This window comes from Mobula hypostoma, chromosome 8 (assembly GCF_963921235.1).
Source record: "Mobula hypostoma chromosome 8, sMobHyp1.1, whole genome shotgun sequence".
Lineage (NCBI taxonomy): Eukaryota > Metazoa > Chordata > Chondrichthyes > Myliobatiformes > Myliobatidae > Mobula > Mobula hypostoma.
In genome coordinates this window covers 158188970-158469808 of record NC_086104.1, presented here as the reverse complement: position 1 = coordinate 158469808, position 280839 = coordinate 158188970, and the positions used below count along the sequence as shown (strand labels likewise).

Here is a 280839-nt window from a genome sequence, read left to right as displayed (position 1 = left end):
TTTACATTATGTCTCTGTTTTCATTGATGTTATTATTTTTCTTTGCACTTACTGTGAATGCTACAAGAAAATGAATCAGGGTTGTATCTGGTGCCCATATACGTACAGTGTACTCTGACAATAAATGCACTTTGAATTCACTTTGAAGTACATGGATGGAAGAGGCATGGAGGGCCATGGTTCGGGTGTGGGTCAATGACACAAGGCAGAATAAACTTTAGAGTGGACTCATTCGTTCATTATGTTCCGTGTCCTATGACGTGGGTGATCATGGTCTTTCCATGATACAATCATTCTTGACAAATTTTTCTACAGAAGTGGTTTGTCATTGCCTTCTTCTGGGCAGTGTCTTTACAAGACGGGTGACCCCACCCATTATCAATACTCTTCAGAGATTGTCTGCCTGGTGTCAGTGGTCGCAAAACCAGGACTTGTGATCTGCACCGGCTGCTCGTACGACCATCCACCACCTGCTCCCATGGCTTCACGTGACCCTGATCGGGGGCTAAGCAACTTGCCCAAGGGTGACCTGCAGACTAGCAGAGGGAGGAGCGCCTTACACCTCCTTTGATAGACGTATCTCCACCCACCACCCGTAGCACAGACTAAATGGGCCAAAGTGCCTGTTTCTAAGCCGTAGTGCTCTGTGACTCTCAGAAGGATTGGTGAAATGGTGTACAGGGAAGTTGCATTCACGTCATGTAAGTGTTAGGCAATCTCCTCTAAGTAAAGGGCCCTGACATTCACCAAGCTCCCACCACTGACATCTTGGGGGTGATATTATTCAGAGATAAAATGGACCAGTGACCAAAATGTTCTAGCCCATGGACTGGGGTATTTGTGAAGGCATGGCATACCGGATTAACAACGTCCAAAGGGGTCTTGCGATCGGAAGGTAAGCGACTGTGACAGCCACCGGCTATTTGTAAGCCTCCAGATAAGCAGCATTCATGAGAAAACGCATAAATTATGCACAACTTTTACAAGAAATTACACAATTAGAACCAAAAATAATCCATCTGAATATTAAGTGATCAAAGTTGCCATTATGTTGTTATACAGACACAATGATTGGGGTGGTACAGGTTGGCTTAAAAAAAGAATGGCTGAAGGGAAGTAACTGTTCATGAACCTGGCGATGTGGGAATTTGGCCGCCTGTGCCTCCTGCCTGGTGGTAGCTGAGGGAGAGTGACATGGCCTGGATGGTGGGGATCTTTGATGATGGGTGTTGCCTTCTTGAAGCAGAACTCCTGTAGATGCTACCGATACGGGGGGAGATATTGGGCAGGGTCCACTAACCTGCAGCTCCTCTCATTCCTGCACATTAGAATTGCCATCCTCCACTATGATGCAACCATGCAGGATTCCCTCAACAGTCGAATATGCTCATGCTTCCATAATGTTGTCCATTTTAGGTTAAGTGTTGGGTGAGTCCTCCCTTCCCCCCTTCCCCCTTCACTCAAGTGTGTGCTTGGACTGAATCCTGTCCAAACCTTTCAAAAAGTGAAGCAATTCTGTCATGAAGAAAACTGCCAGGTATACTCAGAAGGCCAGGCATGGTGCAGAGAGCAGAGCCTCCACTCAATATGTTGTAGAATTTACTTCTCAAAGGGACACAATAGGCTCTTTTAAGAGACTCTTAGATAGGTACATGGAGCTGTGAAAAATAGAGGGCTATGCAGTAAGGAAATTCTAGGCAGTTTCTAGAGTAGGTTACATGGTTGGCACAACATTGTGGGCTGAACAGCCTGTAATGTGCTGCAGATTTCTATGTTCTATGTCCTATCTCCACCCCATCTGCCACAAGCAGGACTTCCCGATGGCCAAATATTTTAATACCAATTCCCATTCCCATTCCAACATGTCAGTCTATGGCCTCTTCTTGAGTCAAGATGAGAATGCTGTCAGGGTGAACGAGCAACACAGTATATTCTGTTACAGTAGCCTCCAACCTAAAGGCCTGAATATCAATTTCTCCTTCTGTTAAAAAAATGTTTCGCTCCCTCCCCTTCCTTTTTCTATTCCCCACTCTGGCCTCTTGCATCTTCTCACCTGCCTATCACCTCCTTCTTCCCTTTCTCCTATGGTCCACTCTCTTCTCCTATCAGATTCTTCCTTCTCCAGTCCTTTACCTTTCCTACCCACCGGGCTTCACCTGTCACCTTCTCAGTCCTGAAGAAAGGTCTCAGCCCAAAATGTTGACTGTTTATTCCTCTCCATAGATGCTGCCTGACCTGCTCAGTTTCTCCAGCATTTTGTCTGTGTTGCTTTGGATTTCCAGCATCTGCAGACCTCCTTGTTTTTGTAATTCAACCCCTGACACCCCAAGGTCTCTCTAGCCCCAACAGGCACAAGTCAGGAGCAGGAGAGAATACTCTCTCTCTCCATTTGCTAAGATGAGTGTTACTGCATCAACACGTAACACCATCCTGCCTTGAACTATCATCTCCTCTGACACTGGCACAATATGTACCATTTTAGATTAGATTAACTTTTATTAATCACGCGCACATCAAAACATACCATGAAATGCGTCATTTTGCATCAACGACAAACACAGTCCAAGGGTGTGCTGGAGGGCAGCCCACAAGTGTCACCAAGCTTCCAGCACCAACATAGTACGCCCACACTTCCTAACCCTAACCCGTACGTCTTTGGAAGTGAGAGGAAACCGGAGCATGTGGAGGAAACCCATGGGGGTCATGAGGAGAACATACAAACTCCCCACAGACAGTAGTGGGAATTGAAACCTGATCTGACAGCTGAGTGTTACACTAAACACATGCACCACATCCCGTGAATAAACATAAAGAAATTTCCTGCTCTCTGCTGCCTGTGGATTTGATGCCCCAATGTATTGATGTGACTGCAAAGACTGTGGCCATTTTTCATGAGGAATTTGACCGGTATGTCAGTAATGACTCTAGCCAATTTCTACAGATGTACCATGGACAGCATCCAAACCATTTGCATTGCCATCTGGAGCGGAGGGGCCACTGCACAGGATCAGAAAAAGATGCAGAGGGTTGAAACCCCAGCCAGATCCATCATGGGCACCAGCCTCCCCAGGACTGAGGACATCTTCAAAAGGCTGATTCTGATTCTGATTCAGTGAGTGTTGAGAAGTTGCCTCCGTAGATGTCTCCTTTCTTATTCGGGCACTGAGTTTGGGGAAGTTTGATCCTCGGTCGTGGTGAGTTCAGGCTGAGAAGTGACCGGGACACTGTGGGAGAGATGAGGACACCAGTCAGACAAACACCAGCAATGGGGCAGGGCAGGGTGTGCTTATCATTCAGATTCAGGTACATTATCACTGACAGATAATGCTCTGTGGCAGCAGTACAGTGAAACACATATAAATTCACTAAAAGTCGCAAAAGATATATTTTTTAAATAAATGTATCGTGCAAAAAGAGGGCAAAATAGAGAGGTAGAGTTCATGGATCATTCAGAAATCTGATGGCAGAAGGGAAGAAGCTGTTCCTAAAATGTTGAGTATTTATTTTTAGTCCTTGATGGTACAGCATGTCCTGGACAGTGAGGGTCCTTCGTAGTGGATGCGGCCTTCTTGAGGCTTTGCTCTTAGAAGATATCCTCGCCTGTGATAGGGTTGGCTGAGTCTATGACAATCAGTAGACTGCGTTTTCTCCGATCCTGCGCGCTAATGACATCGTATCGGATGGTGACAAAGCCAGTCAGAATGATCTCCACGGTACATCTGTAGAGCTTGGCTGGAGTCTTTGGTGACGTACTTGAATTGACCTGCATAACCCTGTGCCTTTATATTTCACACTGCTTTTGCACAGTCAATGTATGCACGATTCACTCAATGGTCAGCTTATTAGGTACCTCCAGTTGTTTTGCCACATCAGTACAGATCAATACATAAAAACCATTTTAACTTTTAGTAGAAGTCGACACTCATTGGCAACTTTATTGAGTCCTTCCTGTACCTACTAAAGTGGCCAGTGGGTGTATGGGGTGTATGCTCCTGGTCTTCTGCTGTTGTAGCCCATCCACCTCCAGGTTCGACATGTTGTGTGTTCGGAGATGCTCTTCAGCACACCACTGTTGTAACGTGCGGTTATTTGAGTTACTGTCACCTGTCTGTCAGCTTGAACCAGACTGGCCATTCTCCTCTGACCTCTCTCATTAATAAGGCATCTTCACCCACAGAACAACCGCTCACTGGGTGGCTTTTGTGTTTTGCACAGTTCTCTGTAAACTGTGATGACTGTAGTGTGTGAAAACCCAAGAAGATCAGCATTTTCTGAGATGCTCAAACCACTTTGTCTAGCACCAACAATCATCCCACACTCACAGTCACTTAGATCACATTCCTTCCCCATTCTGGTGTTTGGTGTGAACAGACAACTGAACCTCTTAACCATGTCTGCATGCTTTTATGCTTGAGTTGGCACCACATGTTTGGCTGATTAGATATTTGCATTAATGAGCAGGTGTTCAGGTATACCTAATGAAGTGGCCACTGAGTGTGATTTCATGTACAATTTATATTCTGTTCATTGTCCACGGCCCTGTGCTGCTGTGAGTTTTTCAATGTACCCTGTATATCATCGTATCTGTGCACAGGACACTAATCTCAACGTAACTGTAACTCAGAGTCAAGACAGCATTTATGCAAGAAGCGAGCAGTGTATGCTCAGTGTAGCCATCAGGAAGAAGGTACAGGAGCCTCAGGACCCACACCACCAGGTTCAAGAACAGTCATTATCCCTCAGCCATCAGGAAGAAGGTACAGGAGCCTCAGGACCCACACCACCAGGTTCAAGAACAGTCATTATCCCTTAGCCATCTTGAACCAAAAGGGGGTAACTTTACTCAACTTCACTCACCCCCTCATTGAAATGTTCTCACACTAATGGACTCACTTGCAAGGACTTTTCATCTCATGTTCTCGATATTTATTGCTTACGTATTTATTGTTAATTCTTATTTTTGTATTTGTATAGTTTGTTGTCTTCTGCCCTGGTCGGGTGGTCTTTCAGTCACTGATTCTGTTACAGTTACTATTCTATAGATTTATTGAATATGCCCACAAGAAACCGAATCTCAGTGTTGTGTGCGGTGACATACTGTAAATTTACTTTGATAATAAATTTACTTTGTTCTTCGAACTTTAAATTAAGTTATATTTACCTCAATATATGAAATAGGTTTACCTTCTAACCCACCCCTTCTGCCTGACTCACACCATTTTATCCCTATGCTCCTGAAACAGAAAGTGTTATTGACCCAGTGGGTTATAAGACAACAAGACCACAAAGTACTGGAGAAGAATTAGGTCATTTTGCTCATTGAGCCTGCTCCACCATTCAATCACGGTTGAATTTTTCTTCAACTTTATTCTCCCACCTTCTCCCCACAACCCTTAATCCCCCCCCTTACAAGTCAAGAATCTATCCATCACTGCCTTAAATGCACCTAATAACTTGGCCTCCATAACCATCAGTGGCTACGAATCTCACAGATTCACCACCCTCTGGCTAATGAATTTCCTCCTTATCTCTGTTCTAAAGGGAGCTCCCTTTATTCTGAGTCTGAGCCCTCTCGTTCTGGATTGTTCTCTCCAAATCCACTCTATCCAGCAGACTTCAATGAGATCCCCCCCCCCCCACCCTCCACCAACACACCGGCATCCTTCGGAATTCCTTCAAGTACGACCCAGTGATATCAAACGCCCCTCATTGGATCAGACTTGTGAAACTCCTCTGGACTCTCTCCAGAGCCAGTAAATATTTTTTCTTAGATACTGGGTCCAAAATTGCTCACAATACTCCAGGTGTTGTCATTGTCAACTCCTTATGAAGCCTCGGCATTACAACCTTGACGTTAAAATCAGTGTCTTTATTTCAGGGTTTCCAGATGGCTTATAGAGCCTCAGTCCTCATGAAATTAATGCTATCTTTGGTTTTGCCTTTGTTAATACTGACTCAACCTGCAAGTTAACCTCAAGGAAATCTTGCACAAGGACTCCCAAGTACCTTTAATTTCTGAATTCTCTCTCCATTTAGAAAATGGCCTACAACTTTTTCTTTCTACCAAAGTACATGCCCCCACACTTCCATACCCTGTATTTCATCAGTCACTTCTTTGTCTTTTCTCCCAGCCTCCCCAGGTCCTTCTGCAAACTCCTTGCTTCCTCAACACCATCACACTGATCTTTGCATCATCTTAGAACTTGGCCACAAAGCCATCATTTCCTTCCTTAATAGTTCCTTAAGTACCTACAAATTCAATTGCTTTTGAAGAGTTCATCTTGGGCCATTATGTCTGAAGTCTCAAAGAGCAGACACTATTGAATCAGACTTATTGTAGAATGCCTTAGCTAGAGGAAGAGTGCCAATAGTCTGCAGATATGAAACTTTGGCATTGAAGTTAATTTCAGTTTCAAAGTCTCAAGATGAAGTGCGACTTCTGGTTTTCACTTTCAATTACATTCTCCCCTCTCCGTCAGAGGAAAACTGTTGAGATTCATCTTCAATATAGAGTCATAGAGCATAGAAACAGGACCTTCTGCCCATCTGTTTCATGCTGATCCAATCTTCTGCCTAGTCCCATCTACCTACATCTGGAATATAGCCCTCCACACTCCACGCATCCATCTGTCTATGCAAAATTTCTCTTTAATGTTACAATCGAACCCACTTCCAGTGGCAGCTCGTTCCACAATCTCATCACACTCAGTGAAGTTCTCCCTCACATTCCCCTTGAATACAGTCATAGAAAAGAACAGCACAGAAACAGCCTCTGTGGCCCATCTAGTCCGTGCCGAACCATTTAAACTACCTGCTCCCATCAACCTGCACCAGGACCATAGCCTTCCATACCCCTGTCATCCATGTACCCATCCAAACTTCTCTTAGATGTAGAAATTGAGCTCACATACACTTGTGCTGACAGCTGCTTCCGCATTCTCACGACCCTCTGAGGGTAGGGGTTTCCCCTCATGTTTCCCTTAAACTTTTCACCTTTCATCCTTAACCTATGACTTCTGGTTGTAGTCCCAGCCATCCTCAGTGGAAAGAGGCTGCTTGCATTTCTATCCCTCATAATTTTGTATACCTGTATCAAATCTCCTCTCAATCTTCTATGTTCCAAGGAATAAAGGTGCTAAACTACTTAATTTTCCTTTATAACTCAGGTTCTCCAGACCTAGCAACATCCTTGTAAATTTTTTTTCTGTGCTCTTTCACTCTTCCAATTTTATTTACATCTTTCCTGCAAGTCAGTGACCAAAACTCCAAATTAGGCCTCACCAAGATCTTATACAACTTCAACACAACATCCAATCTCCTGTACCTAGAACTTTGATTTATGAAGGCCAACGTGACAAAACTTTCTTTATGACCCTCTCTACCTGTGACACCACTTTCAAAGAATTATGGATCTGTATTCCCAGATCTCTTTGTTCTACAGCTCTCCTCAGTGCCCTACCATTCACTGTATAAGACCTATCCTAGTTGGTTCTACTAAAGTGCAACATTTACACTTGTCTGCATTAAATTCCATTTGCCATTTTTCAGCCCATTTTTCCAGCTGGTCCAGATCCCACTGCAAGCCATGATAGTCTTTCTCGCTGTCCACTACACCCCCAATCTTGGTGCCATTGTAAATTTGCTGATGCAGTTTACTACATTATCATACAGATCATTGATATAAATGACAACCAACAATGGACACAGCACCAATCCTTGCAACACTCCACTAGTCACAGGCCTCCAGTCAGAGAGGCAACAATTACTGCCACTCCCTGGCTTCTCCCACAAAGCCAATGTCCAATCCAATCTACCACCCCATCTTGAATGCCAAGCAACTCAACCTCTTTGACCAACCTCCCATGCATGACCTTGCCAAATGCCTTACTAAAGTCCACATCCACTGTCTTGCCTTCATCAACTTTCCACGTAATGCCCTGGGAAAACTCGATAAGTTTGGTTCGATGTGATCTACTATGCACAAAGCCATACTGACTATCACAAATGAGTCCCTGTCCATCCGAATACCCATATACCTGGTCCCTTAATATTTCACCTTTCATCGTTAGCTTATACCTTTAATTCTATTGGCACCCACCTTCAATGCAAAGAGCCTGCTTTCATTTATGCCCTCATGGTTTTGTATCCCTCTATCAAATCTCCCATCATTCTCCTGCACTCAGGGAATAAAGACCCAATCTATTCAACCTTTGCCTATAACTCAGGTTCTCAAGTCCCAGCAACATCCTTGTCGATTTTCTCTGTGCTCTTTCAATCTTATTGATATCTTTGGGAGAATAAGCTGCAATTTGATTGGAGATTAAGGGAGCTAGGGCTTTACTCTTTGGAGAGAAGGAGGATGAGAGGAGACATGATAGAGGTGTACAAGATAATAGGAGGAATAGATAGAGTGGATAGCCAACGCCTCTTCCCCAGGGCACCACTGCTCAATACAAGAGGACATGGCTTTAAGGTAAGGGGTGGAAAGTTCAAGGGGGATATTAGAGGAAGGTTTTTTACTCAGAGAGTGGTTGGTGCGTGGAATGCACTGCCTGAGTCAGTGATGGAGGCAGATACACTAGTGAAATTTAAGTGACTACTAGACAGGTATATGGAGGAATTTAAGGTGGGGGTTATACGAGAGGCAGGGTTTAAGGGTCGGCACAACATTGTGGGCCGAAGGGCCTGTACTGTGCTGTACTATTCTATGTTCAATGTTCTAATTGGCAACATTGGAAATTTTCACCTCTCTAGGTCCTTCCCAAATATTTTTAATACTGCTCAATCAGCCAATCAAATGTCACAATACAATAATTGAAGATGAGTTCTCTGTCCACGACAGAAATACGTCAGTTCTGCGAGACATACAGAGTGAGCATCACGAGGGAGGTTCACACTGTGGGAGGGGTGGTACTGAGGGAGGATCACACTGTGGGAGGGGTGGTACTGAGGGAGGGTCACACTGTGGGAGGGGTGGTACTGAGGGAGGGTCACACTGAGGGAGGGGTGGTACTGAGGGAGGGTCACACTGTGGGAGGGGCGGTACTGAGGGAGAGTCACACTGTGGGACAAAGACCTGAGTTGGAGTCTGAGTTCCCGTGGTACCTGAGTATGCGGGAGGCTCTACAGCCAATATTACTGCCAAACCAGAATCACTAACACTAACTTGTTGTTCACCCCGACAGCAGCAGAGACCTTGTGTGTGATGGTGGATGCCTGTGTCCAAGGAGACTGCAGGCTCTGGGGCAATGGCCACAGGTAGGTCACTCGTTCCCTGAGGAGGTCGTGCAGGGGCTTCAGCTCTGGGCTCCGCCTGGACGAAGGGTCGCAGAGTTAATGGCCGGTCCCGTATGAAAAGTCAAAGTTGCAGGGAAATTTCTTTCACGGTCATAACTGCAGAAGTTTGCAACGGCAAAACTCTCAGAGTGTGGTCGCGGGATGATTCGAAAAAAAATTCCACCTGGCTGAGATTCTCATCATTGAGTTTTGTTCTCACCACGAAAGGGTTAATAGTGAAACCCACATTAACAGCCCCATTAACATGGGTTTGGGGGCTGGGGGGATGGGGAGGTTGTCAATGTCTGTAACCTGGAGCTTTGGCATCTCCTGCCTGGTGCCTCTGTCCTGGGACCTCCAGGAGGCTAATTTCAGAGCCCCAGGTGGGATGGGCACCAGCAACACACACAAAATGCTGGAGGAACCCAGCAGACCAGGCAGTATCTATCGAAGAGAGTACCGTTGATGTTTCGGGCTGAGACCCCTGGCCTGCTGAGTTCCTCCAGCATTTTGTGAGTGCTGCTTGGATTTCCAGCATCTGCAGTTTTTCTCTTGTTTGGGGTGGGCACCAGGTCCGGTTCAGACCGGAGAGCATATCCTGAACTTCTCAGCTCAGACACCTGCCCGCCCACCCCTGGCACCACGCAGCTCCCTCACACCCCCACCGATTCAAGGGTGTTTTCCTTTCACGTCTGTAGATGTGGTACTGAGGGAGGGTCACACTGTGAGAGAGAGGGTCACACTGTGGGACGGAGGGTCACACTGTGGGTGGGACGGTCACACTGTGGGAGGGAGGGTCACACTGTGGGTGGGGCAGTACTGACAGAGGTCGCACTGTTAAAGACCCCTCATTTGAGTGAGACACCACACCAAGGCCCAGGACGTCCTTGGAGAAGTTTTTGCATCCATGGGTTCTGTCTGAATGTAGATCCTGAAGCTGAACTGAAGTCCACTCATTATCTTACTGACTTGTGGAGTCTTGCTGTGCACAAATCGATGTGATCACCTTCACAAGGATGACAAGTTTGTCTTTGACTCTGACCCCCGGGATGGTTTGCAGATGGTCACTCACTTTCAACCGCAACATGCTCCCAACAGCAATGTTTAACAAGGATTTAGGCAGACTGAGGCCGGAGTGTAGAGGCAGGTGGGATCAGTGTGGGCAGCCACAGACATGGTGGGCTGAACAGCCCGTTCCTGTGCTGTACTGTTCTATGCTCAGTTGCCAGGCTTCACTCTCCTTCCTCATGGACACCGTCTCCCATCTGGGTCTGCAGTGGCATTCCTGGGCTCTGAGCCCTCACCTGGCATGGCAAATCTGGCTTCAGCCCTGCTCCAGTCTGCTGAAATAATCAGGCTCAGCTCAGATGGGGTGTTGACGGAGATTGAATCACGTTCCAGCTGTACTGGAGCTTCTATTTCGATCAGAGTGCTCTCCCTAATACATCTGTAGAACTTTGCGGGAGTGCTTGGTGATATATCAAATCTCCTCAATGAAATATAGCCATTGTTGTGTCTTCTTCATGGTTGTCTCAATATGCTGGCCCTAGGATTAGGTCTTCGGAGACATTGACACCCGAGAAGTTGAAACTGCTCACCCATTCCACTGCTAATCCCTCGAAGAGGACAGAAAGGTGCTCCTCCAACTTCTCCTTCCTGAAGTCCACAATCAACTCCTTGGTCTTGCTGACAAGGGTTGCTGCAACACTACTCAATCAACTGATTTGTCTCAGTCCTGTACTCCTCCTCATCACTATCTGAGTTGAAGCTCTCAGTTCCTCCCCCATCCCCAGCTCAGCACACAGCTGGCTGAAGTGATGGTTCTCAACTATGCTTGATGTGTCACCTCGTCCTGTGGAAAGTACCAGTCTCCAGTCTGGCAGTATGACAGACACAACAAACACTTGCCAACGTACATCTCTCGTAGCCGGTAGTACACAAGATACCTGCCTGCATAAGAACCTCAACCCTTCCCTCAGTCCAGCCTGTAGCCCACATCCCAGTCTCCGTTACCCTGTGGAGCACTCCCTGAAGCATTTGATTGAACTGTGCCTATCATACACACCAAGGTCCCTCAGCATCTCTAGGAAGAGGTACAGTCGATGTTTTGGGCCGAGACCCTTCATCCTGACAAAGGGTCTCGGCCCGAAACGTCAACTGTACCTCTTCCTAGAGATGCTGCCTGGCCTGCTGCGTTCACCAGCAACTTTGATGTGTGTTGCTTGAAATTCCAGCATCTGCAGAATTCCTCGTCTTTCCTTGTTTTCTTTTTGCAATACAGCAAGGCGTAGACCCTTCGGCCCTGCAAGTCATGCACCCCAGCATCACCAACATCATCATTATAATGTGCCGTGTCGTATGACATCATCATTATGCGCCGTGTCTTATGATGTGGGCAATGGGAGCAGACCCCTGCACTACCATGGGTTACCCAGAGTAGCAGTGGGAGCAGAATGAATGGTGTAGTTTAAGAGGTTTTTAAAAACATAAGTGTGAAGGGAATGGAGGGCTATCATTATGTGCTGCGTCATATGACAACATCATCACATGCCAGGCGTGTTATGACATGGGTGATCACGGTCTTTCCGTGACCACGACTGTTTTTGGCAAATTTTTCTACACAAGTGGTTTGCCATTGCCTTCTTCTGGGCAGTGTCTTTACAAGATGGGTGACCCCTAGCCATTATCAATACTCTTCAGAGATTATCTGTCTGGTGTCAGTGGTCACATAACCAGGACTTGTGATATGCACCAGCTGCTCATACGACCATCCACCACCTGCTCCCATGGCTTCACATGACCCTGATCGGGGGCTAAGCAGGTGCTACACCTCGCCCAAGGGTGACCTGCAGGCTAGCGGAGGGAAGGAATGCCTTATGCCTCCTTTGATAGAGAGGTATCTCCACCCCACCACCCGGTAGCAACAACCCTGGATAAACCCGATTGACCCGAACCTAATCATAGGACAATTTATTTTACAATGACCAATTAACCTACCCAGTACGCCTCTGGACCATGACAGAAAACCAGAGCACGTGGGGAAACCCATGCATTCAGTGGGCAGCACATACAGACTCCTTACAGACCAGCAGTGGAATTGAACTCCAAACTCTGGAATACCCTGAGCCGTAAATAGCACTGCGCTACTGTGGCACCCTCTTATTCCATATGGAAACATCCCGTGAATTCCTTGGAAAAATTCCAGCCTCGAGACAACTCCCGATATTCTTTATAGAAATCCCTAAATTTCAACCCATAACATACATGTATGCATGTCTTATTTGGTCTATAAATTCCCCAAATTCTTTAAATTAGAAACACAAGAGATCCTGCAATCTGGAAATCCAGAGCATCACACACAAAATGCTGGACGAACTCAACAGGTCCGACCCTTTGCAGAAACCCTTCATCAGTACAGGAAAGGAAGGGGATGAAGGCAGAATAAGAAGATGGGGAGGGAGGGGAAGGGCATGCTAGAAGGTGAAACTTAAAGCCAGGTGGGATGGGAGGGGGTGGTGGAAGACATGAGAAGCTGGGGGGTGGTAGGAGGAAAAGGTAAAGTGCTGGAGAGGAGGGAATCGGATAGGAGAGGAGAGGGCTTCATCTCCCTTCCTTTGCAGTCCTGATGGAGGGTCTTGGCACGAAGTGTTGACTCTTTATTCCCCTCCATAGATGAGTTCCTCCAGCATTTTGTGTGTGTGTTGCTCTTTAATTTATGCCTGGTATTCATCTCCGGATATTTATGAATTGTTGTACAAACCTCAGATCCCCATTTCCCTCCCAACTAGATACTTGCCTGTAATACTCTGTAGGTATCTGTTATTCCCTGCCTAAACCCCTAACAATTCTCCACTCAAACCTTCATTTCGCTCTCATGTACCTGTAATTCTAAATCTCCTGAAATCCTTGATTAACTCTTTTCCGGCTATCAGTTATTCAACATATAAACACCCTGAATGCACTTGTTCAGAATCCAGCCTGTCACTCACTCCTGGGCTTTTCTGCTAGTTTATAGATGAACCACCAGACCTGCCCACACGCCCACAGCTTAGCCACAAACACCCCTGTTAGAACTTCACTCCTTCTGGTGAAGATGTACCAATACCAAGTTCCAGGACACCGAAGGACTGGGCAACATGTACAAGATCAACAACTCAAGGAAATGAATGAACAGTCAATGTTGCAGGCCAACACTGTTCTTCAGGACTGGAAAGTAAGAGGGAAGGTGCCAGAATAAAAAGGTCGGGGGAGGGGATGGAGGATTGCTAGAAGGTGACAGGCGAAGCCAGGTGGGTAGGAAAAGTAAAGGGCCTGAGAGGAAGGGATCTGATCGGAGAGGAGACTGGACCATAGGAGAAGAATGCTAAAGGAACTCAGCAAGACAGGCAGCATCTATGGAAAGGAATAAACAGTCGACATTTCAGGCCAAGACCCTTCATCAGGACTGGAAAGGAAGGGGACAGAAGCCAGAACAAGGTGAGGGAGAGGAGTACAAGTTTGAGACAAGGTGAGGGGGAAAGTGGGTGGGAAAGAGGGGATGAAGTAAGAAGCCGGGAAAGGATAGGTGGAAGCGGCAAAAGTTACTAATGGTGCCTTACCCCTTCCTAAGCGGTCCTGATGAAGGATCTCAGCCCAAACCATCAATTGTGTATTCCTCTTCATAGATGCTGCCTGACCTGCTGAGTTCCTCCAGCATTTTGTGTGTGTTGCAAAGGTTACTACTGCCACTGTCCCCAGCCCAACGAGCTGACGTTGCCCAATTGCACCCACATAACCAATTAACCTACCTGGCACGTCTTCGGAATGTGGGAGGAAACCAGAGCACCCAGAGGAAAGCCACGCGGTCACATGGAGAACATACAAACCCCTTACAGACAGCAGCAGCAGCAGGAATTGAACATGGGTCGCTGGCGCTATAAAGCGCTGTGCTAACCACTACACTACCATACCTCCCGTAATCCCCATTTAGGACATCACTGTGGAGGTGGGGGGTGGTAATGATAATGAGATCTGATTCACCTTCTTTGTCACATGGACCTTGAAACGTACAGTGAAATGTGTCATTTTGTGTCAATGAGCAACACAGTACAGAGGGCAGACTGGGGGGAGCCTGCATTTCCATCACCGAAATAACATGCCCAAAACTCCCAACCCTAAGCTGTACCCCTTTGGGCTGTGGGAACTGGAGCACCCGGAGCAGACCCACACCATCACAGGACAGAAGTACAAACTGCTTACTGACAGTGGCAGGCAACAAACCCCGATCACAGATGCTGAAAGTAATCGTGCTAACTGTTACACTGTGTACCTCCTCATTGCCATAGAATGTCAAGACTAGATGTGTAATTGTCCTCTGTTGGAGATGGTCCATTCCTGACCCTTAATTGTTGCTTGCTCGTGCCTGAACATTGTCCTGGCGTTGCTGCTTGCGGGAGTGGGCTGCTTTGCTGGCTGAGATGTGAAGGAATTGAACAGTGTGCATTGTGAACTTCCCAACTTTAGATCTTATGATGGTAGGAAGGTCACTAAAGACACAGATAAAGACATTTGGGCTCCGGGAGATTGCCCTGAGGAACTATGCTTGTGATCTGACTCCAAGCTCTTTTGCTCCTTCACTGTTCCAACAAAAAAAAGAGTATTATTGATATTGATTATTATTGATGAAATTGCTGTAGTGTTACACCCTTCTCAGAGTGCCAGAGGGACAATATCATGCCCATGTGGAATGAAGCTGTCAGGAAGATTGTGCTCAGTACCGTCCACGAGCCTCTCGTCACTGTTGACAGAGAAAGTGTCTGCACGTGGCAATCCCTCGTTCGTTACTCCCAAGGGAAAGTCTTCGCACTCGAGTGATCTCTCTCTCTCCCTCAGTGCTTGAGAAATACACGGGAACGATGTTATGAGGAGACACCAATCGCCAGAGACACAGGAACAAGATTGTGAGGAGACATTGAATCTCCAGACAGAAAGGAACAAGGTTATGTGGAGACACTGAATTTCCAGAGAGACACAGGAACAAGGTTGTGAGGAGACATTGAATCTCCAGATAGAAAGGAACGAGATTATGGGGAGACACTGAATCTCCGCAGAGACACGGACGAGGTTATGCGGAGATATTGAATCTCCAGAGAGAGAGACAGGAATGAGATTATGGGGAAACACTCAATCTCCAGAGACCTAGGAACGAGTCCCACTCTGTCAATGACTGGGAGATGAGATGTGGGGTGTACATATGTGGGTTACGACCAAAGAAAAAGTGTGTGGAGCTGCTTAGCACTTTAGTGCTAGGGTGTTTATTCAGTGTGTCAAAAATCAAACTTACAAACATCAGTGAAAATAGTGGAAAGAAATCTGGCAATATCTAGAAAAAGATATCTACCAGACAACACAATAATAGCTCTGTATATTCTTGTCCTGTGTGAACTCCTGGGAGCCCCAATTTCTCCCTCTTACTGCGAGCAACAAACCCCATTCGTTAGGCACCAAGACATACCGTCTTTAATTACCCACAAAGTGAATTTAAAACTACCAAGCTTAAACTTAAAGCACCCCACAATCATATTACAAAATAAACTTTAAATACAGTATACAAAACAGTATATACACATTTACACATCCCCATGACTATGGAAATGGAATATTTCACCATGTACAGCGGGAAAGGAACCATAAAGGCATCAGCTTGGTTTAGGATCTGTTATGAGAAAATACCAGGGAAGATATTGATGTGTGTACACACCGCACAACGACAGCAGAATGACAAGGCATTGTTTGTGTGTGTGTAAATGTGGAATGTGTAAGGAGTGTCTTTACCGAGCACTCCCCGTCACACAGTGTAAAGGGAGAAAGTTGTGTACAATGTGTAAACTCCAGCGGAATTGGATGGGATTGACAATCTACTCTAGTTTTGGCTATCTATCACTTCCCAAAGATGGGAATAAGGTCCATAACACCTTGAGCACTGGGGTGGTGAGAGGTGTGATGTCTGCGTAAGATGCAACATTTTCAGGGTTGAAACAGAAGGAGGAAAACTTTATTCAGCAAACGTGAGTCTCTCAAAGCATCGTCAGTTCCAGCAGGTTTCTTCATGCAGTTGGTTGTAGGAAGCTGGTAACACTTTGAGTGGAGTTCTGTTGTTTTATGCAAATCCTGTCTCATCCATTCAAATTTCAAAGTAAATTTATTATCAAAATACTGTACATATATGTCACCATATACAACCATGAAATTTATTTTCTTGCAGGCAATCACAATAAATCTATAATAGAGTAATAACCAGAATAGAATCAATAAAATATCACATCAACATGAGCATTCAGCCAGTGAGCAAGGTAACTGTGCTAATACAAAAAGAAAGAAATAATATAATAAATAAGGAAAGGTACATCACATCCGGAGTTTCTCCGGTTAGCAGACCATTTCCCTCCACGCCTCTCTGACGTAGTGGGGAACCGCGTACGAGGCAAGTTACAGCAGTGGTTTGCCCTTGCCTTCTGTTGGGTGAGTTTCCAAAGAGATCATCAGCTTGTAACCCAGCACGGATGGAAAGCGTGCAGGGGAGCTGGCTGGATTCAAACTCGGGACCTTTTGTCCCGAAGTCCGAAGCTGATACCACTACACCACCAGCCGGATCAATATAATAAATAAATAAGGAATAAATTTCGAGAACAGCAGATGAAGAGTCCTTCAAAATGAGTCCATTGGTTGTGGGAGCATTTCAAAGATGGCGCAAGTGAAGTTCCTGAACCTGGTAGTGTGGGACCTGATGGTTGAGGGGTAATAACTGTTCCTGAACCTGGTGGTGTGGGATCTGATGGTTGAGGGGTAATAACTGTTCCTGAACCTGGTGATGTGGGACCTGATGGTTGAGGGGTAATAACTGTTCCTGAACCTGGTGGTGTGGGACCTGATGGTTGAGGTGTAATAACTGTTCCTGAACCTGGTGGTGTGGGACCTGATGGTTGAGGGGTAATAACTGTTCCTGAACCTGGTGATGTCACAGTGGGGGGGGCATTGGGGGCAAGGGTGGATCCAAATGCAAGACACACCTTGTGAGGTTACTTAGATTTAGTTTATTGTTCGATACCAGGAGGACAAGGCAGGAGCAGGAGTAGCGATCTGGACAAGGACTCAGGGCTGGGCTGGGACCGAGGGTCTGGGCTTGGACTCAGAATCGGCTCCCAGAACTAGAGGAGACATGAAGAGGCTAGGGTATGGACTCCGAGCCCGAGACTGGGCAAGGACCCAGTACCTGGGTCTTGCCTCGGACTTGGACCCCAGAACCAGGCATGGACATGACATGGGCTCGGGAGAGGAGGAACATGGGAACACAGAGCCTCAGTCTCGGGGAGCAGGTACATGGAACCATGGACATACACAGAACAAAGAGTCGGGACCCCTCCTTGGGTACAGGACATAGGGCCGGGATTCACACACAGAACAGAGAGCTGGGACCCTTCCTTGGGTACAGGACATAGGGCTGGGACTCACACACAGAACACAGAGCCGGGACCTCTCCTTGGTACAGGACATAGGGCCAGGACTCACACACAGAACAGAGAGCTGGGACCTCTCCTTGGTACAGGACATAGGGCCGGGACTCACACACAGAACACAGAGCCGGGACCTCTCCTTGGTACAGGACATAGGGCCGGGACTCACACACAGAACAGAGAGCCGGGACCTCTCCTTGGTACAGGACACAGGGCCGGGACTCATGACACCCCGCGGGGCAACGGCAAGACGGCCAGACTTACCCCACGGAGGCGAGAACCAGACATGAACCCCCACGGGGCAACAGCAAGACGGCCTGACTTACCCCACGGAGGTGAGGACAAGACAAGACCAACACGAAAGAACACCAGACAGTTCCTATCTAGCTCCGGCGATAGAACTAGACCGAACTGCAGGCGAGGGCTGCAGACGAGGGCTAAAGGCAAGAGGGGCAGAGAAGGGATTCAGACGGGGGGTACGACAGGAATCACAGACCGCCAGGGCCAGGACTCGATTCGGAACTTGGATGCCGCTAGGGCCAGGACTCGACTAGGAACTTGGATGCCGCCAGGACCAGGACTTGACTTGGTACTTGGATGCCCCTGGAGCCAGGACTTGACTTGGAGCCTCCGGGTAGTGGCGAGCTCTCGACTCAGCCCAGGAACAGTAGACAGCGGTTCTTGATTCCCTCCAGAGGGTTAACTGACGGACCCACCTCGGTGAGGAAACTTTGCAGGCTTGCTTTGGCGAGGTAACTTGACAGGGTTGATCCGGTGAGGAAAGGCAAATTACCGGCACTCGCTTCGGCAGAGACTAGGCTTGCTCCGGCCAGATGACATTGGTACGCCGTACCTTGGTGACTTTGCAAACGCTGTCGCCCCGAAAGGCTGAAAGCCGGAGACTATAAACTACCGGTTCAGCCGAGTGTTAATTGCCTCCAATCACCAAAGCCGAGGGACACGGGAAAACAGGGAATCAAAGGGAAACAGGGAGTCAACGGTCCGGATCGTAACATAAACAAAGTAAATTTAAAGGGACCCTGATCCGGACCATGACAGGTGGTGTGGGACCTGATGGTTGTAGGGTAATAACTGTTCCTGAACCTGGTGGTGTGGGACCTGATGGTTGAGGGGTAATAACTGTTCCTGAACCTGGTGGTCTGGGACCTGATGGTTGAGGGGTAATAACTGTTCCTGAACCTGGTGGTGTGGGACCTGATGGTTGAGGGGTAATAACTGTTCCTGAACCTGGTGGTCTGGGACCTGATGGTTGAGGGTTAATAACTGTTCCTGAACCTGGTGGTGTGGGACCTGATGGTTGAGGGGTAATAACTGTTCCTGAACCTGGTGGTGTGGGACCTGATGGTTGAGGGGTAATAACTGTTCCTGAACCTGGTGGTGTGGGACCTGATGGTTGAGGGGTAATAACTGTTCCTGAACCTGGTGGTGTGGGACCTGATGGTTGAGGGGTAATAACTGTTCCTGAACCTGGTGGTGTGGGACCTGATGGTTGAGGGGTAATAACTGTTCCTGAACCTGGTGGTGTGGGACCTGATGGTTGAGGGGTAATAACTGTTCCTGAACCTGGTGGTGTGGGACCTGATGGTTGAGGGGTAATAACTGTTCCTGAACCTGGTGGTGTGGGACCTGATGGTTGAGGAGTAATAACTGTTTCTGAACCTGGTGGTGTGGGACCTGATGGTTGAGGGGTAATAACTGTTCCTGAACCTGGTGGTGTGGGACCTGATGGTTGTAGGGTAATAACTGTTCCCGAACCTGGTGGTGTGGGACCTGATGGTTGAGTAATAACTGTTCCTGAACCTGGTGGTGTGGGACCTGATGGCTGAGGAGTAATAACTGTTTCTGAACCTGGTGGTGTGGGACCTGATGGTTGAGGGGTAATAACTGTTCCTGAACCTGGTGGTGTGGGACCTGATAGTTGAGGGGTAATAACTGTTCCTGAACCTGGTGGTGTGGGACCTGATGGTTGTAGGGTAATAACTGTTCCTGAACCTCGTGGTGTGGGACCTGATGGTTGTAGGGTAATAACTGTTCCCGAACCTGGTGGTGTGGGACCTGATGGTTGAGGGGTAATAACTGTTCCTGAACCTGGTGGTGTGGGACCTGATGGTTGAGGGGTAATAACTGTTCCTGAACCTGGTGGTGTGGGACCTGATGGTTGAGGGGTAATAACTGTTCCTGAACCTGGTGGTGTGGAACCTGAGGCTCCTGTTCTCCTGCCCGATGGTAGTAGTGAGACAGGAGCATGTCCTGTGGGGACCTTGATGATGGATATTGCTTTCTTGTGACAGTAGACCGAGTAGATGTCTCATTGACTATTAATGTCCATAAGATCCCCAAACTGGGTTCGCTCTACATCCCCCAGTGACCGGAACATAGCAACGGGATTGTTGGGCACTGCAGGGTATAAATTGCTTCCTGGGTTTGGATCGAGATATTTCAATTTAGCTGAAGTTTAGTTATGGTGTAGCTTTTAGTGTCTTCTTGTAGTGCTGTGGTATTGTATTACTCATAATAAATGTTTTTTATTAAAAAGTAAGGGATTGAGAAATTGTTGTGAAACTCCCAGAGCATCGAATAAATTCCAAGATTTATTTTTTTGTTGATATATAGGGTGGGATAGGTCCTTCTGAGCCCTTTGAAATCACCCTGCCCAGCAAACCCCCGATTTATCCTGGCCTAATCACGGGATAATTCACAATGACCAATTAACCTACTGACCAGTACATCTTCGGACTGTGGGAGGGAACTAGAGCACCCAGCGGAAACCCCCGTGGTCACAGGGAACATACAGACTCTTTACAGGCCATGGTGGGAATTGAACCACAGTCGCTGGTACTGTAACGCCTTGTGCCAATCACTACGCTACCGTGACAACCTTGGCATATTATCTGTAATAATTTCATAAACTTGTGCAGACCAAGAATTAGAAAAGATGCCATTCCACAGAACTGTATTTTCCCTAAACTTTCAAAGAACAAGATAATATTTATAAACTTCCAGAGACTGGGATGTTGTCTACAAACTTCCAACAGTTATAAATGCAAAAGATTCTGCAGATGCTGGAAATTCAGGGCAACACACACAAAATGCTGGAGGAACTCAGAAGGTCAGGTGGCATCTGTGGAGGGGAATAAACAGTCGAGGTTTCGGGCTGAGACCCTTCATCAGGACTAGATCATGTTAATTGGGATAAGGTGTGGGTACGGATCCCTGGAGTTTGGGGACACTGTCTAAGGCAGAGGTTGGTTTTACAGCCTTATTTGAGCCACATTGGCATCGAGACTGAATATCAATGAACCTTCAAGCTCCTCCGATCCGATCAGAACCAGGAATCTTATCATCTCTGAATTCCCAGCATGCTTGGTACGAGGCTGTCATTTTGAACATTGTCTCGAACTAAACCTATGATTCATTCTTTGAATGACTGAGCACAATGCAGAGCGGTGAACTTGAGAATGCGGCCTCTGGAAAGTAAAACTGAAACTTGCGTGGGAGTCTGCGCAGCACAGAGAGCGAAATTGTAGAAAGCCAAAGACATTTTATTGACAGCAGACATCATCCACAGTAAACCGACCTCAATATTTGCTGAAACCTCTTCCGAAATTACTGAGCATTTAAACCATTGCATCCGCTTCATTCACTTCCGCTTGTTATTTGATGTTATTAATGGAATTTGCAGCTTTTTTTGGTAAATACTCTATTACATCTGTCCTATTTTCATTGTTAAAGGGGATGGTGCCTAGAGCCCAGCCAGAAATCCACTCATGTTACCCATTGGCAATCACCCTGGCATTTACATCAAACGGTACAGCACCGGGCAGGCCATTCGGCCCACAATGGTATACTGTTATTTTGTTTATCTGGAGATACAGCAAACAGCAAACCCTTCTGGCCCTTTGAGCAGCGATTTTTAACCCTAGTCTAATCACAGCACAGTTCACTATGGCCAATTAACATACTAACTGGTTTGTCTTTGGACTGAGGGAAGAAACCAGAGCACCCAGAGGAAACCCAAGCATTCCACAGGGAGGTTTGTCCTCTGTGCAAACTCCTTACAGAGGACGCCAGGATTGAACTTTGAACTCCAACACCCCGAGCTGTAATAACATCAAGCTAACCGCTTTGCTACTGTGGCACCCAATGTTGTGCTCAACTTTATTATTCTCTTCCTGTGGATCATCCATATTACACGATCAGATCATGAGACATAGGAGCGGAATTAGGCCATTTGGCCCATTAAGTCTGTTTCACAATTCCATCATGGCTGATTTATTATCCCTCTCAACACCATTCTCCTGCCTTCTCTCCAGTAATCAATATCTCACCTCCTTCATTCTGAGAGGTGGGGTGGAGATACGTCTCTACCAAAGGGGGTGTAAGGTGCTCCTTCCCTCCACTAGCCTGCAGGTCACCCTTGGGCAAGGTGTAGCACCTGCTTAGCCCCCGATCAGGGTCATGTGAAACTGTGGGAGCAGGCGGTGGATGGTCGTATGAGCAGCTGGTGCATATCACAAGTCCTGGTTTTGCGACCACTGACGCCAGGCAGACAATCTCTGAAGAGTATTGATAATGGCTGGGGTCACCCGTCTTGTAAAGACACTGCCCAGAAGAAGGCAATGGCAAACCACTTCTGTCGAAAAATCTGCCAAGAACAATCATGGTCACGGAAAGACCACGATCACCCACATCATACGACACGGCACATAATGATGATGTCATATGACACGGCACATAACGATGGCTCTCCATTCCCTTCACATTTATGTTTCTAAAAACCTCTTAAGTTCTCCAATTGATCTTCTCCCATCGCTACCCTGGTTACCCACGGTAGTGTAGGGGTTTAGATTAGATTAGATTCATTGTGCCGAGTACAGATACAAAGCCAATGAAATGCAATTAGCATCTGACCAGAAATGCAAAGAATAGTGTTATTTACAGAATAACTGCAAATAAAAAAAGTACTACAGCACACAAATATATAAGTACTGAGACAGTACAATATGGGTGCAATACTGCTTAGCGCTGTGATGAGAGGTTCAGCAGGGTCACAGCCTCAGGGAAGAAGCTCTTCCTGTGCCTGCTGGTGCGGGAGCGGAGGCTCCCGTAGCGCCTACTGGATGGGAGGAGAGTAAAAAGTCCATGGTTAGGGTGAGATGCATCCTTGATAATGCTTTTCGCCCTGCCCAGGCAGCGTTTATGGTAGATGTTCTCAATGGTGGGCAATTGGGTGCCGATAATCCGCTGGGCAGTTTTCACCACACGCTGGAGTGCTTTGCGGTCCGATATGGGGCAATTGCCATACCACACTGAGATGCAGTTGGTGAGTATGCTCTCAATGGTACAGCGGTAAAAGTCCGTCAGTATCCTGGGACAGAGGTGAGCTTTCTTGATGCTCTGCAGGAAATAAAGGTGCTGTTGCACCTTTTTGATCAGGATGGAGGAGTTCAGGGACCAGGTGAGATCCTCGGAAATGTGGACAACAAGGAATTTGATGCTTGATACACGCTCCACTACAGCTCCGTTGGTGTAGATGAGGACGTGAGTGTGGCTCCTAGCATGCCTGGTCCACAATGATCTCCTTGGTCTTCTGGGTGTTAAGGGCCAGGTTGTTGTCGGCACACCATGCGGCCAGGTGCTGGACCTCATCCCTGTAGGCCGTCTCATCATCACTGTGATCAGGCCAACCACCGTGGTGTTGTCTGTGAACATGATTATGGAGTTAGAACCATGTACAGGAACACGGTCATAGGTGAAAAGGGAGTACAGAAGAGGGCTCAGCACACAGCCTTGAGGCACGCCGGTGTTCAGGGTGAGAGTGGAGGAGGAGAGGTTGTCTAACTTAACAGATTGGGGTCTGTTAGTCAGAAAGTCCAAGGTCCAATTGCAGAGGGATACGCTGATACCAAGCTGGTAATGTTTGGTGATCATCTTGGAGGGGTTTATTCCCCATCGCTACCCCGGGTAACCCGCGGTAGTGCAGGGGTCTATTCTCCATTGCTACCCTGGGTAACCCGCGGTAGTGCAGGGGTTAAAGCTAATACAGCTCGGCGCGTCAGAGTTCTGGTGCCGTCTGTCAGTGACCGTGTAGATTTCCTCTGGGTGCTCCAGTTTCCTCCCACAGTCCAAAGATGTACCAGTTCGTAAAAGGTCTTGATAGAGTGGATGTTTCCTATGGTAGGGAAGTGCGAGACCAGAGGACACAGCCTCAGAATAGAGGGGGCGTCCTTTTAGAACAGAGACGAGGAGGAATTTCTGTAGCCAGAGAGTGGTGAATCTGTGGAATTCTTTGCCATGGGCAGCTGTGGAGGCCAAGTCTTTATGTATATTTAAGGCAGAGGTTGATAGATTCTTGACTGGTCAGGGCATGAAGGGGTACGGGGAGAAGGCAGGAGACTGGGGTTGAGAGGAAGATTGGATCAGCCATGATGAAATTGCAGAACAGACTCAATGGGCCAGATGACCTAATTCTGCTCTTATGGTCTTATGGTCTGATGGTCTTAGTAGGTTAATTGGTCATTGTACATTGTCCTGTGATGAGGCTAGGATTGCTGTGTGGCACGGCTCACTGGGCCATGCCAAATCTCTCAAAAAAAGACAAAAGAAACCCATTCCAGGCATCTGCATAAAAATCATCACCTTTAAATTTCCCAGCTCCCCCGACATTTTTGACATTTCTAACCCAGGGAAAGAGACTCTGCCTACCCTAACAATCAGTTGAGTAAACATCAAGGGGAGAAGAGCTCAGTCCCCAGGTACTCAGCGGCAAAGTCCAGAAGGAGATGGGAACTGCATTCCATCTGGGAAGTGTTAGGAGTGCTCATCCGATCAGGCAGCAGCTGGGGAGGAAGAAACAGAGTGAACGTTTCACACCCAGTTCTGTTGAAGGGTCAACACATAACCGTTTTAATTTCCTGAAGTGTAAGAGATTTGATAGAGTTATACAAAATTACGAGCTGTAAATCGAAGCAGGCTTTTCTCACTGTGATTGGGTGAAGCTTGAACTAGAGGTCATGGGTTAAGGGTGAAAGGTGAAATGTTCAAGGGGAACTTGAGGGGGAACTTCCTGCCTCAGAGGGTTTTGAGAGTGTGGAACGAGCTGCCAGTGGACGTGGTTCAATTGCAACATTTAAGGGAAGTTTGGATAGGTACATGGATGGGAAGGATATTGGGGGGGGGTATGGTCTGGATGCAGATCGATGGGACTAGGGAGAATAATAGTACAGCATGGATTGGATAGCTGAAAGGCCTGTTCTGTGCTGTGCTGTTCGATGACTTTGCAACTTATAGTATTTTAATGCTGCATAACAACGAATTTCACCATCGTGAGAGAAAGCGATAATAATCCTAAAAGTTGCTGGTGAACGCAGCAGGCCAGGCAGCATCTATAGGAAGAGGTACAGTCGACGTTTCAGGCTGAGACCCTTCGTCAGGACTAACTGAAAGAAAAGCTAGTGAGAGATTTGAAAGTGGGAGGGGTTGGGGGGGAGATCCGAAATGATAGGAGAAGACAGGAGGGGGAGCGATGGAGATTGCTTGAAATTCCAGCATCTGCAGATTTCCTCGTGTTTGCAATAATAAACCTGGTTTGATTCAGAGTTCTGGAGCTGTGTGTTACCAGCTCAGTCAGTTAATTGATGGTGTCCGAACCCCAGAATTCGCAGCTTCTGCCACTAAACAGCCCTGGGGTGGCGGCTTTGTCGTCTGCACGGAGTTTAAGTAGACTGAGCCTGGGGCAATCAGCTGGAATCTGAACGAGCTTGTTCTTCAGTTTGAAGAATGTGCTGATTTAATAGAACAGAGTGCATTGCAGCACAGAAGAACATTCCCTCTCATTTGTTTAACAGCTGCACGCACCAACCGTTGCTCGGAGCAGGACACTTTTACACGGTTTGACGACTGTGTGGTACTTCAAATGTTTTAGTTGTAATATGCATACTATGAATATTTAGAGTGAAAATTGAAAAAATCACATACTTTTGATTTTATTTTTTAATTGAAGGGGAGAGAGAATAAACTATAACAAAGAAAATCTTTCACTCTTTGTAAACTTTTTCTAGCTCTGTCCAATTCCAGCTGCGTGGCAACAAAGGCCATGTGCACGGGAGCATTTTGGTTACTGTGTGAACGTGCACCCGCACAGCTTAGATAGAATAGTGGCACAGTACAGGCCCTTCAGCCCACAATCAATCTAATCCTTCCCTCCTACATAGCCCTGATTTTCTATCATCCATGTGCCTATCTATCTTTTCAATGTCCCTAATGTATCTGCCTCTACCACCATCCCTTGCAGGGTGTTCCACTCACCCACCACTCTGTGTAAAAAACCTATCTCTGACATGCCCCCTACACTTTCTATACTTCTATCAAGTTACATCTCATCCTCTTCTCTAAAAAGAAAAGCCCTCACTCACTCAGCCTTGTCTCATAAGACATGCTCTCTAATCCAGGCAACATCCTGGTAAATCTCCTCTGCACCCTCTCTGAAGCTTCCATATGCTTCCTATCATGAGGTGACCAGAACTGAACAAAATATTCCAAGTATTATTGAGCACCTCTGCTCCATCCATCAAAAGTGGAATTCCATTGGCCAACCATTCCTGTTCCGACACGTCAGTCCACGGGCTCCTCTTCCGCCACAATGTGTAGTTCTGGTGGTTGATGGTTGGGTTGAGTTGTTTTCCAATTTTGGCGATCCATTTGTGAACATTTCATCACTATACAAGGAGACATCATCATTTTCTGTTCACTTGCGCTGATGATGTCTCCTCGTACGGCGCAAATCGATTGCCAAAATTGGACAATAACTCAACCCAACCACCTCATATTCTGTCTGAGTAGCCTCCAGCCTGATGGCATGAACATCGATTTCTCCTCACCCTTCCCTCTTGTTCCTCGCTCTGACCTTTTCTCCTCACCTGCCTGTCACCTCCTTCCCTTTCTCCTACTGTCCACTCCTGTCAGATTCCTCCCTTTCCAGCCCTTTACCTTTCCCACCAACCTGCCTTCACCTTTCACCTTCCAGCTGTCCTCCTTCTTCTTTATATCTTTTAGTGCCCCCTCCTTCCTCTTTTTAAATCCTAGTGTCTTACCCCTTTCCTTTCCAATCCTGATGAAGGGTCTTGGCCCGAAATATCACTTGTTTATTCTTCTCCATAGATGCTGAGTTCCACCAGACCTGCTGAGTCTTGTGTGAGTTGCTCTGGATTTCCAGCATCTGCGGAAACTCTTGTGTTACATTACTCCAATTGTGGTCTAGCCAGAGTTTTATAGAGCTGCAACATTCCTTGATGGCAATGAAATGTAGAAACTGTTTGCAGGGATTTACAGAACGGTTCAGCAATTGACTTTTTCAATGGTTGGGCTGTCTGGAACCAGAATTCATGGATAATGTATCTTTGGGATTCTGGCCTTGTTTAAAGGGAATGACTGTGGATGCTGGGATTGGTCATGCAGGAGAGCGTGCAGGTTTCCAAACCTCAGAATCAGAATCAAGTTTATTATCACTGACGTATGTTGTGAAATTTGTTGTCTTGTAAAAGCAAGCATAAAATGTACAATAAATTACAGTAACAATATACAGTATAAAATTATTAACGCAAACACGAGGAAATCTGCAGATGCTGGAATTTCAAGCAATACACATCAAAGTTGCTGGTGAACGCAGCAGGCCAGGCAGCATCTCTAGGAAGAGGTACAGTCGACGTTTCGGGCCGAGACCCTTCGTCCTCCCACTTTCAAATCTCTTACTAGCTCTTCTTTCAGTCAGTCCTGACGAAGGGTCTTGGCCCGAAACGTCGACTGTACCTCTTCCTACAGATGCTGCCTGGCCTGCTGCGTTCACCAGCAACTTTGATGTGTGTTGCATAAAATTATTAAGTTGTGCAAGTCAGAACAAAATGATGAGGTACTGTACACGGGTTCATGAATCGTTCAGAAATCGGATGGCAGAGGGCGGAAGGCGTTCCTGAATTGCTGAGTGTGTGTCTTCAGGCCCCTGTACCTCCTCCCTGATGGTAATAATGAGAAGAGGACCTGTCCTGGGTGATGGAGTCCTTAATGATGATGCTGCATTTTGAGGCATGGCCTTTCGAAGATGTCCTCCGGTGAGGAGTCTAGTGCCCATGGTGGAGCCGGCTGAGTTTACAATCCTCTGCAGCGTTTTCCGATCCTGTGCAGTGGCCCTCCACGCCAGATGGTGATGCATCTAGTCAGAATGCTCTCCATTGTACACCTACAGAATCTTTGGTTATATATCAAATGTCCTCAAACGCCTAATGAAGTTTCACCTCGCACGTGTCAGTGGATCTCTTTGGAGTCACTCCAGGCACTCCAGGGAGGTACAGGTTGACCACTCCTTACTGCACATACAGGGCTCGTCCGTGGAGAGAGTTAGGAGCACCCAGCTTCCAGGGGGTGCACGTAACGGAGGATATCACACGGTCCCTCAACACCACACCTTTGGCCAAGAAAGCCCAGCAGTCTATCCACTTCCAGAGGAGACTGAGGTGAGTGAGGCTCCCCCTCCCCCCCACCACCGCATGCTAACCAATGTTTACAGGAGCACCATCGAGTGTCCTGACTGTCTGGTACAGGAATTGTAAGGCATCCGACCACAAGTCCCTACAAACGACTGTGAGAACAGCTAGAGGATCATCAGGGTCTCTCTTCCACCCACCACAGATAATGATCAGGGCTGTTGCTTATGCAGGACCCTTAGAATTATCAGTGATCCTTCCCATCTGTCCAATCATCTCAACCGTCAGGCAGGGGGTACCGTGGCAGGACAAAGGCTGGTAGGATGGGAAACGGTTTCTTCCCTCGGGCGATAAGACGACTGAACTCCCTGCCAGCACCCAGGTCTCATCACGCATGAAGCACCAGCAGTGTTATACTGTTTACTTTTTAACTTGTGTTGTAAATGCACCTTATATTTGTGCCAATATATGTGTTTGAGTTATACATACTGTGTTGTGCACTTTGCTCCAGAACAAGGGAAGGGTTCCCAACCTTTTTCATGCCCTGGACCCCTACCATTAACTGAGGGGTCCACAGAGCCCGGGTTGGGAACCCCTGGTCCACAGGAACATTGTTTCGTTTGGTGGTATAAATGTAAACAGTTGAATGATAATGAACTTGATAAATGCTCGTTGTTGGAGGTGCTGGGGCTGTGGAAATGCTCGGTTACAGAGAACTGACAAATGATTTGTTTGGGAGCTGAGTGAGGTGGGAACACTGAGCGATTAATCAGCGTAATTTACAGTCAGACCATCAATTTGCAGGAAGAAGCAGAGAGACCGAGGCCAGGAAACTGGTTAGTTTGTTTGTTCATTTCACTCGACTGGCGAGAAATGATTCTGTCCATGCCTGTGCATCTACTGTACGTGCACACAGTAGAAAACATGGCTGTGGTTTCATCTCTCTCTTGAAAGGAACATTAATTCAAAGTGAAGTCTGCCCACACAGGATCAGCAAAACAATCTAGTTGTCAATCATTCAAGGGGTTTCGTTCATCTGTGGAGTAAGTCACAACGGAGACAAGATCACGAACCAGGCGATCTGGTTGCTTCCAGTGGGATCTTGCTATGCAAAAAATTGTCTGCGCACCCACCTTGTGGCTCTAGTAACATGGGCCCGTAAGTAGGTGCGAACATACATTGTTCCTGAACCTGGTGCTGTGAGTCCTGAAGCTCCGGTACCTTCTTCCCAATGGCAGCAGCGAGAAGAGAGCATGTCCTGGATGGTAGGGATCCCTGACGGTGGGGGGGTCCCTGATGCTGGATGGTGGGGGGGGACCCTGATGGTGGATGGTGGGGGGGTCCCTGATGGTGGATGGTGGGGGGTCTCTGATAGTGGATGGTGGGGGGTCTCTGATAGTGGATGGTGGGGGGGTCCCTGATGGTGGATGGTGGGGGGTCTCTGATAGTGGATGGTGGGGGGGGGGTCCCTGATGGTGGATGGTGGGGGGGGGTCCCTGATGGTGGATGGTGGGGGGTCTCTGATAGTGGATGGTGGGGGGGGTCCCTGATGGTGGATGGATGGGGGGTCCCTGATGGTGGAAGGTTGCAGGTCCCTGATGGTGGGGGTCCTTGATGGTGGATGGGGGGGGGTCCATGATGGTGGATGGTGGGGGGGTCCCTGGTGGTGGTGGGGTCCCTGATGGTGGATGGGGGGGTCTCTGATGGTGGATGGTGGGGTGGTCCCTGATGGTGGGGGGGGGTTCTTTGGTGGTGGATGGTGGGGGGTCCATGATGGTGGATGGTGGGGGGGTCTCTGATGGTGGGGGGGTCCCTGATGGTGGGGGATCCCTGATGGTGGATGGTGGTGGGGTCCCTGATGGTGGATGGGGAGGGTCTCTGATGGTGGATGGGGGGGTCCCTGATGGTGGAGGGGTCTCTGATGGTGGATGGCGGGGGGGGATCCCTGATGGTGGATGATGCGGGGGGGGGGGGTCCCTGATAGTGGATGATGGGGGGGGTTCCTGATGGTGGATGGCATTTTCTTGTGGCAGTGCTCCTGGTAGAAGTGATCAACGCTTTCCCGTTGAAGGCTGGGCTGCATCCACCAGTGTCCACGGACTTTTCCATTCCTGGGTATTGGAGTTTCCATACCAGACCCTGATGCAACCCAGCCAGTCAGGATACTCTCCACTGTACCGTCTGTAGAAGTTTGTCAGAGTTTTTGGTGACATCAGGATCAGGTGTATTATCACTGACATACAGTATGTAAAAGTCTTAGGCACATATATAGAGTATATAGATCGATAGACAGATACTGTATATCTAGGAAGCTTGAGAATTTTACACAGTACTGTAGTAGTTTTATGAATTGCACTGTATTACTGCAAAATAAATTATGACATATGTGAGTGATGATAAACCTGATTCTGATCTGGGTCTCTATTGTGGACTAAGAGTGGGAAGGGGCAGGGAGAGGGGAATCATGGTTGGGAAAAGGGGAAGGGAGAGGGCAGGGAGTGGGAAGCACCAGAGAGACACCCTGTAAGGATCAATAAACCAATTGTTTGGAATCAAATGACCTTGCCTAGTGTCTCAGGTCTGGGTGTGTCTGCACCCGCGCCACCCTCACCCCTGGCTCTCCTTCTCTGCCACCTGTCCCACATGATTACCTGACTGGCAGACTGCAGTACGTGTGCTTGCAACACTGTGTGCCTGACAGAGTGATCAGCAGCACTGGGGCTCCACAGGGGACTGTCTTGTCTCCCTTTCTCTTCACCATTTTCACCTCGGACTTCAACTACTGCACAGAGTCTTGTCATCTTCAGAAGTTTTCTCATGACTCTGCCATAGTTGGATGCATCAGCAAGGGAGATGAGGCTGATTACAGGGCTACAGTAGGAAACTTTGTCACATGGTGCGAGCAGAATTATCTGCAGCTTAATGTGAAAAAGACTAAGGAGCTGGTGGGAGACCTGAGGAGAGCTAAGGTACCAGTGACCCCTGTTTCCATCCAGGGGGTCAGTGTGGACATGGTGGAGGATTACAAATACCTGGGGATACGAATTGACAATAAACTGGACTGGTCAAAGAACACTGAGGCTGTCTACAAGAAGGGTCAGAGCCGTCTCTATTTCCTGAGGAGACTGAGGTCCTTTAACATCTGCCGGACGATGCTGAGGATGTTCTATGAGTCTGTGGTGGCCAGTGCTATCATGTTTGCTGTTGTGTGCTGGGGCAGCAGGCTGAGGGTAGCAGACACCAACAGAATCAACAAACTCATTCGTAAGGCCAGTGATGTTGTGGGGATGGAACTGGACTCTCTCACGGTGGTGTCTGTAAAGAGGATGCTGTCCAAGTTGTATGTCATCTTGGACAATGTCTCCCATCCACTACATAATGTACTGGGTGGGCACAGGAGTATATTCAGCCAGAGACTCATTCCACCGAGATGCAACACAGAGCGTCATAGGAAGTCATTCCTGCCTGTGGCCATCAAACTTTACAACTCCTCCCTTGGAGGGTCAGACACCCTGAGCCAATAGGCTGGTCCTGGACTTATTTCATAATTTACTGGCATAATTTACATATTACTATTTAACTATTTATGGTTCTATTACTATTTATTATTTTTGGTGCAACTGTAACGAAAACCAATTTCCCCCAGGATCAATAAAGTATGACTATGCCTATGACTATGACACCCCTCCCACGGCACTCCACCCTTGCCATTCCTAACATCTTTTGCTTCTGCTAGATTTACAAACGCCATGTTGACAAACACATTACTGTGCAAAAGCCTTAGGAACCCTCGCTATACATTTGTACCTGAGGGTTTTGCACAGTCCCGTGTGTCATGAAATTTGTTGTTTTGCGGCAGCACGACAGAAGAAGAAGGAGAAATTGCCTTTCAACTCACGAGAGAGCAGAGGCCATCAACTTTTTGCTGTTGAAGTTTCTGCAGCAGGCAATTTCTCTTTTACAAGGTCGAGTTGCTAGCTCGACGCTCAACCCAGCACGGATGGAAAGCGTGCCTGGGGAGCCGGCTGGGTTCGAGCTCGGGACCTTCGCTCTGAGGTCCAGCACTGATACCACTACGCCACCAGCCGGTGGCAAGACAGTGCAATACATAAAAAAAACGATAAGTTACAGCAAGAAATATGTTAAAAAACAATAAGTAGTGCAAGTAAAGAGTAAAATAATGTGTGGTGTTCATGGGTTCATGGACAATTCAGAAACTGATACCAGATCCACATAAACCTGAATCGGCAGTTTAGAAGAATAAGGAAGGATTTCACTGAAACCTACCGAATATTGAAAGGTTTGCATAGAGTGGGTATGGGGAGGATGTTTCTTATGCTGGGGGAGTCTACGACCAGATGGACACAGGCTCAGAACAGAGTGACGTCCATTTAGAATGGAGATGAGGATTTTTTTTTTAGTCAGGGGGTGGTGAATCTGTGGAATTCACGGCCACAGACAGCTGTGGAGGCCAAGTCATTGAAGATATTTAAGGTGGTGGTTGATAGGTTCTTGATTAGTCAGGGCATCAAGGGTTACAGAGGGAAGGCAGGAGAATGGGGTTGAGAACGACGATGGTCAGCCACGATGGAATGGCAGAGCAGTCTTGAAGGGCTGAATGGCCTAATTCTGCTCCTATGTTTTGTGGTCTAAACTTCTAAGAAAATAGAGGTACTGTCGTACTTTCAGCACTTCCTGGTCCCAGAACAGACTGGACACTTGGGAAGGGGGTAGAGGTGGAGTGGGCATCCCATTGATTAATGAACTGAGTCTAACGATATGTTGGGTCCTGAGGGAGGGTGATGAGAGATGGTGAGGGATGCTCACTGTTGACACAACAGAGTGACCAGGAATCCGTCCAAAGTGTTTACAATGCAGTGACTGGGGTACTAGATAGAGGGGGTAGTGGGGTGGGGGATAACTAGAATGGTTGAATAGATTAACTGCCTGGGGGAAGAAACTTTTAAGATGGTGTGAAGCTTTTGTTTAAATAGCCCTATCATACTTTCCAGAGGGAGCTTTTGAAAAAGGCAGTGGGCAGGGTGGGTCAAGTCTGTAATGATTTTTCCTGCCCCTTTCTTTGTCCTGGATACGTACAAGTCCTGCAGTGACAATAGAGTACAGTCAATAACCTTTTCTGCTGAGCTGACAATTCACTGTAGATGTTGTACTGTGAGAGGATGCCGCACCAACCCAGAGAGTAACGGCTGATGTCAGGTCTAACCAGTGTTTTGGAAAAGGCATTTTGCAGAGTAGGTGGTGTAGGTGGGCAGAGGTTCCTCCAGCAAATTGTCTGCTGTCTCCTGTCTGTCAATAAACCCGACTTCTAAGATGTAATTATGTCATAATGACCCGAGGACACCACGTTGACCAATGTGATATCCCACCAGTGGCAGCCAGCTGTGAAATGTTGTTCAGTAACTCTAGAAAGTCTGCAGATACTGCTAATACGGGGCACACACACACACAAAATGCTGGAGGAACTCAGCAGGTCAGGCAGCGTCTATGGAGAGGAATAATCAGTCGACATTTCGAGCCAAGACCCTTCTTCAGGACTGGAAAGGAAGGGGGAAGATGTCAGAATAAAAAGGTGGGGCAGGAGAAGGTGAAAGGTGAAGCCAGGTGGGTGGGAAAGATAAAAGGCTGGAGAGGAAGGAATCTGATAGGAGAGGAGAGTGGACCAGAGGAGAAGGGGAAGGAGGAGGAGATCCAGAGGGAGATGATAGGCGGGTGAGAAGAGGTAAGAGGCCAAAGTGGGGAATAGAGGAAGAGAAAGGAACAGGGATTTTTTGTACTGGAAGGAGAGATCAATATTCATGCCATCAGGTTGGAGGCTACCCAGACAGAATACAGTATAGATGTTGCTCCTCCATCCTGAGAGTGGCCTCATCATGGCACAAGTTATCCAGTGTTATTCAATTATGTTCAGTGTTTGTTTCCTGCTCCGTATCTGAAAACTATCAACAATGAGTTACCCCACAATCCCAAGAACAGTTAATTAAAAATGACGAACGTTTACAGGCATTCTTATCAAATGCTCTGGGCCTGTTCTCACTGGAGTTTAGAAGAATGAGTGGAAACCTCTTTGAAACCTATTGAATGCTGAAAAGCCTAGACAGAGTGGATGTGAAGAGGATGTTTCCTGCAGTGGGAGAGTCTAGGTCCAGAGGGCACAGACTCAAAGTAGAGGGACGTCCATATAGAACAGAGATGAGGAGGAATTTCTTTAGCCAGAGAGGAGTTAATCAGTGGAATTCATTGCCACAGATGGCTCTGAAGACCGAGTCATTGAGTATATTTAAATAAGAGGTTGATAGGTTCTTGATTAGTAAGGGAGTCAAAGGTTACAAAGCACCATCACCACAACTTTATCATTTCCTGTCAGTCCTGTGCTGAGCATAACTTTATGTATATAAGCAACCTTATGTATTTATATTTATTGTGGGTTTCTTTGTTATTGTGTTCTTTATCTTTGGGTGGAAGTTTTGGAGATGTGTCTCTGCCAAAGGAAGTGTAAGATGCTCCTTCCCTCCGCTAGCCTGCAGGTCACCCTTGGGCAAGGTGTAGCACCTGCTTAGCCCCCGATCAGGGTCATGTGAAGCCATGGGGGCAGGTGGTGGATGGTCGTATGAGCAGCTGGTGCACATCACAAGTCCTTGTTATGTGACCACTGACGCCAGGCAGACAATCTCTGAAGAGTATTGATAATGACTGGGGTCACCCGTCTTGTAAGGACACTGCCCAGAAGGTGGCAATGGCAAACCAGTTCTTTAGGAAAATTTGCCAAGAACAATCATGGTCATGGAATGAGGACCAGGATCGGTCACAACATACCACATGGCACATAATGAAGATGTCATACGACGCAGCACATAACGATGATGATCTGTCTTATTTATTAAGTTCTTTACCTTATTGGTTCCTAAGGTTGTCATAGCCGGGGACAGTAGTGGGGACAAGCTCGCACTACCTATAAAGTGCTCTAAATGGTGTGCGTCTCTGACAACCAAGTCCAACTCTTGGCTTTCACGTGTGGCTTAGCTACTAGGCCCAGCAGAACCGTTTCTACTGACAAGAGAAGGGGCAAAGGCGGACCACTGGCACCTCAAAACCAGTTGCTTTGGGCAGGTGGGGCTCGTCAGCTTTGGGCGGCAGCCCGTCTAGGAGAAGGAAAACTCTGATTTTAAACCTCTGCTGCCTTGCGGTCATACCCGCCCATGGGAAAGGTTTTGGGAGTAAACCCTAAGGAAGAAATCTGGAGCCGGGGTCACTAAGGCAGTTTGATGTTGTTTACAACTTCACTCTGGCAACTTCTGCGACGACACTGGTGCCAAGCTGTATCGGCGCTTGCCCTTCCCTTGGACGACATCAGTGATGTGGAGAGGGGGAATCTGCTACACAGGCAACAGCCGGTTCTTCAAATCTTCCCGCCCTGGAGAGGACACAGTCCACCAGAGGCACAAACCCACGATCCCCTGGGATCAACAGCTGCCTACTACCCTAGTACTCTTTATCTGATTGTGTTTTTTTGGTGCTGCATTGGGTTACCTTGTTCCCCTTTACACTTGTTTACGGGAAATGACATTAAACAATCTTGAATCTTCAAGGCAGGAGAATGGAGTTGTGGGAAAATAAATCATGATTGACTGGCCTAATTCTGCTCCTGTGCCTTTTGGCCTTATGATCTTTGATGCTGTTCCCCACCCCACCCACCACTGTCACCTCCCGACCAATCCACAATTCACTCCATTAATTACCTTCAGTTGATTTACCAAAAACAGTTATCTTGAAATGACCCTTGTGCTTCATATTTCCAATTGGAAAACTCTGTTGCTTTATTTACCCGGACTCAAATTCTCAATACTTATAAAACTTTCCACCAGCTTCTGTTTTGTATCAGTGTGACAAGGTACTTTTGACGAATATTTCACCCGAGAACTTTTCCCACTGAGATTCGGTGTCAGGCCTCATTCTGAGAACTGAAAACGGTGCATGTGGGGAACCCCCTGAAATTTCGGCAACAATTTCCAGAGGCTTCCGGGAAACTGCTCTGTGGTTTGAATGACGCAGATCGATTCTGAGAGTACAGTTGGTTTGAAAGATATTCACAATAAACCCATGAATTATTGGTTTCATAAATTTGCCAATCCAATGGCACTGTGCCAAGATCATGAACACTCTCCTAACTCTCCCTCCCACCCCACAGCATAATCTGCTACCCTCCACCCGCATGTTCAATCCAGCATCTCCTTGATGCATCCAAGCCACTAGGCCGAACCGTTGCCCAGGCAACAAGTCCCACACGCTGACACACTGACGGGCTCTCGTCACTGAGCCAATCACAATGCAATGATGAAGTGTGGGAGGGGCGGTACTGAGGGAGGGTCACACTGTGGGAGGGGTGGTACTAAGGGAGGGTCACACTGTGGGAGGGGTGGTACTGAGGGAGGGTCACACTGTGTCAGGGGAGGTACTGAGGGAGGGTCACACTGTGGGAGGGGTGGTACTGAGGGAGGGTCACACTGAGGGAGGGTCACACTGTGGGAGGAGTGGTACTGAGGGAGAGTCACACTGTGGGAGGGGTGGTACTGAGGGAGGGTCACACTGTGGGAGGGGTGGTACTGAGGGAGGGTCACACTGTGGGAGGGGTGGTACTGAGGGAGGGACACACTGTGGGGGGTGGTACTGAGGGAGAGTCACACTGTGGGAGGGGAGGTACTGAGGGAGAGTCACACTGTGGGAGGGTGGTACTGAGGGAGGGTCACACTGTGGGGGGGTGGTACTGAGGGAGAGTCACACTGTGGGAGGGGTGGTACAGAGGGAGGGTCACACTGTGGGAGGGGTGGGACTGAGGGAGAGTCACACTGTGGGAGGGGTGGTACTGGGGGAGAGTCACACTGTGGGAGGGGTGGTACTGAGGGAGAGTCACACTGTGGGAGGGGTGGTACTGAGGGAGGGTCACACTCTGGGAGGAGTGGTACTGAGGGAGAGTCACACTGTGGGGGGTGGTACTGAGGGAGGGTCACACTGTGGGAGGGGTGGTACCGAGGGAGGGTCACACCATGAGAGGGGTGGTACCGAGGGAGGGTCACACTGTGGGAGAGGTGGTACCGAGGGAGGGTTACACTGTGGGAGGGTGGTACTGAGGGAGGGTCACACTGTGGGAGGGGTAGTACTGAGGGAGGGTCACACTGGGGGAGGGGTGGTACTGAGGGAGAGTCACACTGTGGGGGGTGGTACTGAGGGAGGGTCACACCATGGGAGGTGTGGTACTGAGGGAGGGTCGCACTGTGGGAGGGGTGGTACCGAGGGAGAGTCACACTGTGGGAGGGGTGGTACTGAGGGAGGGTTACACCGTGGGAGGGTTTGTACTGAGGGAGGGTCACACTATGGGAGGGGTGGTACTGAGGGAGGGTCACACTGTGGGAGGGTCACACTGAGGGAGGGGTGGTACTGAGAGAGGGTCACACTGTGGGAGGGGTGGTACTGAGGGAGGGTCACACTGTGGGAGGGGTGATAGTGTGGGAGGGTCACAGTGAGGGAGGGGTGATAGTGTGGGAGGGTCACACTGAGGGAGGTTCACACCGTGGGCGGGGGCTGCGGTGTTCGCAGATCAGGACTCAGATTACACTGAACATTGAAGGTGTATTCAGAATGGTTCCTCCCTACTGCGACATAAATGACACTGTCTGAGATCATCTAACATCACAAGCAGATACAGTACTGTGCCCTCAGTGACCTCAGCACCATCTGTGGCCCCTTGCTTTGCACAATTACTTCCCTCCCTCCCTCATACATGACAATGCGGACAACACTTTGAAAGTATTTCCTGGGCTTTGGTGCTTGACGATGTACTGAGGGCATATCCCAAAAATTCCGATTAGTGAATTCAGTTGTTTTCTAACTAAATTGCTGTATTTCTTTGACTTTTAAAAGAATTGAAGATTTAATCTGTGTCCTTGTGGTAAACTACCGAAACAAGGACTTTATTTTACAAGTTTTACGGGACTCGTAAATAGCTTCTCTGCATATAAGGAATTTTCTTGCTTCATTTGAGAAATACATTTCCTCAATTACTTACTGTACACTCTCACAAGCTGGAAGTAATCTGGCGTTAATATAGCATTTTGGTGTAAATAATTGAAGCCCACACACTATTCATATCCTTCAAGCCTGTCAGTTCCAGTCAGCTCAACGCCACAACCAAGGCTCACCATTAGACAGGAGGAAGTGAAAGTGGCCGATTTATCAGACGACACAAATGTTTATCAGATATTAACACCTCCTGCCATTTACCCACCCCGCCACCACTACATCCACACCAGCCACTCTGCACAGCCTCTCAGCACCGCCCCTTTACCTGCACGTTGTGCTTTATGGGATCGTTTTCATCTTTATATTTATTGTGGTTTTTTTACGCTTATTGTTTTTTTTATACAGCATCAGATCCAGAGTAACTCATCCACTGAAGGATGAAAATAAACAATCTCGAATCCTGAATCAGATGCAGGCTCAGCGATTACCGCACTTATCGATTCTCTGTGACCTCAGTTACCTATCCACCCTCTCATCCTCTCCTCTCCTCCCACTCATCGATAACAGCTCTACAGTTAGCATTGTTTCAACATTTGGCTTCATTAAGTTCAATGCCATTAGCTTCACAGTAAATATGCAAAAGGTTAGGTCTGGTCCGCGGGCTGAGCTTCTATATTGGAGAAAGGCCAGTTTTGGTGGTAACAGAAATGCTCCGGTAAGTGTGGATTGGGATGGGCTCTTTTCTGGCAAAGGAGTACTTGGTACGTGGGAGGCCTTCAAAAGTGAAATTTGAGAGTATAAAGCTTGTATGAGCCTGTCAGAATAAAAGGTAAAGGTATCAAGTTCAGGGAACCTTTGTTTGCATCTGTATGCTCAGGAGATGGACACGGTCTATAGAGGTGAGGCAAAAGGACATCAACTTCTTGGACCCTGTACAGGTTACAGAGGAGGAGGTGTTTGCTCTCTTGAGACAGGTTAGGGTGGATAAATCCCCAGGGCTTGGCAAGGTGTTCCCTCGGACTCTGCGGGAGACAAGTGCAGAAATTGCTGGGGCCTTAGCAAAGATGGTTAAATAATCCTTAGCGACAGGTGAGGTGCCAGAGGATTGGAGGATAGCCAATGTTGTTCCGCTGTTCAAGAAAGGCTTTAAAAATAAACCAGGAAGTGAGAGGCTGGTGAGCCTGACATCAGCAATGGGAAAGTTATTGGAAGGTATTCGGAGGGACTGGATGTATCAGAATCTGAATCAGGTTTATTGTCACCGGCACGTGTTGTGAAGTTTGTTCACTTAGTGGCAGCAGTTCAGTGATAAATATAGAAAGAAAGCAATAAGTAAATCAATTACAGTAAGTGTATATAAAAATAGTTAAATTAAAAATAGTGCAAAAACAGAAATAATATAAAAGTGAGGTAGTGTCCAAGGGTTCAATGCCCATTTAGGAATCAGATGGCAGAGGGGAAGAAGCTGTTCCTGAATCGCTGAGTGTGTGCCTTCAGGCTTCTGTATCCTCAATAATGGATGCCACCTTTCTGAGGCACCATTCCTTGAAGATGTCTTGCATACTACAGAGGCTAGTACCCATGATGGAGCTGACTAACTTTACAACTTTCTGTAGCTTCTTTTGATCCTGTTCAATAGCCACCACCACCCCCATACCAGACAGTGATGCAGTCAGTCAAAATGCTCTCCATGGTACATCTAGAAGGTTTCAAGTGTTTTAGGTAGCAAACCAAATCTCCTCAAACTCAGCTGTCTTGCCTTCTTTAGAGCTACATTGATGTGTTAGGACCAGATTGGGTCCTCAGAGATCTTGACACCCAGGAATTTGAAGCTGCTCACTGTCTCTACTGCTGATCCTTCTTTGAGGATTGGTATGTGTTCCTTCATCTTACCCTTTCTGAAGTCCACAATCAGCTCTTTCGTCTTACTGACATTGAGGGCAAGGTTGTTGCTGCGACACCAGTCAACTAGTCAGTATATCTTATTCGTGTACACCCTCTCATCTCCAACTGAGATTCTTACAACAATGGTTGTATCATCAGCAAATTTATAGATGGTATTTGAGCTCTGCCTAGCCACACAATCATGGGTATAGAGAGAGTAGAGCAATGGGTTAAGCACACACTCCTGAGGTGCACCAGTGTTGATCGTCAGCGAGGAGGAGATGTCATCATGAATCCACACAGATTGTGGTCTTCCGGTTAGGAAGTCCAGGATCCAATTGCAGAGGGAGGTTCAGAGGCCCAGGTTCTGTACCTTATTGATCAGGACTGTGGGAATGATGGTGTTAAACGCTGAGCTATTTTCAACAACAACATCCTGACATAGGTGTTGGTATTGTCCAGGTGATCTAGAGTTTTGTGAGGGGCCATTGACAAACAAGAGAAAATCTGCAGATGCTGGAAATCCGAGCAACACAAAAGGTTTCGGCCCGATGCTGCCTGGCCTGCTGAGTTCCTCTAGCATTTCGTACGTGCTGTTTGAAGAGCAATTGAGATTGTGTCTGTTATAGATCTATAGTGGCGAATGGCAAATTGCAGTGGATCCAGGTCCTTGCTGAGGCAGGAGTTGATTCTAGCCATGGCCAACCTCTCAAAGCAATTCATCGCCGTAGATGTGAATGCTACTGGGTGATAGGCATTAAGGCAGCTCATATTACTCTTCTTGGTCATTGGTATAATTGTTGCCCTTTTGACCATAGCATAAATATTTATACAAGTACTATATGTATTTGGATAGTCAGTGAGTGGTAGGTCATGTCTAACCAATCTTCTAGAGTTTTTTGAGGAAGATACCAGAAAAGTGCATGAAGGCAAGACAGGGCACGTTGTGACACATTTGACAAGGTCCCGCATGGGAGGTCAAAAAGGTTTGGTCACTCAGCATTCAGGATGAGATAGTAAATTGGATTAGACATTGGCTTTGTGGGGGAATCCTGCAAGTGTGGTAGATGGTTGCCTCTCTGAGTGGAAGCCTGTGACTAGTGGGGTGCCACAGGGATCTGTGCTGGGTCCTTCATTGTTTGTCATCTGTATCAATGATGTGGATGATACTGTGGTAAACTGGATCAGCAATTTGCGAATGACACCAAGATCGGGGTGTAGTGGACCCCGATATCATAGCTGTCATAGTTTGCAGCAGGATCAGGATCAGTTGGAAAAATGGGCTGAAAAATGGCGGATGGAATTTAATGCAGACAAGTGTGAGGTTTTGCACTTCAGTAGGACCAACCAGGGTAGATCTCACACAGTGAACAGCAGGGCACTGAGGAGTGTGGTAGAACAAAGGGATCTGGGAATACAGGTCCATAATTTGTTGAAAGTGCCATCACAGGTATATAGGGTCATAAAGAACATTGGCCTTCATAAATCAAAGTATTGAGTGCAGGAAGTGGGATGTTATGTTGAAGTTGTATAAGACATTGATGAGGCCTAATTTGGAGTATTGTGTGCAGTTTTAGTTAACTACTTACAGAAAAGATGTAAATAAGGTTGAAAGAGTACAGAGAAAATTTACAAGAATGTTGCTGGGTCTGGAGGACCTGAGTTATAAGGAAAGATTGAATAGGTTAGGACTTTATTCCTTGAAATGTAGAAGATTGAGAGAAGATTTGATAGAGGTGTATAAAATTATGAGGGGTATAGCTAGGGTAATTGCAAGCAGGATTTTTCCACTGAGTTTGGGTAGGACTACAACCAGAGGTTATGGCTCTGAAAGGTGAGAAGTTTAAGGGGAACATGAGGGGAAAACTTCTTCACTCAGAGGGTGGTGAGAATGCAGAATGAACTCTCATCACAGACAGCATCCTCATATCAGCCATTACTGTCTGGTTTGGTGCTTCCTTCATCCCCAGAACATCCTGGCACAATTCTACACTGTCACCATGGAGACCATCCACAAACCAGCCATTACTATCTGGGTTGGTGTAGCAGCCTCTCACGACAGACAAAAAATTAAAATGAGCTGCTAGGACAGCAGAACAGGCCATAGGCTGCAGTCTACCATCGCTGCGGGATTTGTCTCTGTCCAGGGGAAGCGGGAGGGAAAATCATTGTAGACACTCCCCACCCAGCAAAATGCCTTTTCCAAAAGCTCCCTTCTGGAAAGTGCAATAGGGTTATTAAGACAAAAACTTCACACCATCCTAAAAATTTCTTCCCCCAGGAAGTTAATCTGATCAACCATTCTAGTTAGCCCTCCACATTCCCCTGTATGTAATAGCCCTGTCACTGCACTGTAACCACTGTTTATAATGCTGTTTACATTGTAAATACATACCGGTACTTATGTACATTTATTCCATATCTGTACTTTAACCTCTAACCTTTTTCTTAAGTAATTCTTTACCTTTGTTGACTATCGTTTTTTGTTGCTTGTCGTACTCTGACCAACACACCACAGCAAACTCCTAATACATGGAAATGCTCACTCAGTGGCCACTTTATTAGGAAGAGGATTGGAACCCAGTGCAGTCCTCTGCTGTTGAGGCCCATTCATTTCAAGGTTTGACATGTTGTGAGTTCAGAGATGATCTTCTGCACACCACTGTTGTAATGTGTTGTTATTTGAGTTACTTTTACCTTCCTGTCAGCTTGAACCAGTCTGGCCGTTCTCCTCTGACCTCTCTCATTAACAAGGCATTTTCTCCCACAGAACTACTGCTCACTGGCTTTCTTTTGTTTGTTTTTGCACCATTCTTCGTAAACTCTAGAGAATGTTATGCGTGAAAATCCCAGGAGGTCAGCAGTTTCTGAGATATTCAAACCACCCCATCTGGCACCAACAATCATTCCACAGTCAAGGTCATTTGGATCACATTTCCTCCTCATTCTGATGGCTGGTCTGAACAACAACTGAACCTTTTGACCATGTCTGCATGCTTTTATGCATTGAGTTGCTGCCACGTGATTGGTTTATTACATATTTGCATTAATAAGGTGTACAGGTGTACCTAATAAAGTGGCCACTGAGTGTACAAGGTGAATAAAGTTGATCCTTGACCCTGAAAACCCCATGTCCAAATTGCACAATAAAATTCCAATGCACAAGGATGTGGAGTCATCCTCTTTGATAACCATTGAGTTCAGATCCTGATGAAACATCTGCTTTTCTCTGCACTCCATTAGTAGTTTAATCAAGTATTTTGCAAACCTACGACAGATCCCACCACACTGAAAGTAAACGGGGTCTCTCGGGAAGAGCCACCACACACATCAGCAAGTAGCCATGGCTCACTGTTGCTACACTGACAGAGTACAAGGCCAGGATTTGTGTCTGAACTGTACTCCAGCTTGTTTAAGAGACTGAGCAGGACACACAAAATGCTGGAGGAATTCAGCAGGTCAAGCAGTGGCTATGGAGAGGAATAAACAGTTGACGTTTCAGGCCAAGGGCCTTTCATCAGGACTGGATTCTGAGCATTCTTTCTTCTCCCATTCCAATGTTGCATGGCATCTCAAACTTCCATAGATGTGCAGTGGAGAATACATCGACTTGGTGCATCGCAGCCTGATATGGGAACACCAACACCCTTGAATGAAAAATCCGACTAAAAGTAGTGGATTCAGCTCAGTCCATCACGGATAAACCCTCCCAACCATTGAGCATATGTACATGAAACGCTGTTGTAGGAAGGCAGCATCCATCAACAGGCTATGCTTTCTTCTCACTGCTGCCATCAGAAAGAAGGTACAAGAGTCTCAGGATTTGCACCACCAGGTTCAGGAACAGCCAACCATCAGACTCTTGAACCAAAGGGGATAACTTTACTTTCCCCATCATTGAAATGCTCCCACAACCAATAGACTTGCTTTCAAGGACTCTTCATCTCGTGTTCTCAATATTTATTGCTTATTTATTTATATACTGCTGGAGCTGACAGTCCCATGGGAAGATAGCTTGAAGAGGCCTTTGAAAGGAAGCTCTCCGAGTACGGAGGTCTGGTCAGCAACTGTCAGCAGGCTGGATGGAGAGCGAGGTGTCTCCCAGTGGAGGTTGGTTGTAGGGGATTCGTAGCCCGTTCTTTAGTTGGAGCCTTCAGCATTTTGGGCATCAAGGGAGAGAGGAAGAGGCGAGCCATCCGCAGTACCACCGATGCGGCAGAGAGGACCTCAAGATGGCTGTGGCTCAAAAGAGGAGAGCCATGGAGTCGTAAGTAGCTAGCCATCTGGACACAAGCTGGGGTCTGATCAGCCCCGGCTGGATCACCTGGAGGAGGTTGTATGATGTTGAAAGACCCGAAACACCCGATGATTCCAGGAACATCACTGAAGATGTGTCCAGAAGCATCAATAGATGTACGTACACAGTATATCATTATTTCTTTCTTTTTCAGTTTGCAATTTCCTGTCTTCTGCACCCTGGTTGAATCCCTAGTTGGTGAGGTCTTTCATTGATTCTGATATAGTTAATATTCTATAGATTTCTTTAGTAGGCCCACAAGAAAATAAATTTCAGGGTTATATATGGTGACATATATGCACTCTAATAATAAACTTTACTTTATTCTCAGCAACTTTCCTCCCTTTCCTGGTCTCACCTATCACCTGCTAGCCTGTACTACTCTCCCTCCTCCACCTTCTTATTCTGTCTTCTGCCCCCTTCCTTTCCAGTCCTGATGAAAAGTCTCTCCATAGATGCTGGCTGAGCGGCTGAGTTCCTCCGCATTTTGTGTGTTTCTCTGGATTTCCAGCATCCACAGAATAGCTTGTGTTTACATTGTGCTTTACCTTATTCTAGCTCAATGCACTGTGTAATGATCTAATCTGTATGAACAGTATGCGAGACAAGCTTTTCACTGTACAGTATCTGGGTACAGTACCTGTGCGAGAACAAACCAAAATAAATACCAATCTCGTGGGAGAGACTGGACCTCTGTCGCCCCCTGGTGTTCATTCCACATATTACCTCAGTAAGGCGATGAAGTCCCAGCTACTCTGTCCAATGGGCAATACCCACCTACATTAGTAGAGCTACTAGGACTTGGTGTTTCAATCCCTATGGTAAGTTGGCACTCTCGATGTTGGCAGTGGGTTTGGAGTGGTGACAAGGAAGGAGGGTAGGTACGTCATCGGGGTCATCAGGTGGGCACCCTCCTTCTTTGACGTTTCGTTGATAAGCCCACGATGTCTCCAGAGGGCTCAACGGTGCTACCTGGCGTCCCAGATACACCCCCCTCAGTTCCATACCCTCCTGTCTTCATCTTGCAGCCCAGTTGTTGTCTTTCCTTTTAATCCAAATCCAATTGCTGCTTTTTTTCTGCTGCATTTGACAAGGACTTGATTGCTTGTTGGAGGGAGTGACCCCTCACCCCCATCTTCTTCAAAAGACTGGTCATAGATGTAGCAACGAATCCCCTGCACCCCACTTCTACAGGGAAAATCTTGGTCTTCCAGCCATTCTGGGCAGCTTCAGTTGCCAGTTCGGTCTTTTTCCTCTCATAAGCTTCTTTGATACCATCTTCCCATGGTACTGTCAATTCCACAACATATGCCAGCTTGGCTGTTGTGGACCACAGGACCATGTCTGGCCAGAGTGTTGTAGCTGCAATATCTGGGGGAAACACAAGCTTTTTTTCCCAAGTCCACGTCCATTTTCCAATCCCGAGCAACCTGCAGAATATTTACATCTTTTGATGTTATATGGTGCTCTGGAGGCTGGCCTGCTGGTACAAATCGTGTAATGTGGACATTTCCTGCCGATGTTTGTGGGAGAGCATTTGTGATGATTCACCTCTGTTCCAAGATTGATGCCAGCTGTCTGAGAACTTGGTTATGCCACCAAGTGTACTGCCCCTGGGTGAGGCTCGTGGTGCATCCTGTTAAAATGTGCCTTAGTGAGATATACTGAATCCTGTTTTCCCATACTCTGTACATTTAGGTCTATTACATAACAGAAGGACTGGAGGGCGCCACAATAGTGTAGCAGTTAGCACAATACTATTACAGCTCAGAGCATCCAAGTTCAGAGTCCAATTCTGGAATCCTCTTGAGGAACATAGAAATCTACAGCACATTTTAAGATGATGAGAGGCTTTTCCCCAGGGCTGAAATGGCTAGCATGAGAGGGCACAGGTTTAAGGTGCTGGGGAGTAGGTACAGAGGAGATATCAGGGGTAAGTTTTTTTACACAGAGAGTGGTGAGTGCATGGAATGGGCTGCCGGCGACGGTGGTGGAGGCAGATTTGATAGGGTCTTTTAAGAGACTCTTAGATAGGTACATGGAGCTCAGAAAAATAGAGGGCTATGGGTAACCTGAGGTAATTTCTAAAGTAAGAACATGTTCGGCACAGCTTTGTGGGCCAAAGGGCCTGTATTATGCTGTAGATTTTCTATGTTTCTATTACAGGCCCTTCGGCCCACAATATTGTGCTGACCATGTAACCTACTCTAGAGACTGGCTAGAATTTCCCTACCGCATAGCCCTCTATTTTTCTGAGCTCCATGTACCTATCTAAGAGTCTCTTAAAAGACCCTATTGTATCCACCTCTATCACCGCTACTGGCAGTGCATTCCACGCACCCACCACTCTCTGTGTAAAAAAAAACTTATCTCTGACATTGCCCTTGTGACTTCTTCCAAGCACCTTAAAACTATGCCCCCTCATGTTAGCCATTTCTGCCCTGGGAAAAAGCCTCTGGCTGTCCACAAGACAATGCCTTTCATCTTATACACCACTATCCAGTCACCTCTCATCCTCTGTCACTCCAAGGAGAAAAGGCAGAGCTCACTCAATCTATTCTCATAAGGCACGCTCTCCAGTCTAAGCAACATTCTTATAAATCTCCTCTGCACTCTCTCTATAGTATCCACATCCTTCCTGTAGTGAGGTAACCAGAACTGAAGACAATTGAAGTGGGGACTGACCAAAGTCATATATAGCTTTAACATTACCTCACGGCCCTTGAACTCAATCCCACAGTTGATGAAGGCCACAAACCATACGCCTTCTTAACAACACTGTCAACCTGCACAGCAGCTTTGAGTGTCCTATGGATATAGACCCCAAGATCCTTCACACTGCCAAGAGTTTTACCATTAATATTATATTCTGTCTTCAAATTTGACCTACTGAAGTGAACCACTTCACATTTATCATGGCTGAACTCCATCTGTCACTTCTTAGACCAGTTCTGCATACTATCAATGTCCCACTGTAATCTCTGACTATCCTCCAGACTATCCATACAGCCCCAAATTTTGTGTCATCAGCAAACTTACTAACCCACCCTTCTACTTCTTCATCCAGATCATTTATAAAAATCACAAAGAGGAGGGCTCACAGAACAGATCCCTGCAGAGCACCTCTGGTCACCGACCTCCATGCAGAACATGAACCATCTACAACCACACTTTGCCTTCTGTGGGCAAGCCATTTCTGGATCCACAAAGCAAGGACTCCTTGGATCCCATGCCTCCTTACTTTCTGAATGAGCCTGGCATGGGGAACCTTATCAAATGCCTTTCTGAAATTGATATACACTACACCCACTGCTCTACCTTCATCAATGTGTTTTGTTACATCCTCAAAGAATTCAATCAGGCTCGTAAGGCATGATCTGCCCTTGACAAAACTATGCTGACGATCCCAAATCAGATTATGTCTCTCCAAATGATCATAAATCCTGCCTCTCAGGATCCTCTCCAACAACTTGCCCCCCACTGAAGACTCACTGGTCTATAATTTCCTGGGTTATCTGTACTCATTTTCTTGAACAAGGGAACAACCTTTGCAACCCTCCAGTCCTCTGGTACTTCTCCCATCGCTATTGATGACACAAAGACCATTGCCAGAGGCTCAGCAACCTCCTCCCTCACTTCCCACAGTAACCTGGGGTACATCTCATCCAGTCCCAGCCACTTATCCATCTTAATACCTTTCAACAGCTCCTTTTTCTTAAAGTCTATACATTCAAGCATTTCAGTCCACTGTAAGTCATCCCCACAATTGCCAAGGCCCTTTTCACTGGTGAATACCAAAGGCAAAGTATTCATTAAGTATCCCTGCTACCTCTTCCAGCTCCATGCACACGTATCACACCTGATTGGTCCTATTCTCACCTGGTTCATCCTCTTGCTCTTCTCATACTTGTAGAATGCCTTGGGGTTTTCCTTAATCCTGCTCACCACTGCCTTCTCATGGCCCCTTCTAGCTCTAATTTTATTCTTGGGCTTCTTCCTGGCACCCTTGTAATTTTCCAGAGCTCTACCAGTACCTAGTTTCTTGAACTTTTCGTAAGCTTTTCTTTTCTTCTTAACTAGATTTTCTACATCTTTTGTACACCATGGTTCTTTTACCCTACCATCCTTTCCATTCCTCAATGGAACATATCTATGTAGAGTGCCATGCAAATGTTTCCTGAACATTTGCCACATTTCTGCCATTTCCCCGAGAACATGCGCTTCCAAGTTTCTGCCTAATAGCATCATATTTCCTGCTACCACAATTAAAAGTTTTCCCAAATTGTCAGTTCCCATCCCTCTCCAGAACAACGGGAAGGGAGATAGAGTTGTGATCACCACCTCCAAAACCCTCTCCCACCGAGAGACCTGACACCTGACCTGGTTCATTTCCCAATACCAGATCAAGTACAGCCTCTCCTCTAGTTAGCTTATCTACATATTGCATCAGGAAACCTTCCCGAACACACCTAACAAACTCCACCCCATCCAAACCCCTTGCCCTGAGGAGATGCCAGTCGATATTAGGAAAGTTAAAATCACCCACCACAACAACCCTATTATTATTGCATCGTTCCAGAATCTGCCTCCCTATCTGCTCCTCAATGTCACTGTTACTCTTGGTGGGCTCTTAAAAAAAACACCCAGTAGAGTTATTGCCCCCTTCCTGTTTCTGACTTCCACCGACAACTCAGTAGACAAACCCTTCATGACTTCCTTTTCTGCAGCCGTGACACTATCCCTAATTAGCAATGTCACACCCTCATCTCTTTTGCCTCCCTCCCTGTCCTTTTTGAAACATCTAAAGCCCGACACATTCAGCGGTCATTCCTGCCCCTGAAACAGCCAGGTCTCTGTAATGGCCACAATATCATATTTCCAAGTAAAGTTTGTACATTCCTCCTATGTGCACATGAGTTTCCTCTCGCAGTCCTAAAATGTACGAGTTAGTAGTTAATTTTTCATAGTAAATTGCCCTGTGGTTAGTCTAGGTTTAAATCAGTGGATTACTGGGCAGCGTGACTGGTTGGGTCAGAAGAGCCTGTTCCCTGTTGTGTCTCGAAATGAAACTTGTGTGGTATCTACAGGAGATGCGGCCTCAAGTAGACAACATCCATGAACAAAGATTCCCCACCATTCAGACCATGGCATCTTCTCAGCTACCATCGAGCAGGAGGTACAGAAGCCTGAAGTCCCACAACTCGAAGCTCAGGTGCAGCTACCTCCCTTCAACCATTCGGTTCTCAATCCACGCCACACAACCCTAATCACTATCCTTTAGCGACGCTATTACCATTTTACCCTAAAATGGATTGTACGTTTTTTTGTTGTAATATTGTTTTGCACAACTTTTTTTTTAATGTCATACTCTCAGCCTGTGATGCAAGTATGTTCTTCTTTGCAGGCGTGCACTTTTGAAAACTATCCAGTCAATCCGATGCACAAGGCCAGAAGCAGATACTGTATAATGGACCAAATCGCCTCTCCTCACGGGGCTTCGTACAAAACACAGGAGAGTGAACGTGAAGATGGAGGGAGTGTGAGAGGGGCAAAGCGCGCCCCACACTGGGGTAATCCCACACTCTACTTGGGACCTCTGTCACTGGAATTCTGATGGCTCTGCAGGTGAGGCAAACTGACAGGAATAACTTAAACTAAGATATTGATAACAATCGCCCGCAAGCCATCGTGTATGGGGGAGAGGGGGGTTGTCATCAGGCAAAGAAAAATGACAATTTGAGCTAGTCACATTTTGCCTATTATTGACCCATTGCCCTCCAAGAATCTTTCCCACATGAAAATCCAGATTTTAATTCAATTGCTGGAATTTTAATTGCTATTTAAATGAGGGTTGTAGTCCAGCAGAGGTCGATGGGACTAGCAGAATAATAATTGGTCACAGAGATGACTCCACCATGGCAGATCCCAGGCCTGGCTGCAAAATGAGCAGGGTTGAGCACAGCACTAGCAACCCCATCCCATAAAAACCCAGAGGCACAGAAGCTCCACAGACTTCACCCCTGGCAAAGGAAGGATTTTGGGCTACACCTAAAAATACTCTGGTGAGGTGCAGTCAGCGGCCTATGTCCCAGTAGCGCTGATGGGCAGAATGGCCTGCTGCAGCAGTGTAGCACTCCATAACTCTATAAATTCCCCTCCCCTGAGATTCATACTGTCATAGAAAAGTACAGCACAGAAACAGGCTGTTTGGTCCATCTAGTCCGGGCTGAACTATTTAAACTGCTACTCCCATTGACCTGCACCAGGACCATCACCCTTCCTCCATACCCCTACCATCCATGTACCCATTCAAACTCTTGTCAATTCATCAATTGTTCAAGTGTTGGGACACGAGTCCAGTGATTTAACCACACAGCTACCTGACTCCTTCGCAGTGATACAGTGACAAAACAGAAATAAAAAATTGTTTGTGGAATTGAGTTATGTGGGACTCAGTGCTGAAGTAAGGGGCTTTACACCAGATACAATGGGCCGAATGGTCTTTTGTATTATTATCCACATCGGTCAATGCAAGTTCATTGGGAAATAATGGTCATTTATTAGTGTTGCCACTTCAACAGCAAAAACGCTGACCAAGAGCCTTGCAGAGGTCACTTACTGTAGAAAGCAGCATTGAACAGTGGTTCATAATCACAAGAGACACTGCTGATTAACACATACATTTATGAAGGATCCTGATGAAAAGTCTCAGCCCGAAACGGCAGCTCTTCATTCCTCTCCTTCAACGCTGAGCTCCTTTACCATTTTGTAGGTCACCGTGAAGGTGCAGTGGGAATAGCTTCCTGCAGGTGGCAGCACTGAGGAATGGGGCAGTCAATTTAAAGTGGATATTGACAGGTTCTTGATTAGTCAGGGCATCAAATGTTAAAGGGAGAAGGCAGAAGGAAAGGGCTGAGAAGGATAATAAATCAGGCATGACCGAATGATGGAGGAAACTCTGTGGACCGAATAGCCTAATTCTGTCTACTGGTCCAGTCTACTCGCCAGCCACTGGCAACTCCTCTGCACAAATGCACCAGGGAAGCCAAACGCCAAAAGAACGAAACACTTTATTAAAAGTCAGCAGCAAGGAAACAGACGGGTGCTGTGAATGAATGAGGAAAGGCGCAGGAATCTGTCCGTCTTGTATCCAGAATCATTCTGGCACTCCCTGGGCGATCTGCTCAGGGAAACCGTGCGTTATTTGGTCACATGATTGGCATCTATTCGTCAAAATTAATCTCTAGAGAAAATGGTGGTGCATTGGTCCAACCCCAGATAAACCGCAGTTCCCCATCACCTCCCTCAATCGATGCAGACACAGGAGAACAGCTGGGCCGCAAGGAGAAGAGCGAGGGGACACAGTGCTTGGAGATGAACCGCCCTCCTTGCTTGTTTGCTCAGTGCTCTCCCTCTTATCCTCCCTCAGCATCCCACCCCAAATACTGGGCACAGGCAAGCAGTCTCCCACCTCAGGATGGAGGGGTGGGCTTCACTCAGGGCAGTTGTCCGAGAGGAAGGTGAGGCAGGGGAACACCATGGGGACACCAGAGACCTCTGATGGTGAGATCTGGAGCAACAGAAAAAAAATACTGCAGGAACTCAGCAGCCCGTCCGGAAGCATCAAGGGAGAGGAATAAAGAGTCGACATCTGGGGCAGAGACCTTTCATCAAAACCTCGGCCTGAAACATCAACTGTTTATTCCCCTCCATAGATGCTACCTGACTGGCTGAGTTCTTCCTGCATTTTGTGTGTGTTTCTCCGGATTTCCAGCATCTGCAGAATCTTGTGTTTATGATCTGCTGGGGGCGGGGAGGGGGGAAGATAGACAAGTGACAGCTTGGGTCAAGACCCTTAAAGATAAACATTAGCTTTAATTATCACATGTACACGGAAACATACAGTGAAATGCGCCACTTGCATCAATGTCCAACACAGTCTGAAACATGCTGGGGCAAGTGTGGCCGCCCTTCATCTGGAAAATGGGGAGACAGCCAGTACAGAGAGGTGAGGGGCAGCATGGCGTAGTCTTAATCTACCTGTCGCTTGCCAGCTCTTGTACAGACCGGTGAGGGGCAGTGTGGCGCAGTCTTAATCTATGTGTTACTCGCCTTCTCTGTATCGATGCTAAGGTTACCTGTCTACACTGGCTACATCCCCTCTATCGCTCAGTCCAGACTACAGGTCTGGACCTGAAACGTCAACTGTTTATTCCCCTCCATAGATGCTGCCTGACCTGCTGAGTTCCTCCAGCATCGTGTGTCTTGCTTCTGACCCCATGGGATTGTAGGAAGGTGCCCTTGTTAGTTGAACTGTGGTCTCCACAAACCGCCAGTGGGATAAACGTCACCGTTTACCCACACTGCAGTACAGTATATTGTTAAAGGCCAGGTATTCGGCCCCTCAAATCTCTGCTTCCCCCTTCTGTCACCTTACATGGGCCTGGGGAGCAGGGAGGGAGAGTACACATCGTCAGAAGGCACTAACACCGGGAGAGTTCAGGTCTAGTAACATGCAGAGGGTGAGCTGGGGAGGGGAGGGGAGAGGAGAAGCACAGATTAGTGGAGTGATGAGGGGCTGCAGTTTTCTGCCTCAGGTGAGTGAGGTCAGTGACAATGGCCCCCAACCCTCTTGCAGTTAAGGCACCAAGAGGTGGAAACAGCCCCCCTCCCCCAAAGGACAGCCCCAGCCCAGCACAGAATGAGAAGGAAAGCAGGAGGCACTGGGCAGCTTTGGCTTGTGGTCAGAGGACGGAGACTGGCTGGCCTCGGGCCGCGAGCCTCGAGCGCAGCCCAGCCCCAGGGCGCACTAACAGTTCAGCAGCTCCACGTAGTTGGCTGGAAACATGCCGTAGGAGCCATCGGCCGCGTAACCTCGCCACCAGCCCTCGTCGATCTGCTCAATGTTGGTGATGATGTCGTCAGGGTCGAAGGAAATCTCTGTATCGTCAGCTGAATGGTCAGGAAAAAGGGGAGAGACGGGGGGAGAGGGAGGTTAGCCAAGTCCAGCCTGTTAAACACACATTCAGCATTCCTGATCCTCCAGAATTACGCTGGAGTAAAACCATGGAAGCAATGAAATTAACTCCTTTCACCTTCCTTAAACACCAGTATTGGCAAGAGCTGCTTCCTTTGATAACTGGGAGCATTCATTTGCAAAGCTAACAGAAGGGACATAGAACATTTTTTTACATGTTGGTTTGCATCTAGGTTAACTAGAACGAGGGGATAAAACAGAATGGGGGGGTTAGAATGAACCCATGGGCAGAACAGACTCTATTGACAGTGAAGGAGAGGTAGATATGCGGCAGGGATTTTATAAGGACCTTTGGTGGTATTTTTCTAGGGCTTTCAGCTGCCTACTGTAGGTGGTCCACGGTTTTAATTAGTCAGGGAGTCAAAGATTATGGGGAGAAGGCAGGAGAACTGGGTTGAGGGGTTTAATAAATCAGAGGATGAGAAGTGACTTGATAGATGTGTACAAGATGATAAGAGGCAAAGTTAGTGGACAGCCAGAAACTTTTTCCCAGGGAGTAAATGGCTAATACTGGGGGCATTATATTAAATGACTGGACGAAACTTTGGGGCGGTTGGGCGGAAGATGTCAGAGGTAAATTTTCTTTCCCCCTGACAAAGTGTGATGAGTGTGTGGAACGCCCTGCCAGGGGTGATGATGGAAGCAGATTCATTTGGGACATTTCAGACTCAGAATGGCACATGGATGATAGAAAAATGGAGGGTTTTGTGGGAGGGAAGGGTTAGAGTGGGTTAAAGGGTTGGCCGAAGGGCCTGTACTGTGCTATGTTCCGAAATTGATTCTGGATCTCAGACTAGCCCAAGGTCAACACCACGGCTCGGCTCTGTCCAAGTATCAAGGTTTGGACTCTTGGGATGCAAGACCTCAAGCCCGTGAAACTAGCTCATGCTCTGTCCGTTACCAATTGAGAACAGAGAGGAACCAATTCCTTCTGCGACCTTGTTCAAGACCTTGAGGTTTTCTTAATCAGATTAACAGGAGCCACGAGGTCAGGCTGATTACTTTCTGGTGTTCATGGTTCATAGCCCAAGTGGTATGAACAGAGGAAATGGACCTACCAGCCTGATAGTCATACAGTGCCCTGGCACACAGACCCTGCATCTGGGTCTCCACAGCTTCGTACACACCCTGATCTTCAGTCACCTGATGGACAACAGTGAGAAACATGAGAATTAATATCATCGAGAGATAAATAAATATACCTTTCTGAAGTATGTATCCGGTTTCCATCTGAATGTTCCCATTGAGCCTGCTTCCAGCAGCCTTTCAGAATCAGGTTTAGTATCACTGACATACATAGAAACATAGAAATCTACAGCACATTACAGGCCCTTCGGCCCACAATGTTATGCTGACCATGTAACCTACACTAGAAACTGCCTATAATTCCCCTACCACATAGCCCTCTATTTTTCTCTATTTTACATTGTAAAATTTGTTTTGCAGGAGTACAGTGCAATACATGAAAATTACAGTAACTTACAATAAATATATAAATAAAAGAGCAAAAATAGTGAAGTTGTGTTCATGGACCATTCATTCAGGAATCTGATAGCGGAAGGAAGAACCTGCTCCTAACATGTATGTAATATATGCTCCTGTACCTCCTCCCGGCTGGTAGTAATGAGAAGAGGGTATGTTCTGGGTGGTGGGTTCCTTAATAATGGATGCTGCCCTTTTTTGGAGCATTGCCTTTTGAAGGTGTCCTCGATGGTGAGGAACTTTGCACCCATGCCACAGCTGGCTGAGTCTAAACCCTCTCACGCCAACCCACTGCAGAGCACAGGGTGTTGAGAGCAATCAACCAACGCAGGATATTCAGTCAATCAGGAGACATGGGACTGCTCCATGAATACTACCTCATTATTCCCTTTTCTTGTACAATTTATTTCTGTAATTTCACAATCTTATGTGTTCGCTCTGTTCTGTTGCCACAAAACAACAAATTTTTATGGGTTGTGTCAGTGACGATAAATTAGATTCTGAATGCTGATAAGAATCTGCCTGTGGATTCTGTCCACATTTCTCGCTGCCACAGTAAAGCAGCCAGTATAATCAAAGACCCCACCCACCCCCGACATTCTCTCTTCTACCCTCTCCCTTTGGGCAAAAGATACAAAAGCCTGAAAGTACATCCCACCAGGCCCAAGGACAGCTTCTACCCCACTGTTATCAGACTCCAGAATGGAGCTCTTAGACGATAAGAAGGACACGACCTCACAATATACCCCATTATGATCTTGCACTATATCATTTACCTGCACTGCATGTTTGTGGCAGCTTTTATACTTCAGTCTGTATTGACGTTTAACCTTTTTCTATCTCGGTGCACTGTGTAGTGATCTGATCTGTATGCAAAACAAATTTTTCACCATATCTTGGTGCCTGTGACAATAAACCAATACCAGTGCGGGATAGTTGCCGTCCATGGCAGTGAATTCCAGATTCACCACCCACTTGCTAAAGAAGTTTTTCCTCAACTCTGTCCCATTAGAACAGAGATGAGGAGGAATTTTTCAGCTAGACAGTAGCGAATCTGTGAAAGTCATTGCTACAGACGGCTGTAGAGGTCACGTCATTGGACAGTTTAAAGCGGAGGTTGACAAGTACTTAATTAGCAATGGTGTCGAACGTTATGGGGAGAAGAATGGCATCGCGAGGGATAAATCAGTCATGATTGAATGGTAGAGTAGACTTGATGAGCTGAATGGCCCTATACTGCTACTATATACACTACTGCTACAGAGTGAAGACTTAAGGGCTTCGGCTCACCGGGCTTAGGCGGAAGCGGGCGAGGGGAGGAAGGTTTGACATTCATTTTCTGTTGCTATTTGAGGAGAGGGGCATTATGACTGTGAGGGCAGTTTGCTGTTCTCGGTGTCGGATGTGGGAGGCCCTGGAGTCTCCAAGCCTCCCGGACGTCTACATCTGCGCCAAGTGCATCGAGATGCAGCTCCTAAGGGACCGCGTTACGGAACTGGAGCTGCAGCTCGATGACCTTCGTCTGGTCAGGGAGAGTGAGGAGGTGATAGAGAGGAGTGGAAGGCAGGTGGTCACGCCGGGGCCACGGGAGGCAGACAAGTGGGTCACGGTTAGGAGGGGGAAGGGGAAAAGGAAGGTGATGGGGAGTACCCCGGCGGCTGTGCCCCTTAACAACAGGTACTCCTGTTTGAGTACTGTTGGGGCCCTGCCTCCATTATGAGAGAAAACTGGCAGAGAACATAAAAACGGACTGTAAAAGCTTTTATAGATATGTAAAAAGGAAAAGACTGATAAAGACAAATGTAGGTCCCCTGCAAACAGAAACAGGTGAATTGATTATGGGGAGCAAGGACATGGCAGACCAATTGAATAATTACTTTGGTTCTGTCTTCACTAAGGAGGACATAAATAATCTTCCAGAAATAGTAAGGGACAGAGGGTCCAGTGAGATGGAGGAACTGAGCGAAATACATGTTAGTAGGGAAGTGGTGTTAGGTAAATTGAAGGGATTGAAGGCAGATAAATCCCCAGGGCCAGATGGTCTGCATCCCAGAGTGCTTAAGGAAGTGGCCCAAGAAATAGTGGATGCATTAGTGATAATTTTTCAAAACTCGTTAGATTCTGGACTAGTTCCTGAGGATTGGAGGGTGGCTAATGTAACCCCACTTTTTAAAAAAGGAGGGAGAGAGAAACCGGGGAATTATAGGCCGGTTAGCCTAACGTCGGTGGTGGGGAAACTGCTGGAGTCAGTTATCAAGGATGTGATAACAGCACATTTGGAAAGCGGTGAAATGATCGGACAAAGTCAGCATGGATTTGTGAAAGGAAAATCATGTCTGACGAATCTCATAGAATTTTTTGAGGATGTAACTAGTAGAGTGGATAGGGGAGAACCAGTGGATGTGGTATATTTGGATTTTCAAAAGGCTTTTGACAAGGTCCCACATAGGAGATTAGTGTGCAAACTTAAAGCACACGGTATTGGGGGTAAGGTATTGGTGTGGGTGGAGAATTGGTTAGCAGACAGGAAGCAAAGAGTGGGAATAAACGGGACCTTTTCAGAATGGCAGGCGGTGACTAGTGGGGTACCGCAAGGCTCAGTGCTGGGACCCCAGTTGTTTACAATATATATTAATGACCTGGAAGAGGGAATTAAATGCAGCATCTCCAAGTTTGCGGATGACACGAAGCTGGGTGGCAGTGTTAGCAGTGAGGAGGATGCTAAGAGGATGCAGGGTGACTTGGATAGGTTGGGTGAGTGGGCAAACTCATGGCAGATGCAATTTAATGTGGATAAATGTGAAGTTATCCACTTTGGTGGCAAAAATAGGAAAACAGATTATTATCTGAATGGTGGCCGATTAGGAAAAGGGGAGGTGCAACGAGACCTGGGTGTCATTATACACCAGTCATTGAAAGTGGGCATGCAGGTACAGCAGGCGGTGAAAAAGGCGAACGGTATGCTGGCATTTATAGCGAGAGGATTCGAGTACAGGAGCAGGGAGGTACTACTGCAGTTGTACAAGGCCTTGGTGAGACCACACCTGGAGTATTGTGTGCAGTTTTGGTCCCCTAATCTGAGGAAAGACATCTTTGCCATAGAGGGAGTACAAAGAAGGTTCACCAGATTGATTCCTGGGATGGCAGGTCTTTCATATGAAGAAAGACTGGATGAACTGGGCTTGTACTCGTTGGAATTTAGAAGATTGAGGGGGGATCTGATTGAAACGTATAAGATCCTAAAGGGATTGGACAGGCTAGATGCAGGAAGATTGTTCCCGATGTTGGGGAGGTCTAGAACGAGGGGTCACAGTTTGAGGATAGAGGGGAAGCCTTTTAGGACCGAGGTTAGGAAAAACTTCTTCACACAGAGAGTGGTGAATCTGTGGAATTCTCTGCCACAGCAAACTGTTGAGGCCAGTTCATTAGCTATGTTTAAAAGGAAGTTAGATATGGCCCTTGTGGCTACAGGGGTCAGGGGGTATGGAGGGAAGGCTGGGTTCTGAGTTGGATGATCAGCCATGATCATAATAAATGGCGGTGCAGGCTCGAAGGGCCGAATGGCCTACTCCTGCACCTATTTTCTATGTTTCTATGTTTCTATATCCTATCGTCTTAAGGAATATGTGAGCAGTCAAATGGCCTACTCACAACTCTATGCCATGTAATAAGTTCAACACACATAAAATGCTGAAGGAACTCAGCAGGCCAGGCAGCATCCATAGAGGGGAACAAATTGTCAATATTTCAGGCCCCGATGAAGGGTCCCGTCCTGGAACATTGACTGTTTATTCCCCTCCATTGCTGCTGCCTGGCCGGCTGAGTTCCTCCAGCATTTTGTGTGTGTTGCTCTGGATTTCCAGCATCTGCAGAATCCCTTGTGTATAACAAGATCTCTGCCTTTGGTAAGGCAATGAAAGGATAGCTTTTCACAGCGTATCACATGGTTAGATTTTCCCAGTGGGTGGGTGAGGAGATGCCAGGGACACTTACTGCACTGACAGGCTCCTCCGTGCGTTCCTCAGGATCCCGGTAGATATCCTCATGCTCTAACGTCTCCGAATGGTGGAACTGCCAGCTGTAACCTTCTTTACTCTCACCCTTCTCTTCTGTCGAGAGTTTCCAGAACGTGAACAGAAGGAATATTAGACTAACAGACAACGGTGCTGGGAACATGCAGCCACACACTCACCACCCCCACAAGCACCGTGAACGAATAAAACCAGACTGCAGGAAAAACTCGGCAGGCCAAGCAGTGCTGACGGATGACGTAACAGTTAACATTTCAGGTCAAGGTACTTTTTCCAAAGGTCAACTCCACTGAAAGACCTGACCATGTTTCCCTCTCCACCAATGCTGCCTAACCTCCCAAGTATTTTCAACACAGTTCTAAACAGTACAGTACAGCACAATGTTATGCTGACCTTTTAACCTATTCCAAGATCAATCCAATGCTTCCCTCGGACATAGTCCATTTTTCTACCATTCACATGCCTATCTAAGATTCTCTTAAATGTCCCTAATGTAACTGCCTCTAAAACCATTCCTGGCAGTGTGTTCCACACACCACCACTGTGTAAAAGAAAAATTACCTTCGATATCCCCCCAATACTTTCTTTCAATCAGCTTAAAGTTATGGCCCCTCATATTATCCACGTCCTTCTGGGAAAAGAGTTTCTGACTATCCACTCGATCTCTTATGATCGTGTACAACTCTGTCAAGTTGCCTCTCAACTCCAAAGAGAAAAGCCCTACCTTGTTTCAGCTGGTAGTTTCTTCCCCCAGAGCTAGCAGTCTGCCTCTCTTCCCCCTGCCCGTCAAGATCCCCTCCATCTGACACTCTGAGCAGTGGCATATCTGCAGTGAGATGTGTGCCAGAGGCCAGCGTTTACGCAGTCCAGCGATGCACTGCTGCTGTATCTGAACCACTGAGTATCCGACGTACTTGAACTGCACACCAACCATACCCCACCCCCCACCCACAGAGGGAAGTTGCTGCCCCTCGACCCACTCCATCACTACACTCACCAACTGCAGGCACCTAGTGGAGCTGGACCGAGTGACGTTGCAGTGAGAGGAAATCTCTGGGCCCAGCACCTCATCCTTTCCCATCGGCTATGGTAGACCCTGACTATAAACAATGACTCCAGAAGCCGCGGGGCTGGCTAACTCTTAAGGGCAGCGTAGCGGTTAGCATAACGCTACCACAGCGCCAGCAAAGCAGGTTCAATCCCGCCACTGGCTATAAGGAGATTATACATTCTCCCCGTTGTTGCCTGGGTTTCCTCCGGGTGCTCTGATTTCCTCCCACATTGCAAAGACGTACCAATTAGTAGGATAATTGGTCACATGGGTGTAATTGTGCACGCCGGTTCGTTGGGCCTTGCTACTACCGTGCCGTATTTCTAAATAAATAATTAAAATTTTAAAAGCCACACAAATGTAAATAAGTATGTGACAGGTGCACAGACCCCTCAGTCCCGGACGTACCGTTCTGGTCAGTCCACTGCTCCTCCGGCTTGGGCTCAGGCTCTGCTTCCACCCTTTCCTCAACCCTCGGAGGGCTCTCTGGTGAGGATTGCAAGTGAAAATACAAGTTTGTCAACAAACACAAGTGCCCAAACTTGTAATCAAACAGAATTTGCCATAAGGATCTCTGATCAGAGAGCTACAAAGGAAAATCATGCGGGTGGAGGAGGATGTGTGTGTAAGTGGAGGGGGTGTGAAAAGAAACTATGCAAACACGCTCATATTCAGAGTTTAAATTGCACTGATGTGTTCTGTAATTCAACCCAAGAGTTGTGTTTATTGAGTGGAAGGGAAGTCAAAGCATTCTGTGAAATTCTAGTGGACCTTTGACAATCTCCAGAGCAGCATGCACACCTCTTGGTCTTTGACTATGGTTAACATATTAATATGGTTTCCATATACTTCAGTTAAATCATATTCCAGTGTTATGCGCAGTTCTACTGTTACAAAATTGATCAGAATACACTGGGCAGTTGCTGACGATCACAGAATTTAGAGGTTATGCAAAGATTGAACAGGCTTGAATGCCATGATTAACACGTTTGACGGAACAAAAAGGTGTGCAGGTACACATATTGCGGGGAACTCCCGAACTATAGAGAAACATAGGGCAGCATCAATCCAATCAGGACTTCAGGAGAAACGTCTACCCAGAGACCAGGGAGTTCCTGCCACAAGAATCTGTGAGCAGATAGCAAAATGCATTTAAGGAGAAGCTAGACAAGCAGGGGTATGCTGGGAACGGATCAGGTCAGAGAAGAGGGAGGGAGAGGGCCAGTGTGTCATTCAACCTCTAGTAGTCTGATTCACCTGAGCCAGCCTGTGGGGTTGGTTAATAGTCTGCTGCAGCACTTCAGCAAAAGACATCCCATTTGCAGAGATATGGGTGACAGCCGCACAAAAGCACTGGGTTTGATCTCCAGTTACAGGCATTGCTTGGGGGAGAGCCGATGGTTTTAGGAACCAACTTTTGCCTCAGACTTAACCCCAGTCCCATTGTTGATCATCAGCTACCCCATCCCCTGTCAAAATGTGGAGGAGGAGAGGCCAACCTGGGGGTGCCGGCTGGGCCACGGAGCGGACCGGCGAGGGAGGGGTTTCTGGCTGGCTGCTCCGTGTCTGCAGGAAAGGGCTCTTCAACTTGCCTGGCAGGAGAAAGCAGATAAAACACAAAGGCACAGAACAGAACAACACGCCGCACTGTCAGAACGCTGTACAAAGCCGCACAATAGCAGATTAAAGACTAGAGATTCTGTAGATGCTGGAAATCCAGAAAAACACACACAAAATGCTGGAGAAGGCAGCATCTATGCACTCTTGAGGCCAGCACTGTGAATGACAAGCTGTTTCATTCTTTGTTCTCCAGAGTTTGACTAACTTCAAAATTACACACCGAGAATTATCCACAATATTTGAACTGTCTCATGCAGAGAAACTAGATGTTGTGGATATACCGGTAACTGAAATTATTTTTGAAATAACATGACAAGCTGAAAGCAACACACACAAAATGCTGGAGGAACTAGGCAGGTCAGGCAGCATCTATGGAGGGGAATAAACAGTCAATGTTTCAGGCCAAGACTCTTTCTTAAGGTTGTTATAGCCAGGGTGGGGGTTGGTAATGGGGATAAGTGCCGATTAAATGCTCCCAATAGTGTGCATCTCAAGTAGCCTTTGACACCAAGTCCTGCTCCTGGCTTAGCTACTAAGCCCAGGGGGACCGTTTCTACTGACAGAAGAAGGTGCAAAGGCAGGTTACTGGCACCTTACAACCAGTCACTTTGGGCAGGAGGGCTCATCAGCATCTAGAAAGAAAACTCTGACCACAAACCTCCACTGCCTTGCGGCTTTATGAACGCATGGGGAAGGCTTCGGGAGTAAACTCTGAGGGAAAAATCCGGAGCTGGAGTCCCTAAGGTAGTACAACGTTGAGTTCAACACTGACTGTGGGTTCATCAAACATGTGGAGAGGGGGAACTTGCTACATAGGCAACAGCTTGCTCACCATATCGTACTTGCATATCTAGACAGATAGGACGCATGGTTGACCCTGACCAATGGAGGCAAAAGAAGAGATGCTGCCTGACCTGCTGAGTTCCTCCAGCAGTGGGTCTGTGCGAGTAAGTGCATGAGAGACTAAGGTGTGTGCATGCGTGCAGGTTTGTATGCGTGTGCGTGCTTGCCGTTCTAGATTTCCAGCATCTGTAGAACCTCTCGGTGTTTTTACAAGCTCAGCATTTATCACTCTTCTCCAGTTTGTTACGGGTGTGAGCTGTCCAGAGGGAGGGCCATCCTCGTTGGGGAGGAAAAGTTTCCAAGCTGGATAGTGTGGAGATGGAGATGGCAGGAGGTCCATACATCAGCTGTCCTTCATTCACACAGCCATGGCTGGGAGGTCACATCTGGGGCATCAGTCTTTCTGCCCAATGAGTTGGCTGCCTTTGCCCAGGGAAACACGAGCACCAAAGAAAAGCACAAGTGACACAGCACAGTATGACATGTCAGTGCAGGCACACACCATACCACCATAACATATAGAAGGAGAATTAGGCCATTTGGCACATCAAGTCTGCTCTACCATTCCATCATGGCTGATATATTTTCCCTCTCAATGTCTTTCTCCTGCCTTCTCCCCATAACCTTTGAGACTGTTACTAATCAAGAACCAATCAACCTCTACTTTAAATATACCCAGTGTCTTTCTCTCCACAGCTTTTTGTGACAACGAATTCCACAGGTTCACCACGCTCTGGCTATAGACATCTTTTCTGAAGGGACACACTTGTACTCTGAGGCCGTGCCCTCTGGTCCTGGACTCCCTCCACTATGGGAAAGGCACTGGGGACAAACGAGGAAAGATTGCATTGATAACCAGTAAACTTGAGGTGAACAAGGCACTTGGACATAACAGCAACCAACCAGAAAACAAGCTGTAACCACATCCTGCCTGTTGCCTCAATTGCATGGTAAAATTAGCAGCTTGACTCTTTTACAAATTATCCAGTTCTAATTAGACTTCGTGCTTATCAAGCGTGGTCATAAACGGCAATTGTGCACATAATTTGCCGCAAGCTTCAATGCACGTCCGAGCAGTTCAATGAGCATGCGTCAGTGCTTCACTCAATGACTCACCACCTCAATATTGGCCGTGCAACAGGACATCCTCAGCAGCTGTGGGCTCAGAAAGCATGAAGTGTAGTACAGCTCAGTAGTTATATCTGACCTCCCCTGATGTCTGGCTTCCAGGCCTGTGTACAACAGCTTAAACTCTTTGTATGCAAGATGTGCCCGAACTGCACACAACACTCCAAATTTGGCCTCTCCAACGTCTTACACAACTTCATCATAACATCCCAACTTCTGTACTCAATACTCTGATTTACGAAGCCTATGCGCCAAAAGCTTTCTTTATGACCCTGTCTACCTGTGAATTTGTATTCCCAGATCCTTCTGTTCTGTTCGCTGTGTAAGTGCTACTCTGGCCGTACAACTCTGACGATATAATTGAACTATGAGGACAGTGAATTGGATAGCTCTGCTCATTTCTGACAGACCGTCATAGCGAAAGGAACTGGACTATGACAGCTGTGCAGCTCTGCACAGTGAACGTTTCTTTATCTTCAGAAATGCTGCAGCTTGGTATGTTTACTAGAGTAATGAGAGATCAGGAGAGCACTACATCATGCTCAGTGGCAATGAGAGTTAGACCAGACAGTGCATTGTGCACTACATTCCCGGGCTTATCCCCGGGAAGCAACCTTTTGCCAATGAGGTGTGCTGGCAGTGGGATAGGGGATAGCAGGAGGGAACATTCCCTCTCCATTACCTGGCTGTGTGCTCACATTGAAGGAAGATGGATCAGCCAAATTGCCACGCTCCCGCTCCTTGAACAGCTCCTTCGGATTCACTGATCTTTGGGAAATGATGGAAGCCGCCTCCTGCGAAAAGATCAGTAGCAGAGAACCACAAACATTAATCGGGGGGGGCACGGTAGCACAGTGGTTAATGTATTGCGTTATAGCCATTACCAATTGGGGTTTAATACCCCCCGCTGTCTGTGAGGAGTTTATATGTTCTCCCCATGACTGCGTGAGTTTCCTCCCACAGTCCAAATACGTACAGGTTAGGTTAGCAAGTTGTGGGCATGCTACGCTGGCGCCGGAGGGGGGCACGCTACGCTGGCGCCGGAAGGGGGGCACGCTACACTGGCGCCGGAGGTGGGCACGCTACGCTGGCGCCGGAGGGGGGCACGCTACGCTGGCGCCGGAGGGGGGGCACGCTACGCTGGCGCCGGAGGGGGGGCACGCTACGCTGGCGCCGGAGGTGGGCACGCTACACTGGCGCCGGAGGTGGGCACGCTACGCTGGCGCCGGAGGGGGGCACGCTACGCTGGCGCCGGAGGGGGGGCACGCTACGCTGGCGCCGGAGGTGGGCACGCTACACTGGCGCCGGAGGTGGGCACGCTATGTTGGCGCCGGAGGTGTGGAGACACTTGCATGCTGCTGCCAGCACAATCATCAGACTGTGTTTGTCGCTGACGCAAGCGACTCATTTCACTGTCCATTTCAATGTTTCGATGTACATGTGATAAATTAAGGTCATCTTCATAATCTTTACAAAGCGCTTCATAGCATCACCACAACAACCAAACTTTAAGCACGTCTCCATCCCACAGCACCACCCCAATGCAAAACAAAAAGTGCCCTGGTCTTTCCTGCCAATCATACTAAGCACCCGACATTGTCCTTTAATGAAAGGATAGCAGTACAGACCGCGCAGAAACACGACAGGTCAGCATACCGATGCCTTTTCAATGGACTGGCTTCTCCTGAACCCTTTGCGCATCTCCTCCTGATATTCTTGCTCCTGCTCTTTCTGCAAAACAACCAAGACCCCACCATTAGAGGCAGAACCTCAAAGCAGCAATGGTGAAACTACCGAGCAATGGCCAAGATACACCACATAAAACTGTGGTGAAGGAACCAATCTCTTAAAACCTGCAGTGCTGATATACAGCACAGAGCCACACAACTACGTATGACAGAGCCATACAGCATGGAATAGGCCCTTCAGCCCATGAGGTCCACCGACCCAGTCTGAGACTGACTTATTTATCACATGTACTTCAAAAGGCTGACTACACACTGACTACGGTTCTTTGCAGAAATGGGACCCACTCTCAGGGTTTCATGAATGGCCGTTATTCGGCACGCCAAGGACTTGGCCTAAGAGCTTCACTCGCCTTCAGAGGACTAAGATTTCGTGGCTCTGGAGGCGGGGGGGGAGGGGGGCGGGGGGAATCGGAGGTCAGTGCTGGGGCAGGAGATCCGTGTGTTGTGAGAGATGGAAGATCTAAGGCAGTGTGCCCAGAGCTCGGAAAAAGTGACGCAACAGACTTTTAACATCGTAAACCAGTCAGTTGTTTGTTACGTCTCCCCTCTCACTGTGAAACAGACACACCTCTTTCTCCCTTATTAGGGAGAGAGAGATCCTGTGGTACGTCGGATACAGGGTGAATTAGTAGTATTTGGAGTACTGCAAGTCTGTGTCTTTGCTTCTGCCTTGCTCACACTTGAGTGCTTGGTGGTGGGTGCCGACGTTTTTGTTTTGCTGGTGGGGGGAGGGGTGATTGCTGCTTGCTGCCGCTTACATGTGGGAGGGGGAGCTGTGGGAGACTTTGGGGTTCTAACATCTAACTGTCATTCATTCTTTGGGGCACTCTGTTTTCGTGGATGGTTGCGAAGAAAAAGTATTTCAGGATGTATATTGTATACATTTCTCTGACATTAAATGTACCTTTGAAACCTTTGAAATGCCTCGTTTGTGTTAACAACCAACACATCTTTCCTACAGGAATGATGTAAATAAAGTTGAAAGCGAGTTATAAGGAAAGATTGAACACATTCAGGTTTTATTCCTTGGAATGTGGAAGATTGAGAGGAGATTTGATAGCGGTATACAAAATTATGAGGGGTATAGTTAAGGAAATCGAAGCAGGCTTCTTCCCCATGGAGATTGGGTGGGACTACAACCGGAGGTCACGGGTTAAGGTTGAAAAGTGAAAAGTTTAAGGAAAACATGAGGGGAAACTTCTTCACTCAGGGTCCTGAGAGTGTGGAATAAGCTGCCAACGTAAGTGGTGCATGTGAGCTCAATTTCAATGTTTAAGTTTGGATAGGTACACGGGCGGTAGGGGCATGTAGGACTATGGTCCCAGTGTAGGTCAATGGGAGTAGGTGGTTTAAATGGTTCAGCGTGAACTAGATGGGCCAAAGGGCCTGTTTCTGTGCTGTACTTTTCTATGATTCTAAGGAAGTGCTGGGGACAGCCCACAAGTGTTGCTACATATTCTGGCACCAATGTAGCAAGCCCACAATGATCACATAAACATCCTATTTTCTAACTTTGTATTAACTCACCATAAACTCTCCCACCGACCCAAACACTTAGGAAAACTTACAGCAGCCAATTAACGTCAAGGACTCTTCATCTCATGTTCTCAATATTTATTGCTTATTTATTATTATTCCATTCTTTTTGTATTTGCAGAGTTTGTTTCTTTTGCTCACTGGTTAAATGCACCAGTTGGTGCAGTCTTTCATTGATTCTGTAACTGTTATTATTGTATTATGGATTTATTGAGCATGCCCACAAGAAAATTAATCTCAGGATTGTATACGGTGATACTTTGATAATAAATTTACTTTGAACTTTGATAATTGGCTCTGGTTTTGCTGAAGCTGAATGAGAGATTGTTGTCGTCGTGGCATCATTCGGCCAAATTTTCAATCTCCCTCCTATATGTTGATTCGTCACCACCTTTGATTCAGTCAACAAGATGGTGACAAAAGTGTATCAAAAAGGTAAAGATGTGCCAAATGAATGTCTTGGGAATGTGGGAGGAAACTGAAGCACCTGGGGCAAACAAGCACCATCAGAGGCAAGGGATCAAACCCAAGAGAGTATCTGCCAGCTGTGACACTGAGCTGCCCTCAGACCGCTGGTTCAAAGAAAATCTGCTTTGTTCAAGTGTCGGTGAGTGGGCAGCATGGACACATTCCAGGAGAGCCACAGCCAGACAAACCTCTTGCTACAAGGAGGTTTATACCTCAAAATGGTCACTAGTGCAACACTCACACAGTGTTGGCTTAGATTAGTCGGCTGACAATTTAGAGTGATGCTTGAAATCGCAATGTGGTAATTTTTCAAAATTTATTTATTTAGATACAGTGCTGTAACAGGCCCTTCTGGCCCGATGAGACAGCACCATCCAATTACACCCACATAACCAATTAACCTACTAGCCCGTACGTCTTGGAATGTTGGAGGAAACTGCAGCACCCAGAGGAAACTCGTGCAGTCACGGGGAGAATGTATAAACTCTTTACAGACAGTGATGGAATTAACCCGGGTCGCTGGTGCTATAAGGGCATTACACTGTTACACTACTATGCCGCCTGATCTAACAGGTCCAAGCATAATTGTATCATGCCAACTCCACATCAGCCTTGGGAGTGTTTGATAGACAATGCAAGGAGAAGTCCAGTTTGTTTCTAACCCATGAAGATCTGGTCCAAAGAGTGTGTTTAATTAGAAGAGTGTAGGCCATTTTATTCTGAATCTCAATTGTGCTGTCCCTGCCCTAGGAGTGTTAAATGGGAGAGAGATATTCACTCTTCTTCTAACTTCTGAACAAAAGTTCAAAGTACATTTATTTTCACGGTACCGAGCCAAAGTCTCAGGCACATATAACCAGGGAGCCCAAGACGTTTACACAGTACTGTATTTATCAATGTGGAGCAGAGCGTGAGTTTGTAAATCAAATTGACCTTGTCTGGTGTCTCAGAGCTGGGTGTATCTGCGCCCTGAGACACCAGACAAGGTCAATTTGATTCCAAACAATTGGTTTATTAATCATTACAGAACGTCTTTCTGATTCTTCCCACTCCTTCCAGTCTCCCTTTCCCTTATCCCAACCATGATTCCCCAGTCCTGCCCTGTCCCCTTTCTATTGTCAGTCCACAATCGAGACCCATATCAGAATCAGGTTTATCATCTCTCACATATGTGGTGATATGTGTTTTTTTGTGGCATCGGTACAGTGCAATACATAAAATTACTACAGTATTGTGTCAGTGTCTTAGGCACCCTAGTGATATATATGTGCCCAAGACTTCTACACAGTAATGTACGTATAGCATATACGTTTGTACAATCTTGAGATTTACCTTCTTGTAGGACACCCACAAAACCAAAAAAAATCACACACTAAGACCAGCAAATGTTCAATGTGCAAAAAAAAAGTGCGAATATTAAAAACTGTAAACAGATAACACACAGAACATGAACTGCAGAGTCCCCGCATACTATTCAACAGCAGAGGTGCCCAATCTGCGGTCCACAGTCCCCTTACTTAATAGTACTGGTTCCATGGCATAAAACAGGCTGGGAACCCCTGGTCTACAGGCTGCTGAGTCAGTTCCGCTTTGAGGCTGTACCTTACGGTGGAACATTTCATGCAACAGTGTGAAGGAAGTATTAGAAATCAGAATGCAAAAGAGGAAGAAAGTACTCTGCTTCCTGTGCAACATGTTATACAGTTATAAGCTCCACCTTTCCACGGGCAAGCTTCAAGCCAGCCTGGCAGCCAGTACTCACTGCCTTCACAGAGGGACCTCAGTTACACAGAGGAGTTCTCCAAAGTGAACGGTCACACTCACCCAGCGCTGCTTCTCATTTTCGCGGCTTTCGGACTCTTGCTTCTTCTGGAACTGCCTGAATCAGAGGGTTAAGTGCTGAGTAAGTACAGGTCGGTCAGAGGTTTTACACAGCAGTTTGTTCATTGAGGAACTTACTTGCCTCTCTTTGTACTACACATTATGTAGTTGTTTTATAATCCATATTGAGTACACGAGTACCTGACCACCAGTTGTATCCAGACTGGTGAAGCTCAACAGCCATGGTTAACATTATGACAGGTACCACACCCCCCAACCCACCCCAAAACTTCGCCGGCAGGTAGCACTGCCCCAAGACAGGTAGCACCATGGATAAGCATCAATTGCTTATATTTCTTGCAACCCATTGGGGCAGATCATCCAACAACCTGCAAGACACTGAGCCCATAGTCACTCACAAGTAAGAGCACAATATTGCTTCAAGTAACATGCTGAATGCAGTTTTCAAGGAACAGAATGGAATTCCTTGTTGACCGCCACCTGAAAACCTATGATCCTCAGCTCAAAGGGAAAGTTCAGGTGCTTTTCCAGTGCCGGCTAGGGTATTTCAATGGCACCATTTCTGGCTGTCATCAGGTGGACTACTGCTGTAATGTTAACCATGAATGATGAGGCTCTCCAGTCTACATATAACGGCCTGATTTCACCAGGTGCTGGTGTGTTCAACGTGGATTCTGGACAATGGATCACGTCACATTGCACTGGTTTCTAAGAACCAGTAAGAGTGACATAGCATAGCAAGGTAGCTCGATAATGAGAAATTGCTTGCAGATGTAACACTGCAGGCCATTGGAAACATCAATAAATCGACAGTGAGGATGTTTCCTATAGTGGGGGAGTCTAGGAATAGAGGACCCAGCCTCAGAATACGAGGACATCCCTTTAGAACAGAGATAAGGAGGACTATTTTTTAGCCAGAGGGTGGTGGATATGTAGAATTCATTGCTACGGACAGCTGTGGAGGCCAAGTCATTACGTGTATTTAAAGCAGAGGTTTACAGGTTCCTGATTAGTCAGGGCATCAAAGTTTACAGGGAGAATGCAGGTGAATAGGGAGGAGGGGGATAATAAATCAACCAAAATGGAATGATGGAATAACCTTGATGGGCTGAATGGCCTAATTCTGCTCCCATGATTGATGGTCGTATGGGGAGTGGTTGAGTTGAAAGAGAAGCTAAAGCAGAGAATTCTCACCCAGAGTTTGATGGGCACTATGACTGTTTCTAAGCTGTGTATTCTGAGTAATTACATTAAAAAAAGGATGTCTACATTTCGTAACCCCTGCTCGAGCTCAGAATCATCCCAGGAAGGGAGGACACCAGGTGGAAGACTCACTTCTGCTGGTCAATCTGACTAGACTTCTCTCTGAACTGCTTCTCCCTCAGCTCAGATTCTCGCCGCTCCCTCTCCTTGCGCTCCTTTTCCAAGCCTTCCTGTTCCAGCGCCTTCCGCCTTTTATCTTCTTCCCGTCGCCGTTCCTCATCTTTCTAACAGGAAAAAGGGCCCATTGTTATTTTGAGCTCACAACATTTGAAATGTGCACTGAGGATCAATGGGATGGCTGCAGTGCCGGGAAAAAATTACTGGAAGTTAGAAAAATCGAAGTTCATGTAGTCAGGTTGACGCTACCCAGAAGGAATATGAGGGGTTGCTCCTGCAATCTAGTGTGGCCTCATTGTAGCCATGAGGCAGAGTGCTGGCAAGTTCTGGCCACATAACGCACACTCCTCTAAAACAATGGGCTACTTATTGCCACCATCTGTGCAGAGCAGCCGGGCTTTCTCGAATCAATGTGGCCGTGATTTCACACCGACTGACTCACTTGGGCATCTGAACTTATAGATGTTCCTAAACCAGGTAAGGACTTAACTTGAAACACATCAGGAGCCAGTTTGGGGATTCCATAACAAACTGACTACTTTGTTGCACTTTTAAATCTATTTGGCTTTAGAATGGGCTCAAGATTCCGAAACAGGCATAGCACGACTAGAATTCGCAATCTCAGGATTGAGCCATTTAGACAGATGGATGGCTGATGCAAGCTACAATCGATGGTCAAAAATCACATGACCACTGTATATATTCTTCAGAAATACTCCCCTGCCAGACTAAAGCCTCACCTCCGTCTGTGCCCAGAAGCTCTCCTTGTCCACACTTCGGATTTCTGACATTGCATTTGTCTTCTTATAAACTGACCCCTGAGTGGACAAAGAAGATGGTTAGTACTGTCAATAGAATTGATCCCAAAGTGCGCTGACCAAATGATGAAGACAGGAGGATGTATAGCACCAACTCTGTGTTATGGAGTCAAAGAGCACAAGAAACGGGCCCTTCAGCCCATCTCGTCTGTGCCAGCCATATCTCATTTACCTGCACCTAGACCAAAGCCATCCATACTCCTCTCTCACCCATGTACCAATCCGAACTTCTCTTAAATGTTACCATTGATCTCGCATCTATCACTTCCACTGGACGTTGTCCCACATTCATGCCCAGCCATAAGTTTCCCCTCAGGTTCCCTTTAAATATTTCACCATCACCCTTAGCCTATGACCTCTAGCTCTAGTCTCACCCAACAGGAGAGGGATAACACTTGTGTGGTCAAGCTGCATGCAGTAAACACCCAAAGGTGATCAAAATTACTTCACTGGAGGACTGCTGCTCATAACTTCACCCACACAAGAAAGCAGCATCCATCAAGTTCCACCAACCATTCAGGCCATGCTCCTTTCTTGCTGCTACCATCAGTACAGGAGCCTGAGGTCGCACACTACCAGGTTTAGGAACAGTTATTACCCCTCAATCATCAGGCTCCTGAACCAGTGTGGATAACTTCACTCACCTCAACACTGAACTGATTCCACAACCTATAGACTCACTTTCAAGGACTCTACAACTCATGTTCTCTGTATTATTTATTGACATTTTTCTAATTATTATTTGCACTATTTGTGTTTTGCACATTGGCTCTTTATCAGTCTTTGTTATTTATGTTTTTTTCATAATTGCATTGTATTTCTTTGTTTTCCTGTATATGTCTACAAGAAAATGAATCTCAAGGTAGTGTATGGTGACAAAAGCACACTTTGATGATAAATTTGCTTTGAACATGAGCTGAACAACCACCAGGCTGCTGACAGAACTCTTTTGCTGAGGCTGAGCTCCTCCAGCATCTTGCTTGTGGTTCCAGATTCCAGAATCTGCAGTTCCTTGTGTCTCCATGAGATCTGAACGTCTGACAGCAGGTTTTCCCTGAGGCCCACTTACACTGTACAATACCCACCCAGCCACGAGAGGGGCAGGTCATCACCTGTGACCCTGTTCTGTCTCTACCCATCAGTAAGCAGGCTGAGTACTCGAGGATGAAAGTCCCCTTCTCTTCACTGCTCATCAACACAGGGGTTCCCAGCCCGGGGTCCACAGAGTTTATTGTATTGGTCCATGGCATAAAAAAAAGATTGGGAACCCCTGTACTAGCTCCAAAACATCTCCATTTATCATTTGGATGTCCCACCATGTTAGTTAGTTTCGGTCTAAACTGGTTCTCCACTCTCCTTTAGGGCACCTAGACAACAGCAAATCATGTATCAGGCTGTTTACTGATTACAGCTCAGCATTCCTGTTTGCTCAGTAATCAACAAGCTTCAAAATATGAGCTTCTGTATCTCCCTTTGCAACTGTATCCTCGACTTCCTTGTTGGGAGACCACAGTCACAGTGGATCAATCAATGCAGGTGCACCTCAAGGTTGTGTGCTTAGCCCACTGTCTACCCTCTCTGCACAACGACTGTGTGGTTAGGCACAGCTCAAACACCCCCTATAAATTAACAGTAAAAATGTGAGCTGGCCAGGGGCAGATGTTGAGGAGTGAGATAGTTCGGCTGGCTGAGTGGTGTCGTAACAACCTCACATTCAAAATCAGAAAGAATAAGGAATTGATTGTGGATTTCATATGGGGAAGCCGCAAGAACACATCCAATTCTCTTCAGGAAACCAGCAGTGGAAAGGGTGAGCAACTTTAAGTTCTTTGGCGTCAACATCTCAAAGGATCTATTCTGGGCCCAACATAGTGCTGCAATCACAAAGCAACACACCAGTTGCTCCTCTTTGAGAGGAGTCTGAGGAGATTCGGAATGTCACAAAATACTCTTGCTACCACCGCCCGGTATGGAGGCTCCAATGCACACGATCGCAAGAAGCTGAAGAGGATTAGAGAGTTAGCCAGCTCCATCATGGCCACTGACCTCCCCACCACTGAGGATATCTTCTAGAGGCAGTGCCTCAAGACGATGGCATCCATCATTCAGGACCCCTACCATCCAGGACATGTCCTTTTCTCTTTACTGTCCAGGGAGGTGGTACAAGAGCCTGAAGGTACACACTTCTTCCACACTGCCATCAGATTTACCAGTGGTCCATGAACAATCCATCATTGTACCATGCTTTTTTGCAATAATTACTTATTTTGTAATTTATAGTAAATATTATGTCTGTGTGTTGTACTGCTGCTGCAAAGCATCAAATTTTATATCATAAGTATTAGTTTGTGATCTCTACAAATTTGCTCCACTAAATCCTGCATACTGTTGGGTGGTCTGTAATACAATCCAATTAACATGATCATCCCTTTCTGTTCCACCCATATATAGCCTCACTGGATGAGCCCTCCAGTCTGCCCCACCTGAGACCTGCTGCTACACTTTCTCTGATCAGCAATGCCTCCTGTTCTATCATGCCTAAAACAATGGAACCCCAGAAGACTGAGCTGCCAGTCTTGCCCCTCCCGCAGCCAAGTCCACTAATGGCTACAATGTCATAATTCCATGTGCTGATCCACGTCCTAAGCTCACTTGCCTTACCTACAATACCCCTCGCACTGATCTAGAAGCAACTCGGAACATCATTCCCAACCATGCTCAATCTTTCGGTTCCTGTCTTTGTATGCGGGCTTTGTTGTGCATTTAATATTCAAGTAATGTTTGAGTAATCTTGTATATATTGCTTGATTAAGCATTGTTGTCCATTTAAATAATTCATTACAAATGATATATACAAATACACAATTGCATACAGCACTTCACTCAAATTAAACTCTAAGTTCTATCTGTATTTTCGGACTCAGTGCGTTTCCTGCGAATTAATTTAATGTTTTGAAGTTGCAAATTATAATGGGCTTGATACACTTTCCCACAACCACTCCACTATCTCCCCTGGTGGTCTGGTTCTCATCCCTTGCAACCCTAGTTTAAACCACCCCCTCCTGTGCAGCACGAGTAAACCTTCCTGCCAGGATATTAGCCCCCTCCAGTTCAGGTGCAGACTGTCCCATCTGTACAGGTACGACCTTCCCTGGAAGAGAGCTCAATGATCCAAAACTCTGAGGCCCTCTCTCCTACACCATCTCCTCAGTTGTATGTTAAACTGTATGATCTTCCTATCCCTGGCTTCACTAGCAATGATCAGTTAATGATCATACATCTCATTTTGGACACAAACTCACCACAGGTCCTTGGGGGTTTGTATCTTGGAAACGGGAGCTCTCCTTATGGAAGCTGTAATTGGCACCAGAGGCCTTGGCGACCTTCTCGATGATTACCTCTGGCTCAACATCCTGGTCATCACGAGCATTGATGGTAACATGAGCTCCCTGAGCAAAAGGACATATTCAACAGGAAACCTTGCTTCAAGAGGTTGGTTTTAGGAGCATCTTAAAGAATAGTAGCTAATGTTGTTCCCTTATTCAAAAAGGGCAGGAAGGATAGACTAGGAAACTTCAGGCTAGTGAGAATTACACATCAATGGTAGGGAAATGATTATGAAAAGTTCCAAGGGGCAGGATTAATATTCAGTTGAAAAGGTGCGGACCGATTAGGAAGAGCCACATGGTTTTATGGAGAGGAAATCCCAACTGATAAACAGAATAGAATCAGAGCACCTCAACACACAAACAGGCCTTTCAGCTCATCTAGTCTGACAGCCTTTTGAAGAGGCAACTAAGAAAAATGATGAAAAAAGGGCAGTAAACATGGTTTTTCTGGACTTTAGCAAGATTTTTTACAAGGTCTGGCACAGTGGTCTGGTCCAGAAAGTTATGGCACAAGGATCTAAGTATGTTGGCAAATTGGATCCATATTAGTTTGGTGACAGGAGGCAGACAGCAGTGGTGGAGGGGTGTTTTGCCTGACCAGAAGTCTGTAAGCAGTGGTGTACAACAGGGATCAGCGCCCGGGGCCACTGTTGTTTGTCATAAATGACTTTGATGACGAATCATTTGGACTGAAATACAAGTTTGCTGATGGCATTAGAATTTGAGTATCAGATGGCAAAAACTCGACCATAGAAGGTCCCAAGCACATGTCATAAAAACCCAGAGCTACAAAAACACCTACAGAAGCTCCAAAGACTACATTGCTGGGCGAGGAAGGTCTCGACATATGAAAGTTGTGTGGTGAAAGCCGCAAACCCATGGAAGCCGCAGGGCCAATCTACCTGCTAAGAGAGGCCAAACTGAAGAATACGTTGTGACACAGTCCTGAAGCTGATACCAAGGAGATAGGCGACACCGAGGGATAACTGAGAGGTAATGTTGCAGCTACACAGGACCCTGGTCAGACCCCACTTGGAGTATTGTGCTCAGTTCTGGTCGCCTCACTACAGAAAGAATGTGGAAACTACAGAAAGGGTGCAGAGGAAATTTACAAGGATGTTGCCTGTATTGGGGAGCGTGCCTTATGAGAATAGGTTGAGTGAACTCCGCCTTTTCTCCTTGGAGTGACGGAGGATGAGAGGTGACCTGATAGAGGTGTACAAGATAATGAGAAGCACTGATCATGTGGATAGTCAGATGTTTTTTCCCCAGGGCTGAAACGGCAAGCACGAGAGGGCATAGTTTTAAGGTGCTTGGAAGTAGGTACAGAGGAGATGTCAGGGATAAGTTTTTTTTAAACGCAGAGAGTGGTGAGCGCATGGAATGGGCTGCTAGCGGCAGTGGTGGAGGAAGAAACGATAGGGTCTTTTAAGAGACTCCTGGATGGGTACATATATATAGGCATCTGTTAGTCTCGTGATTTGCGCCTTGGAAGGTTTCCAGGGCGCAGGCCTGGGCAAGGTTGTATGGAAGACCGGCAGTTGCCCATGCTGCAAGTCTCCCCTCTCCATGCCACCAATGTTGTCCAAGGGAAGGGCCGATACAGCTTGGGACCGGTGTCGTTGCAGAGCAATGTGTGGTTAAGTGCCTTGCTCAAGGACACAACATGCTGCCTCAGCTGAGGCTCCAACTAGCGACCTTCAGATCACTAGACCGACGCCTTAACCACTTTTGGCCACACACCAACACATGGATAGGTAACATGGAACTTAGAAAAATAGAGGGCTATGGGTAAGTAAGCCTAGGTAGTTCTAAGGTAAGGACATGTTCGGCACAGCTTTGTGGGCCGAAGGGCCTGTATTGTGCTGTAGGTTTTCTATGTTTCTAACTTGACAGACTGGCCCAGGACAGAGAACACTGGTGATCTGCTGTCAGTGGCCTATGCCCCAGTAGGGATGATGGGCTTACAACTATCACTACAACTATTAGATAGCAAGTAAGATTGTGAAAGGATAGAAAGGGATCAGTTGGAAAGTTGGGCAGAGTGATAATGAGAGAATTGAATCCAGTCAAGTGTAAGATAAAACATTCTGGAACATCAGGTACTAACAGGATATTTGCAATAAATGGCAGGTCCCTCACAGTGGAACTGTAACACAGACACACAACGTGGTGTAGAAGGCATTTAGTATACTTGTCTTCAGAAGCCAAGGCAATGAGTATAACAGCAGGGGTGTTGTGTTCCAGTTGTAGAAATATTGGTGCATTATGGAGCTCTGGTTGTCACACCACATGAAGGATGTGGTAGCATTAGAAAAGGTGGAAAAGAGACTCACAAGGATTTTGCCAGGAGTGGAAGGTTATACTTATAAAAAGATTGGATAGGATGGGTTTATTCTCACTGGAATACAGTACTGTGCAAACGCCCTAGGCATCCTAGCTATACACACATCATTTGCATGGGTAACCAAGAGAGCCCAAGGATGTGCTGGGGGCAGCTCTTAAGTGTCGCCATACATTCCAGCACTAAAATGGCATGCCTACAAGCAGCAATAACAAAACAAAACAAGCCCGCTTCCCACTGTCAGGTTTATAAAATTATGAGGGGCATAGATAGAGTACGTAGTCTTTTTTCCAAGAATGCTGCAGACTTGAATGCTAGGACAAATGTCCAGGGCGAGAGATGAGGGCTGGTTTTTCCACACAGAAGGGCTGTTATCTGGAATGAGCTGCCAGAGGAAGTAGCAGACGTGGGTACAAAATGGGCTAGTAGGTTCATTGGTCATGTGGGTTTAATTGGACAGTGTGAGCTCATTGGGCCAGAAGGGCCTGTTATTCTGCTGTACTGCTAAATAATGTTTAAGAGGCATTGGGTAGGTACTTGAACAGGGAAGGAGCAGAAGCATACAGACCAGTGCAGTATGATGGGATTAGATTTGACAGGCACTATGGTCAGCATGGATCATATGGGCTGAAGGGCTCTTTCTGCACTCCACAATCTATGATGATGTGACTCCACGCCCAGATGCCAGAATGAAGTTCAGAAAGTTGTACAGGACGGTTGGATGGGAACAGGTTAGAGAGACACAGAGGTATCCAAACAGGCTGAGAACTTCAAACATCAATCCCATGCTGAATCAGAACTCAAAGCAACCTGCAAGCAAAGGGTTGATGGGTAACTGGCATTCAGCTCAGATAGGATATGGGCAGCAGAATTCCTCAATGGCTGATGAATGCAGTGGATGGTAGATGGGGAAGCCAGTAGGAAGAGCACTGGAGCATACTAGAGGTAACAAAGACAAGGTTGACGTGCAGAATCGGAGCAAAGCTTACCTTTAGAAAGCTGGCTATGGTGCTGACATGATTGGCACACAGCCCTTTCCGAGCATCCTTCACTCCTTCACCTGTCTAAAGAAAAATGGAAAGGTAAATGAACTTAGTATTTATGAAAGAGAAACAATCACATCGTTCATGTCTCTGTACTCAAAAATTCCACAGCTTCAGGTGGCTTAGACACCCTGAGCATGCACAGGTTAAAGAGCATGGCTTCCGTAGAAACCACAGAACCAGCAGGATTTAAAGACTTAGACCAGACAGCACTGTACAGGCCTTTCAGCACACAATGTTTTACTGACCTTTTGACCTACTCGAAGATCAGTCTATCCCTTCCCTTCATTCTTCAATCATCAATGTGCCTATCTGAGAGTCTTAATCTATCTGCCTCTATTACCACCTCAGCAGTGCGCTTCACACACCCACCACTCTGTGTTAAAAAAAAACTCTGACATCCCCCTCCTGTATGTTCCTCCAATCACCTTAAAATTATGCCCTATTGTATTAGTAATTTTCACCCTGGGGACAAAGTCTCCAACTGTCCATTCGATCTCTGTCTCTTATCTTGCATACCACTTATCCTCCATTGCTCCAAGCAGAAAAGCCCAAGAAGATTAAAAATTTACATGGTACAAGAGCTGATGGAGATTGTGGCGATGTTTTTGCCAATCCGAACTGACTGGGGTCAGCAAGTGACGAAATCCAGGATCCAACTGCAAAAAGGGGTATTGAGGCCTGGGTCTTGGCATGTACTGATTAGTTTTGAGGGGATGATGGTCTTAAATGCTGAGCTGTAACCGATGAAGAGCATCCTGGTGAACGAGTCTTTGCCACGTGTACACTGAAACAAACAGTTTCAAACGGTGAAGTGCTTGATTTTGCATCAGATCAAATCAGCAATGAATTGCGGGCTGCCCCCAGCACATCCTTGGACTGTGTTAGTCATTGACATAAACGACACATTTCTCTGTATGTTTCGATGTACATGTTAATCTTTATCGTTATTAAGCTGTGCACTCTTTGACCTGGCTCACAATGAAAGATGAGGGTTACGTGAAGCTTTCACAGAGCGGTAGACACGCAACACCTTCGGCAGAGGTAGGGTCGAGTGCAGCACAGTAGTGTAGCGGTTAGCACGATGCTATTACAGCTTCAGGCATTCCAGCGCCATCTGCAAGGAGTTTGTACATTCACCCTGTGAACCATATGGGTTTCCTCTGGATTCTCCCCATCCCTCTCACACTCCAAAGATATACTGGTTGGTAGGTTAATTGTTCATTGTAAACTGTCCTGTAATTAGGCTAGGTTTAAAAAAATCATTGGATTGCTGGGTGGTGCAGCTTGTTGGAACAGTAGGGCCTGCTCCACAATAAATCTTTCAATAAAGTACAATAAATATAAAGCACAGCATTCCAGTGCAGTCAATGGACAGTAACTCTCCCAAACAGATCCACACTTACCCAGTTTATCAGGACACACTTCGGCAGCCCTGAATTGGGGTCTTTCACTCTGCAGAAAGCGTACATCACCTTCCCACTGTTCAGCTCTTCCACCAGTTCCTCAAGGCCCCCATCTGAAATGCCAAGAGGATTGGTCAGAATAAACAGCCAACAGCATTGGAACTGCTGGCAAAATGGGAGTACAAGCCTTGGTCCATGGAGTACAAAGCACAGAAAGGTCGATCAGTGGGAGTGGTATGGAAAGGCTGAATAGGTTTGGGCTTCATTCCCTGGAACATGGGAGAATGAGAGGAACTTGACAGAGGTATACAAAATTATGAGGGTATAGATAGGGTCAATGCAAGCAGGCTTTTTACATTGAAGTTAGGTCAGACGAGAACTAGAAGTCATCAGTTAAGGGTGAATAGTGAAATATTTAAGGGGAACATGAAAGGGAACTTCTTCACTGAAAGGGTATTTAAAGTGTGGAACAAGCTGCCAGCAGAGTGGTCGATATAGGGGTATGGTGGGCTATGGTCTGGGTGCAGGTCAACGAGACCAGGCAGATTAATAATTCGGCACAGAATAGATAGGCTGAAGGGTTTGTTTTTGTGCTGTAGTGGTCTATGGCTGAGGTTCTTCCAAGGGGCATCTGGTTCAGAACCAAATGCAGGGATGTCCATTTACAGAGATGAGGAATTTCTTTAGCCAGAGGGTAGTGAATCTGTGGAATTCATGGCCACAGGTGGCTGTGGATGCCAAGTCTTCGGGTATATTTACGGCAGAGATTGATAGGCTCTTGATCGATCGGGGCATGAAGGGTTACAGGCGGGAGATTGGGGCTGAGAGGGAAAATGGATCAGTCATAATGAAATGGCGGAGCAGACTCAATGGGCCAAGTTATGCTCCTATATCTCATGGTCAAATACGAGGCTCGGGCACAAGGTTCAACCCGAGCAAGCGGCCAAAAGCCGGAATCAGCAGGAAGGGAACAAGGGCTGTGAGGAGAAGAGGCTGCAGGAACTTGCGAACCTCTGACATTATATGAAAGTCAGGAACATGGGCAATGCAAGAGGCAGGGAGACTGGGTGGGTGTGTACAGCACAAAACCAGAGGGTGAAAAGGTGAAACATTTTTTAAATACAATGGATTTTTATTAAGATTCATTAATGATGTTCAACAGGAAATTGGATGAGACTGTTACATCCTCGGGCAGGAGGCACAAAAGACTAGTATACACTTAAAAGTACTAAGGAGAGCTAACAATCCTATTTACTCCTGGAGAAATTGAATGCAGAAGTGGGGAGGTTATGCTTTAAGTTTGAGAGAATGGGTAAGGCTCTAACTAGAGCATTGCATACATTATTGGTCTCTTTATTTGTAGGAACAAAGGTGATTTTTCTGGACTGGAATGGATGCATTGTCTTACAAATAAACACTGGGCACCATAGTAAAATAGCGGTCAGTGTGATGCTATTACAGCTCGGGCTGTCAGAATTCAACTACCCATGCACCATCAACGTTCAGGCCATGCCACGCAGAAACTTGTGCTGATATTATTTATTTGAGGCTACACCACATAACTATACGTGCTGTGGGAGACTATACGTACTGTGTTTTGTACCTTGGCTCCGGAGGGATGCTGTTTCATTTGGCTATACACATGTGTATGGCTGAATGACAATTAAACTTGAACAGTGAGCCCAAGTGAGGAGAAGATGGCGCACGACGGCAGCGCGTGCGGCCTCTCTGGTGAATGGTATCTGTAATCTGTTAAGTAGGGGACCGTGCACAATTCTGATTTGATGGAGACGGACGTGAGAGTACGGAGGAATATCCGGAAAACTTCTGAAATGCCCGCTTCACTGCCACTGCTACTGTGTGGTAACCGGAATCTCCGGAGCTGAAGGCCCCGAATCCTCGGCTTTGCTTGTTTCTGCGGCCGGGGCGAGGTCGAAGGTGCTCGGGACGCTGTATCGGAGGGGCTGGTCGGAGGCTTGAAGTTTTCAGATGGATGGACTCAGTGTCGGCTGATTCCAAGGCATCGGCAAGTTGGCAGTGCCTGGAGGTTTATGACAGGGAGTTTCTCCCTTTTGCCGCCAGCTATCGGGGACTCGGGAATCGATCGACTCGGGGACTTTGAGACTTTTTTTTTAACCGTGCCCATGGTTTGTTCTTCATCAAATTATGGTATTGCTTTGCACTGCTGTAACTATATGTTATAATTATATGGTTCTGTCAGTGTTATTCTTTGGTTTGTCCTGTTTTTCTGTGATACCACTCTAGAGAAACATTGTTTCATTTCTTAATGCACGTTATGCATTTCTAAATGACAATAAAAGAGGACTTAAACGCAAACAACAGGAATTCTGCAGATGCTGGAAATTCAAGCAACACACATCAAAGTTGCTGGTGAACGCAGCAGGCCAAGCAGCATCTGTAGGAAGAGGCGCAGTCGACGTTTCAGGCCGAGACCCTTCATCAGGACTAACTGAAGGAAGAGTGAGTAAGGGATTTGAAAGTTGGAGGGGGTGGGGGAGATCCAAAATGATAGGAGAAGACAGGAGGGGGAGGGATAGAGCCGAGAGCTGGACAGGTAATAGGCAAAAGGGATACGAGAGGATCATGGGACAGGAGGTCCGGGAAGAAAGACGGGGGTGGGGGGGAGACCCAGAGGATGGGCAAGAGGTATATTCAGAGGGCCAGACGGAGAAAAAGGAGAGTGAGAGAAAGAATGTGTGCATAAAAATAAGTAACAGATGGGGTACGAGGGGGAGGTGGGGCCTAGCGGAAGTTAGAGAAGTCAATGTTCATGCCATCAGGTTGGAGGCTACCCAGACGGAATATAAGGTGTTGTTCCTCCAACCTGAGTGTGGCTTCATCTTTACAGTAGAGGAGGCCGTGGATAGACATGTCAGAATGGGAATGGGACGTGGAATTAAAATGTGTGGCCACTGGGAGATCCTGCTTTCTCTGGCGGACAGAGCGTAGATGTTCAGCAAAGCAGTCTCCCAGTCTGCGTCGGGTCTCGCCAATATATAAAAGGCCACATCGGGAGCACCGGACGCAGTACATCACCCCAGTCGACTCACAGGTGAAGTGTGGCCTCACCTGGAAGGACTGTTTGGGGCCCTGAATGGTGGTAAGGGAGGAAGTGTAAGGTCATGTGTAGCACTTGTTCCGCTTACACGGATAAGTGCCAGGAGGGAGATCAGTGGGGAGGGATGGGGGGCACGAATGGACAAGGGAGTTGTGTAGGGAGCGATCCCTGCGGAATGCAGAGAGAAGGGGGGAGGGAAAGATGTGCTTAGTGGTGGGATCCCGTTGGAGGTGGCGGAAGTTACGGAGAATAATATGTTGGACCCGGAGGCTGGTGGGGTGGTAGGTGAGGACCAGGGGAACCCTATTCCTACTGGGGTGGCGGGAGGATGGAGTGAGAGCAGATGTACGTGAAATGGGGGAGATGCGTTTAAGAGCAGAGTTGATAGTGGAGGAAGGGAAGCCCCTTTCTTTAAAAAAGGAAGGCATCTCCCTCGTCCTAGAATGAAAAGCCTCATCCTGAGAGCAGATGCGGCGGAGACGGAGGAATTGAGAGAAGGGGATGGCGTTTTTGCAAGAGACAGGGTGAGAAGAGGAATAGTCCAGATAGCTGTGAGAGTCAGTAGGCTTATAGTAGACATCAATGGATAAGCTGTCTCCAGAGACAGAGACAGAAAGATCTAGAAAGGGGAGGGAGGTGTCGGAAATGGACCAGGTAAACTTGAGGGCAGGGTGAAAGTTGGAGGCAAAGTTAATAAAGTCAACGAGTTCTGCATGCGTGCAGGAAGCAGTGCCAATGCAGTCGTCGATGTAGCGAAGGAAAAGTGGGGGACAGATACCAGAATAGGCACGGAACATAGATTGTTCCACAAACCCAACAAAAAGGCAGGCATAGCTAGGACCCATACGGGTGCCCATAGCTACACCTTTAGTTTGGAGGAAGTGGGAGGAGCCAAAGGAGAAATTATTAAGAGTAAGGACTAATTCCGCTAGATGGAGCAGAGTGGTGGTAGAGGGGAACTGATTAGGTCTGGAATCCAAAAAGAAGCGTAGAGCTTTGAGACCTTCCTGATGGGGGATGGAAGTATATAAGGACTGGACATCCATGGTGAAAATAAAGCGGTGGGGGCCAGGGAACTTAAAATCATCGAAAAGTTTAAGAGCGTGAGAAGTGTCACGAACATAGGTCGGAAGGGATTGAACAAGGGGTGATAAAACAGTGTCGAGGTATGCAGAAATGAGTTCGGTGGGGCAGGAGCAAGCTGAGACAATAGGTCGGCCAGGACAGGCAGGTTTGTGGATCTTGGGTAGGAGGTGGAAACGGGAAGTGCGGGGTGTGGGAACTATAAGGTTGGTAGCAGTGGATGGGAGATCCCCTGAGTGGATAAAGTCGGTGATGGTGTGGGAGACAATGGCCTAGTGCTCCTTAGTGGGGTCACGATCGAGGGGTAAATAAGAGGAGGTATCCGCGAGTTGTTGCTGTGCCTCGGCAAGGTAGAGGTCAGTACGCCAGGCTACAACAGCACCCCCTTTATCGGCGGGTTTAATAATAAGGTTAGGATTAGTGCGGAGGGAGTGGAGAGCAGAGCATTCCGAAGGAGTGAGGTTGGAACGGGGACAAGGTGCGGTAAAGTCGAGACGGTTGATGTCCCATCGGCAGTTAGCGATAAAGAGGACTGAGTGTTCTCATAATCTAAAAAAAAGCTAAGTGATCCTCACCTCCAGTTCCAGCCACTCGCAAATCATTGCTGTTCCCCTCATAGGTAAATAGGGCCCTGCAAAACACAACGTGATATTTAGGCTTCCAGTGGCTGCTGTACAGAAGGCATTGAACTCTACAAGAAAGAATCCTTGTTGTCCAAGTGCTTCAAATCCAGCCAACATCTGCAAAGTGCAGGAATACATTAACACCCACACTACTTTTTTTGAATGCAAAAGACTTTGCGGATGCTGGAAATCCGGAGCAACACACTTAAAATTCTGAGGCCATTCAGCAAGTAAGGCAGCATCTATAGTTCTGGGCTGAGACCCTTCATCAGGTCTGTAAAGGAAGGGGGCAGAAGCCAGAATAAGGTGGGGGCAGGGTAAGGAGTACAATTTGACAGATGATAGGTGCATGGGTGGGAGAGGGGAATGAAGTGAGAAGCTGAGAGGGACTGAAGAAAAAGTAATCTCATAGGAGAGAACAGTGGACCATGGGAGAAAGGGAAGAAGGAGAAATGGGCAGGTGAGGAGAGAAGGGGTAAGAAGAGCGCCAGAAGAGGAAATGGAAAGAGAGGAGGGAGGAAGGAGAAATGATTGAAAGTTCAAGAAACCATTTTCTTGATAAAAGGTATTCAATATAGCTGACTGGTAGTGAAAGTGAACAACATACCTTTGCAGCAAAAACCTTCTGTCCAGTCTCCCTCAGCCTGGATTCTGAATATTGTACATACCATGGAAATAGAATACTGTTGATATGCAGCTCCATGAAGACAGGCTGTCAATGCACACTCTCCTCTCCCTCTGTTTCTTTGACCAATAAAGAACGGACTGTCTAAACCAGGGGCTCCCAACTTTTTTATGCCATGGAGCCTTACCATTGACTGAGGGGTCCGTGGACTCCAGGTTTTAAACCCCTGAGCTAAACTACAGAACTCACATTCATCTTCCACCTCCTCCAAGATTACACTCTGCGATGGCTGCTTCGTTTAAGGATGACCACTGTGGTCATGTATGTGAGATTGAACTTGTGTACTCTCCCCTCCCATCCCTGTAATTAGCTCGAGCCCACGGTTCTCCAAATGCGACTCTCACTCATCCTCAATTGTAAATGCTTTAGAATTACCGGTCATGATTTTAACTAACTGGCCCTATCTGGAATTCCCTCTCTACCTCACCTTCTTAGAAAGACACTCCCCAAAATCCATCCCTCGCGTACTAATAGTTTAACACAGTTCTACGCCGAATATTGTCTCATAGTGCCTATGTGAAGTGTCTGGGAAAACTAATGATAATTGCTGGTGAGTGGCAGGTGATAGGTGAGACTGGTTGAGGGGAAAGGTAGCGGAGGAGTGTTTGAAGCAAGAAGCTGCAAGGTTATAGGTGAGAGAGGCTGAAGGAGGAGGAGTCTGATAGGAGAGTCAAGCAGATCTTGCCTACCTGTGGCAGATTCTGCAGGTGCACATTAATATCACCTTCAAACAGCCAGAACTGAAGTGGAAGCAAATCATCCTTCAAACGCAAGAGTATGCCTCAGAAGCTGTATCAAGATCACTCAGGGAGGGATGGGCAGTCCCTATTAAGGGTGCTCACTATTCAGCAGCACAGGCTTCCCAAGTGTGACATCTGCCTTTATTACTGAAGCAGGGTAGTGTAAAGCAAATATAATACCAACACCCCCCCACCCCAATCAAAGTTCAAAGTCAATTTATTATCAAAGGACATTTATGTCAGGGTGGTGGGATAGACATACATCTCTACCAAAGGAGGTGTAAGGCTCTCCTTCCCTCCGCTAGTCTGCATATCACCCTTGGGCAAGGTGTAGCACCTGCTTAGCCCTCCCCCCCACCCCCCCCAACTGGAATCAAGGTTACATGAAGCCACGGGAGCAGGTGGTGGATGGTCGTATGAGCAGCCGGTGCAGATCACAAGTCCTGATTATGCGACCATACAGACCAGGTAGACAATCTCTGAAGAGCATTGATAATGGTTGGGGTCACCCGTCTTGCAAAGACACTGCCCAGAAGACAATAGCAAAACTACTTCTGTAGAAAAATTTACCAAGAACAGTCATTGTCATGGGAAGACCATGACCACCCACGTCACAGGACACAGCACAATAAAAGAACGAACACATATATCACCATATACAACCATGAGATTCATTTTCTTGCGGTATACTCAATAAATCCAAGAACCATAATAGAATCAGTGAAAGACTGTACCGAATAAACTGTGCAAATACAAACGCAATAAAAGAAATAATACTAATAAACATCGAGAATGAGATGAAAAGTCCATGAAAGAGAGTCCAGAGGTTGCTGGAACTGTTCAGTGTTGGGGTGAGTGAAGTTGAGTGGTTATTCCCTTTTGTTCAGGATCCTGATGGTTGAGAGGTAGTAACTGTTCCTGAACCTAGGACTGGGAGTCCTGAGGCTCCTGTACCACACAGGACAAATCCAGGAATGAGGCCAAATGCTGGTGGCAGTTCATATCGTTTTTAATGAGAAGCTAATCCTGTACACCGCAACACACACAAAATCATCAGGGGTGGAAAGGAAAGGGCAGAGGGCAGAATAGGGAGGTGGGAGAGGAGTACAAGTGGCAGCCCTCCAACCCTCCACTTGTAAAAGGCTCAGAAGCCTGAACCACTTGGGTGTAGAAGCTAAAAAGCAAGGGACTGAGCAAGGTTCTCATTGCAACATTACTAAAGTCAGTACTGCAAATGGGGGGGGGGGGGGCAAGAATAAATATAGAAAGGGTTAATTAGAATTGCTCAGTGTTTGCCAAGCTGCTTAGAAGCTTTACAGTGCAGGTCAGACTGCTGACGTTCGACAGGGTCAGTGAAGAACAGGACTTCCTCAAAGCATTTCAGAAACCAGAAACACTGGTGAAAACTCTAAACTTCTGTTTAATGTGCTTGAATATATACAGGTTCCATCTTTGAAGTTTGTAGTTCAACACAAAGCTGCTTTTACCCAATGAATTTAAGGCTCCACATCGAGGAACTGCATTTACCGGAAGGGACTGGAACTGAAGCCCTACTGATGAATGCGATTTAATCGTCCTGAGACCATTCGACATAGGAGCAGATTTAGGCCATATGGCCTATTGAGTCCGCTCCGCCATTCCGCTATGGCTGATTTATTATCCCTCTCAACCCCAATCTCTGGCCTTCTTCCTGTTAACCTGACTCCCTGATTAATCAAAAACCTATCATCAACCTCTACTAAATGACTTGGCCTCCACAGCTGTCTGTGACAATGAATTCTACACATTCTCCACCCACTGGCTAAAGAAATTCCTCCTCATTTCTGTTCTAGAGATATCCCTCTATTCTGAGGGTGTGCCCTCCAGTCCTAGGTTCTCTCACTATAAACATCCTCTCCACATTCACTACCTAGACCAGGAGTTCCCAGCCTTTTTTATACCTTGGACCAATACCATTAAGCAAGGGCTCGTGGACCCCAGGTTGGAAACCCCTGATCTGGACCTTCCAATAATGATAGGTTTCAATGAGGTCTCTGGTCATTTTATTGATCTCCAGTGAGTTCAGGCCCACAGCCATCAAGCATGCTTCACACGTTTACCCTTTCATTTTCAGAATCATTCTTGTGAACCTCCTCTGGCCCCTCTGCAATACCGTACCAGCAAATCCTTTCTTTGACAAGAGGCCCAAAACTGCTCACAATATTGCAAATGTGGTCTGACCAATGCCTTATAAAGCCTCAGCTTCCAATTTTCCAGTCAGGTCTCCAGTTACAAGCTGGCTTCAACAAGCCTGTTGAGAATAATGTTCAGGAATGCAACTACTCAGCCCCACGTGGCAGGCTGGTCACTCAGGATAGGCATCCAAACTCATCCCTCAATACTATACAAAATGCTAGAGGTCAGGCAGCATCTATGGAGGAAAATAAACAGTCATTCTTGACCAAGGCCCTTCATCAGAACTGGCGAAGGGTCACGGCCCGAAGTGTACACTGTGTATTCCTCTCCGTAGAAACCACCCGACCTGCTGAGTTTCTCCTGCATTTTGTGCATGTTGCTTTGGATTCCATCATCTGCAGAATCTTGTGTTCATCTACTTAAGGTTGTTAACTGAGCAAAGGGAGACCACTTAAGCCTCTTTAGCCAGCCAAAGGAACAGGAGAAGGCACTCAATCTCTCTCAGCTCTACCATAACATCAGCTCATGATTTTATATTATCTTAATCTGCTCATGTGTATCTACAATCCTTAATACTCTTATGAAACTAAAGAATTGTAAATTTCCATTTCATCACCAGTTTCAACCTGCTTGGGGAGATTTTCTTGATTTTCACTAAGTTTTGTATGAGTTAATGCTTCATGATTCTAACTACACGTTTCTTTGTTCTGAGGGCAGCACAGTAATGTAGCGGTTGCAGCTTTACAGCACCAGCTGTAAAATTGGGGCTCAATTTAGCAGCTTATCAAACATACACCTCAGAAGTATCCAGAATGCATCTTCCTCTCAAACTTTCCAAACAATAAAAATCACCTCACCTGCCTTAAATGGGCAAGTTCAAGATCTTCCGAAATGAAGAAAGATGCCTCAGAAATCTGCCCTTCCAGACCATAATGATCACAGGTGTAACCAATAAATACAAGAGATTCTGCAGATACAGGAAATCCAAAGCAACACAAAGCTGCAGGAACTCAGCAGGTCAGGCAGCATCTACTGAACTGAATAAACAGTTGATGTTTCAGGTTGAGACCCTTCTTCAGGGTCCTTCTGCTGAACGTGGTGGACCCTTCATCAACACATTTAGGTATTAGCCTAAGAAACTTGTTCTCAAGTGTTTCCATTTCCAATGCATTATCATTCTTACTCATGTAAAGATGTAAATACTGTAAACACTACTGCGAGGGGGCGCGCAAGGGAGATATTGTTTTGCTGTTGCTGCTTGCGTTGTTCTGCTGAACAAGGACATACAATGTTGGTGCTGGAATGTGTGGTGACTCTTGTGGGCTGGTAATTGAACTTTCTCTATAAAAGAGTAAGAAAACAGATGAAACATGGGATTGAACAAATGCAGAGTACAGCTGAGCACCTGGAGGCATAGGGAGAGGGATAGGATTACAACATCAGGCCAGTGCAACCTTGTAACACAAAACGTCGCTGTTTAACTAACAGACAGAAGTGGTAATGCCACATTTTTGAGCTGAAAATGGAGTAACCTTAAAATCAGAGTGGATGCAATTCAGTGGAAACAAGTAATATGCAGATACAAGAGACTGCAGATCATAGTTCCTTCTAAGCTCACGTGCACATTGCCTTTGTTGCCAAAAAGATGGAATTTTATCTTATATAATCTTAATAGCATTTTGAAATTCTGCTAATATAATTTTGAAATCCATTAATATAATTGTGAAATACCCTGTAATTCATTGTGTTAATGAATATAATCAATAAATTTTCTAAACAATAAACATACACAACCTTTACTTTGAAATATTTTAGAGGTTCAAAGTATTTACATTGTCAGTGTTTTAGGTTACAACACTGTTACAAATTGTAACAATAAACACAGAATGGAAGTCGGCAGCTCATTACTAATAAACCAACAGCCCACTGAACGCTGATGCCGTCTAAGTTTAAAAGTTTACAAAACATGAAGGACTTTCTTTATTTTACTGTATTTCAAAATACCCTTCAATTAATAAGTATCTGACTTTTCCATTTCCATTCCAAATATTCATAGTACGCAGATTACAAAGAAACCATTTATAGTGCCACACAGTTTTCAGGCTGTGTAAAAAAAGTCCTGCTCAGAGCAAAGGTTAGTCCGCACAGCTGAGGGAACATTGGTGGAGATGCTCAATCAACACATGCAAAACCAGAGGAAATCGGGGCCAGGCAACATCTATTGAGGGAAATAGTTCATGTTTTGGATGAGGCGCATGTTGAATTGACATGTGGCATTAGATAAGACAGTAGGCCAAATCAAGCACGCAAAACTGACGAAAACAAACCTTTTATTTAGTCTACATGAGTGGCAGGGTGGATGTATGTCTCTACCAAAGGAGGTGTAAGGTGCTTCTTCACTCCATTAGCCTGCAGGTCACCTTGGGCATGGAGTAGCACCTGCTTAGCCCCACAATCAGGGTCATGTGAAGCCATATCACAAGTCCTAGATATATGACCACTGACACCAGACAATCTCTGAAGAGTATTGATAATGGTTGGGGTCACCTGTCTTGTAAAGACACTACCCATAAGGCAATGGCAAACCAATTGTGCAGAAAAATTTCCCAAGAACAATCATGGTTATGGAAAGACCATGATCGTCCACCTCATATGACATGGCACATAATGAACAAATTTAGTCTACCAACACTGCAGTGTAAACCTAAGCATGCACATACATTGTCATTGTGAGAGCAAGAGGCTTGAAAACGCAGAGGGAGCCTCTGAAATGGTCAGGAAACATAGCATGAAAGAGAGGAAATGTAAGTGGAATGCATAAAGAGGAAGGCTGTACAGTTGTTTGTGATGACTCATTTGCTGAAGCACAGTTGATTGACTTTGAAAGAGATGTCTCATCAGATATGAAGCTATGGAATGCATTCAGAAAGCGCAGGGAGGATTATGCACAGTGAGCGAACCTCAGGTATTTGTCTGCTGCAGCCCAGTGAAACTACCCAGCACTGAACTTTCAGCAAGAACGCTTCAGGACTGGAGTCACTCAGTCCTGAAACACTCTGCCTGCCAAGTGCTCAAGTACAGCGGTCAGAAGGTCCAACGCTGTCTGTAAGGTGTTTGTACATTCTCCCCATAGCCCTGTGGGTTTCCTCCGGGTGCTCCAGTTTCCTACCGCAGTTCAAAGATGTATAGGTTAAGGTGAGTAAATTGTGAGCATGCTCTGTTGGCACTGGAAGAATGGCAACAATTGCAGGCTGCCCCCCACACATCATTGGACTGTGTTGAAATATTTCGATGTATGTATGACAAATATTTCCTTCTTTCAAACCTTTGGTGGTCCTGATCAAATGGTGCCCAATATCGGGGAGACCTTGCATTAAATAAGCGGGATTATGCCAATTTCTTTTCTATTTGGTATCTTTGCACTTAACACAAATGTGCTTGACACAGACTAGATGAACCAAATGGCCTGCTTCTGTGCTATACCTTCTACGACTATGAAAAAATCCTGCACTGGTTTAAACAGGGTATTTGTTACAGGGAGAAGGTAGGGAATGGGGTTGGGAGGGATGATAAATGGAGCGCATGGCAGCGTAGCGGTTAGTATAACTCTATTACCTTGTCAGCTGTAAGATTGGGGTTTGATTCTTGCTGCTGTCTGTAAGGAGTTTATACATTCTCCCTGTGACCGTGTTGATTTTCTCTGCCTTCCCACATTCCAAAGACGCATGGGTTAGGGTTAGTGAGTTGCAGACAAGCTACGCTGGTGCCAGAAGTCTGGCAACAATTGCAGGCTGCCAAGCACAAATCTCGCTGACTTGATGTACACGTAACCAAGAAAGCTAATCTTAAATCTTTCTTTAGTCTTTAAATCAGGAATGATGGAATGGAGTAACAGACTTGATGGGCCGAATAGACTAATTCCGCTCCTATGTCAGGTGAACAGGTATTGGGTGCAACCGAAATATCTATATCTATACACGGCCAAGGTACTTAGTCCAAACTGGGAAATGTATGTTAATGACACCATTGAGCTCGAGGAAACAAAGGAGATGGCAATCATTCGCACATGGTTGAATTATTTTCGTGTCACTGGCCTCTTTGGACTCTTATTACCAGGGTGTGAAATAGTTAAGCAACACTTCACAGGTCTAACCTTGAAATCTGTATAGGTTTGGATTATACTGTATGCAATGCATGAAGCAACAGGCCAAAAATGGCTGGAAGTAGAGTATAAGTCTCTCAACCCAAGACTCATATCTGGAAAAAGCCAGGCTAGGAAGAGGATGTTAGGAAGAGGATGTTTCCACTTGTGGCAAGAGAGATATGAAGGACCTGCAGACAACCTGTAATGAATTGAACAGAATATTCAGAAGGAATGTAATCGCCAAAATTTGGATGAACGAGGAACTTGCTCTCGCAGAGTGGTTGAGATGAGCAATGTTTAAGGAGAAGGTGGACAAATGCACCAAGGTGAAAAGAACATCGGGCAAGAAGTAAAAAGGTTAGCTTATTCTCACATGTTCAATAAGATCATGGTAGAAGAGACCGAGCTAGAGAACAGTTGGAGAAATCTTTCATCATGAATAAGCACAACACTGCTGAAGGATAGAATAGTCTATGTGCTGCAAATTTAATATGATTTTGTAATATTAAACAAAATCCCAAAATAAATTGGTACACTACCCATTTCACACCAAGGAAAAGTACTGACACTGCAACACACACAAAATGCTGGAGGAACTCAGTGGGTCAAGCAGCATGTCTAGAAGGGAAGAAACAGTCAATGTTTTGGGACTGGGTTTCAGGTACTGCAGAGTGGTTTTAGAATAGACACCAATCACCATAACCATACAAGCCTTGCAAGGTAAATTCCTCTTCATTGTTGCTGCCTGACCTGCTTAATTCCTCCAGCATTTTGTGTCGCTAGGTAAGGCCTTGCTTAAGAGACAGGACTCATGAGGGATCTCAGATGTGACTCAGTTCAGATTCAGTCAAGATCGAGAATTTAAAATGGCAAGGACTTGTATTTTAGAACGAAAACAAGAAGAAAGTATGCAATTCTGATCTGCTGTATTCAGCGATTACTACATTTCTTCCAGATTTTACTATCATTCCCCATTTCTGGAGAACACGTTCCTCATTTCACAAATCTCTTCCTCTTCTCTCATTAACCCTGTACACTCATGACTGCATTCTCCCAACTCCATGCAAACATTTGCAGATGATATCACCACAGTGGGCTGCAGCTCGAATACTGATGAGTCAGAGTACAGGAAGGAAATAAAGAGCTTTGTGACATGAGGTTACATTCAAGTTTATTGTCATCTGACTGTACATACATACAACCAAATGGAACAATATTCCTCCAGACCACAGTGCACCCACAATACATATATCACTCACAGTATATGAAACAAAATACTACCATAAATATGGTGACAAAATACAATTCAAAATGCATGTAGTGCACAGTACACAGTAAAGAGTACAATAAACAGCTTACTGTCCTAGTGTCGAGATCTCCGTGGTGGCAGGGTGCTCATTCGGCTCACAGCCTGAGGGAAGAAGCTGTTAAGCAATTCGGCAATCCTAGTCCTGATAATCCTATACCTCCTTCCTGACGGCAGTGGGTCAGAGTTTATGGGTGGTAGGGATCCTCAACAATGCTTTGGGCCCTTCATCTGCAACACCCCTGGTAAATGTTACAAATAGAGGGGAAGGAGACCCCATTGGTCCTCTCGGCAGTTTTTACTATCCTCTGTAGGGTCTTGCGGTCCAATGTCTTGCAGCCTCCCTGTCACACAATGATGCAGCCAGACAGGATGTTGCTCGTGCAGAAAGTTGTTAGAATGGGGACAGGGAACCTTGCACGCCACAATCTGCTCAGAAGTGCAGACACTGCGGTGCCTTCTTGAATAATGTGGTGTTGATGGTCCAGATTAGATCATCCGTTATGAGTACACCAAGGAACTTGGAGATCTTCACTTTCCCCATGGCAGAGCCAATGATATGCAATGGAGAGTGGTTGGCCTGTGCCTTCCTTAAATCCACAATCTTCCCTTTTGTCTTGTCCATGTTGAGACCCAGGTTGCTGCTCACACATCATTTGACAAGCCTCTCAGCCTTCTCTCTGCATGCTGACTCATCATTGTTACCAATGAGGCCAAATACTGTTGTATAATCAGCACACTTGCTGACACAGTTTGAGATGGATCTGGATCTGACAGTGCAGTCCTGAATCAGCAATGGTGGGGTGGGGGGGGGGGCACCATGACATTGTGGAAAGATTGTCATCATGCAGCAAACTTCCCTCAACGTCAGCAAAACAAAAGAGCTGGGTTATTAACTTCAGGAAGGAGAGCAGTGCACAAACTCCGGTTTACATCAATTCAGGTAGGATGGCAGTGCACTCAGACGCAGTGGCCTCTGAGTTCAAACGAAGGAGTTATTTTTCACCCTTTACATCTTTTTCACAATCACAAGACAGCTGCAGGTCTACTCCACCCGATCCAGTTGCTGGATTACAGTGGAGCTCGACTTCTTGCACATAATGTTGCAGCCTGTTTCAGCGAGACAAGGAAGACGGTGTCAGTGGCAGTGCAGGGAGGCAGAGTGTGATCCAATGGTCAGTATGGGATGTTTTTCTTGTGATTGTAAGATCCTGTTAAACATTGGAAATGTAGAAGCAAGTTCAATTCACTGGTTCATTGGCAAGACAGATGCAGGGGACCCACGTGGCCTTGGTTGTGGCACGAACCAGGCCCTCGTTCATGCCTTGGAGTCACTTGCTGTGGAGGTCAAAGGAGGAGACACTGGGGCTTGCTGTGTGCTACAAGGTTGGGGACTGGTTCCTCCAGTGTTCGTTCAGTTCATCTGCAGCTACACTGAGTGACATAAGGAACTGCTGTGGGCTCTTCTTGCAGAAAGGTGGCTCCAGGACAGCAACCATGATCGATCTACAGGCCAGGACACTCTAGGACGGCGGTCCCCAAACACCGGGCCGCAAAGCATGTGCTACCAGTCCGCGAGGAAACGATATGATTTGGCGATAGGAGTCAGCAGCACCTTTCCTCAATTCTTGTCAAGCCCACTGTTGAGCTTGAATGCATGCGAGGTCATTACCCGTGTGTCATCCATGTCAGCACAGGAAGGAGATCAACTCCTCGAGCTTGCAAATGACGGCGGGCTGAAAAGTATGTTTGACGTAACATCTCTGCCGGCATTCTGGATTAAAGTCAAGGCAAAATATCCTGAGATAGCCATGAAAGCACTGAAAATGCTGCTTCCATTTCCAACATATCTCTGCAATGAATGCAACAAAAACTAAATTGCGGAATAGACTGGACATAAGGAACCCCCTTCGAGTATCGCTGTCTCCCATCACCCCTCAATGGCACCATCTTGTTGCAGGGAAACAAGTATTCAGCCCAAGTATTCAGCAATATTGGTGTGTTGCAATGATCTTATATGTTCATACGGGGAAAATATGTGCTGTGTGTTTAATATCCAAATGTTACTTAAAATGTTATGATGCTATTGACTTATGAGTGACTTATATAACCACATAAGAATTACAGCACAGAAACGGGCCATCTCTGCTCTTCTAGTCCATGCCGAACGCTACTCTCACCTAGTCCCACCGACCTGCACTCAGCCCATAACCCTCCATTTCTTTCCTGTCCATACACCTATCCAATTTTTCTTTAAATGATAAATATCAGACCTGCCTCTACCACTTCTACTGTAAGTTCGTTCAACACTTACTTCAAGATCCCCTGATAATTGACTTATCACTATATTCGTGCAAGAAAAATATGCGCTGAGTGTTTAATATTAAATTCATTAGATAAACCCTTTTAGAAATGAAATTGAGTGCATTAGCCCTTATTACCTATATTCCAGTCGTGATTAACACCCCCCCCCCGGGAACAGAATCGCCAAAAACGATTTGTAGAAAAAAATCGGCACGTACACGCATGCGCACTGGTGCCCGCGCAAGGCTTCATGGTCATTGTAGCCTTACTCGGGGTAAATACAATGTATTTGACTGCTCCTCTTATCAGTTGGCAACCCTACCCCTTGGCTTTGCTTGTTGCTTGGCGGCCGGGGCAGGGTCGAAGCGCTCGGCAGAGATGGTGCTCGGTGTCGGAGGGCTCGAAGGTTTCGGACAGACTCAGAGTTGGCTGCAGTCAGGTGCTTACAATGCATCGGCAGTTGTCGGTGCCTGGAGGTTTATGGCAGGGAGCATTTCTCCCTTTTGCCGCCTGCTAAATTTGTCTAAATGACAATAAACAAGGACTGAGTGTCCTCATAATCTAATCTAATTAATGTATTAATAAATGTAATGGACACTTTCTAAATAATAAACAGACACAACTTTTACTTTGAAACATTTTAGAGCTTCAATGCATTTACATTGTCAGTGTTTCAAGTTACAACACTGTTACAAATTGTAACAATAAACACAGAATGGAAGTCAGTAGCTCATTGTTAATAAACTGTTGGCCCGCTGATGCCATCTAAGTTTAAAAGTTTATGAAACATGAAGGCTATTTGTTTTATTGTATTTCATTATACCCTTCAATCAATACATAAAATCAAAAGTATGTGACTTTTCAATTTCCATTCTAAATATTCAGCGTATATTACAAAAAAAAAATTTAAAGTGCCACAGTTTTCAGGCCATGTGAAAATGTTCTGCTCAGACCAATGGTTGGTCCACGCAGGTGTAAAACAAACTAGAGAGAACATCGCCTCCCTCCCTGTTTGGTTGATTGTTCCAGTCTCTTCTTCACAAACATTCTTTATAGTCAGATCAAGCATATAATTGTCAGGAATTTTATGACAGACCAAATCTAAATAAGTTTAACATCAACCCAGGGAATCCAATATCTGTGGTTATGTTACCATAACCTTACTAGAGACACAGAGCAACTGGTACCAGAACACTAATCCCGCTTACTGAGAAGCCACCCAGCTTCATGTCCGTCGCTTTAGCATTCCCAATTATGCCCAGCTCACTGCTGCCACCCCCTACCCCACCAACCTTCCCATCCAAGAACAACCATGCACCCCACCCCAAAAGCCAGATCAGAGACATCTTACATTTCACTCAAAGAATGGTTACAATGCAGAGGGAACCACTTAGCCCTTTGGTTTGTACTTGCTACATGTAATGGTAATCAACCAGTCCCATTCCTGTTATCTCCCTACTGCCTGCCAATATTAACAATAATAAACTTACTTATAGACCACTTTTCATACAGACGATGTAGTTCAAAGCGCTTTACAATGCGATAAAGTACAAACATGAAAATAAAAGACAACAAAATAAAAGCAATAATAAATAAATAGGTTTTGAGGTGGCGTTTAAAAATGTCAACTGAGTCTGCATCCATTATAGTTTTAGGTATTGAGTTCCACAGTTTTGGAACATAGTTCAAAAAAAAACCTGACCTGCCAATTATCATTTGAAGGAGATAGTTTAAATTTAAGAAACCAGTCTTCCTTTTTCGATTTCTTGCTCTCTTCTGAATGTTCCTACGAGCAGTGCAGTCCAGACCCAACTACTCACTCCACTGAGGTTGTCTTTGTGTAATTTTTGGTTGTTTTGCTCAACTTCTGTTATGTCCTTTGCATCTCCTACTTCCATTTACACTTCATCTCATATCCATAATCAGGTCCTTGATCCTGCGATTGGGAACACCCTTCACAAATATTTCATCAACCCCCTCTGTTCCAGAATAAACAGTGCTAGTTACTCTGATTAATCTTTATAACAAAAACAAATTCCTCCTCCTTGGAATCTTGTCTGTACCCTCTCTGCAGAGCTTTCATATCTTTCCTAAGTTGTGGTGACCACGACTGCATACAATACCCCAATGACATCTACACAACATGTTATCTCAGGAAAGTAATATCCATCATCCATGCTCTCTTCTCACTGCTGCCATCAGGAAGAAGGTATAGGAGCTTCAGGACCCACACCACTGGGTTCAGGAACAGTTGTTACCCTACAACCATCAGGTCCCACACCACCAGGTTCAGGAACAGTTATTACCCTACAATCATCAGGTCCCACACCACCAGGTTCAGGCACAGTTATTACCCCTCAACCATCAGGTGCCCACACCACCAGGTTCAGGAACAATAATTCCCCCTACAATCATCAGGTCTCACACTACCAGGTTCAGGAACAGTTGTTACCCTGCAACCAGCATGTCCCACACCACAAGGTTCAGGAACAGTTGTTATCCCTCAACCATCAGGTGCCCACACCACCAGGTTCAGGAACAATAATTCCCCCTACAATCATCAGGTCTCACACTACCAGGTTCAGGAACAGTTGTTACCCTGCAACCATCAGGTCCCACACCACAAGGTTCAGGAACGGTTGCTACCCCTCAACCATCAGGTCCCACATCAGCAGGTTCAGGAACAGTTATTACCCCTCAGTCATCAGGCTCTTAAACCAGAACGGATAACTTCACTCAAGTTCACTTGCCCAAACTTTGAAATGTTCCCATAACCAATAGACTCACTTTCAAACACTCTTTATTTCACGTTCTTGATATTTACTGGGGTTTTTCCCCTTTTTCTATTTGCACACTGGTTGAACACCCAAGTTGGTGCAGTCTTCCATTGATTCTGTTACGGTCATTGTTCTATTATGGATTTATTGAGTATTCTCACAAGAAAATAAATCTCAGCACTTACTTTCTTACGTTCTTATTTAATTGTTTATAAAGCCCAGGATCCCCAAAACATTTTTAACCACCATCTCAACTTCTGTCAATTTCAACAAATCTCTCAGTTCCTGTATGCCTTTGAGAATTACACCCTTTAATTTATTGTGGCCCTTCCTATGCTTCTGACCAAAGATGCAACACTTTGTCCTGGACCTGACAGCAGGGAATGAGCCAACTTCTTCCATTGCAGAAGTTGACTTGGAGGCGATTTGATGCGGCAGAACCGAAGTAAGGTGAGTGGAAGTTAGGTAGAGTTGAGGCAGCGGGAATAGGGCCTGAGAGCAAGGAATGACCAGAGGTTTGATGGAATTCAGCACCCAACTGAGTTGAAAAGGTTGGGTATGGCCTGTATGGAAGCATCTGGGCCATGGCCCGAGAGCGTATCAAAACTGCAAGGCCCACGTCCAAGAGAGGAATGACCCGAAGTTTGAACGATTAAAAAGGCCAGGGTGTCAGAGGTGAGGAGCATGCCAGTTCAGCGCACTGCTCCTGAGATTCACTCATCTTTGCACTGAACTGAGGCTGTGGCCCGCAATGGGCTCTTGAATCGGCTGCAGTGATGACTGGTTTCATGGCTGTGGGCTCACTTTCATGAGGTTTCGTTCTGAATGTTATTTGCTTACTTTTATTGTTTGCGCTATTTGTTTTTTTCCCACTGCACATTGGGTGTTTGATGGCCTTCTTAAAAAAAAACACGGGTCCTATTGTGTTTCTTTGTCTTGTGGCTGCCTGTAAGGAGACAAATCTCAAGGTTGTATAATGTATACATACTTTGATAATAAATCTACTTTGAACTTCAAGCACCTTACGTTTTTCTGTGAATTTTAATTGATAGCTGGCTGCCCATTCAAATGACCTATCTACATCCTTTAATTTCTCGCTACTGTGACTCCAAGAATTGTATTATCTGTAAATTTGGTATTTGTCCACAATACAGACAAGCGTATATATCACAAACAGGATAAAGAATAGACAATTAGCTTTATTTGTCACATATACATCGATATATCAAAACATACAGTGAAATGCATCATCTTGTGTCACTGATCAACAAGGATTCTGCCTGGGGCAGCCTACAAATGTCACCACAGCATGCCCACAACTCACTAACACTCTCTAACCCTACGTAGAAATCTTTAGAATGTGGGAAGAAACCAGAGGACCTGTAAGAAATGCATGCTGTCACAGACAGAACGAACAAACTCCTTACAGACAATGGTGGGAATCAAACACCAGTGGGTGATCACTAGCACTGTAAAGTGTTTGTGCTAACCATCATTCTACCGTGCCAGTAGTGGCATCGTACCAAGCCCTGGGGAGCCTTGGTGCACAATTCCTGCCGCTGATAAATAAACTCACTACTACCGTTTCCTCTCACTTCATCGATTTTCTGCTCACACTGCTACAGACCAGTTTCTTCAGTGGCTGCGCTTTTGTACAAAGCCTATAAAATGGAACTTGACCAAATACCGTTTGCAAATCCACACTTATTTCATCAACCACACCTTCCTCATTATCTCCTCTGTTCAAAAACTTCTGTAACTAACTTGTTTTTAACAATCCATCGTGATTTTCTTGAATCAAATCAAACTAATGAGTGGCACTAGTTCCGCTCTCAATGTTGTTTCTAGAACCTTCCCCCAACTGGCTTATGCTTCAGTCCTACACCAATGTTTAGAACAAGTATATAAAGTTTGCAATTTTCAGTACAGCAGGTACCATGTCTGAGTAGAGATCCTTCATCAGAACTGGAAAGAAGTGGGGAAAGATGCCAGGATAAGGTGGGGGAGGGGAAGCAGCACAAGTTGGCAAGTGATCAGTAGCATAGTGGTTAGCACAACACTTTACAGAAGCAGAGACGTGGGTTCAATTCCTGCCACTGCCTGTAAGGAGCTTGTACTATCTCCCCCATGACCGCATGGGTTTCCTCCCACAGTCCAAAGATGTCCCATGATTAGGCTAGGATTATATCAAGGGATTGCTGGGTGGCATGGTTCCAGGTTGTATGTCAATAAATAAAAGATGAGGTTGTACTCCTCCGTTCCCCAACCTTCTTATTCTGGCTTCTTCTCCCTTCCTTTCCAGTAACGCAGGAGGACCTCAACCTGAGACGTCGACTGTTTATTCCCCTCCATTGATGCTGCCTGACCTGCTGAGTTCCTAAAGCATTTCCTGTGTGTTACTCTGGACTTCCGTTTTTTTGTCTGAAGCTGAAGATGTTTTGAAGTAGTCAACTGCATCAAGTGCAGATAGCTACTGTCAACTTTTAGCCCATCCAAAACCCCAGTTACATTTTCCTTTGCCAGTGCAGGGCAGAGTGCTGAACCAGCACCTCAGCCACATTCTCTCCCTCCATGAGTGAATTTACCATTCATCCCACATCAGTCCAGCCTCCTTTATAGACCCACATTCTCACAATCTTGGAACCCCCTTTATTTTCTGACAAACTTATTTTATGTCTTTTTCCACTTCCTCTCTGAAATTCCCCTGATCAGTTTGGTTTTTATGCAATAAAAAACTTCTATTTTCATTATGATCATCCAGGAAGTTATAGTGTTAATCTCCCTGCCTTTCTTCCTCAAGTACCTAGCCTGCAGTCAAAACATAAGAGCCTACAAAGTAAGGAAATGCATGACCTTGCCCATTCAAGCTGATCTATAAAGAGCCATAAAAGTAAGGAAACCTCCAAGATGTCTACAACCTTGCCATAGGGTTTGGAGGCTTATGTACCTCAATGACCCGTAGAGCTATGCTGGCTGGAGTCAAAGCTCTATGCGTTGGCTCTTGGTAAGGGCACCCGTGCCAAACAGGTCAAAGGGTACAGGCCAGACTACGAGTCCTCCAAGGGTCCCCAAGTTTGGGGGTTCAGCTCGGGGCTAACAACCCTAAAAAATAGTTACAGAAACAGCAATGAAGAATCCTTCAATATATGTGTGCGACGGCAAGCACAGAGACTGAGGACCTTCGTTGCTGCCCAAAGCGCCAACGGAGATAAAAGAAGCTTGGGAGAGTGGGGGAAGAAGGTGTCTCTCACTTGCCCTCTCATGAACTCCTAACCACTCCATTCACCAAGAGCCCACTGCTGTGGTTTTGTGAACTCAGCTCTCTCAGAGGCACCAGACAACTTATTCTGCACCCCCTTTGGAGCATGGTGCCCAACTTCTGGGGTCATGGTCACCCAGCTGTGGACCCCATTTTGTCAGATCTTCACTGCACAGTGGCCAGCCTTATGGTGTTCCAGTCCCACACTGCCCACTGCTATCCCCTGTCCAAAAACCCACGCATAGGACTGCTCTGGTAGACCCTTTGATTCAGCCAGCTCTGGCCTTGAACTTGTTGCTTCCTGTCTTCAATCTATTCTTTCCCCTCCTTGTCAGTCCCGTCCAATTCTGATGCCTTCCACCCATTTGAACGTTTACAACTCTCTCATTCCAATGACACAGAATCCATTTGTACCGCCATTTATTAGGCTCTAGGTTCTTCCTTGAGTGGAGAAGGTTAAGATTTTAAGATTATTTTATCTGTCACATGTACATCAAAGCATAGAGAAATGTGTCATTTGTGTCAATGATTAACATCATTGTTAACACAAGTGGGGACAGCCCACAAGTGTGGCCACACTTCCAGGGCCAACATAACATACCCACAACTTACTCATGCTAACATTTTTAGTATGTGGGAGGAAACCAGAGCCCAGAGGAAACCACATGATCACAGGGAGAATGTACAGACTTCTTACAGACAGCAACAAGAATTGAATCCAGGTCGCTGGCACTCTAATATTTAGTGTTATGCTTAAAAACTAAGCTACCATGCAGGCCCTAGCTTTCTAGATTTAACACTGAATTCCACAAGGTGAGGTAACTTGATTTCTCTCTGCATCTATGATATTGGAATTAGATTGTTATTGCCACATGTACTGAGATAGTGAAAAGCTTGTCTTACATACTGTTCATACAGATCAGATCACTAAACAGTGTGCTCAGGTAGAAAAGGAAAAACGATAACAGAATGCAGAATAATGTGGAAAAGCTACAGAGAAAGTGCAGGTAAACAACAAGGTGCAAGATCGTAACCTTGTGAGGTTAAGAGTGCATTTTATCACACTAGGGGATCATTCAGTGGGGTCGAAGCTGTCCTGTGATTTTTTTTCTCTCTCCTCTTGAGATGGAGGACACGCCTACTCTGACATGTCTTCCTGATCGACATTTCACAACTCCGACATTCTTTTGTCTATATTCTGACACTCACTCACTAACCTTATTGAGCCCTGAAATGTGACCCGTTTATTCCTCTCCACAGATGCTGCCTGACTGGCTAAGTTCCTTCAGCATTTTGTGTCTTGCATTGGATTTCCAGCACCTTCAGAACCTCTTGTGTTTAACACAAGTGCCCACCCTCCCTGCCTCTCTGCAACTTAATAAGCCGCAAGCCTGCTGCAGAAGTTGAAGGCCCAATATCTGCGAATTTGTCAGTCCACTGGAGGCTGAAGATAGACTTTCCTGTGGTTAGAGGACTGTATGTGCACGGGTGGGTGGGAGGAAAGGGACGTTTTTTCACTGAAGTTGCTTTCTCGCTGTGTTGTTCTGCTGAATTTTGTGGACATGTCATTTTGCCGCCAGAATGTGTGACGACACTTGCACTGTCCACAGCCCATCCTCAGGTGTGTTGGTTGTCAACTCAAACAACATATTACACTGTATGCTTCAATGTACGTGAGAAATAAATCAGAATCTTTAGTCTCCTTCTAACAACAGGTTATTGATCTGAAAGGCTGATTTTGTTTCTTTACCACAAACGCAGTCTGACTTGCAGAGTATTTCCGACATTTTTTTTTCTGAAGCATCAGCAGTCTTTTTTGCTTTCAGCTTCAGATTAGATTGCATTTACCAGATTTAAACCCACTCACTCAGCTCACCTAAGCCTCTTTGAAGTCTGTTTACCCTCGCCCAAGGGCAACAGGGTGAGGGAAAGATAGGATACTTGCAGCTTCTCAGCAGTGGGAGGAGGGTGAAGGGAGGGAGAGGGGAGGTGGGGGTTGGACGGAGGGAGAGGAGAGCTGGTTAACGGGAGTGGGGGGGGGAGGCAAGCAGAAGCCCTTCCAGGAGGAGGGGGAAGAGCAGAAACCTTCCCTAGAGGGAGGGCAGGGGTTTGGACACTCTCCCTCGGAGAGGGGGGAAAAGACAGAGCTCAAAGGCTCTCATCAGGGTGGGGGGAGGGGGGTACCACAGACTCTCCCCAGGGAGGGGGATGGACAAGTCAAAAACTCTCCCCAGGGTAATGGAGGAGTTTTGACAGACTCTCCACAGAAAAAGAGCAAGGGCAGGCCTCAAACCATCTCCCAGGGTGGGGTCTGCACACTCACCCCCAGAGGAGGGAGACGGACAAAAACTCTCCCCAGGATGAAGGGAGGATTTTATATACACTTTCCCTAGGGAGGGGAAAGGACAGGGGTCAAAAGTTCTCCCCAGGGTGTTGGGAGGGGATACCACAGGCTCTCCCCAGGGTGGGGGAGACCGAGTACCACAGACTTTCCCAGGGGAGAGGGAAGGGCAGGTATCAAAAGCTCTCCGCAGGGTGGGGGAGAGCGGGTACCACAGTCTTTCCCAAGGGAGGGGGAAAGACAAGGATCAAAAGATCTCCCCAGTGTGGGGCAGGAGATAACATGCCCCACCCCCGCCAGGTTACAAGCCCCACCCGCATCCGGTCAGTGACAACCTGGAAACACCTCAGCACCTCCCCGTGCCCCCGAGTCCGTCCGTCCGTCCCTCCCCGCCCAGCTGCCTGCTCACCAGTCGGTAGCCGTCTTGTCGTTGAGCACATCGCGGTAGGCGGCCTGCAGCGCCGGTCCATTCCTGCTCAGGTTCACCGCCATCTCCCGTCGCACTCCAGCCACCAGCACCCGCTTCCGGCCGGGAGCCCCGCACGACGCATGCGCGCACACCCCGCGGGAGAACGTCAACCCGCCGCGGCCACTCCTTCGCGCACGCGCAGTTCTCGCCTCCTGTCAAGGTGCGCGGATGCGGAAAGTTTCCGAGTTTGAAAATCACCAGTTTTACGGATGTTGTTTTAGAGCATACTTACTCCGTGTCGAGAGTTCAGGGTCCTGCTATCACAGAAAATTCATTCTCACACTTTGTCTTCTTTTGCAAGTTGATTGATTGTCAGTGTTAATGCAAAATTCTCTTTTGTAAATTTCTATTGTATTTCCTAATATAATATTGTATTTTTTCTTGTAAATACCTGCAAGAAAATCAGTCTCAAGACAGTAAACGATAACATATACATACTTTGATTATAAATTTACTTTGAATTTTTGAACTTTCCAAAACTTCTGAATTTTATTACGGAGTGATCGTTTAAGTTTGGAAAGTTGAGTCAAAGTTGCCACCATATAAATATTACAAGAAAATGTAATCATATGCGTCCTTTCAAATATAGCATTCTATACTGTCTCACTAATTGATGTGTGATGTAAGATTTGGGAGGAAAATATTACATGGTTCCTAAGTGACCTTGAAAAGGTGATGGTGCATCACCTTGAATTGCGTACAAACTTGTTGGTGAAAGTGTTTCAGTGTTGAGGGGGAAAGCACTTTCAGAATTTCCTCTGAGATAGTTCCTTTGGATAGGCTTCCAGTCCTGTCCAGTGGGTAACTGATGAAGCCAAGGTAGGTCATGCAGACGTTATGCAATATCTCTACATGCTATGCCAGTGTGGAGCCCTGTCAATTCAAATCACAAAATGCAAAAAATCCTCAGCATCCACTAATGGCCAACTATTTGGAACAAACTCTATTTCTCTCTCTATAAGGATGGTCTGACCTGCTGAGAACTTCCAATACTTATTGCATTTTCTTTGTCACACGCTTGGAACACACCAGTATTTTTAAAATTTTATTTAGAGATACAACGCTGAACAGGCCCTTCTGATCCATCAGGTCACGTTGCCCAGCAACCCACTGAATTAACCCCAGCTGAATCACATGCCAGTTTACAATGACCAATCAACCTCGTAACTGGTATGTCCTTGGACTGTGGGAGGAAACCAGAGCACCTGGAGGAAACCCACACGCACACAGGGAGATTGTACAAAGTTTCTCACAGAGGACACTGTAATTGAACCCTGATGCCCCAGGCTGTAATAGTCTAGCAGAAACTGCTGTGCTACTGTGGTGCCCACCAAGAGAGCCTGGGAAAGTAAATAAGCTGTCCAAACACACACGAGAGAATATAAACCGGACAGATTCTGCAGATGTTGGAAAGCAACACACACAAAATTGCTGGAGGAACTCAGCAGGTCAGGCAGCACTTATAGAGGGGAATAAATGGATGGTTTGGGTGAGACTAAAGGGGCAGAAACCAGAATAAGAAGGAGGGGGAGGGAAGTGGAGCGGTCGAGTCTGAGTGAGTACATCATCGTGGGGCCAGAGAACAGCGGAGATCACAGAGAGGGAGCAGTGAGAGAGGATCTCACTGAACACCCATCAAAGGGAATCGCCATTCTCTCTTCACCCCTCTCCCATCACGCAAGAGTTACAAAACCCTGAAAGCATGTATAAGTAGGCTCAAGGATAGCTTTTACCTAACTTATCAGATTCTGGAACAGAAATCTTGTATGATAAGGTGGATTTTTTGGCCTTGTTATGATCTTGCATTTTATCATGTATCTGCATTGCACTTTTCAGTAGCTGTTGCAGTTTATTCTGCATTCTAATTGGTTTTACCTCATGCTTTGATCTGTGAACGATATGCAGGACACATGTTTCCCTGGGTCGGTTGGTAAATGTGCCAATATTAACACAAACCCAGTACCAGAGCATAAACTGAAGCTGTTATCAGGTCTACAGAGATTGGAGGTGGAATGTCAATTAATAGAAATGAGGCTACAAGATCAGAATCTGGTTTAATATCACCAGCGTTTGTCATTAAATTTGTTGTTCTGGGACAGCAGTACAATACAAAACACAGGAAGAACTATAAATTGCAATGAGAAATACATAAAAAATAAAGCAAATTAGTAGTGCAGAAAGAGAGGGAAAACATACTGAGAAAGTGTTCATGGATTCATTGTCCATTCAGAAATCTGAAGGCAGAGGGGAAGAGACTGTTCCTGAACTATTTAGTGTATGTCTTCAGGTTCTTGTACTTACTCCCTGATGAGAAGAAGGCAAGTCCTGGGTGATGGGGGGGGGGGTGTTTCCTTAATGTTGGATGCCTCCTTTTTGAGGCATCACCTTTTGAAGATATCCTCGATGCTGGGGAGGTTGGTGCCCATGATGGACCTGGCTGAGTTTACTGCTTTCTGCTTTTTCCAATCTTGTACGTTGGTCCCCTCCATACCAGATAGTGAGGCAACCAGTTAGAATTCTCTCCAGGGTACATAGAAACATAAAAAACCTTTGCAATTACATCAGTATGTTGGACTCATGATAAATCTGCAGAGATGTTGACGCCCAGGAACTTCACCCTTTCCACTTCTGATCCCTCTCTGAGGACTGATGTGTGTTCCCTCAGCTTCCCCTTCCTGAAGTCCACAATCGATTCCTTGTCATACTGACATTAAGTGCGAGGTTGTTGCTGTGACACCTCTCAGCCAGCTGATCTATCTCACTCCCAAACGCCTCCTCGTCACTGTCTCAAATTCTGCAAATGATAGTTGTGTCATCGGCAGATTTATAAATGCCTCTTCAGCTGTGCCTAGCCTCAGAGTCATGGGTTCTGAGAGAGCAGAGCAGTGGGCTAAGCACACGTCCTTGATGCCAGTACTCTCCTAGTGAAGAAGGTGCAGAGGCACAGGTTTTGGAGATTTTTGATTGGAATTGAGAGTATGATTGTGTAAAACATTGAGCTGTAGTCAATAAACAGCAGCTTGACGTAAGTATTACTATTGTCCAGGCTTGTTAACAAAAGCGGATAACTCCTCACTTGCCCAACCATTGAGATGTTCTCACAACCAGTGATCTCACTTCAAGGACTATTTATCTCATGTTCTCATTATTTATTGCTATTTATTTATATTTTCATTTGCATAGTTTGTTGCCTTCTGCACTCTAGTTAATCTTTCTTTGGTCCTGTTGTAGTTAATATAACAGGACTGGAAAATTGCAAATGTTACTCCGCTATTTAAGAAGGGTGGGAGGCAGCAGAAAGGAAACTATAGACCTGTTAGCCTGACATCAGTGGTTGTGAAGTTGTTGGAATCGATTGTTAGGGATCAGATTACAGAGCACATGGAGGCACATGACAAGATAGGCCTAAGCCAGCATGGTTTCCTGAAAGGAAAATCCTGCCTGACAAACCTACTGCAATTTTTTGATGAAATTACAAGCAGGGTAGACAAAGGAGATGCAGTAGACGTGGTGTACTTGGATTTTCAGAAGGCCTTTGAAAAGGTGCCGCACATGAGGCTGCTTAGCAAGATAAGAGCCCACGGAATTACAGTACAGGGGAGTAACTAACATGGGTGGAGCATTGGCTGATCGGCCTAAAACAGAGAGTGGGAATAAAGGGATCCTATTCTGGCTGGCTGCCGGTTACCAGTGGAGTTCCACAGGGGTCGGTGATGGGACCGCTGCTTTCTATGATGTATGTCAATGATTTGGACTATGGGATTAATGGGTTTGTGGCTAAATTTGCCGATGATACAAAGATAGGTGGAGGGGCGGGTAGTGTTGAGGAAACAGAGATACTTAGATAGTTTAAGGGAATGGGCAAAGAAATGGCAAATGAAATACAATGTTGGAATGTGTATGGTCATGCACTTTGGTGGAAGAAATAAATGGGCAGACTATTATTTAGATGGAGAGGGAATTCAAAATGTAGAGATGCAAAGGGACTTGGGAGTCCTTGTGCAGGATACCCTAAAGGTTAACCTCCAGGTTGAGTTGGTGGTGAAAAAGGCGAATGCAATGTTGGCATTCATTTCTAGAGGTATATAATATAAGAGCAGACATGTGATGTTGAGGCTCTATGAGGCACTTGTGAGACCACACTTGGAGTATTGTGTGCAGTTTTGGGCTCCTTATTTTAGAAGGGATATGCTGACATTGGAGAGGGTTCAGAGAAGATTCACGAGAATGATTCCAGGAATGAAAAGGTTACTGTATCAGGAACGTCTGGCAGCTCTTGGGCTGTATTCCCTGGAGTTCAGGAGAATGAGGGGAGATCTCATAGAAACATTCCGAATGTTAAAAGGCCTGAACAGGTTAGATATGGCTAAGTTATTTCTCACGGTAGGGGAGTCTAGGACGAGAGGGCATGACTTCAGGATTGAAGGACATCCATTTAGAACAGAGATGTGGAGAAATTGCTTTAGTCATAGGGTGGTAAATCTGTGGAATTTGTTGCCATGAGAGGCTGTGGAGGCCAAGTCAATGGGGGCATTTAAGGCAGAGACAGATAGGTTGTTGATTAGCCAGAGCATCAAAGGGTATGGGGTGAAGGCAGGGGAGTGGGGATGACTGGAAGAATTGGATCAGCCCATGATTGAACGGCGGAGCGGACTCGATGGGCCGAATAGCCTACTTCTGCTCCTATATCTTATGGTCTTAATATTCTATAGATCTGCTGAGTATGCCCACAGGAAAATGAATCCCAGGGTTGTGTGTGTTCCCAGCGTTGCATATGGTGATATGTATGTACTTTGATAATACAATTTACTTTGAAATTCGATTTAAAGCCGAGTGGAGAGCCACTGAGATTGCATCCGCCGCAGACCAATTGCGACTACAGTATTGGCAAATTGCAGCGAACAACCGAGCTCAGGGCGGGGAGACCCTGGGAGCGCCTACACACCACGTGCCGGGCGTGTCGCCTCCGACGTGACATGATTTGAGTAGCATTCGCGTCGACGAATAGTGAATGAAACCTCAGCCACGGCAGCCAATCGAGTTTGAAAATGAGGGCGGGAAATTCTGACTGAAGGGAGATCCCCTCCAACAAGACGGGTCGGGGGCCCAATAAGACGCGACCGTGGGCGGGCACGCACAGGTGAGTGCCAATAGTGGTGTGGGTAGCACGCATACGCAGACGGAGCGTCGAGGGCACAGGTGGAGGGCTGATCCGAGGACTCCGAATCTTGGGGATAATTGGAAGGCCGTCCGGTCGCTGTGTGTGTGTGTTCCCACCCAAAAGGCTGCGGGGAGAAAGGGTCAGTTGGACACTATGCCCCAGAGAAGGGGGAAGGGGGAAAGGGCAAAGGTTGCCCACAGTGGAGGGAGAGGGCGGGGTGGGCGTCGGCCAGGTCGGTGAGGAGGGGTAAGGGTCTGTGATAACATGGTCGGGGGCACGAGGTAGGGGTAGTGGTTCACACACAGGTTGCTGCAGGTCAGCTGGGAGGGGCATAGACTGTCGACGTTTCGGGCTGAGACCCTACTAATTCGACTTAGTTTACCGTCAGCCCTGTTTTCGTAAGCAAGCTCACACAAACGCTGGAGGAACTCAGCAGGTCAGGCGACATCCATGGAAATGAATAGACTCTTCGAGCTGAGACCCACCTTCAGGACTGAGAAGGAAGGGAGAAGGTGCCAGGATAAAACAGCTGGGGGGTGGGAAAGGAGGACTGGCTGGGAGGTGATAGGTGAAGCTAGGTGGGTGGAAAAGTTGAAGGGCTGGAGAAGAAGGAGCCTGATAGGAGAGGAGAGTGGACCATGGGAGAGAAAAGGAGGTGGAGAGCACCCAGGTGAGGTAATGGGCAGGTGAGAAGAAGTAAAGGGCGGGGAATAGAGGAACATGAGGGAAGGAGAAAGCCCTGGTTTCCTATCTTTTCTCTATAAGTTTAGACACCCTTATCATCCCCTCCTGATGTGGCCTCCTCTGCATTGATGAGACCTGTTGTAAATTGGGGGACTGCTTTATCCTGCACCTTTGCTCCATCTGCCAAAAGCAGAGCTTCCCCATGGCCAGACATTTTAATTGCAAGTCCAATTCCAGTTCTGTCCGGTCTGAGGCCACACTCAGGCTTGAGGAGCAACACCTTAAAGTCTGTCTGGGTAGCTTCTAACCTGGTGGCATCAATATTAATTTCTTCTGGTTTAAAAAAAATCCTCCTTCCCCTCCCCTCTTCCTTTCCCCACCCTGGTCTCTTACCTCTTCTCACCTGCTTATTACTACCCCTGGGTCCCCTCCTCTCTCCCTTTCTTCTATGGTCCACTCTCCTCTCCTATCAGATTCCTTCCTTCCGTTCCAGCCCGTTACATTTCCTACCCATCTGGCTTCACCTATCACCTCTAGCTATCCTCCTCCTCCCTACCTTTTTTATTCTGACATCTTTGTCCTTCCTTTCCAGCACTGAAGAAGGTTCTCGGCCCAAAATGTTGATTGTTTATTCATTTCCACAGGTACTACCTGACCTGCTGAGTTCCTCCAACTTTGTGTGTTGCTTCCTAATCAAGAACCGATCAGGCTCTGGTTTAAATATACTCAATGACTTGACTTCCACAGCAGACTATGGTAATGACTTTCACAGATCCACACCCTGAAGAAATTCCAGTTCCTCTCTCTTCTAAAGGGATGTCCTTCCATTTAGAGGCTATGACTGGACTAGCAACAGTGTATTTGCCAGATACCAGGAGTTGGCAGAGCAGTGTCGGAAGTGGGTGGAGGACACAATGTGAGCCTACAGAAGTAAGATGTAGAGGTTTGCTGGCTGTCTTCTAGGAATTATGGAGCCTGCAAGGCCATCAGAGCCATTACAGAGGCTGCTGAGCAAGCCTCCAGATGGCCATGGATTAAGAGGTGTGATCCATGGGCTAAGGCTGCTCGGACTCAAACCAGGGCCTGATCAACCCTCACTGGGTCGCCTGAATGTTGAAAGACCTGAAACACCTGATGGCCCCAGGTTATATCACTAATGCTGTGTCCCAGTGCATTCTAGGATGTTTCTCAGCAGCAATGTCGCTGGTGGTGAAAGGTGGTAGTTGAGGTGGAATTAGAAGGGGCCTCTTCTTAGATGTGAGGTGGGGAGGGGGAAAAGTGGCTTATTTTTGCCGTTTTATTATTGGTGTTGCTTTAGTTGATCTGAACATGGCCGTACACTGCTGGTGATATGTACATAGAACATAGAATAGTACAGCACAGTACAGGCCCTTCGGCCCACAGTGTTGTGCCGACCCTCAAACCCTGCTTCCCATATAAGCGCCCACCTTAAATTCCTCCATGTGCCTGTCTAGTAGTCTCTTAAACTTCACTAGTGTATCTGCCTCCACCACTGACTCGGGCAGTGCATTCCACGCACCAACCACTCTCTGAGTAAAAAACCTTCCTCTAATATCCCCCTTGAACTTCCCACCCCTTACCTTAAAGCCATGTCCTCTTGTATTGAGCAGTGGTGCCCTGGGGAAGAGGCGTTGGCTATCCACTCTATCTATTCCTCCTATTATCTTGTACACCTCTATCATGTCTCCTCTCATCCTCTTTCTCTCCAAAGAGTAAAGCCCTAGCTCCCTTAATCTCTGATCATAGTGCATACTTTCTAAACCAGGCAGCATCCTGGTAAATCTCCTCTGTACCCTTTCCAATGCTTCCACATCCTTCCTATAGTGAGGTGACCAGAACTGGACACAGTACTCCAAGTGTGGCCTAACCAGAGTTTTATAGGGCTGCATCATTACATCACGACTCTTAAACTCTGTCCCTTGACTTATGAAAGCTAACACCCCATAAGCTTTCTTAACTACCCTATCCACCTGTGAGGCAACTTTTAGGGATCTGTGGACATAATGGGATATGTGATACTTGCAGACTGCCCCCAAGCTAATACTTGGGTGTATGGGCTGTAAATGCAAACCACACATTTCACTGTTTTGATGTACATACGATAAATGTGAATGAGTTTGAATCTGAAGGGCATGGGAAGGGATGAACAGCCTTGGGATGGTTATTTAGGCCAGAGTGTTGCTTGGTTAGGTAGGCAGGTTGATTTCTGTACTCCATAATAGGTGATGTGATTGGGGGCAGTAATGAAGGGACAGACTTGCTTTCTCATGGTGCCTTTCAGTGCATCACTGAAGACATTTTGGGTTATGAATTAGTCAGAGCATTACACAAATCAGAATATGGTTATTTGTTGGGTTAAAAACTTATTGAAGGATGGAATTTGAAACATAGAAAACCTACAGCACAATACAGGCCCTTGGGCCCACAATTCTGTGACGAACGTGTACTTACTTTAGAAATTGCCTAGGGTTATCTATAGCCCTCTATTTTTCTAAGTTCCATGTACCTATCCAGGAGTCTCTTAAAAGACCCTATCGTATCCACCTCCACCACCGTCACCAGCAGCCCGTTCCAAACTCTCACAACTCTCTGTGTTTATATAAAAAAAAAACACGTACCCCTGACATCTCCTCTGTACCTGCTTCCAAGCACCTTAAATCTGTGCCCTCTCATGTCAGCCATTTTAGCCCTGGGAGAAAGCCTCTGACTATCCACATGATCAATGCCTCTCATCATCTTATACACTTCTATCAGGTCACTTCTTATCCTCTGTCGCTCCAAGGAGAAAAGGCCAAATTCACTCAACCTATTCTCGTAAGGTATGCTTCCCAATCCAGGCAACTGTCTGTCTAGGTACCATATCTGATGTGGACGTTGGTGACCATGGTGATCTATCCCTCGTTCTTTGGATGACTTCCATTTCCTCGATGTGTAGCCACCTGGTTAGGCTTTTGATGTACATAAGCTGAGGTCTTCCTCTAGGTTTGCTCCCCGTGATCTTTCCAGAGTATGAGTTTTTCCAGTTCATCTTTCCGCATGATGTGTCCTAGGCATCTGAGTTGTCTTTCTCTTATTGTTGGTATGAGTGATCGAACTGCTTGGGCTCTTCTGAGAACTTCTTCATTTGATGTGTGTGTGGTCCATGATATTTTTAACATTCTCCTGTAGAACTATAATTCTGCTGCTTCTAGTCTCATTTCCATTGTTGGGGAAATGGTCCAGCATTCACTTCCATAATAACTGGTACTAATAACTGACTCAGAAACAAAACTTCAAGAACTACTCAGTATAGTGGCAGCAGAAAGTAATCGCAGAGGCCTCTCAATCAACACCAAGAAGACAGAAAGCATGGTCATCTCCAGAAAAACACATCCCACGATGTATGATCAAGATCGGAAATACAAACATCAAACAAGTCAACAAATTCAGATATCTTGGCAGCCTAATAACAAATCATGGCAGGTGCGATGCAGATATCAAATACAGAATAACAATGGCGAAAGAAGCTTCGCAAAAGATGAAGACCATATTAACAGACAGGAAGATGAGCGTGTACACTAAAAACAGAATACTGCAGTGCTACATTTATTCTATCCAGGCAACATCCTTGTAAATATCCTGTGCACCCTTTCTATAGTTTCCACATCCTAAACGCTCGAATGCTGCAGTATCAGCTTTTAATTTGTTTCAGGATATCATTGGGATTTGTTGTCCTTTTTGAACAAGGGTCTTTTGTTGTCACAATTTTGGGAAGATAGGCTCTCTCAGGTTAGTGTCTCATCTGCAGTAAGGCCAGCCCAGCAAAGCAAAGCTCCACTGTTACTGAGCCAAGGACAGGGCTACCAAGGCACACTATTATGGAGCTGTGCTGGGAGTGTCAACCTGGATTTTGAGTAGGAATCTCTTGATTGGGACTTGAATTTGTGATGGAGATGTGAATACTATCTGCTGTGTAACTGCCAGAATGGGTTATTAAATGTGGCTCGGGAATTGGTATTTTACACAAACCAAACGCTTGAATGCTAGAGTGTGAGCTTTTATCGATGATGTTTTGTTTTGCAGGTAGCTAGATGTCTGAGTGGACCAGATTCCCTGTCGGGGATGGCCCGCCTCGTCCAACGACTGACCCGCATTCTCCTGAATTTGGAGCGGAGGTAGCACGAGGGAGAGCACGTCCCGGCGCGAGACCTCAGAGATCTCAGTTATCAGGAGCTACTGTACAACAATCTGCGGAACTTGCACCATATCCATCGCTGATTTTCCAGGTACAGGTACAATCCTTGGTAAATCGGAAGGCAATGCACCATAGATCTGTTGCTTAGAAATATAAATGCTTTGGAAAATTTGGGCATAATTTTAAGGTGATTGAAGGAAAGTATAGTGGAGATGTCTGAAGTTTTTCTACATAGAGAGCAGTGGATATGTGGAATGTTCTGCTGGAGGTGATGGTAGAGGCAGATACATTAGGGACATGTAAGAAACTGCGATGGACCCACGGATGATAGGAAAATGGGGGGGCATGTCAGTGGGAAGAGTTAGATTGATCTTGGAGTAGGTTAGAAGGTTGGCAAAACATTGTGAGCTGAACAGTCTGTACTGTGTTATATGTTATGGTGACCCCTGTTTCCATCCGGGGGTCAGTGTGGACATGGTAGAGGATCACAAATACCTGGGGATACGAATTGACAATAAACTGGACTGGTCAAAGAACACTGAGGCTGTCTACAAGAAGGGTCAGAGCCGTCTCTATTTCCTGAGGAGACTGAGGTCCTTTAACATGTGCCGGACGATGCTGAGGATGTTCTATGAGTCTGTGGTGGCCAGTGCTATCATGTTTGCTGTTGTGTGCTGGGGCAGCAGGCTGAGGGTAGCAGACACCAACAGAATCAACAAACTCATTCGTAAGGCCAGTGATGTTGTAGGGATGGAACTGGACTCTCTGACGGTGGTGTCTGTAAAGAGGATGCTGTCCAAGTTGTATGCCATCTTGGACTGTCTCCCATCCACTACATAATGTACTGGGTGGGCACAGGAGTACATTCAGCCAGAGACTCATTCCACCGAGATGCAGCACAGAGCGTCATAGGAAGTCATTCCTGCCTGTGGCCATCAAACTTTACAACTCCTCCCTTGGAGGATCAGAGACCCTGAGCCAATAGGCTGGTCGTGGACTTATTTCCTGGCATAATTTACATATTACTATTTAACTATTTATGGTTTTATTACTATTTATTATTTATGGTGCAACTGTAACGAAAACCAATTTCCCCCGGGATCAGTAAAGTATGACTATGTTATAGAATTGAATAAGGAGCATCTGTTTTCTGCCTTCATTCATCTTGGACGTAGCATTTCAAAAACGTAGGTATTACAGTATATAATATACTCTATTATATATACACTATTACAACTTGGGGTGGAGATGCACCTCTACCAAATGAGATCTAAGGTGCTCCTTCTCTCCACTAGCCTGCAGGTCACCCTTGGGCAAGGTGTAGCACCTTCTTAGCCCCTCAGTTAGGGTTACATGGAGTCGTGGGAGCAGATGGTGGATGGTCGTATGAGCAGCCCCTGATTATCACAAGTCCTGGTTATGTGACCACTGACGCCAGGCAGACAATCGCTGAAGAGTGTTGATTATAGCTGGGGTCACCCGTCTTGTAAAGACACTGCCCAGCAGAAGGCAGGAGCAAACCACGCCTGTAGAAAAATTTGCCAAGAACAACCATGGTCACGACACAGCACTTTGATTACAACCTGGGGAGTTCCGGAGTTCAATTCTGGCGCCGTCTGTAGGAGTTTGTATGTTCCCCCCATGACCCACATGGTTTTCCTCTGGGTGCTCTGGTCCCTCCGGGTCCCACAGTCCAAAGACATACCAGTTAGTGGGTTATTTGGTCATTGTAGACTGTCCTGTGATTAGGCTCTGGTTAAATAGGTGGGTTGCTCAGCCCTGAATCTCATTGGGCTGAAAGGGCCTGTTCTGCGCTGTATCTCTAGTTAAAATAAATTAATCTGTTAAAAGATGAAGGTGCACGGAATTATCACCAGAGCTGTACAGTTGTGGCCACACAGTAATAACAATGCAGAATAAAGTGTAAAAGATATTGGAAAGTGCAGTGCATCATTTCCCTTTCTAAAGTCAATGACCAGCTTCGTTGTTGACATTGAGGGAAGGTTGTCATGACACAATGTCACTGAGCTCTCTATCTCCTTGCTGTACTCTGACTCATCATTATTTCAGATGTGGCCCACTACAGTGATATTGTTTGTAGATGGAGTTCAAGCAGAATTTAGCCACACAGTCATGGGTGTACAGGGAGCAGCGTAGGGGGCTGAGGACACAATCTTATGGAGCATCAGTGTTTAGAATAATTGCTGCGTCTCCTTACTGATTGCAAGAAGTCAAGTATCCAGTGCAGAGACAGACATTGACTCCCAGGGTCTGGAGTTTGTTGATGAGTTTGCTTGTGTAGCCTCCCTGGCCACCCTCAAGGTCGCTCGGCTCGCTGTCGTCTAGGGAAACAGCCCTCGGCCCCGGCAAACTGGGTAATTAGTTTGTGTGGATGCTGTGTGAGGTACCCCACCCCGCCCAAATAACAGACAATACACCAGATACGATTGAATGATTTACAGTTTATAGATATTACTGGAACTATATAATTAATAGAGAATAAAATATAAAAGGAAAATAAAAGGTGCCACACTTATCAAAGTTCAATCTCTTCGTGCACAAAGCAGCTGGAGCTCAAGACCCTTCTTCACCCTGTGACCCTTCGGACCACCTCGACTGGCTGCCTGGGAAGAACAACGGTGGTTGACCAAATGCTCCACATGAGTCCGTCTTCGCTCCACATGAGTCTGTCTTACTCCTCGCCGAACGCCCCGCTCGGGGTCTGATCCCGTTAGCAGACTCACAGCGCCTGGTTCATCCACTGTCCCTCTCTCCTGCCTTCTGCCTCAAAACCCCGCGCATACAGTATCTTCAAATACACCAAAAACATAACAGCTATTCCAATTGGTTCGTAACGTCTTATCAGTAACATGATTCAACAAACTGCTAGCGCGAAGGACTTTCTCAGTGTTTAACATAACAAAGAAGCATTCCCAAGTATAACATAACAAAGAAGCCATTTTAATTAGCCTACTCAGTAACATAAAAAACGAAACCCCCTTACACTTGGAATTAACGTATTGAAGGCTGAACTGTAGTGTGATGTAGGTGTCTTTACTGTCAAGATGCTCCAGAGGTGAGTGTCAGGCCAGAGAGATGGCTGAACCGTAGACCTGTTTCGGTGGTAGGTGAATTGCAATAGGCTGAGGTTACATGTGTTAAAAACATGATTAAACCTTGCAGTGCTGCAAGTTTTGGTTCTACAAGTATGTAATCAGTTCTTTAGAAAGTTTGTTGTATCTGCTTCTCCTGTCCATTCGGTAAATCATTGTAAACTGGATTGCACTATATGAAGGGGGGGGTGGGGAGGGAAATCAGTGCATTTACCTCCAACCTTTGTTAACCTCCATGCAGATTCCAGATGAATTCTTCAATAAGTTGTCTCCCTCAAAACACAAGTGTGGCCACACTGGAAATGCTTGCTTTGGTCCCCAAGCTGCTTCTACTGCCATTTCCCTTTGCTCTTTTGGCATTTCAGGCTCCGAGTCTGTGCTGAATTGTAATTGCTTTCATTGGCCACTGACATGACCTCTGTTTATGATAGGAAAATGGAGGGCAGTGTGGGAGAGATGAGTTAAATCAGTCTTGGAGTAGATTTAAAGGTCAGCTCAACATTGTGGGCAGAAGAGCCTGTACTGTAATGTGAGCCTGTACTGTAATGTTCCATGACATACGAGGTCTGCATCTGCCCAACTACCCACCCAGCGTGATTATATGCACACGGACTACCCCTGTCTACACCCTTCTAGAAAACTGGGGAAACTATTGGCAGAACTCCACTTGTATAATGCTGTTGGAATTGGTTTATTATTCTCATTTATACTGAGATACGGTGAGCAGCTTGTCCTGCATGCTGTTCATACAGATCAAATCATTTCACAGTGTATTGAGCTAAAACAGGTCTGATACAACAGATGCAGAATGAGGTGCAATAGCTACAAAGGAAGTGAGGTGCAGGTAAACAGTAAGGTGCAAGATTATAACAAGGTAAGTTGTGAGATCAAAAGTCCGATTTATTGTACTATGGAACTATTTATAAACTGCTGTGTTGAAGCCTTCTGTACGTACTTCCAGGTTTTTAATTATGCTGGGTGCTTTGGTGAGGCAGTGACAAGCAGTATAGAAGTTTTGGATTTGGGTCTGGTGACATTGGTCCAGAGGCTGTTCAGAAGTCAAGGAGGAGACACAAAGCTTATTCGTTGCAGCCATTTATTAAATGTAGCAAATGAAAAGAGCAAACAAGATGAAGTCATCGTCAACATAATCAGACCAGAAATAAAAGCATTGATAACATAGAATTGAATGAAATAGCCAGGTTTGAAGTGGCAGGATGCCTGCTGCAGTGAAACTGAGAAGCTTTAGAAAATGCAGAATTATCTATACTAGAATTATTGGAAAATTCACTGAACAACTACACATATATAGGTGACTATGAACATTTTCAGGACGCATAACAAACGACATGAAATATAACAATTTTACTCCCTGATCCAACAGAGACGTGGTGTGTCCATCTCTGTTGGGTGCTACTCAAAGGAATGATCGTGCTTTACAGTATATGTTGTCTATTATACACTCGTGGGCTGCCCCCAGTGCATCCTTAGCTTGTGTTGGTTATTAATGCAAATGATGCACTTAATTCTGTGTTTTGGTGCACATGGGATAAATAAATGAATCTGAGCTTGTGATCCAGAGATGTTTTTGCAGATGATATATTGTAATCAAGGTCTCATTTGCCCTCATTGGTGGAATTAATTTCAAAGTTCAAAGTAAATTTATTATCGAAGTACGTATATGTTACTGTCGTGGCCAAACCAAACCAAAACGATTGTTGCTGCCGGCGACCCTGCAGATTTGTTATACCTGCATGACATGCCCTCACTCCAATAATGATTGCTCCGAAGGTTGAAGAGATATTTTCGATTCCTTATTAGCAATGAGCAAATGCACATCTTGAGGTGATGATAGTGACGTGCACCCAAGTGTTAGCTCAGCGCTATTGAGTGGTCAGCAAAAGATACAACCTCTGCCAGTCCCCAGCTACTGCAAACTGCCACGAACAAAGAACAAATGCATAACTTACTCCCTTCACTTTTGCCACACCCCACTCGTGTGACTAGTTACCATAAGAAACATAATAAGCAGATGGAGAATAGATGCATGGCTCCTACAGTTAGCATATCTTACCCAGAGATTTGTTTTCTTGCAGCTATTTACAGAAAATAAAGAAATACACTAGAATTTATGTAAAGCTATAAATAACAAAGACTGACAAAAACTAATGTGCGAAAAAAAGACAAATCATGTAAATGATGAAAAATAATGCTGAGAACATAAGTTGTAGAGTCCTTGAAAGTGAATCTGTAGACCATGGAATCAGTTTATTGTTGAGGTGAGCAATCTACAATGTTTCAGGAGCCTGAGGATTGCAGGACATAACTATTCCTGAACCTGTTAGTGTAGTCCTAGGCTCCTGTGCCTCCTGCCTGATGGTAGTGAGAAGAGAGTATGGCCTGGGTGACTGGGGCCCCTGATGGATGCTTGTGATAGTGCACCTTGTAAATGTGCTCAATGATAGGAGGCCTTTGCCTGTGATAGACTGGGCTGTATCCATTACTTTTTTTTCAACAGACTGGACTAAAATTGATTATTTGCTCATAATGATGCAAAGGGATTCAATAAGTCTTTTTGTTTGGTAGTGTAAAGTATGGTATAGACCAGTGGTTCCCAACCTTTTTTATGTTGTGGACCAATATCATTGAGCGAGTAGTTCATGGACCTGAGGTTGGGGACCTCTGGTATAGACTAATGTGGTATGGCAGCCCAGCGTTTCAGAAAGATGCCTCAGGAATGCTATTTTTTCCCCCTAATTCTCTGCTTGTTTCCACAGCCACTGGGTCGTTCGGGAAAACTGCTGCAAAATCTCGGTTCACTGCCACAGTTTGAAGCTTACAACCGAGGAGATCACCTCAGTCAGAGACCCTCAGCTCCACTCTTGGGTAAGAACCTGCTGCCAGGATTGGGGTGATGTCCTAGCAGTTGTCACCTCTCCAGTGTAAACCATTCCCCAGTCCAGTAGCAAATGACAGCAGCATCTTTCACACAGATCCACTGAGTTTCTGCATCAAGCAGGCCACTCAGCTCAACTACCCTATGCTGGTGTTAATGCTGCAGGTTGGCACCATCCCAACACACACTCACCGTTTCAGGAGCTGCTTCTTTCCCTCCCCATCAGACTTCCGAAAGAAACATAAATGCTACCTCATTATTTTTGGCCTTTTTGCACTACTTATTCTTTTAATATATATACGTTGTAATTTATAATATATTTCATGTATTGCACTGCACTGCTCTGCTGCTACGAAACAACAAATTTCACAACACGTCAGTGATACCTGATTCTGAGTTCAGAAAAAATCAAATACTTTCTCCTCTGCATGAATTAAGTTATTGACCTTTCCAAGGGTAGTGAGTCTGGCCAAACCCATGGTCTAATAAATGCATTGAGAGGCTTCATTGTGAAGAGAGCACAGGCAAATGGGAATGGAGAGGTCAAAGTTTCAAAAAAGTTTGATTACACGTAAGTCAGTAGACATCATCATCATTATGTGCCATGTCGTGTGACGTGGGCAAACACAGTCTACCCACGACAATGATTGTTCTTGGCAAATTTTTCCACAGAAGTGGTTTGCCATTGCCGCCATCTGGGCAGTGTATTTACAACACTCACAACACACTGGAGGAACTCAGCAGGTCGGGCAGCATCCGTTGGAAACGATCAGTCAACATTTTGGACCGGAACCCTTCGTCAGGATTGAAGAGGGAAGGGACAGAGGCCCTATAACGAAGGTGGGGGGAGGGTGGGAAGGAGAAGGCTGGTAGGTTCCAGGTGGAAAACCAGTAAGGGGAAAGATAAAGGGGCGGGGGAGGGGAAGCAGGGAGGTGATAGGCAGGAAAGGTGAAGAAGGAATAGGGGAAAACACAATGGGTAGTAGAAGGAGGCAGAACCATGAGGGAGGTGATAGGCAGCTGGGGGAGGGGGCAGAGTGACATAGGGATAGGGGAAGGGAGGGGGAGGGAATTACCGGAAGTTGGAGAATTCTATGTTCATACCAAGGGGCTGGAGACTACCTAGACTGTATATGAGGTGTTGCACCTCCAACCTGAGTTTAGCCTCATCATGGCAGTAGAGGAGGCCATGTATGGACATATCTGAATGGGAGTGGGAAGCAGAGTTGAAGTGGGTGGCTACTGGGAGATTCTGCAGACTGGGGGACCGCTTCGTCGAGCACCTCCGCTCCGTCTGCCACAGCAGACAGGATCTCCCGTTGGCCACCCACTTCAAGTCTTCTTCCCACTCCAATTCAGATATGTCCATACATGGCCTCCTCTACTGCCATGATGAGGCTAAACTCAGGTTGGAAGAGCAACACCTCATATACCGCCTAGGTAGTCTCCAGCCCCTTGGTATGAACATTGAATTCTCCAACTTCCGGTAATTTCCTCCCCTTCCCCTCCCCTATCCCTATTTCACTCTGCCCCCTCCCCCAGCTGCCTACTACCTCCCTAATGGTTCCGCCTCCTTCTACTACCCATTGTGTTTTCCCTTATTCCTTCTTCACCTTTCCTGCCTATCCCCTCCCTGCTTCCCCTCCCCCACCCCTTTATCTTTCCCCTTACTGGTTTTTCACCTGGTACCTACCAGCCTTCTTTCCACCCTCCCCCCACCTTCTTTATATGGCCTCTGCCCCTTCCCTCTTCAGTTCTGACGAAGGGTTCCGGCCCGAAACGTTGACTGATCGTTTCCGCGGATGCTGCCCGACCTGCTGAGTTCCTCCAGCGTGTTGTGAGTGTTGCTTTGACCCCAGCATCTGCAAAGTATTCAGTGTATTTGCAAGGTGGGTGACCCCAGCCATTATCAATACTCTTCAGATTGTTTACCTGGCGTGGTGCTTGCATAACCAGGACTTGTGATACATACCAGCTGCTCCCATGGCTTCGTGTGACCCTGATCAGGAGGCTAAGCAGGTATAACACCTTGCCTGAGGGTGACCTACAAGCTAGCAGAGAGGCGTATATCCGCCCTGCCACCCAGTATAGGTAGCACAGTTATAAGGAATGCAAAATATCAATGCAGCTCACTGGTACACTCACTGCTAAAGAAACGGCAAAGTTGCCAAACGATGTCCCATTTGAGGCATGGGGAGGAAAAATAAAAGTCACACGTACACTGAGCTGGAGCTGGTGAGAAGATGCAGGAAATCGATGTTGAAGATTCTGGATGGTAATCAATGGGTTATGGATCCTGGAAGTGAATTAATTTTTTTCAGTGTTGTCAGCATCCAAATGAACAAAGTACATTGCTTGTGCCTTAAGAATAGTGGAAAGGTTTTTTCTGTCATAAGGCGAGTCATCCACTATCTGTTGTAGCTATCCAGCTAAGCTTCCAGGATGTTAATGGTGGGTGACAGTGATTCCAGGGGTATTACAGTGTCTGTAATGTTTATAACTGTTTCATTCTTGTTTGCTGCCTACCTCAGACATGGGTTATTACTGATAGTTCTCATTTACAAAGATAATCTTGTGGAGAGGGAGATAATCCTGTGAGAAAGGCAAGACTAAAATGCCACTGTTACTGTAAATGGCCATCGAACCCATGCCCACTTGGAGCATTTACAACTGTAAGTCAGAGGGATGGCAGTCTCTTTATTTCCTTCAGATTCTGCTTGGCTCACAGCAGTGGATTGATTCACCTTGCCGTTCAATGTGGCTTCCGATCAAAACCTTATTCTGAAATCTCAGACTCACATCCTGAATCAGTTTACTTCTAACTCTAATTCTGGTTATGACTCTTGGATCAGCTGGCTTCCTCTTAAGCCATACTGCATGTGTGAATACTGCCTCAAATTAGCACATCATTGATGTTTAAAGGTGCCAGAAACATGGTGACATTTCTCAAAGCCTTATCTGGCTTATTCTTAGAGGCTTACTTAAGCAATGGAACAAATTAGCTACCCTCCAATCATCCAGCACCTCACCGGTGGCTAGGGATGTTTTGACTATCTCTGCTAGGGGCTCCTGCAATTTCTGCACTTGCCTCCCACAAGATCCAAGGAACACTTTGTCTGGTCCTGGGGACTTAACCACCCTAATATGCCTCAAGATAGCAAAGGCCTCCTCTGTAATCTGTATAGGCTCCATGACCTCACTACTGCTTTGCCTCGCCTCTACAGATTCTGTCTGTCTCCCAATTAAATATAGATGCAAAATTATCAATTTAATATCCCCCCCCCCCCGCCCAATCCAGGCATAGATTACAGCTCTCATCTTCCAGAGGACCGGTTTTGTCCTTTGCTATCCCTTTAGTATATCTGAACAAGCCCAAAAGATTTTCCTTCACCTTGTCTGCTAGAGCAACCATGTGTCTTTTTAGCTCTCCTGATTTCTTTAATTGTTCTTTTGCATTTCTTGTACTCCAAGTACCTGATTTGTTCATGCCTGCCTGTACCTCCTATACACCTTCCTCTTTTTGTTAACCAGAGACTCAGCATCTCTTGAATACCAAGGTTCCCTAAACCTGTTACCCTTGCCTTTTATTCTGGCAGGAACAAACAAAGTCAATACTCTTAAAGTTTCACTCCTGAAGGCTCCCCATTTACTAAGTACACCTTTGCCAGAAAACAACCTGTCCTAATCCACACTTGCCAGATTCTTTCTGATACCATCAAGATTGTCCTTTCTCCAAAATAGTCTCAACCCAAGGAATAGACCAATCTTTTTACGTAATTACTTTGAATCTAATGGTATTATGATCACAAGATGAAAAGTGTTCCCCTACACTAACTTCTACTACCAGCCCTGACTCGTCTCCTATTAGGAGATCCAGTATCTCACTTTCTTAGTTGGGTCCTGTGTATTGATAAAGGAAACTTTCCTGAGCACATTTGAACTCTTTCCCATGCAGCCCTTTTACAGTGTGGAAGTCCCAGTCAATAAATTGAAAGTTAAAATTACTGACTTTCATAACATTGATTCTTGCAACAGACTGTGATCTTTCTACAAATTTGCTCTTCTAAATCCTGCCAAGTGTTGGGTGGTGTATAATATATTTCCATTAATGTGGTCATACCACATTATTCTTATTCCTCAGTTCTACTCCATACACCTGACTAGACGAGCTCTCTAGTCTATCCTGACTGAGCACTGCTGTGACATTTTCCATGACTGGTAATGCCACCTCTCTCCTTTAATCCCTTCCACTCTATCACATCCCAATACAATTGTTACTCTGGATCCAATGCAGCACAAAAAACACTAAGCTGAAGAATACAATAATTTTAAAAAACACAAATATCAATAATAACAGTATATGTACATTATACGTCCATAAAGTGACACTAGGCACAGGAGTGTCTGTACATAAGGTGACTGACAAGGAATGATAAAGTAGTGGTGGTTGGAGGTGTGGAGCAGTGGGTTAGAGGGCGGAAGTGTTGCTCAGCCTCACTGCTTGGTGAAAGTAACTGTTTTTTGAGTCTGGTGGTCCTGGTGCAGATGCTTTGTGGACTCCCTGATGGGAGTGGGACAAACAGTCCATGAGCAGGGTGGGTGGGGTCTTTCATGATGTTACTGGCCTTTCCTGCACCTTTCAGTATGGCGGGTATACCCACCTTGATGGTGGATAGGCTGGTGCCAGTGGTGTGTTGGGTGACCTTTCTTTTAGACATCACTCCCCTGGGGGGTGGGGTGGTATGATCACTCATCTTGTCTATGCCCCTCATAATTTTGTATACATATATCAGAGAATTATGAATGATACTACCCCTATTTAATGCAGTCATGTTATTTTTACACAGTAATGTGATACTGAGTTATAATTCCTTTCCACCTCACAGGCAGAGGGATCTTAAGCAGAGAAATCTCCAGCGCCCTGTTCGGAAGAGTTAGATATGAAGTAGAACCAGCAGCTGGCGATGCCTTTCCATCGAGAGCAAAACCGCTCTGGAGCCCTGAACAAGGCAGGTAGGGAAAGAAGAATGTGACCGACTATTTGTTGTTATTCACCTGCCATTGAAGTGTGCGCTGCTGAGAACTGCAGTGAGTTAGCAGCTCCAGCTGAGACAGTTCTTACACTGCAAAACAATTGAGAGATGTCGGTCAAGTGAAGGTTTATTTTTACTCAACCGTACCCAAGTATACAGCTAAACAAAACACCGTTCCTCTAAGACCAAGGTGCAAAATGCGGTATAGTTGCATGCAGTGCGCAGCTAAGGTCCAATACATACAGTCACAAAACAGTATCAACACAAGTTAGTATTGGAGTGACGGAGGATGAGAGGTGACCTGATAGAGGCGTATAAGGTGATGAGAGGCATTGATCGTCTTGATAGTCAGAGGCTTTTTCCCAGGGCTGAAATGGTTGCCACAAGAGGACACAGGTTTGAGGTGCTGGGGAGTAGGTACAGAGGAGATGTCAAGGGTAAATTTTTTGCACAGAGTGTGGTGAGTGTGTGGAATGGGCTGCCAGCAACGGTGGTGGAGGTGGATACGATAGGGTCTTTTAAGAGACTTTTAGATAGGTACATGGAGCTTAGTAAATTAGAGGGCTATAGGTAAGCCTAGTAATTTCTCATGTTTGGCACAACTTTGTGGGCCGAAGGGCCTGTACTGTGCTGTAGGTTTTCTATGTTTCTAAGTCTGTGAGTGGTATGGCCCGAAGATTGACAGGTTGACTTGGAGCACGAAGTTCCTTTTGTGGGCTTTGCTGGTGGGGGACATCGGTATTAATCAGTTAAATCAAAGTAAATTTATTATCAAGGCACATGTATATCACCGTGTACCACTCTGAAACTCATTTTCTTACGACATTTACAGGAAAATAATGGAACAGAATTTATGAAAAACTATGCATAAAGACTGACAACCTATGTGCAAAAGATGATAAACCGTGCAAATAAAAATTAATAGAACATGAATGGTAGAGTCCTTGAAAGTGAGTCCATGGGTTGTAGATTCAGTTCACAGTTAACTGAGTGAACTGGTTCATGAGCCTGATGATTGTAGGGTAATAACTGTCCTTGAACCTGGTGGTGTGTGACCTAAGGCTCCTGTACCACCTCCCTGATAGTAGTGAGATGGCCTGGATGGTGGGGGTCCTTAATGATGGATGCTGCTTTCTTGAGGCATTGCTCCTTGTAGATGCACTCAGTGGTGGCGGTGGGGGGGGGGGGGGGCTTTCCCTGTGATGGACTGGGCTGTGTCCACCAGTTTGTGCAGCCTTTTCCGTTCCTGGGCGTTAGTGTTTCCATACCAGGCCATGATGCAACCAGTCAGGATACTGTCCACTCTGCACCTGTAGAAGTTTGTCAAAGTTTTGGGTGACATGCTGAACCTACGCAAACTTCTAAGAAAGCAGTCTTCTTTGTGATGGCACATGCAGGCTGGTCCCACGTCAGATCCTTTGATATAATGATATCAAGGAATTTAGAGTTACTGGCCCACTACACCTCCGATCCTGTAAAGAAGATTGGCTCATGGACCATGGGGTTTTTCCTCCTGAAGTTGATACCAGAGTTATAGTTCCACAGCAGGTACCATCTCATTTGATCTTCACCCAACCCTGGAACATTTGAATTTATTTCCACCCCACAATGTGAGGGAGTAAAAAATCTTTGCATTATGACTCCGTCGCAATGCACAGACATGTGAATTTGTAAGTCCTATGGCTTGTAGAAAGAAGCTGTCCCTTAGCCTGTTGGTCCTGGCTTTAATGCTGCGGTACCATTTGCCAGAGGGAAGCAGCTGAAGCAGCTTGTAGTAGGAGTGACTGGTGCCCCCGGTGACCTTCCAGGCCTTTCTGCACCTGCTGCTGTAAATGTCCTCAATGGAGAGAAGTTCATGGCCACAGAATGCACTGGGCTGTCCTTATCACTCTGTGCAGTGCTCAGTGATCAAGGTTGGTGCGGTTCCCATACCAGTTGGTGATACAGCCAGTCAGGATGCTCTCAATGGTGCCCCTGTAGAAGGTGTTGAGAATTTAGGAGCCTATGTCGACCTACTTCAGTTGTGTGAGGTGGAAGCAAAGATGCATACATCAGGATGCCCTTTATCGACTACAGCTCAGCATTCAATACTATCCCTCAAAACTAATCAATAAACTTTATGACTTTTTCCTCAATACCTCATTCTGCAATTGGATGCTCGATTTCCTCACTTGCAGATCCCAGTCAGTTCAGATTGGCAACAGCATTTTGTCCACGATCTCCATCAGCATAGGCGCACCACAAGGCTGTGTTCTTAGCTCCCCGCTCTACTCACTTGACACTTCTGACTGTGTGGTGAAGCACAGCTCCAACGCCTTATTCAACATCACCATTGTCATGTGACAAATCAGTATATGGGAGAGAGATTGAAAATCTGGCTGAGTGGTGCTACAATAACCTCTTACTCAACAACACAAAAAGTGCTGGAGGAATACAGCAGGCCAAGCAGCATCTATGGAAAAGAGTGAACAGTTGACATTTTGGACCAAGACTCTTCATCAGGATCTCCTATTCAATGTCAGCAAGACCAAGGAGCTGATTATTGACTTCAGGAGGAGAAAACCAGAGGTCCATGAGCCAGTCCTCATCAGAGATGGAGAGGGTCAGCAACTTTAAGCTCCTTGGTATTATTTCGAAGGACTTGTCCTGGACCCAGCACAAGTGCAATTACGAAGAAAGCACAGCAGCGCCTCTAATTCCTCGCAAGATTGCGGAGGTTCAGCATAACATTCAGAACTTTGACAAACCTCAATAGATGTGTAGCAGCAAGTATATTGGTTGCTTCATGGCCTGGTCAATGACTGAGGAGATTGCTGAGCCTCTGACAATGATCTTTGCATCATCAATAGGGACGGGCGAAGAGCCAGAGGGTTGCAAATGTTCTTCCCTTGTTCAAGAAAGGGAGTAGAGATAACCCAGGAAATTATAGACCAGTGATTCTGACTTCAGTGGTGGGCAAGTTGTTGGAGAAGATACAACAAGGCAGGATTTATGAGCATTTGGAGCGACATAATCTGATTTGGGATCGTCAGCATAGCTTTGTCAAGGGCAGATCATGCCTTACGAGCCTGATTGAATTCTTTGAGGATGTAACAAAACACATTGATGAAGGTAGGGCAGTGGATGTAGTGTATATCGATTTCAGTAAGGCATTTGATAAGGCTCCCCATGCTAGACTCATTCAGAAATTAAGGAGGTATGGGATCCAAGGAGACCTTGCTTTGTGGATCCAGAATTGGCTTGCCCACAGAAGGCAAAGGGTAGTAGTAGATGGATTGTATTCTGCACTGAGGTCGGTGACCAGTAGTGTTCGCAGGGCTCTGCTCTGGGACCCCTCCTCTTGGTGATTTTTATAAGTGACCTGGACGAGGAAATAGAAAGGTGGGTTAGTAAGTTTGCTGATGGTACAAAAGTTGAGGGTGTTCTGAATAGTCTGGAGGTTTGTCAGAGGTTACAGCAGGACATCAATAGGATGCAGAACTGGCAGATCGAGTTCAACTGAGATGAGTGTGAAGTGGCTCATTTTGGGACGTCAAGTTTGAAGACAGAATATAGTATTAATCGTATGACTCTTGGCAGTGTGGAGGATCAGAGAGATCTTGGGGTCCATGTCCATGGGACACTCAAAGCTGCTACGCAGGGTGACAGTGTTGTTAAGAAGGCGTATGGTGCGTTGGTCATCATCAACCATGGGGTCGAGTTCAAGAGCCGTGAGGTAATGTTACAGCTATACGAGACCGTGGTCAGATCCCACTTGGAGTATGCTGTTCAGTTCTGGTTACCTCACTACAGGAGAGATGTGGATACTATAGAGAGAGTGCAGAGGAGATTTACAAGGATGTTGTCTGTATTGGAGAGTGTGCCTTATGAGAGTAGGTTGAGTGAACTTTTCTCCTTCAAGTGCCAGAGGATGAGAGGTGACCTGATAGAGGTGTATAAGATGAGAGGCATTGATCATATGCATAGCCAGGGGCTTTTTCCCAGGGCTGAAATGGCTAACATGAGGGGGCATAGTTTTAAGGTGCTTGGAAATAGGTACAAGGGGGATGTCAGAGGTAAGTTTTCATACAGAGTGGTGGGTGCGTGGAACGCACTGCCAGCGACAGTGGTGAGGGCGAATACAATGGGGTCTTTTAAGAGACACGTCGATAGGTACATGGTGGTTAGAAAAATAGAGGACTGTGTGGCAGCGTAATTCTAGCCAGTTTCTAGAGTAGGTTATATGTTTGCACAACATTGTGAGCCTATGATCTATAAACATGAGAGAGTCTGCAGATGCTGGAAATCCAAAGCAACTTTCTTAAAATACTGGAGGAACTCAGGTCAAACAGCACCTATGGAGATGAATAAACAGTCAGTGTTTTGGGCCGAGACTCTTCATGATTAAGAAGGAAGGGGGAAGTCGCCAGAATAAAAAGTGGGGGTGGGAAAGGATAGCTAGAACGTGACAGGTGAAACCAGGTAGGTGGGAAAGGTCAATGTCTGGAGGAAAAGGAATCTGAGAGGAGAGAGGACCCAAGGAGAAAGGGATAGGCAGGTGAGAAGAATTGAAATGTCTGAGGTGGGAATAGAGGGGGAAATCAAAGTCTAGAAGGAGAGATCAATATTCATACCATCAGATTGGAGGCTGCCCAGACTGAAAATAGGGATTTGCTCTTTCACCCTGAGGGTAGCCTCATTTTGGCACAAGAGGACGCCAAGGACTGATATGTCAGAACAGAAATGGGAATCTGAATTAAAATGTTTGGCCACTGGGAAATTCCACTTGTGGCAGAAGGTGCCGAATTGCTCAGTGAAGTGGTCTCCCAATTTGCGACAGGTCTCACCAATGTAGATGAGGAGCACCAGACACAATAGACGAGCCCAGCAGATCACGGGCGAAGTGTTGCCTCATCTGGAAGGACTATTTGAGACCCTGAATGAAGGTGGTAGAAGTGGTGAATGGGCAGGTGTAGTACTTTGGTGGCTTGCAAGGCTAAATTCTGGGAGGGGTGATCGATGGGGAGGGACAAATGGACAAGGGAATTGTAGAGGGAGCAAGCCCTGTGGAAAGCGGGGGTGGGAGGGAGGTAAAAATAGTTAGTGGTAGGATCCCTTTGGAGATGGCAGAAGATGCGGAGAATGGTGTGTTGGATGAGGCTGATGGGGTGGTAGGTAAGGACAAGAGGGACTCTATCACTATTAAGGTGCTGCAAAGATGGGGTGAGCACAGATGGGGTATGAATATTGATCTCTCCTTCTAGACTTTGATTTCCCCCTCTATTCCCACCTCAGACATTTCAATTCTTCTCACCTGCCTATCCCTTTCTCCTTGGGTCCTCTCTCCTCTCAGATTCCTTTTTCTCCAGACATTGACCTTTCCCACCTACCTGGTTTCACCTGTCACGTTCTAGCTATCCTTTCCCACCCCCACTTTTTATTCTGGCGACTGGTGGAGATGCTGGTGAGGGCAGCATCAATAGTAGAGAGAGGGAAGCCCTGTTCTTGAAGGAGAACACCTCTGATGTCCTGGAACAAAAAGCCGTGTTGTGAGAACAGATGCGGTGGAGGTAAAGGAACTGAGAAAAGGAAATAACATTTTTACAGGCGATAGGGTGGGAAGAGGTATAGTCAAGATAACCATGGGAATCAGTAGGATTATAAAGATGTCAGTTGACAGTTTGTTTCCAGAGATGCAAACAGATCTAGAGAGGAGAGGGAGGTGTCAGAGATGGACCTAATGAATGTAAGCGCTGGGTGGAAGTTAGAGGCAAAGTTGATAAAATTGAAAAACCCAGCGTGGGTGCATGAAGCAGCACCATTGCAGTCATCAGTGCAGCAGAGGAAGAGTGGGGAAGTATAAATGGGGAAGGCTTGGAACTTGGACAGTTCTATGTATCGAACAAATAGGCAGACATAGCTGGGGTCCATGTGGATGTCCATGGCTGCAGCTACAGTTTGGAGATAGTGGGATGAGTCGGGCAAAATTATTGAGGGTGAGGACTAGTTGTGCCAGATGGAGGAGAAGTGAGGTGTTCTGATGTAGAGATGGTGGATGTCTGATCGGCAGTTCAGGGTGAAAAGATTCAGAGCAGGCAGAGAACCACAGCGTGGTGTCCTAGAGGAGGAGGGTTGAAGGGAAGAGGAGTGTGGAATTCTTGCCAATGAAGTGGGCTCAGAGACTGAGGCAATGGAAGAAGAACTGGATATTGTGGCAAGCATGAAGCTCAGAGTTGCAGGCAAAAGGAGACAAAGGTAAGGCCCTTGTTGGGGGGAAAAATGTTCTGCCTCGGGGGGGATGGTCGGAGGGAATGATGAAGACACGGCAAGGATTAGAGCTGGGATCTAATTGGTATTGAATGCCCTTGAATGGAAAATCCTACTGAAACTAGTAGATGAGGCCAAGTCTGACATGGGTAAATTCCTCCCCACCACTGAGTACATTCACACATTCAGGGACAGTTATTACTCCTCAACCATCAGGCTTTTGAACTAAAAGGGATAACTTCACTTGCCCCATCATTGAAATGTTCCCACAACCTATAAACTCACTTTCAAGGACACTTCGTCTCATGTTTTTGGTATTTATTACTTATTTATTTTTTTTTTTTCTTATCTGCACAGTTTGTTGTCTTTTGCACACTGGTTGAATGCCCAAGTCGTTCATTGAGTCTATTATCAGTATTATTCTATTATGGATTTATTGTGTATGCCTGCAAGAAAATGAATCTCAGGGCTGTATATGGTGACATGTATGTATACTGTGATAAATTTATCAGCTCTCTAGTTTTGATGACGTTGACTGAAAGATTGTTGTTGTGGCATCATTCAGCCAGATTTTCAATCTCCTTTCTATATGTTGATTTGTCGCCATCTTTGATTCAGCCAACAAGATGGTGACAAAAATGTATCAAAAATCTAAAGTTACCCAATGTTTTAATGGATAAGTAACAGCACAACAATGTATGGTTTCTTCTGATCTCGTCTTCCTGAGATGTGAAGCTTTTTGTATTAATTGGCCACTGGATTATCTGTAGTAGGGGAATTATTATTTTACTTTGATGTACAGTGCAGAGAAGGCTCTTGATGCACTCCCCCACAAACCCTGACAACCCCGATTTTTAAACCTAACCTAATTACGGGATAGTTCACAATGACCAATTAACCTACCAACTGGTACATCTTTGCACTGTGGGAGGAAACCCGAACACCCAGGGAAAACCCATGCATTCCATATGAAGGACATACAGATTCCTTGCAGATGATGCTGCAATTGAACTTTGAACTCTGATGCCCCGAGCTGTAATATCATCACCCTAACTTCTATGCTACCATGGTGCTCAGCTTGTGCATTTGATGGGCAATTGAGATGGAGGAGTTAAATATGGAGAAATGGGACTGCTCTGAGAAGCAGCAGGGATTGATGGGCCAAATGGCCTCTAATCTTTGAAGGAGCTATGCATACATGTACAAGATGTACCCGGGGGAAGCGACAGTGGCCGTGCCTCCGGCACAGAGTCTGGCCCTGTAGCTCAGAAGGGTAGGGCAAGGAAGAGGAGGGCAGTTGTGATAGGGGACTCGATAGTAAGGGGGTCAGATAGGCGATTCTGTGGACGCAGTCCAGAGACCCGGATGGTAGTTTGCCTCCCTGGTGCCAGGGTCCGGGATATTTCTGATCGTGTCCAAGATATCCTGAAGTGGGAGGGTGAGGAGCCAGAGGTCGTGGTACATATAGGTACCAATGACATAGGTAGGAAAAGGGATGAGGTCCTGAAAGGAGAATATAGGGAGCTAGGAAGGGAGTTGAGAAAAAGGACCGCAAAGGTAGTAATCTCGGGATTACTGCCTGTGCCACGCGATAGTGAGAGTAGGAATGTGATGAGGTGGAGGATAAATGCGTGGCTGAGGGATTGGAGCATTGGAGCAGGGGGCAGGGATTCAAGTTTTTGGATCATTGGGACCTCTTTTGGCGCAGGCGTGACCTGTACAAAAAGGACGGGTTACACTTGAATCCTAGGGGGACCAATATCCTGGCAGGGAGATTAGCGGGGACTACTGAGGTGACTTTAAACTAGAATGGTTGGGGGGTGGGAATCAAATTAAAGAGGCTAGGCGTGAGGAGGTTAGTTCACAACAGAGGGATGGGAACCAGTGCAGAGAGACAGAGGGGTGTAAAGTGAGCGTAGAAGCAAAAAGTACAAAGGAGAAAAGTAAAAGTGGCAGGCCGACAAATCCAGGGCAAGCATTAAAAAGGGCCACTTTTCAACATAATTGTACAAGGGCTAAGAGAGTTGTAAAAGAGCGCCTGAAGGCTTTATGTGTCAATGCAAGGAGCATTCGTAACAAGGTGGATGAATTGAAAGTGCAGATTGTTATTAATGATTATGATATAGTTGGGATCACAGAGACATGGCTCCAGGGTGACCAGGGATGGGAGCTCAACGTTCAGGGATATTCAATATTCAGGAGGGATAGACATGAAGGAAGGGGAGGTGGGGTGGCGTTGCTGGTTAGAGAAGAGATTAACGCAATAGAAAGGAAGGACATAAGCCGGGAAGATGTGGAATCGATATGGGTAGAGCTGCGTAACACTAAGGGGCAGAAGACGCTGGTGGGAGTTGTGTACAGGCCACCTAACAGTAGTAGTGAGGTCGGAGATGGTATTAAACAGGAAATTAGAAATGTGTGCAATAAAGGAACAGCAGTTATAATGGGTGACTTCAATCTACATGTAGACTGGGTGAACCAAATTGGTAAAGGTGCTGAGGAAGAGGATTTCTTGGAATGTATGCGGGATGGTTTTTTGAACCAACATGTCGAGGAACCAACTAGAGAGCAGGCTATTCTGGACTGGGTTTTGAGCATTGAGGAAGGGTTAATTAGCGATCTTGTCGTGAGAGGCCCCTTGGGTAAGAGCGACCATAATATGGTGGAATTCTTCATTAATATGGAGAGTGACATAGTTAATTCAGAAACAAAGGTTCTGAACTTAAAGAGGGGTAACTTTGAAGGTATGAGACGTGAATTAGCTAAGATAGACTGGCAAATGACACTTCAAGGATTGACGGTGGATCTGCAATGGCAAGCATTTAAAGGTTGCATGGATGAACTACAACAATTGTTATCCCAGTTTGGCAAAAGAATAAATCAAGGAAGGTAGTGCACCCGTGGCTGACAAGAGAAATTAGGGATAGTATCAATTCCAAAGAAGTAGCATACAAATTAGCCAGAGAAAGTGGCTCACCTGAGGACTGGGAGAAATTCAGAGTTCAGCAGAGGAGGACAAAGGGCTTAATTAGGAAGGGGAAAAAAGATTATGAGAGAAAACTGGCAGAGAACATAAAAACGGACTGTAAAAGCTTTTATAGATATGTAAAAAGGAAAAGACTGGTAAAGACAAATGTAGGTCCCCTGCAGACAGAAACAGGTGAATTGATTATGGGGAGCAAGGACATGGCAGACCAATTGAATAATTACTTTGGTTCTGTCTTCACTAAGGAGGACATAAATAATCTTCCAGAAATAGTAAGGGACAGAGGGTCCAGTGAGATGGAGGAACTGAGTGAAATGCATGTTAGTAGGGAAGTGGTGTTAGGTAAATTGAAGGGATTGAAGGCAGATAAATCCCCAGGGCCAGATGGTCTGCATCCTAGAGTGCTTAAGGAAGTAGCCCAAGAAATAGTGGATGCACTAGTGATAATTTTTCAAAACTCGTTAGATTCTGGACTAGTTCCTGAGGATTGGAGGGTGGCTAATGTAACCCCACTTTTTAAAAAAGGAGGGAGAGAGAAACCGGGGAATTATAGACCAGTTAGCCTAACGTCGGTGGTGGGGAAACTGCTGGAGTCAGTTATCAAAGATGTGATAACAGCACATTTGGAAAGCGGTGAAATGATCGGACAAAGTCAGCATGGATTTGTGAAAAGAAAATCATGTCTGACGAATCTCATAGAATTTTTTGAGGATGTAACTAGTAGAGTGGATAGGGGAGAACCAGTGGATGTGGTATATTTGGATTTTCAAAAGGCTTTTGACAAGGTCCCACACAGGAGATTAGTGTGCAAACTTAAAGCACATGGTATTGGGGGTAAGGTATTGGTGTGGGTGGAGAATTGGTTAGCAGACAGGAAGCAAAGAGTGGGAATAAACGGGACCTTTTCAGAATGGCAGGCGGTGACTAGTGGGGTACAGCAAGGCTCAGTGCTGGGACCCCAGTTGTTTACAATATATATTAATGACTTGGATGAGGGAATTAAATGCAGCATCTCCAAGTTTGCGGATGACACGAAGCTGGGTGGCAGTGTTAGCAGTGAGGAGGATGCTAAGAGGATGCAGGGTGACTTGGATAGGTTGGGTGAGTGGGCAAACTCATGGCAGATACAATTTAATGTGGATAAATGTGAAGTTATCCACTTTGGTGGCAAAAATAGGAAAACAGATTATTATCTGAATGGTGGCCGATTAGGAAAAGGGGAGGTGCAACGAGACCTGGGTGTCATTATACACCAGTCATTGAAAGTGGGCATGCAGGTACAGCAGGCGGTGAAAAAGGCGAATGGTATGCTGGCATTTATAGCGAGAGGATTCGAGTACAGGAGCAGGGAGGTACTACTGCAGTTGTACAAGGCCTTGGTGAGACCACACCTGGAGTATTGTGTGCAGTTTTGGTCCCCTAATCTGAGGAAAGACATCTTTGCCATAGAGGGAGTACAAAGAAGGTTCACCAGATTGATTCCTGGGATGGCAGGACTTTCATATGAAGAAAGACTGGATGAACTGGGCTTGTACTCGTTGGAATTTAGAAGATTGAGGGGGGATCTGATTGAAACGTATAAGATCCTAAAGGGATTGGACAGGCTAGATGCAGGAAGATTGTTCCCGATGTTGGGGAAGTCCAGAACGAGGGGTCACAGTTTGAGGATAGAGGGAAAGCCTTTTAGGACCGAGATTAGGAAAAACTTCTTCACACAGAGAGTGGTGAATCTGTAGAATTCTCTGCCACAGCAAACTGTTGAGGCCAGTTCATTGGCTATGTTTAAGAGGGAGTTAATATGGCCCTTGTGGCTACGGGGGTCAGGGGGTATGGAGGGAAGGCTGGGGCGGGGTTCTGAGTTGGATGATCAGCCATGATCATAATAAATGGCGGTGCAGGCTCGAAGGGCCGAATGGCCTACTCCTGCACCTATTTTCTATGTTTCTATGTTTCTAAGATATGGGAGTTCTGGTCATTGTCAAATTGTATTTCTAAACCACCTGGCATTGTGAAATTTTGGACCCAGCCCTGACTAGAATGATTTTGTATTTTTGTGTATATTTGTCTTGCGCTATTTTCTCTCCCCAAGTTTCAGAGGCAGAGCCATGGTTCCTGAGCCATCTATATGCAAAGTTGAGAAGACTGTATCTCGTATGAAGAGCCTGGAGATCAAGCAAGACTCGCCAGGGAGGAGTGGACTCCCTCCTCTCTCAGCTGTGCAGCCGAGTCAGGATGTTGCTGGAACAGTGAGAAAAGAAGCCCTTGGGTGAGTAGCTGGAACCAAGCACACTCCACTGCTGTAGATGGGCTCGAATTTATCCTGTGAGTCAAAGTGGAGGGAGCAGATTGTGTGTGGGATATATAGGCCATGATTGAGAACTCCTATAGTCAAGGTGCTGGCAGCAGCTGAGCCATGACCTCGAGGAGCAGAGGGAATTCTCCCTGCAGATGTGCATGATGAAACCATATCAGGAATCTTGTACCACTTCCAGCTTCCTAACCTCAGGAAGCATTTATGTGCGGTTGAAGGAGGGGATTTCTGGGATGGCAGGTTTGTCATGTACTGGGAGGTTGATGAGACTGGGGCCATTGTGCTCAAGTTTAGAAAACTGAGATGTGACACATTCAAATTTCTTGCATTACTTGACACTAGCTGTAGTGATGGTAAAGGTCTTGTGCCATGGGTTAATAAAATAACACAAAATTAAAGGGTCAGGTATTCAGGGGATACCTCTGGTAGCAGCAGAGATACAGAGGAGCAGATTGGGAGGCAGATTTTGGAAAGGTGCGAAAATAACAGGGTTGTTATCATGGGTGACTTTAACTTCCCTAATATTGATTGGCACCTGATTAGTTCCAAGGGTTTAGATGGGGCAGAGTTTAAGTGTGCCCAGGATGGATTCCTGTCACAGTATGTGGACAGGCCAACTAGGGGGAATGCCATACTAGGTCTAGTACTAGGTAATGAACCAGGTCAGGTCACAGATCTCTCAGTGGGTGAGCATCTGGGGGACAGTGACCACCGCTCCCTGGCCTTTAGCATTATCATGGAGAAGGATAGAATCAGAAAGGACAGGAAAATTTTTAATTGGGGAAAGGCAAATTATGAGGCTAGAAGGCTAGAACTTGCGGGTGTGAATTGGGATGATGTTTTTGCAGGGAAATGTACTATGGACATGTGGTCGATGTTTAGAGATCTCTTGCGGGATGTTTGGGATAAATTTGTCCTGGTGAGGAAAAAGAATGGTAGGGTGAAGGAACCATGGGTGACAAGTGAGGTGGAAAATCTGGTCAGGTGGAAGAAGGCAGCATACATGAGGTTTAGGAAGCAAGGATCAGATGGGTCTATTGAGGAATATAGGGAAACAAGAAAGGAGCTTAAGGGGCTGAGAAGAGCAAGAAGGGGGCATGAGAAGGCCTTGGCGAGTAGGGTAAAGGAAAACCCCAAGGCATTCTTCAATTATGTGAAGAAAAAAAGGATGACAGGAGTGAAGGTAGGACCGATTAGAGATAAAGGTGGGAAGATGTGCCTGGAGGCTGTGGAAGTGAGCGAGGTCCTCAATGAATACTTCTCTTCGGTATTCACCAATGAGAGGGAACTTGATGGTGAGGACAATATGAGTGAGGTTGATGTTCTGGAGCATGTTGATATTAAGGGAGAGGAGGTATTGGAGTTGTTAAAATACATTAGGACAGATAAGTGCCCGGGGCCTGACGGAATATTCCCCAGGCTGCTCCACGAGGCGAGAGAAGAGATTGCTGAGCCTCTGGCTAGGACCTTTATGTCCTCGTTGTCCACGGGAATGGTACCGGAGGATTAGAGGGAGGCGAATGTTGTCCCCTTGTTCAAAAAAGGTAGTAGGGATAGTCCGGGTAATTATAGACCAGTGAGCCTTACATCTGTGGTGGGAAAGCTGTTGGAAAAGATTCTTAGAGATAGGATCTATAGGCATTTAGAGAATCATGGTCTGGTCAGGGACTGTCAGCATGGCTTTGTGAAGGACAGATCATGTCTAACAAGCCTGATAGAGTTCTTTGAGGAGGTGACCAGGCATATAGATGAGGGTAGTGCAGTGGATGTGATGTATATGGATTTTAGCAAGGCATTTGACAAGGTTCCACACGGTAGGCTTATTCAGAAAGTTAGAAGGCATGGTATCCAGGGAAGTTTGGCCAGGTGGATTCAGAATTGGCTTGCCTGCAGAAGGCAGAGGCTGGTGGTGGAGGGAGTACATTCAGATTGGAAGATTGTGACTAGTGGTGTCCCACAAGGATCTGTTCTGGGACCTCTACTTTTCGTGATCTTCATTAACGACCTGGATGTGGGGGTAGAAGGGTGGGTTGGCAAGTTTGCAGACGACAAAGGTTGGTGGTGTTGTAGGTAGTGCAGAGGATTGTCAAAGATTGCAGAGAGACATTGATAGGATGCAGGAGTGGGCTGAGAAGTGCCAGATGGAGTTCAGCCTGGAGAAGTGTGAGGTGGTACACTTTGGAAGGACAAACTCCAAGGCAGAGAACAAAGTAAGTGGCAGGATACTTGGTAGTGTGGAGGAGCATAGGGATCTCAGGGTACATGTCCACAGATCCCTGAAAGTTGCCTCACGGGTGGATAGGGTTGTTAAGAAAGCTTATGGGGTGTTAGCTTTCATAAGTCGAAGGATAGAGTTTAAGAGTCGCGATGTAATGATGCAGCTCTATAAAACTCTGGTTAGGCCACACTTGGAGTACTGTGTCCAGTTCTGGTCACCTCACTATAGGAAGGATGTGGAAGCATTGGAAAGGGTACAGAGGAGATTTATCAGGATGCTGCCTGGTTTAGAAAGTATGCATTATGATCAGAGATTAAGGGAGCTAGGGCTTACTCTTTGGAGAGAAGGAGGATGAGAGGAGACATGATAGAGGTGTACAAGATAGTAAGAGGAATAGGTAGAGTGGATAGCCAGCACCACTGCTCAATACAAGAGGACATGGCTTTAAGGTAAGGAGTGGGAAGTTCAAGGGGGATATTAGAGAAAGGTTTTTTTTACTCAGAATGGTTGGTGCGTGGAATGCACTGCCTGAGTCAGTGGTGGAGGCAGATACACTAGTGAAGTTTGAGACTACTTGACAGGTATATGGAGGAATTTAAGGTGGGGGCTTATATGGGAGGCAGGGTTTGAGGATGGGCACAACATTGTGGGCCGAAGGGCCTGTACTGTGCTGTATTATTCTATGTTCTAAATGAGAAAGCATTCCTTCACCCAGTGGAGGCACAGGAGTCTGCAGATGGATATTTGGAGCAATGCAGAAAGCTATTGGGTGGGAGGAAATAGGCTTGTTTTACTTTGTTGTTGCTGCTTGTGTTCTGCCGAATATTGTGAGCATGTTGTGTTGGCGCTGGAATGAGTGGCAACATTTGTGGTCTACCCCCAGTACATCCTTAGAATCAGGGTTTATCGTTACCGACATTTACTTAGCATCAGCAGTACAATGCAATACATAATATAGAAGGGAAAAAAACAAAATATATTAATAATACTTAACTAAATCAATTACAGTATAGGTATATTGAATAGATTAAAAATTGTGCTAAAAGCAGAAATACTATATATTAAAAAAGTGAGGTAGTGTCCAAGGGTTCAATGTCCATTTAGAAATCTGATGGCAGAGGGGAAGAAGCTGTTCTTGAATCGCTGAATGTGTGCCTTCAGGCTTCTGTACCTCCTACTGGAAAGTAACAGCCAGGGAAAGGGCATGCCCTGGGTACTGGAGAACCTTAATAATGGACACTGCCTTTCTGAGGCACAGCTCCTTGAGGATGTCCTGGGTACCCAAGATAGAGCCGGCTAAATTTACAATCTTCTGCAGCTTCTTTCGGTCCTGTGCAGTAGCTCCCCCCGCCCCCCATACCAGACAGTGATGCAACCTGTCAGAATGCTCTCCATGGTACATCTATAGAAGTTTTTGAGTGTATTTGTTGACATACTAAATCTCTTCAAATGCCTAATGAAGCATAGCCACTGTATAAACTGTATAGCCTTCTTTATAACTGCATCGATATGTTTTGGACCAGGTTAGATCCTCGGAGATCTTGACACCAAGGAACTTGAAGCTGCTCACTCTCTCCACTTCTAATCCCTCTGAGGATTGGTATGTGCTCCTTCGTCTTACCCTTCCTGAAGTCCACAATCAGCTCTTTTGTCTTATTGACATTGAGTGCCAGGTTGTTGCTGTGGCACCACTCCACTAGTTGGTATATCTCACTCCTGTACGCCCTCTCGTCACCACCTGGGATTCTACCAACAATGGGTGTATTGTCAGCAAATTTATAGATGGTATTTGAGCTATGCCTAGCCACACAGTCATGTGTATATAGAGAGTAGAGCAGTCAGCTAAGCACACACCCCTGAGGTGCGCCACTGTTGATCATCAGCGAGGAGGAGATGTTATCACCAATCTGCACAGATTGTGGTCTTCTGGTTAGGAAGTCGAGGATCCAATTGCAGAGGGAGGTACAAAGGCCCAAGTTCTGCAACTTCTGAATCACCATTGTTCGAATGATGGTGTTGAATGCTGAGCTATAGTCGATGAACAGAATCCTGACATGGGTGGTTGTATCGTGCAGTTGGTCTAAGGCCGTGAAAAGCCTTTGAGATTACGTCTACCGTTGACCTATTGTGGTGATAGGCAAATTGCTATGGGTCCAGGTCCTTGCTGAGGCAGGAGTTCATTCTAGTCATGACCAACCTCTCAAAGCATTTCATCAGTGTAGATGTGAGTGCTACCGGGCGATAGTCATTAAGGCAGCTCACATTCTTCTTAGGCACTGTTATAATTGTTGCCTTTTTGAAGCAATTGGGAACTTCGTCCATAGCAGTGAGAGGTTGAAAATGTCCTTGAATATTCCCGCCAGTTGGTTGGCACACATTTTCAGAGCCTTACCAGGTACTTTATCGGGACCTTCTGCCTTGCGAGGGTTCACTCTCTTTAAAGACAGCCTAACATCGGCCTCTGAGACAGAGATCACAGGGTCATCAGGTGCAGCAGGGATCTTCACAGCTGTAGGTGCGTTCTCCCTTTCAGAGCGGGCATAGAAGGTGGTGAATTCATCTGGTAGTGAAGTCTCGCTCCATTCACACTATTGGATTTTGCTTTGTAGGAAGTAATGTCCTGCACACCCTGCCAGAGTTGTTTGGTTGTTAATACAAAAGTGCATTTCACTCTGTACTGTACATGTGATAAGTAAGTGAATCTTAAAAGCTGGAGGAACTCAGTGGGTCAGGCAGCATCTGTGAAAGGAAATAGATATTTTGACTTTTCAAGTCCAGATGAAGGGTCTCGGCCTGAAACATCAACTGTCCGTTTCCCTTCAGAGGTGCTGCCTGATGTGATTTTCTCCTGGTTTTGTGTCTTCACCCAGTGGGTTGTGATTCTACCCAGGAGGTTCAATTACTGGATATATTCAAACAATGCTTCCTTTAATTTTTTTTTTTGCAGCTGCTTTAACCAACCAGTATTCTGAACAGGAAATTAGTACACGGCCTGAAAACTACACAGCACTTTAAAACATGAAACAAACACAAACCACGACTCACCACACAAGTGAACAATGTCAGGCAGCCAAAACAACTGACAGGCACAGTAGCACAGTAGCAAAAGTAAAATGTTTTCACTCGACAGCATCAGCATTCAGCAGGCCAGTGTTTTATTAATAATAAGCTACAGACTTCCATTCTGTGTTTATTGTTACAATTTGTAACCGTGTTGTAACTTGAAACAGTGACAATGCAAACATATTGAAACTATAAAATATTTCAAAGTAAAGATTGTGGTACATTTATTATTCAGAAAGTGTATGGACTATATTCATTAACACAATTACAGGTTATTTCACAATTATTAATATAGATTTCAAAGCTATATTTGCGTAATTTCAAAATTTATTAACATTATATACAAAAATGCCAGTTGTGCTGCAACAAAGTCTATGTGCATGGCTGTGCAGGGAATAGTGTATTCAAGGCAGCAGTGGGTGGATTTTTTTCATTTAGGGGTTACAGGAAAATGATGTTGAGATGGAAGTTCAGTTATAATGTTATTGAAAGTCCACTAGGAAAGTCCGTTGTCTAGAAGTCTGGAGGCCTGTTGTCATGTTGGAGGACTGTCTTTGTGGGGTGGGCTTGTTTTTGCTGCTGTTTTGTTGCTTGTGTTCTGTGAATATGGTGCCATTGGTGCCAGAATTTGTGGCGACTCATGTGGGCTGACCCTCAGCAATCCTTGGGTTGTCTTGGTCAGTGGTCTCCAACCACCGGGCCGCGAACCGGTACCGAGCCGCAAAGCATGTGCTACCGGGCCGTGAGGAAATGATATGAGTCAGCTGCACCTTTCCTTATTCCCTGTCATGCACTGTTGAACTCGAACTTAGGGTTGCCAACTGTCCCGAATTTGCCGGGACATCCCGTATATTGGGCTAAATTGGTTTATCCCATACGGGTTCGCTCTTCTCCCGTATTTCCCCCACTAAGGTAGAGCGTTCCTATGAAACCTTTCGTGCCGAAGTGGCGTAAATGCAGAAGCAATTACCATTAAATTTTATGGGAAATATTTTTGAGCGTTCCCAGACCCAAAAAAAACCTAACAAATCATACCAAATAACACACAAAACCGAAAATAACACTAACATATAGTAAAAGCAAGAATGATATGATAAATATACAACCTTAATAAAGTAAAAATAATGTATGTGCAGTATAGTCGGGAAGATGAAGGCAAAACCGATTTGTGGGAGGAAAAAAAATTGGCACATACGCGCATGCGCACATCATATCTGCACATCACGTCTGTGCAAGGCTTCACGGTCATGGTGGTCTTTCCTGGGGTAAAGTGTCCTGGGATTTGACTGCTACTTTTGTCCCTTATTTGGGAGTGAGAAAGTTGGCAACCCTAACTGTAAAAGACATGTTGAGGTGAGTTTAACCCTACTTGAACAACCCTCCCCCCCCAGGGTCGGCCGGTCTGCAAGAATATTGTTAACATTAAACCAGTCTGCGGTGCAAAAAAGGTTGGGGACCCCTGGTCTTGGTTATGAACACAAAACATCACGTTTCACTGTACGTGTCAATGTACAGATTTTTCAGATTCATTTAATTATAACGAGGAACTCTGGGTCGGACAGCATCTGTGAGGGAGAAATGAACTTTTAACGTTTCAGATCCAGTTGAAGGGTCTCAATCTGAAATGTTGACTGACCCACTGATTCCCTTCCAGATTTTCTCCCCACCCTGTGGGTTGTGATTTTTGGGTTGGTGGGGGTTCATTTGCTGGATATATTCAAGGCAGAAGTGGGTAGATTTTAAGGGGATGCTGGCTGATACAGGAAATGATGCTGAAGTAAAGGATCATCTGAAATTTTATTGATTGATGCAGTAGGCTGAAGTGCATCCTCCTATAATTTATCCCAAATAATAATTTCCAAATTGGCTGGTGCTTCCTGAGAAACCTACCATATTGCCACTTTCTTAAAATGTGGAGGGCACAGTAGTGTAGTAGTTAGTTTCATGTTATACAGCGTGGTTCAATTTCCGTCACTGTCTGCAAGACATTTGTACGTTCTCTCTGTGACCATGTGGGTTTTCCCCCTCATTCCAAAGACCTGGAGTATGGTCACATGGGTGTCATTGTGTGGCATTGGTTTGTTGGGCTGGAGCGGCCTGTTACTGTGCTGTATCTAAATAAAACAAAAATCTTGTTTATGAAGCATTCCAGTTTTGGGACTTAAATAAATCCCTTCAGATAATTGGATACCATCGATCCCATGTATTAAATCCCTTTTCCTATGGTTGTTTCTTCTTTTCCTTCAGCAGGTCTTGCTTTAGATTTGATCCACAGTGCTAAATATGACAGTATGGGGCTGTTTGATGTTACTGGGCCTCCTGCCTGCTGGTGGCAGCATCTACCTTTATACAGTCTGCATATTGGGAGCTGTACTGAAACCCAAGCTCAGTGCAGCTGGAGCTGGGTCTGAATGTGGTGCTCTTAGAGTCATAGAAAAGTATAATACAGAAACCCTTTGGCCCATCTCATCTGTGCCGAACCATTTTACTGTCTAGTCCCGTTGACCTGCACTAGACCCACAGGCCTCCCAATGACCCATGTACCTATTTATATTTGCATTTGCACAGTTTGCTGTCTTCTGCACTCTGATCTTTCATTTCTATATACTATTCTATAGATTTGCTGAGGAAAATGAATCTCAAAATTGTACATGGTGACATATATGTACTCTGATAATAAAAGTTATCTTTTGAACTTCTCATAAACATTAAAATCAAGCTCACATGCACCACTTGCGCTGGCAGCTCGTTCCACACTCTTCACGACCTTGAGTGAAGAAGTTTCCCCTCATGTTCCCCGTAAGCTTTTCACCTTTTCACCCTTGTCCCATAACCTCTGGTTGTAGTCCCACCCAGACATTTCCAGTGAGTCCATCATTCATCCTTTGTACTTCAGAATACTCAAGCAGTTGCAAGTTGCAAGGAGGTGCACAAGCGATCAGGTTCAGTTTCTGCTGCTCTCTATAACGAGTTTGTGCCTTCTCGCTGCGATCAAGCAAGTTTTCTCCAGGTGCTCCAGTTTCCTCCCACATTCTAAAGATGGATGGGCTAGGGTTAGGAAGTTGTGGGCATACAATGTTGGAGTTGGAAGCATGGCCACACTTATGGGTTGCCCCCAGCACGTTCTCAGACTATGTTGGTTGTTGAGGCAAAATAACACTTTTCACTGTATATTTCAAAGTACATGTGACAAATAACACTAATCTTTAGAATTTCTTGCTCAGAAATGCTCTAAGCTGTTTATACTCCAAAAAAGCCTCTTCACCCCTCCTCGTTTCATCTTCTAAGACAGGGTTTCTCAAACCTTTTTATGCCATGGACCAATACCCTTTTTTTTTTAATGCTGTGGAGCCCAGGTTGGGAACCTCTGCTCTAAATGTATCTTCCTCTTTCTTTTTCCATCTTGCATTTATTTGACCTCTCTTCATAGCATTTCTTTTGACTTGCTCACTCCTGTGGAAGTGAGTTCTACATCATACAACTCCCTGAAGAGAGGTTTTCCTTAAATTCCCTTTTGGACTTTGTGTATTTTTGACATACTGGCAGGATTCGTAAAGGATTTGTGGGGAAACACATCCATAGATCCCTCAAAAGTTGTAGCACAAGTTGATAGGATGGCTAAGAAGGCATATGGTGTGTTGGCCTTCATTAGTCAGGGGATTCAGTTCGAGAGCCACAGGGTGATATTGCAGCTCTATAAAACTCTGGTTAGAATACACCTGGGGGTATTGTGTTCAGTTCTGGTTGCCTTATTATAGGAAACATATGGAAGCTTGAGAGAGGGTGCAGAGGAGACTTAACAGGATGCTCCTTGGACTAGAGAGCATTTCTTGTGGGGATAGTTTGAGCAAACTAGGGCTTTTCCCTTTGGTAGAAGAAGAATGAGAGATAAATCACAAACACAAGAAGTTCTGCGAATGCTGGAAATCCAGAGCCACAAACACACAATGCTGGAGGAACTCAGCAGGTCAGGCAGCATCTATGGAAAAGAGTAAACAGTCAACATTTTGGGCCGAGGCATAACTTTAAGGTATTTGGAGGCAAGTATCTGGGGTGGGGGGGGGGTGTGGATGTCAGAGGTAGGCTTTTTACAGATTGTTGGGTGCATAGAACATGCTGTCAGGGGTGGTGGTAAAGCAGATATATTAGAGACATCTAAAAGACTTTTAGATGGGAACATGGATGAAAAAAGGGAAGGCTATCTGGGAGGGAAGGGTTAGATTGATCTTGAAGGAGGTTAAAGGGTTGTTACATCATGGGACAAAGGAACTACTATTCTATTTTCTATATATTTAGATTCCTCTGCAATGGAAACTTAACTTTTTAAAAAAAAAAATCTTTAAAAACAAATGTTCTGGGAAGGTGACTCTTTTATTTACTGCGTACTCCAGGCTATTGGGCGACAGCTCAAGTTGAAGGAGAATTGAGGGCCACTTTCACTCCTTGTGTGTTTTATTTAGGGAGTCGTTTGTGAAGAGGGGATCATCTGGAAGGCCCATCCCTCTGACAACAAACTATGTCAAAATCTACTGCCGAAATGATGCTGTCTACCAATACCATGTCACTTTCAGGTCTGTGACATTGTTAACATTGTGGGAGATTGCAAGTTTCCCCTTGTGTTTTGGACCTTGCGCTGGGAACACTTTTGTATTTTCCACACTGGGCATTTGGGCCAATGGGGTTCACTCATGGGTCAGTTTTACTGTTAAGGCCCACTGACCAGAGAGGCCTTGGACTCTGGTGAGGGGACATCAACAGCAGTCACAGATAAAAACCAATAAAAACAAGAGATGGTGACAATAGTAGGAAAGAGAACTGACACAAATTGCTGGAGGGACACAGCAGGTTAGGCAGCATCCAGGGGTTGGTGGGGTGGGAGGAAAAAACAGTCAGTGCTTTGAGTCAATACTCTTCCTCATCAGGACTGGAAAGCAAAGGAGCAGAATGTGGAATGAGAAGGGCGGTGGGGGGGTTGGGGAGAGTGTTTGAGCTGGAATGTGACAGTTTGAAGCCAACTGAGGGAGGAATGGAAAGTGGCTGCTAGAAGTGGCGGGGGGGGGGGATGAAGTGAGAAGCTGGGGGGTGATGGTGAAGGGCCGGTGGGGGGGGGAATGAGAAGCTGGAGGATGATGGTGAAGGGCCGGTGGGGGGGGGGGATGAAGTGAGAAGCTGGGGGGTGATGGTGAAGGGCCGGTGGGGGGGGGAATGAGAAGCTGGAGGGTGATGGTGAAGGGCCGGTGGGGGGGGGGGATGAAGTGAGAAGCTGGGGGGTGATAGTGAAGGGCCGGTGGGGGGGGGGATGAAATGAGAAGCTGCGGGGTGATGGTGAAGGGCCGGTGGGGGGGGGGGATGAGAAGCTGGGAGGTGATGGTGAAGGGCCGGTGGGGGGGGGAATGAAATGAGAAGCTGCGGGGTGATGGTGAAGGGCCGGTGGGGGGGGGGGGCGGAATGAAATGAGAAGCTGGGAGGTGATGGTGAAGGGCCGGTGGGGGGGGGGGATGAAGTGAGAAGCTGGGGGGTGATGGTGAAGGGCCGGTGGGGGGGGGGGCGGAATGAAATGAGAAGCTGGGAGGTGATGGTGAAGGGCCGGTGGGGGGGATGAAGTGAGAAGCTGGGAGGTGATAGTGAAGGGCCGGTGGGGGGGGGGATGAAGTGAGAAGCTGGGGGGTGATGGTGAAGGGCCGGTGAGGGGGAGGAATGAAATGAGAAGCTGGGGGGTGATGGTGAAGGGCCGGTGGGGGGGGGGATATGAAGTGAGAAGCTGGGAGGTGATGGTGAAGGGCCGGTGGGGGGGGGATGAGAAGCTGGGAGGTGATGGTGAAGGGCTGGTGGGGGGGGGGGATGAAGTGAGAAGCTGGGGGGTGATGGTGAAGGGACGGTAGAAGCTGGGGGTGATGATGAAGAGCCGGTGGGGGGGGGATGAAGTGAGAAGCTGGGGGGTGATGGTGAAGGGACGGTGGGGGGGGGGAATGAAGTGAGAAGCTGGGGGGTGATGATGAAGAGCCGGTGGGGGGGGGATGAAGTGAGAAGCTGGGGGGTGATGTTGAAGGGCCGGTGGGGGGGGCGGGGATGAAGTGAGAAGCTGGGAGGTGATGGTGAAGGGCCGGTGGGGGGGGGAATGAAATGAGAAGCTGGGGGGTGATGGTGAAGGGCCGGTGGGGGGGGGGAATGAAATGAGAAGCTGGGTGGTGATGGTGAAGGGCTGGTGGGGGGGGGAATGAAATGAGAAGCTGGGGGGTGATGGTGAAGGGCCGGTGGGGGGGGGGAATGAAATGAGAAGCTGGGTGGTGATGGTGAAGGGCTGGTGGGGGGGGGGGAATGAAGTGAGAAGCTGGGAGGTGATGGTGAAGGGCTGGTGGGGGGGGGGAATGAAATGAGAAGCTGGGGGGTGATGGTGAAGGGCCGGTGGGGGGGGGATGAAGTGAGAAGCTGGGGGGTGATAGTGAAGGGCCGGTGGGGGGGGGGGAAATGAAATGAGAAGCTGGGGGGTGATGGTGAAGGGCCGGTGGGGGGGTGAATGAAATGAGAAGCTGGGAGGTGATGGTGAAGGGCCGGTGGGGGGGGGGAATGAAATGAGAAGCTGGGGGGTGATGGTGAAGGGCCGGTGGGAGTGCACATTTTAGTTTTGAGCATAATATAGTATCTTACTTCATGCATTTTCTTTTTTTTTGCCAACTTTGCTGTTGGGTTCAGCCCTGATATAGAATGTCGGAATATGCGCTTTGGCATGTTGAAGGAGCACCGGCAAGTTACTGGGCGGGTCACTGCTTTTGATGGCAGCATACTTTACCTGCCTGTGAAACTATCTGAGGTATGTCCACAACTTACATTTTCAATAAACAAGTTTCTTTAATATTCAGCTTCAGCTGTCGAAGAATGGTTTTTTTAAAAAAAAGTCTCCAGCTCCAAGCAAATATTTGGTTTACCAGATCAGAATTTAAACAAAATTTTGTTTTATATACCGTTAACTGACTGTGATTTCAGTTCTCCTGTTAGTGTGATACAGGTGCAATCATGCTCTTTTCCCAAGGAGATAGACAGGCACCTTAGTCTCCTGTCTGAAAAAACTGTATCCTGTCAGTACTAGCACTGGAGTCAGTTTTCTGGAATAGGCCTTGTGACCATCAGACCGTCAGATGTAGGAGCAGAATTGGGCTATTTGGCCCATGGAGTCTGCTCTGCTTTTCCATCATGGCTGATTTATTATTCCTCAACCCCATTCACCTGCCTTCTCCCCATAATCTTTGATGCTGTTACTAATCAAAAACCTATCAACCTGTAGTTTAAATACACCCAATAACTTGGCCTCCACCACTGTCTGGGAGGCTATCCTTTTAAAACAGAGATGAAGAATTTCTTTTACCAGTGGTTGGTCAGTCTATGGAATTCTCTGCCACAGATGGCTAAGTCGTTGGGTATATTTAAAGCGGAGGTTGATTGGTTCTTGATTCATAAGCGTGCCAAAGATTATAGGGAGAAAGTAGGAGAATGGTGTTGAGAGGGATAATAAATCAGCCATGTTTGAATGGCAAGGCAGACTTGATGGGCTGAATGGCCTAATTTTGCTCCTATGTCTTATGGACTTGTGAATTTATTCGAGAAACCTGATTGAAGAATCCAGCCGCAAACAACAGGAATTCTGCAGATGCTGGAAATTAGTGCAACACACATCAAAGTTGCTGGTGAACGCAGCAGGCCGGGCAGCATCTCTAGGAAGAGGTACAGTCGACGTTTCAGGCCGAGACCCTTCGTCAGTACGAAGGGTCTCGGCCTGAAACGTTGACTGTACCTCTTCCTAGGGATGGTCTTGGCCTGAAACGTCGACTGCACCTCTTCCTGGAGATGCTGCCTGGCCTGCTGCATTCACCAGCAACTTTGATGTGTGTTGGTTGAAGAATCCAGCCCCACACTTCAGTGCCAGTACTGACGGAGTGCAATTTTTCAGGCATGAAATTGAGGTCCCTGTCTGTCTTAGACACTGGTCATTGCAGCTTTCATTTGATTTTGATTTTCTTTCACCCTAGGTGATCAAACTCAAATCACGAAGAAAGACAGATGGGATAGAGGTGGACATTAAAATCCAAATGACCAAGGTTCTGCAGCCAAATTCTGACCTCTGCATTCCTTACTACAATGTGGTATTAAGAAGGTAGTGTGGTACTATTTCTTAATTCTACAAAAACACATTGCTGTAACCTCTCAGCATCTATGGAAATGAATAAATAGTTGACGTTTAGAGCAGGAGTTCCACACCTTGTGTCCATGGACATCTCAGTTAATGGTCGGTGTCCATGGCATAGAAAAGGTTGGGAACCCCTAGTTTAGAGGGATGTGGGCAAAGTGCAGACAAATAAACTTATAGATAGGGTAAGTACAGGCAGGTTTTTTTCCACTAAGGTTGGGTGGGACTACAACCAGAGTTTTAGGTGATAAGTGAAATGTTTAAGGGAAACATGGGGGGAACTTTCTTCACTTAGAAGGTGGTGGCAGTGTGGAATGAGCTGCTAGAATAAGTGGTGCATGTGAGCTCAATTTTAACATTTAAGAGAAGGTTGAATAAGTAGATGGATGGTAGGGATATGGTATCATGGAGTAGATAGTTTAAATGGATCGGCATGGAAGATATGGGTGGAAGGGCCTTTTTCTGTGCTGTGTTTTTCTGTGACTTCATGACACCACATTCAGGTACAGCTGTTATTCTACAACCATCAGGCTCCTGAACCAGCGTGGATAACTTCACTCTCCTCAACTCTGAACTGATTCCACAACCTATAGTGTAGATTCATTTTCAAGGACTCCAGCTGGTGCTCAGTAGTTATTAATTTATTACACAGTTTGTCTTTCTGCACATTTATTGATGTCAGTGTTTGTGTGTATTTTTTATGTCCATTATATTTATTTTCCTTTAATTGCCTGCAAGAAAATTAATCTCAAGGTAGAATATGATTACATATACGTACGTTGATAATTTACTTTGAACAGAATCAGGTTTATTAACACCGGCAGGTGATGTGAAATTTGTTAACTCAGCAACAGTTCAATGCAATACATAATCTAGCAGAGAAAAATAATTTAAAATAAAGATGGTAAATAAACAAGTAAATCAATTACGTATGTTGAATAGATTTAAAAAACGAGTGTAAGGGGGTTTCTACTTTTATATTACTGCGGAGGCTAATTAAAATGGCGTCTTTGTTATGTTAATCTGGGGAATGCGGCGTTGTTGTGTTAAACGCTGAGAAAGTTTGCGCTAGCAACTTGTTTTGGTTTAGAATATGATAAGAGGGTGCTATTAACCAATTGGGATAGTGTTATGGTTTTGGTGTATTTGAAGATACTGTATGCGCGGGGTTTTGGGGCAGAAGGCAGGAGAGCGAGACAGAGGATGGACGAGGTGCTGTGAGTCCGCTAACGGGGTTGGACCCCGAGGAGGGCGTTCGGCGAGGAGACTGAGACGGACTCGTGTGGAGCGTTTGGTTGACCCCGTTGTTGGTCCCAGGCGGCCAGTCGAGGTGGTCCGATCCGAGGGGTCGCAGGGTGAAGAAGAAGGTCCTTGAGCTCCAACTGTTTGTGCACGAAGAAATTGAACTTTGATAAGTCTGGCGCCTTTTATTTTCCTTTTAATTATATAGTTCCAGTAATATCTATAAACTGTAAATCATTTAATCGTAACTGGTATATTGTCTGTTATTTGGGTGGGGTGGGGTCAATCACACAGCATCTACACAAACTAATTACCCAGTCTGGCGGGGCCAAGGGCTGTTTCCCTAGACGGCAGCAAGCCGAGCGACCCTGAGGGTGGCCATGGGGTGGCTACATTGTGGGGGCTTTGTATGTGATTGAGTCGGCTGGTATGCTGTGTGGGTGCCCTGTTTAAATCTGTAATGTGTGTCTCTGTGGGTTATTTGCTGGTGATTGCTGTAAGTGTTGTGGGTGCGGTCTTTGTTCGAGTTCGGGCTGGCATTGACGAGTTGGAGGTGGCACTCGGGCTGTCCATGCGGTTGGGAGAGAGAGGAAAGAGTGGTCTGATTTGGAGGTAGTGTCTGCGAATAAACGTTCTAGCTCTGGCAGGCTCCGCCTGGCGCTTGGGATAGTGTCCACCCCAAGAGGGGCGGAGGCGTGCGAGACACAGGCAGAGCGGATCTCGCAGTTGTTAGATGAGTGGCAGTGCTCGGTTGAGGGAGAGTGACAGGGATTGGTTGAAAGTTTAAGTAGGCGGGCTGGTGACGGTGTTACAGCTGTCAGGTTCACTTACACTGTAGTGACAGCTGTCAGTTATTTGAAAGAGGGGGAAAGTTTTCAGTGTGTCTTCTCTGGCTAGGAGGGCAGCTAAATTGCTTGCAGTGCCAGGGGGATCATTTCAGGGGATCAGCCCCTCCCTCAGTTGTTCGGCTGATCAGAGAGGTGTCGGGAAACTTGGTGGAGGCCCAGTGGGGGAACTGCTTGGGGTCTCTGGGGAAGCACGTTCCCAGCACTGTACCAATGAACTTCTGAAAGGAGAAGACCCTATTCCTAAAGGTTTAGCGGGGCCATGCCCCAGGGTGTCGCTATGGATAGAGGGAAGCGATGCTAAAACTATCCTCGACCCCGGGGCACAGGTCAAGTTGTTGTACAGTTTGTTTTACAACCGGTGTCTGAAGCATTTACCCTTGACAACCGCAAGGGCACCGGAGACTTTGGATACTAGTGCCAGTAGTTATCTGGAAGACGATGATTGGTTAATGACCCTGGAGTTCATGGGGGCATTGTCTGGGTACCCAGCGTGTCGAGTTGCTTCTGAGGATGTGTGTAGCAGCCTTGAGCCGGTACCGAATTTAAATGAGACCCGGCGGTGGTACCGCTTGGGGAAAGTAGCTGAGGGTGAGACCCTCTTAGTAGATGCCCTGAACTACCACGAGGGAGGGGAGTTGACCGCTGAAGACATCTCAGTGAGAGAGAGGTCGCGGCAACTGGACCCTAGCGGCGTGGAAGATGAAGGCAGCATGTGTGTGGATTATGCGATGTGGTTTAATGTGCTGCATCTGAGGAGTGGATGTTGCCAGATCCCGAGGAGTGCGGCTGTTGAGCTGAAGACGGCCGTTACTAGTTCCCTAGGATTCTTCCGATCCGAAAAGATGCCCAGGGGTATATCCAGAGCCCCTGCATCCTTCCTGCAGGGTATGAGGAAGGCCATGGGGGAAGTGAAGGTGTGTGGAGTTCTGACACATGTGGATGACCGCCCAGAGCTTGGATTCGCCTGGGAGGACTATGAGGCGAGGCGAGTGGCTGAGCCTGGGCGACAGAAGTGAAGTGTCAAATATGGAGGAGTTTTTGGCCGGAGGAGTTTGGTGCAATGTGAGAAAAATGACCTGACATACCAGTTGAACTTCCTGGTGTTGGGACAGACGGTGGTGGACCGGGGGATGGAAACCCAGATCGTCAATCTGAATGAGACCCAGGGAAGAGAGGGGATTTGCACTACACTGCGGTCATGTACTGATGAATTAATCCTGCGAGAAGAAACGATGACCCACCTTCGAAGGGATCAGCAGAAACTCAAGACGTTGATTCAGAACAGATTGGAAGATTTACAAGTTGGGGAAGATCAAGGAAGTGTTCTGACTAAGGTCAACAGAAAACCGAGAGCCCAGGGAGGGGAGTTTGACTACTCTCCCAAGGAGGTGAAGAAATGGAGGACAGATCTCGGAAAAGGGAGGCGGACGCTTAAAAGGAACCTGAAGATGACTATCGCGAGTTTAAATGAAGTGGAAAAACTGAAAGTTGACCTGGAAGACGCCCTCAGGAAGACACAACCGGAGGCTGAACATTCTTTAACCGCTGCTTTTCAGGTCAGGGTGGAAGAAGCTGGTGGGGTAACTGCGTCCCAGATTGAGATGGCCAGGAACCCTGAGTCAGAACTGTTGAGGCTGTGGCGAGAGTTGAAGGAGTCCCCGAAGAAGCTGACGTCTCGACTGCAGGAGGCTGAAGGGGTAGCCCCGGCTAAATGTTTCAGTTTGGAGAAACTTAAACAGCAGCTACCGATCGAGGGAATGAGGAAGGATACGGATTCGAAGGATGATGTGCTGCACATGTGGAACATGCTGCCTTTCGCATGTGATTGAGGAAGAGACCTTTGGCCCTTCTCCCACTGAGTCAGGTGTAGTGGGGAGGGCTAGCTGTGGGCAGTCTGAGTTACGGCAGGAGCAGGAAGGAGGAGAGGCGGGGCTCCGAGCTGTAATGGTGGCCTGAGTGAGAGAGGAGTTGGCGAGCAGGCCCGAGGTATCCCTAGTAGTGTCTTGAGCCTTTTGGGTTTAGGTGAGGGGGTACGGAGGTCTCGGAGGGTTAAGAAGCTCCCAGATAGGTTGGCCTGTCTAGCGCCCGTGGGACGGGAATAGGGTCCACTGTTTGGGGAGCACTGTCACTGTGTGTATGTGTGTGTTGTGTGTCTGCAGGACTGGTTGGCGAGTTATTTAGAAGTCATGAGGACATGACTTTATTTAGTGGGGGGAGAGTGTAAGGAGGTTTTGACTTTTATGTTACTGCGGAGGCTAATTAAAATGGCGTCTTTGTTATGTTAATCTGGGGAATGCGGCTTGGTTGTGTTAAACGCTGAGAAAGTTTGCGCTAGCAGCTTGTTTTGGTTTAGAGTGTGATAAGAGGGTGCTATTAACCAATTGGGATAGTTGTTATGGTTTTGGTGTATTTGAAGATACTGTATGCGCAGGGTTTTGGGGCAGAAGGCGGGAGAGCGAGACAGAGGATGGACGAGATGCTGTGATGTCCGCTAACGAGGTCGGACCCCGAGGAGGGCATTCGGGGAGGAGACGGAGACGAACTCGGGTGGAGCGTCTGGTCGACCACCGTTGTTGGTCTCAGGCGGCCAGTCGAGGTGGTCCGAGGGGTCGCAGGGTGAAGAAGAAGGTCCTTGAGCTCCAACTGTTTGTGCACGAAGAGATTGAACTTTGATAAGTGTGGCGCCTTTTATTTTCCTTTTAATTATATAGTTCCAGTAATATCTATAAACTGTAAATCATTTAATCGTAACTGGTGTATTGTCTGTTATTTGGGCGGGGTGGGGTACATCACACAGCATCCACGCAAACTAATTACCCAGTTTGGCGGGGCCAAGGGCTGTTTCCCTAGATGGCAGCGAGCCGAGCGACCCTGAGGCTGGCCGGGGGGGCTACCCATGCAAAAACAGAAATACTGTATATTTTTTAAAAAGTGAAGTAATGTCCAAAGATTGTGTCCATTTAGGAATCAGATGACAGAGGGGAAGAAGCTGTTCCTGAAACACTGAGTGTGTGCCTTCAGGCTTCTGTACCTCCTACCTGATGGTAACAGTGAGAAAAGGGCATGTCTTGGGTGCTGAAGGTCCTTAATAATGGACGCTGCCTTTCTGAGACACCGCTTCCTAAAGATGTCCTGGGTACTTTGTAGGCTAGTACCCAAGATGGAGCTGGTTAGATTTACAACTTTCTGCAGCTTCTTGCAGAACTAACTGAAGAGTCTTCAACTAAGTTGACTGAGTGTTTTCAGTGATTTCTGGTTCATTTCAAATTTCCAGCATTTGTAATCTTTCTGATTTGTGTCTCTTGTTGCTTAATCAGTGAATCAATCTTTCACATTTTAAACAAAATTGGACATAAAGTTTGCTGTCTTTAAAACAAAGTGTGCAGCATAGAGAATGATCTATCACTTCTGACCATGCTGACATAGGTCTTTAATATCAACATTCCCAAATTAAGGGATCAACATTATCTGCAATAAACATTTGTATGTATCAATAATTTGCTGTGGCGCATTGGTCAGAGCACAATCCTTGACCAATTTCCCTGGTGATCCTTATCCTTTTTTCTAATCATTCCTGACCTTCCCCTACCTATGATTCCTTCAGCACTCACGAGGTCAGGGTCTTGCCAGAGTTCACAAAAAGTGCTGGACGAGCTCAGATGCACCCCCCATTTATTTATTTATCACATGTACATCAAGGCTGGTTTCAAATATCTGATTAACAGATGAACCTCCTTGCCCATTTCCTGACATCTACATGTCAATCTGGGCCCTGCCCTTCAACACACCCTCCTCCCACCCCCGAATACTACCTTGTACTCCTCACTTGCATTCAAACATCAATGGTGACATTTGAAGGAATATTTGCACCAACCTAGAAATTGGGAGGAAACCTGAAGTGTAGATCCAGTTTAAGATGGTGCTACTGATGTTGGGCGACAGCTTACTGGTGGTTTGTAAGACAATAAATATGAGTAAATGCTTCATTAATAATCCTTTTTCTGTGGTAAACTATCACCACAAACAATGAAGAGGCGAGTGAAGGTGAGGCTGACTCAAGGGTTGAGCTGTGTGGGTGCGATGTATGTTTGAGGAGAGGTGAGGTCAAGACAGAGTTGGAGATGGAATTGGAGTGAGTGAAGTGGAGAGGAGTCGGTGTGGAGGAATTTTGGAAGCTATCCACTTAAACCAGGAGCGAGGTTGGGTTGATCTAAGCGCTGAGCAAATTTGAAAGTTTGGGAACGGCCACGGGCTGGCCAGTGAGGTACAGACCCAGAGCATATCGCTGCAGCAGGGCCCGGGTCCTAGTGCAGGGAGCGACTGGTGTTTGGACAATTTAAGCGCCCGCCCAGATAGACTGAAAAGGCAAGGTGTTGGGACCAGAGGCTGATTCCACTCTCTCTTCTGCGATGCTCACTCCCTCTCCATGGTGCCGAGGCTGTGAGGCTGCTCCAGCTACTCTGCACTGTGATCAACTGAGGCTAGAGCCTGCTCCAGATTGGTTTGTCTTTGGGTTTATGAGTCAATCCGGTTCTGAATGCTGTTGCTTGCTTCTATTGTTTACGTGATTTTCTTTCGCTTTCCGCGGTGCTGAGGCTGTGCGACTACACCGGCTGCTTTTTGCTTCAGGGTGATTTGCCCTGCTGTGTGACGAACTGAGACTTGGATTATGGGCCTCCTCCAGTACTCCTGGCTCTGGGTCTATGGACTCAGTTTGGTTCTGAATGCTGTTATTGTTTGCATGATTTTTGTGTGTTTTTCTCGTTGCGCATTGGATGTTCTTTTTTTAATTGGCTTCTTTTGAGTTTCTTTGTGGCTGCCTGTAAGCAGACAAATCTCAAAGTTGTATGCTTTATACACATTTTGATAACAGTACTTTGAATGTTTTTGAAACTTCAAAGTGGTTTACCACAGCAGCAGAAACTCTGCAGTAACCTAGCAGGAGGAACGGTGTACTCACATCGACAGTGATGAAATGCTTTGCGAGGTTGGTCATGACTGGACTGAACTCCTGTCTCAGCAAGGACCTGGACCCGGACCCATTACAATTTGCCTATCGCCACAAGAGGTGAACAGCAGACACGATCTCAATGTCTTGCTACATGGCTTTAGGCCACTTGGACAACACAAACACCTACGTCAGGATGCTGTTCATTGACTATAGCTCAGCATTTAGTACCGTCATCCCCACAATCCTGATTGAGAAATTGCAGAACCTGGGCCTCTGTACCTCCCTCTTGGGACCACTCCTCCTTGGATCCTCGACTTCCTAACCAGAAGACCACAAACTGCGGGTTGGTGATAACACATCCTCCTCGTGACGATCAACACTAGCACACCTCGGGGGTGAGTGCTTCGCCCACTGCTCTACTCTCTATATACCCATGACTGTGGCTAGGCATAGCTCAAATACCATTTATAAATTTGTTGACGGTACAACCATTGTTGATAGAATCCCAGATGGTGACGAGAGGGCGTACAGGAGTGAGATATACCAACTAGTGGAGTGGTGCCACAGCAACAACCTGGCACTCAACGTCAGTAAGACGAAAGAGCTGATTGTGGACTTCAGGAAGGGTAAGATGAAGGAGCACATACCAATCCTCATAGAGGGATCAGAAGTGGAGAGAGTGAGCAGCTTCAAGTTCCTCGGTGTCAAGATTTCTGAGGATCTAACCTGGTCCCAGCACATCGATGTAGTCATAAAGAAGGTAAAACAGCGGCTATACTTTATTAGGAGTTTGAAGAGGTTTGGCATGTCAACAAATACACTCAAACTTCTATAGTTGTACCATGGAGAGCATTCTGACAGGCTGCATCACTGTCTGGTATGGAGGGGCTACTGCACAGGACCGAAAGAAGCTGCAGAAGGTTGTAAATCTAGTCAGCTCCATCTTGGGCACTAGTCTACAAAGTACCCAGGACATCTTCAGGGAGCAGTGTCTCAGAAAGGCAGCGTCCATTATTAAGCATCTCAAGCACCCACAGCATGCGCTTTTCTAACTGTTACCATCAGGTAGGAGATACAGAAGCCTGAAGGCACACACTCAGCGATTCAGCAACAGCTTCTTCCCCTCTGCTATCTGATTCCTAAATGGACATTGAATCCTTGGACACTACCTCACCTTTTTAAATATACAGTATTTCTGCTTTTGCACATTTTTTAATCTATTCAATATATGTAATTGATTTGCTTGTTTATATATTTAATTTTATTATTAATTTTTTTCTCTGCTAGATTATGTATTGCATTGAAGTGCTGCTGCTAAGTTAACAAATTTCCCATCGCATGCTGGTGGTAATAAACCTGATTCTGATTCTGTAGGCTGGTTGGTGGCGTGTTGGGTTCAGGGCAATTTCAACCACATGGGGACAGTATGTGTTTTGATGATGCCTGGCGAGTGATGAGACTGAATCTTTTGTCCCCCCACTGCATGTGCAGTGGATCGTATCATGTGCATTGTTTTACTCTTTGTTCACAGAGCAATGAGAATTCTTGAATTAAAGTTAATAGGAAGAAATTTCTTCGACCCAACTAATGCCAGTTTTCTCCCTCAGTACAGGTGAGTGCAGTTTTCATGCCTGGGGACGCTCTTACGGGGAGGGTGACTGATTCTGTTGGTTCAATTGATGCCTGAGGGGTGACTCCAGAAGTCTGGGAAAAGATCAAGATCTTTTTAAAGACCAGCTTGTCTCACATGTGCGTTAAACATATAGTGAAATGTGCCATTGCATCAATAACCAACACGGTCCAAGGATGTTCTGTGGGGAGGTCCCCAAGGGTCACCATGCTTCCAGTGCCCATAGAGCATGCCCCCAAGTTACGGACCCTAACCCACACATCTTTGGACTGTGGGAGGAAACCCATGTGGTGACAGGGAGAACAGAGACAGCAGCGGAGTTGAACTCTGCGATGCTGCCCATCTTATCCTGGATCTCAGTGGTCCTTTACATTTTTGAAAGGCAGAACTGTACCGTAGAGGCAGATTAGGTGAATACCTTGTCCTTGGATGCAAAAGTTCAAAGGTTCATTTATTATCCAAGTATACAACTCTGAGGTTCTTCTCCAGATGGCCGCAAAACAAAGAAAGAACATGAAAGTTATTCGGAGAGAAGTGTCAACCCCCCCCCACAAAAAAAATGAATGGCATTCTGATAATCAACCCCCAACCCCCCCTCCCTGCACAAAATGGACCAAGGATGCCAACCCCCTCACCCCGCACAATAAACTAACAGAACACAACAAGAACGTCAACCCCTAAATCTCCTCCCCTCGCACAACAATACGAAAAAGGAACCGGTGGGGAAAAAAGACATGGAATATAAAAACCATTAAGTCTGAAAAGGTCCACAGTCTGTAAACGCAGTAGTCTAATCCATAAACACAGAACCACGATACCATCGTCCAACGTCACCGACATGCATAGGAAGAGTGGAACACCACAGAAGCCAGAGGCCTACCTGCCTGCCACAGTGAACCACACGGCAATAGGGCCACTCACAGACCAGACAGGCAGGTGGTGCCAAACTCTTGCTCACCTTCTGTGTTCGCTTCAATGTTCCAAACTCCCTTGACACTTGAATCAGCAAAATAGATTCGAACATAGGCTCTTAAGTTCCTTCACATCCTTTGCTTCACTGAATGACAATGTGTATAAAGGGATCATATTCTGGCTGGCTGCCGGTTACCAGTGGAGTTCCACAGGGGCTGGTGTTGGGACCGCTTCTTTTTACGATGTGTGTCAATGATTTGAACTATGGGGTTAATGGATTTGTGGCAAAATTTGCCAATGATACAAAGATATGTGGAGGAGCGGGTAGTGTTGAGGAAACAGAGCCTGCGGGGGGGGGAGGGGGGAGGGAGAGAGACTGACTTAGCTGGTTAGGGGAATGGGCAAAAAAGTGGCAAATGAAATACAATGTTGGAAAGTGTATGGTCATGCACTGTGGTGGAAGAAGTAAACTATTATTTAGATGGAGAGAGAATTCAAAAGGCTGAGATGCAAAGGAACTTGGGAGTCCTTGTGCAGGATACCCTGAAAGTTAACCTCCAGGTTGAGTCGGTGGTGAAGAAGGCGAATGCAATGTTGGCATTCATTTCTAGAGGTGTAGAATATAAGAGCAGGGATATGATGAGGCTCTGTGGCATTTGTGAGACCACGTGGAGTGTTGTGTACAGCTTTGGGCTCCTTATTTTAGAAAGGATATACTGACATTGGAGAGGGTTCAGAAAAGATTCACGAGAATGATTCCAGGAATGAAAGGGTTACTGTATGAGCACCCACCACCCTCACATTCGGTTAATCATGTTGTCAGTCATTTTATCATGCTTTGAAGCATTTCCCAATGATGAACATAAAATCAGAGTCAAGTTTATTGTTATGTCCACACATCCATGTATGCACAAGTGCAATGAAAATCTTACTTGCAGGAGGGTCACAGCAAAAAATCAACATAGATTGTAGTCAATTTTCACAAAGAAGAGCACAATTATAACAAAGTCCATTTGTTCATTGTATTGCTGAACTGTCCTGATTCAGGTTTTTTAGGCCGTTTGGTTCAATGACCAAGCAGTTGAAGGTAAGTAGCTGTTCTTGAACACGGTGGTGTGGGACTTCAGATTTCTACCTCTGCCTGGTAATAGCAGTGGGAAGGTGGCAGGGCCTGGATGGATAGTGGGGATCTTTGATCAATATTGTGAGCCAGGACACTAATTAGTAATTTCTCAGTGCATTCAGTAACACCTCAACACTGTAATCTTAGAAAGTAAAGACTCTCAAGTGCTTTCCTTGTGATTGCGTCAACGTGCTGGGCCCAGGACAGGTCATCCAATACATTAACAGCCAGGAATTTAAAGCTGATTATCTCCCAAAGCATATTTCCCCGGTGTTGTCCAGCAGTGTTAGCTGAACTAGACTGTAGTTACTTGCTGTCTCTTTCTGATCTTTTAATTATTTTAATATTTTTTCTCTTTTTTAGTCTTCCAATCCATTGGAATGCCTTCTTGAATTCAGGGATCTTTGTAGTGACAACTGGTGTGTCTACTGTCTCTATACCTCCCTTTAACACTCCTGGTAACAAGACTGTTAGCTCCCAGGAGCTATTAATTCTTGGCCCAAATAGTGTACTTTGTATTTATTTCCCTAGTGATATTGTTTCAAAGTTCTCCACTATCTTTTGTCTCGCAGTTATCTACTATTTTTGAGTTTTTCTGCCTCATTATCAGAAGAGTTTTAACATGTGTAACATTTCAGCTGTTTTATTTGTTGGCACAACTTCTGTGTGTTGGCTTCTCAGGGACTTTTGCTACTTGTTTTGTGCACTGATTAAAATCTCACATGGACTTTTGGTGACTTGTAACATTCTCCCAGGAATGAGGCTTATTATTGTTCTTAGCAACTTTAAGACTTTCAGTTTAATATCAAAGTTCTTTAGTTTGCTGCAGATTACATTCAGGGAGAATTACAAAATTTATATTAAATGTCTACCATTGCCTATCCTACATTTGTTTAATACACTTTCACAATCTGTTTTTGACAAGATACTTCTGTTTTCCAGTTTGTTTGTTGGTTTAAAATTGGGGTAAGTGGCTTGTTGCGGCCAAGCGTTCATAGCAACATCGCATTTTGATCCTTGGATGTTGACTCTTCCTGTAACTGAAGCAGAACTCACCAAGCATTAGATTGTTCAGACATTCAGTTATGAATTTCAGATGTCTGATACTAGAATGCATATATTTAAGCTGAGAAAGGGAAAGTTCAAACGAGATCTGCAGGAAAAGTTTTTAAGTGGTTGGTGCCTGGGGTGTGTGCCAGGGGAGGTGGTGGAGGCAGACACAGTACAGTAAGTGGCTCTTAGATTGGCATGTGACCATACAGAGAATGGAGGGATGTGGACCATGTGCAGGTAGAAAGGATTAATTAATAAAGCATCATTAATTTCTTTAGTAGTTATAGAAGCAGGATTAGGCTATATGGCCCATCGAGTTTGCTCCGCCATTCCATCATGGCTGATTTATTATCCCCTCAACACCATTCCCCTGTCTTTTCCCTGTAACCTTTAACACCCTGATTAATCAAGAGCCTATCAACCTCTGCTTTAAATATACCCAATCACTTGTCCTTCACAGCCGTCTGTGGTAACAAATTCCACAGATTCACCACTCTCTAGCTAAAGAAATTCCTCCTCGTCTCTATTCTAAAGGGGCACCCGAGAATTTCCAGGGATCGCAGGAGAAAATGGGTGGAAGTATTGTCACGTATTCATTAATACGAAACTCGAGAGCATGCTTACTTGGCTGAACAAGTGCAGAATAAGCCACTCATAGCTTTTCAATAGAAATAAGCCTTTGAAATACCAGGAAGCAGTTGCCAGGTACTTCCTCCATTCTGCTACCTATATACTCTGCTGCAGATCGGAGCATTAACCCTCTATTTTAACCAATTAACTTTTCCTTACCAATAGTTAATTTCTGTGCCTTTGCAAGCCACCCTCTTACAACTAACAGGCAATTCTAATCGTCAATTTCCAAACTAAAAATAGTACCACAAATTTTAGGAAATATCTAGATGGAGTGAGCAAGGATGTGGCAGATGTTGTTGAGCAGAAAGTGATGTAATTTACATGAATTTTTTTTTGAGGGAATTGAACAGTAAAATTCAAACATTGGTTTTGGCCTTTAAACAATGTGCGAAAAGCTTGAAAAGAAGCAGACGCAAAAAGGGTTGTTCAAAAGTGAGAATTCATTTGTATAATTTAAGGTTGAAGATGCTAACTGAAATAACGGAATTTCTTCAAGTTGGCTGAATTTGGAGTATTGTTCTGGTTGTCGTGAGATTCATCCGAGTCATTCAGAGTACAAGGAAGGAAAAAAAATGTTTATGGGGTAGAAGCTAAAATGCTGGTGTGGTTAGAAAAAAAAAGGACTGGTTAATGAGGTTGGCATAAATGGATCTCGTTAATGAGGAAGAGAATAGGCATAAGTGGATGTGGTTAATGAGAGAGTTAGCATAAGTGGATCTTTTTCCAGTTGACACTAGGTAACAAGTGTTACTGTGGTTTTAACGTTTTATATTATAGATACGTGACTTGAATGCGGGAACAGAAGGTATGGTTGCCAAGTTGAGATTCATTTATTATTCACACGTATGTCAAAATGTACAGTGAAATGTGTATTTTGTGTTGGCAATCAACAACTAAATGATGTGCTGGGGCAGCCCGTAAGTGTTGCCACACATTCTAGTGTCAACGCAGCACGCCCACCATCCTGCCAGAACAGAAAACAACAACAGTAAAACCAGACAACAGGAATTCTGCAGATGCTGGAAATTCAAGCAACACACATCAAAGTTGCTGGTGAACGCAGCAGGCCAGGCAGCATCTCTAGGAAGAGGTACAGTCGACGTTTCAGGCCGAGACCCTTCACCAGCAACTTTGATGTGTGTTGCAACAATAAAACCAGCATCCCCACGCACACACAGACCTCCAACTCCAGGAAAGGCCATCAGGTCTCCAGGCTGATCACTCAGACCATTAGACTGCAAATCCAGGATTTCCGATTGACCTTCAGGCTTGGAGTTTCAGCATCAACCCCTGGAATAGCCCATGATGAGACCCCGTGGCTCCAACTCAGAGTGTGCCAGCTGACCTGCCAAAGGGTGTGCTGGGAGCAACCCACAGTGTCACCACATATTCCAGTGCCAACAGAACAGCACTTAACTTTCAGCAGAACAGCACAAGCAAAAACAGGAGTATAGTGAGCAAAAGCGGATGAGCTTAGAGCGTGGATCAGTACTTGGAGCTATGCTGTGGTGGCCATTTCAGAGACTTGGATGGCTCAGGGACAGGAATGGTTACTTCAAATGCCGGGTTTTAGATGTTTCAGAAAGGACGGGAAAGGAGGCAAAAGAGGTGGGGGCGTGGCACTGCTGATCAGAGATAGTGTCACGGCTGCAGAAAAGGTGGACATCATGGAGGGATTGTCTACGGAATCTCTGGGTGGAGGTTAGGAACAGGAAGAGGTCAATAACTTGGTGTTTTTTATAGTCCGTCCAATAGTAACAGGGATATCGAGGAGCAGATAGGGAAACAGATCCTGGAAAGGTGTAGTAATAATAATAGAGTTGTTGTGGTGAGAGAGTTTAATTTCCCAAATATAGATTGACATCTCCCTAGAGCAAGGGGTTTAGATGGGGGGGAGTTTGTAAGCTGTGTTCAGGAGGTTTCTTGACACAATATGTAGATAAGCCTACAAGAGGAGAGACTGTACTTGATTTGGGATTGGGAAATGAACCTGGTCAGGTGTCAGATCTGTCAGTGGGAGAGCATTTTGGAGATGGTGATCATAATTCTATCTCCTTTACAATAGCATTGGAGAGAGATGGGAACAGACAAGTTAGAAAAGTGTTTAATCAGAGTAAGGGGAATTGAGGCTATCAGGCAGGAAATTGGAAGCTTAAATTGGGAACAGATGTTCTCAGGGAAAAGTATGGAAGAAATGTGCCAAATGTTCAGGGAATATTTATGTGGAGTTCTGCATAGGTACGTTCCAATGAGACAGGGAAGTTATGGTAGGGTACAGGAACCGTGGTGTACAAAGGCTGTAATAAATCTAGCCAAGAAGAAAAGAAAAGCTTGCAAAAGGTTCAGAGAGCTAGATAATGTTAGAGATCTAGAAGATTATAAGACTAACAGGAAGGAGCTTAACAAGGAAATTTAGGAGAGCTGGAAGGGACCATGAGAAGGCCTTGGCGGGCAGGATTAAGGAAAACCCCAAGGCATTCTACAAGATGTGAAGAGCAAGAGGATAAGATGTGAAAGAATAGGAAAGTGTGTATGGAACCTGAGGAAATAGCAGAGGTACTTAATGAATACTTCACTTCAGTATTCACTATGGAAAAGGATCTTGGTGATTGTAGTGCTGACTTGCAATAGACTGAAAAGCTTGTGCATGTAGATATTAGGAAAGAGGATGTGCTGGAGCTTTTGGAAAGCATCAAGTTGGATAAGTCACCGGGACCGGATGAGATGTACCCCAAGCTACTGTGGGAGGTGAGGGAGGAGATTGCTGAGCCTCTGGCAATGATCTTTACATCATCAGTGGGGACGGGAGAGGTTCCAGAGGATTGGGGGGTTGCGAATGTTGTTCCTTTATTCAAGAAAGGGAGTAGAGAAAGCCCAGGAAATTATAGACCAGTGAGTCTTACCTCAGTGGTTGGTAAGTTGATGGAGAAGATCGTGAGAGGCAGGATTTATGAACATTTGGAGAGGTATAATATGGTTAAGAATAGTCAGCATGACCTTGTCAAGGGCAGGTCGTGCCTTACGAGCCTGATTGAATTTTTTGACGATGTGACTAAACAATTGATGAAGGTAGAGCAGTAGATGTAGTGTATATGGATTTCAGCAAGGCATTTGAAAAGGTACCCCATGTAAGGCTTATTGAGAAAGTAAGGAGGCATGGGATCCAAGGGGACATTGCTTTGTTGATCAAGAACTGGCTTGCCCACAGAAGGCAAAGAGTGGTTGTAGACGGGTCATATTCTGCATGGAGGTTGGTGACCAGTGGGGTGCCCCAGGGATCTGTTCTGGGACCCTTGCTCTTCGTGATTTTTTATAAATGACCTGGATGAGGAAGTGGAGGGATGGGTTAGTAAGTTCACTGATAACACAAAGGTTGGAGGTGTTGTGGATAGTGTGGAGGGATATCAAAGGTTACAGCAGGACATTCATAGGATGCAAAACTGGACTGAGAAGTGGCAGATAGAGTTCAACCCAGATAAGTGTGAAGTGATTCATTTTGGTAGGTCAAATATGATGGCAGAATATAGTATTAATGGTAAGACTCTTGGCAGTGTGGAGGATCAGAGGGATTTTGGGGTCCGAGTCCATAGGACGCTCAAAGCAGCTGCGCAGGTTGACTCTGTGGTTAAGAAAGAGTATGGTGTACTGGCCTCCATCAATCATGGAATTGAATTTAGGAGCCGAGAGGTAATGTTGCAGCTATATAGGACCCTGTTCAGACCCCACTTGGAGTACTGTGCTTAGTTCTGGTCGCCTCACTACAGGAATTCAATCTGCGCCTTGTAAGGCATGAAAATGTCTGACGCAGGCCTCTCATGGTCTGAGTCAATGTTCCCTCCCTCCCTCCCTCCCACTACAGGAAGGATGTGGAAGCCATAGAAAGGGTGTAGAGGAGATTTACAAGGATGTTGCCTGGATTTGGGAGCATGCCTTATGAAAGCAGGTTGAGTGAACTTGGCCTTTTCTCCTTGGAGTGACGGAGGATGAGAGGTGACCTGATAGAGGTGTATAAGATGAGAAGCATTGATCGTGTGGGTAGTCAGAAGCTAACTCCCAGGGCTAAAATGGTTGCCACAAGAGGATACAGGTTTGAGGTGCTGGGGAGTAGGTACAGTGGAGATGTCGGGTAAGTTTTTACGCAGAGAGTGGTGAGTGCGTGGAATAGGCTGCCGGCAACGGTGGTGGAGGCGGATACAATAGGTCTTTTAAGAGACTTTTGGATAGGTACATGGAGCTTAGAAAAATAGTGGACTATGGGTGAGCCTAGTAATTTCTAAGGTAGGGACAAGTTTGGCATAGCTTTGTGGGCCGAAGGGCCTGTATTGTGCTGTAGGTTTTCTATGTTTCCATGTAACAAAATGACAGCAAAATATGCCCCTTTCCTCCTCCACCCACCCACTCACACAGACAGACCTCCAACCCAGGACAGGCCACCTCTGGCCTCCAGTGGACTCACACACTCACAGACATCAGGACTCTTGACTTTCATGGTGGGTGCGGAGACCAAGGGCCTTGGCCATTAGACATTGACGTACAGACATCTGATTGATCGATCATTGGTATCATTCCTAGGACTTGCAGATGACAGGACCTCGAACTCTAGGCTTTGAATTTCAGACTTGCCTACTTGTATACCAAGGAAGTTAATGCCTCTCATGCCTCTTGTCCACATGGACCTTCAATTATGGGACCCACTGACCTGGGGTTTACTCACAATGGAATTCAGAAGGATGAGGGGGGAATCTCATTGAAACCTTTTGAATGTTGAAAGGCCTAGACAGAGTAGATGTGGAAAGGATGTTTCCCATGGTGGGAGAGTCTAGGACAAGAGGGCACAGCCTCAGGATAGAGGGGCGCCCTTTCAAAATAGAGGTAGAGAATTTTCTTTAGCCAAAGGGTGGTGAATTTGTGGAATTTGTTGCCACATGCAGCTGTGGAGGCCAGGTCGTTGGATGTATTTAAGGCAGAGAATGATAGGTTCTTGATTGGACGTGGCATCAAAGGTTCAGGGAGGAGGCGACGAACTGGGGTTGAGGAGGAGATAGAAAAAACGGATCAGCCATGATTGAATGGCAGAGCAGACTCTATGGGCCAGATGGCCTCATTCTGTTCCTATGTTTTATGGTCTTATAATAAAAAGGTAAGTAAGAAATTGTGAAATGACAGGTGATAGGGAAGGAAGATGGGGTTGGTTTTCTGAATAGGGACATGCCTGTTTAATGGAGCATCATGGGTAAGTATGATACCTACTTTGACATTTCACCTAAATGGTGATTAAATTATGGAGATCAGCCTGTGAGACAAACTAATCTGGATGTTTGAGTACGTGATTCAGAAAAGACGAGTGTGCAGACGTAACAAGTAAAGGGGAAAGCTAACAGCACATTATTTGTTATTTTTATAGGAGCACTGTACAAGCGGCTGCTGTTATCTAGGGTATCGGTTCAAGATTCAAGATGTTTAATGTCATTTCCAGTACATGGGTATAAAGGGAAAAGTTAATATTCCAATTAGATAAAGAATGTTATAATAAAAAGCAATGAACATAGATACATAGCTTATATATATTGATTCTATGTCCATGAAGTGATGCTAGACATTGGAGCGCCTGTACGTAAGGTGACACTGACAGGAAAGGATAAAGCAGTGGTGGAGGGATGGGTTCGTGAGTGGAGGTGTTGATCAACCTTATTGCTTGGAAAAAAGTAATTGTCTGGTTATCCTGGTGTGGATGCTACATAGCCTCCTCCCTAATGGGAGTGGGACAGCAGTCCATGAGCAGACCCGGTGGGATCCTTCATGATGTTGCTGGCCTTTTGCCAGCAACTTTCTGCATCTATGTCCTTGGTAGTGGGTAGGCTGGTGCCAGTGATGCATTGGACAGGTTTGACAACCCATTGCAGAGCCTTCCTGAGACCAGATCTGGAGTAATGTGCAGTGTAGTATTCTTAATCAAAGAAGAATGTTAATTCATTGGAAACAACATGACAGAGGTTTACTAGACTAATATCTTGAGTAAGTGGACTAACTTTATGAATGGTTGGATAGATCAGTGTAGCACAGTACAGACCTTTCGACCCATGATGTTATTACCATCCTCGAAAGTAGTGGATACTGGTAAAGCCCACCACACCACTGAGCACGTCTCCATGAAATACTATCATAGGAAAGCAGTCTCCATCATCAGGGACCCCCTCCATGCTCTCTTCTCACCTCTGGGCTGTCAGCAAGGAGGTACAGGAGCCTCAGGACTCACATCGCCAGGTTCAGAAACAGTTGGTACCCCTCAGCCATCAGGCTCCTGAACCAGATATAGTAACTTTACTCACCCCATCATTGAACAGTTCCCACAACCTATGGACTCACTTTCAAAGGTTCTTTATCTCATGTTACTTATTTATTTTCTTTCACATTTGCTGTTTTTTGCTTATTGGTTTGTCCGTCCTGTTGGGTGCAGTTTTCATCTTATTGTGTTCTTCAAATTTGCTTTGTACTTTGTACCTGCTAAGCTACCATCCTTAACCTGCATCAAGATCAATTCCCTACCACATAATCCTCTGTTTTTCTATCGCATATGTTCCTATCTTAAATATTCAATGTGTTTTTTAAAAAAGCTAAATAAAATCGACTTCTACCTTCCATCCATCTCCCCCCCCCGCCATAATTTCCTTTCCTAATCATCTCAAATTATGCCCTCTCATATTAGCCATTGTTTCCCTGGGAAAAAACATTGGCTGTCTACTCTGTTTATGTCTCTTATATTAAAGCCTGGGCTTATACAGTCATCTAAGCATTTATCCACAAGAGTTTAGGAGTGAGCCCTGAGGCTCCCACTTGTTTCTTCTTGTGAGAGAATCAAATACCAGGATCATAGTTTTAAAAAGTAAGCTGTCATCATTTAAAAGATGTTGCAGTGTTCTCTGAAAGGAATAGTACTTGGAAATGTCTTCGGAGGGCTGAGGAAGCAGTCAAAATGTTTTTAAGATGGGTGGATTGATTATAGATAAAACAAGAAGCAAAAGGTCACAGAGTAGGTGAAAGTTGTAGGCAAATGAACAGTGGGGCAGGCGGAGAGGCTGAGTGGTTCTGAGTCGTGTGACTGTCTGAAACCTGCCAATCACGAGCTGATTGCAACCATCTTGATCAAGGATAATTCAGTTTTTCCTTCTCCCTAATGACATTTTTCTTTTCCAGACTGCAGATCTGGCCGGGATACGCAGCCAGCATTCGTAAGACCGAGGCAGGATTGATGTTACTGGTCGATCTGACCCATAAAGTAATCCGGAATGACTCTGTTATTGATGTTCTGTGAGTATGTGGCATGAAGCCAAGTAGGTACTAAAGAATGTTGAGGAAATGGTTGGCCTTCTGTCCTGACGATAAATGCTAGTTTTGAGTTCAGAATCAGGTTTATTATCACTGGCATATCTTGTGAAATGTATTCCTTCACGATTTTCCATTGTAGTGATGTAAGTAGCACAGTGCCCAATTCAAAGCAGGAGGTACTTTAGCTGATTCCCTTGTGCATTTCTAATAACCTTGAACTCCAGCTGTTCATGAAAATCGTGTATCTATTTATTTGGTCAGGCAGCATCTATGGAGAAGAGTACAGTCGATGTTTCGGGCTGAGACTCTTCATCAGGTCTGAAGAAATTCAATCTTTTGTTTTTCCCTCCAGTCCTGATGAAGGGTCTCAGTCCGAAACTTCATCTGTACTCTTTTCCGTAGATGCTGCCTGACCTGTTGAGTTCCTCCTTTATTTGGAGATACAGCACGGTAACAGCCCTCCTGGCCTAATGCCACAGTAAAATTTATTAACAGAGCACATACATGTCACCACATACTACCCTTTTCTTTTTCCTGCGGGCATACTCAGCAAATCTATAGAACAGTAGCTGTAAACAGGATCAATAGACGAACAAGAGGATAGAAGACTCCAAACTGCAAATGTAAATAAATAGCAATAAATAATGAGAGCATGAAGTAACAAGTGAGGCCATCTCAATAGATGAGTATCGTTAACTTCTCTTGTGCAAGAGCCTGATGGTTGACGGATGAGCTTGCTATGCCCAATTACACCCATTCATTCGTTACGTGCCATGTTGTATGACGAGGTGATCGTGGTCTTTCCATGACCATGATTGTTCTTGGCAAATTTCTCCACAGAAGTGCTTTGCCATAATCTTCTGGGCACTGCCTTTACAAGAAGGGTGACAGCAGTCATTACTAATACTCTTTAGACCTATCAATATTCAGTAGGTTTCAATGAGATTCCCCAACCACCACCATTCGTCTAAATTTGTTTGTTCATTTGTTACGTGCCGTGTTATATGATGTGGGCAGTCCGCAGTTATGGTCACTCCATGACCATGATTGTTCTGGGCAAATTTTCTACACAAGTGGTTTGCCATTGCCTTCTTCTGGGCAGTGTCTTTACAAGACAGGTGACCCCAGCCATTATCAATGCTCTTCAGAGATTGTCTGCCTGGCGTCAGTGGTCACATAACCAGGACTTGTGATATGTACCAGCTGTTCATACGACCATCCACCACCTGCTCCCAGACCCTGATCTGGTGGGGGGTGGGGGCATTAGGTGTTGCATCTTGCCCAAAGGTGACCCGCAGGTTAGCCTAACACCACCTTTGGTAGAGACACATCCCTACCCTGCCACCCACAATGACCAATAACCAATAAACCTACTAACCCTAACCCGCACATACTTATAATATGGGAGGAAACCCATGTGGTCTCGGGGAAAACGTACAAACTCCTCACAGACAACAGCAGAAATTGACCCTGGGTCGCTGCTGTTGTAATAGCACTACCCTAACACGGGTTCCCAGCCTTTTTTTTTGCCATGGACCCCTACCATTAACTGAGGGGTCCACAGACCTGGTCTGGGAATCCCTGCCCAAACTGTTACACTAGCGTGCTGTGTCTTGTTTCCTTCTGAAACGCCAGTCCTCCAGCTTTACCAAGCTCTACATTAAGTGCTGAGTGCTATCAGAATGAAACAGGCCATTTAGCCCGTCTTTGATTTAATTCCTGCAAAGCTGGTTTCATCTCCATTTTAACTGTAAATCTATTGTTCCCTTTTCTCACATCAGAATCAAGTTTATTATCGCCGGCATGTGTCGTGAAATTTGTTAACTTAGCAGCAGCAGCAATTCAATGCGCAATACATAATATAGAGGAAAAAAAATATTAATAAATAAGTAAATCAATTATAATAAGTGTGTATTGTATAGATTAAAAATCATGCAAAAACAGAACTAATATATATTAAAAAAGTGAGGCAGTGTCCAAGGGTTCAATGTCCATTTAGGAATCAGATGGCAGAGGGGAAGAAGCTGTTCCTGCATCGCTGAGTGTGTGCCTTCCGGCTTCTGTACCTCCTACCAGATGGTAACAGTGAGAAAAGGGCATGCCCTGGGTGCAGGGAGTCCTTCATAATAGATACTGCCTTTCTTAGACACCGCTCTTTGAAGATGTCCTGGGTACAGAAGTTTTTGAGTGTATTTGTTGACATACCAAATCTCTTCAAACTCCTGATGAAGAATAGTCGCTGTCTTGCCTTCTTTATAACTGCATCGATATGTTGGGACCAGGTTAGATCCTCCAAGGTCTTGACACCCAAGAACTTGAAACTGCTCACTCTCTCCCCTCTGATCCCTCTGAGGATTGGTATGTGTTCCCTCGTCTTACCCTTCCTGAAGTCCACAATCAGCTGTTTCATCTTACTGAAGTTGAGTGCCAGGCTGTGACACCACTCCACTAGTTGACAGATCTCACTCCTGTACACCCACTAGTCACCATCTGAGATTCTACCAACAATGGTTGTATTGTCAGCACACTTATGGATAGTTTTTGAACTATGCCTCTGTTAAATAGCTGCTGCCCATGTATCGCTGTTTGTTCTGAGTGATGCTTTCCTATATAGGCATGTTATATACGAGAAAAGCAGCGAGAACTTCCAGGATGTCTGTCTGAAAGAGCTGGTGGGCAATATCATCATGACCAAGTACAACAATCGCACCTACCGCATCGATGACATTGACTGGGACAAGGCTCCAACAAGCTCCTTTTGCATGGCCAATGGGAAAAGCATTACCTTCTGCGAATATTACAGGTCAGCATTTGGTGATTTGTGCATCTTCCAGCATCTGGATGTCGGTGGCAAAAGCTCAGCAGAATTGTTAGACCAGGGGTTGGCAACCTTTTTGCCTCTGTGGGCCGGATCACATATTAATGAGGGGACGGTGGGCCAGATACATGCCATAAAAAACTTGGAATATGGGAATTATCCATTTAAATACATCTAGTTATGTTTTGCCTCAAATTAATGAATAACGCATGCTAGAAAATCATTTGTACTTGACCAAGGATGCCAATTAGTAATCAAAGAACTCAGTTTAGTTGCAATTTATTTCAATCATCTTTTGAATCTATTAAAAGGACACAGAATCTTTAAACATAAAACTTATGAACATGATGCATTGAATGGTGGTAAATTAAGTATAATAAAAAAGAAAATTTTAATACAAACAGTCAATAAATCATTGTGAAACTTGATGCTGTTTGTTGCTTGAAAGCTTCTCAGTGTTGGGTGTCAGACTTGTTGATTTCAAGAGCAAGACATTACCCAGATGGGCATCAGTCAATCTTGTTCTCAAATGGTTCTTGGTGTGCTTCATTTTTGAAAATAATTGCTCACACAGATAAGTGCTGCCAAACAATGATGCCATCTTTTTTGCATGGTGCACTAAGTTAGGATACTTCCCACTTGAATGAATATATTTTCTATAGAGGTCAAGCACTGACACATCTTCAGAATGAAATTTCGATCTCAATATGTCATCACACTGCATCTCAATCAATTCCATTTGAAAAATTTCTGATGCAGTGTCAACTCATTTGCATGCAAGCGAAAATCAGCAAAACAAGATGAAAACTCTTTTCTCAATTCTTGGACCATATGCGCGAAAAAAAAAATTGGTTTTCCCAGCTTGCTCAATGAAGAAGTAATGTAGTGTCCAAGTGTCTTGGAAATTTCGGCACTCAGTGTCTACCTTCCTGTGTTTTGCATTCATTGCCATTGGAATTGTTTTTCTTTGATTTTATTTCCAAATGGGAATTATTCAACAAGTATTGTAGCACATGTAACTATCTGGATATTTAGCGTGGATTTCTTGTTAAAACACAGTGACGCTGTTTCTGTTTACAAATTTGAACGATCCCATCTGAAAACCTGCGCGTACACAGAGAGTATCTAATACATATTAATAAGGTAGTCTGCCTTCCCGTCATTCGTGTATACTAGTGTTTGGTTTGGAGCAAAACGGAACCTGGGGCCAGTGTAACAAGACGCCATGCATGTCCATCAGTGTGGTTGCGTGAAACACTCAGGATAAGGAGAAAGTGCTTGCGGGCCGGATAAGTATAGTATCCCAATATGTGCCTGCGGGCTGGTCAAAATACCCTCGTGGGCCGTATCTGGCCCGTGGGCTGTAGGTTGCCTACCCGTGTTAGACTATGCATAGAAATAATTAGGAAGGCTAATAGAATGCTGGGCTATATAATGCAGTCAGTGGAGTTCAAGTCAAGAGATATTCTCCTTAAGCTGTATAATGGGCTTGAGGCCACACAGTTTTGGTCTCCATATTGCGTGAGGGGTGTGAAGGTGCCGGAAGGAGTTCAGAGAAGGGTGACTGAGCTCATTCCAAGTTTGCAGGGTATGAACTATGAAGAAAGGTTGAAAGAATTATATCTTTTTGGCCTAAGTAGATGTAGAATGAAAGGGACATGATAGAAGTGTTCAGAATCATTAAGGGTATAAGTAGGATGGATGTCAGCTGCTACATCACAATTAATCCATCAACAAGGGCACAGGGCCAAAGGTGGAGACTGGTTAAAGGGAAATTTCAGACTAATATCAGGAAGCGTTTCTTTACACAGCGAGTTGAGGACACACGGAACAAACTACCGAGTTGTGTAGTTGAGAGTTGTACCTTTGAGACTTTCAAATAAGATATTTGAACACACTGTGTGCTTAGGAATTTGGCAAGATTTGTTGGGCTGAATGGCCTGTTCTAGTCAAAACTTTCAAATGTTCTAATGTTTGTGGTGGCCAGTCTGTAACCGAGTATCTTGCTGGCCGTTTTCATAGAGATGGTTCAGGAGCCTGGTGCAACCTTCTCTATATCAGTGAGACCCAATGTAGGTTAGAGGAACCGCTTTGTCGACCACCTTCGATTCGTCTGCCACAAAAAGTGAGATTTCCCACTGGCCACCCATTTAAGTTAATAGTCATTCAGCCATACATCTTTACTCATAAATACAGACAAGCGAGACAGTGTTACTCTAGGCTCAAGGTGCAAAACACAGTACCAACAGTCATACACAGCACGTATAGAAGTAAACATAGCAGTCAGGCAGAAATTATAGTCCAAATCCTGGAGTCCATGAATGGTGCAACAGGCTGTAGTTGAGCACAATACAACTTGAGTTCTGCCGAATGAACTCGGGTGGGCAGCACTGGTTCCCACATGGAGGCTGCATCACACTGCACCTGACAGTCTGCTGGAGCGCCCCACTCTGATGCCCCTCTCCTGGTGAGATGCGAGCAGGCAACACCGTGGCTTGTGGCCGAGTCCTCGCTACATCCAAGGCCATGTAGCTCCCCCTCTGTCCACTCCCACTGTTGGTCAATAAACCAATGAATTGGACTTGCAATATTTCACACCACCAATGTCTAAGAGTCTTGCTATCACAAGAAAAACTGGGCACGGCACCCTACGTGACAGATAACAGATATCATTCACCGGAGTGGCCACTGCATGCTGTGTCGCGCCGCCATCTTCTCCTCCTCCTCCTCCTCCTCCATGTCTCATTTAAAAAAGACAATAACACCTTTGGTTGGCCCCATAGAAGCTGCTATATCTAAGCATTCTCCTCCCCTATCAGATTCCTCTTCAGTCCTTTACCTTTTCCACCTATTCCCTACCAGTTTCTTACTTCATTCCCTTCCACCCCACCTATCAACCTTCCCTCTCACTTGGTCTTGCCTTTCACCTACCAGTTTGTACTCCTTCCCCTCTTCCACCCAGTCTTATTCTGGTTTCTCTCCCCCCCCCCCTGCCCCCACCCCTTTCCAGTCCTCATGAAGGGTTTTGGCCTGAAATATGGACCGTTTATTCCCCTCCATATTTGATGCCTGACCTGCTGAGTTCCTCCAGCATTTTGTGAGTGTTGCTCAAGATCTTCAGCATCTGCAGAATCTCTTCTGTTAGTGAACGTGATGCGTTTTATTTTAAACCATCCAGTAGCGTTTTTGATTATTACCAAGACTAGTTATAGATGCTTTTCTAAAGTTCAGAATATTAATTGAATTAAATTCCACAGCACGCTTGGTGGGATTTGAACTTGGAGTACAGATTTCTCAGTTATTGGTCCAGCTGCCATACACTAAATAACTGTAGGATCAGTCTTTCTCAATGTAACAGTATGTAACTGCCTTTGATGTACCTGTACCCATAAACACTATAGAAGACACGATCAGCCTTCCTTAAGAATGAACCTGCGGAAAGCAACTGGCCCTGGCTGTGTGTACTCAAATCCTTCATGGATCATGGACTTAGGCTGGCGTCTAAGTCTAAGGCCTCCGTTGGTCAGAGTTGACCATGGATATTGCATCTCAGCTGTCTAGATACGCAAGCCTGGGCAGTACGATATGGAGAGCAAGCTGTTCCCAGGTGGCAATCTCCCCCTCTGCACACATCCGATGAACCCAAAGGAACGGCAGAGACCGATACAGTTTGGTATCAGCAACATCGCAGGAGTTGCCAGTCAACATTGAACTCAGTGAAGGGTTGCCTTAGGGACTCCAGCTCTGCACTTTTCCCTTGAGGTTCACTTCCAACGCCTTCCCCATGAGCGGAGGTTTGAGATCAGAGTTTTCTTTCCAGCTGAGCTGACAACCACTGTTGACAAGCCCCATCTGCCCGCAGCGACTGGTTTTAAGGCACCAGGAACCTGCCTTTGCCCCTTCTCCTGTCAGTAGAAACGGTTCTGCCAGGCTCAGTAGCTCAGCCACACATGAAGGCCAGGAGCTGGTCCTGGTTGTCAGAGGCTATTTGAGGTGCATGCCATTGGTAGTATTTAATAGGTAATTGGAGCTTTCCCCATTACCACCCCCAGTTGTAACAGCCTTAAAGCTGGTGTATTCGGTTATTTTTAACGTCACCCTGCTCCAATCTGAAGCTCCCACCTGCTTTAAGACTACAGTCATCTTAGTGCCAAAGAAAAATATGGTCAAGTACCTAAATGACTGCTGCCTGATGGCTCTGACATTTACAAACATGAAGTGCTTCAAGAGGCTGGTTGTGGCATGGATTAGATTAGATTAAAGATGTAAAGATTAGCTTTTTTGTCAGATCTATATCTAAACATGCAATGAAATGCATTGTTTGCATCCAATAAAATAAGTGAAGATTGTGCTGGACAGCCCAGAAGTGTCACCACACTTCTGGTGCCAATGTACATATTGTGGTTAGTGAGTTGTGGGCATATCATAGCAAAAACGTAGGGTTAGGGTTGTGAGTTGTAAGCATCACGTCATTGCAAAGACTTATTGGTTAGGGTTGTGAGTTATGGGCATGTCATTGCGAAGATGTAGAGTTAGAGGTGGTGAGTTGAGGGTATGTCATTGAAATGGGGGGGCGGGAATTGAGAGAAAATAAAGGATAAAGAATACGATTTAGGATATCCATACAGATCCCACTGATGCAAATGATGCATTTCCCTGATGTTTCGATGTAAGCATGACAAAGCTCATCGTCTTTGTTTGAGATGATCTGTTTGGATGGCATGCAGAACACAGCTAATTACTATGTACCTGTGACAAGATCAAATCAATTACGAAAGAAAGCCAACAGCAACAAGATATGTGAGGGAGTGACAGAGCTACCCTGTGGTATAGTGTGAGCTTGCAATGCGGGTAACTTGAAACATACCTGACGTGTACAGTTGGTATGTTACCTTGGGACAAGATGGGCATTCACCGTCGTGTTTTCTGATTCGATATGCAGTTTCAATATTTATAAAAGGAAAACAAAATTGATTTGATGACTTCTTTCATGTATTTAAACTTATGATACAATCTGTATAATTGAACGTGCCATGCTGACTTGTGTTCTGTTCCTTTAATTGTTTTTTGCCTTTCTGGATTTCCTCTGTTTTTAGTTCAGATGCTTCTATGACCCCTGACAGTCGGAGCACTACAGCACAGAAACAGGTCCTTCAGCTCATCGAGTCCATGCAAACTGGTATTCTACCTATTCCCACCAATCCACACCTGGACCATAGCCCTTCATATCCCTCCCAACTATGTGCCTATCCAAATTTCACTTAAATGCTGCGATCAAACCCACATTCACCCCTTCTGGCAGCTCATTCCACACTCTCAGCCTTAGGTTCCCCTTAAATATTTCACCTTTCACCCTTAACTGGACCACCTAGTTCTGGTCTCATCCAACCACAATGGAAAAAACCTACTTACCAACTCTATCTTTCTGTGTATACCTTTCTAAAACCTCCCCTCATTCTCCTACAATCCAGGGAATAAAGTCCTAAACTGTTCAACCTTTCCCTATATTCTTGGGTCCTCAAGTCTTGGCAACTTTTTGGTAAATTTTCTGTGCACTTTTGCGATCTTTTTGATATCTTTCGTGCAGGTGGGTGACCAGAACTGCACACAATAGTCCAAATTTATCTTAATTAACATGCATCCCATCTGCTGTACTCATTACATTGATTTATGAAGGCCAATGTGCCGGAAACTCCCTTTCCGACCCTATCTACCTGTGACACCACTTCCAAGGAATTATGGATCTGTAATTTCAAATCTTTGTTCTACCACTCTCTTCAGTACCCTACTGTTCACTGTAAGTCCTGCCCTGATTTACCCTTTCAGAGTGCAACACCTCACACTTGTATGCGTGACTTCCGTCCACCATTTTCCATCTGTCCAGATCCCTCAGGTCCTGATAGACAAACCTCATAAGAATTGCATACCCCAACACTGGCTGAAGTTACCCAGTCTTGATGCAGAGATTTGACCTGGAGTTGAGAGAGCTAGGCAGTGGGGTGTGTTGAATGGTGTCTCTCTGCCACTGCCTGTTGTTAACCTGTTGAACTTGCTGTTGCAGCAAAAACTATGGAATTACCATTCAGGATCTGAACCAGCCTCTTCTTGTACATCGGCCGAAGCCAAGACGAGGACCACAGGGACAGGTACAGTGCGATCTGTACGGTTATCCCAAATCGCATTCTTTACCCTTTATTTTCTTTTGCCTCTCCCCTCTTCCCCCCTCTCCCCCGCCCCCACTGCTGCTGAGATCCAATTTTTAAAAAAGACTCCTTCTGTCTTCAGGTGATTTGAGCAGAATACCTTGTACACCACACTGTGTGATAGAGAGACAGAGTGGGGAGGGAGACACAGTGGGTCAGCAGGTGGAGACCCAGGTTCGGTCCTGATTTCTGGTGCTCATCTCCTGGCATGAGTTTCCCCAAGGTGCTCTCGTTTCCTCCCACATAGTCATTGAACACTACAGTACAGTAACAGGTCCTTCGGCCCATCTAGTCCAATCCAAACTATCCCTAAGATCTGTGGTTGGTCGTTGACTGCTGTAAGTTGCCCCTAGTGTGTGGACAAGTGGAGGGAATTGTTGGGAATCTGGGGAGAGTGAATGGCTGCTTGCGGGAGATGGGGCTGTTCTGAGCTAGCACGGACTGTGTGAAATGGTTTCCTAAGGCAGCAATGTAGTGTAGCAGTTAGCATGCTTTACGGCACCAATAATCAGAAACCGTTGTTATCTGCAAGGAGTTTGTGCATTTTCCCTGTAACTGCATGGGCTTCCTCCATTCTCTTCCACATTTCAAAGACCTATGGGTTAGGGTTAGTGAGTTGTGGGCATGCTATCTTGGTACCGGAAGTGTGGCAACACTTTTGGGCTGCCACAATCACATACTTAGGTTTTATTTGTCGTAGATATAAATGACACATCTCTATGTTTTCATGTACATGTGCAAATAAAACTAATCTTTTATTTAGTATGGAAATGCATGTAGCCCCCCGGCCACCCTCAGGGTCGCTCGGCTCGCTGTCGTCTAGGGAAACAGCCCTTGGCCCCGCCAAACTGGGTAATTAGTTTGTGTGGATGCTGTGTGATGTACCCCACCTCGCCCAAATAACAGACAATACACCAGATACGATTAAATGACTTACAGTTTATAGATATTACTGGAACTATATAATTAATAGAGAATAAAGTATAAAAGGAAAATAACAGGCACCACACTTATCAAAGTTCAATCTTTTCGTGCACTAACAGTTGGAGCTCAGGACCCTTCTTCTTCACCCTGCGACCCCTCGGACCACCTCGACCGGCTGCCTGGGACCAACAACGGTGGTCGACCAGACGCTCCACACAAGTCCGTCTCCGTCTCCTCTCCTTGCCGAACGCCCTCCTCGGGGTCCGACCCCGTTAGTGGACATCACGGCACCTGGTTCATCCTCTGTCCCTCTCTCCCGCCTTCTGCCCCAAAACCCCGCGCATACAAATCTTCCAGATACACCAAAGTCATAACAACTATCCCAATTGGTTCGTAACATCCTCTTATCACCCCCTAACCCACAACAAGCTGCTAGCGCAAAGCTTTCTCAGTGTTTAACATAACAAAGAAGCATTCCCAATTATAACAAAGAAGCCATTTTAATTAGCCTCCGCAGTAACATAAAAGACAAAACCCCCTTACTTGCAGGTTGAAGCATACGAAGGCTGTACTGAGTGATTTTCCCTCTGTGGTGAAGCTCTTGTTATGATTTTAGTTTAACTCCTGCTAGCCTGGGAAAAGCAATGAAGAGTTCCATATTGGTTCCCAACCTGAAACATTAGCTCTGTTTTTCTTCCCGCAGATAAGATCTGACCTGCTGAGCAGCATTTTCTGTTGCATTTCCTTCTATACCCCCACCCCGCTTCACACAACTCTGCTTTCCGTAAGGACATAATTTTATTATTTTTTTGCTATAGCACGTTCTGTTACTACAGTTGATCGGGCTATTGAGCATGTTCACTCTTTCTCCTGCACTTCCATTGTCATCCTCCTTCTCTCGATATGAACAAAGAAAAAGTTCCTTGTGCCCTCCCTTTCCACCTCACCAACCTCCATGTTGAACAGATCCATAATTTGCACCAACTTCAGGAAACTGTGCTTCATCCGACGCATTTTCCCTTTTCCTCCCCTCTCAGCATTCCAGAGACGGTTGCGTTGACAGCTCCCTGCTTCATTTCTCCATCTTGCCTGTCCTCTCCCAGTGGAATTTCTCTCCACCCACTACCTCTGCAACTTAACATACAGTTGTGTTCTCTGTCTCCTGTTCTTATGAAATACCTGCAACCTGCTATGTTAACTCTGTTTCCATCTCTGTGGCTATTGTTTGGCCTGTATGGTATCTCCAGAATTCCCTTTTTTAAAATTTCATAATTATTTTGAATTTGCATTTTTTCTTTTTTTTTGTTAATTTAGGTCTCCTGTACCATCAGGAGACAATTCCAGTTTCTCTGTTCTCTCCACCTACCAGCTCCACCAACCCTGAACCTTTCCAGTAAATCTCCTGTGTGCCCATTCACAAAGGCTTTTTGGCTAAAGGTTGCTTCAGATGCGCACCAAAACATGCAGTGAAGTGTGTCGCTTACATTTACAACCAACACACCCAAGGATGTGCTGGGGAAGCCCACGGGTGTCACCACACATTCTGGCATCAACACAGTCTGCCCACAACGTTCAGCAGAACAACACAACACAACAAAACAGCAAAAGCCAGCCTCATGCCTCTCTCCCCCACCCCTGCACGCTCAGACACAGTCCTCTAACCCTAGTGCAGACGGTCTTTCCTTGACCTCCAGGCTCCACTAGACTTGTGAATTGTCCACATAATGCAGAGGTTAGTTTCAAACTGGAGACAGATTCCGTTTGTAATTTGTGTATAATTTTTTTAAATTTAGTTAATACGGAATGAAATACTACTTGTGCCTGAGCTGTCGTACATGACGGATATACCCGATCAGATGAAGAAGGATTTCCACACAATGAAGGTGGGTAACTGAACCACATCACGTCAAATGTGAGAATGTGGCAACTACTCATGCAGCCGTTTGATTGCAGGGTGAAGTACGTGCGCAAAGGGCTCTATCTTTTTGCGTGGGCTTTCGAGCACAAGTGTTTTTGTCTCGGCGGGCCTGGTTCGTTGTACCTGCACTGTAAATTGCCCAGGAGGAACGTTAATGATATTACTTCGTTGTTGTTCTTGTTCTGGTACAGGTAACGCGAACGCTTACAAAATTAGCTGGTGAACGCAAAGTCAGGAATTTACAAAGAACTTTATAATTTCTTTAGGGGCACAACTAGATGTGCATCATGTTGTTTACTGAAATAGAGAAAGTCTTTCTAAGTTGTATGATAAGGTAAAAGAGTAGCCAAAACCTAACAAGGCTACAGGAGAATAGGTTCTGCCCTTAAAGTAGTGACTGCCCAGAGATTTCCTGAGTGGAGCACACCAGAATGGGGTAATGTACTAAATTCATTATTATTGTATCACGATCAATAAGTTTTGAAAATTTTTCAGCCCACAAGGTGGAAAGCACTACAGATGTCCCAGTGAAATGGTTTGATAGGGTATGGAAGAACTTGTAATGATCACTATCATGGGAGGGGAGGCAATGGGGTCAATAAACTTTGAGATTAAAAGCAGGCAAGTTCCCAGCTCTTAAATAAGTAAATGTTTTGAGCTCTAAGGATTTGTAAACCTGTTGGATATGTACTTAAAACACTGATTCAGTCATGATCTTTTGTAAGACAAAGTATAAACTGAATCAGCTTTATTATCATTGACGTGTCATGAAATTAATTGTTTTGTAGCAGCAGAACAGTGAAATACATTAAAAATTGCTATAAACTTAATACTAAGGAATATATAAAAATAGGTAGTGCAAAAAGAACAATATAATGATTTAGTGTTAATGGATTCATTGTCCATTCAAAAAAATCTGATGACTGAGGGGATGAAGCTGTTACTAACACATTGAGTGTGTCTTCAGCTTCCTGTAGCCCCTTCCTGTTGGTAGCAAAGAGAAGAGGGCATGTCCTAGGTGGTGCGGGTCCTTATTAATGGATGCCACTGCCTTACGGCATTTTGACAATGCCCTCAAAAGTTGCGAGGCTAGTGTCCATGATGCTCGCTGAGTCTACAACCCTCTGCAGCTTTTCCCAATCCTGTCCATCAGTGTCTCCATACTAGACAGTGATGCAAATAGTCAGAATGCTCTCCACCATATATCTGCAGAAGTTAGCTAGAATCTTTGGTGACAAACCAAATCTCCTCAAACTCCTCATGAAATATGACCAGTGTCATGCCTTTCTTCTTTGTAGCTGCATTGATAAATGTTGGGTCTAGGATAGATCCTCAGTGATATTGACACCCAAGACCTTGAAGTTTTTTTTTAAACTTGGCACCAACATAATAAAGTTGCATGCCATCTTGGTCAGTGTGTCCCATCCACTACATAATGTACTGGGTGGGCACAGGAGTACATTCAGCCAGAGACTCATTCCACCGAGATGCAGCACGGAGCGTCATAGGAAGTCATTCCTGCCTGTGGCCATCAAACTTTACAACTCCTCCCTTGGAGGGTCAGACACTCTGAGCCAATAGGCTGGTCCTGGACTTATTTCATAATTTACTGGCATAATTTACATATTACTATTTAATTATTTATGATTTTATTACTATTTAATTATTTATGGTGCAACTGTAATGAAAACCAATTTCCCCCAGGATCAATAAAGTATGACTATGACTATTGCAAAAACTGAAATAGAGTATCAACCACGTAACCAGTCTGAGGGATGACTTTTGTCCAAGAAGCGCAGAGAGAATGTGTTAGAGAACAATCCTAGTTCAACAATTCGTTCAAAATGTGGCCACTTCATTTCGCAGGACGTTTGTGACAATTACTCAAATTTCAAAGTAAATTTATTAACAGCGTACGTCTACAGTATATTACCATATGCTGCCTGGAGGTTCAATTTTTTGCAAGTGTTTGTGGGAAAACAAATACAATAGAATCAATGAAAAATTACATACAACTAAAACTGACAAACAACTAATGTACAAAAGATAAACTGTGCATAAATAATGCTGAGAATGTGAGTCTTAGAGTCCCTGACAGTGAGTCTGTAGGTTGTGAATCAGTACACGGTAGTGGTGGGTGAAGTTATCCACACCGGTTCAGGAGCCTAATTATAGGATAATAACTATTTCTGAACTTGGTATTGTGGGACAAAAGGTTCCTGTACCTCCTGCCTGATGTGGTGTGATGAACAGCCTTGAAGTGATATTTTCTTAAATGGAAAAGGGCTTTCTGAATAATGGTGTGTGAACATATTCCTCTGTGCTTCTAATGGTTCTAATTTCCAGGTTTCCTTTGATCTTGCAGGACATGTCTGCACAGATTAACAAAAGTCCTGAACAGAGTGCTCTGGCTTTGAGGAAACTCCTGAACAACATCAAGGAAAACGCCAGTGCTCAGGAGGAGCTGTCCCTCTGGGGTCTCGACATTGACAGTGATGTTTTTGAAGTGGGTCCTGGTGATTTGTCTTGTTAAGCTGTTGGAATTTGGCAGAGGGGAGTGTTACAATTCTGTCAAAAGCTGAGCGTTACTCCAGTGTGGAGTCAGGCAAACCCTTGCCTTTCTGAAACTCTGTCTGGACCTTGTGGTCCTTAGGCCATATGTGGTGCAGCAAAAGGTGGGAGAACCGTTGCCACTTGTACAGTGAAAAGTTTGGAATACGCTCAGTAGTCACTTTATTGGGTAGAGGAGTGGAACCGGAGGTGGTCTGCCGTAGCCTATCCACTTCAAGATTCGATATGTGCTTTCAGAGATGCTCTTTCTGCACACCACTATTGTAACGTGTAGTTATTTGAGTTACTGTCACCTTCCTGTCAGCTTGAACCAGTCTGGCCATTCTCCCCTGACCTTTCTCTTAACAAGGCATTTCTTTTCCCACAGAACTGCCACTTACTGAATGTTTGTTTTTCACACCATTCTCTGTAAACTCTACAGATTGTTTTGCCTAAAAATCCCAGAAAATCAGTTTCTGAGATGCTGAAACCACCCCATTTGGCACCAAAAATCATTCTATGGTCAATGTCACTAAGATCACATTTCTTCCCCGTTCTGATGTTGGGTCTGAACCTCTTGACCAAGTCCGCATGTTTTTATGCATTGAGTTGCTGCCACATGATTGGCTAATTAGATATTTGCAATAATGATCAAATGTGCCTAATAAAGTGGCCATAGAGTGTACACCTACAGAATGAGGGAGCTGCCCTCTTCCACAGCCTTAGAGTCTGGCAGAGGGTTGTCAGTCCACCTGCTTCCTGGTTTTGGAATTCTCCAGAAAACTTGGGAAAATTTGTGTTCTCCCCAACATGGTGTCCTTGACTCTTCCATAAGCCTGAGGCAGATCAGATTTTGGTTTTTACCTAAGATTAGTTTTATTTGTATACATCAAAACATGTCAGTGATAATATAGTCTTGAGGGCATACTGGAGGCAGCCCATGAGTGTCACCAACACAGCATGCCCACAACTCATAACCCTAACCGGTACGTCTTTGGAATGTGTGAGGAAACTGAAACACCTAGAGGAAACCCACGTTCACAGGGAGCACATACAGTGTCCTTAAAGACAGTGGTAGGAATTGTATCCTAATCACTGATGCTGTGAAGCATAACATAGTTGCTGCACTACCTCCATTATTTCATCTTGGAGGATGCAGCAGGTCCCAGAGGCTGCCCTCGTTCAATGTGATGTTCTTCAGGTAGAGCAATGCTGCTCCGTCCCTTTTGTGACTGTTCGGCTGCCTCTCCATTTCCTGTAATTTTTTCTATGACAGGAAAGATACTAGCGTGGATAAAGCAGTGGCTGATTGGCAGGAGGCAAAGAGTGGGAATAAAGGGGGCCTTTTCTGGATTGCTGCTGGTGACTAGTGGTGTTCCACAGGGGTCTGTGTTGGGACTGATTCTTTTTACAATGAATTGGATGACAGAATTGATGGCTTTGTTGTAAAGTTTGTGAATGATATGAAGATTGGTGGAGAGGCAGGTAGTTTTGAGGAAGTAGGCTACAGGAGGAATTAGACAGATTAGCGCAAAGAAGTGGCAGACGGAATACAGTGTCGGGAAGTGTACAGTCATGCACTTAGATAGCAGAAATAAAAGAGTAAACAACAGGAATTCTGCAGATGCTTGAAATTCAAGCAACATACATCAAAGTTGCTGGTGAACGCAGCAGGCCAGGCAGCATCTCTAGGAAGAGGTGCAGTCGACGTTTCAGGCCAAGACCCTTCGTCAGGACTAACTGAAGGAAGAGTGAGTAAGGGATTTGAAAGCTGGAGGGGGAGGGGGAGATCCAAAATGATAGGAGAAGACAGGAGGGGGAGGGATAGAGCCGCGAGCTGGACAGGTGATAGGCAAAAGGGGATACGAGAGGATCATGGGACAGGAGGTCCGGGAAGAAAGACAAGGAGGGGAGGCGTGACCCAGAGGATGGGCAAGAGGTATATTCAGAGGGACAGAGGGAGAAAAAGGAGAGTGAGAGAAAGAATGTGTGCATAAAAATGAGTAACAGATGGGGTACGAGGGGGAGGTGGGGCCTCGCGGAAGTTAGAGAAGTCAATGTTCATGCCATCAGGTTGGAGGCTACCCAGACGGAATATAAGGTGTTGTTCCTCCAACCTGAGTGTGGCTTCATCTTTACAGTAGAGGAGGCTGTGGATAGACATGTCAGAATGGGAATGGGATGTGGAATTAAAATGTGTGGCCACTGGGTGATCCTGCTTTCTCTGGCGGACAGAGCGTAGATGTTCAGCAAAGCGGTCTCCCAGTCTGCGTCGGGTCTCGCCAATATATAAAAGGCCACATCGGGAGCACCGGACGCAGTATATCACCCCAGGCGACTCACAGGTGAAGTGATGCCTCACCTGGAAGGACTGTTTGGGGCCCTGAATGATGGTAAGGGAGGAAGTGTAAGGGCATGTGTAGCACTTGTTCCGCTTACACGGATAAGTGCCAGGAGGGAGTCTGCTCTCAGGATGAGGCTTTTCATTCTAGGACGAGGGAGATGTCTTCCTTTTTTAAAGAAAGGGGCTTCCCTTCCTCCATTATCAACTCTGCTCTTAAACGCATCTCCCCCATTTCACGTACATCTGCTCTCACTCCATCCTCCCACCACCCCACTAGGAATAGGGTTCCCCGGTCCTCACCTACCACCCCACCAGCCTCCGGGTCCAACATATTATTCTCTGTAACTTCCGCCACCTCCAACAGGATCCCACCACTAAGCGCATCTTTCCCTCCCCCCCCCTCTGCATTCCGCAGGGATCGCTCCCTACACAACTCCCTTGTCCATTCGTCCCCCCCCATCCCTCCCCACTGATCTCCCTCCTGGCATTTATCCGTGTAAGCGGAACAAGTGCCACACATGCCCTTACACTTCCTCCCTTACCACCATTCAGGGCCCCAAACAGTCCTTCCAGGTGAGGCCACACTTCACCTGTGAGTCGACTGGGGTGATATACTGCATCCGGTGCTCCCGATGTGGCCTTTTATATATTGACGAGACCCGACGCAGACTGGGAGACCGCTTTGCTGAACATCTACGCTCTGTCCGCCAGAGAAAGCAGGATCTCCCAGTGGCCACACATTTTAATTCCACATCCCATTCCCATTCTGGCATGTCTATCCACGGCCTCCTCTACTGTAAAGATGAAGACACACTCAGGTTGGAGGAACAACACCTTATATTCCGTCTGGGTAGCCTCCAACCTGATGGCATGAACATTGACTTCTCTAACTTCCGCTAGGCCCCACCTCCCCCTCGTACCCCATCTGTTACTCATTTTTATGCACACATTCTTTCTCTCACTCTCCTTTTTCTCCCTCTGTCCCTCTGAATATACCTCTTGCCCATCCTCTGGGTCACCCCTCCCCTCCTTGTCTTTCTTCCCGGACCTCCTGTCCCATGATCCTCTCGTATCCCCTTTTGCTTATCACCTGTCCAGCTCACGGCTCTATCCCTCCCCCTCCTGTCTTCTCCTATCATTTTGGATCTCCCCCTCCCCCTCCAACTTTCAAATCCCTTACTCACTCTTCCTTCAGTTAGTCCTGACGAAGGGTCTCGGCCTGAAACGTCGACTGCACCTCTTCCTACAGATGCTGCTTGGCCTGCTGCGTTCACCAGCAACTTTGAAATAAAAGGGTAGACTATTCTCTAAGTGGAGAGAAAAATCAAAAATTTGAGAGGCAAAGGGACTTTGGATTCCTTGTGCAGGATTCCCTGAAGGTTAATTTGCAGGTTGAGTCTGTGGTGAGAAAGGCAAATGTGATGTTAGCATTCATTTCAAGAGGACTAGAATATAAAAACAAGGATCTAATGTTGAGACTTTATAAAGCACTGTGAGGTCTAACTTGGAGTATTGGGGGCAGTTTTGATCTCTTAGAAAGGATGTGCTGACACTGGAGAGGGTTTAAAGGAGGTTCATGAAAATGATTCCAGGATTGAGTGGCTTGTCATATGAAGATCAGTTGATGGCTCTGGGCCTGTATTCACTGGAATTCAGAAGGATGAGGGGTGACCTAATTGAAATGTATTGAATGATTAAAGGTCTTGATAGGGTGGATGTGCAGACGATGTTTCCTATGATGGTAGAGTCAAAGACTAGAGGACACAGCATCGTAATAGAGGGAGGTCTTTTTAGAACAAGAGATGAAGAGGAATTTCTTTAGCCAGGGAGTGGAATCTGTGGAATTTGTTGCCACAGGCAGCTGTGGAGGCCAAATCTTTCTGAATATTTGAGGCAGAGGTTTATAGATTTTTGATTGCACCATTAGTGATAAACAGAGAGTAAAAGATGGAAAAATTCTTAAATGCATTTATTTTAATGCTAGGAGCATTATATGAAAGGTGGATGAGCTTAAAGCATGGATTGAAACCTGGAAGTATGATGTGGTGGCTATTAGTGAAACATGGTTACAGGAGGGGTGTGATTGGCAACTAAATATTCCTGGATTTAATTGCTTCAGGTATGATAGAATCGGAAGGACAAGAGGGGGAGGTGTTGCATTGCTTGTCAGAGAAAATATTACAGCGGTGCTCTGTCAGGATAGATTGGAGGGCTTGTCTAGGGAGGCTATTTGGGTGGAATTCAGGAATGGGAAAGGAGGAGTAACTCTTATGGGGGTGTATTATAGACCACCAAATGGGGAGTGAGAATTGGAGGAGCAAATTTGTAAGGAGATAGCAGATATTTGTAGTAAGCACAAATTGTGGGAGATTTTAATTTTCCACACATAGACTGAGAAGCCCATACTGTAAAAGGGCTGGATGGTTTGGAGTTTATAATATGTGTGCAGGATAGTTTTTTGCAGCAATACATAGAGGTACTAACTAGAGAAGGGGCAGTGTTGGATCTCCTGTAAGGGAATGAGGTAGGTCAGGTGACGGAGGTTTGTGTTGGGGAGCCCTTCGGGTCCAGTGATCACAATGCTATTAGTTTCAATATAATTATGGAGAAGGATAAGTCTGGGCCCGGGGTTGAGATTTTTGATTGGAGAAAGGCTAACTTTGAGGAGATGCAAAACGAGTTAGAAGGAGTGGATTGGGACAATTTGTTTTATGGGAAGAATGTAATAGAGAAATGGAGGCCACTTAAAGGTGAAATTTTGAGAGTACAGAATCTTTTATGTTCCTTTCAGGTTGAGAGGAAAGGTTAAAAGTTTGAGAGAGCCATGGTTTTCAAGGGATATTGGAAACTTGGTTCGGAAAAAGAGAGCTATCTACAACAAATATAGGCAGCATGGAGTAAATGAGGTGCTCGAGGAATATAAAGAATGTAAAAAGAATCTTAAGAAAGAAATTAGAAAAGCTAAAAGAAGATGTGAGGTTGCTTTGGCAAGTAAGGTGAAAATAAATCCCAAGGGTTTCTACTGTTATATTAATAGCAAAAGAATAGTGAGGGATAAAAATTGGTCCCTTGGAGAATCAGAGTGGACAGCTGTGTGTGGAGCCAAAAGAGATGGGGGAGATTCTGAACAATTTCTTTTCTTCGGTATTCATGAAGGAGAAGGATACTGAATTGTGTAATATAATCTAACAGGTAGGAAAGTTATGGAAACTATGATGATTAAAGAAGTAGTAGTACTGGTAGTACTGGAGCTTTTAAGGAATATAAAGGTGGATAAGTCTCTGGGTCCTGACAGGATATTCCCTAGGACCTTGAGGGAAGTTTGTGGAAATAGCAGGGGCTCGGACAGAAATATTTCAAATGTCATTAGAAACGGGGATGGTGCTGGAGGATTGGCGTATTGCTCATGTTGTTCCATTGTTTAAAAGGGTTCTAAGACAAAACCTGGCAATTGTCGGCCTGTGAGTTTGACGTCAGTGGTGGGTAAACTGATGGAAAGTATCCTTAGAGATGGTATATATAATTATCTGGATAGACAGGGTCTGATTAGGAACAGTCAACATGGATTTGTGCGTGGAAGGTCATGTTTGACAAATCTTAGTGAATTTTTTGACGAGGTTACTAAGAAAGTTGACGAGGGTAAAGTGGTGGATGTTGTCTATATGGACTTCAGTAAGGCCTTTGACAAGGTCCCACATGGAAGGTTGGTTAGGAAGGTTCAATTGTTAAGTATTAATATTGAAGTAGTAAAATGGATTCAGCAGTGGCTGGATGGGAGATGCCAGAGAGTGGTGGTGGGTAACTGTTTGTCAGGTTGGAGGCCAGTGACTAGTGGTGTGCCTCAGGGATCTGTACTAGGTCCAATGTTATTTGTCATATACATTAATGATCTGGATGATGGGGTAGTAAATTGGACGAGTAAGTATGCAGATGATACTAAGCTAGGTGGAGTTGTGGATAATGAAGTAGGTTTTCAAAGCTTGCAGAGAGATTTAGGCCAGTTCGAAGAGTGGGCTGAAAGATGGCAGATGGAGTTTAATATTGATAAATGTGAGGTGCTACATTTTGGTAGGACTAATCAAAATAGGACATACATGGTAAATGGTAAGGCATTGAAGACTGCAGTAGAACAGAGAGATCTAGGAATAATGGTGCATAGTTCCCTGAAGGTGGAATCTCATGTGGATAGGGTGGTGAAGAAAGCTTTTGGTATGCTGGCCTTTATAAATCAGAGCATTCAGTATAGGAATTGGGATGTAATGTTAAAATTGTACAAGGCATTGGTGAGGTCAAATTTGGAGTATTGTGTACAGTTTTGGTCACCGAATTTTAGGAAAGATGTCAACAAAATAGAGAGAGTACAGAGAAGATTTACTAGAATGTTACCTGGGTTTCATCACCTAAGTAACAGAGAAAGGTTGAACAAGTTGAGTCTTTATTCTTTGGAACGTAGAAGGTTGAGGGGGGACTTGATAGAATTATTTCAAATTATGAGGGAGATCGATAGAGTTGACGTGGATAGGCTTTTTCCATTGAGAGTGGGGGAGATTCAAACAAAAGGACATGAGTTGAGAGTTAAAGGGCAAAAGTTTAGGGGTAACACGAGGGGGAACTTCTTTACTCAGAGAGTGGTAGCTGTGTGGAACGAGCTTCCAGCAGAAGTGGTTGAGGCAGGTTCGATGTTGTCGTTTAAAATTAAATTGGACAGCTGTATGGACAGGAAGGGAATGGAGGGTTATGGGCTGAGTGCAGGTCGGTGGGACTAGGTGAGAGTAAGAGTTCGGCATGGACTAGAAGGGCCGAGATGGTCTGTTTCCGTGCTGTAATTGTTATATGGTTTTAAGGCGTGAAGGGATACGGGGAGAAAGCAGGAGGCTGGGGCAGAGAGGAATAATGGATCAGCCATGATGAAATGGCGGAACAGACTCGATGGGCAAAATGGCCTAATTCTGCTCCTATATCTTAAGGTCTTAATACAATATTTCTTTAATCTGTTTCGTTCTCTTAACAGACAGAGGCAAGAGTCCTACCTCCTGAGAAGATCGTTCTTCGACACAAGTCATTTTCTTGTGGGCCTGATGTTAACTGGTCAAGGGAAGTTGCACGGGAGAAAGTAATCTCTGGGGTAAGTTTTACAGGGTCGGTGAGTGACTGCCCTTGGGCAGCTGCATCAGTGCAATTGAGTGGAGCATCATGATAGGTTAAATTGAATTTGGTTAATCAGAATTAGGCTTATTATCACTGAAATACATTGTGAAATTTGTTGTTTTGTGACAGCAGTACAAGCAGGACATTAAAATTACTTATAATACTAGTGCAAAAATAGTGAAGTTGGGTTCATGGACTGTTCAGAAATCTGATGGCAGAGGGAAAGAATCTGTTCCTAAAACGTACATACATGGGTGCATGTGTGGTCTTGCACACCATGAGCATTACTCACTATTGTCAGTCTCTTTTTGTCCTGCTAATCTATTTTTTTATATATTTTTCTTTTTTTAATCTAGTGTATTTTAAATATTGTACTAGTATCACAAAACAAATTTCACGAAATGTCAGTGATAATATACCTGATTCTGATTTTGCCCTTGTTGCAGTGAAACTCAATGTAAGCTTAAGGAATGGCATCTTGAATTTCCAGCCTGGCAACATTGAATTTCAGATAACATGCCTCCTTAATGAAGAATTGCCAACTTGTCACGTTAACTATTTTTGTCTCTGCTGCCTGACCTCTGTTATTTGAGATTTGCAGCAATTGTTATGTTCTGTATCTCTCTGTTCCCACATCATTTGTTGACCCTCTCTTTGTTTAAACAAGGGCTCACTGGCTTTGTTCTGCTCTCATGTCTTATAGTCTTATGATCTAAATGTCCTTCAGACAGATGATATGCAGCCAGCAAGCCTTCATCACCCTGCTTCAGCTGATGGCAGTGGCAGTAGTGTTGACATCTTTCTTTCTGGGCATCCAGCCTATCACTTGTTCCTTCCAGCCGTGCCCCCTTCTCTGCATCTCGCTAAAACAGCTTCCCATCATTATCTTGGCCTGTTCAAGGATCATTGATGTGGAAATCTGCATTTCCCCCATTTCTTCACAGATGTTTTCTTACTACCGAATATTTGTGGCATTATCCACTTGTTAATTTGTTATGGGCACGGTTGCCTTAATTTGAAATCAACTGAACTTGTACTATGATCAAACTCCACTATAAACTCTTCTCCATTCACTGTGGGTGTGTATTTCATATTTTTATTTATTGTATTTAGAGATACAGCATGTAACAGGCTCTTCAAGCCCAATTACACCCAAAAGACTGATTAATCTTGTAACCCATATGTCATTGGAATGTGGGAGGAAACCAGAGCACCTGGAAGAAACCCACACAGTCACATGGAACATGTACAACTCATTGGTATATAACGTTGGAATTGATCCCAGGTCTCTGGCACTTTAGTAGCGTTAAGATAGCCACTACACCACTGTACTGCTGGCAAACTACCAAAACCCAGGATTGAGGCACCATATTTGAGATCTTCAGTCTTCTAAAATTATCTTGTCACTTCGGGCTGGGCGATGAAATCTGGGCTGGGTTCGGTGGTCTAGGCCCAGAGCCTTTTGCTGCAGTGGTGCCCAGATCCTAGTGCGGGGTACGGTTCACTCTTTAGACAATTTAAATGCCAGCCCAGATCGGAGGCAAGAACCGATTTCACTCGTTCTCCACGATATTCACTGCTCTGTCTCCAGGGTGCCAGGGCCCTTCACTTTTCCATTGTTTAGTCAATTTAAATGCTGGCCCAGATAGACTGATAGACAGGGCATCGGTCGGGATAAGAGCTGATTCCGTTCATTCTCCATGATGGTCATCTTCGTGGCACTGCCCCAGCTGCTGTGCTCCGTGCCACTGATATGAACTGATGAGTGAGCGAGGCTTTTGGGCCAACTCCGAGCTGCGCCGGGGTTTGGATGGGGATTTAATTTTGGTTTGAAATGCAGTTGTTCACTTCAGTTGTTTTTTCTCTTGCGCATCATGTTGGTCTTTTTTTTTTATTCTTTAATTTGGGTTCTTTCAGGTTTCTTGCTTTGTGGCTCCTTGTGAAAAAGCAAATCTCAAGCTTGTGTAATTTATACATTCTTTGATAATGAATGCACTTGAATCTTGAATCATTTAATGGAGTTTCAATTCAATCATAGCCAGATTGGCCTCATACCTTCATAGTTTTGCTAAGGTTTAGGAACGCATTCACAGATTGAAGAGTCACTTGGACAAGAGCAGGTGCTAAAGGTATTATTATGTAGTTTAATGTTAAAACTTCCTGTGGAAATGCTGTACAAGACTGAGAACTTAATCGTACTTGGCATCAAGGGTGGTGAGGCAGGGTGAAGGGTTGTGGGGTGGAATGCTGCTTTCGGACAAGGAGTACAGAGCCTTGGGTCCCACTCTATCAGGTTCAGGAACAGTTATTACCCTACAGCCATCAGGCTCCTGAACCAGTGTTGATAACTTCACTAGCCTCAACTCTGAACTGATTCCACAGCCTACGGGCTCACTTTTACTTTCTTTTCCTTTCTTTTTTTTTCTTTTTCAATCTTTTTATTAACTTCATAGAAATAAACATAACATGGTAGTAGTACAAAGTTATTGGGAACACATTGTTATAATTAAAATTAACATAAGTGATTATAAAGCCAGATAACACTTAAATGATACAACTCCCAATCATATAGGATACAGATGAATAATATAAAACAAAGAAAAGTACCTTAAAAAAAAGTCATGAAAAAGGAAAAAAAATAACCCCCACCCTCCAAAAAAAACTAGTCTAAACAGAATTAATGAACTAAGCTTAATTAAAAGACATGGGCTGTTTTGTAACATCATAAACAAAGAGAAAAAAGAAAACCTTAGTGTCGATGACTCCGTTCCTCTCAACCAACATTACAAAGAAGTTAAATAAGTTTGGAAATGGGCAAATTACATCATATGAAAATGTTGAATAAATGGCCTCCAAGTCTTTTCGAATTTGTTGGAGGGGTCATAAACAACACTTCTAATTTTTTCCAAATTTAAACAGAGCATAGTTTGAGAAAACCAATGAAATGTGGTAGGAGGAGTAATCTCTCTCCAGTTCAGCAAAAAGGATCTTCTAGCCATTAAAGGCACTATAACTCATGTTCCCAGTATTATTTATTTACTTATATTTTCTTTTTATTTGCACATTGGTTATTCATCAGTCTTTGTGTAGTTTTAAGAGTCATAGAAGTCATAAAACACTATAACACTGAAACAGGTCCTTTAGCCCATCTCTGTGCTGAACAATTAAACTGCCTAGTCCCATCGACCTGCATCTGCACCAGAGTCCTCCATTCTCCTCCATATACCTATCCAAATCTCTCAAGGTTGTAATCAGTTCACCTGCTGAGTGAAAACATTCACCCTCATGACCCTATTACGCATTTCACCTTTTACACTTAACCCAGGACCTCTAGTTTTCATCTCAACCACCCTCAGTGGAGAAAGTCTGCTTGCTTTTCTCTTTATCCCCTGAAATTTGGTATACTGCCATCAAATCTTCCCTCATTCTTCTCCAGTTTCAAGCAGGGGTTCTCAACCTTTTTTATGCCAATGAGCCTTCCCATTAATGGAGGGGTCTGTGGATCCCAGGTTGGGAACCCTTGCTGTAGGGAATACAGTCCCAATCTATTCAACCTCTCCCTAAAGCTCAAGTCCTGGCAATATCCTTGTAAATTTCCTCTGCACTCTTTCAGTCTTATTTACATCTTCCTGTAGGTAGGTGACCAAAACTGCACACAATACTCCAAATTCGGCCGCACCCCCAGCATTTTGTACAACTTCAACATAACATCCCAACTTTTGTACTCGATACTTTGATTTATGAAGTCCAAAGTTCCAGAAGTTTTCTTTTTGATCTAACTTCCTGTGGTGGCATTTTCAAGGAACTATGGATCAGTATTCCCAGATCCCTCTGTTCTGCACCCCTCAGCACCCCGTTGCTCACCATTTAAGACCTACCTTGGTTTGTCTTCTTGAAGTGCAAAACCTCACACTTGTGTGCATTAAATTCCATTTGTCATTTTCCCAGCTGGCCCAGATTCCGTTGCAACTTTTCATTGATTCTGTTGTATTTCTCTGTTCTACTGAGAATGCCAGCAAGAAAATTAACCTTAAGGTAGTATGTGGTGACATATATGTACGTTGATAAATTTACTTTGAACCTATTGGAAAGATTCTCATACCGTGCATGTTCCACAGGTTCCAATGCATTGCTGGGCTCTCTTTTTCCCAAAGCACAGTGCCACATATGCCAAGGAGCTGGTCAAGTTGATGTCAAAGGTGGCAGAGCCCATCGGTATGAGCTTCCTGCAACCTGCCTACGTTGAGCTGAAGGATGACCGGACCCAGACCTACATCCGAACACTTCAGTCACACCTGGAGAGTGGCGTACGTTGCAGGTTGCTCTTTTCATGTCTGCATCTTAATTACAACAAAGGATTTTTAAAATTCGGACCTACCAGTCTCTCCTGAGTATTATTGTGGATAGTGTAGAAGTTACCATACAATGGGACATTGACGAATGCAGAGCTCAGCTGAGAGGTGGCAGATGGAGTTCAACCCAGAAAAGTGTGGAAAAGTTACATTTTGAGAGGTCGGACTTGAAGGCAGGTTATAGGGTTACTGACAGGATTCTTGGCAGTGTGGAGTCCATGTCCATATGTCCCTCAGAGTTGCAGCACAAGTTGATGGGGCACAAGGGGTGTTGGTCATCATTAGTTGGGAGATTGAGTTCAAGAGCTGTGAGGTAATGTTGCAGCTCTATAAAACCCTGGTTAGACTACACTTGGAGTATTCAATTCAAGCTGAATTGTCATTCATCCGTACATGGGATGCCCATGAATACAGCCAAACAAAAAAGCATTGCTGTGGAGTCAAGATACAAAATACAGAACCAAGAGTCTCACATAACACCAAGAGCACGTACAAGGTAACAAGCACAAATGACATCATAGTCAAGCAATGAGTCCAAACTCATGCCAGCAATCTGCAATTGACCACAATAGAGCTAGTCTTCTGCCCAGCGAGCACTGGGGGGGGTGGTTGGGCAGCACTGATTCCAGTCAGGACACCACGCCACACCACCCCCGGTGAAGCACTCTGGCTCGGATGCCTCTCACAGGCGACACCGTGGCTTGAGGCCTAGTCCTCGCATATACAAGATAATAAGTACATATAGGTAAAATACAACCACACAAAAATATGTATATAATCCAGACCTTTCAGTCCATTGAAATCTTTAGTCAGCCACAACAGAGCTTGACTTCTGCTCAGTGAACACTGTGTTCAGTTCTGGTCAGCTCATTATAGTGGAAGCTTCAGAGAGGGTACAGAGGAGATTTACCAGGATGCTTAGCATGCTTAAGGAAGACAGATTGAGTGAGATAGGGCTTTTTACTTTGGAGCAAAGGAGGATGAGAGGTGATCTGACAGTATTTATAAGATAATAAGTGGCCTAGCCAGCGCCTTTTCCCCAGGGCAGAAATGATAAATCTGGCATAATTTTAAGGTGATTCCAGGAAAGTGTTGGGGGCATGTCAGAGATGAGATTTTGACGCTGTGGTGGGTGCGTGGAACATGCTGCCAGGAATGGTGGTAGTGGCAGATACATTAGGGACACTTAAGACAGGAACATGGAGGATAGAAAAATGGCGAGCTACGTGGGAGTGAAGGGTTAGATTGATCTTAGAGTAGGTTAAAAGGGCAGCACAACATCATGGCTGAAGAACCTGTATTATGTTGTACTGCTCTCTGTTCTATATCCAAAATTCTGCAATATTGCTGTAACTGGGCCGAATGCTTCTATGTATTCTTAACTACTGGTTCTCCCCTTTAATCCACTTGACAAAAAGGACAGCCTCAGAGACTGGGATTCTATCTGTCCTGTTGGATGAGGATAACAACCCTTCACAACAGAATCCTACTGTGGTAATCACTTCCACCACTGAAAATGGTTCACCTATGCTTTGTCCTGTAGCTGAATGAGAAATATTGCCAAGTTCACTGTACAAATTGCTGTATGACTAAGTTCATTGCTTGGTGTGATTCTAAGAATTGGAAAGTGGAAGATTATTTCTCCCCCCCCCCCCCCCCACCCCGTCACTGGGTTTAGGGAAGGGAATGGAGGTTTAAAACTGGTACATTGAGGGACGCTAATCAGTACTAAATTCAAGGAAATTGCTCTTATCCCTTCTCTTCCCTACATCTTCAGCTCCAGCTGTCACCTGTCCTCCTTTATCAAGTGTCAAACTTCAGAGGTGAAGTGTTACCTTGATCCAGTTCCATGTCTGCTGACCCTTTAATATATTGTACATTTCATTTTCTCAGAGTTCAATTCAGATTGTGGTGTGTATAGTGACTGGTAACCGTGACGACCTTTACCACGCCATTAAGAAATTGTGTTGTGTACAATCGCCAGTGTCCTCGCAGGTAAGAGTTCAACTTGTGAATGGGAGGGAGATCTTTATTCTAATCCCAGAGGTGTATTCTTGTTGCTGTCATCGGCATTCTATTAGCATTGTAGCAGTGAGAATATATTAAAGATGCTCCATTTAGTAAATTGTATTGGACATGAAAGGCACTTAAAAATTGCAAAGCTGTCTCTCTACCCTTTCCTCGGGTAGTGAGGCGATGATGAGACGGCCTACAGGGACGAGGTCCAGCACCTGGCCACGTAGTGTGCCGACAGCAACCTGGCCCTTAACACCCAGAAGACCAAGGAGATCATTGTGGACTTCAGGCGTTCTAGGAGCCACACTCACGTCCCCACCTACATCAACGGAGCTGTAGTGGAGTGTGTATCAAGCTTCAAATTCCTTGGTGTCCACATTTCCAAGGATCTCACCTGGTCCCTGAACATCTCCATCCTGGTCAAATAGACAATAGATGCAGGAGTAGGCCATTCAGCCCTTTGAGCCAGCACCACCATTCACTGTGATCATGGCTGATCATCCACAATCAGTACCCAGTTCCTGCCTTCTCCCCATATCCCTTGACTCCGCTATCATTAAGAGCTCTATCTAACTCTTTCTTGAAAGCATCCAGAGAATTGGCCTCCACTGCCTTCTGAGGCAGAGCATTCCACAGATCCACAACTCTCTGGATGAAAAAGTTTTTCCTCAACTCCGTTCTAAATGGCCTACCCCTTATTCTCAAATTGTGGCCTCTGGTTCTGGACTCACCCATCAGCAGGAACATGTTTCCTGCCTCTAGCATGTCCAATCCCTTAATAATCTTACATGTTTTAATTAGCTCCTCTCTCATCCTTCTAAATTCCAGTGTATACAAGCCCAGTTGCTCCAATCTTTCAACATATGACAGTCCTGCCATCCCGGGAATTAACCTTGTGAACTTCCGCTGTATTCCCTCAGTAGCAAGAATATCCTTCCTCAAATTTGGAGACCGAAACTGTACACAATACTCCTGGTGGGGTCTCACTAAGGCCCTGTACAACTGCAGAAGGACCTCCTTGCTCTTATACTCAATTCCCCTTGTTATGAAGGCCAACATGCCATTAGCTTTCTTCACTGCCTGCTGTACCTCCATGCTTACTTTCAGTGACTGATGAACAAGGACACCTAGATCTTGTTGTTCTTCCCCTTTTCCTAACTTGACACCATTCAAGTAGTAATCTGCTGTCCTGTTCTTGCCACCAGTGGATAACCTCACACTTATCCACATTAAACTGCATCTGCCCACTCACTCAACCTGTCCAAGTCATCCTGCATTACCTCAACATCCTCCGCACATTTCACACAGCCACCCAGCTTTGTGTCACCTGCAAATTTGCTAATGTTACTTTTAATCCCTTCATCTAAATCATTAATGTGTATTGTAAATAGCTGCGGTCCCAGCACCGAGCCTTGTGGTACCCCACTAGTCACTGCCTGCCATTCTGAAAGGGACCCGTTAATCCCTATTCTTTGTTTCCTGTCTGCCAACCGATTTTCTATCCATGTCAGTACCCTACCCACAATGCCATGTGCTCTAATTTTACCCACTAATCTCCTATGTGGGACCTTATCAAAGGCTTTCTGAAAGTCCAGGTACACGACATCCACTGGCTCTCCCTTATCCATTTTCATAGTTATATCCTCAAAAAAATTCCAGAAGATTAGTCAAGCATGATTTCCCCTTTGTAAATCCATGCTGACTCGGACCGATCCTGTTACTGCTATCCAAGTGTGCCACTATTTCATCCTTTATATTTGACTCCAGCATCTTCCCCACCACTGATGTCAGGCTAACTGGTCTATAATTCCCTGTTTTTTCTCTCTCCCTCCTTTCTTAAAAAGTGGGATAACATTAGCTACCCTCCAGTCCTCAGGAACTGATCCTGAATCTATAGAACATTGGAAAATAATTACCAATGTGTCCATGATTTCTAGAACCACCTCCTTCAGAACCCTGGGGTGCAGCCCATCAGGCCCTGGGGATTTATCAACCTTCAGTCCCATCAGTCTATCCAACACCATTTTCTGCCTAATGTGAAGCTCCTTCAGTTCCTCCGTTACCCCAGGTCCTCCGGCCACTATTACATCTGGGAGATTGTTTGTGTCTTCCCTAGTGAAGACAGATCCAAAGTACCTGTTCAACTTGTCTGCCATTTCCTTGTTCCCCATAATAATTTCACCCATTTCTGTCTTTGAGGACCCAACTTTGGTCTTAACTAATTTTTTCCTCTTCACGTACCTAAAGAAGCTTTTACTATCCTCCTTTATATTCTTGGCTAGCTTGCCTTCGTATCTCATCTTTTCTCCCCGTATTGCCTTTTTAGTTATCCTCTGTTGCTCTTTAAAAGTTTCCTGATCCTCTGGCTTCCTGCTCATCTTTGCTATGTTATACTACTTCTCTTTTATTTTTATACTATCCTTGACTTCCTTTGTCATCCACGGTCGCCCCTTACTCCCCTTAGAATCTTTCTTCCTCTTTGGAATGAACTGATCCTGCACCTTCTGTATTATTCCCAGAAATACCTGCCATTGTTGTTCCACTGTCATCCCTGCTAGGGTATCTTTCCAGTCAACTTTGGCCAGCTCCTCCATTATGGCCCCTTAGTCCCCTTTGTTCAACTGCAATACTGACACTTCCGATTTTCCCTTCTCCTTCTCAAATTATAGTTTAAAACTTATCATATTATGGTCACTACCTCCTAATGGCTCCTTTACCTCGAGTTCCCTTATCAAATCCGGTTCATTACACAACACTAAATCCAGAATTTCCTTCTCCCTGGTAGGTTCCAGTACGAGCTGCTCTAAGAATCCATCTCTGAGGCACTCCACAAACTCCCTTTCTTGGGGTCCAGTACCAACCTGATTTTCCCAGTCTACCTGCATGTTAAGATCCCCCATAACAACCGTAGTATTACCTTTGCAACATGCCAATTTTAACTCTTGATTCAACTTGCACCCTGTATCCAGGCTACTGTTTGGGGGCCTGTAGCTAACTCCCATTAGTGCAACAGTGTCTTTATTTCCTGCGGAGCATCAAGAAAGCTCACCTCTGTCCCAGGATACTGATGGACTTTTACCGCTGTACCATTGAGATCATACTCACCAACTGCATCTCAGTGTGGTATGGCAATTGTCCCATATCAGACCGCAGAGCACTCCAGTGTGTGGTGAAAACTGCCCAGCAGATTATCGGCACCCAATTGCCCATCATTGAGAACATCTACCATAAATACTGCCTGGGCAGGGTGAAAAGCATTATCAAAGATGCATCTCACCCTAACCATGGACTTTTTACTCTCCTCCCATCCGGTAGGCACTACAGGAGCCTCCGGTCCTGCACCAGCAGGCACAGGAAGAGCTTCTTCCCCGAGGCTGTGGCCCTGCAGAACCTCACATCACAGCGCTAAGCAGTATTGCACCCATATTGTACTGTCTCAGTACTTTTATATTTGTGTGCTGTAGCACTTACTTTTTATTCACAGTTATTTTGTAAATAACACTTTTTTGCATTTCTGGTCAGGTGCTAACTGCATTTCATCGGCTTTGTATCTGTACTCGACACAATGACAATAAAGTTGAAACTAATCTAATCTAAAGATGCATCTCCACCGAAGGAAGTGTAACTTGCTCCTTCCTCCACTAGCCTCGGAAAGTGTAGCACCTGCTAAGCACCCCCCCCCCGCCCCCACCCCGATCAGGGTTGCATGAAGCCATGGGAGCAGGCGGGCAGTGGATGCTCGTATGAGCAGCTGGTACATATCTCAAGTCCTGGTTATGCAACCACTGACATGAGGCAGACAATCTCTGAGATAATGGCTGGGGTCACCCGTCTTGTAAAGACACTGCCCAGAAGGAGGCAATGGCAAACCACTTCTGTAGAAAACTTTGCCAAAAACAGTCATGGTCATGGAAAGACCGTGATCACCAACATCATACAACATGACACATGATGACGGTGCTACCCTTCCCATTGAAAGACAGTGCTCTGGGATCAGTGTTGAGCCATTGTTGTTCAAAGGAGAAAGAGGAAACTATTCAGTCACTTGGGGTATTCAGTTTGGTCTCAGTTACTCTCTGCCATAACCCTTTTTAGCTGCTGTGATTCCATAGCCCGTTTAATGGGAAGTAAAACCAGTGCATACGTGATATCGAAGTGGCACCATCATGGCAGTAGATTACTTTCTTCCATCTGCAAGTAGATTGGGGGACCACTTTGTCGCGCACCTTCACTCCATCTGCAGGGTCATCTACTCTATCCGGTGCTCCTGCTGCAATCTCCTCTACGTCGGTGAAATCCAGTGTGGATTGGGGGACTGCTTTGTTGAGCACCTTTGCTTCGTGCGCGAAAAGCAGGATTTCCTGGTGGCCAACCACTTTAACTCCAATCCCCATCCTGACATGTTTGCACGTGGTCTGTACCCATTCCCATTCTGACATGTTTGTCCATGGCCGCCTCTACTGCTACGATGAGGAGACTCGCGGGTTGGAGGAGCAACACTTTGTTTTCCACCTGGATAGCCTCCAACCATGAATATACATTTCTCCAGCTTCCTGTAATTCTTCCCCCTTCCCTTCCCCTTCTATTTCCCTACTCTGGCTCCTTATCTCTTCTCCTCACCTGCCTATCACCTACCCCACCCCCCTTGTGCCCCTCCTCCTTCCCTTTCTCCCTTCATGAAGGGTCTCGACCCAAAATGCTGACTGTTAGTTCCTTTCCATAGATACTGCCTGACCTGCCAAGTTCCTCCAGTGTTTTGTGTATGTTGCTTTGCATTTCCAGCATCAGCAGATTTTCTCATGTTTGTGTCCGGTCAGATTCCTTCTTCTCCAGCCTTTTTCCTTTTCCCCATCCCACCTCCTAGATTCTTACCTCTGCCCACCACCCTCCCCCCCCCCCCCAATCCATCTACCTGGCTTTACCTATCACCTTCTAGCTTGATCTTTCCTTTCTCCCCCCGCACCCATTCCTTTCCCGACCTGGTGAAGAGCCTTGGCTTTTGACTGTTTACTAATTTTCATAGATGATGTCTGGCCTGCTGAGTTCTCCAGTATTTTGTACATGTTCCTCTAATGCTGCTTTGGTCAATTGTGCTTACCTGTATATACTCCTGTCCTTCATTTGCCTATAATCATTGGGAGCCAAAGGGCCTGTTTCGATTACTGATTTCTCTGCTGCATTCTATAGTTCAATGTTGTTTGTCATCGCTGTTCCCTCTAAGCTGCATGGGTGTGAAGCTGTATGATCACCAAAATGCTCCCATGCACGTAGCCTTTGCTGCCGCACAGCTTGAATTGGACGCAGCTAGGAAACATTTAAGTTTTTCCTTGTTGTATTATTTCATTACACCCTTCAATTAATGAATAAATCAAAAGTGTGGTTTTTCTATTTTCATTATAGTAAGCTTATTACAAAAAAATTAAGAGCTGCAGTTTTCAGGCAGAATGATAAAAAAAGAAAAATGGTTGGTCCACGCAGCTGTAAAAGAAGTTAGAACGTTGTGTGTCATACAGAGGTTATAATTTTGCACAGTTCTCCAACTGGGACCTCAGAAAGCTAATGTCTAAATTTAAAGCAGCTTTGGGGATTTTTGCATTTCATTGCTCTAGATTTGGAGCCTGCGTGTTCTGTTCTTGTACTGCATATTGTTGCCAATTGGGAATTTTACCTTTTGTGCTTTGTAATTCTGTTTCCAGTATTTGTGCCTCTAGCTTCCTTTATGAAACAAATGGCTCTGTCACTTGGAACATGTACAAAGGCTGGAGTTTATAATGTACAATCTTCCTTTTGTTACTGCCATTTCCTCTGCCTTCACCGCTGTTCCAATGAAGCACAACACTGGATCAAGGGCGTATCTTACTTTTCTGATTGAACCCTTGACAGCCTTCTATTCTGAGCTGAATTCAGTAATTTTACACTGTAGTCCTGTTTACTTCCAGTAATCTTTCAATTCTTAGCTTCCAACAGTTATTACCACACAACCATCAGGCTCCTGACCCAGCGTGGATAACTTCACCCACCTCAAAGCTGAAATGACTCCACAACCTATAGACTCTACAGCTTGTGTCCTCAGAATTAGTTATTTATTTTTATTTACACAATTACTCTTTTTTTTGCGCACATTGGTCATTTATCAGACTGTTTTTGGATAGTTTTTCATGTAAAATGCCTGCAGAAAATGAATCTCAAAATGGTATATGGTGACATATTGTATACACACTTTTATAAATTTACTTTGACTTTGACTCACTTTCTCTTCCTCCAAACCCATTAAGTTTCTTCTCTTTTCCCCTTTGCCTTGCACTATCTATCTCTATTTAGAATTCCAGCAGAATTCCACCCAGTCAAACAAGACCTCATATTCCATCTGGGTAGCCTCCGACCTGATGGCATGAGCATCTGTTTCTCTAACTTGCTGTAATTTTTCCCTCTTCCCCTTCCCTCATCTTCCACTCCCCAATCTTGGCTCCCCACTTACCTTCTTTCTCTTCACCTGCTTATCACCTCCTCCAACCCTTTCACCCATGGTCCACTGTCCTCTACTTTGAGATCACTCCTTTTATCTTTTCCTCCTAACACCTCCCAGCTGATTAATTTATACCCTTCCCCCACCCACCTTCCCTCTCACCTGGTCTTGCCTATCACCTTCCCCCCCACCTTATTCTGGCTTCTTCCCCATTCCTTTTCAGTCCTGATGAAGGGTCTTGGCCCAAAATGTCGACTGTTCATTTCCTTCTTGACCAGATGAGGTCCTGCAGCATTTTGTGTGCGTCACTTGAGATTTCAACATCTGCAGAATCTCTTAGGTTCATAAACCCTCCCTTTTGTTCTTCCTTCCAGAATTCCTGCCACAAATCTCAAAACGGTTATATCTCTCCTTTCTTCAAGGTTTAATGAGGAATCAGTACCCTGAAACATTAACACTTGTGTCTCAGATCCTGAATAAATTGCTGTGTATTTTCTACTTTTACTCAAGATTAGCACCATCTGCAGGACATTATTGATGTCTTGAACAGACCCCTCATATGTCAAAAGATAAACTTCTTATCTCCCCGTCTACCTCGTGCACTGGTGTGACCGTTTCACTTTGGTTGTCCACCTGCACTGCACTTTCTCTATAGCTGCTACACTCAAATATATTCAGTGTCCACTTTATTAGGTGCACCTGGTCATTAATGCAAATGTCTAATCACCCAGTCACATGGTGGCATCTCATACATAAAAGCATGTAGACATGGTCAAGAAGTTCAGTTGTTCAGACCGAACATCAGAATGGGGGAAGAAACATGATTGTGATTTTGACCACAGAATGAATGATTTGTGGTGCTGGATGGGTTGATTTGAGTATCTCAGAACAGCTGACTTCTTGGGATCTTCATGCAATTTGTAGAGAATGATGCGAAAAACAAAATACCTCCGGTGAGCAGCAGCTAAGTGGACAAAACTCCTTGTTGATGAGGGAGGTCAAAGGAGAATGGTCAGAGAATGGCCAGACTGCTTCAAACTGACTGGAAGGCGACAGTAACTCAAATAACCACATTACAACAGTGGTATGCAAAAGAGCATCTCTGAAGGCACAACACATTAAACCTTAAAGTGGATGGGCGACGGCAGCAGAAGACCATGAACATAAACTCAGTGGCCACTTTATTAGATGCTTCTTGTACTTAATAAAGCGGCCACTGAGTGTATTCTGCATTGATTTTTGCTATCCTGATGTATTTGTGTATGGTGTGATCTGTGTGGATAGCATGTAAATCAAAAGCACTGTGATATCTCGGTACAAGTGACAATAATAGAACAATACATTGACTAAATATGTACTATTTTTATTGCTAGGTGATTAATGTGAGAACGCTCTCTCAGACGGCACGAATCCGAAACATCTGTCACAAGATCCTGCTGCAGATTAACTCCAAACTAGGTGGAGAGCTCTGGGGTGTGGACATACCTCTGGTGAGTGTAGGGATTCTTGTTGTACTCTGGTAACGGTGTTGCTGTGCTGTAGGACCACCTCTGGCAACGACACAGTGATTAACACACCACTTGTTGTGGAGTGAAACAGGAATACTCAGTTAGTCTGAGGGAGCAGGACATGTCATCTTTCTTAGTCTCCTATGAGATGCCTTATCCAGGGTATTTCAAAATCTACATACATGACATCAGGATTATCTGTTAACACCTCAAAATGAAACTAAGAAACAAGACTTTCCATTTTGAAATCCATGTGATTTTTTTTATTCTGTACTTTTTTAGATGATTTTTCTTCTCTTGTACGGCTCATGTAAGGCTTACATCAGTTATCCACTCGCGCTCTGTTACCTACATCTTTTTTTCCAATGAATAATTAAGTTTGTATTACAAAGCCTCTACTCTTTATTTTTTAACAACATGGATAAAATCCATTGTGAGCAGAGGTTTCATTCTCCTTTGAGGTTTTCTACTTCATATGAACTCGTTTCATTACATACCCTGCCAGATTCTGACTCGTTTATTTATCACATGTACATTGAAACCTACAGTGAAACGCATCATTTGCGTTAACAACCTACACAACCTAAGGATGTGCTGGGGACAGCCTAGCCTGCAAGTGTCGTCACACTTTCTGGTGTCAACGCAGCTTGTCCACGGTGCTCAAGAGAGCAATAACAAAACAAGCCCCATACTCACACACGTACAGTAGACATTCCTGCACCCCCAGCACAGGCTGCCTCCAGCAGGCTCTCAGATATTGGTCCTCCAACTTGAAGCCAAGCTGACTTGGGAGGGGAGGAGTACAAGCTGGCTGGTAATTGGTGAAGCCAGGTGGAGGGGGATGTGGAGGAGGGGGATGAAGTGAGAAGCTGGGAGATCGATGTGAGAGATAAAGGGCTGAAGGAGGAGGAATCTTAATAGAGACAAGAGTGGGCTGTGGAAAGAATGGTACCAGAAGGAGGTGATGGGCAGGTGAGGAGAAGGGGTGACAGCGTAGAGAATGCAGAGAGGGAGAGTTGAGAAATTGATGTTCATGCCATTATGTTGGAGGCTTCACAGATGCAATATGAGGTGTTACTCTTCCAGCCTGAGTTTGGGCTCATCATGACAGTAAGACTGACATGTTGGAATGGGAACGGGGATAGGAATTGAAATGGGTGGTTACCAGGAAATCCTGCTTTTTGTGGCAGATGAAGAGAGGTGCTTGCTGGAACAAAGTGAAATCCTTCTGACAGAGGAGAGTGACAGATGAGCCATATCCTTATTAGCTATGCATCTCTCATCATTGTGGGTGTAGGTTACAGCAAAAGAGTCTGCACTTTACCCCCTCCCCCCCCAGTGCTACAATTAGATGCCAAACATCAGGAACAAATTAAAACTTCGAACTACTCATGTCAGTGGTTAAACAATTAAGTTTGCACATCAGATATCTACCTGGTATGGGGCTGCCAATCTACTCCAGCCCCTATTTGTGGTGACAGTGAGCTGGCCATGTAAAAGTTGGCTACTAATTTGCACACATTACAGCTTCTGAATCAGAATCGGGTTTATTATTGCTGACATGAGTTGCGAAATTTGTTTTCCTGCAGCATTACAGTGAACTACAATAAAAAATACTATAAGTTACAAAAAGAAATGTAAAAAGTAATGCAAAATAGAGAGAAAAGAGAGACAAAACGGACTTTTAAGATCGTAAACCAGCTGGTTGTTATGTCTCCCGTTCGCTGTGAAGATGGCGTGGGGGGGGGCGCGCGGGGACATCCCTCTCCTTTGCCGGGGAGAGAGAGAGAGAACCTGTGGGTTGTCGAATTCAGATGAAATGCGAAGCTTTTTGGGTAGCTGCAAGGTCTGTGTCTTTGCTATCGCTTAGCACACGCTTGGGCTCGGTGATGGTACCGATGTGTGTTTATTTTTGCTGGTGGGGGGAGGGGGATCGTTGCTTGCTGCCGCTTACACGTGGGAGGGGGGAGCTGGGGGGGACTTTGGGGTTCTCACGTTTAATTGTCGTTCATTCTTGGCATTTCTGTTTTCATGGATGTTTTGCGAAGAAAAAGCATTTCTGTATATTGTATACATTTCTGTCATTAAACTTGACCTTTGAACCTTTCAGTATTCACAAATTCACGGACTGTTCAGAAATCTGATGGTGAAGGGGAATAAAGTGCACCTAAAATGTTGAGTGTGTGTTTTCAGGCTCCTGGGCCACCACCTGAATATTTGAAGAGGCCCTTGATGGGGCTGGCTGAGTTTCCCACTTTCTGAAGCTTTGCCCAACTTGCTTGAGTCTCATTGGCTATGAAGCAGTTTAGAGCAATCAGAGGAAACCTCTTGGAGATCCAGATTTGAGTTTGTTCAATGACAGAGCTGAACTGAAGAGTTGAAATTTTGATTGCTTCTTATTTGAGCAATTAATTTACTGCATTGCTGTTTTGGGTTACTGTGCCTCACTCCTGCCACCTCTCAGGCTACCATCCTTTTCTATCCCATGTTTGTCACTGAGAGGTCACATCTTTGATAACCAGAGGACATAAATCCCCACTATAATCTGAAAATGTTTGAGATAATTCAAAATCGTTTAATGTCACTTCCAGTACATTATGATTATTTATGTTACATACATGCATGTATATAGTTAAATGACAATCAATTTGCCTTAAAGTGTAACGGAGAATGAATTGTTACTCCGGATCCAATGCAGCACTAAAGAAAACATTAAGATAAAGTTCACAATAATAAAAATAGCTTAATAAATACCTATGATAGTGTACATCCATCATGAGCACTAGCCTCCGTAGTATCCAAGACATCTTCAAGGTGATGCTGCAAAAAGGTGGCATCCATCATTCAGAACCCCCATCACCCAGAACGTGCCCTCTTATTGTTACTATCAGGAAAGAGGTATAGAAGCCTGAAGGCACACACTCAGTGATTCAGGAACAGCCTCTTCCCCTCTGCCATCCAATTCCTAAATGGGCATTGGACCCATGAACACTACCTCACTGCTTTTTTTACTTATTTAATTTAACTACACACTTCCAGTGTAATGCCATCCTGTTTCAAATCATCCATCGTTGTCCCTGTACCTAAGAAAACCAAGGTAGCATGCCTGAACGATTGGCGTCCTGTCACACTCACCTCAATTATAAGCAAACGCTTTGAGAGGCTGGTTAAAGACTACATCTGCAGCATGCTACCACCCACACTGGACCTCCTACAATTTGCTTACTGATGGAACCGGTCTATCAATGATGCCAGAGCCACAGCACTACACACCGTCCTCACTCAGCTGGAGAAGAGGGATGCAAACTTTAGAATGCTGTTCCTGGACTGCAGTTCAGCATTCAACACCGTAATTCCCACTAGACTTGACAGGAAACTCTGAGACCTTGGCCTGCACTCCGCCTTGTGCAGCTGGATCCTGGATTTGCTATTGGATCGCTGACAGGTGGTAAGGATGGGCTCCCTCACCTCTGTCTCTCTGACCTTCAGCACAGGTGCCCCCCAGGGTTATGTCCTGTGTCCCCTCCATACTCCCTTTACACCCACAGCTCCAATCTGCTGATCAAATTCGCAGATGACACAACATTGATAGGCCTTATTTCTAGCAGTGACGAGACAGCCTGCAGATGAGAGATTAACACCCTGACACAGTGATGCCAAGATAACAACCTCTTAATGTCCAAAAAACAAAAGAACGGAGACAGGCTCGCCCTGATCAACATCAATGGGACTGCAGTTGGGAGGGTGAGCAATTTCAAGTTCCTCGGTATATACATCACCGAAGATCTCACCTGGATTGTGCACACTGGTTGTGTAACGAAAAAAGCATAACAGCATCTCTTCCACCTCGGGTGACTGAAGAAGTTTAGCATGAGCCCCCAAATCCTCAAGACCTTCAACAGGGGCACCATTGAGAGCATCTTGACTGGCTGTATCACCACCTGGTATGGGAACTGTACCAACCTTGATCACAGGGCACTGCAAAGAGTGGTACAGACCGTCCAGTGCATCTGTGGATGTGAACTCCCCTCCATTGAGGATGTGTATTGCAGCAGGTGCATAAAGAAGACCTGGAAGATCATCAGGGACACCAGTCACGTCATGCATAAACTGTTTCAGCTGTTTCCGTCTGGCGCACGCTACCACAGCATTAAAGGCAGGACCAACAGGCTACGGGACAGCTTCTTTCTACAAGCCATTAGACTTTTAAATGCAAATATCTGTACACTGCAATGGAATCATAACACAAAGATTCTTACTCCCTCATGTTATGGGATGGATGTAAGATTTAAATAACTGAATATATTTTAAAATTTATATTTACTGTAATTCATGTTTTTCCATTATTATGTGCTGCTACTGCGAAGGCAAATTTCGCGATATATGTCAGTGATGTTAAACCTGATTCTGATACACATTGTATGTCCATAAAGTGATGCTAGGTACAGTCATGTTTGCACATAAGGTGGCTAAAGTAGTGGTAGGTGAATGGGTGAATTCTCACAACCTTAAGACCTTGCAGTGAGCTAGCTGTTCAGTTATTGAAGACAGTTTGTAGTGTATTCACTGTTGTTGGAAATGCCATGGCCAGTCTGGAGCACACTCACAACTGGAGGTGGTGGTGTTGATTGTACCAGACACTGAAGGGCTAATGAATAATGATGGGGTGTCCACCTGTCTTGTAACTACACCGAAGAAGTTTAGAATTTAAATTCACTTTAATGTTGTTTCCAGAGTCTCAGCTGAGATTCTGTTCAATCTCTGGTATGTGTTTTAGACCCATGAGATTGAGCCTTCAGGATGGAGGGTGGGAAGCTTGAATACTTTGCATGTACTTAGCCCGTTGTCGATCAAGTGATAGGCCTCTGTTCTCTGATGTTAGTCACAGTGGCTACTTTGTCTAAGTTGGATGTCTAAATGACTGTTATTTCTATGTACATCTGGCCCATTTTAGAAGCAGCTGATGGTGGTAGGAGTGGATGTGTACCATGACCCCATTCGGGGAAAGCAGTCTGTTGTTGGATTTGTTGCCAGCTTAAATAAGTAAGTACTGGCTGTTGTTTTATTTCTTGTGAGATCTATGAGATTTCATGACGTATACCAGATTCTGATTCACTGCAGTTACTCAAACAGTTTTTCTGCCTGTGGGCACATTCTAAATTGGCTATGGCCAGACCACTTTAAATCCTGAGATCCTCTGACCCTGCAGTCAGTGAAGGAAGAGCCCAGAGCTGAATGTAGATTTTCTTCCCACTCAGTTGTCAGTACAGAGGTTGTTTCCCGAATACCTTTGTCTCCCCTAATTCCTTTATCCCTGCTGATGTGCTTGTCGCATTGTTTTGCCCCACTCCCACCTTGCTGTGTATCTGTGTGCTCACCTCAGGGCTGTATAGAATTCCTCTGTGTTCTCGTGTCTCTGTCTCCCCTGTCAGCATAGAATATAGAACAGGCCCTTTGGCCCTCAATGTTGTGCCAAACCAGTTAAAATAGTTGTCTAATAGCCAACTATACTAATCCCTTCTGCCTACACATTCCCCTCACATTCATGTATGTGCCCATCTAAAAGTCTCTTAAAAATCCCTAAAGCACCTGCCTCCACCAACGTTTTATCTCTGCTCAAGATCCATTAAGTATTCTGATCTTCTCACCAGGTCTCACGGATTGCACTCCTCCCCCTCTACTACCTTATTCTGGTTCTGCTCCCTTCCTTTCTGGCCCTGATGAAAGGCTTAGGCCACAGTCCCCCATCCCCAGATGGGAGAGAGGGGCAAGTGTTAACTGTACAAGAGGGACAGTTGGTAGTTGGTTGACTCCACCAAAAAATTGGGGGGGTGGGGGGAGAGGGGAAAAAGGGTCAACCTCCATCACCCAGGACATGCCCTCTTCTCATTGTTACTGAAGGAAGTACAGAAGCCTGAAGGTACACAGCGATTCAGGAACAGTTTCTTCCCCTCTGCCATACAATTCTTAAATGGACATTGAACACAAGAACACTATCTCACTTGTATGACTTCTGTTTTTGCACTATTTTTAATTTAACTAGTTAATAACATGTAATTGATTTACTTTCATTTCTATATTATCATGTATTGAATCATGTTGCTGCCACTGTTAACAAATTTCACAACATATACCTGTGATATTAAACCTGATTCTGATTCTAATTTTTGAAGCTCTGGAGTTTATAGCCCAGAATTTATGCAACTTTCCACCCTTGATAGAGATGTACAAGATAAGAGGCATTGATCTAGTGGATAGCCAGTGACTTTCTCAGAGTAGAAATGGCTAAAAGGAGGGGACATAGTTTTATGGTGATTGGGGGAAAGTATAGGATGAATGTCAGAGGCAAGTTTTGTTTACAGAGTGGTGGGTACATGGAATAAACTGTCAGAGATGCTGGTTGAGGTGGATAATTTGGGATATTTAAAAACTCTTAGACAGGCACATGGATTAAAGAAAAATGGAGGGCTATGTGGGAGGGAAGGGTTAGATTAATATTGGAATAGATTAAAAGATCGGTACAACATTGTGAGGTGAAGGGCCTGAACTGTTCTTTGTTTTAATCACTCCTGTCAGTAAATGTGCCCCTTGAGCTCTGCCCAGTCCCAATCAATGTGGTGATGTTCTCCTGCACTTTCTAGAGCTCTAGTAAATCCTTAGACAGGGAGACAAGACTTTTGTACACTATTCCAGGTGTGGTCTCACCAAGGTATTCTTGGCAAGTAGACAAAATGTTGTTAGACAATCTTCAGGTAGTCAGCATTCCTAATCTGAATGCCTTGCTCTTACTGAACTGTAGTAATAGATTGTAAAATAAAAACAAAATGCCCGGAATTTGGTGATAGAAAAATGCTTACATATGTAGAGACTAAATGCTAGAAAGGGCACCTGGTGTTCTGAATGTCAGGGCCTTTCATTAGAATTAAGATACTGAAAATAAAGAGCTTTGAAGACACCGAGATGTAAACGAACACGAAGTGACCTTGAGTAAATGTCAGAAGAGATTAAATGATCAGTGAGATGATACAAGAGCAGAATTAGACCATTCAGCCCATCGAGTCTGATTTGCCATTCCATCATGGCTGATCCATTTCCCCCTCAAACCCATTCTCCTGTCTACTCTCCGTAACCTTTGATGCCCAGACTAAGTGTTTTAGGAGGTTAAAGAGGTCACCCCTTGCCTGAGAAGCAACTTGGATCTGCTCCAATTTGCCTACCAGGACAAGTCCACAGCAGATGCCATCTCACTGGCTCTTCACTCAACCCTGGAATGTCCGTACAGCAAAGATGCATACATCAGGATGCTCTTTATTGGCTACAGCTCAGCATTCAGTACCATCATTCCATCAAAACTAATCAACAAGCTCCAAGACCTTGGCCTCAATACCTCCTTGTGCAATTGAATCCTCTCTTTCCTCACTTGCAGACCCTGGTCAGTTCGAATTGGCAACAGCATCTCCTCCCTGAACTCCATTAGCACGTGCACCGGTAGGCTGTGTGCTTACCCCACTTCTCTACGCGCTTTACACTTACACCTGTATGGCTAAGCACCGCTCCAATGCCATATTCATGTTTCCTGATCACACCACTGTCATAGGCTAAATCAAAGGTCCTTTTCTGAGACTGTGCCCTCTGGCCCTAGACTCCCCCCACTATAGGAACCATCCTCTCCACGTCCACGCTATCTAGGCCTTTCAGTAGGCTTCAATGAGATCCCCCTCATTCTTCTAAACTCCAGCAAGTACAGGCCCAGAGCCATCAAATGCTCCTCATACATTGATCCATTCATTCTGGGGATAATTCTTGTGGACCTCAGGCAGAAGAATAGTTGGCTCAGTAGTTTGGTCTTTCTGCATCATATGCAGGCTTCTGTGTGCCACTGATACATGGATGTGGTTCTCAATGCTGTCCCCCACACTGGGCTGTTATTAGCTAAAAAATATTGTTTCTACAGGGAGGCCTTCAGCACATCTTTGGATTGTTTCTTCCTGTGCACCTGGTCATCTGTTCCTGTGACAAAGCTTGGATCTGTTTCTGGAGGACATTTTAGATGGGAAGCAATATAATTATTGTGAATTGCTAGAAGGAGATGCTGGAAATTTGCAAAAAAATTAATTTATTGTCACACCAACAATGTGCGGGCCTAGTGCAACAGCTTCAGAAAGTGCAGAGCAGGTAGACATTAAGCTGCAAGGCCATAACAAGATAGGTTGTGAAGTCACAGGCCCATTTTATCATACAAAAGGACCATCTAATAATCTTATAACAGTGAGATAGAAGCTGTCCTTGAGCCAGCTAATATGTGCTTTCAGGCTTTTATATCTTCTGTCCAATGGGAGAGGGGAGAAGAGAGAATGTCCAGGGTGGATGAGTTTGGTGATAATCCAACAGATACATTGATCACTATACTGATGCTGGTCTGTCTTTGCAAACTCATTATTCAAATTTTAATACCCCTGCTATTGTGGGATTTGAACTCATTCTATAGTCGTAGGCTGACCATTTGTCCAGGCATCTGGCTGCTCAGGGACTAGCTAGCCTGTGCCTAATGTGCACTGTAACTGGTTGTAACTCAAATTCATTTATTATTAATGTCACCATATTTTACCTTGAGATTCAGTTTGTTGTGGGCATTTACAGGAAAATAATGAAGGAATGGGGATGAGAGGAATCAGGATCCACTATGATAGAGCAAGTAAATGGGCTGGATGGCCTAATTTGTTCCTGTCTTATGGTCTTATAAATACAATAATTTATGAGAAGATCTATACATACTGAAAATAATGACTGACAAACAACTAATGTGTGATGCAATTTGAACGTGGATAATGAATTGATGTATCTGACCTGTTCCTGCTCCAAGGTCAATGACCAAGTGGTTTTCAAGGGTGATGTTTCAGATGCCTGAGGAGGAAATCATCAGTGGCTTAAAGATCTGTATGGTGGCATCCTTGAAGAAATATCATGAGGTAACAATTTGTATTCCAACAAGCAAAGGAATAGAATATGATTATCAAAGTACTGTCGGAGATTGCACGTGCAGTGAGATTGGATGAGAGTTGCTGTGTCTGATTCACTCATCTGTTCAAGTTCAGTTTATTGCCGTTCATCTGTACACATGTATACCGCCAAACAAAACAATGTTCCTCCAGACCAAGGTGCACAACACTATATATTTACCACACACACATAACATATGAAGTAATTTTTCACAAATAGTCAGGTGCATTTACGTGTTAAAAAGAAAACACTGTAACATTACAGATGCCTCATACGTAATGAGACCTGGATGGTGGCAGGGAGTTCGGTAGCCTCACAGCCTGGGGGGAGAAGCTGTTTCCCATCCCAACAGTTCTTGTCCTAATGCTATGGTACCTCCTGCCTGATGGTAGGGGGTCAGAGATTGTTGGATGGATGAGAGTGATCATTGACAATGCTGAGGTACTCAGTGCTCCTAATCAGTATCTCTGATGGGTGGAAGAGAGACCTCAATAATCCCCTCAGCAGTCCTTGGAATCCTTTGTAGGGATTTGCAATCAGATGATTTGCAATTCCAGTACCAGACAATGATGCAACTGGCCAGGACACTCCCAGTGATGCCCTTGTAATAAAACGGGTTAGAATGGTTGGGGGGGGGTGGGGGAGAAGCCTCACTCACCTCAATCTCCTCAGGAGCTGGAGATACTGCTGTTCTTTCTTGACCAAAGGTGTGGTGTTGAGGGACTAGGTGAACTCTTCCATTATGTGCATCCCAGGCCCTTGGTCAGCCTGCATCTTCCTGTTGTCCATAATCACCTCTTTGATCACCCGTCCATGTTAAGATTCAAGTTGCTGACCTCACCCCATTCTACCATCGTTGATGAGGCCAACCACTGTGTTATCAGCAAACTTGGTTCGGTTTGAACTGGATCTGGCAGTGCAGTCCTGTGCCAGCAGCTCTGCGGATGTGCCTTGTGCCTGTCTGCTTTCAGCGGAAAGCCTTTGTTTTGCACTTTGTGCTTTGTCATTGTTAGGATTACATTTAGTGTTTCATCACTGCTGAACACCAGTTAATTAAGATGCTTGTGGTGGGATCTTTGAAATAGCAGAGAAACAGGCTATTCACCCTATTGAATCCATGCTGGCCTTCAGAGAACCACTAACATGAATCCCACTTTACTTGATTCTCCCCTTATGCCTTTTGAATGTACCACTCACCCACAAGCTAGGGATAGTTCACAGCGGCCAGTTAAACTACTAACTTTGGGAGTGGGAAGAAACTGGAGTGCTCAGGGATAACTCAAAAATGAAGTGTAGATTTCATATGGACAGCACCAAATTTCAGGATCAAACTGTGGGGTCGTTTGATCTATGAGACACATCCCTGAGTCCCTCGATACTCAGTGAATAGTTATATCCGTCAAAGAAAGGATTGCCAGCAGGGCAAACATAACAGTTGTAAGCTGAACTTGGGAACATCAATACAATGCCTTGAAAAAGTATTCAGCTCCCATAGGTATTTTCACATTTTGCTGTCTCATTTTCTAAATTTAAAATACACTGAAGTAAGATTTTTGAGCTAATCTACAAAACATTGTGCATCACGTCAAATCAAAAGAAACATTCCAAAACCTGTCAACAATTTACTATAAATTAAGGCTGAAAAAGTATGTATCCTCTTTGTAATTACTACACTAACTTTCCTCAGATGCAGTACTGTATATTACCTTACCAACTCACCCAATTTGTTGATGTAGAAAATTGGAGGACCACATGATTTTGAGTTCATAAGAATAAATACTCCCTCTCTTGTGGTGGGAAGAGACTACAGTGGAATTTTATTGGCCTCGACACTAAGCAGTATGTGCAATGTAAATCTAATACTTCATAGCGACCAGGTAATACCATTCATACTGTAAAATACAGTGGAGGTAGCATGATGCTATAGGGATGTTTTTCAGCAGTAGGGACTGGAAATCTGGTCAGGATTGATGGGAAGATGAATGCTGCTAAATACAGAGAGATCCTAGATTAGAAACCTGCTAGCCTCTGCCAGAAACTGGGAAGGAAGTTTCTTTCAGCAGGAAATTAACCCAAAGCACACTGCCAGAGCTATCATGGAGTGGCTTCAAATGAAGAAAATTGATGTCCTTGAATGGCCCAGTCAGAGTCCTCACCTTAACCTGATCAAACATCTCTGGCCTCAAGATTGCTGTCCAGTACCGCTCCCCAACTAACCTGATACAGCTTGAGTAATTTTACAGGGTGGAATAACCAAATGTTCCTCCATAATGTTGTGCAAAACTGAAAGAGACTTGTCCAAAAAGATTACCGGCTGTAATAGCTGCGAGAGGGGGCACAACTAAGTACTGAGTGGGGTCGGGGGGGGTGGGGGAGAGCAGTGGGTGGGTGTGAGTACTTTTGAGTACTTTTGAACTGCTGACATATCAGTTTTTGAATTATTTTGTTTTTCATGCTTTACAACTTTCCCTGATTTTTTTTGGTGGGGAGGCTTTACTGTGGGGGGAGAAAAGGAGCCTGTGATTCTCAAGTAAAAGTTCTCAGTTAAATTGATCAAAATTCCCAGTTATATACTCATTTGTGAACAAAGTGTTGGGGGATGTATACTTTTAGAAGCCGCTGTACTTAGAATGTATTGTTTGTTTCACCAGGTGCAGGTCAGTTGGCTAGGCAGAATAATAGTTTAGCACAGACTAGATGGGCTGAAGGGTGTGTTTCTGTGCTTTGTGACTCTATCATTTAATCAGGATATTCTCACCTTCAACATCTCCTGCACTTTCACTAACTCACTCTTGCATACTTGCACCCAGTTGGCTTGAGCACTGTATGCCAGGGGTCGCCAACCTTTTTTACACCACGGACCGGTTTAATATTGACAATATTCTTGCGGACCAGCTGACCGAGGGGTGGGGGGGGGGTGTTAATCATGACTGGAATATAGGTGAAACTATAAGTCACTTATAAGTGGCTAATAATACACTCAAATTTCATTTCTATAAGGTTTATCTAATGAATTTAATATTAAACACCACATATTTTCCTCCCATGAATATAGTGATGTCAATCATAAGTCACTTATAAGTCAATAGCATCATAACATTTTAAGTAACGTTTGGATATTAAACATACAGCGCATATTTTCCTTGTATGAGCATGAAAAATCATTCCAACACACCAATATCGCTGAATCAGTGGGAGCCCTGGGCTTGTTTCCCTGCAACAAGATGGTCCTATCGAGGGGTGATGGGAGACAGCGATACTCGAAGGGGATTCCTTATGTCCAGTCTATTCCACAGTCATTTGCAAGCTTGGAGTTGATGATCTTCCCGCACTGACATGGATGATTCACCAGGGACATTCACAAATGGGTGACGGACCCATTCCTTTCCACATCTTAGGTCATTTGCAGTTGGGAAGTAACGCTCAAATTCTGCCGACAGTGAAGTTAGGTGATCGTGCACCAGCTGTGAGAAAGACGGTGCAGCCTCAGTCTCTCCCAAAGTCCCAGCTAATGTTGGAAGCAAGTCAAATATGCCCCTGTCCACTCACTGTCCCCACAGTTCCAGTTTGGCTTTGAAAGCAGACACTTTATCTGCCAACTTGAAGACAGTTGTCATTCTCCCCTGAGGTGACAGACTGAGTTCATTGAGCAGGTTGAAGATGTCACACAGATAGCCACTAAGTACAACGCTCTCAGAACAGCAGCATTTGTGGAGGTGGTGGCTGTCAGTACTTGCTTCTGCCCCGCTTGCTCATGTTTTATCCTCTCAAAAAACTCAACAAGCCGAAGCAGTTTTGAGGGCTTCATTGCCTCATTAGACAGCTTGTCTCCACATCTCACACACAGGGGGCTTGGAGCGTGCGAGTTGCCGGTCGCAATAAAGCCATATTTTATGTACGACTCGTCGTATTTTGCGTTGAAGGAAGCTTTCTTTTTTTTTTGCAGTCTCTGCCTCAGCTGTCTCTGCGTTATCATCATCATTAGGCCTTTTTATGTCCCCTACCATCTCTTCCAAAGAAACTCTCAAGCGATGTTTGTTTTTTACTCATAGCGACTGGTGACCTCGCGTGGGTAATGATCTCGCGTACATTCAAGTTCAACAGTGGACGTGACAGGGAATGAGGAAAGGTGCAGCTGACTCGTATCACTTCATACCGCCAAATAATATCGTTTCCCTGCGGCCCGGTGGTTGGGGACCACTGCTGTATGCGATTGGCAGAGAGATGCCATCAGACACAGGAGAAGAATTAGGCCATGCAGCCCACTGAGTCTGCTCCACCATTCCATCTTGACTGATTTATCCCTATCAACCCATTCTCCTGCCGCCTTCCCGTAACCTTTGACACCCTTATCAAGAACCTATCAACCACCGCTTTAGAGATGCCCGATGACTTGCCTTCCACAGCTGTCTATGGCAATGAATTCCACAGATTTACCTCCCTCTGGCTAAAGAAATTCCTCCTCATCTCTGTTGTAAAGGATTGTCCTTCTATTGAGGCCGTGCCCTCTGGTCCTAGACCCACCCACTATTGGAAACACCTTGCCCACTCTATCTTGGCCTTTCAGTATTTGGTAGGTTTTAATGTGATCCTCTTTCATTCTTCTGAACTATAATGAGTACAGGCCCAGAGCTATCAAACCACTTTTGATGCGTTAACTCTTTCATTCCTGGGATCTTTCTTGTGAACCTCTGGATAACTGCGCCACACAAGTGTGTGTGTGTGTGTATAAGTGTGCATGCTCATTCATTCATTCTCATTGTACAGATGTCAATTGAAGATGCTGCTCAGCTCTAATTCTAACACTTTCTAGCGTTTAGTTCTAACATTTTACAGATAAACCACTGCCTACCAGCGAAGATTGCCATGTATCGGGATGGAGTAGCCGACAGCATGTTGAACACTGTGAAGGATTACGAGATTCCACAGCTCCTGAGATGCTTTGAGGTGTTCCCCGACTACCACCCAAAGTTGATGCTGGTTGTGGTACAGAAGAGGGTTGCCACCAACCTGTGCACCAAGGGCAAGTCAGGGAGACTAGAGGTTCCACTTCCTGGTACTGTGCTGGATCACACTATCATCAGTCAGGAATGGTGAGCTTCAGTCTTTGAATTTATCACTCTCCTGCTGTGGTCCTCAGAGGGTTTTGATGAAACCTTGTGGTTCTTGCTGTCCTAGCACTTGGTTCTCGCAGTAAAGGACACTCCACGATGCAAGATGAGGAGAAAGCAGGCCTGTGAAAGGAAGCAGTACCCTGCCATTAGCTGCGGAATCTGGTTTTGGGCAAGGGAACTATGATTTTTTTGCCTTGTGTGTTTGCAGAGTCCTGGTGGTCTGCAAAACATTCTGTATCTGGTCATGTCCGTTTGCTGTCAAAGTGCAGAGATCAAGTAATAGATACATGCTCTTCATGGAGACTCTTCCAATTGTGGGTGGGTCTAGGACCAGAGGGCACAGCCTCAATGGAAGGCCGCCCCTTTGGAATGGAGAGAGGAGGAGTTTCTTTAGCCAGAGGGTGGTGAATCTGTGGAATTCATTGCCACAGACAACTGTGGAGGCCAAGTCATTGGATATATCTAAAGCGGAGTTTGATAGTTTCTTGATGAGTATAGTTATCAAAGATCACGGGGAGAAGGAAGGAGAAAGGGGTTGAGGGGGGAAGTTAAGTGATGGGGCAGACTTGATGGGCCAAGTGGCCTTAATTTTGCTCCTTTGTATTATGGTCTTGAGCCCACCAAAGCTGTACTTTAACCTCACTCTATCTTTTTACATGATTCTTATTTTACTTTAACTTCTGGCTTTATTTTTTATATATAATTTTTATTTTTATAATTGTTGAATGTTGTTTTCTGTTGCCTGTTATTCTTTGAACAACACATCACACCAAATTCCTAATACATGTAAATGAAATATAGTGAATAAAGTTGATCCTAACCATCAGCTATCCATTTTACACCATCTTGCCTAAGTCCCCTTTTTTTTCATTCTCCCAACACCCTCTATCCTCAGCTGTAACCCCTCACCTACACACACTGGGTAGTTTACAGCAGCCATTGAAAGTACTCACCCTTGTGGGACAAAACTGGAGCACACGGAGAGCATCTGAGCCCCCCTCAATAGCAGCAGAGGGGTTGGGACTGAACCCAGCTGGATTTTATTTATCTTGAGATACAGCATAGTTAACAGGCTCTGTGTCATATACACCCTTGTGGCCAATTAAACCTACTGACCTGCATGACGTTAGAATGTGAGAGGGAGCCAATGCAGCCACAGGGAGAACGTACAGACTCCTTTTTGATGGGCAGGAACTGAGCCCAGGTTGTTGGCGCTGTAATAACATTACGCTACTCCACCCCGTTGTTTGGATTGATCAATACAAATGTAGACTTGTGTGCTGGCAAATCCCAGGAGCTTCTAGAAGGTACTTTAAGTACCATTCCTCATTAGTTTTCCAGCAACTATTGGGCAATTGACTGCTTTCTCTGAAGCATAAACTGCATGATATTCGTTGTGCTTTTTTCTGTTTCGCAGGTTTGAATTCTTCCTGCTGGCACACGCTGTTCGTCGAGGTTGTGGGACTCCTACACGTTATATATGTTTACTCAACACTATGAACCTCAGCCCTGACCACATTCAGAGGTAAGCTGGGAGATGGTAGTGGAGGAAGCACAAGTTAAATAAGATTTACAATTTCTCACATTACTGGGTGATTGTCATCGAGCAAGTCTAACATCAAACTTGTGACGAATTTACCAAATTTCAATGGTCAAATTTAATATCAGAGAATGTATACAGTATACAGAAATTCTTACTCTTTGCAGACATCCACAAAACCCCAAAGAATGAATGACAGAAAAATATTAGAACCCCAAAGCCCTCCCTCCCACGACAAGCAGCAGCAAAGCACAACCCTCCCCCCCTCCAAAACCCGCCAAGCAAAGAATAGTAAAGCCCCCAAATAGACCATGATCCAGGTCCATCAAAAAACTACAGTCCAATACCCAGATTTCAACATGCCACAGGCTCTCCCTCTCACTAATGGGAGAGAGAAGTGTCAGCCCTTCTACAGCAAAAAGGGAGACCAAAAGCTTGCTGGTTAATAGATTCTTATACAGTACTGTATATACATGCTTGCCGTCATCAGTCAGGGCACTGAGTATAACATTTGAAAAGTCATATTGCAGATGCATAAACCTTTGGCCCATCTAGTCAGAACTATTAACCTGCCAAAGGGCCTGTTTCTATGTTCTGTGAGTCTATGACTCTATCAACTGTGCAAATGTAGATGCCAATTGAATTTGTGTATCCTGGTCTTTGTGTAATATACAGCAGGATTTGGGCAATTCAGCAAGCTAGCCTGGTTGAACTGTAGGATTTTCTGGCCAGACTGCTGGAAAATATGGAATTGAAATCGGATGCAACTCTTGCAAAGCTTTGATCAAAATGATGGAAATCTCTTTGTGCCCATTGTGCGACAATTGAAATGAGCAGCTCGCCTTCTGGAGGGTATTGTCCTGTGGACCATAAACCCTGAGCTTGTTAGCAATACCCATATCTCACAAATCAATCATTAACCAAGAAGGGGTAGAGGTGAGTACAATTACAACAGTTTAAAAACGCTTGGGCAAGTTCATGGATAGGAAAGGTTTAGAGCAGAGGTTCCCAACTTGGGGTCTTTTAACCCCTCGGATACTGGTAGGGGTCCATTGCATAAAAAAGGTTGTGAACCCCTGGTTTCAAGGATGTGGGTCAAATAAAGGCAAATGGGACTAGCTGAAGCGGGCAACCAGCTCAGCATGGATGAGTTGGGCCGAAGGGCCTGTTTCCATGCTGTCTCTGATATGATACAAGATGAGGAGGAATTTCTCATTGGGTATATTTAAAGCAGAGGTTATATGTCTTTGATACGTCAGAGTGTTAAAGGTTATGAGGAGAAGGCAAGCAAAAGGGGTCGAGAGGGAAAATCAGCCATGATGAAGTGGTGGAGCTGACTCACTGGGCCAATTGGCCTAATTCAGCTCCTATGCCTTCTGGTATTTCTCTGCCAGTCACGTACAGTGCTCAGACTAACTGTGCACAAACGCATGAGTGAGTAAGTGAAGTGGGAATGGGGGATGTTGAGGGTGAGAGGTCAAGAATGTATGAAAAGAGAACATCTTGATTAAGTGAGCCATGAAACATGGAAATGGCCTTTCAGCCCATCTAGTCCATGCTGAGCTGTTATATTTACTTATTATAAATAAGGAGGGAGGAGAAGATGGCAGCGCAACGCAGCGCGCGTGGCCGTTCGGAATGAATATCGTATGTGTAACTAGGGAGGCCATGCACAATCTGGATTTGATGGAGACATCCGTGAGAGTACGGAGGAACACCTGGGGTAACTTCTGAAATGCCTGCTTCACTGCCGCTGCTACTGTGCGATGGAGAATCTCCAGAGGGGAAGGCCCCAAATCCTTGGCTTTGCCTATTGCCTGTTGCTGGGGCCGGGGTCGAAACGCTCGGCAGAGATGGTGCTCGGTGTCGGAGAGGTGGTCGGAAGCTTGGAGTTTTCAGACAGACTCTGAGTCGGACTGTGGTCGGATGCTTCCAGGATGCTGCATCGTCAAGTTTGCGGCGCTGGGGGTTTACTGTCTGCGTGAGATGATGGGACTTTTGACAGACTTTGAGACTTTTACTGTGCCATGGTCTGTTCTTATCAAATTACAGTATTGCTTTGCACTGTTGTAACTATATGTTATAATTATGTGGTTTTTATTAGTTTTTAAGTCGGTTTGTCATGTGTTTTCATGATATCATTCTGGAAAAACATCGCATCATTTCTTAATGCATACATTACTAAATGACAATAGAGGACTGTATGTCCTCATAATCTAATCTAATCTATATATTTAAAGCAGAGGTTGACAGTTTCTTGATTAGTAAGGGCATCAAAGGTTACAGGGAGAAGGCAGGGAATTGGGATTGAGAGAGAGAATAAATCAGCCATCAAGGAATGGAGGGACAGAATTGATGGGCTGAATGGCCTAATTCTGATCCTGTGAGAGCCTTTAGTAGTGAGCAAACTGCTTGCTAGAAGCAGTCAGCTCAATTATTAATTTAATCCCAGTTGTCTTCTTCCCATAATACCTTATAGCACCAGTGATCAGAGTTCAATTCCCAGTGCTGTCTGTAAGGAGTTTGTACATTCTCTCCGTGACCACTTGGGCTTCCTCCCACATTCCAAAGATGTATGGGTTGGGGTTAGTGAGCAGAGGGCATGCGAGGTTGCTGGTGGAAGCATGGTGATACTTGCAGACTGCCCCTAGCACATCCTTGGACTGTGTTGGTGGTTGACACAAAACATCACATTTCACTGTGTTTTGATGTACATGACAAATCAAGGCCCCTGGTGAAGGGCCTTTGCCCAAAATGTCAGCTGTTTATTCCATTCAGACGCAGCCTGAACTGCTGAGTTCCTCCAGTTACTCTGATGAGTAAAGCTAATCTCTAGGTTTTTAATCTTTGTGTTGCAGGCTCACTTTCAAGCTGTGCCACCTGTACTGGAACTGGTCAGGTACGATCCGCGTGCCAGCGCCCTGCAAGTACGCTCACAGGCTGGCCTTCCTGTGTGGCCAGTCCCTGCACCAGGAGCCAGCCGCCCTGCTGTCTGAGCTGCTGTTTTACCTGTGAAGCCATCAAACGTTACATGGTGCAAATGGGACAGAGGGCGGTCCACTCAAAATGATGGGAGTCCTGCTCGGGCTGGGACAGGGGCTTAAATTCTGCCCCAGATCTTTTTTTCCCCTTGGCTGCAGAAGCATTTTTGATTTTAAAGCCATCTTTGTTTCCTGAGTAACACACGGCCAGAACGAAATGGCTGAACAAACAAGACACATAAAGGCTGCCCTGAAGCACTCTACTTATTCATGTGAAGTGATGGTAGTTAAAATGCATGCTCTAGACCCGAGACTCCAAGCGGCAGGCTGAGTTTTAGAGCTCAAAGGTGTTGGCTCAGCAGAAATATAATCTGTAAAATTTCTGTTATGTTTGCAAGGACAGGTTCGCAGTCCCACCCCAGGAGAGGCAGAAGCACCGGTGAGAACCCACTTTATCCTGAAGTACTTCCTGCTGCCCTCCAGAAGAGGCAGAAATCAAAACACAGATCCCCATTTGAAGGCAAGAAGAGAAATGCAAAATTCCCTGTCAATTCTCAAGCAATCACACCTCTCTAACCCAGGGGCACCCAACTTTTTTTTAATGCCATCGACTAATATCATTAAGCAAGGGGTCCATGAACCCCAGGTTGGGAAATCCTGATCTAACCCTTGTTTATCATCCCTGTTAGAACCAGGGTCCATTCTCACGCAAACTTCAGTGGATTGGAGTAGGCCTAGTCTACAAATCCAGAATTCCCAGGAGTGAGGAGAATTCGTAGAGGTCCCAGAAACATTTTAGTTTCAATTTACAGGGCTTGATTGAATCTGATCCACATCACGTAAAGTCCTTAAATAATTCCTTTGTCAGTGAAGGGGAGTGTTAACTCATTCGTGCCTCCTGCGGGTCTGGCTGCAAAAGGTGTGAGCTCGTTCACTGATCTTTGTGATCACGTCACAGACACTGTGCTCCTCTGACAATTATTACTGAATCCCATACCATCAGCAGGTGAAATAATGTTCCTATTTGGTCACTCCAGACTCATCACAGAATGAAATATTGTCCTAGAGCTCTCATTTCCTCCTTGCAATGTGTTTCTGTCCAATTCCTCCTCACGAAGCAGTTACAGAGCACAGTGACTGACCGAGCTCACCTTGCCGACCCTAGTAAACTGTTCTGTGGTACTGGAAGTCAGGGTTTATCACTGCGACTGCTCCCCCATTGCACAGTTGCTTGTTCAGTCTCATCCCAAGCTGATTTCAGTATTTGAAGTTTTTTTTTGAAAAAGCAAGACTTTAATTTGAAAATCTGTAAATTCCCTGCTTGAAAATTGAGCCTGCTTTGGTTAGCTGGTAGTTATGTTAATAATCTGTGCTATGATTGTCTGGGTGAGAAGAGGTTACAGGTCAGAGATTTTGCTTTAGGATGAGGGCTGACCAAGTTATTTTTTTAAATCTTTTGTTCAGTGACTTGTGCATGTGTGGAATTATCTACTCTGGATACCAATCAAATGTTCTTCCATGTTCAGGCAGTTTATGTAAGAAATTTCTTCACCACCCCCTCCCCAATCTGTGGCAAGACCACTTTGAACAACTGCAGTCCTTCCGGAGAAGGTGCTGTCATGGTGCTGTTGGATTTCGGTCCAGCAGTATAGGTATCTCCTGTTTGTTTTGGACTGGAGTCAGGAATAGTGCAGGCAAAGTGAGGTTCTTTTCCCTCAATACTGACTGACGTTCTTGATGTCTCAGATTGCTTTGTCCAGTCCTGAAGACAACCAATGTACACCTCTCAAAATAAATGTACTTCTAGGCCAGGAATTCACAGACCCTTTGGTTAATGGTAGAGCTCGATGGCATAAAAAAGGTTGGGAACCCGTGATTTAGGCATCCGTGTCAGGATGGGGAAGCCACAAGCCACTGCTCAGCAGGCCATTGGAATTATTTAGCTTGTAAGCTACTGAGACCAGCTTTTGTAGATGTTTAAAACTAGCTGGTAAGGAAAGATGAACAGTGAATTAAATCTGTGGTGTGTTACCCCATCTAAAAACAAAAAACTAGAGTGTAGAACCAAGAGGTCTTTCAGCCAATCAGTGTCTTTCTTTTACGTGCTTGGTTGCGTTTTAACTTCACCTACCCATTTTTAATATTTTGATTTCAGTTTTGAAACCTGCTGAGCTGTAGCCCCTCAGCCTTGTGTTGAAGATCTAAACTACTGATAAGCTACTAGAGGAATGTGGTGTCCCACTGCTCTGATACTGATCCTATCCAGGCACAGCAACATACTTCACTAGTGTGGCACTGTGGTCTGGTGCTTTCTAATCATGCAGTAACCTTGTGAAATGTCAACGCCCAAACTTCGTCATTCTCTCTCCTCCCTTCCCTCCTTCCCCCCCTCACTACATAGCTATCTTTTAATTAAACACTGTCTCCAAGTTCAGACTGGAATTATATTGCCAGCAGAGTCAGTGGAAAACATTTTTAAATATAGATCTGACCTACATTACGGCAGGGTGAAGTGGAAAAGAATCGTTCTTAAATATGCAATAAATATCTGAAACTGCACAGACACAATACTCCCAAACAGTAAACACGAGGAAATCTGCAGATGCTTCCCAAACAGTGATGCTTTTGTAAACACAAGGAATTCTGCAGACGCTGGAAATTCAAGCAACACACGTCAAAGTTGCTGGTGAATGCAGCAGGCCAGGCAGCATCTCAAGGTCGACTGTACCTCTTCCTGGAGATGCTGCCTGGCCTGCTGCGTTCACCAGCAACTTTGATGAGTGATGCTTTTGTATAGACTTTGCACAAAACAGGGGTTTATAAGCTAGGGAGGAGCTGTATCGAGTTGTGTTGTTAGAACGGAGGCCTGCAGCTATGCTGGCTCACCCATAGGGCAGAGACGGTATCATGAAATGCTTCCCGTCAGTTGATGCACTCTGGCTGTCCTTGACTATCCACACTGATTCCCAAGAATGAGGGTGAAGAATTGCCCTATGAGGAAAAAACAAATTCTTACCAGAAGGTTTATGCCAGAATAGGAAAAGCTGGAAACTCCTCTCATCATTACCCAGCCATTCCTCTCTGTGGAACTGGCAGCTGAATCAGACAGATACCACTTCTCCCTGGCAAATGAGGCTCGGTATACGGTTTTGCCAGGTTGCAGACTCGGCAATGAAAGATCATTTTGGCTCCAGCAAGTTCATCTAGGAGCCAACTTATCCAGCAAACAAGCTACAGAGAAACTGGGCACCACAACCCATGGGAAGCCAAGGGAAATGTCTTCACGCGTAATCGGGGCAGTTTGCTGCATAGTGTTTCACAAAGTTGGAGCCAGGTGAGCAGTAGGATGTTGTACAGCATGGAGACGTAAAAACCAAGTATCCATTTACATTGCTTCCAGTCTGTGTTTCCCTCAGTTCCCCCACATACATACCAGGGGCGGTTTCCATTGGCCAGTTGATCTACTGACTTGTACCTGCTTTGGGAGGAAACTGGAGCACCAGGGAGAAACCAGTCACGGGGAGAATGTGTACAGCATTGTGGGTAGAGCAACGCTATTCCAGCTTGGGGCATCGGAGTCGGAGTTAATTCCCAGCATCCTTTGTAAGGAGTCTCTACACCTTGCTCATGGAATGTGTGGGTTTTCTCCAGGTCTTCCGGTTTCCTCTCACAGTCCAAAGATGTACTGGGTAGGTTACTTGGTCATTTGTAAATTGTCCTAGGATTTGGTTAGGGTTAAATCGAGTTGCTGGCCAGAAAGGCCTATTCTCTGCTGTATCTCTAAATAAAATAAATACACTGCTGGAGTTCAGGGTTAATCTTGGGTAGCTGGATAACTCAACCAGCTGCATCATTGCTACTAGGAGTAGAGCTTATTGATTACATAAGAACATGCAAAATGCTGGTGGAACTCAGCTGATCAGACAGCATGTATGGAAGTGAATAAACATTCAACATTTCGGGCTGAGATGCTTCTTCAGGACTGGAAAGGAAGGGGGAAGAAGCCAGAATAAAAAGGGGAGGAGGAACGTTAGGAAAATAAGGTGAGAGGTGATGAGCAAGACCGGGGTGGGGCGGGGGGGGGAATGAAGTGAGATCTGGGAGGTGGTAAGTGGAAAAGCTAAAAGGCAGAAGCAGGATAAAGGATCTCTGCCCATTCCTTTCCATAGATGCTCCCTGAGTTCCTCCATTTTGTGTGCTTCTCCAGATTTCCAGAATCTGCTGAATCTCTAGTGACTTTTTATTTTAAAGTGGGAGCAGGTATGTGCAATTCATCCTCAGAAGCCCACTCAGATAAATGTACTAATTGATCTGATCCTTGCCTTCTGCTCCGCTTTCTAATGTCCATTTCCACTGATAGTTTTGATTAACAATATCTCTCCGATATGGATACTGTGAAGGACTAGAACCCATTGGTAGAGTATTTCACATATGCACAAGCTACTAACAAATTTCTTTTAGCTCAGTCTTTTTGGCCTGGCCTCATCTTAAGGTAATGTCTTTGATCCATAACCCTGTAGGTCAGGTGAAAATGCCTCAGCATCTACTTCTGTCCCTTAAGACTCTTCCAGTGAGACCACAATATCATTCATTTAAACTTCAGAGATTGTTCTGCTGTTCTACTGAGACTCCCCTTCACAGAACAATCTCCTTAGCCTGGGAGCTGACCTTGCAATTTTTTTTTTGCATTTGTACCCTTCATTAGAATGGAATGTTGTAGAAGTGCCCTTAATCCCTGTTCAGTAATGGCACGGTGCACGATACAGCTCTTATCACACTCCTTAAGAGCCTGTTTTCACTCTGTCGATGCACTTGTGCCTGCCAGTTCCCTCAACATCCAAACCTTAGCTTTACTCTGTAATTGACATCAGTTCAAAGCGGGGAAGAAGTCAACTTGCATTTTACAGTCACCTGGAACTGCATAACCACAGGCCATTCAGCCCATCATTTGCTTGCAGCTATTTTGAAAGAGCTGTTCTGTTTGGCCTCACCGAGTTCTGTTTGGGTCAATTTTTCTAATTTCCCTGTGAAAGCTACCATTGAATCTGCTTCCACTGTCCTTTTGGAGAGCAAATTCTAGAAAAATAAACTTAGTGCATGAAAATTGTTCCTCTTCTGGCAGTTTTCTTGGTTACTTCACCTGGAAGAACATTTCTGTAGATCTGAGGCAAGCTGCTGACTGGTCAGGGAGCCTCCTTGGGTGAGCTTCTGCCATCAGCAGGTGGACAATGCCATGTTCTTTTTGGGCCAGTTGCCATCATTCCCTATGACCTTTTCTGCCCCATGCTATAAGTTCTCAGCTGGTAGTTTGCTTCTAAAACTTGAGTCGGGCAGTGTTAAGCCCTCCTGTGGCTTGTCCAACCACTCCATGACAGAAGCAGCCATGTGTCTTGTAGGAGTAGCTGTTTTAGAGTATTTTTTATGATGGAAGAGCAATAATGTTTCTCTCTTCCTCATTGTTCTTCACAACGTGGTGTCCTCAAAAACTTGTAACTCCCAGATCCTGATCTACCCGCTCTTGTTAAAGGTGACCATTGTCATTAATGAACCAGCTGTTATTATTTACATTCTTTCAGAGAGCAAATTAAGACCTGCAGAAAATGACTTGCCTTGGCTGCAGAAGACAAACAAAAAATGCATGATGTCAATTCCTCAGTCTTTAAAAATAAAAAAAGTGGACCAAGTTATTAGAGAACCTTATTCACCTTGTGCTGTGCTCCATTAATGTCTTCTTGGCTAGCCAGTGTTCGAGGGAAGCTCTAGAGAGCAGAGAGGGGTGTGCAGGTAGAGAAGACTGGTGTTCTCACCAGCAGAGATGGGCAAGAGATGCAGTACAAGGCAATCTCTTGCAGGGCCATTCGACACTGGTGGAGTTCATGTTAATGAGCTGTTGGAAGCCTTAAAGACTACACCACCCTTCCTTGTGCTGAATTTGGACCAGGGCCTCAAATTCTGGCTGAGTAAATGGAAGATCACTTTGGCCGTCATCGTGACATTTGACAGACCGGATCCCACACTGAAGAAAGGTCTTAGCCCGAAACATCGACTACTTATCCACTTCCATAGATGCTGCCTGACTTACTGACTTTCCCTGGCAATTTGTGTGTGTTCCAAAGCTCAGCTGTTCTTTAATGTGCAATTTAACTTCCTGTACTGTGAGCAGAAGTAAATCAGACCCTCTACATTGGGGGGGGGGGGGGGGGGGGAGGGGCTGTAATTCTGGAGCACACAGTGTCTGTGGAAGAAGAAATGGTTCTTCAGCCTGAAATGTTACCTCTATTTCCAGATATGCCGCATGACCTGCTAAGTGCTTTGTGCTTTCTGTTTGTATTTTAGATTTCCATCAACTGTAGGTTTTTGTTGGATTTTCATTTCCCATCTTGATCAAGCCTTTTGTTTTAAGTTCTGAAGGGAGCACCAAACTGCCCTGGGCCTCCTGAGTCACACTGATACCATTCACAGCCTGACTAAAGAGTACGGAATTTAAAACCCATCCCTATTTAATTATTCATCAGGTCTTCAAAGTGTGTGCTGACTCGGCAGGTGTCAGAGCCATGAGCATGGCTGGATCACTAACCTCATGATCCACCAACATCTCAGTTCTTTCTGCTCCTCAAGAAACTCTGAAGTGTGTTTTCAGAAACAAACAATTCTACAGGAACACATACAATTCTACAGGAACTCAACAGGTCAGGCAGCATCTATGGAAGTGAATAAACAGTCGACATTTCAGGGCAAGGCCCTTCATCAAGAATGTTTTCCAGCAGGTTTTTGGCCTAACATCACCAGCTGTGAGTGTCTTTCAGATCTTGTTAATAATACTTAAAAGTATATTGTGTTCTTACAGTTTTGAAAGATTCCGTTGAGTGTAGATTTAAAGTGTTCTGAAGAAAAGGGGAGTGGGGAATTAAATTTGGGCTTCTGGGAACATGAACAGCTCATTCTTTTCAGGGACCTCTGTCTCAGCCTGTTAAACAGCACATAGCACAGCAAGTCAGGCAGCATGTGTGGAGAGGAATAAACAATTGACATTTCAGGCCAATCCCCTCCATTAGGAATGGAGCAGGTTCTTGGCCTTGCGTCACCAGCTGTGAGTGGCTGTCAGATTTATGAATAATGCTTTGTGTGCATTGGGCTGTTTATGCCATCTTGAATAATTTTAAAGTTGAATGTAAATCTGAAGTGCGTCAAATTGTGATGCTTTGGGGACAGAAAAATCTGGTTTCTGGAAATGTGGATAGCTTGTTCTTTAGAGATCTGCTTCTCAGCCCACTAACTCCATTCCACTGAACCCCAATTTATCTATCTATCTAATCAGTCACCCACACATATCCCGCTTCCTTTTTCTTTAAACATGCCCTATCCTTTGTAAAAGCCTCTGTCCTGAGAGCTATCATCTGACTCCGATCTCCCTTCCCTGTGTAGATTCTTGGATCCCAGTGTCCTATTTTCATGGGATTGGTAGAATGGAGAAGTCAGAATTTCCTATACCCCTCTTACCAAAGCTCAAAGTAAATTTGTTATCAAAGTCCATAATGGGTGCTGCTTTCCTGTGACAACGTTTTGTGTAGGTGTGGTCAATGGTTGGGAGGACATTGCCCCTAATGGAATGGGCCGTATCCACTACTTTTGTAGGATATTGCATTCAAGAGCATTGATGTTTCCATACCAGGCTGTGATGTAGTTAGTCAATATAGTCTCCATTACACATCCATTATATGTTTATCAATGTTTTAGATGCTAGATTTTCGCAAACTCCTAATGAAGTAGGTGTGCTTTCTTCATAATTATATTTACATGCAGGGCCCAGGAAAGGTCCTCTGAATTAATAACACAAATTTAAAGATGCTTACCCTCTCCAAACCATGGCAGTGAAGATCCAAGCTCAAAAGAATGTGAAGATCAAAACTATTCCTCCCATGTGCATGCAAGTCAGTGAAGGTTGTAGCCCAATCTTTCCACTGCAGGAATTCACTAGATCTGCTCTTCCTAGGTGAACTGTCTGTGCATTTCACTTATTTTGGCCTCATCTCTCCCAGCTTCCTTTGTCCTGTCTGCTCCTGCATCACACAACGCTTCTGTGACTCCAGCTCTCAAAGCTTGGCAAAGTCACACTAAACATAACAGTATAGCACGATGTTGTGCCAATCTTTTAACCTACTTTAAGATCAATCTAACCCTTTCCTCCTAATAGCCCTCCATTTTTCTGTCATCCATGTGCCTATCTAAGAGTTTTGTATATGTCCCTAGTGTGTTTACTTCTACCATTGCCTCTGGCACTGCATTCGATGCATCCACCAGTCTCTGTTAATGAAAGAAACCATCTCTTAATGTTTCCACCCCCCCCCCCATACTTTCCTCCAATCACCTTAAAATTATGCCCCCATGTATTAGCCATTTCCAGCCTGAGAAAATGTCTCTGGCTATCCACTCAGTCTATGTCCCTTGTCATCTTGTGTGTTCACCTCTGTCAAATCACCTCTCATCCTGCAAAGAGAAAACTCATTCAACCTTTCCTCATAAGACATACTCGGTATTCCAGGCAGTATCCTGGTAAATCTGCTCTGCACCCTCTCTAAAGCTTCCACATCCTTCCTATAATGAGGTGACTAGAACGGAACACAATTCTCCAAGTGTGGTCTAACCAGAGTTTTATAGAGTTGCAACATTAGCACACAACTGTTAAACTTAATCCCCTGGCTGATGATTGGCTAGTCTGTGGCATTCAAGACCAGTGATTGAGAACTATACAAAATGTCCTGGTATGACCTACAGAAGGCTATCTTAAGAGCGAGAAAACAATTGCTAGAGACAGAATTGGATGCATGTCAACTCTGGCAGAGTTTGCAGGCCATTACTTCCTACAAAGGGAAACATGACATTGTGAATGGCAGTGATGCTTCACTCCCAGATCAGCTCAATGCCTTTTATGCTCACTTTGAAAGGGAAAATAAAACCGCAGCTGTGGGAACCCTTTCAGCACCTGGTGACCCTGTTACCTCTGTCTCAGAGGCTGACATTAGAACATCTTTCAAGAGGGTGAACCCTTGCACGTCGTCAGGTGCCAATGGTTTACCTGGTAGGGCACGAAAAATCTGCCAAACAAATAGCAGGACCTTCATTCTCACTGCTGCATCAGAGGTTCTCTCCTGCTTTAAAAGGCCAACAATCATGCTGGTGCCCAGGAAGAGCAGGGCGGGTTGCCTCAATAACCATCTCCTAGTGGCACTCACAAGTACCACGATGAAGTGCTTTGACAGTTTGGTCATGACCAGGATCAACTCCTGCCTAAGCAAGAACCTAGACCCAGTGCAATTTGCCTATGGCCACAATAGGTCTACAATGGGTGCACTCTCACTGGCTCTCCACTCAGCCTCGGATCTCCCGGACAATAGCAATACCTACCCCTTGCTGCTGTTCATTGATTATAGCTCAGCGTTTGACCCAATCACACCCTCAGTTCTAATCAACAAGCTCCAAATCCAAGGCCTCTGTACCCCCCTCAGCAAGTGGATCTTTGGCTTCCTCACTGGGAGATCGCAGTCAGTGCAGATCAGAAATAACATCATCTCCTCACTGACAACACTGGTGCACCACAAGGAATGCGTATTTAGCTCACTGCTCTGCTCTCTCTACACTCATGACTGTGTGACTAGGCATAGCTCAAACATCATCTATAAATTTGCCAATGACACAACCATTGTTGGCAGAATTTCAGATGGTTATGAAGAGGTGTACAGGAGCAAGATAGATCAGCTGGTTGAGGGGTATCATAGCAACAACCTTGCTCTCAACATCGGTAACACCAAGTAATTGATTGTGAATTTCAGGAAGGAGAAGTTGAGGGAACACACACCAGTCCTCATCGAGGGATCAGAAGTGGAAAGGATGAGCAGTTTCAAATTCCTGGGTGGCCAGAGGATATATCTTGGGTCCAACATATTGATGTGATTACTAAGAAGGCATAACGGTGGCTATATTTCATTAGGAGTTTGAGGAGACTTGGTATGTCACCAAAGATGCTTGCAAATTTCTATAGATATGCTGTGGAGAGCAGTCTAACTGGTTGCACCACTGGTACGGAGGGGCCAGTGCACAGGATTGGAAAAAGCTGCAGGAAGTTGCAGACTCAGCCAGCTCCACCATGGGTACTTGACTGCCCAACATCCAGGACACCTACACAAGGCGATGCTCAAAAAGGGGGAATTCATCTTTTAAAGACCCCCATCACCCAGGACCTGCCTTGCTACCATTGAAGAGGGGGTACAGGAGCCTGAAGAGACACACTCAACATTTCAGGAACAGCTTCTTTCCCCCTGCCTTCAAATTTCTGAATGGACAATGATACCATGAACACAAGTATTTTCTTCTCCTTTTACACTACTTACTTAATTTTTATATATGCTTATTGTAATTTATATTTTTATTATGTATTGCAATGTACTGCTGCCACAAAACAACAAACTTCACAACATATGCCAGTGATATTAAACCTGATTCTGAAGGCCATGCACACCATATGCTTTCTTAACCACCCGATCAACTTGCGTGGCATCTTTGAGAAATGTTTGGATATGGACCCCAAGATCCCTCTGTCTCTCCACACTGCTCGTAATCCTGCCATTAACCTTGTACTCTGATCTCAAATTCAGCCTTCCAAAGTGAATCAGTTCACACTTCACTGCATTGAAATCCCTCTGCCACCACTTAGCCTTGCTCTGCATTTTATCAATGTCATGTCGTAACCTACGGAAACTTCCACTGTCCACAACATCACCAATCTGTGCAAAGGAAGAATTCTTCATACAGCACCCCAATCTTGTCAAAGCCCTGATCTCACTGCAGAGAGCTGTTTCAAAGGAATTGAACATGGATACATGGCGTGATATCAATTCCTGGAACTTGGTGTGTGATGATGCTAGTGACCGTTCAGACCAGGATGACAGGTGGATTGCCCACCCAGGGTACATGTTGTGCTCTGAGTTGTTGGATGTGTTTTCGGTGTGTTCAAGGAGTGTTGTGGTATCTGAGGGTGATGCTGCTGATTAAGAGTCCTGAATCAATACAGCATGGATACAGGCCCTTTGGCCCAATCAGTCTGTGCTGATCACTATGCCCACCCAGCGAGTCCCAAGATCCTGTGTTCAGCTCATATCCCACCAAGCTCCACCGCTCTATGTACCTATCCAAGTTCTTCTTAAATGGTGCTACTGTACCTGTCTCAACCACTTCCTCGGGCAGTTCGTTCCACAGTCTCACCTTCTAAATGAAAACATTGTCCTTCAGGTCCTTTTGAAACCTCTCCCTCTCACCCCAAATCTATGTACTTGTACCCTAGTTTAGGACTCCCCTACCTGGGGATAAAACCGTTGCATCCACATTATCCAGGTTTCCCCTCATTCTCCTACATTCCTGGGAAACCTGTCCCGATAACTCAGTCCTTCAAGTCCTTGCAAGCTATGGACAAAAACCAACGAGGTCGAGGATGAGGGCTGATGTTCTGTCAGCAGTTTGTGCTGTTAAGGGTCATGCCCCAGGTTACTGGTCTGCTGATCAGAGGAGCCATGAAATTCAGGAACCACTAGGTTGATGAGCCCAGGATCCAAAGTCAATACCAAACATCAAAATTTGAATGTCAATCAGAAATCTGGAAGCTGAGGCTCGATGGCAGCGTAGTAGTTAGCATAATGTGATGACAGGTCAGGGTGTCAGAGTTCATAGTTCAATTCTGCATTGCCTTCAAGGAGTTTGTACGTTCCCCCCGTGACCACATGGGTTTCCTCCAGGTGCTCTGGTTTCCTCCCACAGTCCAAAGACATACCGGTTAGTAGGTTAATTGGTTATTGTAAATTGTTATATATTATATATACACACACACATACATACTGTTTGTGTGTGTGTGTATGTATGAGAGAACACACTTTTTGTCCCTCTTCCCTCCGGGAGAAGGCTCAGGAGCTTGAAGACTCATACGGCCAGATTTGGGAACAGCTTCTTTCCAACTGTGATAAGACTGCTGAACGGATCCTGACCCGGATCTGGGCCGTACCTTCCAAATATCCGGACCTGCCTCTCGGTTTTTTTTGCACTACCTTACTTTCCATTTTTCTATTTTCTATTTATGATTTATAATTTGAATTTTTAATATTTACTATCGATTTGTAATCCAGGGAGCAGGAAGCGCAGAATCAAATATCGCTGTGATGATTGTATGTTCTAGTATCGATTGTTTGGTGACAATAAAGTATAAAGTATGTCTGTGTGAGTGTGTGCATGAGAGTGTCTGTGTGTGTGGATGTTGTGCTTCTTGTGGTCATGCTATGTTGGCACTGGAATGATAGTTGCAGGCTGCCCCCAGGGGATGCGTTAGCTGTTAACACACACAGTGCATTTCACTACGTTTCGGTGTACACGTGATCTATAAATGTATCTGAATCTGGTGCTCAGACATTGCTCAGTGCTCGCCAGACTAGAAGACATGGTAGCCATTCTGTTGGCGATGGTGACCAGATCACCGTGCGGAACACTGACCCAGAAAAGCTGGTAAACAAATTTGCTCCTCATTCTGAGTCTCAAGATCAGGGTAAAGATAAGTTTTGTGTGTCACGTATACATTGAAACATACAGTGAAATGTGTCGCTTGTGTCAGCCAGCTGCATAGTCCAAAGATGTGGTGGGGGCAGCCAGCAAGTGTCGCCACACTTCCGGTGCTCAAAATAGCCGAGCATACCCACAACTCACCAACCCTATCCCGTACAGCTTCGGAATGTGGGACGAAACCCACGTGGTCACAGAAAAACGCACAAGCTTCTTACAGACAGCGGTAGGAATTGAACCTGGGTCATTGGTGCCGTAAAGCATAACGACAACTGTCACGCCGCCATGTTATGCATCTTATCAACAAACGGCTGCTGGAGTAGAGATCCCTCTGTTCTTCGGGGTGGATCCTCAGAGCGACGCTCTGCTTGAACATTAACATCCAACTCCTTCCTATTGAACAACCGTTCCATCCCTGTGCTGGTCAGGGGCCAGAAAAATGCAGGTGAGGATAGTGAGGTTGGGCCATCAAAAACCTGCTTGTTTTAATCAGAACCATGTTCATTATCACTGACTTTTACAGTACTGAGCAAAATTCTTAGGTGTACACACACAGTATGTACAGGATATATACTATGTGTATATACTGTGTGTGTGTGTATATATATATTTACACACAGTATATACAGTATACTGTGCCTGATTTTTGCACAATACTGTATTTGTCTACATGAGGTGGAGAGCGAGTTTGTATATCTGGTGGGAGGAAAGGACATTGGGAATGGTGAGGGTGGAGTACCGTGGGAACGTTGTAGATGTTGTGGGACAGGTGGCAGAGAAGGAGTTCCAGGGCAGGTGGTGGTGAGTGCAGACTCTCACAACCCTGTAATACCAGGCAAGGTCATTTGATTCCAAACAATTGGTTTATTAAACATCACAGAATATCTCTCTGGAGCTTCCCGCTCCTTCCCCTCTCCCTTCCCCTTTTCCCAACTATGATTCCCCTCTCCCTGCCCCCTTCCCATTCTCAGTCATGTCATTAAATTTGTTTTTTTTTACGGCAGCTGCACAGTGCAATATATAAAATTACTACAGTACTGTGTAAAAGTCTTAGGCACCTTAGCTGTAGATTTGTGTATGTGTGTGTGCGCGAGTGAGAGAGTGTAAGTGTGTGCGTGTGTGAGAGAGTGTGAATGTGTGTGTCTCTCTAAGTAAATAAATACATAGTGCAAAGAAAGGAATGATGAGATGTCATTCATGGATTGTTCAGAAATCCGGTGGTGGAGGGCAAGAAATGGGAACAGGTTACACAGTGAGAAGTTTAGGCAGAGGTTGTAAACAAGTGTGTCAGAGAGAGCAGCTGGTGTGACAGTAAGACAAGGGAGCGGAATTGGGTCATTCCATAAGGCTGATTTATTTTCCCTCTCAACCACATTCTCCTGCCTTCCTCCCATAATCTTTGAAGCCCTGACTAATCAGCCTCCTGTAAACTCGCCATGAGGGAGGGAGTGGCAGAGATAATGAAATGAAATTATTGCAGGTTAGATTGATAAACAGATTAACAGGATGTTGGCACTGTTTGGGCTGATGTGTTCGGCACCATTAGTGTGACTGTGTGAACAGTAAACCAGGCAGAGTTTTATTTTCCGCTGTTGAACCAGTTTTTTTCTCTGTGCTTGTTTTTAACTAACTGACACAACCCATGCAATTGGAAACACGGCCACGGCCCAACAAAGATGCAAGCAGTGGCAGATGCTGGTATTGGACAACACTCGGTGAACCGAGCAGCATCTATGGGGGAGGGAGAGGAACTGTGAAAGAAGATGGTCTGTATTTGCCCACCCCAGCACCTGATACGGAGTTATTGCACAGCTTGTATATTGCAGCAAGATATCTAAGATCTGTACACCATCTGCAAACACCTCAGAACGCCGGTCTACTGCAGGAAATTTTCTGGAGGTTTGGTATGTCACTAAAGACTCTCGCTAATTTCTGTGGATGTACCATGGAGAGCATTCTGACAGGTTCAATCACCGTCTGGTCTGGAGGGGCCACTGCACAGGATCGGAAAACGCTGCAGAGGACTGTAAACTCAGCCGGCTCCATCGTGGGCACTAGACTCCTCACCGGAGGACATCTTCGAAAGGCGAGGCCTCATGAAGGCAGCATCATCGCTCACCACCCAGGACAGACCCTCTTCTTATTGGAAAGAGTCATAGTCATACTTTATTGATCCCAGGGGAAATTGGTTTTCGTTACATTTGCACCATAAATAGTAAATAGTATGCCAAGAAATTATGAAATAAGTCCAGGACCAGCGTATTGGCTCAGGGTGTCTGACCCTCCAAGGGAGGAGTTGTAAAGTTTGATGGCCACAGGCAGGAATGACTTCCTATGACGCTCTGTGTTGCATCTCGGTGGAATGAGTCTCTGGCTGAACGTACTCCTGTGCCCAACCAGTCCATTATGTAGAGGATGGGAGACATTGACCAAGATGGCATGCAACTTGGACAGCATCCTCTTTTCAGACACCACCGTCAGAGAGTCCAGTTCCATCCCCACAACATCACTGGCCTTGTGAATGAGTTTGTTGATTCTGTTGGTGTCTGCTACCCTCAGCCTGCTGCCCCAGCACACAACAGCAAACATGATAGCACTGGCCACCACAGACTCGTAGAACATCCTCAGCATTGTCCGGCAGATGTTAAAGGACCTCAGTCTCCTCAGGAAATAGAGACGGCTCTGTCCCTTCTTGTAGACAGCCTCAGTATCCTTTGACCAGTCCAGTTTATTGTTAATACGTATCCCCAGGTATTTGTAATCCTCCACCATGTCCACACTGACCCCCTGGATGGAAACAGGGGTCACCGATACCTTAGCTCTCCTCAGGTCTACCACCAGCTCCTTAGTCTTTTTCACATTAAGCTGCAGAGAATTCTGCTCACACCATGTGACAAAGTTTCCTACCGTAGCCCTGTACTCAGCCTCATCTCCCTTGCTGATGCATCCAACTATGGCAGAGTCATCAGAAAACTTTTGAAGATGACAAGACTCTGTGCAGTAGTTGTAGTCCGATGTGTAAATGTTGAAGAGAAAGGGAGACAAGACAGTCCCCTGTGGACCCCCAGTGCTGCTGATCACTCTGTCAGACACACAGTGTTGCAAGCACACGTACTGTGGTCTGCCAGTCAGGTAATCGGGAATCCATGATACCAGGGAAGCATCCACCTGCATGGCTGTCAGCTTCTCCCCCAGCAAAGCAGGGCAGATGGTGTTGAACGCACTGGAGAAGTTAAAAAACATGACCCTCACAGTGCTCACTGGCTTGTCCAGGTGGGCGTAGACACGGTTCAGCAGGTAGACGATGGCATCCTCAACTCCTAGTTGGGGCTGGTAGGCGAACTGGAGGGGATCTAAGTGTGGCCATAGGAGGTACAGAAACCTGAAAACATTCATCCAATGTTTTAGGAACAGCTTCTTCCCCTTCAGCACCAGATTTCTGAATGAACAGTGAGCTCAGAAACACTACCTCACTTTTCCCCTCTTTGCACTACCAATTTTTTGTTGTTGTTGTTCCTTTCCGCGCCTTGTGACACGTCGGCCGTTCCTTTTCACTCCCTGTGACACATCGGCCACTCCCTGTGACACATCAGCCGTTCCCTGTGACACGTCGGCCACTCCCTGTGACATGTCGGCCGTTCCTTTTCACTCCCTGTGACACGTCGGCCGCTCCCTGTGACACGTCGGCCATTCCTTTTCACTCCCTGTGACACTGCCTCACTTTTCCTCTCTTTGCACTACCGATTTTTTGTTGTTGTTGTTCCTTTCCGCGCCTTGTGACACGCTGGTCATTCCATTCCAATCCTTGTGATGTGTCAGCTGTTCTTTTAGTATTTCTGTCTAGCTCAATGTTCAGCGCAGCCCGGATGGAAAGAGTGCAAGGAGCCGGCGGGATTCGAACCTGGGACCACTCGCCTTGAAATCCAGTGCAGATGCACTCAACCATCGCCCAGCACAATACTTATTTTTTTCGTAATAATTGTAATTTCCCAGAGTATTTTTTGAATGTATTGCAATGCAGAACTGCCAGAACACAACAAATGTCAGTGATGATAAGGCTGATGTTGTGTCACAGCAGCAGTACGTTTTAGGTATTGCATATAAAGTAAAGTCTAAATTATAATAAGATATATATATATAAAATAGTGGAAAAAGAGCAAAATAGGGAGGTGGTGTTCATGGACCTTTCAGAAATTTGCTGGTGGATGAGAAGAAGCTGTTCCTAAAACTTTTGAGTGTGAAAAGGCACAGCAGTGCCTCCACTTCCGGAGAAAATTGAGGCGAGGCCCCCCCCCCCACCAACCCACCATTTAACTGCGTTTTACAGGAGCACCATTGAGATCGTCCTGACAAGTTGCATCTCCGTCGGGGACGGGAACAGCAGATCATCGGACAGGAAGCCCCTACAAAGGACTGTGAGGATCATAGGGGTCTCCCTAATATCCATCGGGGACCTTTATCAGGAGCACTGCGAACGCAGGGCCCTTAGTATTATGAAGGATCCCACCCATCTATCCAGCATCCTCTTGGATTTTCTACCATCAGGAAGGAGACTCCGATGTATAAAGAACGGTCAGGATGGGAAACAGTTTCTTCCTTTAGGCCATTAGGTTTCTGAACTCCTGGCCATATTGTATTCAAACTGTCACTGGATAATTTGTACTCTACCCTACAATATTTAATATTAATGCATTTTAGTTATTTGTGTGTGATTTATCTGTAGATTTTATCCTTACCTTCATAAGTTATCATGCGTTATGTACCTTACACCCTGGTTCGGAGAAACATTGTCTCGTTTCTCTATACATTACATGGTTATATACGTGTATATAGTTAAATGACAATAAACCACCTCAGGCTTCTATACCTCCTTCCTGATGGTGGTAATGAGAAGAGAGCATGCCCTGGGTGGTGGGGTTCTCTGATGATGGATGCTGCTTTCCTGTGACAGCACTCCATGTCGATGTGCTCAATGATGGGAAGGAATTTACCCACGATGGACCTGCACACACTACAATTTAAAGGCATTGGTGTTTCCATACCAGGCTGTGATACAATCAGTCAATATTCTCTCCACCGCACATCTACAGAAGCTATCGAAGTTTTAGATGTCATGCAGAATCTTCACAAACTCCTAAGGAAGTAGAGGTGCTGCCGTGCTTTCTTCATAATTTCGCTTACATGCTGGACCCAGCACAGATCCTCTGAAATCATAACACCGAAGAATTTGGGAGTCACTCCACCTCTGATTCCCCCAATGAGGACTGGCCCACAGACCTCCAGTTTCCTCCTCTTGAAGTCAATAATCAGCTCCTTGGTCTTGTTGACATTGAGTTGTTGTGGAACCAGTCGGACAGATTTTCATTCCACCTTCAAAGTGCCAACTCGTCACCACCTTTGATTCGGTTGCCAGCAAACTGGGACACGGCATTAGGGCTGTGCTCAGCCCACACCTTGTTATGCTCCTGTGCGGATGGAGATTGTGGAGGAGATGCTGTTGCCAATCTGAACTGACTGGAGTTTGCAAGTGAGGAAATCGAGGATCCAATCGCACAATGAGGTATTGAGGCCAAGGTCTAGAAGCTTATTGATTAGTTTTGTGGGGATGCTGGTATTGGATGTCCATGAAGAGCATCCTGACGATCCAGGGTTGAGTGAAGAACCAAGGAACGGCCTCTGCTGTGGACCTGTTGCAAACTGGAATGAATCCAAGTATTTTCTCAGACAGGAGTTGATATGTTTCATCACCAACCTCTCAAAGTACTTCATCACAGTGGATGTAAGTGCTACTGGACGACAGTCATCAAGGCAGGTTACCAAGTTCTCTTTAGGCACTGGTATGATTGAAGCCTGCTAGAAGCAGGTGGGTACCTCAGACTGCGGAGGTGAGAGGTTAAAGATCTCAGTGAACACTGCACTCATTGATTGGCATGGGTCTTTGGTACTTGGCCAGGTGCCCTACCTGGGTCGGGTGCTTTCCCTGGGTTCACCCTCCTGAAGGATGCTCTCACGTCGGCCTCGGAGACTAAATATCACAGGGTCATCAGGTGCTATGGGAGATTGTGATGGTTCCTCCATGTTTTGATGGCCAAGGTGAGTGTAGAAGGAATAGAGCTCATCTGGAAGCAAAGCCTTGTTCTCACCTATGTTGCTTGGTTTCACTTTGTAAGAGGTGACAGCATTCACGTCTTTCTACAGCTGTTGAGCATCCTTCAGTGATTCAAGTTTGGTCTGGAATTGCTACTTCGCCCATGAGCTGGCTTTCCAGAGATTGTACCTGGACCTCTTGTATCTTGATTGGTCACCAGACCTGAATGCCCTCAGCAGATTGCATTGTCACGGTTCATTCAGGGCTTCTTGGAGTACTGTGTCCAGTTCTGGTCACCTCACTATAGGAAGGATGTGGAAGCATTGGAAAGGGTACAGAGGAGATTTACCAGGATGCTGCCTGGTTTAGAGAGTATGCATTATGATCAGAGATTAAGGGAGCTAGGGCTTTACTCTTTGGAGAGAAGGAGGATGAGAGGAGACATGATAGAGGTGTACAAGATAATAAGAGGAATAGATAGAGTGGATAGCCAGCGCCTCTTCCCCAGGGCACCACTGCTCAATACAAAAGGACATGGCTTTAAGGTAAGGGGTGGGAAGTTCAAGGGGGATACTAGAGGAAGGTTTTTTACTCAGAGAGTGGTTGGTGCGTGGAATGCACTGCCTGAGTCAGTGGTGGAGGCAGATACACTAGTGAAGTTTAAGAGACTACTAGACAGGTATATGGAGGAATTTAAGGTGGGGGCTTATATGGGAGGCAGGGTTTGAGGGTCGGCACAACATTGTGGGCCGAAGGGCCTGTACTATGCTGTACTATTCTATGTTCTGACTGGGGAAGACTCTGAATGATTTTGAGGGCACACACTCGTCTATGAGTTTTTATGTAAAGCGTGGGATGACAATGGTGTATTCAGTGAGATCTGAAGAGTCCTTGAACACGGCATCCTGCAGCTGTTCTCCCTCCTCCTGTGGCTACCTCTGTATTGACCTCATCTCTTTATTGTCCTCATCTCTTTATTGACCTCATCTCTTTATTGTCCTCATCTCTTTATTGTCCTCATCTCTTTATTGTCCTCATCTCTTTATTGTCCTCATCTCTTTATTGACCTCATCTCTTTATTGACCTCATCTCTTTATTGACCTCATCTCTTTGTTGACCTCATCTCTTTGTTGACCTCATCTCTTTATTGTCCTCATCTCTTTATTGTCCTCATCTCTTTATTGACCTCATCTCTTTATTGACCTCATCTCTTTGTTGACCTCATCTCTTTATTGTCCTCATCTCTTTATTGGCCTCATCTCTTTATTGGCCTCATCTCTTTGTTGACCTCATCTCTTTATTGTCCTCATCTCTAAAGGAGAACAAAATAATTGTTACTCTGGATCTGGTGCAACATAAAACACACACACACAAAAGATAAAGAACACAACAATAATAGTAAAAACCACAATAAAATAAAGAACACAATGATAATAAAAAGACAATAAATATAAATACATAAGATCACTTATATGATTGTATGTCCGTAAAGTGCTGCCAGGCAGGGGAGTGTCTGTACATAAGGTGACTGACAGAAAATGAAGTGGTGGTGGTTGAGGTTGTGGAGGGGTGGGTTGATCAGTTTTACTGCTCGGGGAAAGTAAATGTTTTTGAGTCTGGTGTGGATGTTATGTAGCCTCCTCCCTTGTGGGATGGGAGAAACAGCCCACAAGGAGGGTGGGTGAGATCCTTCATGTTAATGTCACTTTTCCAGCCTGTCTGTATATGTCCCTGATGGTGGGTGGAATGGTGCCGGTGATGTGTTGGGCAGTGTTGACTACCAATTGCAGAGCCTTCCTGTCCTTCGCAGTGCAGATTCTGTACCAGGCAGTGATACAGATTGTCAGGATGCTCTCTACTGCACGTCTGTAGAATGACCTGAGTATAGATGTGCAAAGTCCAGCTCTCTTCGGCCTCCTCAGGAAGTAGAGGTATCGGTGAGCTTACCTGACTCTGTAGGATGTGTTCTGGGACCAAGAGAGACTGTGAGATGTGCACTCCTAGGAGTTTGAAACTACTGTACAGCGATGGTCCTCTTCTTGGGATGATCGAAGCCAGATGCCCATCTTCCAACTCTTCCAAACTGTGTACATTATTCCCTCAATCCATGTCTCAGTCACCACCTGTCTCTGCACGTTGACCCTCACTGTCTTCCCATCAAACAATGCCCACATTTCAGAATAGTCATCCTCGTAATCAAATCGAGAAGGCCATGGGATAACAGCATTTGACTCAGCACATCTGCCCTCCATTTGATCATGGCTGATATCTTCCTTTCTCAGCTCCATTCCCTGAATCCCCCTCACCACTGAAGAACCTCTCAAACTCTGCCTTGAATACAGAATCAAAACAGGCTTATTACCACTGGCATAGGTCATGACATTTCTTGTTTTGTGGCAATGAATAAATTACAATAAGAATGTATAGTAAAAATAAATAAATAGTGTAGCCACTGACTGGGCCTCCATAACCCTCTGCGGCAATGAATTCCCCAGAAGCACCCCCTTCTGGCTGAAGAAATCTCTCCTTACCTTCGTACCCTTCATTCTGAGATTGTGTCTCTGTGATCGATGGTGACATCCTCTTCATGCCCACTCTTTTAAGGCCTTTTGGTCTTCGTTATGTTTCAATCAGTTATCCCCCACCCCCACAGGTCTAAACCCTGTGTAGAAGCCTCTCAGAAGTTTTTAATCATGCCAGGAAGCCACACGAACATCTCCTATTCTGTCTGGGTAAACACTGATTTCTCTAACTTCTGGTAATTTTCACCCCTTGTTTTCCATTGCCCGCTCTGGCACCTCTCTTAACCTCTTCTCTTCTCCTCACCTGCCTATCACCTCCTGGTGTCCCTCCCTCCTTCCCTTTCTCCCCTGGCCCACTCTCCTCTCCCATCAGATTCCTTCTTCAGCCCTCACCACTCACCTGCATTCCTCTTCACCTGTCACCTTCCAATTTGTACTCCTTCCCCTCCCCCAACAACTTCTTTCCCCTTCCTTTCCAATCCTGATGAAGGGTTTCGGCCGAAACGCCGACTGATTATCCCCCTCCATAGATGCTGCTTGACCGAGTTCCTCCAGCGTTACTCCCAATATAAAGAAAGACATGCAATTGTATTTTGTATTTCTGCTATGTAAGCATATTTCTGAAATTAAAAGGTCGCCCCTTTCACCCTTTGTATTCTCCTCCACCCCTCGCCATATCTGTGAGGCTCCAATTGGAGTTTGCCAGTCACCTCCATCCCACCACTATCAGCGAAGGCCTTCTCCTCCTGTACCTCCCTCCCCCTTTAAACCTCGCCTTAAAACCAGTGCTCTTGAACTAACTGACTATTCAACCTTGTCTCTTCTGCCTGCTCGTAGATCGTTACTATTTTCTAGGCGCTAGGTAAATGCACATGGCTAAATTCACGACTCGGACGTGAATGCATTGGCAGCATCGCGGGAAAGCAGGAAGGATTGTAGTGATGGAATTGCGGCTGGCCGTTCTGCCCTTGGGTGTAATACTGATCTTGGGGCGCCTGCTGATCCGCTTGGGAGTCTGCTTTTCCGGGCTGTGGTAGTCGGAAATGTGTCTCCAGAGCTGGGCGTGGACTGTCCCTTTAAGAGGCGGGGCCTGGAGCTGGGCTGCCATTGGCTGACTGACGCAGACAGGTTACATTCCCTGAGAGCGGCTCTGTATCTGCGGCAGCGGAGACCCGGAGCGGAATCGGACTGACACCCGGAGCGGAGCACCGGCATCCCGCAAGGTCAGGCGCTTCTTTCAGCTCCAGCGGCAGCGGCCGCCCCCGCGGGAGGGCGTGGATCCCGGAGTGGGTGCGTGTGTGCGGGCCATGTGTGAGATCGAGCCTGGGGGGCAGATTCCGGGCCGGGCGGAGATGCAGCCCTGATCAGAGGCCGGGAGGCTGGAAACGTGTCAGTGATGTCGGAGCCTGGACATCGGCCGCCCCCAGCTCAGAGGAGAACCTCCCTCGGGATCTAACCCGTCCCTCCGCATGTGATAGGACAATGTGGATGGAGCTTCACTCTGTGTCTGATCCCGGGTGAAAGTGATGAGACAATGTGGAGGGAGCTCTCTGTGTGTCTGATCGTGGGTGTGAGTGACGGGACGGTGTGGAGGGAGCTTCACTCTGTGTCTGATCCTGGTTGTGAGTGATGGGACAGTGTGGATGGAGCTTCACTGTGTCTGATTGTGGGTGTGAGTGATGAGACACTGTGGAGGGAGCTTCACTGTGTCTGATCATGGGTGTGAGTGACGGGACGGTGTGGAGGGAGCTTCACTCTGTGTCTGACCCTGGGAGTGTGTGATGGGACGGTGTGGATGGCTGTGTCTGATCGTGGGTGTGAGTGATGAGACATTGTGGATGGAGCTTCACTCTGTGTCTGATCCTCGTTGTGAGTGATGGGACAGTGTGGATGGAGCTTCACTGTGTCTGATCGTGGGTGTGAGTGATGAGACACTGTGGAGGGAGCTACACTTTGTGTCTGATCTTGGGTAGGAATGATGGGACAGCATGGAGGGAGCTACACTATGTGTCTGACCCTGGGAGTGAGTGATAGGACTGAGTGAAAAGAGCTTTGCAGTAAAGCAGGGATCACCACAAATACAAGGGAGGTCGGGCAGTATCTGAGGAAAGAGATACAGTTTCTGGGCTGAGAACTACAGGCAGAATTTCCTGATAAAGAAAGTGTTATTTTCCCTCAGTGGACGTTGCCCAAACTGCGAATTCCCAGCAACTTCAGATCTGGATCCACGTTTACATCACCTGCAGAGCTTTGATGTGAGTTGCACGTGGAGGCAATTTCACTCTGTAGCTGAGCCAGACTGCCCCTGCCATCAGGTATGTGTGCTTGACTCCGTTGTTCTTTGGAACTGTGGGCTCACGCCAGGTTGTTCTGAAGTTCTCTGATCCAAGGACGTTGGGGTTGGCTGCTGGCCATACCCACCCTGTGGTTATCTTCTGGCGCTACTCCCACTTTCCACAGTTCACACAGTACTGGCCTGCAACAGACATCCGTCACCGGGCAGAGCGGCCGCTGTTCCACACTGGACCCAGCTATTCCAATTCCCAGCATATTCTGTCTCCATGGCTACCACCTCACAACCATCAGCCCTGGTACCGGAGGTCTGTCACTAAAACACCGGGAGACAGTACTGGTGCAGACGGGCCTGTCACTGTGTAGCACCGGGGTACGGTACCGGTGGGGACGGGCCTGTCACTGTATAACACCAGGGGACAGTACCGGTGGGGACGGGAACTGTCACTGTATAACACCGGGGTACGGTACCAGTGGGGACGGGAACTGTCACTGTACAACACCGGGGTACGGTACCGGTGGGGACGGGAACTGTCACTGTATAACACCAGGGGACAGTACCGGTGGGGACGGGTCTGTCACTGTGTGGCACCGGGGTACGGTGCCGGTGGGGACGGGCCTGTCACTGTATAACACCAGGGGACAGTACCGGTGGGGACGGGCCTGTCACTGTGTAGCACCGGGGTACAGTACCGGTGGGGACGGGAACTGTCACTGTATAACACCAGGGTACGGTGCCGGTGGGGACGGGACTGTCACTGTATAACACCAGGGGACAGTACCGGTGGGGACGGGTCTGTCACTGTGTAGCACCGGCGTACGGTACCGGTGGGGAGGGGTCTGTCACTGTATAACACCAGGGGACAGTACCGGTGAGGACGGGTCTGTCACTGTATAACACCAGGGGACAGTACCGGTGGGGACGGGTCTGTCACTGTATAGCACCGGGGTACGTTACCAGTGGGGACAGGACTGTCACTGTATAACACCAGGGGACAGTACCGGTGGGGACGGGTCTGTCACTGTATAACACCAGGGGACAGTACCGGTGGGGACGGGAACTGTCACTGTATAACACCAGGGGACAGTACCGGTGGGGACGGGTCTGTCACTGTATAGCACCGGGGTACGTTACCAGTGGGGACAGGACTGTCACTGTATAACACCAGGGGACAGGAACTGTCACTGTATAACACCAGGGGACAGTACCGGTGGGGACGGGTCTGTCACTGTATAGCACCGGGGTACGGTGCCGGTGGGGATAGGACTGTCACTGTATAACACCAGTGGACAGTACCGGTGGGGAGTTCCCTGATCTCACCCACAGGACCGGCTGTGAGTCTGTCCGTGGCTGGGATGCTCCGAGGTTCTGCCCAGCTCTGAATTATGTGTTTTCCCATCTCCCAGAGCTTGGAGTATAATGATCAATTCTGCTCCCAACAGCAGCTCGTGCCTTTGTCCCCTGCCTGTCGTCAGACTGCTCCAGCCCGAGCGGGAACTCGCAGACTGTTGAGATACCTGAACAAGGTAAGAGGATTGAAGGTGGTCTCACGTCTCAGGGGAAGCAGTGAGACCCTGGCACTTTGAGTCGGGTTCAGTGCCCACAATGCTGCCTTGTCTATGACAGAGATGCCTGATGCAGACTTGGTGGAGAGCTTGTGTTCACTCCCCTCCTGCCCACCCACCATTCGTCCCGTCAGCCCTCTCCACCTATCACCTTCTCCTTCCTGCTCTCCTCTCACCTGCCCTCCACCCTCCTGTCCCTCCTCTTGAATGAGTCAGTTTGAAGATGAGCTTTATTTGTCGAAACATGCAGTGAAATGTGTCAACGAGCACCACAGTCCAAGGATGGGCTGTGAGTGTTACCGTGCTTCTGGCGCCAACATAACGTGCCCACCACTCACTAACCCTAGCCCTAGCCCGTACGTCTTTGGGCTGTGGGAGGAAAGCGGAGTACTCATGCGGTCTTGGGGAGAATGTACAAACTCCTTGCAGACAGTGGTTGAATTCAGCCCGGGTTGCTGGCGCTGTAATAACATTATGCTAAGCACTCTGCTCCCGTGCCTTCTTGGAGAGCACTGGGCAGTAGGGTTCCTGTGAGTCAGGGGAGCAGGAGCGGAGGGTGCTGCCCTGGTTCTCGTCCTCTCTGGAGGGGATGGCACAGGGGTGGTCCACCCTCACTTCATGTGGTCACTCACTCTCCCATCATTAATTCCTAACAGAGTCGTTCCCAGCTCTGTCCACTGGCTGTCACCTTCCTCAGTCTCAGAGCTGCTTATTGATGAATAAAACCATAAGACGTAGGAGCAGAATTTTAGGCCATTTGGCCCATTGAGTTTGCTTCATCATTCTATCAGGGTTGATGTCATACAGGGAGGGCATTAGTGGCGGACCCAAATGCAAGACACAGACACTGAAGTACTAGGAACAGGACTTGACTACAGAGCTGGGTTAGGGACGTTACTGGATGCAGACTAGGAGCTGGGACAAGAACACAGACTTGGGCTAGGACATTGGCTAGGCAAGCAAGACCAGGACAAGGAACTGGGAACTAGGAGCCTGGGCTTGGACTCTGAGCCAGAGACTGGACAAGGACCCAGAACCTGGGTCTTGACTCGGGCTCAGACTCCAGAACTAGATGAAGACATGACGTGGTTACAGGACTGGATGAGTGACTCCTGGACAGGACGAAGGAACCCCAGTACTCCTGGGCTGGGCAAGGCACATGGACAGGACGAGAACATGAAGCCTTGACTTGGTCGAGGGAGAGACAGGAACACAGGAACATGGAACACAGAGCCAGAACCCCTCCTTGGGAACAGGACTTGGGGCCAGGGCTCTACACAGAGTCAGGACCCCTCCTAGGGAGCAGAACGTAGAGCCGGGACTCGTACACAGAACACTGAGAGACAGTTCCCAACACAAGGTGCGGCAAATGGCAGGACCTACCTAGCGAAGGCATGGACACAGAGACGATTCCCAACACTAGGTTGTGGCATACAGCCGGACCTACCTAGTGAAGGCGTGGACACAGACAGTTTAAAACAACGATAGACAGTTCCTTATCTTGCTCCGGCAGTTGAACTTAACAGCAATGCGGGCGAGGGTTACAGGCGGGGCAAGGCTCCAGACACTGGTTGCAGAGCAAGGCTTCAGGAGGAAGGGGCAGAGAAGGAATTCAGACAAGGGGTTTGGACAGGAACAATCCAGCAACTGAAGCTTCTTTTTTGTTTTATGGTGGTTGGCAACCAGTTTTCAGTGCATTACCGCCACCTGCTAGGCTAGTGGTGTTCCAACCAAATACATCCTGCAGTTCTCTGCTCTAGACAATCTAGTTCAGCCTGCAGTTCTCTATTAGCATCACTCTGTATCTGCAATTCCTCGTGAATGCCTAATGCGCTCATTAGAAAATGCCACAAACTGCTATTCTTCCCTAATTTTGTGACACATTTTCATGTAGTTGCATTACCTCAATTACATTGATTTCATCTACATCACTTGTAAGACTAAAATCGTCTCATTAAAGAATAGTAATTATCGCACGTTATACTTTTAAAATTGCTGTTTTTCTAAGTCTATCTGCTTTTTCAGGTTTTCCTTTTCTTGGATCGTCGCCTGCAGTTGTTTACTGAGACCTCGGAGTTCTTCTTCATTTGCTTCCATGTTTTCATTTTATAATCTGAATGTAGATAATTCACTTTGCAACAAATTCCTTTTCCTTTTGTATCCTTGTAATAATTTCCTCCATTTTCCAATCTCTTTCCAACCCATAGTTGTTCTTGTCAGGTACTTCTTTATTGTTGGAGTTCTGCACATTTACCCTGGGCTTCAACCATAAAATCTGAGGATTTTCCTTAAGTTCTGAAACATATTTCTTAAATTCTTGACCATTTGCAATAAATATACTGCCATTAAGATTCCATCTCCCCTGCCTGTGAACTGCTGGATCCTCCTTTCAGTGTTTCTTTGACTTCTTCCCACCTAATCCCTTTAATACCAAGATACTTTTCTGCAGACTTGACTATAATTTTAATTTTCTCAGTTCTTTTGCTTGTTTGCGCTGAACAATTAATTGCATCCACCATAAAAAGTACAAAATCCTTTCTACTCATTAATAGTGTATCCTTATTTTTCATATTACAGCTCTCACCATTCACCAGTTTATTATTCCCTGTATGTTTGCTTGACAGCCTTTTTTTCATCAAATTCTTTCATTGCTTCTGCATAACTGATTCCTTGAGTTACTTTTACATATTGTATTCAGCTGCCTTCTTGCTATAAATGCACCCTCGATAAGCTGCGTTGTGTTCCTCGCCACAATTGCAGCATTTCAGCCGAGCTCCTGCTTCACATTTCCCATATTCATGTTCTCCAGCGCATCTCCCACATCTTTGTTTTCCTCTGCAGACCGCCGCAATGTGCCCGAATTTCTGACATTTATAGCATCTTAAAGCAGTGGTATATATATATATATATATTCTAGTTGCGTAACACATATATTCTAAGTAAACATTAGTCGGCAATCTCTTTTCATCAAAGTTAACCATTACCGATAAACTATCACACTTTTTCCTGTTTCTTGTAACTTTCAAACATTTGGCCTCAATAATTTTTGCTCCTTTTATATTCTGTTTAACCTCATCCATAGTAACTTTTGTTGATATCCCCGAAATAACTCCTCTAGTCCACTTTCTATTGTTGGGTATTGAGCATTGTACTTCTTTGCCATCTATTTTACTTAATCTTATCACTTTGCCTTGCTGAGTACTATCCCAATAAATCACTAATAGTGATCCATTTTGTAAAATCTTTGCTCTTTTAATCTCACCTATAATTTTTTGAGCACCTTCATCAAACAAATCAGGTTCCAATCACCAAAAAACACCTCATCTTCACTTAGTTTTATAATTGCTTTAATCTCATCTTCTTTCCATTGTTTTGCTGTCCTGATCATCCACTGACTCCTCAGAGTTTGATATCCCATACCTCTGCTTTCTTTTCTTCCTCTTTCCATTCCATTCCTCTCTCCCACCAACCTCCATCTCTAGTTCACTCCCACTCTCACCAAAAACTTCCTTCAACAGCTTGGCTCTTTCCTTGATGTTCTCTCTCTCCACCATTTTCCAGTCACCGCAGCAATTCCAACTAACACCTTTTCCCATCAGCAACTGAAGCTGTCTGTCTGTCTGTCTGTCTGTCTGTCTGTCTGTCTGTCTGTTGTTTTACAGCAGTTATAAGAAACAGACAGCTTCAGTCGAAGCTGAACCCAGGAGCTATTTATGTAGCCAGCCCAAAATGTGAATCAGCTGCCTCAATTAGAGCATCCAACCGAAAAAGGGAAAACCAGAAAACCTGGAATAAGGAACGATGGACCGGACTGTGAACCGGAATCCAGACTTCACAGACCACCATGACAGTTGATCTATTTTCCCTCTTGACCCCATTCTCATGGACTAGCCTATCACTCAACAGCATCGGCTGTAACGTTGGGATTCAGTTCCTGCTGTTGTCTGTAAGGAGTTTGTATCTTCTCCCCCTGTGACTGCACAAGTTTCCTCCGGGTGCTCTGGTTTCCTCCCAAAGATATTCGGGTTAGGCTTAGTGAGTTGTGGACATGCTATGTTGGCGTCTTGGACCCTGTTGGTCATTGATGTAAATGACTCATTTTGCTATACTGTATGTGTATTGTATTTAATATTTCAGGAATATTTTAGTAATATTGTAAATATATTGTTTGATTAAGCATTCTTTGTGGTTTACACAAATCATTACGGGTTATATGTAAAAGTACGTGAATGGCATACGTTATCACATCACCACGTGATATGTGCACACCTGCATTTTTGACTCCCGTGTCTTCATTTGAATTAGTTTAATGTTTTGAAGTTACAAAACATAACAGAGTGGGCTGACATTAGTGAATTGTGGGCACATCGTGCTGGCGCCAAAAGCACACCGACACTTGCAGGCTGCCCCACCGCATCCTCGGACTGTGCTGGTCATTGACACAAGTGATGCATTTCACTGTGTTTCGATGTAAATGTGAAAAATGAAGCTAATCTTTGCCTTTCTTTCTCCTGCATTCTCCCCGTGACCTTTGACATAATGCTGTTTCATTTGGTTGTATTGATGGGTATTCATTATGGTTGAATGACAGTTAAACTTGAACCGTGAATGAACTTACAAATCAGGAACCTAGTGACTGGTACACCGCTGGCGTTTAGGGCAGTAAAGCCCCTCTATCTCTGGCAGTGCTCAGGGCTTCCCTCAACTTGTCAGTAGCTTCTGCTGGTTTTTTTCACCACTGTCAGTCATACATGTCCCGGGTGGAGACTCAGGAATACCGTCACACTCAGATGTGGAAGGATTCTTATTGCTATTTCTGTAACAATTTGTTAGCCCTGAGCTGAACCTCTGAACCTGGAGAACCAGGAAACCACTCTTGGTCTGGCCTCTGCCCTTTGACCTGCCGGGTATGGGAGACCCTACCAAGAGCCAAAGCCAGCGTAGCTTTCAGGGTCAAGCCTCTAAATCACGACAAGGTTGTGGTCGTCTTGGAGGGAAGAACCCATTACACTTCTGCTTTAAATATACCCAATGACCTGCCTCCATGGCCGTCTGTGGCAATGAATTCTTTAGATTAACCACCCTCTGGCTCCTCATCTCTGCTCTAAGGGGACATTCCTTTACTCGGAGACAGTGCTGGGGTCCAAAGGGACGGTCCAGCCCCTAGCACAGTCACTCTCACCTGTCTGTCTCTTGCAGTATGTACCTGTGGCAGGATCGGCACAGCCTCTGCCTAGCCTGTGGGCTGGTGGTCCTGCTGGGGGCCGTGGGAGTGCAGGGGAACGCTACCGTGTTGCCTGCCGCCTTTCTTCACGACCTGCTGGATCGCTACGGCGACAACGGGGAGATGCTTCTACACCAGCTAAAGGCTCTCATGAACCGGTTGGACGTGGGCGTCGGGACCACCAAGATGGAGAGCGCTACGGGCAACGCCAGTCTCACCAAGGTGATTATTGCCTCCCTCCTTCTCCCCCATCCCCTCCCTCCATCCCTCTCTCCTTCACTCCATCCTTTTTTCACTCCTCCCTCTCCTTCACTCTATCCTCTCTTTCACTCCTCCTTCTCTCCTTCACGCCATCCTTCTCTCCTTTATCCTCTTTCACTCCTCCTTCTCTCCTTCACACCATCTTTCGTTCACTCCTCCCTCTCTCCTTTACCCACTCTCTCCTTCACTCTATCCTCTCTTTCACTCCTCCTTCTCTCCTTCACACTATCCTCTTTCACTCCTCCCTTTCTCTTTCACTCCTCCCTCCCTTCTTCACTCCCTCTCTCCTTTACTCCCTCTCTCCTTTATCCTCCTTCTCTCCCCACCCCCCTTATTTCCACCTGTTCCAATTGCAAGAGAGACAGGCCCTTCGGCCCATTGAACCTGTGCTCATCAAAGCACTAAGCTTTGGAGTTCGAGGTGGTTTGGTTTCTTTGATACCCCGCTCCCCCTGCTCTGGGGAGGACCACCTCCTCTTTCTGGGGGAGAGGAGGCAACCCTTGTCACTGGGGACTGAGGCCAGGCTGACCATCTCCCTCTCCTCTCTCAGTGCTTCTCATCTTCGGAGATCTTTGCGGCGCACAACCTGACCAACAGCAGCCGGATCGACGGTGCCACTTTCACCCACATCTGCCCCACCATCCTACAGCAGTTAGAGAGCAGAGCCTGTGAGCTGGAAAACCAGGAGGACGAGGAAGACGAGGAGACGGGAGGAGTGAAACCCACCACCACTGAAGGTACGTCATCTGAGGACAGCCCGGATTTGCCTCCCCCATTCACCCTGTACCTCCCCAACCATCATCACCATGGGAGGGGTGGTACTGAGGGAGGGTCACACTGTGGGAGGAGGGGTACTGAGGGAGGGTCACACTGTGGGAGGGGTGGTCCTGAGGGAAGGTCAGACTGCGGGAGGGGTGGTACTGAGGGAGAGTCACACTGTGGGAGGGGTGGTACTGAGGGAGGGTCACACTGAGGGAGGGGTGGTACTGAGGGAGGGTCACACTGTGGAGGGGTGGTACTGAGGGAGGGGTGGTACTGAGGGAGAGTCACACTGTGTGGGGGTGGTACTGAGGGAGGGGTGGTACTGAGGGAGAGTCACACTGAGGGAGGGTCGCACTGTGGGAGAGGTGGTACTGAGGGAGGATCACACTGTGGGGGGTGGTACTGAGGGAGAGTCACACTGTGGGAGGGGTGGTACTGAGAGAGGGTCACACAGTGGGAGGGGTGGTACTGAGGGAGGGGTGGTACTGAGGGAGGGTCACACTGTGGAGGGCTGGTACTGAGAGAGGGGTGGTACTGAGGGAGAGTCAAACTGTGTGGGGGTGGTACTGAGGGAGGGGTGGTACTGATTGAGGGTCGCACTGTGGGAGGGGTGGTACTGAGGGAGGATCACACTGTGGGGGGGTGGTACTGAGGGAGGGTCACACTGTGGGAGGGGTGGTACTGTGGGAGGGTCACACTGAGGGGGGGTGGTACTGAGGGAGGGTCACACTGAGGGAGGGGTGGTACTGAGGGAGGGTCACACTGTGGGGGTGGTACTGAGGGAGGGGTGGTACTGATTGAGGGTCACACTGTGGGAGGGATGGTACTGAGGGAGGATCACACTGTGGGGGGGGGTACTGAGGGAGAGTCACACTGTGGGAGGGGTGGTACTGAGGGAGGGTCACACTGTGGGAGGGGTGGTACTGAGGGAGGGTCACACTGTGGGGGGTGGTACTGAGGGAGGGTCACACTGTGGGAGGGGTGGTACTGAGGGAGGGTCACACAGTGGGAGGGGTGGTACTGTGGGAGGGTCACACTGAGGGAGGGGTGGTACTGAGGGAGGGTCACACTGTGGAGGGGTGGTACTGTAGGAGGGTCACACTGTGGGAGGGGTGGTACTGAGGGAGGGTCACACTGTGGGAGGGGTGGTACTGTAGGAGGGTCACACTGTGGGAGGGGAGGTACTGAGGGAGAGTCACACTGAGGGAGGGATGGTACTGAGGGAGGGTCACACTGTGGGAGGGGTGGTACTGAGGGAGGCTCACACTGGGGGGGTGTGGTACTGAGGGAGGGTCACACTGTGGGAGGGGTGGTACTGAGGGAGAGTCACACTGAGGGAGGGTCACACTGTGGGAGGGGTGGTACTGAGGGAGGGTCACACTGTGGGTGGGGTGGTACTGAGGGAGTGTCACACTGAGGGAGGGATGGTACTGAGGGAGGGTCACACTGTGGGAGGGGTGGTACTGAGGGAGGCTCACACTGGGGGGGTGTGGTACTGAGGGAGGGTCACACTGTGGGAGGGGTGGTACTGAGGGAGAGTCACACTGAGGGAGGGTCACACTGTGGGAGGGGTGGTACTGAGGGAGGGTCACACTGTGGGAGGGGTGGTACTGAGGGAGAGTCACACTGAGAGAGGGATGGTACTGAGGGAGAGTCACACTGTGGGAGGGGTGGTACTGAGGGAGGGTCACACTGAGGGAGGGGTGGTAGTGAGGGCTGTGGGATCTTGCAGTCTATGGTTTGACTGTCCCCTGTGTGTTTTCCCACCGTGGCTGGCTGAGACACTGAGTGTCAGGGAGGTGTCAGCGTCCCTCTAGCTGGGTCAATAACACAGCCATATCGGCTTCCTCTGGCACAGTCTGGGGCCTGGGCTTCATCAGCGTGTCGGTGATAAACGTCAGCTCACTGCTTGGAGCCACCGTCACCCTCTGCCAGGGGAAGCGTTTCTTCCACAGGATCCTCACCTACCTCGTTGCCCTGGCTATCGGCACCCTGACGTCCACCACCATCCTGCAGATGATTCCAGAGGTGGAGTACTCATGCAACCCCCACCCCAACTCCCTCTCACCCCCTCTGTCGAGCTTCCCTGGGACACAATTACTGGAACTGCTTCCACACTCTGAGTGCCTGTGGGATTACCTTCCAGCTCTGCTGGTGTCTTTGATTTCACCGGGGTGCCCGCTGAAACATCTGTGGTCCTGTCCCCAAAACGGGGTTGGGGACAAGAACTTTGACTTGATGAGGCCTCGGGTCAACACCTTTGACCTGAGTGAGGGACAGGACCTTTGACACGAGTGAGATTTGGGGTCAAGACCTTTAACTTGGGTATGTGGCGTTCAGGTTACGACATTTGACATAGTGAAGATTGGGGTCAAGACCTTTGATCTGGGTGAAGTTTGGGGTCAAGACCTTTGACCTGGGTGGAGATTGGGGTTAAGACCTTTGCCTGGGGTGAGGAGGTTGGTGTTAAGACCTTTGACCAGTATGAGGTTGGGGTTGGTTGAGACCTTTGACCAGTGTGAAGGTTGGGGTTAAGATCTTTGACCTGGGTGTCTGGGGTTGTGGTAAAGGCCTTTGACCTGAATGAGGGTTGCAATTAAGGCCTTTGACCTGAATGAGCGTTGGGCTCAAGACATTTGACCTGAGTGAAGGTTGGGGTTAATACATTTGACCTGGCCCTGGGTTACTGAAGTTGGGGCTGAACTTTGACTGGAAGTAAAGCCCAGCTTGGGCAGCCTGCTCCCTGTTCCCCAAGCCTTGTGGGTTTGTCCTGCGCCTCACCATGCAGCCTGCAAACCTGACTGGGGAACAGTGTTTCGCCTCGATCTCAGGCCCACAATGTTAGACACCTGAACCGATTTGTAAGTGAAGAGGCCCGTTGCCTGTGTGACGTGTGTGCTACAAGCTTGTGTGTACTGTGGGTGACAGAGTGTCGAAGCCCATTCCAATGGTGTTAGTGACCGCTGATTCAGTGGGTTTCAGACCACAACGGAGGCCCACACCGTCTGGTAACCTCAGCAAAGTCCTGAGGTTGGGTGGGCAATGCCCGGCCTGAAACGGGGTTCCTGAGTTGCACCCCACACCCCTCTGAGAATTGCCTCAGAGGCGGCCAATGTCACAAAAGGGGTCCAAACTAAAGCAGCTCTCTCAACGTGGAGCCAGTGTTTGCCTGTTGAAATTGGAGCCCCAGTCATAGGCAACACAAACCGTCCCACCCTGGGGCAGGTACCAGGCCGGACCCTCCCACCTGAAACCCAGTGACCAGCTTCATTTCTCCATCTGCTCTGTGACTGGACGGATGCGGTTTCTCGAATAACATGACCCTGTTCTGGGAGTGGGTGTGCATAACAATTCCCCCATTGAGGCTGGGGCATGGGGGTTAGTGCTGGGACACGCGGACAGGGCTTTGTGTTACCTTGGCTGTAGAGCATTAGCAGAAAATTTGAATCAGGTCTTAAAAGGCCCTTAGGGAAGTAGCAATCATAAGACGTCGGGTCAGAATTAGGCCGTTTGGCCCATCGAGGCTCTGCCATCCCATCATGGCTGATTTATTTTCCCTCCCAACCCCATTCAGAATCAGGTTTATTATCTAACAGACATCATGATATTTATTGTTTTACGGCGGCAATATGGAGCAACACATAAAAAATACTATAAATGATATTAAGAAATATATATATATAAAATAAAAGAGGCAAAAATAGTGAGGAGGGGTTCATGGGTTCATTGTCCATTCAGCAAACTGATGGTGGGGGTGAAGTAGCTGTTCCTAAAACGATGAGTGTGTGTCTTCAGGCTCCTGGACCTCCTCACAGTGAGAATCGATTCTCCTGCCTTCTGCCCTGACTAATCAAGAACCCATCAGTCTCTGCTTTAAATATACCCAATGACTTGGCCTCCACAGCCGTCTGTGGCAGTGAATTCCATAGATTCACCACTCTCTGGCTGAAGAAATTCTGCCTCATCTCTGTTCTAAAGGGATGTCCTTCTATTCTGAGGCTGTGCCTTCTGGTCCGAGGCTCCCCCACTATCAGAAACATCCTCTCCACATCTAGCTCTGTCTACGACTTCCAATTTTTGTTGGGTTTCATTGAGATCCTCCACATTCTTCTAAAGTCCAGTTTGTTTGTTGTGTGCCATGTTGTATGACGAGGTGATCGTGGTCTTTCCATGACCACGATTGTTCTTGGCAAATTTTTCTACAGAAGTGGTTTGCCATTGCCGCCTTCTCGGCAATGTCCCAGCCATTATCAATACTCTTCAGAGATTGTCTGCCTGGTGTCAGTGGTCGCATAACCAGGACTTGTGATCTGCACCGGCTGCTCATACGACCATCCACCACCTGGTCCCGTGGCTTCACGTGACCCTGATCGGGGTGGGGGGGGTGCTCAGCAGGTGCTACACCTTGTGCAAGGGTGACCTGCAGGCTAGCAGAGAGACATATCTCCGTCCCGCCACCACAAGCCCCAGTAAGTCCATCAAATGGTCCTCATACATGAACCCTTTCCTTCCTGAGATCACTCTCAGAAACCTCCTCCTGAATCTGATAGGAGAGGAGAGCACACCATGGAGGAAAGGGAAGGAGGAGGAGGAGCAGCAGAGGGAGGTGATCGACAGGTGAGGGGAATGGGACGGATAAGAGGGGAGAGAGAATGGCCTGTTCTCTCCTCGAGTCTGGTGATATGTTCTCAAACTGCATCCTGCCCGATGGAAGGGAGGGAGTCAGGGAGAAGAGAGGATGTATGGGATGGGCAGGGTTCTGGGAACTCGGCATAGATATTCCATGGTAAGTCTGGTGTTCTGAGTCTGTGTGGGAGTGGCTATCTGAGGGGTGTAGAGATGGACCCCCAATTTTGGGGAGTATCAGTGCCCAGGAAACAGATATGACATGTTATTCGAGAATACGCCCGGAACTGAAGTGAACCTCTTAATCTTCAGTGGAAACACACTAGAGGTGTGTTTTCATCAGTCACAGGTCCGACTGAGACATCCTGAATTGATTGATTAATTGATTTAATCTAACAGTTTTCTCTTTTTCTGCCCTTCCCTCCTTTCCCTGTTCTGCCTACCTCCTCCTCTCCTCCCACGGAATAACCTCCCCGCCCGTGTTGCCGTCTCTCGCTCTCTGGACTGCTGGCTATCAGTCTGGGGTTACGGTTTTCTCTGTGTGTCAGTCATCTCGCTCAGCTCCCTGCTGGGAGCCAGTGTGGTGCCGTTCATGAGGAAAACCTTTTACAAGCGGCTGCTGTTGTACTTCATTGCTCTGGCGATTGGGACACTCTACTCTAATGCCCTCTTTCAGCTCATCCCGGAGGTACTGTGGATGTCAGTGGTTCTTTGACACGAGCTGTGTGTGGAGAATGTGCGCCTGGTGACCCTGCCCGACCTTTGGCCTCATTGCCCAGAAGCCTAGACCTTAGTATCGAGATTGGAATCAGGTTTAATATCGCCATTAATCGCCCTTGCCAATCAAGAACCTCCTAAACTCTGCCTTAACTTCAGAATCAGGTTTATTGTCACTGACTTACATCGTGAAATTTGCAGTGTTAAAATAGAAATAATAAAGTAGTGAGCTAAGTGTTCATGGGTTCAGTGTCCGTTCAGAAATCGAACGGTGGAGGGGAAGAAGCTGTTCCTGAATCACTGAGTCTGTGCCTTCAGGCTCCTGTACCTCCTTCCTGATGGTAGCAATGAGAAGAGGGTATGTCCTGGGTGATGGGGTCCTTAGTGATAGATGCTGCCTTCTTGACGTGTTGTCTTTTGATGCTGGGGAGGCTAGAGCCCATGGTAGAGCTGACTGGGTTACGTAAGAAACTGGAGCAGGAGTCGGCCATCTGGCCGGTCGAGCCTGCTCCCCCATTCAATAAGATCATGGCTGATCTGGCCACGGACTCGTATCCACCTACCTGCCTTTTCCCCTTAATCTTTAATTCTCCTACTATGCAAAAATCTATCCAACCTTGTCTTAAGTATATTTACTGAGGTAGCCTCCACTGTTTCATTGGGCAGAGAATTCCACAGATTCACCACTCTCTGGGAAAAGCAGTTCCTCCTCATCTACGTCCTAAGTCCATTCCCCCAAATCTTGAGGCTATGTCCCCTAGTTCTAGCGTCACCTACCAGTGGAAACAACTTTCCTGCCTCTATCTTATCTATCCCTTTCAGAATTTTATATGCTGTGAGTTCACAATATTTGTATGTTTGTACGTACTCCCCTCTGTTGGTTTCCTCTTGGTGCTCTGGTTTCCTCCCACATTCCAATTCGAACATGGATGTAACTGGTTGGCGTGGGCTTGTTGGGTCAGAAGGGCCTGTTGCCATCCTGTGTCTCTTTATATCTCTACAATCCAGAATCTTATAGAAACTTATACAATTCTGAAAGGGGATCGCTGAGATACAAGCAGGAAAGTTGTTTCCGCTGGTAGGCGACACTAGAACTGGGGGACGTAGCCTCCAGATTTAGGATGGAGGTGAGGCGTATCTGCTTCTCCCAGAGAGTAGTGAATCTGTGGAATTCTCTGCCCAGGGAAGCTGTAGAGGTTACTTCGTTAAATATATTTTTAAGATACAGTTGGGTGGATTTTTGCATATTGGGGGAATTGCGGGTTATGGGGGAAAGGCAGGTCGGTGGAGCTGCGTCTAAGGCCAGATCAGACATCATCTTATTGAATGGCAGAGCAGGCTGGATGGGCCAAATGGCCTACTCCTGCTCCTATTTCTTACGTTCTTTATTCCCATCTGCCGCTAGTAGCTTTTAACCACTTCACTTCAGAGCTACTGTAGATTCATTTATGTATCCTGCACACTTTGAAACACACAGTGAAATGCGTCATTTGCGTCACGACTGACGCAGTCCCAGTATGTGCTGGGGGCAGCCCACAAGTGTTGTCACTTTCCGGCACCAACATTTGCTCAGCAGAACAATATACCAACAAAATATTTCCGGTCTCTACTCCCTAGGTAGGAGCTTCCAAAATCTCCTGACGTCCTCAGAATAGTTTTCTGCTTCAACAAGTGGTCCTCACTTCCAGATATTGAAGCTTTGCCCTAGATTCTCCCATAAGAGGAAACAGTCTCTCCCATCAGGGTCCCCACGTTCCCTGTCGAACCTGAGACCCCCCTCCACCCCCACCACACTGCTGTGCTAGCCAGAGAAGATGGAGGGAGGTGGGGATCTGCGTTTCAGCGTTGTCTGGAAAACCAGCCAACGTTTGGGCTTGGAGAGCCGGCAGCACGTTCTCCACGCACACTGAGTGAGGGGGCCATGTTGCTCACTTTTAACGTTTTTGTCTCTGAATGTGGTTTGCTGCCTGCTCGGACTGTTCTGGTTTCCAGATGGGGAACTGATGCCTGCAGGTCAACATCATCCTTCAGGTTGTACTGTATCTTCTACGTTCGTGAAACCTCTCAGCGCGCAACGACAAGTGGAGCCTCGTTCCCATGTGCGAGCTGCCACTCCCTCCACGGGAGAGAGACCTCAGTGCCACAACCCTCAGCCCCAACATGTCTCCAGAATTACCCCTTTGCCTGAGGCCACACCCTGGGGAGGTGGGGGGGGGGAGAGAGGTTAAAGCCCCTGTGGAACGTTCTTCACGTTGGGGCAGGACCAATGTCGGTCTCACGGGGGAACTGTGCACTCTGACGGTACGCCAGTGGGGTGATGGGACCTGCTGTCCCCCTCTGCTGGTCCTGAGATGATGGTCCCCATTGCCCGGTGACCTGCTGCAGACACACCCCTCCCTGGTGAAAGACCGGTGACCTGCTGCAAACACACCCCTCCCTGGTGAAAGACCGGTGACCTGCTGCAGACACACCCCTCCCTGGTGACTACATCACCACATGCAGGAACAGGCACTTCCGCGCTGCCCAATTCCCCCCCCCATGTGACCAGTTAACCTACTAACCCATGCACCTTTGGACTGTGGGAGGAAACTGGAGCTCCCGGAGGAAACCCACGCGGTCACGGGGAGAACGTGTACCTGTCACATTGGCGTTGGTTTTCGTGAACACAACTGCCTGACGTCCATACTTGGGGTGGCTCTGGCTGCCCTGCTCTGACCGGGTTCGTCTGACCTTTGTCCTGCACGGGTGGGGGGTTCGGTCCCCATTTCTCGGACGGATGAGGGCTGGGTGCCACTCATCTCTGAGCGAGCCCAGTGGCATTGGCCGGTGACCTTCACAATGAGGTGTTCCTCCGGTACAGGCGTTCGGATTTGACCCCAAGAAGCCGGACTACGTGTCGAAATCAGTGGTGCTCTTCGGAGGATTCTACCTGTTCTTTTTCACGGAGAAGATCCTGAAGATGATTCTGAGACCCAAGCAGAAGGTACGGGGGTGGAGGGGCATGAGGCCCAGGGGACCTGGTGGAAAGGTGGGGGGAGTGGGGGGGGGTCACCCACACATTGGGCAGGACATCCTTCTGCTGTGGATGTCTCATTGTACACAGTGTTAGGGTGGGGTAAATGGGAGTCAGGTGTTTACAGCACAGTACAGTACAGGCCCTTCGGCCCACAATGTTGTGCCAACCCTCTGATTTACTAAGATCAACCTTACCTTTCTCTCCCACAAAGTCATCCGGTTTTCAATCGTCTATGTGCCTCTCTAAGAGTCTCTTCAATATCCCTCATCCCTCATGTATCTGCTGGGTGGCGGGGTGGAGATGCGTCTCTACCAAAGGAGGGGTAAGGTTCTCCTTCCCTCCGCTGGCCTGCAGGTCACCCTCGGGCAAGGTGTAGCACCTGCTTAGCCCCCGATCAGGGTCACGTGAAGCCATGGGAGCAGGTGGTGGATGGTTGTACGAGATCACAAGTCCTGGTTATGTGACCACTGACACCAGGCAGACAATCTCTGAAGAGTATTGATAATGGCTGGGGTCACCCGTCTTGTGAAGACACTGCCCACAAGAAGGCAATGGCAAACCACTTTATAGAAAGATTTGCCAAGAACGATAATGTCATGGAAAGACCGTGATCGCCGATATCATTTGACACAACACGTGACGAACACTGGGCAAAAGGGCTGAAGAAGCTGGCCCATGGGACTGGGATAATTGCTCACCAGGGGTGACCCCACACTGCCATTGCTGTCTCGCAGCTGGACATGAAGCAAGGGTCAGGTCCGAGGACCCGTGGACTCGTCACTCCTGACAGTCTGTGTGCCACAACACCTCCGTTCTGCTGGCTGGGTTGGGGGGGGAGGGGTGGTTGGAGGGGCCGGAGGGGATCACAGAGATGGGGTGGGGTTGTTACAGACGGAGAGGGGTGTAGGAGCTGCTGTGGATTACAGCGATAGAGAGAAGTTTGAGAGGCAGTGGCGAGCTGTGTGGAGAAGGGAGGAAGTTATAGTTGTAGCTGGGGTGTAACAGCCATAGGCTGTTGCTGCTGTGGAACAGAGAGGAGAGCCGAACAGGAGTACAGGGATGGGGAGCGTTGTAGGGATGAGGAGGGGTGTTGAAGCTACAGGGACTTACAGGAACATCTAGGGAAGGGGCAGGGGACAGGACAAGGGGCAGACTCACTCTCTTCTGCTTGGACCAGGGCCTGGGGAAGGGTCACAGCCACTGCCGCCCGGAGCAGATGGTCAGCAGGCGAGACCAGGAGGACGGAGTGATGGAGAAACTGCAGAATGGAGAGGTGCACCTGATGCCATGTGGCCACAGTGAGGAGAGCGAACGACAGAGCCTGGCGGATGGGGTGCCGGTGGTCTCGAGGACACTGTCTGCGCAGGTCAGTGTGGGCACGGGGAAGGTCTGCATCAACATAACTGGGGGCAGTGTCCTGGTACACTGGGGAGGGTTGTTCCCAACCTGTCTATCCTCACGCGCTTTACAGTACAGGCGACCCGGGTTCAATTCCTGCCACTGTCTGTAAGGAGTTTGTATGTTCTCCCCGTGACCGCGTGGGTTTCCTCTGCGTGCTCCAGTTTCCTCCCACGGTCCAAAGACCTACCCGTTGGTAGGTTACTTGGTCACTGTGATTAGGCGAGGGTTAAATCGAGGGTTGCTGGATGTCACGGCTCAAAGAGCTAGGAGGGCCTGTTCCATGCTGTACCTCAATAAATAAAACAAAATAGATGGAGCAACACCTCCTATTCCGTCTGCATATCCTCCCACCTAACTGCATGAACATCGATCGTCCATCTTCTGTAATTTCTGCCCCCCCCCTTCTCTCATACTCCATTCCTCATTCTGGCTCCCCTCTCCCCCCTTGCCTTCTCCTCACCTCCCCCGGGTCCCCTTCTCCTTCCCTTTCTCCCATGGTCCACTCTCTTCCCCAATCAGATTCCTCCTTCTTCAGCTCATTATCTCTTCCACCTATCACCTCCCAGATTCTTACTTCATCCTGATTTCACCGATCACCTGCCAGCTTCCCCTCTCCCACCCCACCTTTTATTCTGGCATCTTCCTCCTTCCTTTCCGGCCCAGATGAAGGGTCTCGGTGTGAAACGGTGACTGTCTGTCCATCTCCATCGACGCTGCCTGACCTGCTGAGTTCCTCCAGCACTTAGCATGTGTTGCTGTAGTCTGTCAGCGATGGGGATCGGGCTGCTTTACGTGGCCCCTGGTGTCGTGGCGCTGCCCAGGGCCGAGCGGGTGGTGGGGCAGGGTGAAGTGGCGTTGACGGGAGTGGATTGGGGAGGTTTGACCACGACCTGAGGACCTGAGGTGGCTGTGTTGCCCGCAGGAGCTGCAGTATGGGAACTGTTACTGGTTGAAGGGGAGCCGGTACTCGGACATTGGCACGCTGGCCTGGATGATCACCCTCAGTGACGGGCTGCACAACTTCATCGACGGCCTGGCCATCGGCGCCTCCTTCACCGTCTCCGTCTTCCAGGGCATCAGCACCTCTGTCGCGATCTTGTGCGAGGAGTTTCCCCACGAGCTCGGTGCGTGGTCTGGGCCAGAGACAGGGGAAGCAGCTGACAGAGACGCAGAGCAGCCAGAAGGGGGGGGTGGGGGATGGAGAGGGTTACAGAGACGGGGGTGTAGGGGAGGGAGAGGGTAACAGAGCGAGGGGTGTAGGTGAGGGAGAGGGTAACGGAGACAGGGAGGGGTGTAGGACAGGGGGGTTTGTGGCGACAGGGAGGGGTGTAGGACAGGGGGGTTTGTGGCGACAGGGAGGGGTGGTGCAATAAAGGGGGTAACAGATGGGTGTGATGCAGGGGGTAAACAGGGAGGAGTGTAGGACGGGGGTTTGTGGCGACAGGGAGGGGTGGTGCAATGAAGGGGGTAACAGAGACGGGGGGGTGTGATGCAGGGGGTAAACAGACAGGGAGGGGTGTAGGTCAGAGGAGTTTGTGGAGACAGGGAGGGGCGGTGGATTGAAGGGGGTAACAGAGAAGGGGAAGGACCAGAAGACTTTACATTTTGAGGTTATATTGTTTCAGCACTGATGGTTGATTTGTCACATCCTGGAGTCATTGTGAGTTGGTCCTCTCCTCTGCCCACCCCAATTCCACCTTCCCCTCTGCTCTCCCCCATCCTCCCTCCCCTCCCATCACATCACCCTCACACCTCCCCTCTCCTCCACCCTCCATTCTGAACTGCCCTTCCCTTCCAGTTCCTCACCTCCTGCCACCCACACCCTTCTCCTCTTCTCCCTCCTACCCCTCAACCTCTGATCCTCTGGGTCCCACCCTCTCTCCTCTCCAACCTCTCACACGCTGGGTCCCCTCCCCTCCCCTCCGCTCACCCTCTCTCCTTTGCTGTCCTGCAGGGGACTTTGTGATCCTGCTGAACGCAGGGATGAGCCTACAGCAGGCCCTGTTCTTTAACTTCCTCTCGGCCTGCTGCTGCTACATCGGCCTGGCCTTCGGCATCGTGGCCGGCAGCCACTTCTCTCCCAACTGGATCTTCGCACTGGCCGGCGGCATGTTCCTCTACATCGCCCTGGCAGACATGGTGAGTTCTGGCGGGCTCGACTTACAGCTGAGGCACGACCTGGGCTGTACAAGAGAGGGGTCAGAAGTCGTGCGGAGGGAGGGAGAGAGGATTCGGGGATCATACAGAGGGAAGGAGAGAGGAGTGGAATGGGCTGCCGGCGGCGGTGGTGGAGGCGGAAACGATGGGGTCTTTTACAGACTTCTGGATGGCCACATGGAGCTTAGAAAAATAGAGGGCTATGGGTAAGTAAGCCTAGGTAGTTCTAAGGTAGGGACATGTTCGGCACAGCTTTGTGGGCCGAAGGGCCTGTATTGTGCTGTAGGTTTTCTGTGTTTCTATGAGTCAGGTCATACAAAGGAGAGTACAAATGGTTTATTATCTCTGACAAGTGACATTAATTTTTTTGTTTTGCTATAATGTACTAATATACATATGAGCAAGGCCTCTGGTGGTCAGGATCAACCATGGATGTTGTGCGCCAGATGTCTATGTAATACCCAAGCCAGGGCAGTATGATATGGAGAGCAAGCTGTCACCCATATAGCAGGCTCCTCCCTCTATGCAGCTGATGAATCCAAAGGCAATGCGGAGACTGGTACAGTTTGGCACCGGTGGTGTCGCAGTCAGCGTTGTACTCAAGGTAGGACTGCCTTAGGGACTCCAGCTCTGGACTTCTCCCTCAGGTTTACTCCCCAAGACTTCCCCATGGGTGGGTACAGCCGCAAGGCAGCAGAGGTTTGAGATCGGAGTTTTCCTTCTCCTCGATGAGCTGCCAACCATGGGTGACGTGCCCCATCTCCCCAAAGAGACTGGTTTTAAGGTGCCTGTAACCCACCCTAACCCCTTCTCTTGTCAGTGAAACGGTTCCACCGGACGTAGTAGCTAAGCCACCTGTGAAGGCCAGGAGCTGGACTTGGTTGTCACCCTCTGGCCTGTGTGGAGCTGGACTTGGTTGTCACCTCCTGGCCTGTGTGGAGCTGGACTTGGTTGTCACCCTCTGGCCTGTGTGGAGCTGGACTTGGTTGTCACCCTCTGGCCTGTGTGGAGCTGGACTTGGTTGTCACCTCCTGGCCTGTGTGGAGCTGGACTTGGTTGTCACCCTCTGGCCTGTGTGGAGCTGGACTTGGTTGTCACCCTCTGGCCTGTGTGGAGCTGGACTTGGTTGTCACCCTCTGGCCTGTGTGGAGCTGGACTTGGTTGTCACCTCCTGGCCTGTGTGGAGCTGGACTTGGTTGTCACCCTCTGGCCTGTGTGGAGCTGGACTTGGTTGTCACCCTCTGGCCTGTGTGGAGCTGGACTTGGTTGTCACCCTCTGGCCTGTGTGGAGCTGGACTTGGTTGTCACCCTCTGGCCTGTGTGGAGCTGGACTTGGTTGTCACCTCCTGGCCTGTGTGGAGCTGGACTTGGTTGTCACCCTCTGGCCTGTGTGGAGCTGGACTTGGTTGTCACCCTCTGGCCTGTGTGGAGCTGGACTTGGTTGTCACCCTCTGGCCTGTGTGGAGCTGGACTTGGTTGTCACCCTCTGGCCTGTGTGGAGCTGGACTTGGTTGTCACCTCCTGGCCTGTGTGCAGCCCAGGGGTAGTAACAGGTGCACTATTTGAGGAGCATGCCATTGAGAGCAACCCCATTATCAACCCTGGTTATGACAACCTTAGGGAATGATATCTACAGTATAGGAAATAAAGAAGTAAATGCAAAAATAGTGAGGTAGTGTACATGGGTTCATTGTCTGTGCAGAAATTGGGTGGTTCTGGTGGTGGTGAAAGAGCCATTCCTGAAACATTGAGGTCTGTCTTCAGGCTCCCATACTTTGTTCCTGATGATAGCAATGAGAAGATGGCGTGTCCTGAATGGTGAGGCCCTTAGTGATGGCTGCTGCCTTTTTGAGGCACCGCTTTATGAAGTCGTCCTGGATGGTGGGGTGTCTGGTGCCCGGTGCCCATGTCTGCAGTCAGTGCGACTTCATGGGTCATGGGCCAGGAGGTATTTCACACAGACCTCCAGGTGACTCACTCAGGCCTGAGCTTATACCAGTGTGTCTGTGAGGTTTACAGTCCCAGCACCGTGCGATTTGCTGGGCTTGTGCTCGTGTTGGTCATATCTGGGCAACGCAGAGGCTGAGCGTCTGAACTGTCTGTCTCCACAGTTTCCTGAGATGAACGAAGTCAGCAAAGGAGAGGATGGAGAGGAGTCCACCTCGCTGGTTGTGTTTGTGATACAGAACGCCGGGCTGCTCACCGGCTTTTCCATAATGCTGGTGCTCACCATGTACTCAGGATCCATTCAGATTGGCTAAGTGACTGACAGCCCCTCGAGGGGCTCACTCGGAGCAGGACTCCAAGCACAGAGAAGACTACTATTGAGACCCCGGCTGCCCAACACTGCCACGACCCAGGTGGCTTCACATTCGGACGACAGCTCTTTGCGAATACTATCATTGTGCCGGTTAGGAACAAACTCATTCCAACTTGCTGACAACACCACAGGTCGACAAGGTGGAGGTTTCCCAAACGATAATCTGCATTTCCATGTCCAAGCAAGCATTCCAGCCTATGACTGGTGAAGTTCATACACACTCAATATAAGCACAATAGGGGTAGAGGCTTGGGGGGCAGTGGTTAGAGATGATTGTGGCTTCTAGTTTACACAGCCTTGCCTTGTCTTCAGCGTGTCCCCGTTTCTGACCTTACCATGGGTCTTTTCAGTCCAGCTGCTGCTGGGTTTCTCCACGTGGTCATGGAGGAAGCGACAGGAAGAGGAGTTTCAGTCAGTCCTGGTCCTTCTCGGGCTTACAAATCTGCCCCTGGACCAGGAGCTGCTCACCAAATGTCCACCATTGGGCCGGACCCTGGGAGCGTGAGTAGGAGTGGCAGCTGGAGAGAGTGGATGTGCAAAGGGCGATTCCAATTCATTTATTTACCACAAATACATCGCAACATGTGGTGAACTAGGCCGTTTGCGTTAGCAACACAAGCTGGTGGGCAGCCACAAGGGTTGCTGCACGTTCCTGCACCGACATATCAGGCCCTCAGTATCCAGCAGCACAACACAGAACACAACGAGCCACAAAAGAACATCAAAACGAACTCCTGTTCTCTCTCCCTCTCACCCACACGAACACCTCTAACCTCTCAACCTCGGGCCTCCAGCCTCCAGTGGGCTCACATGCTCACGGACATTAGGCCCCTGAATTTCCCACGGGGCCTCCACTTCCAGCCTTCTGATCGTCCTTCAGGCTTCATTCTTCGGTTTCAAACCCGGCACTCGCCGTTAACAGTCTTTGGGTATTCATGAGGGGCAGCGAGGGTATTAATGGGGGGGGCGGGGGGGAAACAGCTTTTCTCAGAGTACAGAAGAATGGGAGGACCTAGAAGTGTTTGAAGTACAAGATGGCTACAGGGGGAGATTCAGGAAAGCTGCACTGCAGAGAGAGGAGTGGACGTGTTTGGAGGGGTGGGTTGAGGAGTGTAGATGGTGAGACCGTTCCTCATCCTGATCTCGGTCTGGGATTGGTGATGAGGTGGTTGATAGTTGGTGTTCTTCCCTCATCCTTCTCTCTCCTCCCTCACTCCTCTACCCCCTTTGTCCCTCGCTCGTTCCTCCCCTACCCCCTTTTTCCTCCCTGTGCATCCTTCCTTCACTTCCCCTACCTCTCACTCCTCTCCTACCCTCCCTCGATCCTCCCCTACTCGCCACTCCTCTGTCATCCCTCCCCCACACTTATCCCTTTCATCCCCCACTCCTTTCCAGTCCCTCCCTCCCTCCTCCCCACCTCTCCTTGACCCCCCACCCCTTTCCCTTTACATTAGATGTGATTGTGTCTGTTCTGTATTTTCTGGGTCAGAGGGAGCCAGTGTCTGGTTGTTTATACAACAAATCCATAACCACACCCCCCACCCACCTCCTTCCATTGGTCTCTACACCTCCTTTGTCAGGGCATCAAAGGTTAAAGAGAGAAGGCAGGGGAATGGAGTTGAGTGGGAAAATAAATCAGCCATGATGAAATAGTGGAGCAGGTTCAATGGGCTGAATGGCCTAATTCTGCTCCTACATCTCGTGGTTTAAAAGCCACTCACTGTGTGGAAAAGTTTTGCCCCATGTCACAGAGTCACTTTTGGATCTCTTGCTGACTGCCTTCATCCATCGTGCTCGGTGATGCTCACTACAAGTCTCTGTCCACACGACTTGGTCTTTTCAGGATTTTGCATCCCTCTGTCAGAACCCCCCCGACCCTCCTCAGTCTTCTTGTTCCCCCCCACCCACCCCCCAAGGCCACCTTAGCTCCTCCGGACTATCCACATAATCACAGTTCCCTCATCGCTGGAATCAGTTTTGAAAAAGGATTTTCAGCCTGAAAGGTTAACTCTGTCTATCCACAGATGATGTGTGTGCAGCTGGCATTTCCTGCCCCCCTGGAGGCGGGACAGCGCCACTGTAGCTGGGAGGCCGCCATTACAGTGTGACGTTTACATAGCCGGGTTTCATCAGTAAAGCAGCATGGGTTATTGGAAAGTGACGGTAGAATGCACCTTTAAATGAATGATGGCATCACTGGCACATCCAATCCTTCTCTCTGACTCACTCACTCCGCATCTTGCAGACCACAGCTCCTTGGCCGCAGGAGTTGGTGCGAATGTCTCGGACTGGTGCATCCCTATTGTCTTCCAGGGGCTCAGTCACTGTGGAAAGCAGTGTGTGCTCTGGGGAGCTCTGCACGCAAGCCATTGAGGTTAAGGTATCGATTAGCTTTATTTATCACGTGTACATCAAAACAGACAGAGAAATGCATTTGTATTTGTCAACAACCGACATAATCCAAAGATGCACTGGGGGGGGCAGCCCGCAAGTGTCGTCACGCTTCCGCCACCAAAGAGCACACCAACATCTCACTTTCCCTTCCCGTGCATCCTTGGAATGTGGGCGGAAACTCGTGCACTCGGAGGAAGGCTATGCAGTGATGGGGAGGACATACAAACATCCTGCAGGCAACGGCAGGAATTGAACCTCAGTCACCCGGCACCACAAGAGCATTTCGCTACCATGCCCCCTCCTAGTAGTGATGCAACGACTTGCAGAGAGACACCAGCCATTGCAACGTATTTACATGTTGTTCTTTGTTGTAGTTGATAGTCCAAATGTGCAGGGTAGTGATATTTGATTCAAAGATGTCAGGGTCTATTGTGCAATATATTTGCTATAAAGAACTGTTGCTGGGTGTAAGTCTTGTAAAGAGATTGCACAACCTCCTGTCTGCGGAGAGTGCAAGAGGGTATGAGACATTACGTACAGAAGGTGTGGGCTATATTGTTGGCTGAGCCCGAGGGTGGTGGGTGTGATATTACAGTGTGTTTGGCAGTGGGTGTATACAGGTGGTGTGAGGTAAAGGTTTTCTGCTTTTCCGTGATGGTTTAAACCAAAAGCTGGTTGATCTTTGTCCAGTCCCTATATCTGAAACCCGGTGCAAAGATTTCCACGGTCCATCGGCCTGAACGAAACTCGGCTGAAGGTGTGGACTTCCCGGTTGTATCCCCATTAAAGATTAGCTTTATCTGTAACACGTACGTCGAAACACTCAGTGGAATGTATCGTTTGCAACAACAATCAACAGAACCTGAGGATGCCCGCAAGTGTCACCACACTTCCAGCACCAACGTAACATGCCCATGACTTCCTACGCCTTTCTTGCACATCTCTGGAATGTGGGAGCAAGGCTGGCAGACAGCGTTGGGAATTGAACCCGGGACGTTGGCGCTGTGATAGTGTTACGCTACAGTACTGACCTGTTAACCATCAGTCTGAGGACGGGAAGTCCGACAGGGATTAACCAGCTTTGACCCAGCTATACGGTTGTAGTGAAATATCTCAGTGAAGCCAACAAGTATTACAACAATGTGCTAGATGCTGATGGTGTGATTTTTAAAGTAATTTATCAAAAGCTATTTATCACTTTTCTGAAACACTAGTTCCAGGGTCTGTGGGATTCAAACCCAGTGCCAGTGAAGAGGTGTGTGTCTGGCTGGGGTGTTGGTAGGAGGGCCTCTGATCCAACAGGGGAGGATTTCCAGGACACTTCCCTCCCATGGTCTGAGTCGACGTTCCCTCCCTCCTCTCCCCCCTCCCTGCTTGTCGCAGGAGGTTTGACGGAATTCCCCGACCCTGGGCCTCAGTCACTTGGCACTTGGGATGAACCCATCTTCTGAAAGTCAGTCTGAAAGCTCGACCCAGTCGGCTGTAAGAACCTTGAGTCTGATTACAGGGATTCTTTGTGTTATAGTGTGTGTTGTGCGTTCTGAACGACAGACCAAATTACTACACACCACGCTGGCGATGGAGTGGGTATTAGAATATGCACTGTAGAATGCTAGGGTAGAAATTTAAATAAAGTTCAGCTGAATTCTGACTGAAGTCTTTGAATTGTGGACCCCGAATGCTCAAATGGAAGCAATTTGGCCTGAGAGACCTGTGTCTGCTCTCCCATTGTTTTTCCACAGCTCTGCAGTTTTCCCCTTTCTGAGAATTTCTCCAAATTGCTGTGAGTTCCGCTTTGAGCTCACTTTCTGCAGCCGCCGTTCTTCTCACCTCGTGTGCCAGCATGTAAGCACCAGAAACTCTGGCAGACTCCGAAAGGTGCGCAGTGGAGAATATCCTGACTGATTGCAATAGGGCCTAGTACGGAAACATCAATGGCCAGGAATGGAAACGCCTACAGAAAGTAATGGACGCAGCCCAGTCCGTCAGGGACAAAGCTCTCCCCACTGTGGAGCGCTGCCACAAGAAAGCATCATGTATGTTCAAACATCCACCCGTTCTACCCTGGGTAGGCCCAAAACGTCGGCTGTGTACTGTCACTCCTCCACAGCGGCAGAGTTCCTAACGACAATTCAGTGTTTGCTGCTGGAAGGACCAGGCCCTGCTCTGATCCTCCTACAGCTCTAAGGATTTCAGCCTGAACTAGTGTGTGAATCACCGAGCCTGGCTGTGTCCTCTCTCTGCAGCCCACTGGGGTAGGCCCACAGACATCCCCCCTCTCCCGGAAGTTCCGGGAGTCTCCCGCATATGAACAGTGGCTCCCTGATGCCCGCAAATTATATACAATATCACGGAAATCAATTTTTTTGAGAGCGAGCGAGAGCGACCACGAGAGAGAGAGAGTGTGCCATGGCAGAGTGTCCCAAAAAAGGAAAATATAAAACATACATCACCCCAGACTACACTAAAGTGTACCCCTGCCTAATAGGGGTCAAAAATAATGACAGTGTTGCTCGCTGCGCTGTTTGCAACAGTGACTTTTCTATTGCCCATGGTGGGTTAAGACTGTAAAAGACATGTTGAGGTGAGTTTAACAGGTGTCATTCGTTCATTAGCATAGCTAACGTTATTTAAACTAGCTGGCCAGCTGCTAAGGAGCTACTCTATTGCAGACATCCCACCTCTCCCGGAAGTCTCCTGCAAATTGATGGAGCTGTCTCCCTGAAATGAGTTTTTGCAGGGTGGGATGTCTGGGCCCATGCATCAGAGCAGTGCTACTGGGTGGTAAGTGAAAGATGAACATCACAAACCTGAGAGAGAAAATAAGACAGAACATGCTGCAAATGCCCTGCAGGTCAGGAAGCAGCTGTGCAGAGAAAAGCAGTAGAAGACCACAAAACGACAAACAAAATGCAGGCCAGGCAGCATCTATGGAAAAGAGTAAACAGTCAACATTTTGGGCCAAGACCCTTCATCAAGGCTGGAAAAAAGGATGTGGAATCAGAACAAGAAAGTGGGGGGAGGGGAGGAAGAACCACAAGGTGAAAGGTGAAACTGGGGGAGGGGTGAAATAAAGAGCTGGGAAGTTTATTGGCGAGGGAGATACAGGCCTGGAGGAGGGGGAATCTGATAGGAGAGGACAGAAGACCATGGAAGAAATGTAAGGGTGGGGGAGTACCAGAGGAAGGTGATAGGTAGGTAAGGAGAGAGGGAAATGGGAATGCTGAAGGAGATGGGGTGAGGGCAGATGTGCATGAAATGGAAGAGATGAGGTTGAGGGCAGTGTTGATGGAGGAGTAAGGAAACCCCCTTTCTTTGAAGAAGGAGGATATCTCCTTAGTTCTGGAATGAAAAGCCTCATCCTGAGAGCAGACGCAGCAGAGACAGAAGAATTCAGAGACGGGGATGGCGTTTTTACAAGGAACAGGGTGGGAAGAGGTATAGTCTAGGTAGCTGTGAGAGTCAGTTGGTTTATAATAAATAAGCTGTCTCCAGAGAGATGGGGAAAGGGGAGGGAAGTGTCGGAAATGGACCAGGTGAATTTGAGGGCCGGGTGGAAGTTGGAGGTAAAGTTGATGAAGATAACGAGCTCTGCATGGGTGTCAGAAGCAGCACCAATGCAGTCGTTAATGTAGCATAGGAAAAGTTGGGGAGTGATACAGTTCCATGTGGCTAACCAACAGGCAGGCATAGCTGGGACCCTTGCGAGTGCCCATGGCATGGTTCCGAAGGACTGGAAAATTGCAAATCACTCCACCCTTCAGAAAGTGGGGGGGGGGTAGTGGCAGAAGAAAGGAAATTATAGGCCAGTTAGCCTGATCTCAATGGTTGGGAAGGTGTTAAGAGTCCATTGTTAAGGATGAGGTTTCAGTGTACTTGGAGGCACATGATAAAATAGGCCAAAATCAGCACTGTTTTATCAAGGGAAAATCTTGCCTGTCAAATTTGCTGGAATTCTTTGAGGAAATAAGAAGCAGGATAGACAAAGGAGAATTGAAGGATGTTGTGTCCTTGGATTTTCAGAAGGCCTTCGACAAGGTGCCATACACAAGGCTGCTTAGCAAGATGAGAACCCATGGTATTACAGGAAAGTTACTAGCATGGGTAGAGTTGCAGGGGGCAGAAGTGGCTGACTAGCTGGAGGCAGCGAGTGGGAACAAAGGGAGCCTCTTCTGAATGGCTGCCACTGACTAGTGGTGTTCCACAGGGGTTGGTGTTGGCCCCACTTCTTATGTTGTATGTCGATGATTTGGATGATTAAATTGATGACTCTGTGGACAATATGAAGATAGATGGAGGGACAGGTAGTGTTGAGGAAGCAGGGAGACTTGGGCAAATTAGAAGAATGGGCAAAGAAGTGGCAGATAAAGACATTGTTAAGAAGTCTTGCACTTTGGTAGAAGCAATAAAAGCATTCTTTAAATGGAGAAAATTCAAAAATCCAGGGTGCAAAGGGACTTGGGAGTCCTCATGAAGCGGTGGCTGATTGGCAGGAAGCAAAGAGTGGGAATAAAGGGAGCCTTTTCTGGTTGGCTGCCAGTGACTGGTGATGTTCCCCAGGGGGCTGTGTTGGGACAGATTCCTTTCATGGTATATGTCAATAATTTGGATAATGGAATTGATGTCTTTGTTGCTAAGTTCGCAGACAATGTGAAGATTGGTGGAGGGGCAGGTAGATTTGAGAAAGTAGAGACTTAGATTAGGAGAATGGGCAAAGAAATAGCAGATGGAATACAGTGTCAGGAAATGTACAGTCATGTACTTTGGTAGAAGAAAATTGAAAGGTTGACTATTTTCTAAATGGAGAGAAAATACAGTAACTGAGGCACAAAGGGAATTGGGGGTCATTCTGCAGAATTCCCTAAAGGTTAACTTGCAGGTTGAGTCTGTGGTGAGGAAGGCAAATGTAATGTTAGCATTCATTTCAAGCGGACTAAAATATTTAGATTATGAAGACACGCAGTCCTCTTTTATTGTCATTTAGTAATGCATGCATTAAGAAATGATACAATATTCCTCCAGTGTGATATCACAGAAACACAGGACAGACCAAGACTGAAAAACTAACAAAAACCACATAATTATAACATATAATTACAACAGTGCAACAATACCATAACTTGATGAAGAACAGGCCATGGCACAGTAAAAAAGTTCAAAGTCTCTCGAAAGTCCCACATCTCACGCAGGCGGGAGAAGGAAGAAAACTCTCCCTGCCATGCCCGACCACAGTCCGACTCTGAGTCATCCAAAAACTTCGAGCCTCCAATCAGCCCTCCGACACCGAGTACTGAGCACCATCTCTATCCGAACGCTTCGACCTCAGCCTCGGTCGCCAGCAGCAGGCAAAGCCGGGGATTTTGGGGCCTTCTCTCCGGAAGATTCTCGATCGCACAGTAACAACAGCAGCAAATCGGCATTTCAGAAATTTCTCCAGATGTTCCTCTGCTTCTCACGTCTGTCTCCATCAAATCAGAATTGTCCACGGCCCCTATTTAACAGGTACGGAGAGCTGCGTGCGCTGTGATCTTCTCCTCCCGCCTCTTTTTACGCAAGGATGTAATGCTGAGGCTTTATAAGGCATTGGTGAGGCTTCACTTGGAGTATTGTGAACAGTTTTGGGCCTTTAAGAAAGGATGTGCTGATATTGGAGAGCATGCAGAAGAGATCATGAGAATGATTCTGGGAGTGAAAGGATTGTTGTATGAGGAGTGTTTGGTGGCTCTGGGCCTGTATTCACCTGAATGTGGAAGAATGGGGGCGGGGGTGGGGGGGGCGGATCTCACTGAATGTTGAAAGGCCTGCATAGAGTGGATGTTTTCTGTAGTGGGGGTGGGGGGGCTGGGACCATAGGGCACAGCCTCAGGATAGAAGGACAATTGTTTAGAATGGAGTTCAAGAGGAATTTCTTTAGCCAGATGGTGGAATTCATTGCCACAGGCAGCTGTGGAGGCCAAGTCATTGGGTGTGTTTAAGGTGGAGGGTGATAGATTCTTGATTAGTCAGGGCGGGAAAGATTACAGGGAAACGGCAGGAGAATGGAGTTGGTAGGGAAATGAATCACGGAGCAGACTCGATGGCCTAATTCTGCCCCTATGTCTTATGGTCTTTGAAAGGCCCCCACCCCCACCACCATCAGGTGGGATGTGCCGTAGCACTAGGATAAAGACTATTATAATGTGAAACAGCATCTCGCTCCAGACAGCGAGACGACTGAACTCCCTGCCACCACCCAGGTCTCATCACGGATAGTGTTATACTGTTTACTTTTTGACTTGTGACATAAATGCACCTTATTATTTGTTAACTTATTTGTGTTATTATTACTCTGTGTATTGTGTGAGCTCTACATACTGTGTTGTGCACCTCCCAGTCTGGAGGAACGATGTTTCATTTGGCGGTGATCATGTGTACGGTTGAATGACGATAAATTGAACTTGATTAGGGTCTGGTGACTACTGTGTGTGGCCCAAGTACCCAAGAAGGGACGACCAAAGGTCTTGAATGACGACTGTCCAGTGGTCCTGACCTCACACATCATGAAAACCCTAGTCCTGGCTCACCTCCAACCCCTGGTCAGATCAGCCTCGATCCCCTGCAGTTCGCCTACAGGGAGCACACTGGGGTCGACAATGCTGGCGTCTACCTGCTGAACAGAGCCTACTCCCGTCTGGATAAGCAGGGCAGCACCGTGTGGATCGTGTTTTTAGATTTCTCAAGTGTTTTAATATCATACAGCCCTCACTGCTGGGGGGAAATCTCAGTTCAATGCAGATTGGCACTTCCATTGTATCCTTGATAATGGACTACCTGACTGGCAGACCTAGGGTTGCCAACTGTCCCGTATTAGCCGGGACATCCCGTATATTGGGCTAAATTGGTTTGTCCCGTATTTCCCCCACTAAGGTAGAGTGTTCCTATGAAACCGTTCGTAAGCTGAAATGGCGTAAAGTGAAGAAGCAATTACCATTAATTTATATGGGAAAATTTTTTGAGCGTTCCCAGACCCAAAAAATAACCTACCAAATCATACCAAATAACACATAAAACCGAAGATAACAGTAACATATAGTAAAAGCAGGAACGATATGATAAATACACAGCCTATATAAAGTAGAAATAATGTATGTACAGTGTAGTTTCACTTAACAGAATCGGGAAGATTAAGCCACAACCGATTTGTGGGAAAAAAAATCGGCAGGTACACGCATGCGCACATCACGCATGCGCACACAGGTGCCCGCACAAGGCTTCATGGTCATGGTAGTCTTTTTCAGGGTGAACACAAGTGTCCTGTATTTGACTGCTACTTTTGTCAGTTCACAGTTTGTGCGGCTTCAGAGCTGTGTGTCAGACAGGGCTATAAGCAGCACCAGGGGCTGTATTGGATCTCTTCCTGTTTACTTGTATACCTTGGACTTTAGATACAACACTAAGTCATATCATCTGCAGAATTTCTCTGATGACTCAGCAATAGTTGGGTATAAAGGAAGGACGGGAGGATGAATATCAGGCCCTGGTGGAGGACTTTGTCAAATGGCGCAAGCTGAGTTTTCTGCAACACAACATCAGTA

General features: G+C 46.2%; 3 protein-coding genes across 13 annotated transcripts; 2 read left to right on the top strand and 1 right to left on the bottom strand.

Moving 5' to 3' along the window:
* Nucleotides 1-51534: 51534 nt before the first annotated feature.
* On the bottom strand, nucleotides 51535-104715 carry dbnlb (drebrin-like b). Of its 6 annotated transcripts, none has more exons than XM_063057223.1 (15): nucleotides 104575-104715; nucleotides 84387-84442; nucleotides 79650-79762; nucleotides 78190-78264; nucleotides 74770-74916; nucleotides 71390-71467; nucleotides 70605-70756; nucleotides 69252-69306; nucleotides 65332-65406; nucleotides 64358-64469; nucleotides 61584-61676; nucleotides 60493-60570; nucleotides 58996-59111; nucleotides 54579-54663; nucleotides 51535-53435 (listed from the first exon to the last, which is right to left on the bottom strand). In XM_063057223.1, the coding sequence occupies exons 1-15, from the start codon at nucleotides 104655-104657 to the stop codon at nucleotides 53293-53295; spliced, it is 1461 nt and encodes a 486-aa protein (XP_062913293.1). In that variant the 5' UTR covers nucleotides 104658-104715; the 3' UTR covers nucleotides 51535-53292. The 6 variants fall into 6 exon arrangements, with proteins under 6 accessions (XP_062913293.1, XP_062913294.1, XP_062913296.1 ...); XM_063057224.1 differs by having other exon boundaries at nucleotides 58996-59108; XM_063057226.1 differs by lacking the exon at nucleotides 61584-61676.
* Nucleotides 104716-109822: 5107 nt separating this feature from the next.
* On the top strand, nucleotides 109823-231443 carry piwil2 (piwi-like RNA-mediated gene silencing 2). Of its 2 annotated transcripts, XM_063057219.1 has the most exons (23): nucleotides 109823-109934; nucleotides 114563-114765; nucleotides 120565-120673; nucleotides 125570-125696; nucleotides 137038-137214; nucleotides 147001-147111; nucleotides 149234-149351; nucleotides 150565-150689; nucleotides 159295-159375; nucleotides 170309-170422; nucleotides 173055-173243; nucleotides 179320-179404; nucleotides 182179-182268; nucleotides 184669-184809; nucleotides 192209-192322; nucleotides 196464-196652; nucleotides 198591-198692; nucleotides 206553-206669; nucleotides 211642-211730; nucleotides 215551-215656; nucleotides 220524-220780; nucleotides 222219-222326; nucleotides 225200-231443. In XM_063057219.1, the coding sequence occupies exons 2-23, from the start codon at nucleotides 114571-114573 to the stop codon at nucleotides 225354-225356; spliced, it is 2901 nt and encodes a 966-aa protein (XP_062913289.1). In that variant the 5' UTR covers nucleotides 109823-109934; nucleotides 114563-114570; the 3' UTR covers nucleotides 225357-231443. The 2 variants fall into 2 exon arrangements, with proteins under 2 accessions (XP_062913289.1, XP_062913290.1); XM_063057220.1 differs by lacking the exon at nucleotides 159295-159375.
* Nucleotides 231444-231887: 444 nt separating this feature from the next.
* On the top strand, nucleotides 231888-276264 carry slc39a14 (solute carrier family 39 member 14). 5 transcript variants are annotated; one of them, XM_063057215.1, is made up of 11 exons: nucleotides 231888-232113; nucleotides 248709-248844; nucleotides 250265-250348; nucleotides 255587-255833; nucleotides 256423-256609; nucleotides 261779-261948; nucleotides 264838-264960; nucleotides 266171-266359; nucleotides 267317-267518; nucleotides 268349-268533; nucleotides 270663-276264. In XM_063057215.1, the coding sequence occupies exons 4-11, from the start codon at nucleotides 255588-255590 to the stop codon at nucleotides 270810-270812; spliced, it is 1452 nt and encodes a 483-aa protein (XP_062913285.1). In that variant the 5' UTR covers nucleotides 231888-232113; nucleotides 248709-248844; nucleotides 250265-250348; nucleotide 255587; the 3' UTR covers nucleotides 270813-276264. The 5 variants fall into 5 exon arrangements, with proteins under 5 accessions (XP_062913285.1, XP_062913286.1, XP_062913288.1 ...); XM_063057216.1 differs by lacking the exons at nucleotides 231888-232113; nucleotides 261779-261948 and adding exons at nucleotides 246852-247752; nucleotides 258493-258662; XM_063057218.1 differs by lacking the exon at nucleotides 231888-232113 and adding an exon at nucleotides 246858-247752 and having other exon boundaries at nucleotides 250268-250348.
* Nucleotides 276265-280839: the final 4575 nt, after the last annotated feature.

Excerpts from the sequence above, each read along its gene's own strand:
- piwil2 (XM_063057219.1), top strand. The coding sequence starts at position 114,571 with ATGTCTGAGTGGACCAGATTCCCTGTCGGGGATGGCCCGCCTCGTCCA. Across the intron at positions 137,215-147,000 it reads GTGAGAAAAGAAGCCCTTGG|GGAGTCGTTTGTGAAGAGGG; the intron begins GTGAGTAGCTGG and ends TGTTTTATTTAG. Across the intron at positions 192,323-196,463 it reads GGGAGAAAGTAATCTCTGGG|GTTCCAATGCATTGCTGGGC; the intron begins GTAAGTTTTACA and ends CATGTTCCACAG.
- dbnlb (XM_063057223.1), bottom strand. The coding sequence starts at position 104,657 with ATGGCGGTGAACCTGAGCAGGAATGGACCGGCGCTGCAGGCCGCCTAC. Across the intron at positions 74,917-78,189 it reads CCATAGCCAGCTTTCTAAAG|GGAGCTCATGTTACCATCAA; the intron begins GTAAGCTTTGCT and ends CCTTTTGCTCAG. Across the intron at positions 71,468-74,769 it reads CAAACCCCCAAGGACCTGTG|GGGTCAGTTTATAAGAAGAC; the intron begins GTGAGTTTGTGT and ends TTGTCCACTCAG.
- slc39a14 (XM_063057215.1), top strand. The coding sequence starts at position 255,588 with ATGTACCTGTGGCAGGATCGGCACAGCCTCTGCCTAGCCTGTGGGCTG. Across the intron at positions 255,834-256,422 it reads GCAACGCCAGTCTCACCAAG|TGCTTCTCATCTTCGGAGAT; the intron begins GTGATTATTGCC and ends CTCCTCTCTCAG. Across the intron at positions 268,534-270,662 it reads ACATCGCCCTGGCAGACATG|TTTCCTGAGATGAACGAAGT; the intron begins GTGAGTTCTGGC and ends CTGTCTCCACAG.